The 288,136-nt window shown below is 39.6% G+C and overlaps 10 protein-coding genes and 1 long non-coding RNA gene across 30 annotated transcripts; 6 read left to right on the top strand and 5 right to left on the bottom strand.

Moving 5' to 3' along the window:
• Window positions 1–28,830: 28,830 nt before the first annotated feature.
• Window positions 28,831–70,105, bottom strand: ctif (CBP80/20-dependent translation initiation factor). 2 transcript variants are annotated; one of them, XM_026298099.2, is made up of 14 exons: window positions 69,929–70,105; window positions 61,966–62,190; window positions 61,452–61,523; window positions 60,179–60,301; window positions 59,516–59,589; window positions 58,359–58,463; window positions 58,136–58,208; window positions 46,915–46,991; window positions 42,761–42,841; window positions 39,586–40,162; window positions 38,365–38,664; window positions 35,317–35,472; window positions 31,380–31,433; window positions 28,831–31,221 (listed from the first exon to the last, which is right to left on the bottom strand). In XM_026298099.2, exons 2-14 carry the CDS (start codon window positions 62,134–62,136, stop codon window positions 31,000–31,002), a joined length of 2,085 nt encoding a protein of 694 aa, XP_026153884.1. In that variant the 5' UTR covers window positions 62,137–62,190; window positions 69,929–70,105; the 3' UTR covers window positions 28,831–30,999. The 2 variants fall into 2 exon arrangements, with proteins under 2 accessions (XP_026153884.1, XP_026153885.1); XM_026298100.2 differs by lacking the exon at window positions 42,761–42,841.
• Window positions 70,106–103,850: 33,745 nt separating this feature from the next.
• Window positions 103,851–123,592, top strand: zbtb7c (zinc finger and BTB domain containing 7C). Of its 2 annotated transcripts, XM_026296620.1 has the most exons (5): window positions 103,851–104,011; window positions 113,471–113,642; window positions 119,677–120,438; window positions 120,539–121,212; window positions 121,693–123,592. In XM_026296620.1, exons 3-5 carry the CDS (start codon window positions 119,704–119,706, stop codon window positions 122,312–122,314), a joined length of 2,031 nt encoding a protein of 676 aa, XP_026152405.1. In that variant the 5' UTR covers window positions 103,851–104,011; window positions 113,471–113,642; window positions 119,677–119,703; the 3' UTR covers window positions 122,315–123,592. The 2 variants fall into 2 exon arrangements, with proteins under 2 accessions (XP_026152405.1, XP_026152403.1); XM_026296618.1 differs by lacking the exon at window positions 113,471–113,642.
• A 6,190-nt stretch (window positions 123,593–129,782) lies between these two features.
• Window positions 129,783–136,797, bottom strand: LOC113125068 (uncharacterized). Its single transcript, XR_003295096.1, has 2 exons — window positions 136,683–136,797; window positions 129,783–131,180 (listed from the first exon to the last, which is right to left on the bottom strand). It is a non-coding gene; the product is annotated as an uncharacterized LOC113125068 (long non-coding RNA).
• Window positions 136,795–140,766, top strand: s1pr3b (sphingosine-1-phosphate receptor 3b). 2 transcript variants are annotated; one of them, XM_026298347.1, is made up of 2 exons: window positions 136,795–136,960; window positions 137,341–140,766. In XM_026298347.1, the coding sequence occupies exon 2, from the start codon at window positions 137,397–137,399 to the stop codon at window positions 138,516–138,518; it is 1,122 nt and encodes a 373-aa protein (XP_026154132.1). In that variant the 5' UTR covers window positions 136,795–136,960; window positions 137,341–137,396; the 3' UTR covers window positions 138,519–140,766. The 2 variants fall into 2 exon arrangements, with proteins under 2 accessions (XP_026154132.1, XP_026154131.1); XM_026298346.1 differs by having other exon boundaries at window positions 136,797–136,960; window positions 137,320–140,766.
• A 1,432-nt stretch (window positions 140,767–142,198) lies between these two features.
• Window positions 142,199–153,354, bottom strand: shc3 (SHC (Src homology 2 domain containing) transforming protein 3). Its single transcript, XM_026297831.1, has 12 exons — window positions 152,671–153,354; window positions 149,775–149,845; window positions 147,985–148,048; window positions 146,887–147,006; window positions 146,079–146,132; window positions 145,630–145,681; window positions 145,401–145,530; window positions 144,520–144,670; window positions 144,265–144,358; window positions 143,974–144,165; window positions 142,484–142,809; window positions 142,199–142,327 (listed from the first exon to the last, which is right to left on the bottom strand). Exons 1-12 carry the CDS (start codon window positions 153,313–153,315, stop codon window positions 142,199–142,201), a joined length of 2,028 nt encoding a protein of 675 aa, XP_026153616.1. The 5' UTR covers window positions 153,316–153,354.
• A 5,392-nt stretch (window positions 153,355–158,746) lies between these two features.
• On the top strand, window positions 158,747–159,795 carry LOC113124509 (cyclin-dependent kinases regulatory subunit 2). The gene is made up of 3 exons (XM_026297447.2): window positions 158,747–158,848; window positions 159,398–159,525; window positions 159,701–159,795. Exons 1-3 carry the CDS (start codon window positions 158,790–158,792, stop codon window positions 159,742–159,744), a joined length of 231 nt encoding a protein of 76 aa, XP_026153232.1. The 5' UTR covers window positions 158,747–158,789; the 3' UTR covers window positions 159,745–159,795.
• Window positions 159,756–193,772, bottom strand: sema4d (sema domain, immunoglobulin domain (Ig), transmembrane domain (TM) and short cytoplasmic domain, (semaphorin) 4D). 4 transcript variants are annotated; one of them, XM_026297444.2, is made up of 19 exons: window positions 172,110–172,458; window positions 171,543–171,676; window positions 170,115–170,260; window positions 169,968–170,030; window positions 169,754–169,852; window positions 169,570–169,663; window positions 169,301–169,417; window positions 168,868–169,019; window positions 168,252–168,427; window positions 167,987–168,143; window positions 167,574–167,796; window positions 167,141–167,253; window positions 166,623–166,795; window positions 166,324–166,370; window positions 165,726–166,088; window positions 163,703–163,933; window positions 162,475–162,687; window positions 162,167–162,258; window positions 159,756–161,288 (listed from the first exon to the last, which is right to left on the bottom strand). In XM_026297444.2, the coding sequence occupies exons 1-19, from the start codon at window positions 172,160–172,162 to the stop codon at window positions 161,262–161,264; spliced, it is 2,673 nt and encodes an 890-aa protein (XP_026153229.1). In that variant the 5' UTR covers window positions 172,163–172,458; the 3' UTR covers window positions 159,756–161,261. The 4 variants fall into 4 exon arrangements, with proteins under 4 accessions (XP_026153229.1, XP_026153231.1, XP_026153230.1 ...); XM_026297446.2 differs by lacking the exons at window positions 159,756–161,288; window positions 162,167–162,258; window positions 162,475–162,687; window positions 163,703–163,933; window positions 172,110–172,458 and adding exons at window positions 180,967–181,025; window positions 185,937–186,110; window positions 186,232–186,347; window positions 193,590–193,772 and having other exon boundaries at window positions 164,427–166,088; XM_026297445.2 differs by lacking the exons at window positions 159,756–161,288; window positions 162,167–162,258; window positions 162,475–162,687; window positions 163,703–163,933; window positions 172,110–172,458 and adding exons at window positions 180,967–181,025; window positions 186,232–186,347; window positions 193,590–193,772 and having other exon boundaries at window positions 164,427–166,088.
• A 3,614-nt stretch (window positions 193,773–197,386) lies between these two features.
• add1 (adducin 1 (alpha)) lies at window positions 197,387–221,415 on the top strand. Of its 14 annotated transcripts, XR_003295016.1 has the most exons (20): window positions 197,387–197,521; window positions 204,080–204,288; window positions 205,009–205,171; window positions 205,488–205,639; window positions 206,060–206,140; window positions 206,351–206,500; window positions 206,591–206,734; window positions 206,902–207,000; window positions 207,572–207,745; window positions 207,879–208,136; window positions 210,952–211,047; window positions 211,241–211,333; window positions 212,843–212,929; window positions 213,778–213,934; window positions 214,471–214,860; window positions 215,751–215,840; window positions 216,798–216,831; window positions 217,402–217,417; window positions 218,497–218,550; window positions 219,153–219,169. XR_003295016.1 is itself a non-coding variant. In XM_026296804.1 (19 exons), the coding sequence occupies exons 2-19, from the start codon at window positions 204,094–204,096 to the stop codon at window positions 219,175–219,177; spliced, it is 2,424 nt and encodes an 807-aa protein (XP_026152589.1). In that variant the 5' UTR covers window positions 197,387–197,521; window positions 204,080–204,093; the 3' UTR covers window positions 219,178–219,316. The 14 variants fall into 14 exon arrangements, 11 of the variants coding, with proteins under 11 accessions (XP_026152589.1, XP_026152594.1, XP_026152590.1 ...); XR_003295015.1 differs by lacking the exon at window positions 217,402–217,417 and having other exon boundaries at window positions 219,153–219,240; XM_026296804.1 differs by lacking the exon at window positions 216,798–216,831 and having other exon boundaries at window positions 219,153–219,316.
• A 76-nt stretch (window positions 221,416–221,491) lies between these two features.
• LOC113124250 (transcription factor 7-like 2) lies at window positions 221,492–223,813 on the top strand. Its single transcript, XM_026296813.1, has 6 exons — window positions 221,492–222,108; window positions 222,243–222,310; window positions 222,551–222,701; window positions 223,081–223,188; window positions 223,304–223,349; window positions 223,466–223,813. Exons 1-6 carry the CDS (start codon window positions 221,755–221,757, stop codon window positions 223,762–223,764), a joined length of 1,026 nt encoding a protein of 341 aa, XP_026152598.1. The 5' UTR covers window positions 221,492–221,754; the 3' UTR covers window positions 223,765–223,813.
• A 266-nt stretch (window positions 223,814–224,079) lies between these two features.
• On the top strand, window positions 224,080–233,192 carry nop14 (NOP14 nucleolar protein homolog (yeast)). The gene is made up of 19 exons (XM_026297534.2): window positions 224,080–224,230; window positions 224,554–224,746; window positions 225,250–225,384; window positions 225,640–225,781; window positions 226,029–226,177; window positions 226,395–226,532; window positions 226,623–226,745; window positions 226,825–226,956; window positions 227,062–227,383; window positions 227,473–227,603; window positions 227,705–227,790; window positions 227,902–228,037; window positions 228,154–228,255; window positions 228,592–228,745; window positions 228,847–229,006; window positions 231,850–231,997; window positions 232,093–232,211; window positions 232,324–232,479; window positions 232,565–233,192. Exons 2-19 carry the CDS (start codon window positions 224,564–224,566, stop codon window positions 232,659–232,661), a joined length of 2,613 nt encoding a protein of 870 aa, XP_026153319.1. The 5' UTR covers window positions 224,080–224,230; window positions 224,554–224,563; the 3' UTR covers window positions 232,662–233,192.
• A 267-nt stretch (window positions 233,193–233,459) lies between these two features.
• LOC113124561 (alpha-synuclein-like) lies at window positions 233,460–240,699 on the bottom strand. Its single transcript, XM_026297535.2, has 6 exons — window positions 240,384–240,699; window positions 239,833–239,991; window positions 239,699–239,728; window positions 238,484–238,626; window positions 234,841–234,912; window positions 233,460–234,152 (listed from the first exon to the last, which is right to left on the bottom strand). The coding sequence occupies exons 2-6, from the start codon at window positions 239,951–239,953 to the stop codon at window positions 234,135–234,137; spliced, it is 384 nt and encodes a 127-aa protein (XP_026153320.1). The 5' UTR covers window positions 239,954–239,991; window positions 240,384–240,699; the 3' UTR covers window positions 233,460–234,134.
• Between the last annotated feature and the right edge of the window lie 47,437 nt (window positions 240,700–288,136).

The raw sequence follows: 288,136 nt of genomic DNA, 5'->3' as shown, positions 1-288,136 counted from the left end.
GGTGATGACAAATCTCAGGAATGAATGAAGTCTACAGACAGACTGGCTTCCTGGAGGAGGCTGCTCATTTAAATGGCTCAACAAAGGAATGTAACTTATCAAACAATTCCACAAAGAATTTAGTGCCCCACCTGAGGAAATGATAACATACTGGAAGATTAATGTTACGAGACATTTTAGATATCAGAGGATTGAATGGAGATTAGAGGCGATGGCCTATTTATGACCTATTGTGTTCTTAAAAACAAGACAAAACAAAATAGATTTCTTTCTAACAATCTATTTCTGTGTTTGCGTGCGTGCACGCATTCATGTGTTTATGTGTGTCTGGCTGGGCCTTGTCCTGTTGCTAGTCAGATGGATGTCTGTGAAGAGGATTAGTACTGTAAGCCTGCTTTACCCACACACACTGTCTGAAAGACCTACATTCATAAGACCCACTTTCCGCATCATCCAAACTTCATCCTCCAGTTTTCTCAACAATACTCTGAAAACGTATACATTTTATTTTGTACATAAAAGAAAGTAATACAACATATTTAGTGATGACTTAAGGGTGGAAGCAGGACGGAAATGGAGGATGTATCATGTGTGTACTTCCCCCTTGTCTCTTTAGCTGACATTTTATAATATTTTGGGCATTGGTTGATACACATTATAATTCAGACAGGCTTCAAATCTTGCACTGTAGGGATGTGGGTCCACAGTGCAGGAACATGTTCCTTGACGTCATATATTAAACTTTATGGTTCTCTATATGTCATCACAACAATAATCCCTAACTCTGCTAATACAACTAAAGCACTGTGTGTATGTGTGTGTGTGTGTGTGTGTGTGTGTGTGCATTTCAGTGTGAGTGGGAGAGATAGGAATGGCCTTCTAACTATGGCTTCCCTCACACAGAGGGGCCCTGACTTTGCCCTCTAATAAATCCATTAAATTAAATTAATTAAGATGGTTGTGGTATTAAATAAACTTTAAAATAAGTAAGTTTAAAATAGTAAACAAAAGCTTTAGGATCTCTGGCTGTGTGACCTTGAGTCACTGGTTACTGTGAGGTTGCGGAATAAAATTTACTGAAATGATTACTGAACAGTTAACTGAATAAATAAAATGCAAAAAATCCATGTAATGAAAAAACAGTCCTTGGCTACAGTCCTTGTGCCACTTATGTGTCATTTTTCAGGCAGTTTCCTCTTATTCATACTAGAAATCATTGTAATTTTAAACTGAAGGAATATAAAAATACTCTTTTCACATATCCACAAATCCATCCACATGTAGTGTTCTTAAATACAGTTCTGAGGTTTGTGTACCTGTGAAATAATATTTTACACTTATATCATTATGTTTATTTGACTGGTAGTTTGAAGTTTTACATGACTTCCTTATGAAATACAACTTGGAGATTAAAGATTGATCCAGTTGTTCCCAATTATGGCTTTTGACCCCTTATAAAGCAGTGTCATGTGCATTTGTCTCTGAGCTGTTAGCAGTTTCACCAAAAGTCCCTTCTGACAGTTTGAAGGCCTAAGGAAATACTACTCTCCACTATCACTGGATTAAACGGTATATTAGGTAATTTAACCAGCAACATTAAATTTATGCATTTATTGTGTCATTGTTAACAATTAATAATGCCAGATATAATAACATATCACTATCAGGGGGGAAATAAATAGCCTACTATGATATTTGATATGAGTAAACATGAACTTTTACTACTAATAGAATATTTTTTATTATTAGTTCTTTCAAATACAGACACCTTGAAATGCAGTGATATAAGGCTCACTAAAACTACTTATCGATGTCATTTTAACAGAGAGATGCAGTAATATTGTCATTGTAAAAAAGACACTACCTGTATTTCGTGTCTGTCGCTTTAAATTAAGTTTTTAGAGGTGAAACAGCGCCTCTCTGGATTGTAATGGTTGGTACATATCGGTCAGTGAGTGTGGTGAAAATGGGTATAACACCACCTACCATCCGGGTACTTCTTGTGTCTACCGAGGTAATGCCAGGTGAAGTTGGCGTTTTTTCATTGATTAATTTAGTTGTTATCTATTTTAATTTATCACTTGTTGTTGTCATTCCACTGGGAAACTGTAAAGAAACTGAAAAGAACTGGAGGCAGCTGCTCTCAGTCTGTAAACAAACCAAACAAACAAACAAACAAAGTAGGTTTTAAGTCACACCAATGAAATGAACAGGTAATTAGTTGTGTAGCCTTGTAGTGCTGTTAATTATGTCATATGTCGTGTTTTTGAAAGACTAGTTAACCTGGAGCGATGCGAAATGGAGCAAATACAGCGAAAAGTAAAAGAAAACGACCACCACAGGGACATGTGCCGCGGGACATGACTATCACCTGGACAATTACCACTTCTCCACCGTGACAGAGGAGACTGGGCTTCAGCGTCATGTAAAAGTAAGTCAAATACACTTCTTTGGTTGCTGTTAGATTTATTGGTGGCTGTGTGTATTTGCCTAATTATGGATGTTGTCTTGGCTGGGTGCACAGTTTAGTTTGCTCGGGCCCTGAATATAACAGACATAAAACAGGTGGAAGGTTTGCAAGCTGGATAACCCGCTGGTTGTGTGTGGCCTGTGGAGAAGTTGTTGCTGCTTTGTAGCGTGTTTCATCCTTGTTTTAGCATCAGGAGCTGTCGCATGGTGCAGAATCTGCTGTAGTAAGTAACAATGCACTCTCTGTACCTTAAACTAGACATATCTATGAATTCATTTTATATGTTTGAGCAATAGTCAACAATAAGTCTAATAATGAATTAGTTGATTACTCAGAATTAAAGTACAGCTATTTTGAGAATTGAATAAATATTTCAGTCTTTTTAGAACGAAAATGCCAAATATTTGCAGGTTTCAGCTTCAGAAATCTGAGGATTTGATGTTTTTCTTTTTCACTTGATGGAAAACTGAATGTCTTTATGTTTTTGAATACATTGCTTTGAGCTGCGGGATGATGGCACATTTTTTTATAATTTTGGGGCATTTTGATTCATGAATAAAATTATTAGCTGATTTTTTTGCTAATAAAAATAATCTTTGAAACATGATGTGGTCTGTGGATGGGGCATTACAAGCATGTCTAGGTGGGGCCAGTGGGGGTTGTTGTGATGTGTATGTATGTGCCCTGACCTTTTCACTTCAGGGATTATTTTTGATGTTGGAATATCATCCGACATTGGATCTGATGTAAACATCCTCTTGATTGTTTAAATAATGTGCTATAGGTGTAAACTGCTGTATTGTTTGAGACATCCAGTATATGCAGTATATATAGATCAAAGCTTTTGTGTGCTGTGTCATATCATGCGCTCTCCTGCAGGTTTGTGTGAGTACATGCATGCTTGTGTGTGTGTGTCCTTGTATTCCTGCACACATGCTTGCATGTGCGGGGTGCAACACAAACTCGTCTGTAGTGATAGACACAAAGCCACAAAACTAGCCCCCCATCCCCCTCTTCTTCTTCCCCTGGGGTGGGGGGAATCAGACAGTCTGTCTATCTGCCTGCTCCCAGCAGGCGTGGGGCTGGGAGGTGGTGGTGGTGTTGGTGGGGTGGGGTGGGGACAGTCTAGCCGTGTTTACAGGCTGGATGTGTCGGTTGGGGGGTTTAAAGAAGGGAACAGTCACTTCTGGCATTCTTAGGCTTATTTAGCTCCTGCATGGTTTTCTTAATTTCACACACAGACTCAGTATACACACACACACAGGCTGGAATGTATGTGCACAGTAGGCATGTTAGGTTATCTTTGGGCTTCGCTATGCTTCATATCTGCATTCACATTAATTAAAAGATGTTAATATTATATTAATCACTGTAACCAAAATTGGCTGACAGTGGCAAGAATATGGTTGATGATGGATTTTGTGCATATATTGATCAGTTGCTGGGAACAGTCACAAGCACAAGGCTGCTTTTCTGTGCTTTGTTTGCACTTGCAAATAGATCATGTGAGTTTAGATGCCTGTAATTATTCAGCTCCATGCCAACTATTGTGGCACTAAGTTTCTGATGAAATGTTTTATAGCCTGAAGTTGGTTTTGCTGCCCTGCACCATATTTGGTATTGTAACCAGAAGCTCTTTTAAAACACAAAACCATTAGTGGGTTGCAGTCAGATAATTAAAAAGGATGAAATCACTTCATTCTGTGTAGACTTAAGGACCAAATGTCATCAAAATAATTTAAAAACATATATTACTATATTTTGAAATAGGCTAGCACAGCTCTTTTTGTTGCATTTGTAAATTATTTCTGTAAACAAGTTAAATTTATAACCACCCATTGTGGCACTTTTTAAACAGCATTAGCTCCTTGTGTAGTGATGTAGGTTCCTGTTGGTATTATGTTTAAGTGCTTGGGGAAATGAGACATTGCAGTACATAAATAACAACTAATTCACCCAGTGCTTCCATTATGTCAGTGATTATGTTGATAGATCTGAGCCTTTTAACTGATGTTAGTAGAATTTCATGTATTATTTGGGTGCAGGAAGTGATTTTCTTTCCAATGTGTGACCACTGTGCTTTTAGAGCAATTACCCATAGCTAGCTTAAGAAAAGAAACATTAGTTAGATTTACATTGCAAGTAATGATTAAATCCACAGTGAAGCAGACTGAAAGAAACAAGATGTTATCTCTTTCTGTCTTTATTAAATGTTAACTGTTATCGCAACTATTGTCATTTATTTTAAACAATTTCAGGTTTTACTGGCTTGAAACTCTTTAGCTGTATTTTGATGAAAAGAGCATTATGTGTATATTGTTCCATACACCTTTTTTATATATTATACCTTGAGCACCCTCACAAAAAACATCACATGCAGCCCCCTCTCTCTGCTCTTTCTCTTTCTGTGTATATTACTATCATAAATCAGGAGAGATGTTGGTGAATACGTAGAACACACCCTAAGAAATATGTCTGATAGGTGCAATATCAGCATAAGACAAGCTTGATATGACTACAGTATCCGTTCCCTTTTCCTTTTCAATCGCGTTATACAAGAAAAGCTATTTCCTTCTCTGCCTTTTCATAATTAATTGCACTGTCCTCTTTCCTTTTGGGCCTCCCTCTCAGTCACCAAAGCTCCCCGCAGAGGAACAATGTTGATGTCAGACTCCCTGACCGAGAGCTGACTTTAATAAAGCAATGGGAAATTCATTTTGAAAGGAAGGAAATGGTGTGTGGCGACAAGAAGGCTCTCAAGTACGAGGCCGAAGGCACGGCAACACAGACAAGGCAGCATGTCCCACGGTTACGACAATCCGCTTGTGTCATAAATTGGACGGCCTTTATGAAAGTACATAACATCCTGTTGAAGTATCACAGAAGACCTGTGCAACATGTGGTCAGCTGATTGGGTGTCTAGTTGGCTGTAGGTGCCTGCATTCCTTCCAGCAGGAGGATAGAAGACGAGGTGGAGGTCTAAGCCACCACATTACCGCTGCTCCCCTCACAGTTTGGTGTGAGGTAACAATCGCCTCCATGTGGATTACAGCATTTTTGGCATTTTACAACCAGGTTAGCACAACAGGAGTAACACAAACCACAGCCACAGTTGAAATTGTTGCCTAGACTCAAGTTGTGTTGCATGTTTTGATTGACAAAGAGTTTGTGACAGGGAGGAAGGGAAGGACCCATTTAAAGAAGTGGAGGTGATGAAGGCGGTAATTTGAGATGACTGTTTTGAGTTAAGAGCACTTTTACCATTTGGATGAAGATGTGTTGAGTTTGTTGGTCCTTCTGTTTATGTGTTGAGTGTATATTTTCGGTGTTTAATGCTGACTTTGTAAGATTCCTGTGTGGATTGGAGTAAATGAGGGCTGTGGAATGTGAGTGGAGGGTAATCATGGCAGACCTACAGGAGTAACCAGACACCAGCTGCCAGACTTCAGAGGAGCGGGAATTGCTCCACGCCGACACACCACTTCTGCAGGAGACACTTTGGCAGGGACCTTAACCCCCCCCTTTAACCCAAACATGCCCTTTAGAGATGGGTTGTCTCCCACCCTCTCTACAAAAGTCTTATTTTTGTCTGCTTGTGTAGTGTGTGTGTTTACAACCCCTAAAATGCACATGTGGTTGCACTGATACTCTCCAGATGAAAGTCAGTTAATTGACTCACTGATTGAGAGAGAATCAATCTGCACCATTTTGTATGTAAGTAATTTGTCAAGCAAAATACCAAAGACTCCTAGTCCCAGTCTCTGAACTGTGAGCATTTATTACTTTATTTCATATGACATGAAGCTGAATATCCTTGGAAATGCCCATAACACTACTGTACTACAATTATAAAGAATAAATTATACAGACAAAAATATTTACTTTCCTTTATGAAATTAAAGTATTTACATTTTCAAACATAATGCTAATGTGACTACAGTTTTAGAGGACAGGCTTGAGTACAAACATTTACAAACAGAAGTGCGCACACATATATGGTGCATAGGAAATCGTTGAGTTTTATCATATTTTCTGGATCAAATTGTGGCTCTGCTCTTCCTCCTGAAAACATCCTGTTTGACCAAAAGGGGAGAGAGATACAGACAGGATGGGGGTAATGCAAATTGTCAGTAACAATAAAGAATACTAAAGCTGAAAAATACCACAGATATTACCAGTTCTCGAGAAAGTAGTGGATATGGTAGATTTAATCAACATCCCCCAACATTAAAGTCTTCTGAACAGATTGTAGAAAATAGTTGATCAGTTATAAATTCATAATAATGAATGACTGCTTTCTATTATCACTTTATCTACACTTTCATGCTTACTGTTATTTTTTTATAGTTAATATAAGAAAATGTAATGACATTAAATTCATCAACTTCTTTAATGGCAATTTAGATTAGCTAACCGCACTCCCTTGCCAATTAAGTATCCACAGCACCGAAACCAAGTAGCCTCACTGTTGAGAGTGATATCTTCTCCTAATGAAAGTGGAGTGAACGTTTTTCCCAGAGGGAAAATTTGCAAAATGTCTGGCAATAGCAAGGAGATATTCAGCACATACCCTTATGTATGTATATGCCTACACATATGCACACTGGTGTGTGCACAGACAGTTGCAGTTGTAGTTTGGACTCTTTCTAATGTCTTCTACAGTGGACCCTAGGGCCTTGTTATATGAAGAGCCAGATCAAAGCTGATCCAGGCAGGAGAAATAGATAAAGAGGAGATTCAGAGAGAGAGAGAGAGAGAGAGAGAGAGAGAGAGAGAGGATGAACATCCTGGGCTGAATGCAGAGATTAGTATATCCTTTGCTTTTACTGTGTCTCCTTGCTCAATGCCAGAAGAATAGAAAAACTGCTGTCTGCTTGTCCTTTACACACTCGACTGAGAGCTTAAAAAAAGATCCATTTTCTCCTGCACTATTGACTCAGTCGTCATCAGTTGGTCTCGCAGTAGCAGTACTGTCTTCTCTGTAAAGTCTGTAGCCATATCAATCCATAAACCTTTATGTGAAAGTTTTGAAGTGGTTGTTTATAAAACTGTGACTGATTTCTGTAGATGATGGGGAAACTTCAGCTCCAACAGAAAGTGTTGTGTTATGTGTTTTTTGTAGCCTACATGTTTCTTCAAGTTCAACCACAGTGTGTCTTTTATAGTGAGCCCTTAAAATCTTCATGAAGCCTAGTTTCACTTAGACAGGTTTCTGCATCAACAAGGGGAAAAGAGTCCCAAAGGAAACATCTCCTGTCTCTTTATGGAACCAGAGAGTGACATGAAAGGTGATGGAAACATTTCTGAAACAAGTTAACAGCCAGAGAGAGATTTTTTTTTTTTTCCTGTATGTTTAATTAGAGCCTGACAGGGCAATGTAAGTGAGAGACACAGGTGTTGTGTGGTGCATGTAATCTATGCTTAAATGCCCATCGATTTTACTTTTAAAATCTGGTATTTTCTAAAAGTGTGTAAATGTCTTCAGAAAAGTCTTGTTGTGAGAACAGTTATTCAAAAAAGGAAGGTCATCTTATTTTGATGTAAATACCACTGTATTTGCAATAAAATAAGATGACCTTCCTTTTTCGATTTTTCCTTTCTGCAATTTAGCTGAATTGAACCTTTAAGACATTTGGTTACCCACCTCTCTTGTTTGTTTAAAAAGAGGGTGTTTGAAATAATGAACCCGATAAAGAGCGGTCTGAGGAAGCAAGCATAAAATAAAAATGTTGTAATAAATCATCCATGTCCTACACCTCTCATTCTCTCTGCTGTCCTCCTCCTTTGTCTCCAGCACAATGTCACCCTTCTCTCCTTCACCTCCCCTCCTGTCTCCTTTCTCTCTGAGTGGTTTCTTCCTGTTGCCCTTTTCTAAGCAGAAGCCAACAATGCTGACGTACTTCCATGTCGCACTGGGCGAACTGTACTCTCTAAACAAACACATGGAGGCTGATAGATACAAGCTGGCAAAAAGAAGATCAAGATAACAAGGGGAAAAATGAGCAGCAGGGAAAGACTGTTTGTTAAAATGAGATGTCCTTTGCTACACAGACAGTAGCTTAAAGAGATTGTGGTAGATACCAGGTTATCAGCAGAATAGATTATTTTCCCCTAAAGTTTTCTGCATTAAATCGTAGCACAGCCTAATTTTCATTTCTGAGAAGATCCTTTAATGTAGTGCTTTTGTATAACTGTACTTTACTGTAAGTGGCATCCATTGTATAAGTGGTGGGTACCACAAATCGTCTGCTGGTAGATAACTGTTTGACGTGAGTGTGGCTGATCTAAAAAAAAAAAAAGAAAGTTAAAAACATAAAAAGTTGCCTGATGCTTTTATTTTTTGTCTGCTTTTGAACAAGCCTATTGACTAACACCTCACTCAAGATTGCCTCAGTCACACTTGATGGAGCTAATCATATGAGAGCAAGCAGGTACTCTTTCATCTTAAACCATTTTTTTCTCTATTACACATCACTCTGGTTTGTGCACTGGTGCTTGATATTGAATGGTACTGAAAGAAACATTGGAGAGAGACTTTTAGCTGAAGTGAAGCAGATGCTGGCTTTCATCCAGTACCTGCCATCATTCATCTGGGCAACAGGGGTTATTGAGAACAATCACAGACGGAGAGAGAAGTGTGCTGACAAGCTTTATACGCTTAATGCGGTGTAGGTCTTCGTCTGCAGAGACCCTGAGAAAATTTGCATTCCAGGGTTCTGCCGCTGTTACTCACTGCCAGCTCTTGTGTTACAAATGGGACGTTTTTGTTAGAAAGGCAAACAAGATAAATACATAAATCTACTATAAAAAGAAGCACCACAGTACTATCAAATAAGATTTTACAGTAAATGAAGTACAAAATATTTTGATCCTAGAAGAAGGATTTCAAGAAAAATAAAGACTTGAACTAGATCTTTTTTGGAGGTCTTTTCTCGAATCCATTTAGGAATATTTTTTTATATCAAAGTGCAACCAAATAGCTCCCTACATTTGATTTCTATCCTTTTCATTCACTAGTAAAGTCACAGAGATGAAAACTGAGCTTTAAAGTTGTTAGCAAGCACCTTTGACTGCTTCCACTCTTTGAGGTAAGCTAGACTAAACATCTGTCAGGACTATTTCTGAACTGAATGCACAAAGATGAAATTGATATTGATCCTCTCATCTACCTCCCAGTAAGACGGCAAACAAGCAGAGTCCTGTAAGAGTATTTCTCCACCAAGAGTTGTGTTGCTGACTGCTTACTGACTGACTTCATTTCTGACTTGATAAATAGATGAAAATAGACTCCCATTAATGGCAGCATTACATATGATTTGTGTGTGGGTAATGCATTACTATAAACAGTAGTAGTACATATAAGGCAACTCTCACCCAAAATTTGTTTAGTTCAGTGAACAGTTTTTTTTTTTTTTTTTTTTTATGCTGCTTCTTAAATGCTAACCATATTTGAGTGAACTTGTTCAGTGCTTATAAATCACTGTACATATAAACAATATATCTAAAGATACTAACAATTGAAAAGTAACAGTTGTCTAGAACTTCAGGCAAAAAAAACCTCAGATCTACTGATTTATAGTTTTATATTACACAATAGAAATGATTTGCCAGTGAAATCTTTTTTTTTTTTTTATTTAGCCGTACCCCCTGTTATCTTAAGTTGTTTTTCATGCAAAAATGCCATTTCAGCTCTTAAAAATAGAAATTTGCTGATTTATCTGGTTTTATATATAATAGAAAATTGAAACTGCCATACAAAACAAGTTCCAAAATACAAAAGGCTCCTAAATATTGTAAAAATATCGTTGCTGGCATCTTTTCACTCATGGACTGGATGTTAGGGGTTCCCCTCTCAAAGGCCCACAGCCATGACAGCTGCAGTCAAACTGTAAACACAGAGAAAGGCTATTGGATTTAGCCATCACATAAACACTTGATCCAGATAATCTTGCTTTCTTAATTACAACATACAAAACATATAATCATGTAAAACACTTCCTTTCTCACCTGTGGGCAGTGAAAAGAAAAGAAATATGTAGGCATAGAGAACAGAATAGCAGAATAGCCAGTGTGCATGAAATCCCCTTGTTACAGAGAGAGAGACTGAGTAAGAACAGTGTGTAGTGTGCAGTTGGTTGTAAACAAATGTCTGACGCCAGTGATGTCTCAAACACAGAGCATTAAAACTTTAACAGCAGAATCAGGCTTGGTGAGATTAGTGAGGAACACTGATGAGAATACACTGAATTTACTGGACTTTACTTGGTGTGATTCAGTCCCTCACTCTAAGCAGTGCACAGACACACAGCAAATCCTCTTCATGTAATGAAATCCCCTTTGTTAGGACAGGAATTTGTCCGTGGACCCAGGGTCTATCTGGGCAATGTGAAGCCTTATCAAATATTTGACAACTAACTGAACAGAGCTTCTTTGATTCCTGTGACCATGATGGAGCACTGTAGGGAAGGCCAACACTGATGGATGGGTAAAATGACACACAGGAACCTCCAAACAGGAAAAAGAAATCATAAAAGGCAAAATCACAATCATTCTTAGCCCCCATCTATATACACTAGTCTCTTATGCACAAACACAACACCCTTGGAGACTGATCTTCAGCAGGAGGTATTATAGTGCTTAGAGCAGCAGACACAAAAGACACACGGGCACAGATAGTTTCTTTAAGCTGTACAATCTGATCAGACATGAAATCAAAACATGCGCTGACAAATAAAAAATTCGGTTGGAGACATTATATAATACTGAAGCTAAATATTTCTTTGTCCCCACTGCTGTAATTCTGTAATTTGTTTACACTCAACATGTTGGCATGCAGAGAAGTCAAATGTTTTGAGTATATTTTAATAACTCGAGTTGGATTTGTTTATAACCTTTCTTGCCATCTCTAATTCAAACTGTTTAGTGTACTAAATGTTCCAATTGTAGTATAAATAAAAACAAGACATATCAAAACTAGAAGTTGTTTAATTTGAAGTTGTTTATTTGCTGAATCTTGTTTATCTTCCGAAGTGTATTTACATAAACGGGAATTATTTCAGATCCTTAACTAAGGTCTAAGTCAAAGCTGGAACAAGCAGAAACTAGACCAAAATGGACGTCAGAGAGGGGGATACGGCTCTGCTGTTGCTAAGCAACTGCATGCCTCAAAGTTTGTAGAATCTAAACAGTGGAAAGGATCCAGTTTTCCTGGGGACTGATTTCAACTTTGTGCTTATCTTAGAGGTGCCCTGGATGTAAAAGTTGAAGAACTGTGTGTGTGTGTGTGTGCGTGTGTGCGCGTGTGCGCGTGTGCGCGCATTTAAGTGGTAGCTGAGTGGAACTAAAATCCCATTGCAGCCCTGAAAACATGAGGAAGAGGAGGCCCTAATTACAATGGCCATGTGTTTGGATCAGTGTGGGCACTACTATTTGTGAGACTATTGACTATTTATGTTGGGACAGTTGGCTTGGCATAAATAAAGGCAGGGTGCACATGGCCTGGCTCTGTCCAAAGGTACAGATATTGTGACAAGAGTTTGGTTTCACACTAATGGTTTTTGTATAGCCTGAACAGTAGAGATATAAGTTGGTAATTGGTAAACAGTTATGTTATTCCTCCTTTTTCATCCCTACAAAGTTTTACAATTTTACAACTCTGACTCTTTCACCTTTTGGTAACATGTCAGCAAGTTGAACTCCTTACTGGATTCATAGTAATGGCTTTGATTTTGTGTTGTATAAGCTCAGCTACACATAAATCCTCCAGACCGTTTTCTGTGGCATACTGAACTCTTACTGAACCAGTGTACTGTTAGTGGAGCTGAAAAGCACATCCAGTTCACAACATTGATTTCCCTCACCCAGTCAATTAACTGGCCATCCAGGCGGCTGGTCTGCCTTTTTTGGGAGCATTTTAGAAGGGTGTTTGGGTGTGAGTGAGCATTAGGGATGAGATTTGAAGAAGATTACCAAGAACCAGAAAGCTGCCTCGGGGCTTCATGTGTTTCTCAACTGAACTGCCACTGTCCCTGCTGCGTTAGTGTTAGAAAGAGGTGGTGTGTGTTACACTCTGTTTCTCTTGGTTCTTATACTGAGTGAAAAATTATTCTGCCAGAGCTTGCACTGATATCGAGGTCTTGTTTGCAGTGATGTTTAACTATGTGTTAGGTGAAGGCAGCATCATTTCAAAACCTCCCTGAACTTTATCTTCTACTGTCCTGTGCTTGCCTCTCATGAAAGGTTCTTGTCTGCGTCTGCATTGAATTCCTGGGAAGTAGCTGGGTGTTGCTGGCCCAGAACAGGACATCTGGCCTAATTATTCATGCTGCTAATACCACCATCTGGCCGGTGATTGTACAGTAGATTACAGTGGCAAAGCTCTGTGCCTTAGGGACAGATTGAGTCTGGGGTGACAAGTCAGTGTGCTGCAGTTCAAAAGCCTCTGTCTGCTCAGTTACGTTGTGGTGACTTAATAAACATGTGGTATCATGAAGCATGTCATTAGTGGCACTGTTGTTGTGATCGAAGGATATGCATGTATATTTAGGTGTGTGTAGCTTCTCTTATGGGAAATGAAGCAACTCACATGGTCTGTGCATTTGTTTTTTGTATGTTCTTTTGTGTGTGTGTGTGTGTGTGTTTTTTGTTATGTTGTTGGTCACCAGATAATCACGCCTTTTCTACTGCTCTTTGCATCTCTCCCACCACTGAGGTATACAACGCTTCACCTGCTGAATGCATCATTGGATTAAGCAACAAAGTTAGTAAATCTATGCACGAGCATGTAGTTGATGTTTTAGGGTGTTGTTCTTGAGTTGAGAGTTGTGAGAGTGAATCAGGACAGCAAAGTTGCAGGCAGTTGCAGGAGACATCCCAATACTCAATAACTGGTGTTTGTGAGTATTCAGAGCAGCAGTGTGGGTCAGATTTGGTAAATTAAGGACATGCAATGGTTTGTGCCAGCACATTGTTCAGTCAAGCTTAGACTCTTGTTGGTTTAATTAATTTCCATAATGAAGTAGGACCAACCACACAGCATTACAGGCTTACACTCTGAGGTCAGTGTAATAAAATCATGTTCAGGAGCTGAGCGCAATAATACAATAAGTATAGCAATTATACCGAGTTATCTACGGGTATCAATAGGTTGTTTGTTTTTCTCAAACTGACATGTATATTCATACAGTACAATGTGTTATAATTCTTACTATTCCAAGAACAGATACTTCGCATTGAGTGACAAACCATCTGCATAACTTTGTGCACACATATAACATTAATGCTGAATCCACCATGTGATAATCTTCAGTTTCATTATGTCTGTTGATAATTGTGTGCTTAAACCAGATTGCAGGTACATTACCAGCAATAACATGACCATGCGGCAGAAGAGATGGTGGTGAATTGATACACTTAGCTCTGAATATTGCATTGAAGCAGTATTAGCAGAGGTGTGTATCAAGTGTGGGTTAAGTGCACTGCGTGGGACAGCGCAAACGTGCAGTGAAGTGCCCAAGATCAGAATTAAGTGCATCAGGACAGACCAATACTCGATTTGGCATTCAAAGGAATTTACGCGTCCCCAGGAAATCATATTTTGTGCTGACATACCTTTGATAGTTACTACTAAACAATAATATAGACAGAAGCAGAGAAGTTAAGTAGTATAAGGTTTAAACAAAGCACCCACACAGAAAGTGGTGTGTATAATTAGGCCAGCGCTTTGAAAATGTGCAGCACATCCTTCAAATTAACATTTGCCAGTGGAGCTCACCTATGTGTCCTGCTGCCTTGAGATAAGATGACTGTAGGGATTTAATCAACTGAAATGTGATGGGTCTTGCACAGCGTACAAACATCTGTGGATGACAGATACTCCTCTGCCACATTGTAGACTCAGCTTCACTGGCATTATGGCCTCAATCACACATTTATGTGCATGTAGTCATGTTTAGTGGTTGAAGAATTTATATCAAACTGGCAAAGGGAAGCATTGATGTAATTTTTGGAGGGCTCTGTATGGGAGCATCTTTTCTAAGTAAAGCTGTTTTCACAGCTTTGCTTAGCATGTTCAACTGTACAGAAACTGTGTTTGAATAGTTGGAGGAGGATCGGCTGTGTTTATGCCAAAATGACACTTATTGCTACCTTCACTCATCCCTGGTTCCCTCCCTGCTCATTCTGCCAGAAGAGATGTCAGGACCCATGAAATTATCCACAAGGTGGGCATGTAAAATCACCATCAGTCCACTGGTGCAAGGTCTTTACACTTTTAATCTGTTTGTGAAAGAGAGTAGTAGAGCATTCACTGCAGTTTTATATGTATTTCATGTTTGCATCATGTGAAACCTGAACAAAATATATAAACACTGATGAAAACAAACAAATCAAATGGATATTCAACATGGAACCCAACTGTGCCAGCTAACCCAAAACTGAACTCTTGAGTGTGACAAGAGTGTGAGAGAGAGAGAAAGAGAGAGGAGGAGGAGCTGGTGTGGGAGCGATAGAAAAAGCCTGGTGAGAAATGAAGTGGTGTGTGTGTGTGTGCGTGTGCGTGTGTGCGGGTGAGTCTGTGTCACCTCCCCTTTCTGCAATACAACTTGTGAGGGCGACAGCCTGTGAGAGAACAGGAAGTGGAGGAGGCTGTGGAGGTGTGATTGTGTGTGTGTGTGTGTGTGTGTGTGTGTGTGCGCGCGCGCGCGCATGTCTGTGAGTGAATATTGTCTGTGAGGGTAAAAGAGGAGTGGGCAGTCTAGCAGTTAGCTCAGCAGACTGTCACTCTTTTATTATTAGGATCATTGCTTTGTACTTTCCAAAATCACCTTTTGGACAACAAACACTGCATTAATGGATCTGAATTTAAAATAAATAGTGATTATAAGTAAAAACTCCCTTGCATTGTGTCTTCCCAGTTAAATAGTAAACCGAAAATGTGCCTATGAAGGAGTGAGCCAGAGAACCATTGTCAAGTCTGTTATTGTTTCTACAAATTACAGAACTGTAGTCTTTCATGTAAAGTCCTGGAGGTAATGATTAATTTAATAGAGCTTCAAAGGTTGTTTACTGCTTGAAGAATATTACGTAGAATAATTTTTGTTAAAAAGTGTAAGACAAAAAAAATGCATTCAAAAAGCATACTTAATCAAAAAGAAATCTTTATCAAAAGGAGACTCATATTTGATTCCTTTTACCTTTAGCATACACTCACTATACACAGCATATGTGAACAGCATATGTGAATGCATTGTAGGTTCAAGGGAGTTTTTTAGTTTAGTTTTTTTTTTTTTTTATATGTAACATGGCGTGATAGTGATGCAGACATTAACTGAGACAGAGACTCCTATAATTGCAGTTCTCTCAGCCAGCTGGTTCCTTGTCTAATAAAGATGAACAGCAGCAATCAGGGCTGAGTTAACACCACATTTGAAGCCACAACACAACAAGAAATACGTTTAAGTCATTTAACCATACACACACTGAAGCAGGATGCATGTTTTTGATGCTTCACTCTGCTCTCAGACCTCCCTCCAGCCTGTCTGGGACGACGCATTGGAGCCTGTTCACATGTAATGCTGCCAAGATCATTGGCTATAAGCTAATGCTGGTGTCTGCTGCTAAAATGTCTACAACAGCAGTGACGTGGGACTGACTGAGTAGTGAGCTGCCAGAAATAACAGGCAGTATAGACCACACTATTCTAAATTTTATAGTCTGAGTTGGAAAGTCTGGTAGGGCTTTTTTAACAGCCCTTTTTAGCTGTTTTACTGGCTCAGATGTAAAAGCATAATGGAAAACTACAGTTATATTCACTGTATTTTGGGTGTTTTTCACCCATATAGAAAATTTGTTCAATAATGACATAGTTAATTAGATTAAGATGACTTGGCCTATGATAAGCACTCTGAACTGATAAATGGATTAACCAATTAAAAGTGATACATTCTTGTGGGTTGACATTTTTGATAGTTGAGATATTGAGCTTCCTGTAGCTTCCTGATGGTGCTGACTCAAATGCTACAGAAAGGGCTGATGCACCACCTAAAAACACAATTTTCTACACCTTTTATCGTTGATCTTTCTTTACACCAATTTCTTGTTACAGCACTAATCAGCTGTTTTGGGCTACACATTGGTTCACATGTCTTCAATAAGCCATACAGGTCAGGTTGTCTGCCTTGCCAATGAACATCTAACATTAGCACCAATTAAGGATGTTTTGTGTGACTATACTGTATATGTCACAAAGGACTAGAGTAGAAACCTTAAAGTAAAGTCCACCATAAAACACTGTGTGGTGCACAGAGAACATTGATTCTGTATTCATGACCAGCCCCCAACCAGCAGACAGGATACCGAGCGCAGCTGGCAGCTAAGTGTTGACGGTGTGTGTGTGTGTTTTTGTGCGTGCACATGGTGGCTGCATCTAAAGTAGCCCCTGTTGTACACTCATGGCACCATGATTCGATTATACAGAGCCAGTGCTTTGCCTGAATATTAATCTGGGGGCCCAAACTTAATTTGTCTAGCGATGGGGGACACAAGTCCATCTGGCTGGATGGTAAGTGTGATGCTGTGTTTGTGTGTGCGTGTGGGGGTTGTCTGCCTATTGTGAGACACAGAGGGACCTGTCACCCTGCTCTGAGGAAGACAGATCAGTTTATAGGATACAGACAATCACTGGATACACACACACGCACACATACATTCAATCCCCAGAGACAGGTGGAAAGAAAAAGGGGAAGAGAATAAATTAGAAAAATACAAGAAAAGTAAGGATTTTTTTCATGCAAAGCATAATAGTCATGACAAGCTGCTTTAAAATATGATGATACAGTAAAAAATGCCTACTTAGTCTGGGCATGAAAAGACTTTATTTTGATTCATATCCACAATAAATGTGATTTAGCAGCTTTATTTTCCTGCCAAGCTTGCCTTAAACTGAATACAAATACAATAACTGTCAAATACCTGAATTATCTTGTAAATAGTAGACCCATAGTCAGCACAGTGACAGTATACAGCTCTCTTAGGGTCAGGCAATGGAAAAACACAGCTGAATATGTGTATAGCTGAACATCCACAGCTTCCCCCCATCCACAACCCACAACATAGCTTTCAGTCATCTGGGTCAGAGGCAGTGCCCCAGGGCACGAATGCAACCTCTCCTTGACCTCCCTGTGTGCAAGTGACCTTCCTCTGACGTGTAAGGGTAGCTTTTATACTGGAGCTGAGGTCAAAGGCAGTGACTGAGAGGGAAGGGAGGGGAGGGGAACAGGGTTGCAATAGAGAAAGAGACAGGGAGGAGAGCTGGGACAAAGAGCAGAGTGCAGGAGTGTGTGTGTGTGTGTGTGTGTGTGTGTGTGTGTGTGTGTGTGTGTGTGTGTGTGTGTGTGTGTGTGTGTGTGTAAGTGTGTAAGTGTGAGAGAGATGGATGGGGATGGGTTCAGGATGTTAACAGTTCATCCAGCATGTCTCTCACATTTTGCTTCACAGTTATTTATTTATTTTTTTGCTTTGCTCGTCAACAGGAAGGCCACAGGGCAGAAGACGGGTGATAATGCAAAGAGACAGACAAAAACACATACACTTAAAAGCTCAAATCGCAAGGAAGGCATTCGTGACTTTTTGCACATGGATAGCTAGTGTCTTGGTTCTTTCTGGGTGTGCTTGTGAGGGTGATAGACGGTGTTTAAGGGGGGAAAAAAAGGAGTGGAGAGGAATGGACGAGGACACTAAGGTGTTTATCGACCAAGTGACTGTTGGTGTTTCAAGTTGCATCCACTGTTTGCATCATGTCCGTCTCTGTTATTAAGGGGGAAAAGTCCCTTCATATAAATCTTGTTGCTTGCACCACATCTCCTAAATTCAGTCTTCTCTTCCCTCATTGCCTCCACTGTCATCTGTTCTCCTCATAACTACCTGAAACCCAGCCTCCAAAAAGCAGCATCTCTAATTCTTCTTATGCATCTTTGCTCTGTGTGATTGCATTTCTGTGAATTTGACATAAGCTACTGCCAAAAGCTTTAAGGTATAATTATTCTGAAGTTGTAGAAACAGATTTAAGAAAGATTTAAACTTGATTTTGATTCAGTATGTGAATTATTTTGGTTAACTGGCAATAAATGTGGTATTATAACTTTTAGCCCATATACTGTCTAACCTCCTGACTTCCACGCAGACGCTGATTTCTGACAGTGGGTTTTTAAATGATTTTGTAAAAGTCACATAAAATTTTTTTATGTGACTTTTACAAAATGAAACAAATAACACTCACCCAAAAAATTATTTTTATCCTAAAATAAATGTCAGCTATTTGAAAACGAGTGGTTGCCTGAAAGGTGAATTGTTGGCAGCAGTTTGGTCCTGCTACAGAGACGGGGGGGAAAAAAAAAAAAAAAAAAAGTTATCTGCTGCTGCATCTGGCAATTGATTTAAGGTCACCTCTAAGTCAGCTTACTTTAAAGGTTTTTAAATGCTCACTCAAATAAACCTTCACCTGTGTTAGTTAGCTTGTAGATTTAATTTCTGTTGACATGGATATATCAGCCAAACCTGTGGCACTGTAATAACAGAGGACCAAACAGGTTTTTACACCTGTATGTTATTTCTGACACATTAGTGTTTCTCTTGGCTCTGAAGTCAGTGTTAAGACAAACTAGAGTTTAATTACTACTCCAGACCCTGCACACATTAGACTGCACTGTAAATACATGCAGGAGGAAGAGGAGGATTAAAGTGCCACATAGGGAAAAAGTAGGCAGCTTTTTTCTGACTGAAGAAGTGACGATATGATGTGTGTTATGTATTTGTTTCCATTTCTTCATCCTTCGTTTCTCAACATCCCTCATTCCATCTTTTGCCAGTTCTTTTCCCACATGCCTAGACCATGGTGTTATAGGGCAGTGTGTAAGGTGTGTGTGTGTATTAATCATTTGTCAATAGCATCTGTCATTATACAAAGACACATGCCAGAGTAGATGCTATCCACAATGGTCATGTTCTATAATGACCAATCAACAGCTTGATCTGTCTGTCTGTTAGCAAGAGGCACAGATGAGTGATCAAGTTCATCTATAAATCAATAATACACACACCCATTAAAATAGATTTATGAAATCTGTGATTGTCTAAGGTAGGTTTGCCGATAAAGCTGAATTTAGGTGAGATATTTTCCGCCTTCCATAATTGTGAATACTAAGGAGCCAGCAATCAATGTCACAAATCCAAAGTTTACATGGTCACTTTGTCTTACTTTTGGATGTATGACTTTTAAGCAAATGTTTAAGAAATTTTAAAATTAGCCACAAACAAATTGATATTTTCTATTGTCCCTTTGTGATATTTTCTTCATAGCTTTCTTCCATTTTGTGCACCTTGTTGTGAAGTGTTCCCTTTGCCACTACAGCTACTGTATTTTAAAATCCGTTCTTTCTGGTCATCGTTTTGTTTCGTAAAATAAACTTAAGAGTTGCAGTATTTTGTGAACATGTCACACCATGGCTGTGAGCGACTGGGGAGTTGAACCATGTGCTTTTCCCTGGCACGCTGTAAAATAACAAAAACTGTGTGAGATTGTGCGCAGAGGTGAGAACCAAGTTGATCACCTTGAGTGAGAAGGAAATTTGCTGTTACCAAGACAACATGTCTCTAAACACCTACTGCTCTTGGGAAGAGAAACAAGTATGACAATTGTGAGTTTCATAATTCTTAGTTTGTTTTTGTGACTTGTATCACACACACATGACAGGTTCACAAACGCATCCTACATTCATCTTTTTTCTTGTAGCACTGCTGTGTGTGTGTGTGCGTGCGTGCGTGCGTGCGTGCGTGCGTGCGTGCGTGCGTGTGTGTGTGTGTGCGTGCGTGTGTGTCAGTCATTCAGAGCCGGAGCCTGGAGTCATTCTTTCTAAGAAGTGTGGCATAGTTGTACTGACACCAAATAATGTCACCATTGTAGTGTCCGGTGCCGCCATTCTCGGCGTCAGCCCCAGTGTCTCCAAGAGAGGCCTCACGATTGTCTGAATGGAACGATGAATGGTCTTTTGTCTGAAGGTCTCGTGTCTCGAGTGCAGCCATGGATGTTCTGATACACACACCATCTCTCTCGCTCTATTCTAACATCCACCTATTTACTGGATAGATCTCGTAGGGTAGAAGCCAAGAGTGAAGTGTTTAAGGCAGTGTTTCAGTTTACTGTTATACACACACACATGCACAAATACAAGACCTGGGGAGATGGATGTTCAGACTTTAAAGTGGTAATAGATGCTCCACCTCATACATTTTAATTGTCATATATATATTTTTATATATATATATATATATATATATATATATAATATAATATTGGCATTTTACTTGGATATTGGATGGAGCAAATTAGGCCTTATAGTATCAAATCTAATCTCGTTAAGTGTGTTATTGTTGTCATAAAGGAGCAGTAATATACATTGTTACCTCAGGGAGTCATAAAGATTCTGTAATGGAAATGCTTCACTACAAATCACACTTGAGGGGCTCTTTTGTCTGGTTTACAATGAGTACGATTTTTGCTTATTGAAAATATGCTTTTCTTTCCATAACGTCATAAAAATTAAAGTCAGAAAGGCAGAAATAAAAGCTGCTTCTTGCTTCTTTTTGTCAGACAGGGAATGGAAGAACTTCATAAATTGAGATAAAGAGCGAAAGGAAAAAAGGCTGTATGTGTGTCTTGGCTATCTTGTTTCTGTGGCTGCATATTTTTCTTTATTCCAACTGTCAGATAGCAACATAGATAGGTGTCAGCAGGCCTGCAGTCCCTCTGTGCTACAGTTTGGGAACTTCTTGACAACAACAGGGTGACTCCTGATCACCCTGTGGCATCAGAGATGGTGGAGCTGTGTGTTTGTGTTCTCTTCTGGGGATAGCGTGCAAGAATAGAAAAGATGTCAATCAGACTTTGGGCAGCCAGTTTTGTCTGTATGGTTTTATGTTCACTTAAATAGATCTGTTTATTATAGTTTTACATTCACACTGATAGTCAAAGCTGTTTTTCATGGAGATTTTTTGCACGGAAGCATTTTCATTTGTTGTGGTTTTCCATTGATTTTGTTGGCTTCCATGATTGTGAAAGGTCTGTCAGGGACAGTCATTGTTTGGAAAAAGATATATTTTCACTATTGTTCACACTGGTGTGGTCTGTCAGTCAGACAGATGACAGCTAATAAAAACAGCAAACAGCTGCTTTACTGCTGCACCAGTTTGGTTACTAGGAGACCAGAAGACTACACGTGTAAAGACGCCTACTGTACCTAATATCTATGTGTGCCGTTTATGTGTGCGTGCTCGGAGCTGCCAAGTGGGCATGCCATTGTTATGTACAAGCAAAAAAGAAACAGGAATGTGAAAATGAAGAGTGGGTAGGGAGAAGATGAAGAGAAAACCGAGAATAAAACAACAGTCAGTCTTGGATCTACTGTAAGATAAAAGACTTAAGAGCAATTAACCTTTTAGAGTGGAAACAGACAGAAATAATGATGATGTTCTGAATAATTCACAAACTGGGCAATTGTTTTGTGGTGTTAACAGATTTCAAAGCTCGGCAAGTAAACCAAAAATGCTACGGTGAACCGATGAATTAACTGAACTCTCAATGTAATTATGCTCCCTGTTCTCTCTCTGTTGACCTTCAGCAATTAACATCTTTAGCAGTGTCTGTGTTGCTAAATATTATTTATTATTCATCATGTTTTGCATGAATTTTAGGCTGGTGGTATAAATCGGTAAAATAAAAATATAAAGAGAGCACTGGGTTGAAAGGTCAGGTAATGCTCTTGATGCACACTCAGAAATTACTCCCACATCCCAACACACAATTCAGCACAATTCAGGTGTTTGTTTTTTGTTGTTTTTTTTTTTTTTTTTGTTAGAGGTGTAGTGGCAGAGTGGCTGCATGTTTCTGTATTATTGCTGTGAAGGACTGGCTTTTTTTTTTTTTTTTTGTATAATTGAAGTTTTTAACTTGAATATTCCTCACTGGCTAGCAGCCTAGCGATTAGCTTTAGTCATTCATCAACTAGCCCTGCGAGTCGTCACTGTGCCTCTTAAAACACCTATTTTGCGAGGATGCGTACATGAACCTTTCTGTGCCACTTTCTGGTCTTACAATGTTTTTGTATAAATACATAAATTTGCCTAAAAGCACAGATAAAGACGTCCCCTAGTGTTTGTCAGTTGTATGTTGTTGGTTTGCCGTTGTCGGTCAGATTTGCTTCATGAATTAATTTGTCTTCTTATCATGGCACACAGCAGTTTTTCTCTGGTTATTTTCCTTATATTATATATATATATATATATATATATATATATATATAAGTCACTGATTCATGTATGTCATGATTTATTGCCAAGTCTGTTTCAATTTCAAAGGTTTTTTTTAAAAAAAAAAAAAAATCTGTTTTCCACTCTGGTTTTTTATGCACAAATAATAAATTTGCATTAAACAGATGGATGGAAATCCATCGACAGATTCACTGCAGATTTATTTACAGTAATATATATTAATATATATAATATGGGTAGGTTAGTAGTCATATTTAGATGAGCACCCACATAAGCAAACAAATAACATCTTATCTAACAGATGCAAGATGGGGTTGCAGTATGTCTTTGTGATTATGTGGGCTATGTGCCTGTAATGTAGTAATCAAAAGAAGCAGAAAAGGGGAATAGATTTAAATGACATTTAGACTTTGACTAGTTGATCAATCTCACTCACTCACAGAAATGTATAACACGCAGCATCATTTAGACAAACTACAGCAATGCCTGGAACTCGTGGGAGTGTGACACTCAGTGGCCAAAATTACTCTGACTCATATCACAAATGTTCACACAATGCCAATATGAATAGTGTTTGGACACTAATAGTTATTCCCAGTCATTATTAGTCATGTCAGGTTATACTGATTTTGTTTAAGCTCGTGAAATGTTAGACTATCTTCACTAAGGCCAAACGTGGCTTTAGTTTTGTTTATTTATTTGTCTTTTATTGTAAAATCATCAGTGCAGCTTCAGACCTACAGCCCATTCAAATGTACAATGTAGGAATAGGAATTGATCTTTTTCTTTGAAACTCAGCCTTATTCATCAAGCCATATATAATTTTAAGAGGTGTTATTTCAGTTGTGTAAAAGCCATGCATCTCTTTCACCATGACAACTGGCTGAGCAAACTGTTCCAGACATATTTATTTCTAAAAATAATCATGGATCTGCAACAGCTCCCATCCCAGCAGGGAGATGTTTCTATCCAGTATCTTTTGGGCCTGCCAGATGGTCACCACCCAGACAGAAAAGTAACTTCTACCACACAAGAGATGTAAATCACCCTGGCATGCTTACGTACAATAAGGAAAGTTTTCAGGTGTACTGTCAGTAAGGTGTGGGAGATGTTGCAGAAGTACTTTAGACTGATAAGGTGAACCATGGTAATGATCATAGTCAAACCTGGTCATTGTTGGGATCTGATTTCTGATAAGGATGCAGTGTGGATGAACCTATTAGTAACAGACAAAAACCAAAACTGAGGTTTGGTTGGACAAGAGATTTGAGGAAGTCACTTTGGGCTCTTGCTGTTTTCTGATGTTCTCTTGACCAAACAATCAGTTCCTACAAGAAAATAATATATTAATGTCAAACAAAAATTATTGCAAGTAAAACCTATACCCTACTTAATGTTTACAGCTAGAGTGTGATGATTTACTATGTTTATCCATCTTATAGATTTATTTGAATGTATTTGGCTTTAAATGCTGATCAAAATAAAAGAAAAAACGTTGAAGGTGCCACTTTGTGATTTTATAACATCTAGCATTTCTCATTTATGGCATTCAATTGACTTGCAAAATATGAGGACACAACACATTTACATGCAGGGTTCAGCTAAAGGGGTTTGAAGAAGCAGGTTCTGGAGATGAAGTGTGTTTGGTATAATGGGAGTGTGTGTGCATTAGTGTGTGTGTATCCGCACTGGCTGAGGGAGAGTCTGCATATTCACTGGAAAAGCTGTACCTAGTGGAGGAGCCCCATATGATCAGGTTGCCATGCACTGAGCTCTTGTGTAGTGGGAGCACATTATGCCACCTCACAAATCAAAGGGCTGCTGACATGCAGGGGAGAAGGTGTGTAACAGTAGAAGGGAGACAGATGCAACAGTTCTGATAAAGACACTCAGGTTCAAATGGCAGTTGTGTTTTTGTGTTGCAGGCCTTTCTTTGCTAAGCTTTTTGTCCTTTACTTGCTTTTTTCTAAAAGTGTGCTCGATTTCTGTCTTTTAGTTGTGTTTGCACCACATCCGGCTATCTGTCACAGAGGTTCAGGTTGCTTAGCGACAGGGTCATGCTTGTCACAGCAGGTTGCCAGAATGACAGTCACAAGGCGGGAGTCTGGCAACAAAGACATCAGGTGTTACTTCCCACTGCTTGTCTGCAGACACTTCCATTGACCTCCAACGGCTGCAGTGTGTATGTACAATATGTGTGTGTTCACTTCTGCTCCAGTAAGCAGATCCTCTGCGGCTCTGCTGACGGTCCCATGTCCCTTTCCCATCTCTAATTATGGTGCGTGTGTGCATGTGTGTGTTTGTGTGTTGATTTCTGCTTGAGTGATCGGTCACTGAGTGCAGCTCACAGCGGAAGCTTTGCTTACGCCGGCTCATCAGCCACGAAGAAAGGCACACTTATGGTTGGCTAGTTTGAAATCTTACAAACATACACACACGCACCATTCCTCATGAATTACAGTGTTTAGCTGAGATGAACCTTGTAGAAGAGATAAAGGCAAAGAAAGAGGGAATGATCTTATTATTCTGCTCCATTTTCCTCCTTTACATAAAGATTTTTTGCATTTAGTGTTGGAAGTTTCTTCATTTTCATCCTTACTGCACTTTTTGTTCTCCTGTCTTCTCTGTACCAACATCCATTGAAATTGGCAGCATGCGTTAAATTCACACATGCTCCTGAATGGCAAAGACGTCATGTTCCACCATCAAGTGAGCAGCCTGTAAGTGTGGATCTTTCAGTGGCACATTTAGTTCAAATTTCTGCTGCTCAAATAATGTTTGAAGTATCTTATTGTCATGCATTCACTGAGCTGGAAGCCGCAGTGCTTAATTTTATGCAGAGACGCACTATTGTTGATATAATGTATGTTAATTGTATCACAGAACTGTTAACAGGAATGTGTCCTTTAATCACTTAGTGTCTCTTTGTGTTTTCTGTGCAGTTATGGATGGCCATTTGCAGATACTTGATTCACTTGCCAGTTTAAGCTAATGGCTAATTGTCGCAGATGTATTTTATTCTTGATATAGTTGAATGGAAATGCACTGATAGCTGTTTTTTCATGTTGGTCATTTCTGGGTTTCATAGATTCCCTGACTCAGCAGGCCTCCAGCTAAACGACCACTAGAACAGTTCATTCAGGAAGTGAGCAGGTCATGACATCAGTTCCTCAACTGTCAGTCCAGGAAGTAGGAAGTGTTAGTTCCCACTGTAGTTGAGACCAGATTTTACTTTACCTTAAAAAAATATGCACATATTTTTATTGCATTGTGTGGATATGCTTTTGTTTGGTGCCATTGTGAGAATATTTACGCTGATCCTCACAACTTCAGAGGCCTTTTTTAGAGCTACGACTTGTAGGAGTTTTAGAAGTAAGGTTGGGATTGGGGTTACGGCTAAGGTTAGTTACATTTAGTTGTGATGGTTAGGGTATAGAAAATGCATTACTGTGTCCTCACCATAGAAAGACATGACTAAGAGGCACTGTGTCCAAGCACTAATATTTTAAGGTTTATGCTAGTCATTATGTTTGTGCTATTGTGGAATTGAAAATAAATAGTACACTAAGCATGGTGCATGACAAAATGTAAAAGTACATAGATAAAATGACTAGTATTTTATTTGAGAGCAAACAAAAATGTCTGAATCCCAATGTAGTTGAGCTAGAATATGCTTTTGGGGAGTAGAATAAACTAGACTAGTTGCTGCTGCTGCAATGGAAAGGTCAAGAGAGCGAGCTAAAATCACTTCGTAGCCCACAGTTATTGATTTCTCCCACAGCAAAGCATACTGTAGGATAACATCTGGGGACGCTTCTGTGTGTTTTAACTCCACTTTGCTTTACACAATATCTGGCCTCTGTACCTCTTAGACCAAACAGAATAGATTCTGCAGTGCTCTCCTCCGGTTTGCTTGTGTGCTGATCAAACACAAAAAGACACACTGTGCAGACAAGTGGGCACCCACCAAAAAAAACATAAATGTCTAAAAACACAATGTTCAAAGCATCAGACAGCTAAAGAATACAAGTAGATAAGATGGGATCTGCTAACACTTGTGTTTTAAGTTTCTGGGAGTGTGTTCAAGTGTGTAAGCAGTTAAGCAAATGTAAGTGTTGTCCCTGTTTGTCTTCAGTTTATCAGGCCCAGCTGAGGGGCACCCTGCTTTTGTCTGACTGAAGCAATGGACAGTAGTGGTCTGAGTCACCATGCACACACGTACACACGTACACACAAATCCATTCATCCATCAACACCAACAGAGAAAGCAGGCAAAACTCAAGCATGATATGGTGCCCTGACATATGCACAGCTACCCTTCCAGTCTATATTAGAGCTGTATCTAATTATTTTCATTATTGATTAGTCTGTTATTTTCCTGATGAAGTGACGTGTTTAAAATGCAGCATATACTGCATGTGCTACTAACACCAAGCTGAACCTGAAGGTTTTAGTGTTGATCAAACAGATAATAACATAATAAATTAGTTTATTTTTGGATTCTGGATCAGTTGCAACTAAAATATTGTTTAAGCCTCCATTGATACATGTAGTCTTAGTTTTTTTTTTTTGTTTTGTTTTTTTTCCCACCCTTATCAGTATATAAATCTCTTTCCCTTCTGCCTTTAAATTAGAGACACAGCTGCTGTATTAACTCCAATATCATAGTCAGTGAAAAAGACATCATCCCTCAGGACTGACATGCCTATTCAACTGCCTGTTTTCACCGCACAGAGCTAAATAAACTGTGATGCTAATTGTCAGCCAGGGCAGGTGCTGTGTTTCTTCACTGTTTGCAGTGTTTCCCCATACCGCTCTAGGATTCAGAAATTTCTCAATATATTTATATTTCCTCCACACAAGTATTTTTACTTTGTCACCATTTCTTACTACTTGCACTTAGGTCTCTTGCTCATCTTCCAATAACACAGCTGAATATTTTTTTCTTTCTTGACTTTTGTATTATGTTAAAAAAAAAAAAAAAAAAGTGTTACACATGTTGTGGTTTTAAATGAGACGAAACCATTGTCTGAAATCCATCCCTTTTAGGAACATGAGAGAAAAAGAAAACTAAGCTTTTCGTAGTGTTGATGGGTAATTTTAAAGTGTTTCAGTGTGTCAAATGGATTTGAATAGTGAGACACATAGGGATTATGTTGATTGGGACGAGTGTCGAAGGACGTCCCATAGGCTTGAGGCACGGGGTCTTAAGTGGGGAGTGTAACCTGGCGCTGAGAACTCCCGTTGGGACGTCCACAGTTGGGCAGCCCCAGGCATGTGTCAGGCCAATCACAGACCAAGGACTTGCACATGTGCACACACAGTGCTGTTAAAATTCTCTAATGTGTGACGATGTAAAGGTGAAGACATGTAAATGAGCAGTTGTGCGCACGTGCAAATTTAGTATAATGGCCTATTGTGGTGCCAAGATTAGTTACGCAGTCTGTCTGGTAAGGGCAGGGGAAACTGTGTGTGCGCCATTGTGTTTCTTTTATGATGTGTGAATACCATGATACCACACTGATTTCCAGATGACTGCGTTGTTGAGAGAGTAGACAGAAAACACACCACTGTTTGTTCGGTCACATCTTGTTTTCCCGTTAGTTTATTTTTCACTTGCTTAGAAAAAGAAAACAAGAACTCATGGATGACCTGCTGTTGCCCATCTACAACCTGTCTGTGCACTGACCAGACCCTCGTTTCTCAATATTCATGAGAATATGCAAATAAGGTACATTTCATTCAGTTGTCGAGTGAGTCATGTGACCCCAAGCATTGAGGTCTAAGGGCACGTGGGGCGGGGCAGGGAGGCTCCAGTGCCACAGACGAGGGGGGCGATCCCCACCTGTCCCCATCTGCTGTGAGAGTGACCTGCTGTTTGCATAATAAAAACAAAGTTTTTTTTTTTTTTTTCCCTTTTTATAAACTAAGACACAGTAATACCACACTTACACACTTGCCAGCAAGCTTAATGGGAAAGGGTGTCCAAACCTTTAACTGGTTGTGTGTGTGTATGAAATAAAATAAGGACAACAATATAACAAATAACATTTTATGCAGAGACACACTTAACAGATGATTAGACTGCAACTCCAGAAACATTTGTGAGTTAAATCACCATTCCCATCTAACAATTCTTCTGGGGTGTGTTTCTACCACACAGTATCTTAATTCTTGATGCAAGACAGAAAATAATATAAAAAACACTTAAAACTGCCCACAGAGATTCAATGGGAAACTATGTATGTGTATGCATGTACATATGTGCGTGTGTGTTTGTGTGTGTGTGTGTGTGTGTGTGAGAGACAACTCCCACGCATTTTCATAGACATGCATGGAAGGCCAACCTCTAGTCCAAACAGCGATAATCTTCCTATGTGTAACATTACTGTTGCACTACCCCCCTTGTGTTTCAACATTTTTAAATACTTTGTAAATATAATATATGCAGATTATATATAGAGCCCATTTATAAATAGTACATGATTGGCTTGGTACGTCAATATCATAGTACACACGTTAGCTGGAATAAGGGTCACATATGACAAGCAAATGAGTTCATACAATAAGATTTTCTTCTTTTCATGTCAGCTTCAATACACGGGTTAATAGTTGTAATTTTTCTCAAACAAAGCAAGATCAAATACAGTCAATATGAAACACTTGCAAAATGTCCACTGCAAAGAATGACTTGAGTAGGAGAGAATTTCAAAGAGGCATTTTACTTCTGTTTCTCTTTATGCCATGCTTTTGTTTGAAACTCTTCCAATGTGTTTTTGCTTGAGCAGCGGACCGACATGAAGAGGTCCAATTGTTTAGACCTTATCATTCTCCCTGCTTCCACAGACCCTGCATGCCAACAAGAGAGCTCTTATAGGAAGGGATAACTGACAAGGCCACTAGTCCATTAAGACCTCCTAAAAATCCTTCACTATGCTCAACCCATTTCTCAATCCACTGAGATTTTTAAAATGAATACCGCAAGCACTGATTCAAATTCAAACTTTTTAAAAATTTACAGTAAATTGCCCCCAAATGGTGCAAAACAAATCAAACCTGTGCAAGAAGGCCTACCTATGATATAATCCTATACATACCATTTTGTCAATTGATTTCAAAATGAAATAATTAAAAATAATAAATGATTTAAAAATAAAATATCAGTGATGTGGGCAACAAAGCTTGGACATGCACAGCTTAACAGAAAAGAGACATTTCCCTATTAGAATTATCAGACAGCAGTCTCGACTTTAATGCTTTTCTAATGCTGATAGCGCCCCCCCCCCCCAAACGCTTTTTTTTTTTTTCAGGCCCGCACTGGGGTGTGTTAGGAGTGTGTGGTCTCACAAGCAAGCTCAAGCAGCCATCTGCCACCCTACTCCAGCCAGACTGATCCTTATCCCTAGCCCAGCCCGGCCCAGCAGGCCTGCTGTCTCATCACCACAAAAAGGCTTCCTGCTGGGGGGTGGGTAGGGAGGAGTTGGGGAGACAAAGGCTGGGGGTAGCTGTCAGAGCTGTGGAGCTCCACAGCAAGGCCCTTTGACCTGGTCCCCTGGCCCGGCGGGGCCTACGGTCCAGACAGACACCGCTGTATCTACTCCCTTCCACCTCCTCTCTCTTTTATCAGCCACACAGACCCTCGGGGCGGATGGAAAGACAGAGGTGAATGAGATGGGGGGCGCAAATGAACACAATGACGAGACTTAAACATCCCTAACCCGAACCACCTCCCTCCCTCCTGCATTCATCTTAGGGTACGGACCTCTCTATTCCCCACAGACTGGCTGCTGCCCTCTCCTCCTCTCCCCTGTGTGACCCCTTCTCTTGTCTGTTCACTCCTTTATTCTTCAGCCAGACAAAGCATCAGACTGTAGTCAAGCATGCCCCTACTGGCCATCTATTTGCTATTGTTTTCTCAAATCTGTGTTAAATAGGCTTTTCATTGTTTGAATCACCACACATAGCATGGCCTGGATGGCTGAGGCTACCTGTTTGGTGGCTAGCATGTTGTTTGCTTGTGGCAGTGGTCACCTATCTTGGGGAAATTATCAAACTGTACAGTTATATTTTAGCAACCACATAAAGCCTTCATTTATTTTAGCAAGATAGAGACATCATTATGAAATTTCTGTCTTATGGTAAAACTAGAAGAGCAGACTGATGATCAGCTGGAACAATGTCTCCTTTCTTCTCAGGGGAGCTGGCACCTAGACAGTGGTGGTGAGCTTTTGGATGGTTCGGTTGTAGTATTGGGTGGTAAGAGCCTCCAGGGGGCTCCAGCGGTGGGCGTGCAATTCAATGACCTCCATGAGTAGAGAGCGGGTGAGCTGAGATTCGGCTGGACAAAGCATCTTGTCCCTGACGGCTGCTAGGAGCTCTGTCATCATTTCTGGGAGCTGTTCTTCCAGGAGTCGCCCAGTGCTTTGCAACTAGTGGTGAAGAAAGGGTCGGAGTGAGGGAGAAAGTAAAGAGGACAGAGGTTAGAAAAGGTGTGTCTGTCAGGCAGCAGTGGTCAACACATCAAAAAGGTGTGCGAGTTTGCATTTATGTACATCTGTCTATCTGTGAATGTATGTGTGGTCCATACCTCCATAGAGCAGCAGAGGACTGCATCTTCCTTAACGTCCATGGACTCTAACAGCTATTGGGGACAAGAATAGACATTACATCAATATACCTGGACAATACAAAGCAAAGAGCTGCACAGAAAATAAAACGCAACAAATTCAAACGTAGTAATATCAAGTCTAGCACAGTACACAAGCAAAGCCTAACAAGGGTAGAAGATATATAAATATTTGTATAGCTCCATATATGCCACATGGGGATATTAGGCAAATACAAGTGTTTGTGTGTTAATTACTTCATAAGAAAAACAGTAAATATGTTCTACATTGATATTTTAAATCTTGGAAGACAGCACACTGTTTTCACCCTGGCAAGCTAACTATCTAACCATCACGCATTAAGGCTTGCTTAATGTACACACACATGAATATGCACACACATAATGTGCACACCTAGTGTAGCCAAAAACAAACAGTGGAGCTGGTAAACATGTTAGCTGGCTTTTCCCCCATGCTGGCCCCATGCACAGATGGGTAGATAACTGACCCTTTCAGACAACACAGGGAGGGACAGCGATAAAGGAATATAGAACAACAGAACCTAGACTATTAGACTATTGGCATTTAGTGTCAGATTACAGGTTATATAGTCCTTCTCCACCTCTAAGGACATCATTTTATTTCTCATAAGTCTGTTTCCAAAGTGCCAGTTTGATTAGCCTGAAGGAGGGAAGGAAACAAAAGGGAGGAAGGGTAAGGGTGTTTTGTTGGAGTGATATATAATTAAACCTGGGAAGGGTAGACCTGCTCTACAATGAGCAAAATAAGGTGTAAATGCAGGGTTCAGACAACTATGGAAAAAATGAGTGAGCTCATACTTTGAATACACAGGAAATCAGAGTCTGAAGTTTCTCAGTCGTGCAGGTGAAGTCATGGCAACTGGACGTCTAGTTTGGCAACTTCATCAGTCAGACTGATGAAGCTGCTCAGAGGAGTAGTGAAACGTTTCGACCTAAAAACTAGAAGTCCAGTTGCCACGACTCAATCTCTAGAAGTCGCTGTGTTTAGATGCAGGACCTGCAATTGCTGTGTGATTTAAATACAATATCGTTATAAAGGTGCCACTTGTAGTGTTGACTTTAAAATGTTTAATTTCACAGTTTCATCCAAACAAAACAAGGCTGTCATATAAACTTAAATGGTGATGACATGTCAAAGTTCACAACTTGTTTCTGCTGCCCCCAGCAGGTCAATACAAGTTGTTTTTACAGGTTGAATCAACAGGATCAACCCAAGTAGCAGTACTATAAAGTATTTTTTGTTTTTCAATTGGACTAATACAGGGGTGCTCATGGTCTCCTGGCAGAGCCCACCTACTGCAATAAGGCAACCAAAGTCCGGGTTTCATTTAGTGTTTGCAGTATAACTCCATACACAGACCAAAGTGGACTTAAATGCATGCTTTAAGAAAGAGCTCTAAAAAAAGATGTAAATTATGTGTGAATCTGCCTAATGCTGTGGTCATCATTCAGTGTGAGCTGGCATCTTATTTCCACATTGCACTCTTAATGGTATTCCACCTATCATTCAGGCCCAGCAGTGGCACAGACATCAGCTCCTCTGTATACTTAGACGGGTGTGGTGACAGTGTGGCAGTTGATGTCTCACCGTTCCCAAAGTAGGAGAGTTGTGCGACAACAGCATTAGCTCATAATGAGTTCTCTGGGGAGCTGAGGATGACATTTTGCTCAGTAGGTTTAAAATGGTCTAGTCTATACTCCTCTATCATTAGTTCTCCTGTCAGCTGTATTAGCATCTTTTCTGTCTGTTCTAGAAACATACATCATTCATTTAAACTGCCTTTTGATTTGACTTCATTACTAAAAAACACGTTTGTTGGTATAGGTCGAAACCGGTCATACCACTGACAAAATTAGAAAGGATGCATGAGGGCTGAGAGAAAAACATGTTTTATCAGGTACTAATGACGCGCAGAGTGCTCAGAGTTAAAATTATAACTACTATAACTTCACTAGGTTTCCAGTTGTTGCTTAGCAACAGCAGGTCTAGCGTCAGGACCAGCACTTCTAGTTACATTAACACTGGAAACACCAAGAGGTCATTTTTATCCCTCTCCTGTTTTTAAATGCTATTAAAGTAAAAGCCATACATATCTCAGTTCATGACTTTTTCTTTTCCTGGTGTTATTAATTATCTAGTGAATTATGGTGGGGGTGGGGTTTAAAAAAAAAAAAGTTCTATATACCTAGAACTGCCGAGGGGTCGTTTTTACCCCTCATAGAAACCGATTTATTATCCTGCGCTCACCTTTCCGTCACGTCACGTCACAAATTCGTTTCTCATTCGCTGGAGTAGGTAAATTGTTTAATGAACATGTTCTTTGGCTCAATCACTGTTCTAAAATTATACACTTGCCACCGAGTTTCTTAACAACCTGTGTAGCCATAGTAACATGCTGAAACAGGAGCAAGCCAAATAAATAAGCCAAAGAATAGAAAAATTTGCATATTAACCTTTGTATAGAATCTGATGTGGCCAAAAATAATAAGATATAATTATTATACATTTAATGCTGTTAATGATAGAAGTCCTGACTTTCTCAAATTTTCGCTGTGGAACCTGGAGGAACTTACATACTTACATTAGGTGGTGTCTAGGTTAAGCTGGGTCAATTCTAAATTATTAGTTTTGTCACATCATAAGATATAACCTTACGCTGACTTCCTATATCTATACCTACAGCTGTCATGTACACACCTCAAGTGTCAACTAATCCTGTTCTTTAGGGAAAAGAAGACGTCCACTAAATGCACTCCCATACACATGAGCAGGCACATACGTTTGCATATGTAAACATATACACCAATACACAGGGAGGTGAGCATGCATTATGGTGCATAACTTGTAGCTAGAATCTGACACTGTATATGTTTCAACGAGACAGCCGCAACAGCATATGGAGAAAAATCAGGAACTAGGTCTCAGGGAAACGATTTGTTTGTTATTGGCTCATGTGCAGGTTTACACACAGTTCAGGACAATATACAAAGCAAATATTGTATATTGAACATGTGTTCTGACCTCAAGCATCGCAGGGCTAAATGTGACATTGCTGATGCGGAAATACCAAGGTGTGTTTGTATTTCTGACTGGTTACTCCACACCCTTGGTCATACTGCTGAGCCTTTTAACAAGCTGAGATAATGCCCTGGGCATACGCTCAGACAGGGTGTGGTTGGCATTAGCTGTGTGTGATTGTTGTGTTTGTTAGAAAGATGCAGGGTGTGTATCAACTCCTAGACCGGCAGAGGTGTGGACATGGGTGGGAAAACTGCACTGCACGTGCCTCAACCACCAATTCTTCTCTACTCTCTTAAACTATAAATTATCAATCTATCAACAATCATTTTCACTCTCAGATTCTGTCACCCCCTTCTCACTTTCTTCTCTCCTCGCCCTGTCATGCCATGAGTAAACTTCCTCTGCACTGTCAACCTGACCACAGTCTCCTCCACTTCCTCTTACCTCTGCTCCCCTCGCTTTGCTTCCCCTTTCAATATCCCATCTGTTGTTAACCACTTCTTTATCGTGGTGTCTGCTGTGGCTGTTTTTAATGGTTACCATGGTAACCAGCAGACCGGGTGTAAGAGCATAACAACTGATGAAAACTGAACCCGGGTCACGCATTTTCCTGGAACTGATAACGCCCTGACTGTTTGCACCACTAACCAAACCCCACTGCGGTGTCTCGAGTCTAGACTAGGTCTGGCCAAAAACAGGAAACTGACTCGGTGCAGTATCGATCTAAACAGACAAGGTACACAGACACAACTGGACACTCCACTTACTAGATCTCATAGATGGGGAGGATTGATTGGCTATTTGCGTACTTATTGATTTAAAAAAAAAAAAAAAAAAAAATCTGTGGACACAAACCTCTCGTAGGCAGGTGTAGATGGGACACACCAGCACTCTGAATGGCTCCCCAGAGCTGCTCCTCATGGTACCAAACACCTCACACAAGAAGGTGATGAAACCCAACCACCTCTCCACATCTGACTGCTGGAGTTCTTCACGACGGGAGAAGTCCTTCTGTAAAACAACAGGCATGTGGACTTAGTTTAAGAAATACACTGAAACACTAGTTTTTTTTTAGGTGTGTAATACACGTTCTAAGTAGGTGGCAGGTAGGTGGTATATAATGGCTTCATAAATTCATCAGCAGTAGATGTAATATTAACATCTATCTCTCAGATGGGAGCTTATGTAGGTGCCATACGTATTAACCTCACAGCTTAAAGTAAGCAGTTGAAAAACTCCAAAAGTAGTGGAGAATATGTGAATTTGGTTTGAAAGTGAACTGTGTCAGTGCGGTAAAAGTGTTGAGGTTAATATGAGTTAATGCTTAATATGCACTTGTGCAGATGTTGTAAGGCAGGTTAAACTGAAACTTTAACAGTTGGAGTAACTCACTGCTTCACATATAGTGTATGGTCTGTTACTGTGGACTGAAGTGCACTGGAAACATAGTTAGTGGAGAGGCTGATACTCTCTGACTTGTACTAATAACTATGCTGAAGTCCTGCTTGTATATGCAACCTTGAATAGAGCCAAGAGAAAACTCACTCACACTGCCAAACAAAACCACACACGCACTCAAAAAGACATACACACACCTATTTAAAAGGGCTGATACATACATCTGATAATGAAACAACAAAAATAATAAAATAGTGACTGAACCATGAGCAGCAGGAAAGACTTGGGGAAGAAAAGAAGCTGCGTGTTGAATGTGCCAACAATATTTGCGACGAGAAAATGCTGACGATTTCTTATAGGTGACTATCTGGACTTATTTAATCAGAGCCACTACATACCCTTATGTCTGTTATTTAATAGGCCACATTCTAATTGCCCCCATATTGAGAACCAGGGGTCTGGAAGCAGTATCATTAAAGACAGCCTTCATGAGGCTACTTATGACATTTAAAAAGTTTTAAAGCAAAAAAGCTAAAATGTCAAAGACAAGGAGGGGGTCCAATCTAGCTGGGAAGTGGGATTTAAAAGTGAGAAATAAAAGAAGCGAGGGACCACAAAGCTGTGATGCTGCATGGGGGGTAAATAAAGAAGTGGAAAAAGGGGGTATGGGGGGTAAAAGGATTAAGACAGGATTCACTGCTGCTATTTAACTGCTGGTTCTGGGATAGAAATCCGAACCTCTAAAGACAGAGGTGTTTAAATGGAAAAACATGAGGGAGGGGAAAAAGGAAACATGCAGCCAAAAAGAGCATCTGCAGGGAAAGGAAAGAGGAGAATGAGTGCAGGGAAGCAGCAGGTGGGTTAACATTTAGAGCCTGAATGTCATCTGAAGACAGCGTGTATGTCTTGTTTGCCTACTTTTAGACTGTCTGCCACTCTGGCGAGATTGTCTGGCACTCAGGACAGAGCGAGGGATGAGAGGGGAGGAGTGTGGTGAGAGACAGAGTGGGATGGCAGAGGCGGCAAGGCACTGGCCCATGTCGTTCTGGGTGAGGGGACGTGATATGATTGGGAGCACAGGAATAGAGAGTGGGAAGAGGAGAAAGGCAGTGAAATATATAATGGCTACAGTGATCTTTTCATCATGGGTGAAAGACTGGATCTGTGCAGTAAAGTGAGGGAATGGAGGGTGAAAGAGGGGACAGGTCTGTCTCCCTTGGGTGTCTGGATTAGCTACTTTGCCCACTGACATTTACAATATCACACACACACAGTTGGCTTCCATGTGAAAGTGCTTTCTTATAAAAGGAAGGCTGAATGAAACTGTTGAAATTAGAGGATTGTGTTAAAATATGCACTATGAAATACTACTAGTTTGGCAAAAATATTTTGTTTTATCAAGAGCTCCTGGAATGACATTTACAAAGTACTAGGAGTCCTGGGGTGTGTGCAGGTATTCAGAAGTCTTAGTGTTGAATTCAGTTTTCTAAAGAAGACCTTAGAAAAAGTCTTTCAAAAGTCTTTTTTTCCCCCAAAGTCTAATTAATCCACTTTTGTGTTTGTGTTTCAGTGAGCTTCTTCAGACACTGCCACAACTGCCAGCTACTGGAGCTAGGACCCATAAAAGTAAGTGTAAGTGCTGATTTAGCAAAAACTTAAATCAATCATTTTTAATTGATTAATCTATCCATCCATTTTCTTCAAGACATCTTGATCCAGTTGAAATTATAAATAACATCAGGAATCGGATTAATAACATGCTTTCTGGATTTCTATCATACTCTGGCCAATACTTGGTACAAAAAATATAAATGTAAGATAGATAGAAAACCTTTATTTGTCCCACAATGGTGAAATTAACTATATCTATAATGAATTAATTATAGTAACATTAACTTGCTGATATTTTGCTCACACGACTTATGTCTGCAACAAAATAAAACAAATAATTTTAAAGGACTTCAGGAGCTTTTTTACGTTTTGTTCTGAGATGAGTTTTGTCATTTCTATTGGCAACCTCACAGAAAACAGCTGTCATTGGCTTTTATCTACTGCAACACATTTTATAAGTTGACTGTATGTTTGTTTTTAATGTGTGTAAAATCATATTAACAACTATGGAGTAAAAGAATACAGTACTAAAGTACTTCATATAAGTAAAGCACATCTCAAGTACAGACATGACATGTATTTGGCTTTCTTTTGGAAACACAATGTAATGCAGATGCTGTTTCTAAATGTTCTCAAATATATTTTGGGCATTTCTGTTTCTTACTAGCTGACAAATGCCCTGATACTGACATGTCTTTGATAAACTAATAATTGGCTGGACTCTAATATTTATTGCACAAAAATCCTTTGACAAAATTTAATTAAAAAGAAACTAATACATATTGATACAGAATAAAGAACAGACAGAAGAAAATAAAAATAAGATATGCATAAAGCTTGAAGCAGCAGACCACTCTCCTTTGCTGCACCAACACTCATTTCCAGCACTCTCACCTGCAGCATGTTGAGAAGCAACGATCTGAACTTGGTCCCCTGCACCATGAACAACGCCATCTTGTCACAGAGTTTGGCGGCTGTGGCGGCGAAGCTCCTGTCTGACACGGCCTTGGAGTAGATTGTGCTGACCACCTGAGCCAGGGTTTCCTCTGACCGTGCTGAGCACTGTGCCTCCTCCATGAAAGATGCCAGTTGCTGCTCCACCCCGCTGCTGTTGCTCCTCATGCTGTTGAGAAGGTCCACCAGGCGGTTCATGCTCTGCGACTCGGGGCCTGATGCCGCCACACGTGCCTCTTCCTGATTAGGAGATGGCAGGAGATATTAGGTATGTGACTGGTGATGATACAGTATTCAATTTTAGCATAGGTTTAAACACAACTTAGGAGAAAGATTTTAAGTCAATTTATCATACACATAATTATGACAATGCAGCAAGTTAATTGGGCCATCTCTCTCTAAATAGAAATAGAGAAGAAATAGAGAAACAAATATTTGAATCAAATTGTAAATTGTCTTTATTTTTTCAAACCTGCTGTGCTTCCCTGTGCTTACAAGAATCTTTGTATGCATCAGCATGACAAATGACAAGAATCTTCATCAGTGGCTTGTGACGTGAGACCTTATTGTGGTTAGTTATGTCTGTCTATGGACTTTACTCTTTATGAACTTTAAAAAAATGATGGGGAAAAGAAAATGCATAAGTAACATATTGACCAAATTACTATGAATTTAGTATCCCCATGTGGAAAGCTGAGTTGAAAGCCTTACACTGACTTTAAACTTTGAAAAAATGAAGCCCATGCTGGCTCTTAGATGGTATTCGCTGATTCACTGCCATCACTGTGGATATGTTTATTAATTCCTGCCTTACTGCCTGCTGAGGAGTCCACTGCTGGCAAATCAATCCACCCCTGGTCGTAATGAGTTGTAGAAAAAGGAAGCCAAGAGCAGCAACACAGTTGGCTATTTCACTAGTTTAGAGCACATCAAAACATGAAAAAAATAATGTCTAATGCTGCTTTAGTTTCTTCACATTCTTAGTGAAAGCATGTACTCCCCTCCATGTCAGTGTGGGGCTGTGTCAATGATGGTGATATGAATTTATTAATGTGCATGTGAACATAATGAAAATAATAAGACCAAATGGTAGCCTGTGTGTGCACATTAGTCCTAAGTGTCTTAATACTGACTGACAGGTACTAAGCAGCTTTTTGGTACCTTGTCCTTTAGTCTCCTCCTCAGCCTCTCCTTTGATGACTGCAGCAAGCTGATTTTAGGCTGCTCCAACTGGCTCTCACATATTTTTCCACTTCCTGGTGGGTTGGGAGATTCCTTATTAGCTGTCAGATCTGGGAAAGTATTTGTACTGAGTGTTGACTCAGATTTGGGTGATTCATTCGGACTCTTTCTGCTGCAGTCTTGAGGCAGTCTGATCTGTTCATCACCTAGGCTTACATTCTCAGTCTCTCTGTCTTTGGTTGTTCTTGCTGGAACTCCTTTATCACCTGTAGTGTTTATCAGTCCATGCCCTTGACTTTTCTGATTGTGATGCCAACGCCTGTTCTGGCTGTATCCGTGGTGTGGGGGTCCTCCTTGGCGTTGCCCATGTCCTCCTTGGTACTGGCGAGGAGGCCGCCCACCACTGTTGTTTCTGTTATCTCCCAGTTCTGTTAAATTCTGCTGCTGCTGATTTGGAGACTGCTGCTGGGTTTGATCCCCCTGGTGCTGTGGTGACTGTTGTAGTATCTGCTGAGGCTGGTTCTTCCCTACTCCTCCTCCCGGCCGCTGCTGTCTCCTGGAATGAAAGCAGGTTAAAGTTAGTTTTACTCTGATGCAGCAGTGTTTGCACCTTGATCTCCTCTGCTTCATTTGGACCATCCCCCTGTGTGACAATGGGCATCAATGATGGCCTAAAACCTTATGTACATCCTCTTTTCCTTTCCTAGTCTAGTAACCAATGCTCTTCTCAAAATAATGCTCTGACATTTACTCATTTAATCTTTAAGAAACTATAAAATCAAAAGTCTTAATGCTTGCTTACATGTGGATGCTCAATGTGCCTGCGTTTTCCTGTCCTGTATAGTTCTGTCCTCTTGCTCCACTTGCCCTGGACTAAACAAGCCACTGACATATGGTCCAGGGGATTAGTCATCCTGGCACCGAGGAGGCAACCTATTACCTACCTCGGTCTATGACCTAGCACACCCTCAACCACCAACAGATAGCCAGCCTATGATCAAACAGTCAGCTCCATAAGTGCCTTATACAATTTAAAAACAGCTAGCAGTTAATTAAGTGCATATAGTTAAAATCTAGGCTTTATGTTTAAGGATTTGATGCATTTCTTTGTGACATACCATAGTAAACTTTGGGTGTTGGATTTTGCTTTGGACTATGGGATATTATGATTGGGATTTGTTATTATTTTCTAGCACTTTGTAAACAAAAGTCATCAAAAGAAAAGGTCAGCACATTAAGCTCTAATGAAAATCGTACTTGACGTTAATATAAGTACATATAGATACATGAAAACACAAACCAATTTCCAGCCAGATGTACTGTATGCTTGCATGGGAAAGCAAAAAACAAAACGGCAAAAAAATAAACGATGCTTTAAGACCTGAAAAATAATAGTTTAATTTGCATAGGCACTTAGTGACAATACAGTGTGGTCATGGCAAGTTACAAAACAGTACAAAATGCTCCTTAAAGTTTAACTAAACTTTTCCTTCTTTTAATACTAACGACAAAGTTACTTTGACTAACAAAAACCCCCACAATCCCTCATGCTCTGCTCTTCAATCTGACCTCCCAAAAGGCTCACAAAGAAAACCAGCTTTCCTAAAAGAGGTCATCAGTGCCAAAACTGTAATGTGGCTTCCAGCAGCATTTTCCTAGCAAATCTTCAATAACTTCATTTTTTTAGACCAAAAATGAAAAAATAATGAGCCAGGCAGGCATCTTTGAAGCTGCAGAACAAAAGAGCCTAAACTATTCTACCTTGTCAAAGAGCACTGTGTGGCACTAACACACTCAAGAGCTAAGTCTGCAAACTTACTTTGTAAAAAGGTTCATTCCACCCCAAATAGTTTAATATATTAAAAAAAAACCTTGAAAATGTTTTTTGTGTGTTAGAAAACATAATAAATGCAGAGGCCCCCATGGAAGTGTGTGTGTCTATATGTGCATGTGTGCACAGCACTAAGCATTAATGATGTATTTAAAAAAGGTGTAAACCTGGCTTCTCTAAGTCAGATATTAATCTAAACAATAATTTGGGGGATTTTGGACAGCTGTGTTAGACAGTAGCCTCTCACCTTAGGCCTAATATTGTGCCCATATATAATACAGCCTTTTTTCTGATATTTGTTGTTTTAGCTTAATTTGCAGCAAATATTACTGCGGCTTCCATATGGCAGGATGGATATGTCAGTTGCAACCAAACTGTTTAATTAATCAGCAGCTTTTCATTCAATCAATCATTTGAATTATTTTCTGAGCAAAAAGGCCAAACATTTGTTGGTCCAAACATACGAAGGGACATGTAAGTTACTTACATCAGAATTTTCCATTGTCTTTTTTGTCTGCTGCAAACTTTTAATTACTAAGTAGCTACCTGTAAAGGTTTTTATCCAGTATTTTACCAAGTCTTCAAATACAGTAAAACAGCTGAACACTGACTGACATTCACATTGCTCTCTTTGCTCTCTTTTGCAAAGCTGCAGACTGTTCAGAGACATCCTGAGAGTTGAGGAATATATTATCTCTGTCTCGCTATGTGAAGCACAGACATTCACTGATCTGATGATTAATTTGATCTCTACAGTAGCTGTTAGTTTAGGCTCAGCTATAATAAGGCCTTATCCTGATGTACTGCTGATACCCAGAGGTGAAAGTGAGACAGTAATAAAATGTTAATCATATTTAATGACTGTGAGCTCTGCAGTAGCTTGGGTGTTGCTCAGATTGACCATCCATCAGTCACATTACTGCCAGGGAGATGTTTGCATTAAGGATAAATGATGGGGCCACTGATGAAATTTCATCTCACAATATCTTGTTACTTAGAAACAGATCGTCCCTGGGGCATAATCAAATGAAAAACTTTTTTTCTGGTTCAGATGATGTGTCTCATAACATTATGGTATTAATCAAATTTAAATAAGTGTTTGAAGATGTCTGGCTAGATCCTCCCTTTTAAATACTGTATTTATTTTTTTGTCTTATCTACTTGTTGTGAGTCATTTGAATCTTTGATGAAAAATGTTATTCTTGTCTTATTAATTCTACTCTAACTTTTGTAACAATTCCATTGCAACTCACAATGTGTCAAACGTCGAAATGTAGTCAGGTTCCATTTTATGCTCAGGAACTGGCTTATTGTGTCACTAACCTGGCTGAGACATGTCGCTTTCCCTCAGGGTCAGTAGGCAGAAGTATGGTTAACTGGTCTCTGGTGAATTGATCAATCACTCTACAAGCAGGAGAGGAGAGTGTGCCACAGTGCAGATGATTGGTAGGATGGATGAGGATGAGGGAAGGATGAGGAATGGAGTACAGTGGCATAATAATTTGGAGGAAACAGCAGGAAATTGTGGATTGTGTGGAGAAGACAGGAGATAAAAAAAATACAGAAAAAGCAAGGAAGCAAACAAGAGGGAGACAAAAATATAACTACAATATAAAGTAAGTATATAATATATAAAGATAACTATACTCAGTTGGCAATTTATTTGCTACATGAAGCTAAAAATGATGCAGTCCAACACTACTCTGAAACAGCTTGAATTAAACCTGATCATTATCATCTTCATAAAGGGAGGATTTAATGTAGCACTGGTGCATTTAACTGCATTAGCTTTAGCTTGGTGTGCCTAATAAACTGCCAACTGAGTGTTTTCATTCAAACAACAAGCAGAGAACTGCAAACTTGAAGAATGCTATGGGAACTATAACAGTGAAATGAACTGGTAGGTCATAGGATGAGGTAGGACACTGATGATTGATCATGGCAGCTGTATGTGAATATGGATGGAGAACCTGTGGACCCATTGGACCATTGGTTGACCCAGACTAGAGAATCGATTGGCCCGAGGGGGTGGCCTGCAGGCCAGACAGTCAATACTCTGGCCAAAGCTTTGTACAAGCCACAACACACTGATTTAATGGCCTGTGGGGAGACAGATTATGACTGCCTGACTAAACATTTGCATTGCTCTTTACAGGTTCCTAGTAGTCTGAAGATTCAAAAGCAAAACCTACTGAATGTCAGTATACATGTATGTATCAACTGGCCGTTAGAGTCAAGCTGTAAGTGCAGAAAAGAAGCAGACTGTGGCCAGATGTGTAAACGATGTGTCCTCACAAAAAACAAGTGCACGCAATTTCTTACACATGAACTGGTGCTTATAAAGAATATGCTTCAGTGCAGGTGATATGAGGAGGAGGATACAGATGTTATTTAAAACATTTATGCTTTTATCTAGTTTCACTGATTGTATTATTGTTAGAGTACACATTACAGTACATTTCGATTATAGGCTCAGTGATAAACTTCAACTTAAGTAATTATGAGTGATGAAATATATCATACTTTTAAACCCACGTCTGAGCTATCATTTCTCTCTGGTAATAATATGAATATGAATCTTTTTTTGGTTTTCTGGTTTAACAAATTATTGGTATATAACAGTTGCAGGTAACAATGCACCACAGTCAGTAAAATTGCACTTCTTTGCAGTACTTATTTCCTAGGTTTCTATCTAAATGTAATGCAAAGTTTAAGTGAATTTAAAAGTGGACATGCAAATGATTGTGTTTTCTATCCATTATTATTAGACAGTATGTCACAGTATTAGTTAGTATGTATCCATATGAACAACAAGCAGCTTTTCTGCCTCAGACAGGTGTCAAAACTTTTTCTGATACTTTGACGTGTGTGTGTTCTTTTTTCCTGTGTCCGATTGGCTTTTATGAGCAATAATTGGTGGATGGAATCCTTCCTACTGATGGCTCGAACGAGTGGTGGAGTAGGCCAAAGTTTTGACATGTAATTGAGTGAATTTCTCTATCCATTCATAGCTTACTATGAGAGTGGAAAGAAGTCTTGTGCGGCAAGTTCCACAATAACTGAGATTCATAAAACCAAATGATGCTTTCGTACAGCTGTATGAATCTGACAAAGGCCTATGCATATTTCTTCCTCTGTGTGCACACAGTTTTAGTTATGACTCTACAGGTTTTATACCTCTGATCCCTGCTGTTTACTTTTACCCAAGTGGATCTGTGTATTTGATGTTCTATCTGGTGACATTTAGTGTTTGGCAAACCGTTTTAAGATTTAAATACATATTTCAATACACAATTCTTTTGTTTGTGTAGCTTATTACTTTATAACATTTCGTGTTAAACCTGAATGTCCAGCTCAGCAGGCACACTTACTGATTGAAGAAAGTTATCTTTCTTCAGTTGAAAAGTACAATGATGTATATGCTCATTTTTTAGAAACAACAGAAAGGGATGAAGAGCCAGCATATTAGCTCCTTCTTTACCCCATTTCTGTTTTGGAGCAGAAAGCAGTAAGCAGCACATTCCAGTAAATCACAACTAATTTCAGCCCTGCTTGACGTGCCTACTAAAGTAGAAACACATGCGCTACCTCCCCTTTCTTTTCCTTCCTGCCACAGCCAGCCTACGCTTTTCCTTTACTCAATCTCACAATCTCTCTTCTTCGTGCTTAATTCAATACAACCCTTCCATCTTTATGTTTTGCACATACAGGCAATCAATCAATATTTATCTCCATTATCATTAACTACTAAGAAGTTTCTTCACCCAGTTGATTATCACATAGAGTCCAACACAAAATATAACACAAGTACAACATTATATGTGTGATCTCTCATTGCATTTTATATTTATTGCTTCAGGCTACAAGTTGTGTTGGATCAGTAGCAATGTATGAGATTAGCATGTTTGGTAGAAACATATGAAGTTAATGTATTTAATAAGCAGTCATACTAAGCTTCAAGATGGACATGGGGTGTGGGGTAATGACAGTTATGGAGGTTCTATTAGTTCTTTAATACATTAACCTATTTCCACACATTCACACAGGCCTTTTATACTACGCTCAACCTGGGCCATACTGAATGGTCAGGTTGTCACAGTCACGTCACATTTATATTTTTTCTGGATCCTTACTAATGTATAAAAGTATTCCTAAGTACCTAACTGTAACAAGACTCAACTTTCCCTTACTAACTTCTCAACCTGTGGGGGGAAAAGATAAACACCCAGATTGCTTGTTTTTAGAGCTGTTTTTTTGTCTCTCACTACAAAATAATTTTCTGTATATTTGACCAGCCTGTGTGATACCTCTCTTTGATTTAAGGAGAAATGGTTTATAGTCTATAGTTCTAAGTAAAGCCTGGTGAGACACCTGTATCAGACATTCACCACTCAAGCAATAGCCTGGTAGGCTGTGATGCAAGCCATGCCTCTGTAAAACAGAGTAATAACCCTCTTTAGTCATTGTATAGTTTATCCTCTGCAAGTCCACCAGCTCTGGTGTAAGAGAAGCATCCACATGAGTATTTCCACCACCCTGTTTGACTGCTGGTATTAACACAGCACAGATTCAGATCATAACACAGTAAAAAAAAAGTCCACAAATACAGTTTATGTAAAGCATGACATTTACCATAGTTAGTCATCATGTGTAAGCTGTAAAATACTGACAAAGAGTGCTTAAATACAGAATGCACAGGAAATATGATGCTGTCTTGTTAGAATTTCCATTTCACAAAACAGATAGACTGAAACCTAAGCAAACTGCTGTTGGTCCAAGTTTATATTTTAGTTCTTTTTCTTTTGCTAGGCCTGCACATAAACACAAAAGCTCTGGACCGAACCAGTTATTCTCAGTACTTAAAAACAAGGATGAAAGTGCTTTTGTCCATTTGGTATAGCTAAAATATCCTCCTTTTAACCACAAATACACCCCAAATATTTTCTCTTTGCCTGTCTCTTAGCAACTGAACAGTTTTCCAGTGACATCAGGGCAGGGAGCGAGAGAATGGGAGATTTTTTTTTTTTTTTTTATTACTCTTAAGGACCTGGTTTCAATGAAGTCAGACTGGAGTCAAATTAGATTTCAGAGTGTATACAATTAAAACAAACGTGCCAGTACAGAATGTAGTGGCAGAGACTGGACTTTTGGGATAGGATGACAGGTTAAAAAGCATGGAAAGTAAGTGCAACATAAGTGATTCAATAACTGGTGTAACCTTTGTTGAGTGACCTACAGTATTTAACATGAAAAAACAGTCTCCTCAATAATTTTTTGTTCTTTTTCCTGTCTATAGTGAAGTGTGGAGCCTGCATTCCTGTGTTGACATCGCTTTGGCTGGGGCGAGATGTTAAGGCTATACAACTGGCTCTGCACTGACATATGAAATCAACACAGAAAAAACATTCCCTCTCACTGAGGTAGGTTTGTGCGGTGTGTGTATGTGTGTGCGCGTAGAGGCTGTTGTGCGTCATTACCGTCTGTCATTCCTCCTGCGTCGGAAGAGCTTTTTGGTGTGTGCAATCTCAGCCTCATTAGGAAGGGGTGGGAAGACCTAGTAGAGACAAATCATACAGTAAGAGACAGTTGTTGTCAAGACCAGCGATTTATATCACTCTGTGGAACGTATCTAGAATTCTTCACTGCACAAATAAAAGTGCAGAAAAGCATGCTTGTTTTCTTATAAATAGAACAGATAAATGTAGTCATTTTCTTTAGGAAGCGGTTTATGGTACACTGCAGTTTTCACTGTAGCTAAATTTTCATGAGAAATCTTGGCTCATCAACAAAGGTGAACATGAGGGATGTGAGAATTATTAAATCCAGACCACAAAGGACAACTGAAACATTTTTATGTTTACACAGAACTGACATAAGATGTTAGCTATGGTGGCAGTGGGAAAATAGAGAGGAAATGTCACAAGCCAAGCCAAAACCACACAGACTGTAAATAAATTAGGAGAAGTCACAGGTAACAAGAGTAAGAAGGAAAGAGATATGGGGATATATTTAATTTGTGTGACAGAGGCGAGTGTCACCATTCTTACAGGTGGCCTGTGAGCAGCACTGATGTATATACATACAATATACGATAGTAAGGGGGCATCTACACAGGACAGGTGCATACATCTGCATGAAAAGGTGTGCATTGAGGATACAGTATATTATGCTACAAACAAACCGCACTTGGCGGTTAGTCGGTACAAGCCTGACTAGAGCATCTTCCTGTCCTGACCAGCCAGTTGGTGTTGATGTTAATCAGTGAACAGGAATAATGTATGTGCTGTGCAGTAAAAAAAAACAAACATTCCCCACACCTAAAGTAATGCATTGTGTAAGAAGGTGACACCAAGAAGGAAGCAGGGCTTTGTGCTTGGTTTGCTCAATGCACTATTATTTAACTGTTCTTCCTTTTTTGATTTCTTGATAAAAGAACAACAGAAAAACGGGAACCAGAGAATTTGTTCTCTGTGCATTCTGTTAATATATAACCAGTCATGCCTCTGTTTTTGATTATATAGAAGCAGACACAGAGACTTTTTGGATGGCTCAATTTTTTTTTTTTTTAACACACCCACAGCTCTCTTTCCTATTTGTCTTCAGTGGCAGAGTTTTTGGACTTTGGTTGCTTCATTTTTAGTTCCCATTGGTAGAATGAGGCTGTGGCAGATTGACAAGGAAAGGTCAGCAGGTGTAAAAACAAGTGAGGAGGAGCAGATAAGAAAGAGAGGGTTGGAGAAATTGGTTTTGAACTGTAGTCCTGTTGTACTAATATGCAAGGACAGTTTTCATGCATTCATATAGACCATATATACCCTGTGTGCACAGCAGTGTCAGTTTTGCATGGACACACAGCTAAAAAAACAGCAACATATTTGACTTAATTTTTAGAAGTGTTTGCAGATTTTTACTTGAACTTTTGCACAAATATACTGTGCACTGAAACACCCAGAAAAACAAACTTTAGATATTTAAATGAGTGAGAAAGAACTGGATATTTGACACTGCTGCTCTAACCTACTTCTTGAAGAGTCTGCTGGGGGATCGCTGGATTTTGATTGAATCCAGATGTGTGTGTGTGTGTGCTCTTTGTGGGACACTGTTCATGTGGCACAGTAATATAGAAAAAAAAAAAAAAGGCAAACATAGACTTAAGCGTCTGTTAGTTCAAAGATTTACTCTGACCAGAGTGATTTGAAAGACTTTGCATATAAACCTTAAAGTATTAATATCTGTGAAATTCTGCATTTTTTCCAGACTTTAATTTCTTGCCACAAGAACTGTCTGACAGGGAGAAAAAATAGGCAGAGAGAAAAAGAAAGAAAGAGGAACTGTTGCATGTTTAGCTACTGTAGTTTTCCTCTAGGATATCATTAGCTGTAATTCTGTCCTTAAATGGTAACCAGATGACATTGAGTGCACACGCACACACGCACACACACACACAAACAAAAGGGTAAACGATGCAGCCTACATATTTCTGAGAAAACCTACTTCCTAGTTCCGATTCTTTAAAAAAAAAAAAAACATTTGCTGGGAATAAAAAAGTGCCTTGAATGCAAATGTATGCACCAAAACAAATTTAGACAACAGCAATGCTTCAGAGAGAGGCTGCAACTACAAATTCATTTGTTAAGCATTTGAAGACTCATGTGCAGTTTATAATGCAGCCAACACAAACAGAGCTGTGTGTGTGTATGTGTGTGAACATGCTATCTGCAGGTAGCAGCCAGGGCAGGGTAGATCAAAGAGAGGCATGTGCTGTCCTGGTCCCGGGCCAGAAGACCTCTCACCTTGAGGCAGGCAGGGCCCTGTGGACGTGACAAGGATGGCGAAGGGGGGGCTGGCAGTGTAATTGGAAGAGAGACTAAGATCACACAGAAACAGAAAGAGATTGTGTCTTTGGGCTTGTTTATATTTGTATGTTTGTAGAGAAAAAACTCTAAAAGTTCATTGAGCATTCTGAGTTGCGTGCAAGTTACTGATGTGGATGGAGAAAATGTTATTAAGGTGAAGATTTATTTTTGTTTAAGTAAAATGGAATGAAGTGATGTGCTTCTGGGAGTGTATTGTATGTTTTGGAGTGTGTGTATTGGTGTGTACTCATATACTTTGTTTGCTGAGTTTAATTTTATAACCCTGACTGAGGTGTATGTGTCCTTGCACTGTGAAATGTGCTTGGGTGTGTGCATGTTGAGAGGAAGTTGACATAACACGTAGCATTCCACAGAAAATCTCAGGTCACTGGGAGAGGACACCTGGGATGCTAGCAGAAAGGACGTGTGTTTTAACATCACCATATCTTTTCTAAAAGTAATGTAAAAACTTAAGTAGGACAAAATAGTAGGACAAATTTTTGCCAAAAAGGTCATACTCCTGGGTCAAGGACTATTGATCCATTCATATCAATGACGCTGCTTTAATGTGAAAGGGGTGTAAGTAACAAGGAAGGAAAGTAGGGAAATGAGAATAGTTAACAAGGTGGGAAATGTGGAGAATAGATATGGAGAATAAGGATTATAGCATTTTCTTTTGCCATAGTACAAAAAGCAAAGTTGATGTCATCCTGTCCCTTCTAGTGTATAACAATTCTGGTATGATGCTCATTCAGTCAGTCCATTGTTTCTCTCGGCTTATTTATGTTGCATGGGCCCTTAGCCAAAAGCAATAAATTTAAAACTGCCCCAGGGGTGGCATTACAGGACAGGTTGTTGAGGAGAGAGAGAGAGAGCGAGTGTGACAGCAAGAGAGACTGTTAATACAAGATAGCAAGCACGTAAAAGACACAGGTAATCAGTGATACACAGGGTGAAATAATTTGGACATTGTTTCCATATACAATGTCTGAATGAAAAATAAGCCATTGCCAGTTATGAGGCCTTTTTTTTTTTTTTTTTTTTTTTTTTCCCTGTTTGTATGGAAATGAGGTTTAGCTGTTCTTTATCTGTTGAGTTGGAGTTCTGCATCTGACAGATTGTATTTGATGTGTTAGCCACATATGAATGTTAGATTAATCATAACAGTTTTAATAGACAATTTAAAGCTGCACCAGATATTTTTGAAAAGAGCCAGAAGGAAAAAAACAGCAATAACTGCTTTTTTTGGCCAATTAGGGGCAAAAAAGCCGCTTAATAAGCTTCAGAATAAGATAGAGTAGATGATGATGATGATGATAAAATGAGAGGGAAATACTGCATCATTCAAAAGTGGTACTGACACGCTGCTGTTGTGATCCTGGATATGCAGCTCACTCATGTCCAAAGTCAATTAACATTCAGGACTATTCATATTGTTTTCCTGTAAATATCCCTGTAGTAAAGGATTTGCTCCTGTAATATACATGATCCCTGCTTTAGGCCTTTTGTGCAACCTAGTCTGCAGCTGATGCCTGCAGCACAGAGAGACGAGATTTCAAGCTGCCACAGTAGGGTTATTGCCAGTGATCGGTGATAAGAGGCAAAGATGTGGGGTCCTGACATCTATGCCTCATTTAATCAGTGATCTGAGGCCAGAGCCACGGCAGAGCACGAGACAGCTACTTCAAAGAACTTGGGGGCCTAGGTACAGGGAGAGATGGAGTCTTGTGGGATCAAAGTGTCAGAGAAGGGGAAAAAAAACTGTATTACTTTATAGAAATTTAATCATGTGACAACTGCAGCAGCAGCAGGTTTCACATGCTCCGTTTCAGCCATCTCTGTCTGTAAAAAACACACACATGATCATGTCATGTGTGGACTGGTTTGCTGTATAATTGTGAAGATTGACTATTTGACACGTTTTCTTTTGGGGACATTTTAACGGCCCCCTACAAGGAAACAAACTCATTTTGCTACTACATTATGACCATAAATTGACACTGGCAGTGACTGTGACTCAAGTGAGTGTGACTGGGGACAGAAATCAATTTAATTATGACACAGGCTAATTGTAATTGGTTCATTTTGTCTTTCTCTGCATATTTGGATACATTGGCTGTCAATCAGATGTTATAAATGTAACAGACCAAGTCACTCAGGGTCTATACCTCTGTGGGATTAGTCACAAATTTCCTATTCCTGCTTTCTTGCATGTATTCAAGTCTCCTGTGTCTCTCCCATAATTGAGCCTACAGCAGACCTGTGTACAGTGGTGATGAAGCCAGTATGTGTGCAGCTGATAGAGTGTAGGAGCCAAGCACCAGTAGGACCAGAGACAATAGCAGGAAGAGACCACAGGGAGGGGGGCTGCCGGTCATCATGACCCTCTGAATATTGTTCTGTTGCCCACCAGCATTTGAAGGATGGAGGGGAGGAGTGAACGACATGAGAATAGGAGGGAGGAGGACAGCATAATGACTGTGGTCAAAAGAGAATAGGAAAAAGGAAACAGCAAATAGGAAGAAGCAATGGGAGACAAGGTAACATGATGGTAAAAAAAGACATGAAAGAGACAGAGACATTTGTTTGAGGAGAGCACAGACATACATGAAGAGTAAATATGTGTGAGTAAATACTAAGTGGAACAGAGGTTTGAGACAACTGACAGCTGACAGTCAGTCAGAAAAGTCCACCCCACCCCCGTGTCCCTTGTCAACTAGAGTCCTGCTCCACAGCACGTACACTTCCAGACGGAGGGGCCAACCAGTCTGTAATATCTCAGCTCCAGACTCCTGCTTTGTTCCCCTGTTGGATGGCTTTGTTCACACACTAGAGACCGGATGTCTCCTCAATGACTAGCTTGCTTTCTCTACCTCTCACCCTACCCTGCTGTTCCTGCCCTGGTACCCTCCATCCTTTTAAAAAAAAAAATTGAGTTCTGTCAGTGGCAGTGTGGTGCCAAAACCCGTTAATATTTTTGTTCCCAGCAATTTTAAATTCATGTCTTCACACTGTTAATATATAACGATGACAGCGAACTGGAGCATTAGGTGTTGTTTTTAACAGTTACAAGCATCTAGTTTACAGTTTCAGCAAACTAACGGTTTTGTCTCTTTCATTTTTGTAGGACTGGGAGTGAATAGTAGTATTCACATGGATTCTGCCTCATTTGTCATCATCAGGTATGTTTCACCATGTTTGAGTTTATATTCGTCTAGAATATTTTACTGTGTGGAACTTTGCATAATTTCCATGTGAGAAAAGAGCTGGACTGAATTCAGAAGCTCTTCTGTATAGACGTTCATGACAACACTTGGCTAAGAAGATTGATACCCCACTAAATTCAAAATGAGGCTTCAACTAGTTTTTAGCACACTGGAAATGGGAAACAGCAAGTGTGGCTTTGTCCTAAATAAAAAAAATCCACCCCTTAGCACCTCTAAAGCTCATATATTACACTTTATACTAGGGCTGCACAATAACGGAAAAAAAGAAACATTGCAATGTCAGTTTTTTTTTCTAAATCTTGTTGATTAAATATCTAGGACAACAGAACCAAAATAAACTGTTAATTCCATTCATTTCCAGGTTGTGGCCAGGGAAGAGAGAATGCTAGTTGTCTGATGAACTGATAAAGAATGATTGTGATTGGTGGTTTATTGTGCATGCTGCAGTTGCATGTCACTCATTATTAAACTCTGTATGTCTAAGAACAAGTAGATTTCAGACAGACTCTTGTAGATTAGTCATGGAAAATGAGAAGGTGCAGGTTTTCCTTTTGTATCAAGCAGGAAAAGTCATGACATGTTTAGCACATTACCATATTTACACAAATGCAGATGCTCTCAGCTATGCAAGTTTGGTTTCATGTGTTGTTGCGTTCTTGAGTGTTTCACCTGCAAATCCTCTATCAAGGGTTAGAGGACTTGCAGTCTGAGAGTTGCAGCTATGGGTGCAATACCATGAACCAACAACAGGAAGCTGATGCCTTCTGTTTTGATCAACTTTCACTCAGAACAACATTGGAAATGTTCTGTGCTTCAACCAGCCAATATCATCATTCATGGACTCCTGAAATCTCCTGGAAACTGGGTCACCACCATCTGTCCCTTAGCCCACATGCTGAACTACATTTCAGGCCCTAATTTGCCTTACTTGATGAGCAAATTGCAAACATGATGCTGAAAAAATGAATTCCGCATTATTAATATATATATATCCACTTAGTTTAATCTGTACAAAAAGTGAAAAATAAACATTTGTATTTTTAACTTTGGACAAAGTCAGGCTAGCTGTTTAGCTCTGTTTCAGGTGCTAGGAAAACCATCTCCTGTACCTTGATATTGATGAGATAATGAGAGGTATCAATCTTCATTTCCAACTCTTGTCAGGCCAAATAAGCACTTCTTGTTAGCCAGTAGATGACTTTACAGTACGGAACATAAAACACCATCTGATGAGAAAACTCCCACATTATAATGAACTGCATTTAAATTGTTCTTGACATACCTTTGTGCATTATTAACTTTTAACATGTCTCACACCTTTAATCACATTTTGTTAAAACATGATTCAGATATATATTTTTAGCAAAATAAATAGAATGTATTTAACACATACTCACAAAAATCTGGTGATGTGTGGATAAGCAAACGTTTGCTGGCATTATTTCAGGTACAGCAAGTGTTGAAAACACCCACATATACCCACACACAAGCACGAGAGTTGTGGTTGTCACAGCACTGATGATGTTGATGAGCCCAACAGCATGCGAAGTGCCTTGATACTACAACTGTCTGACTGAGGGAATAGGGGTAGGCATAGGCAAAATTCCCCATTTCAAGCAGAAAAAAATGCCACTTTAATTCTGTATTTTTGAGAAGGTTCCAAACTATTAATAGAAAATAAAATTGTTTTTAAAGCTGCTGCTCAAGTAGTATTCCATTGGGGCTGCCTGACAAAACTGATGCATCAAGTGAAGCCTGTGATGAATTAATAAGTTGACTGACAGAAACTTTAAAAGGCAACTATTTGAATAAACCACAATGCTGCTTTCTGTGCTCATATATTGTCCAATGCCAAACCACTGGGCTATCAGGGTGCCCCTTAATGATAAATTATTAGTTGCAGCCCTAGTCTATTTTGTCAAATCAATTTATTATTAATCTTTTTGGGATTAAATTTATCATCCGACATTCAAATTTGATTCATTTTATTAAACAATTAGTTTTTGACCTATAATATAGGCCAGAAATGGTGACATTCATTAGGTCCTGAAAACCAAGCTAATGTTTTCAAATGTCAGATTTTGTCCAACCAGAGGTATTCAGTGTGACTACATTTAATTTAGGTTAACTTGTGCATTTACTGTCAGCATACTGCCACTCTGGAATGATCTGCCTCAGTAGCTTGTGGTTGCCCATTATTTTTTTAATTACTTCATAAAACTAATTTTAATCACTGGCACTATCAAATTTTCTTCTTTAATTTGTATTTCATCCCTGATTAGACGCCGCATATTATAAACGTGTTCATGTTTCGTATTAAGATCCATGTGCTACTTGGCATGAATTCACAGATTAAATATTTGCTCTCTGACCCCTGAATGCTTCAGTCATTACAACCTGACACTGGACGTGAGTGCAGACTTATTGTATGTGCAGGCTGACATTCCAGAGAGGCCAGTAGAGGTGCAGCAGAATCTCAGGGCAAAAGGAGGAAGCTCTTTCTCACTGAGTTGCTCACACACCCACAAACGAGATGTTTTCCACATCCCTGGGCTATTTGCAAGTCTATTCTGGCTCCTGGAAAGGGGAAGTAAATGTTGGCAGGAAGTGTGGAACGTAGATGGGAACTTGAATGTAGATTTTGGGGGGGGGTTATTGTTTGGTGGATTGACCATTTTTATAATAAGCATTATCTTTTCAGAATAAACAGCAAACCACTGCAGTGCGTAAGTAAAGCCTAGTGGGGGACTGATTACTGACTAATTGATTGATTATCAAAATAGATGCCAAATATTTTTGTTTGGATTGACCAATTATTTAATCTCTATTGTATCAGAAAGGTGAAAAATTGGTTAACCATTTAAAATGCAATTCATATTTCATCCATTTTTATGTACAATGATACTGGTTTCTGATTAGCTTTGATGTTTTGGATATTTGACAAGGCAGAAAAATAATTTTGTAGATGATCCATACTTTTAAATGCAACTACTTCAATTCAAATGAAATTTATGATTGTGATTTGACTATTTTATTTTACAGGGTGGTCTCTCTCAAACTACTGGCTAAGTTGAAAATGGAAACACAAGTGCACTACCAAATCCAAGACCATCCATCCATCCAGCGGGACAATACACCCTTTTCCAACTGAGAACCATGGCCACAGACTTTCTGATTCTCATCCTGGCCACTTCACACTTGGCTGCGAACCACTCCATTGCAGGTCCTGGCCAAATGAAGCCAACAGAGCCACATAATCTGCAAAGAGCAGAGGGGAGATCCCGTGGCCACCGAACTGGACCCCCTCTGACCCCTGACTGCGCCTAGAAATCCTGTCCATAAAGATAATGAACAGAATCGTGACAAAGGCAGCCCTGGCACAGTCCAACATGACACTGGCGATGCAAACCAGACACTCACTCTAGTTGAACAGAGACTGGACAGCCTGCGGTAGCGGGCCTCAGACCCCATACTCCTGTTGCACCCCTACAGGAGTCCCCGAGGGATACAGTCAAATGCTTTCCACAAGTCCACAAAACATGTGCACTGGTTGGGCAAATTCCCACAACCCCTTGCAAACCATGGTAAGGGTATATAGCTGGTCCAGTGTTCCACGACCAGGATGAAGAGGAGGATACTGTCATTACAGTGAGAAACAACTGGGTATCAGTGGCCTGGCACCACCACTGTGGGGGTTTAACTCCCTGTACGGACAGAATGTGAAAGATACGTGAGGACGGCGTAAGTCAAAAAGAGCTGAGGACCGTGAGCGAGAGGAGGACAGAAACTGTGGCCCTCACTCCTTAGCACTGAGTCTCTGACCCTACTGTGTCCTAATGCCAACTCATATCTGATCCCAAGCACACCAGACAAACACAGCTGACCCTCTCGCCTTTGGCCTGTATGAATGTAAACAGCCAATCTTGGCTTAGGAACTATAGGGTAAGGAAGCCACCTTGGTAGCACAACTGGGCACATCTTGAGAGAAGAAATACGGCTCAGCTCAGATGCCAAGAGAGGAAGGAAAGAGGAAGACAGCTCAAACACTGTGAAAGATGGAAGACATTTTGGCTCAGAAATCAGGGTAGGAAGAGAGAAGGGTGACCCTGGTGACCTGATGTGAAATCTGCCACCTATGTTGACTGTGAATCACCTTGGAAAACATAGTGCTTCATGCTTTATACAATGCAATGGCATACACAGCTGCAAAATTAATTTCACTTTGTTGATGGCAGATGCAACTTCAGAGATGTATTATGAAACTACGAAAATATCGTAATGCACCATTTAGATTAGAGAATATGTGCACAGAACAGGAATCTGACAGTCTAAGTTGGCCTGACCAAGTCGGTAGTTTCCCCAAGTTATGTTCATTTTAGAAAAAGGGAAAAAACAAAACTGTGTTTTATTCTGTCTACTGAAAATCGCCAAGGAAAATACCACAAAGGCTGTAATGTTGGAAAATACCCAAGTGATTTGGCAAACTTAGGCTGTAACGTCATATGAGCTAACAGCTGAACTAAAGAGTACATTTTTTCACAAAAAAGAACCTAACCCTCAATCTGTACTCAAACTGATTGACTGCCAATGCCTAAGCAACCAACAAGCAAAACTACATCTCTGAAGTTGTACTCACCAAATGTTATTACTTGTTACAGTTACCTGTTGTAACTAAGACAGGGGTGGGCAACCTTGAGGGCCACTGTCCTGCTTGTTTTCTAACTCTCCCTGCCCTACCCACTGCTGATTACCTGGATCAGGTGTGTTCAGTCAATCAGAAGATGGATGATACCAGTTCACTTTGTCTTCCTCATCTGTGATGGCATATTTCATCTTCTGATTGACTGAACACACCTGATCCAGGTAATCAGCAGTGGGTAGGGAAGTGATAGATAGAAAACAAACAAGACAGTGGCCCTGGAGGACCATGGGTAGCCCCCCCCCCCCATAAGAATTTTATCCACTTTGCAGATACACTATCTGACCAGTAGGTGCCACCAAAGATTCATTTATATTCCCATAGTAAAAGGGGAAAAAAGGACCTGTACCTCACTTTTCTACACCCATGTGCACTGAAAGCCCTTTTACACTATTTGTCCATCAATCCATTTACACACTCTCACTGAGCTGCACCTTAGGGTTTAGTTGATTACATTTCAACATTCAGACTAGAGAAGCTGGGGTTTGAACCAGTGATAGTGACTTCTTGCTCTACCTACTGAGCCACAACTCCAGTCTAGGTATCTAGTGTCATCTGTGCTGACCAATTCTGTATGTACTGATGGTTGTTTAAAAAGAAAAACTGAGCCCACAGACATTTTCTCCAAAATGACCTTTTCTTTCTTTACCAACAATGTACTGTGATCGATTACAATTTCACTATGAAGTTACTGCAAGCACTGCTCTGTTCACTGCTGTTATTTACCATTAAACCACCAGAGGTCACCATCTAACAACTAATGGAGAGAGACTTGTCACTGAGTCAAAACAATGCTGTTCCTACACTGCCAGTTTTGCAAAATAAATAGTACTGTAAAAAAAAAAAAAAAACTATATTACATTAGAGTGGAAAATCTAAATAAAAGCATTTAGTTTCACAAAAAGCAGTAACTTACAGAGTGCAGATGGGGTAGGAACCGCTCTATGTCATTCATGTCTATGCCGTCATCTTCAAACTTTTTATTCATTCTGAGAGAGAGAATTAATTAATTAATTAATTAAAGACATCAGGAATGATACATAGGCAAATGGAATGTCTTACATGAAATAAAACAATAAGAGAGCAGGACAGCACCTCTAGACTGTAGACAAAACAGAGGTGCAATGTTCAGTTCTTACCCCTCTCTATCAATGTGTGGCAGGTGCTTTGGCGTTCCTATGAAGTGCTTCCTGTGGAAATGGCTGAAGTCCAGCTTCTCTGGCTGCACGTCCCAACCTGCACCTCTGTAACAGAGACAAAAATACTCAATTTAGATACGCTTTTAAAATATGGCTTTATACGCCCAGACACAAACTGCTCATACGAGAGGTTGCATATAGTCACATAATGTTAAACAGTAATAATACAACAAACTGTGAAGGAATGAGATGTGGTGGATATGGCTCTATTAACCACTGATTACGTGATACTACAATGGACAGCTGAGCATTCAGACAGAAAGAATCAGGCATCAAACACCAACAAAGTCACCTAAGCCTGAACCTACAATCAATGTAGGTATCAAAGTGTATCAATGACACTAAGCTACAGCAGACTTTAAATGTTTTTAGGCTACTGTTTCCACATGGCCTAAACTAAAGTCACCCATGTGTTTTCATTCAATATCAAATCTGCACTACTCTACATCTCTCTGCATGCTTACATCAGTGCCAGCTCCTTACTGTTTCAGCTCAGATGTGCCAATGTGGCCGGAACTTAGTACTGTACTGTATCTGAAGCAGCAGTGCAGCTGTTGCCATGGAAACCAGTCCTTCTGCCAGCGTAACCGATTTATGTCTCTCATTTCCTCGTTTTCCCCTTTCTTTCTCATGTCTAGGCCTATTCTGAAAAATCTAGTCACAGTGTAGTCGAACAAGGTTTTGTAAGGCACAGATCTCACTTGTATAAGAGTAACATCATTTCAATCATCAAGGCTATGTTTTTTCAGAAGGACCAGCTGAGCCTCCAGTGCTTGGATCTACTGTGATTTTTGTGAGAAACACCAAAACAAAATACTTCTCATCAGAACAAACTTCACATTACAGTGGTGCATTGATGAAATTAAAGTTGGTTTAGGATGAAGCTTCATTGTCTGCCTTTCGTGTGAAAATCTATTGCACTGGAAGCTCAGAATAATCGGGCTCTGAAAATTCACAATCTAAAAAATTACTATCCTGGACAGGAGTAATAAAAACTATGAAGACACAGTTTGTGCTTCAATCTGCCATATAACCATCCATTAACTATAGTATAGGAATTCAGACTCCTCACCCTGTACAGCAGATTAGGAACTTACCCATGTGAATCCATTGTGTTGGCAGCCCATATGTCTGTCCCCAGGATGTCAAAGCAGCCATCTCTGTTTCCATTCTGGGCAGGAAAAGGAAAGAAGCGCATTTTCAGTATGACTACCAAACACTTCTTAGCAAACACCACATGCCTTAGTTAACATGTATTTAACTTTCATAAGCCAGCAGCACCACTGAAAGTGCTCTTTTCAAAAAGCCAATCCCCTTTTAATTAAAAATAAATATGGCTTTGGAAGGTCAGTGCATTTAGTAGGTTTTCTTTTTTCTTTCCAGTTGAAAAAAGTATGTAAGCTGGAAATAAAGCAACAGAAAACCATTTGCATACCTAGTATTTATGAGCACTGAGAGAAGCACCGAGTCTATTTAGTTTGTTGTATAAAGGGCTATTCAATTGACCTTTTTTCTGCACATCTAGTATGTTGGGGGATAGATTTTAAAAGGTATGACTAAAAAAAAAAAATTAAAAAAATTCACCATTCAAAGAAGCTAAATGTTAATGTGACTTACTAGAATCTGTTCTTCTTACTTTGTAAATGTCTGTCATTCAGCCTCTACATGCAGCCCTTTTAACATTTGATTCTGCCTTTCCATTTTATCTTTTTCCCCGAGGTGATAACCTCAAGACATAAACACACATAATGTATCTGTACCTTGGCGGGGCCTTTGAACTGGTTGTTTCGGCCTCTGCTGCCAGAACGTGAGCCGGAACCTGGTCTGGACCCTGAGCTGGGCCTGGAACCCGTGCTGCCGTTACTGCTGTGCTCCCACTCGTCCTACAGAGTTGAGAGAGGTGAAGGGAAAAAAAAGAGATTAGGATTTTGTTTTATTCAAAATTCAGTACACAATAAAATGAGTTTATGTGTGTGTGTCTGATGTTTTTGTGTAATTTATACTCATGCGTGTGCATTTTGTAACAACTTGTTCTGTTTCTGTTCGTCACTTAAATTCAATCCACTTGGTAGGTGCAAGTCTCAAACTTGCAGAAGCTAAATGTCAGAAACAAACTGAAAATATAAAGAGTGATAGCTGAAGTGGACTGTTATTCAAGGAGATCCAGACTTTTTCTACATATGAAATTATACATGGGCATAGACTTACTTGGGAATGAGTAGATGTAAAACTACAAACAGGCAGAGATAAATGTATAAGTGTTTTTACAGGTATTTATAAATATATTTAACAGAACAGGGTTTTTTTTTTTCTTTTTCTCCTTGTTGGCTCCTGTAAGAAGTACTTCAGAATGCTATTACAATCTGCTCAACTGCCTTCCCTGGAAAAAAAAACGTTACAAAAAAACTAACTGGCTGATAATTAATTTAGGCTTATTAATTACTGGCTCTAGCCTCACAGTATCCCATGTTGGTCATTAAAAGCATACTTTGTCTCCAGCAGCCACAAGCAAGCAGATGAGCTGTGAGTCGTTTAAAGCAGGTCTAACTGTCCCCTCTAATAACACCCTTGAACAGCTGACAGAGAGGGAAAGACTAACAGGACCGTACAGCACTGAGACCAGAGCAAATTTATGCTTTAAGAAGAAGATGACAGTGCAATATAGAGATAGCAGTAGACTCAGGGGCTGTAGTGGAAGCTACATAAATAAAGTCAGTTGGTTGTTTGGTCTGGTTCATTTTTCCCATCAGTGACGCAGCTTTATAAACAAATCACTTCCCCCTCAGTCTCTTTCTGTTCTTTTATTACCTAAACACTAATCTCCAATAGAGATACTATAGACTGTTTTGATTGAAGATCTTGTTGGGTTGGTCCTGGCAGTCTCTGATTAGCAAAGGTGAAATTAGGGGTTTACTCAATCTTTTTCAGCCCTCAGTAGAAATGTGACAATGCTATGGGTAAGTAGATTGTGATTATTCAGTTGATTAGTTAGCTCCAAAGCTAAGCACAGTCCTGACACAGACACACACTTACTGGCCTGGATGAGCCTCTCCCCCTCGAAGATGTCCAGCTGCCATCTTTCCTGTCGTTGCAGTCGTCTGTCCACTGGAGGAGAGAAATGCAAGGAGAGGATTCATGAGTATATCAAGGCTGCAAACAAACACAAATATAAAGTAAAAATAAACAGATGCAGAGGAGGAAACACTCAAATTATGGCATGATTGGATATTCCTTAGATGTTTTCATTTTATAGCTGACTGAAATTCTTTGAAATCATTTTAAAGCTTCAAGGTTATTTTGTGGAAATACAAATGGACAGTGATGAACTGTGACAGCAGCATGATTGTGTGTTGAGAAAACAGGACAGTTGCATATCCAGCTGCAGTGTCGCTGTATGTACCTCCAAATTTGTACTTTTACATATTCATCACGACAAGAAGGGCAGCTGTTCTGATGCAGGCTGTACACCTCCAGCTTGGTTTGGAAGACAACTAAACGTAACCAGTGTTTCTGATAGATATGGGACAAATTAAAGCATTTCATCTACCTGTGGCACCTTGCCACTATTATCCAAGTCTCCATCTGCCTTGTCTCCCAGCAGCCCCTGCACCTGGTACTCCAGCACATAGCTGTCGATGAAGCGCTCTAGCTCCTCTATCTCTTGCGAGCGTGTGCTCCCAGCCTCAGATGATGCAGATGCCACCGAAGAGTTCTCCATGACAACTGGTGCTGTGATGGGTGGCAGGGGAGGGGAGGGAAGGAGGAAAGTGTCCTGAGGAGAGAGAGAAGGAGAAAGATACAGAAACAAGAGTAAGCTAGGAGCATCACGTTAGAGCAAAATGATGGCCTGCATTTTCAATAAGAGCTCCAACATGAAGGACACGACTGTTAAGGTGAGCCATAGGAGTAGGACTTCTGACACTTTAGAGAAAAAAAATGATGAATCAATTTTAATAGAGAACACAATCGATAATCAATAACAACAAGACCAATAACATCTGTTATTTCTCACCTTGGGCACACTCAAAGATGGCACATAACCTCACTTATGTCAACAAACATCCATACATGCACTGATTGTTTCCAAAGTATCCAACAGCAAGGCCACCCAGGTGTGTCATACAGGTGGCTGAGGTAGTGTTGTTACTCAGATTACATCAGATCCATATTTTCAAAAATCCCAGATTCATCTCGACTAATTTCTCAGTTTGACTCCCTCTGGTGTCATCATTCATCCATATCAATTTCTCTTTGTATTTCAACCTCTCACCTGCAATCTGTCTCTCCTGTCTGGGTTATGTGTTTGATCACCTGACCCCTGGCTAACAGGGAAGCAGCTTCCTTCCTGCCTAACTAAGCAGCTTTACATCATAGGCTGATCGCCAGCCATGCAAAGAGGATTTATGGGCCTGGAGGACACAGTATTGTATATGCTGAGCCCTGGGTACTCAAGGGGAAACACTGTGCATTTGCAGCCAAAAAGGTCAGCTTCACAAGGTCTCAATGTTTTGGTCTGAGCCATAATGTTATCTAATGCCATTGTAATAGGACGTGTGATACCGCATGAACTTACATAAACTCTGATCTACTAAACATAAGCATACGTTGATGGACACACAAACACACACAGGCTTAGATTTGCGCAAACTTGGAAAATTTCCAGTGTGCTGCTCCGAAACAAGATGCTGCAACACTAACATGTGCTAGCTCAGCTCAAGAACACCATGCCACTGTCCAGTTCCTCAGGCAGCACTAACAGCATCCTGACAGAACAGTGCAAACATGGCAGACAACCAAATATTCAACATGTGTCAGTGTCACAGCTTTATAAGGTCAAACATCTATTTGCCATTGACCATGCATTGCCAAACTGTGTGCAGTCTCACTTTAACTGTAGTGTATAACCAAATAACACAGTTTCATGATGTATCCCTGTTCAATGTGACACACTTCAATGCTACAGCCCTGAACTAAATCTTAGCATTTAATTTTAGTTCTTATACTGTCAAAGTTTGGATCCATCTGTAAGATAAAGTGCAAATGATGGGGCATTCTCACTTTCCTTTGTGTTGGTCTGAAGTGAATATTGTTGGATCAGTTTGAATAAATGAAACACTCTGACTGTGGTCTGGAGGTTTTTAACACTGCAGGTTTGCTGATGCATATTGACTGCAGTGCAATAAGATGTCCTACTGTTGTCCTTGATGTGTAGTATCAAATTAGTGCCTGCCAGTAGCTATTGATCCATCCACTAACACAACTCTCATTTAGATGGTTGTCTTTTCTCTCGCCATCCGTCAAATTCGGCATTTTAGTCTCTGTGTGACACTTTGATATTATTTCATATTGCATTGTGCAGGACCAACAGACAAGGAAGCCTATGCAAGTATTATAGTCCTCCCAACTGACATCAACTTTTATATCTAAACACTGGTTCTGTGATGGCTGTCTGTGAAGTGGGTCTCAAAGTCCTCTCTAACCTGTTTCATAACACATCACTCCAAACATGCAGTAAGACTGTCACAGTGGGGTCATCTTTCAGCTTAGTACCAATTACATCCATGCTCTTCTGGCAGTAGAAAAACAAGTTTGCCTAACACAACAAAATATCAGGTTGATGTTTTGGTACGTTTGCTTATGAGAGCCAACGAGCCAAACTACAGTCACCTCTGTAGGGTGCAGGGGTGAGGCTGTTGGGAGGAGACTGAAGCAACCAGATAAAAAAAAAAAAACGCTACTGAAACAAACAAACTACACAAGAAGAACAAACAGAGGCTCAGGCTGCTCTGATCTTTGACTGAGAAGAGAAACTAACTCTGCAGGGTCAGGCGCCCAAATAACATCACAAGACATCTCACATTTATCAAAGAAAACTCTCATCCACCCAATACACACTTTTAGCGAAGAACTGATATGAGTCTCACATTACAAGATACTGATGCAAATGATGAGGGGAAGCCTTCATAAAAAAGTTTGCATTTTATCTTTTAACCACCACACTGACAACAAGCATGAGTTAAGGCTGCAATGCTTATTTTCTGTTTTCAGAGATTACTGCTTGTGAGAAAAGATGGGATAAAGCCCTTTGTTACTTCCCCCTGTGAGTCTGACAGTGTTATATAAATGCAAAGCTAAATCAGTGACATACTCAAACAAACCTATGTGAACTATTTGTCCAATTAATGACAGATAATAAAAAAAGCAAAGTTAGTTGTTTAGTGTGACTATCATTCTAAAAGCCAAAGCTATTTAGTCTCATATCACAGAAGACAAAGAAAACAACATATTCCTGACTGAGGAGTCGAAACCAGTGACACGTGTAAAAGAATGACCTAATCAATTTATTGACCGTCAAAAGTAATTGATGCAGCTCCAGACTGAGTGAGAACTAAAGACAGTCAAAGGCCATGTCTGGTGAATTTGTTATTGATGGCTGAACATTTTCATGTGTATTGTCTACTCCAAGTTTATCGCAAGACTCCTCAGATTTTCATCAGTCTCTCTGTCCGTCCTACCCCTCCACCCCCTTCTCAAACTACATCTTTCACTCCCCCATCACACAAACCCCAACTCCTCCCCTGCTCCTTCCTGTCTCCAACCTTTTGCTCTCCCTCCCTCTCTGTTTTACCAGCTGTTCCAACAGAAAACTGTCTGCTGCTGTCTTCACTGTCCTGCTGTAGCAGTGAGGGACTGACACAGGGTTTTGTCAGTTCAACATCCTTATGCTTGTCCTAGCACAGTGAGTTGCTCTTAGACTGGTAACCAGATCAAAACAGTTCATATCACCTAAAATGCAAAGCAGTGCGAACTGTAGTACAGTATGGCCAAGCCAAAGACCGTATCCAAAGCCCAGCACCATCCAGACAGATACTAAACTGGCCAGACAGACACAGCATGGCACTGGACAGCACACTGCGCCTTTGTTTGGGAGGGAGAGACAAATACTTATCTATACTATGAATCCCCTGTGATGGGAATAATCACCAAAAAGCAGATTTATTACTTGCAAAAAAGAAACAATCCTGATCATAAAATCCTGTGCAATATTCCTCCTTATCTTAAAATTCTGAAAGGAAATTAGGAACATGACATATGGCAGGCACTGCAGACAGCATGGTAATACAGTGAATTCACTCACACTCCCACGACCACAGCAGTGTCAACTACAAGTTATGGCAGTAGTTCACTTGGACTCAATACTAATGTTTTTCTTCTATTAAAGACATGATTACCTCTCTCTCTGCTTTTGTTCTGGATTCACTTCAACGATCTCACATCTGATGGGATGTATTAGCAAAGATATTGTGCAGTGAATCCTAGAATATTGTATACGAATAAAGAATTGAATTTTCTGTTCCCATGTCTGTATAACTAATACAGGCATGTCTGTATAACTAATACAGGCATGTCTGTATAACTAATACAGGCATGTCTGTATAACTAATACACGCATGTCTGTATAACTAATACACGCATGTCTGTGTAAAACTGCAACATAAAGGATAACAACCATGTAAATGTAAATTCCCTAAAGTCCAAAAACTACAATACCCTACACTAATCACTTAGTCTCCTGATCTATCACACAATGACTGTGTTATAGCATAGTACAGCATAATACATAGTTCAACATAACATATGTCAAAGTAAAACAAGCTCTGTGCCATCAGCTTTATTGCCTTTGACATGGTTACACAATAACTGTAACAGTAACAACCATAATCCTTACAACCCAAGCAGAGCATGAGGCCCAGTCTCTCCAGTGGAAGCCCAAGTCAATGTTCTTACCACACGTGGTGAGAGCTGCTAATACGCCTAAGCTGGTCTACTACTGACTGGCTGGCTTAAACTTAAATATCATTTCGAGTAGTCTATTTCTGAGAGCAGGATAGTAGCAGGGTGTTTTAAAAGAGTTTCCATCCAAATGAAGTGCAAATCTTCTTAGTGCAAATTTCAAGATAACTACTGTGATGCTGATGGTGCTAATTTCCAGTCAGGTACCATTAAACTGTTGCAGAAGATGCAACAACATCAATGTACGGAAATTAAAAGAGCACAGTCAGCCCTGACACCGTAGAGAGCAGTATAAAGTGCTGCCACTCAGCCTCACAGCCTGTTTTTTCCCAGTGACAAAAAAAAAAATCCCCCTGCTGCCCAAAAAGCATTTTCCATCTAGACTACGAATCAACTAGAGAGAAAACAACAAAAACTGTCAACAGGACACCACAGGCTACAAACAAGTTTACAATTATCTTTCTCTTTACGAATTTATATATATGGTTTACAAACTGTATATGTAAATAAAATTGTTTACTCATCCAGGCTGTGCTGAATGGCCTGAATCTACATGAACAGATTAGTAGAAGACCACATGACTGACAGAGGGGGTCCAAGGGTATGTGTGTATACACTTAAAACAATAGCCCCTTTGTCCCAGTGTGCCACCGTAGCGGCCTAATGGGACTGAACATGTGCATTACTGTTGAACAGTTGGGACCGATTCCCAACAACGCTATTCTGTCCAGACCAACATACGGACAAATACAGAGTCCTGGCAAACAAATGAGGGTGTGTAATACAGCTCCCAGCGTTCACAACATGCATGCAGCGTAGTTAGAAACTCTGCTGTATCAAAGCTCAGCAGCAACAAAAGAAAGGCAACAAAGGTTAGTATGCAACAGAGCAGTGGCCATTATTTGAGCCAAACACATGGGATGATGACAAAAATGAACTCAGAGAACAAAGGTTAGTCTATGCAGTAGTCTATAGTTGAGCTAACTATACAAGACCACAGCCGTGACAAAGGTCATGCAGTCAATATGGGCTTTATAGATACTAGAGCACTCTGCACTCCTACACTAAGCTGAAGACCTCAGGTTCTCAGCTTTAACCCACCACATGATATCACTCATCCTATAAAGCATCAGTGTTTTCCTCAATCATAGCCTGTCTGAGCTCCTTCTCTCATTTTCTCTTTTTCTACTGATCGATACACTACAGGCAACGTAATGAGCAGCAGCTCCCACTGAAATGAGGCTAAATCTCTGCTATGCAGTCTGATTCTGGGTGATCCAGTTTTCTGCAGGCTACTTCCACTCTCTCCATAACATACAGCTGGGTTTGTTCCTCCTCCTCCACACTGCTCAATATACTGCATATAAACAGACTGTGAGTCACTGCCCTAAAAACTACCAAATCAATTCAGTACCCAACTTCTTAGCATGCTTTAGCATGAGGCACAGAGGGAAGAGTCACATCTCGCCACTCAAAAAATGAATCCCTGATTTTTTGGTATTGGTACTCTGGGATCTTCAATTCATTTCATCTTATTGTCTGACCTCTGAGGACAGAGTTCACAGCCTCAATCATTCATTAGCACTCATATGCGCTGGAATGAGGATCATAGGTGTGATGGGAGTGCAATGACTCTGCTCAGATGGTCTAAATGAAGCTGTATTTCAGGCCTAATCTTAACATCAGCAATACTCATTTTTCTATTTTTATACCATCAGCTTCATAGCTTTTGTATTTCACTGTTAATTTTGAAGACTAAATCTTGCTGTGACTTAAGGTCCTAAAAACCTAAAGGCTAAATCATAACGTTTTGACAGAGCTAAAATCACAGATTTCATAAGGCAGGGGAGAGGACCCTTAAACAAAACACTACTTTTATTGCATGTGCTATTTCTGTCATGGGGCGATGAAGAAGTTCAGTCATCAGGCACACACTGATAAGGTTCTGCATAAACTCTATTATCATTTACACATGGATAAGTGCTCTCTACAGTCTTGTACAGCTGCAAGAGAAATCAATTCATATGACATGTTATAACAAAGTCTGAATAAAACACAACATATCAACAGTGACTATAATATTAGTTCATCTGAGAAGCCCAACCCCTTAAAGTGCATGCCTAACATTGTCCGACTGTAACCAAACCCCATGCCAATGTCACAACCTGACACAGCAGCAGGATTGATTACATACACATACAATATATGTAGCATGCCAGATCTTTGTATTATCTGTGTTAATTAGTTGATCACTACAGTCATTAATTGATGGTATAAACTTGTTATCTAAGCCTCTACATTAGTTGGTTGTTTGATTGACAGCCACCGGATGTACAATCAAAGCAGAATAAATAATAGATAATATGTACTTTAATTCATCTACATGTTTGACTTTGTCATGCCAATGAAGAGTGAAAGGTTGAGAAGAGATTTAGTCATATTGGTCAGATATATATATATATTGGTCAGCCACATGTCCAATGAAAACTGTACATGATGGCAGAACACATGCACTATATATCTCTAGTTGTGACACCACAGTAATGCCATCAACATGGGCAACAATCATAAAGTGCAATGACATCTTTTATTTAAAATGAACCCATTTCCTCTCAGCTGGATGGTAAATCTACCTATTCATTTACATGTTCTCTGAAAAGCTGTCTGTCCAAAATAATCCATGCAAATGTGCTCATGTCTGTCTGCATCAAAGTGAGACAAATTCCGTCTCATTCATAGTCACTGTTATGAGACTTGTGGTAGCATGCAAACATTCCTTTACCTCACTAAAGTCACTCTGATCCAATCAGTCTGAACAGCAGACATCTCAGGAATGTTATGAGCAAACTGGTCTTCAGTATAATCAAAAACTGAGTTTCAAAAATGTATTAACTTACAATATACTAGTAGTGATTCAAATTATACTGATCTTAGGACAAGTTTTGGTTTGTCCAGTGCTGTGATAATTCAATAATCATTCAAACTTACTACCAAAACAACAATCACAATCCAACAGAGATGAAGTATATTAATGGTTTTTAAGCAGCAGCTGTGAGCGACTCTTTGTTGTGAGGGTCAACAGCTGAGTCAGGCTGCTGATCTGCAGCAAGCCGAGCTCCCTCCCAGGCCACACTGACGTCTAATATTTCTGAACAGCAAATCCTGCTATTCCTGCCCTGCGAGTCTACCGTCATGATCCTGCCCGTGCCAACACAACATAGCAAGTCTACCATGAGCTGCTGTTTCCCTTTTTCTGTTTAACTAGCTCCCCATAACCACGCCCATGCTGTCTGGGATGCTGGTGCTGTGTGTTGCTGTTAGCAAAGCAGAGGATGGTGACAGGACGTTGAAGAGCCTTATCCACATGCCTGCACCACAAAGTCCCTGTCAGAGTAACGAAGCCACATCTGGAGGCGCCTCCACGCCCTGGTACCCCCGGTAAACAATGGTGACGCAGGCTTTGCGGCTAACCGGTCGGCTAACGTTAGCTAGCTGCACGGCACAACAGTCAACAACGGGCCACCAGGGACGGGTCCAAACCTGTTTCAGCCGTGCTGGCTGTATCAACAGGTCTGCATCACCAGGTCACTCACAGCAGCAAATAGCAACAAATCCAGCGCATCTTTTAAAGTGTTTTGTGGTTACCACGGGTATGTGACGTTAGCACTCCATCAGAAAGAAACCTCCACTCGGCTTAAAATGAGACAAATCCTTACCCGACGTGAGAATCTGACTCCTGCTGAACTCGGGATCACCTCCTGGGATCAAAACCTCCGCGTCATGGGTGTGTTGCTCCAAAACACCAGTGGGAAAGAGGATTAACGTTAGCTATCTACCCTGTGGCAACTCCGCCGTCCCAGCTTGAGGAAAAAGGGAATGCAGGAATGTGACGTTCAGTCCGGTTTGCTGGCAGCGTCGACACGTGCACTCGTGGAATGGTGCATTTTGGGAAACGTAGTGAATGAAGACTCGATTGCGAGGATACCCAATGCTGTACCTGTTCTGACGGGTTACAAGGTTGCCCCTTTACCTACAGGGAAACCAGTTTTGAGAGAGCACAAGATAAAACATCACACAAAGCACATTTTAATCCACCTCATTATAATGTTTTTCAGCCTCACAGTCACCTTTCTAATATAAATCCACCATGGTAGAAAGTATTTAAGTGTATTTAATCAAGGACTCACCTTAAGTAGTAGTCATATGTACTTGTTTACTTCTACTTTTCCATGAGTAAATTCATATAATTGTCCTGCAGGATATAAAGTAATTAGAAGTAGTCCCAGTTTATGAGCTGCAATATTAATGCTACAATGACTGACTGGTAGCAGCTGTTGGTATATTTTAGTCATTAACCTGTGGTTATACTTTCTTGTCCTTTTACTCTTATTGCTAACCTAAGTCTGAATCCAGTCCAACAGGTAAAATATAGTTGAATATTACATCACTTCCCTAAATACTTAACATACAGTACCAGTCAAGAGTACACTTGACTCAGTACACTTTCTCAGCTTATTCAATGGTATAGTGTGTCCAAACTTTTGACTGGTAGTGTATGTATCTGATTTATATTTAAAAGACTAGTTTGCTAGTAAAGTCACTATGAATTCTGGTACTATGCATATGCAGCTGGCTCTTCTTTCATTTCATTTCATTCATTTTGCTGAACTTTAAAATCCCAGGACAGAAGTATATGTCCAAACCAGCTGTAATCGCCATCAAACACAAACAATTGCAGATCACGTGAAACCTGCTGAAAAACCTTTTCAATGAAATTATGACCCCTTGTGGAAAACGAGAAAAGTGCATTTAGAAGAAACGATTACACTGTCCGACACTTTAGAATAAATGCGTATGTGCACATATTATGAATATGTATACACCAGGGGTTTTATCAAGGTCTTTAGTCAGAATGGTAGACAGCAAGAAGACAGAGCTTAGACAGATGTACTGACAGATAGAGCTGTAAATAAACATGACACGGAGATCTTGATAATTAGACACAGAAAAGACAACACAGACAGTTGAACTACACTCTGCACAAAAAGGCAAGCAAATACATCTGATAGTGAACAGGTAAACAGACAGCTGAGTGGATAAAGTCACACCTGCTCCAGATGGCTGAGAATATGGTCACCACCACAGTAAGAGCCTAATTAACTACAGCGACATGGTAGTAGTGATGGAGACTCCAGCAGGTCACTATAATCCGACACCACCTTCTTCTTCGTCTTTACTCTCCCTCCCTCTTCCTTCTCACACCCTCGCCCAGTTGTGTGTCTATCCTTAGTCATCCCATAATTACTTTGTTGTCTTCTTCACATCACCCGCAGGACCACAAGCCATTTAGCCCTTCCATTTCCATCCCATACTGCTATATGTTTTCTCTATGCAGATGCTCTTTCTCACATGTACTCACCTATAGTGTTCTTCCTTTGATAATGCAAAAACAAAACTGTTAAAGCCTTAAAACTGCACAGTCTGCAAACTGGAAAAGGACAGGAAATATTCATATTCATAATTAAGGCTTGTATGAAACTCAGCTGTAAATGTTGGCAGTATTTAAAGTATTGGCACCGTTGAGAAGGAAAACCATAATATTGAAATATATGTCAAAGGAGTTTTCTAAGAAATTCTTGTGGTGTTTAGTCAGAAATGAAAGATTCTAGCAAGCAAGGTCATATAAATTAAAGTATGATGATCTCTAATTTCTATGTACAGAAAGCAGTGCCAATATACAGTACATGAATTTGCTTATAAACATGCATCGTGTTTCCTATTTTAACGTTGGTTTGACAGTTTTACAGTAAATTGTGTGGAGCAAAGACAGTAACTGGCATCGGTCCTCAGGTTGCTCTGCACCAGAAGGATGGTACCAAGGCACCAATTAGCAGTGGAGAAGGCGCATGATGATATTTTCGTGTGCCTGTGGCCTGGGCAGCTCCGTCTCTGTGTGTTATAAAAGGCAAAACCATAAACATGGAATTAGACAGTACAGGCCCCACAGCTCTTAAGGTCGCAGACTCTCCCCTCCTGCGGCTTGTGAGGGCAATGGTGTGATATAAACAACACTGGCCAGCAAACCGTTATTACAGTACATGCAGGGTTTACAACAGGGCAGTTGATTATTTGTGCTTGTCAGTTTGTAAAGACCCAGTGGTCTGCTGCTGTTTTGATCTTTTATTGTCGGGTCAAATGGGTGCAGGAGATACTGTAGGTACAGGAGAAAAATCATTCTGAACCAGATAGAAAGAAGAGGGTGGAAGTGACAGAACACACATACGCACACGCGCACACACACACACACACACACACACACACACACACACACACACACACACACACACACACACACACACACACACACACACACACACACACCACATTAATGATCTGAAAAATAAATACACTGAGATTGACCAAAGTTTAGTTTGTTGAAATACAAAAATGGCTAGCTTTCTAACCAGCAGGTGGGGGCAGTAGACAGATCATGGGACTGTTGTGTATCAGCAGTGCTATTGTAATGTACTGCAAGTCATAGAGCCGCTGTAACTTCCATATACAGTACATGAAGCAGAAAGGAAATCATGAAACAATCAAACGCTAATAACTGCAATAAGTGTCTGCTTATATTGTTTGGTTAAGCCTGTCAGACTGGTAGTTGAACAGCCCTGTGGCAGAAATAATAATATATTAATATAAAAATCTGTTCATTTAAATTTTCCACCACAACAATGACTAGAAATAGTGCAGGGAAGATTAACTGGATCAAACATAAAAACAGGATTATTCAAGGTGCAGCACAGGATCAGAGGCAGAGGGGCTGCTATGCTCTCATCCCCTCCTCTGTCCACGGCAGCCTGACACTCCCTCTGCTGTTGAACTGTGGTAGAGCATGGACCGTCCGAAGACTGTTTTGACAGCTCCGGGCCCTGTGTGTGCTCGCCTGCATGTATGGTGAGCACCCGTTGAGTAGGTGGGTCTGCTGGAAGGGAGTGGGAGAGGTGGGAAAGGGGCAGATGGAACACAGAAGGAAGTTTACCAGCCACACATAGAGTGTCAGAAAGTAGAGAGGGACAGAGGGAGGGGTTCAGAAAGAACCACAGGGACTGCGGCAAGTAAAGGAGGGAAAACCGAGAGAATGAGGGGAAAGATATACAGAGTGAAAGGGTGGAAAGGTGGCGGGTGGTAGGGGATTGAGGGAGAACCGGGCAGTGTAAGGTTTGAAGAGGGGAGCAGGAGAGGTGAGATGTGTGAGGTACCAGAGGGAAAGGTGAGAGAGATGTGATGAGCAGCAGGGTTAGGAGGGAGGGTGACACATAGGGATGGAGGAGTTCGGGTTTGGGGGGGTGATAATAATATCAGGTGCAGGAGGATACCAGGGTGGGTGGCTGGTGGAAGGATGGGAGGGAGGGAGGGACACACTTTTGACCTTCAACAAGAGTGTGATAGTTGGACGTTAGGAATTGAATGCTTTCCTACAAAAATATATCAACTTCCCAATGTCATAATATAGTGCTTCATTAGAGCTATGTGGGGCAGGTTGTGGCTTGGTAGGAGACTAATAAAGGGGTGGCCAAAACTCCTACAGTAATTACTAAACGTTCAGGAAGAGATTTGGGATGTTAATTTAAGTTTGAATGAAACACTTTATTCTTGGTCTCCTGCCTGAGAACACACTGAATATTAAGTTACCTCTTCAGGATTTTGCTTTTAATAGCTAAAAAAGGTCAGATTCTCATAATTAATTCCACAGCTGAAACCAGAAATCTGAAATGTCTAGGCATCTCAGTCATAACATTATATAAAGATACAAATTTATTTTGATAAAACATTTAAAACAGTTGGAATAATAATTGGTGTCTTATATGTGTTTTTCCACAAGGAATTGTTAAAAAAAAACTATTAATGACATTAATTCAAAATGTAATTACATATAATTTCATTTACACATTCTAACTCACTGAAAAATCAAGACAATCACAACTGACTGATAAGGCCGTTCTGTTCAAGTTTCCCCATCACACTTACAGAGTGTTAACTTGCTATTGATCCACGATTGCCTCCTGGTGTCAAACTGTGCTCATACATCATTCTGCACAGTGAAGCTCAAACATCCAAGTGAATGACCAATGAGCCAAACACAATTTTGGGTAGAGGCAGACTAATACAAATTGTACCTCAACCCTGCTATTTCCTAAGTGTCAAGAGAACTTAAACTGCATCCCAGATCTGTTCTCTCGTGTAACCATGTTTCAAAACCAGACACGGCCCAGCACGAGGTAATATGTTTGCTTTAATCTATTAAACTAACATTTTAGTCTTAGTGCTTGCAACAGATGTCAGTGACATGCTTGCTGTTCATTTACGTCAGTCTTCAGGGATTTTTCATTTTACCATCTCCCTCATGTCAATGCACTAATCTAGTCTAGTCTCCCTCGTTTATGGGATGTGTGCTGACATTGTGTTGTCGAGACATGAGTAAGTTCTGGGGTAATTTTAGCCATGTGACGACAAAAGGAAAGTTAATAAAATTACTCCAATTTAAATTTGTATCGGGCCTCCTTTGGCAGAGCAAGCTACATTATTTGTACAAACCTAAATTCTATGACTTCCAAAAATGTAAACACGATATATGGCAGCGATAATTTGTAAAGTTTGTCAATCATTCTAATGTCCTCTCTTTACAAATACATCACACACACTATCTCTTTGCCCTTATTTATTGATATGAATGAGGCCTGACAGACTTTAACAAACAGTTACTGTACTTCTTAACTACACCCGGTTTTGCCTTACAGTAACTTTCTTTCCCATGCATATTTCTTTGCATGGTGTGGCTACATGGCTTCACTCCTAGTGTATGGGTGTGTGTATGTGTGCTGACAAAGACACTTGTCAGTACAAGTGTGTAAGGGTTTTGTGTATGTGTGTGTGTGTATGTGTGTGCTAAGCAGGAGGACTCTAACTAGGAGTGTTAAAACAGAAATCTCAGTCCTCTTTCTGACCTCGTCTGAACTGTACAGTGCATACAGTGATACCATGAGGTTCCTTCTGGTCAAAGTGGGGTTTTAAAATGACCCAACATAACATCTGTGTGTGTATGCGCATGTGTATATATGTTTATTTGTGTCTGAGGACGGGGGGGATGAATAGAATGTGTCCGGTTTTACTGCGATCATGTCCAGCCAAACTACATCCCACACATGGCTGAGAGGCTGTGTACTCCTCTGGACTTTTTTTTATTTTAATTAGAACTCCTAACTTTACACACACACACACACACACACACACACACACACACACACACACACACACAATGCACTGTATGTGTGATGACTGCAGCTACTTTAATGCATTCAGTTTTAACAGATGCCAGTACACATTTCATTTCCAAACATTTATAATGTAACTTCAAAACTTGGTAGTTTGTTAAATTTCACCTCATTTGCTGACAATGCTGCAAGGGTATTTAATTTTTTCTGTTGCTCTCTTTGTCAGAGCAGGCTTCAACTGTTTTATGAAAATCTAACAAAGTAAAAGTTACAGATCAAGCGTTGACATCAGATGGTTCACTTCCACACTGAACTCACTTCGGTGAGTTAAGGCACAGAGTTGCTATGGTTATTCATTTGCATATATCTTTAGTTACTGAAGTCCAAGTTATTTTTAAAATCATCTCTGCGCCACCATATGACATGCAAGCGCATATACTGTATGTCTTTAAACAAAATTTAATTCAAGTATGTGTGAGAGAGTTTTATATTGAGTTTAGTTTCCTGTTTTCCTGCAGTAAAATGACATGAAAGCCAGTTGGATTAATCAAAACACAAAAAAGACATTGAACAAACATCAAATCCCAAAATGTTTCATATTAAATAAACACGATAATATGAAATAAACATGAATAATAATAAATTACATAAAATATACAAATGAACCAGCAATTTGCAAATTGTTTTTCACAACATTTAAAAAAAAAAAAAATCATGTCAAGTTTAATTTCATAGTTACTCCTATGCATTTTTGAGCTACCAAGCCAAATAAATGATGTAACCACTAAGGTCCTGTTAGCTCAACTACCGTATTTAACTGCTATCAACCACACAGCTGCTGCTGCAAATAAACATTGTAAACGGACACAGTAACTAAACTTCTTTAGCTGTTAAGCCTTTAGTATAACAAGGCTGGTTATGCTACATTACCTACAGTAGCTGTTGTAAGCCTGGTTTATTAGTCAGCATCAGCGTGAGGATCCAGGAGTGAAAAACTGTCTATATAGTGTTGTGCGTCTTTCCCTAAAAAATATTTTTAGATCGAAAAAGGCAGAAGTAACTCTGAATTAATCAGCTAACATTATGCCACGTTCACGTCATACTGGAGTTACTGTGATTACCAGTTTTCCATTTGCAAATACTGTTCATGTCAACACCCAAGCCGTAATTACAACTGCAGTAAAACAACAGACGCTCAACATTATTACGCTTTGTTCAAGCTACACTCCTCTAGCCATTAATGCAGCCAGAAGATGTGAGTTTCTAGTGTCTGTAATGTGTTTATTTACAGCAGCAGATTCAGAATGACTTTGGACAACTGGGCATGTGACACACTAAATGGTTAGACAACACGGCTGTCAATGAAAGTGACATCATGAAATAAAAGTGTCAAGAAAGAAAGAAACTTTAGAAATGAATAACTATATCAATAGAGTATTAATCCCCAAGGGAAAATTGTGAAAAAGAAATTGAAAAAAATCAAATAAAAAAATAAACACCTTGAAAACTGTTATTGTGGAAATATGAATTGGGAATAATTTTCTAATAGGCATAATAAATTCCTAACCTATTACTTCATTTTATTAAATGTATTAAAAGGTTTGTCAGAATTAGCTATGTATTTATTTAATACTGAATACATTGGGGTTTCATAGAAGAGAAAAGCTTCTATAATCTAAGGAAGGATGAATGCTGAACTAACAAGTGAAGCATCTGTGGGGCATCACCCCGAATTCAGACCCCTAATGACGGCTCTGGAGAGACAGCAGTAGTGTGTGCATGCATGTATGTGTATCTGTGGTTAGTCTATGGTCGTCATGGTGAGGGAAGCTTAGGGTCTGCACTGTAGCTAGAGCTACGAGATGTGATGAAAAATATAGTTTTGTATCATGTGTGTTTAGCAGTGGCTTCAGTGAGCCACCTCCACACAGTAACGCATGATGCTTTATGGGTCGTGTGTACAGCAGAAAGGAACTGTGGGTTTCTTTTCATCATGAACAAATAGTACTAAAACACAAACACACACACACACACACACACAATGTGGAGGAAGATAGCAACATGTATCCAAGTTTTACATTTATGCTCTGTAAAGAAATAGGTACACACACACACACACGAACAAGATGTGCAAGCAGACTAATTGCCAATAATCGCTGGTTCAAATAATCTGGACAGTCTGTGTTTATGTGTTTGTGTGTGACTGTGACTCATGCTGGAACATGCCTGTGTTTCAGATTTCAGAGTTTTATAGTCAGTCACGTTCTGTGTGTTGGCAGAAGTGGCAGTTTCATCACAATCACGAATACACATGCATACACAAACATATAACATAGTCATTGGGTTTAAATAAGGCCACATACTTGAACACATAAAATTGTGAAGTAATTTTGAAATATTTCATTGATAATACTTTCTTCTAAACCCACCATCCCTGAAAAAAATCATTCTGAATAATCTGCATATTTACTCATATATATCTCTCTTCTCTCTCTTCTCTCTTCTCTTTATTAGATACTGTGTATATGTATGTACAAAAATGTACTTAACATAAAATTCAATAGGGTATTACAGAGCGGTATATAAAATCATTTAAAATTTGTTCAAACCAAACAGAAGTGTCAGTAGTAACTGGCCAATTATTGAATATACATTACAATAAAACCCATAGGGTGTAATCTCCGGTACATTTACTTCTGATACTACATTTTGATGATACATTCTTTGCATTTAATGAATTTTAAGACTTTTAATTTCAATAGATTAGGCTATTTTTATTTTGTTGTATTGCTTCTTTTACGTGAGTAAAACATCAAAATGTGTATTCTATTATTGGACACAGGCTGGAAAATGAAAATCAAAACCAACCAAAACCTTTAATGTTACAAAAAAATAAAATCTACCATATCTGATAACATTTCTGTAGGCAGGGCCACCTCATAAAATCTGAGAAATGCTTTACACTGTGAGTGATGCACTGAAATATTTCTTTTACTCTGGGTTTGTGGAGAGTGTTTTTAATAGCAGCTAACCGGGTGGCTGCAGGCCGAGTGGCCGCTGTGGTGAAAAAGCAGCAGTCAAGAGTCCCTTTTTCATGACCTGTTTGGGTGAGGAACTGTGCTGACACACCACCACCATTTGTGTGCATACAAATACACTCATGCACAGACACGCCCATGCTACATGTACACTCATACATATACACATATAGTGCATGATGTACCCTCGGACCCACTTGGTCATGCTGACAAAACGTGCGCACCTGTGAACAGAAACTTACTGTAATTTCAATGTGTGGATAGATTTATACAGACATGCATGCATCCCAGCAGCACACACACATGCACATACTGCAGACACACAAATAGAGCATTTATTCTAAGAGTATATCCCTCCCTGATGACCGGTTTAGGGTGAGGAGTGCTGCTGGCAGAGCGGACCAATCCAAGTCATTCTACAGTTGATTTACTGTCCCACCACCAGTCCACTACTGTATAATTACCCTAACACACACACACACACACACACACACACACACACACACACACACACACACACACACACACACACACACACACACACACACACAATTACTCACAGTGAAACAGCACATACATGCACTTTCTGTACACTCATATGTACACACAGATAAAATGTGTAACAGGGGTAGAAGAAGAAAAAAACAATGCATGAACGAACATGGCTGATTGGTTAATATGGGTTTTTTTCAGCTTTTTTTTTTACACGGTGTAATTACAGCATTTTTATGCAACTGAGATATATTTCTAATGTACAGTATGTCTATGCTACAAAGCATTATTTCAATAACATTTAATTTTGTTTTATATTTAGAATTAAAACTGAAATTTGCTTAATAAAAAAGAAAAATGGAAGTAGGTGCATGGAAGATGGAAGCACAAAAAGGTTATAAAGATTTAAGTGTGAATTTATAGCAATAAAATATTTTATTTGGAAAACTACCTATCTGATACTATATGGCTAATCAGTCAATCACAAGATTAAAAAAAAAACAACCTTTTTCTCATTGACATCTATTGATTACTGTGTCCACACAGGAAAGACCAGGAACAAAACTAACACCAAAAACCTTTTTATTGATTTTTAAATATGATTTTTTTTTTCAATTAATTTCCACTGTGTGTGATACAAGGTATCTGCCTTATCTTTAATATTGTTGCAAAGCAACCACTCCACTATACTGTCTTCCCCTTCTACTTGTGTAATTTTGCTCTTGTCTAGTCTGCCTGCCTGCCCCAGTCCGATTTGTCGCTCTCAAACCTGCAATTGTATTCAAGGCCAAATATAGGGGTGGGAATGCTAGGGTGGGCTGTCTATGTGTCACACAACAAAGCTTCGCACAAGGGTGTAGCCTTCTCCCTTACATCCTCCCACCTAACCGCCCGGCATGGCCAAGTTGTTTGCATGGAAATGCGTGTGCATGTGTGCGTGTGTGTGTGTGTGTGTGTGCATGTACGCAGTGAGGTCCAAACTCTCTCCACCCTCCTCTCGTCTGGTGAGGCAGAGAGATTACTCCCTCCTTCCTCCATTCTTGCTACTTTATTTGGAGTGTTTCTCAGAGATTTGTCTCCTGTCACTTCTTCTGTCTACAACACTGACCTTCACCGTCTCTGCTTGTATCCGTCCCACTCGTCCATCCTGTTACTGCTCTTGATAGCTCTCGATTTTATTTTCTCTTCCTTGACACCACACCAACTCACGGCCTAAATAATAATAAAATAAACTTAAAGAAAATCAAAAAATTCTACTCTTTTTCATTTTTGTTGTGTCCTTAGCAATTGAAATAAACAGCAGCGGGGTAGTGCCTGCATTTTTGATGGGCATGTGATTTGTACAAAGTTACAAGCTGTTGTAAGGCATGAATTCGAAGTTCCCTATTATTACATGGTAGAAAAAATGAGTGGCCTTTAATGTTGAGAGATGGAAAGGGAGATGATTATGGTTTACGTGCTAGGGCATCCCGATTATATGACCACAAAAGCCCATGCTGAGTCACATAGGTCAAGATAGGATGTGGATGAAACAAACACAAACATAGGAGCGAGAGACACACAGACACACATGGCTAGATGACAGAGTGAAACATTCTCAAAGCTAATTTCATCACATGAATGTTGATCATGTGATGCACATTATTTTTGGGATTATATGTATATGTATTTTTATGTTTATGTATTTTACATACACATACTCAACAGCCTTTGGACAACACTGACCTGCTAAACATCATCATACCAGCATGCTAACGTTAGCATTTAGCTCAAGATCCAACCTCACAGACCTGCAAATATCTCTCTCCTAGTCTGCATGCATTGCATATAGTGTGTTGCACATTCTGTAATATACTGCATGGAATTTAAACAGTTTTATAAACTAAATGTGACACCTGCTGCCCACCAGCTTTCTTTGTTTCCTCACAACACAGTGTCTTCAAAAAGAGGACACTTGCATATTTTGCAGTCATGTAATTGCCTCCTCATTTCTTTTGCTTACTTTTATTTGTATACATACTTTTGCAACAAAACCAACAGGTCTCACTTCTAGGCTTAATTCCAGTCCACACTCCCTGTTTCAACAATGAGACAGAATAATTTGTCTTGATAAGCAGGGAGGCACATGGCATGCTCTGTGCTCAAGTGCCCCTCCGCCCCGTGATGATACTCCTGAAATATGCAGTGTGTGACAGTGACTACACCTGTGACTCACCTGTGCATGTCCGCACCCCTGCGATATATCTTACCCATCACTCTCCTCTAAACTCTTCGTACGTACACGTACACACACACACACACACACACACACACACACACACACACACACACACACACACACACACACACACACACACGGTTACCAAAGGGAGGAGGGGGGTTCATTCTGGGCTGAGGTGCAAGACGCTGCCTGCGTGCTTTAATTTTCACCTCCCCCACCATGACCCTCTGCAATTGGTGACACAAGTGGCCTCCTGCTGCACATCTCTCCTGTTTTCTCCTCTCCCTTCTGCCTCTTATGTCTGTCTCCTCAATTTGCTATTATCTCCACTATTCTTTACTATTTTCAGCTATACATTTTTAAAAAAGCAACTTTGCCTTAGGAAGTGTGTACATAAAACAAGACAACTCCTTAATCATGAGTTGCAACATGGCAAATGAGCAGCAAACATTTGAGATATAAGAGAGACAAATAATGGATCTTGTGCACATTTCGTTCTCCGCCTCTTCTTTCCTTACCACCCAACTCTTCCACTGGCAAGGTTACTATTGTGAATATGCAGATAGTTTTTTCCTCATTTGTATAATTTCTCATTTGTAAGTGTTGATTTATGCATGTGCTTTGGTTTACTAATTTTCAGATACATTTGTCCATTTATGTTTAAATGCACACGTCTATGTGTATACTATTCACTGGAATGTATGTTTGGTGTGTGTCTCACAATGGTCTCAATGGCCTAGGTCAGTCTTCAACACTGTATATGTGTGTATGTGTGTCTCATCAGCTGATGAGGTGTTTACTAGGCTCTGTCTCTAGCCTGGAGGGAGCCCAAGCAGACTATACTGTCAGCCACCACACACTAGAGTAATTGGCCTTTTCACGCTGCATAAGCTCCATTACCTGCACTTCCATTTGCAATGCAGAGTGTAATGTGCTACAGAATATATGGAGTGAATGCATAAACAGTTTTGGTTCAATTCATTTTGGGATGGTTTGGGAGGTGGGGCTCACAATTAATGATTTAGGGCACCTGCTAACTGCAGCAAAAATCTGTCTCCTCCTGCATTTGTCACTAGGCCTGTTGAGTTTCGAATGGTTCAGTTTCAATTCATTACGTATGTATCAGCAAGTGTTTGTCATATTTTACCAATGAAAAAGCAAGTTAGTCTGTTAAGGCAGGTAGTCAGTCAGTTATTCAAGTGGTAATTTTGATTTGTTATCCAAAGCCAAAAAACATTAAGCAAAGAATCGTTGCATTAAGAGTGAGAATTGGCAGAGAATTATTTTTGTTTTTATAAAGAACAATAATTACTTTTGATGAGGTGGCAGTTTTTCTCAGAGTTACAAATGTTCTCTAGTGAGTCTAAAGTGGTTCTCATTTTGTTTGCTCAAAAGTAAAGTTGAAGGGTTACAATTATATCAAATATTAGCTCTAAACAGTGTAATGCTGCTTATGTAGTAACAATAACATATGATTTCTGTCTAAAATGTCTAATGTAATAATATTGTAATAACGCACTGAAAAGATTTAAAACTCAGCAGGGAATTTTCTTGTAACAGGAGTTTTACATTGTTGTAATAGTATATCACTATACTAAAAGTGATATAGGTGTGTCTTCATTACAGGTTATTCACCTTTTTCAGAAATATTTGACACAAGAGTTTTTAATGCATTTCTGGGTGAACCTGATTATTAGAATTACTACATCCCTTTGATTAACAATGTGATTTGATAATACAACTCTTGACATCCTTCCTCTCTGCCAGGCTCATATTTCTGTATGTTTGCCATCTGATTAATCCATGCAATATTTGCCTCTTTACAAACACTGGTCTCACAAAGCCTGATGTGATTGTGTCACTTGTGCTAAGAGTACACATCTGGAGCAAACCAGTTGAAACTGTGGTTGCGAATCATGCACCTTCCCACGTACCTGTGGGCTCACAAAACTACTCAGACGCTTCACCAACAATGTCAGTTTATCCGCTTCTTGATGCCAAAGATCATTATCTCCTTTACAACATTTACTGTTTTGTTTCTCCTGGACAATATTTTCAAAGGGCTTCCTGTTGTCTGATGCCACCGTAAGATATAAGTTACCAGTTAAATGTCCATGAAATGGTTCATGGACATAAGTACAAATTAAAAAAAAAAAAAAAAAGACAAATTCATAGGATTAACATTTCATTAGACAATCAAAGTCTCTGTCTTTTTTTTTTTACAGAATACATATAGTAGGACCTGTACTTCAATATTAACAGTCTACAACCAGTCCTCTAACAAAACAATGGTAGGGATAGCGCTAAGGGCAAATGTGACTGCTAATAGGCAGAGGATGTGAGGGTGAGTAGCCATTACTATTTTAGTCCGAGCAGGGATGACTGTCTGGTGTCTGGGTTATGAAGCTGCCAAAAGAGAAGTAATGGTCACTGTCTCCTGGGGGTCTCAGGGTGAGGTCACTGCCACCAGGCTGTGCCTCTGCTTCTCATGCAGGCAGGAAAGTCATGGGAAGAGGAGGGGGTGGATGGAGGGGCGGATTGGTGAGGACATGGAAAGGGAATTGGTGACAATGTGAGAGAGTACTGCCTACCTCACACACACTTGGATACACATGCACAGGGGCACAGACATATCAGTTGCCCGCCGTCAAGTTTCCACAAAGGCAACGAGTCACCATGGCGATAACCTCTATGAGATCTTAGATCAGTGTGCACCATGGCAACCAGTAACCCACAACCACAACAGACACTTACTACAAATAGATCAGTGTAAGGTCCAGAATTGGGGACAGTGGACGACATGCCTTATGCATACAAGTATCATTATAACTGAGGAAACTTCAACTTGCTATTTGGTTGAAATAGTTTGGCCTAGTGTAGCAAAGTCAAGTCAAACTGAAATTCAGAGTCTTCTAAACTACAGTGATCCTGCTGCTGTTGTGCATATTTTTCCATAAATTTTTTTTTGAACATACTGTATTTGTTGTGACAGCTTCTAAGCTTCCATTCTCTGGGTGGGGACCTCTCTTCATAGTGTGTGAGTGACATTTGAGAAAATGTGCTGTAAATGTCTGAAGTGTGGTACTGACTGGAAAATGTCAAATGCCAAGTTTCCATCCAAATATTCTCCAAATGTTAACCAAATTTCAAGCAAATCCATTCATTGCTGTTGAACATGAGCAGTTAGGAATGTCAAAATAAGCAATGAATGCTACAATTTTTCAGGTAATTAAAGTGCCATTAAACCACTGCAGAGAAAATATGGTAATTTTACTGTATTCATTTGAGAATGGTTCCGTTATTTCAATGCTCATACAGTGACTGAACAAAGCAGTCAAGTGCACGTACACTTTCATGTTCATGTCTTCTCTAATCTAAAGGGGTCATCATGTACATAACCTTCTCATCATCACTGCCATCAGTGAGCGACTCAGACATGAAGTGAAAAGGCTCACCTCGCGATGGCCTGACATGGCCTGCCCACAGCACTGACACAGAAACCTAGCCATAGATCTCCTCGAAAAAAGACACAAACACTACCACAGCTTTATGAAAACATCAGAGCATGCAGATGGTTACTGGACTTCCTGCTGAAAAGCTTAATCAGCTTGTACAGGAAAGAGTGTAGCTGACAATACCTGTCTAAACAGTTTCTCTGATGTTTGCGGCCTGCAACAATAATCAGGCCTTATCTTTTTTGCTGTTAACATTTAAAGACAAGTCAATTCTTGGTAGTCTCATTGCCAGAAAAGATAAATCTGGTGAAAAGATGAGGAGGCCTGTCCTTCATCTAGATGTGCTACTCCTGAGGTGAAGAACCATATAGTCGCATATAAACACTCACAAATTAACTGGTGAGCTAGATCAGTGCTTTACAGATAGGACACTGCTTTTCCTTCTAAAGCTGCTGCAATAGTGTGTGCAAAGATGATTATCAATCTACAGTTACAGCTAACTACAACTGAATCATTGTGTGTTTTTCCGGAGTAACCTGTAAAAATAATGCAAAAGTTTCAATCCAAATACTAGATCCAGTATATGCAGTATATGTGTTTGTATGTGTAAGTGAGCATACATTTTTGTGTGTGTTGGGGTGTTTGTGGTATTTAATGGAGTACTTAGAGGCCCAGGAAGGATTTTGGTGGTCCCAGCGTGGCCTTTTGTGCCGTCGGCCAGAGGCTGATGCCCAAGGAAGTAAGATGATTAGAGCTTGTTTGCACCACACACAGCAGCAATGGCCAGAGCAGGCACAGTGAAATGTGTGTACCAATAAAATGTACAGACAAAAATGGTATAATACATAAAGTACACACTCATTTTAATTATTTAAATGTGGCCAACCTATCCACCGTAAACCCATTAATCCATCCATGTAGGTGAAAATCCTTTCACTTTTAAATTCTGTGTTTCTTAGTCAGTCTCAGACTAGAATGTATTAATACTCAATAAATACAAGTCCAGCATTAGATTTGGACTTACTGTAAATACAACTAAAGGCAAGTCATACATAATTGTACTTGAGAGTATTAAAAGGATTTGTTATGTGAAATGAATCATTTGAAAATATATTACTACAAATGCTAGTTTTTACTACTGTCATCATCTGTTCATTTGGCTTATTCCACATAAGAAACTGAATAACATGTGAATATTATGATTAATATTAAAAATGAATTACATGCTGAATAGCAGAGACAAGAACATAAATGCTATATAATATAATGTATCACATTTTATGAAATGATCAAAAGTATTTCATTAGTTTGACTGACATATTCTCCAGTGACTATAGCTGTTGAAAAATATAATGAAGCAAAAAGTACAAGCAGTAGAAATTGAAATATTCATACAAAGTACTTAGTTACTTTCCAAACTCCCTCACTCACCTCTCTATATCATGGCAGCCTTCACTCATATCATCCCCCATCTTCTAACCTTGTCTCCCCTGATCCACACTATCTGTCAAACTTGGCCACCGTCCTTGGGGTGCCTCGACTTCGAATCGCAACACTTTCCTGACATCAGTTGTAGCAACAGTCTCAGTTTTCCTGGTAAGTGCGACAGTGTCTTTATTATGAGTTGCACATGCCAGTCTCAGTTTCCCCATCTACATGTTTTCTTGTTTGCAGTTCATTATTCACCTCTAATATTACATCCAAAGGCACATAGTGCAGCCCTTCAGCTGTATACACTAATCACTGCTCTTTCCCATGATGCACCTTCCTTCCTTCCTTCCTATCTCCCTTTGTCCTCAGTTTCATCCTGTTCTGCTCCTTTCATTCTCCCCAAATGAGTACATGTTCTGTATATGCATAGATTCTTTCTCTAATTCTCCATATATTGTATTCCAGTTTTTGACATTGTCCTTGATTCACTTTATTATTATTTATATAATTATTACTCTTTAAAGTCTCTTCATTTGTCAGCAAACCCCCCCCCCAAAAAAAGAAAAAATTGTCAGGCCATCCGAAGCCTTATTCCTTCCATCCATCAACTACCACTTATCCTGGAACATCCAGGGTCATGGAGGGGCTGAAGCCAATCCCAGCTGACATTGGGCGAGAGGCGGGGTACGTCCTGGACAGATCAGCAGTCTATCACAGGGCTGACACATAGAGACAGACAAACACTCACATTCACATTCACACCTATGAGTCACCAATTAACCTGACCCCAAACTGCATGTCTTTGGATTGTGGGAGTATGTGGAGAAATGGCAAAGGCGTGCAAAGACCACACAAAAAGAACAGGATTCAAACCTGGAAACTTTGTGCTGTGAGGTGACAGTACTACCCACCGAGCTGACCAGCCTTATACCTTAATATACCTTATCCCTTTTGCCACAGAGGTCAAAAGCTATTAAAAATGCATCAGTGTACCACACCACTACACCATCAACATGTGCATGGGGACTGTAGCTTATTTTGAATCAGCCCAAATTAAAAACATTCACTATCCCAGAGCACCAATTGTGTAATAATCTGCCACTGAACACTGTCATCTGAGGTGCAGGAAAGAGAGTATAATCTGAGAGTATAATCTCAGCATAGATTTGAGATTTTACAATTTAAATACGAAGCCTGTGTTGTAAATTTTTAGCAAGGAGTTTGAATGACACAGACATTAATGAGAAGAAAGTAGGCTCCAGCATTGGTGGAGTTGTAGCCATACTAAAAAGGAAAAGTCAGGATATAAAACCCTCAGCTGCTTCGGTATTTTAAATCTGTCTCCTGTTGGCCCCTCAACTTCAGGAAATTGCATTACTCAATTATTGGGGTGGCTATTTGAATAATTAACATTATACTGTATGCTTTTTTTAATGCCCCCTCTAAAATGACACATTTTATAAACTCAGTCACTTTTTAGTTTACACCTAGCTGAAAGAAAAAGTCTAACACAGAAAAAGTACAGTGAAAAACTATTTGAAAACCTGTCATTCTTTTATCTTAAGCCCTAATCAGAGAAAATACTGTGTCGTGAAATGACAGAACACAAATTCAGTTCTCATTTAACTCATGCGATTGCTTAGCCTGGTGTGATAATGACATTATCAGACTTGTCCCAGATCACAGCATCACTAATCTTGTTCTTTTTCAGTTTGTGATTCAAGATGCTGACATGTGATATGAACGAGGCCCAACCTCAGTTTCTACAAGTGAAGTACAAATTTCACTGACATTCTGCGAGGGTGCCATAACCAAACCGAAACCCTTGATCTGAAATGTTTGATCAATTTTCTGATGTGTATTTTAATTTAAATTAATTATGGAAAATAAAATTGACAAAATAAAAAATGTGGATTAAAGTGGATTTTTTTTCTTGCACCAAAGTAGCTTGAGAAACGTATGAAAGACATTGCATCCATGACTCATAGATGACATTTCGCATTAGTTCTAGTTCTTTTCTATATGTGCAACAAGTCAAAGTACCAAGTCACCTCTGGCTCCACCATCAACCAAGGTGCAGAAACCAAACTCAGTGCAGGAATCTTACATAGCAAAAATAGTGCAGACGAGGCACTGTCTGCCTATTTACTCATGACCTTATTTACGGTCCCAAACCTAGGTTAACAGTCTACTGTTCAGTACATTATCTGAGCCTGGAGAATTTTTTTTTTTTTTTTCTTATGACGTTCCAGGTATCGTCAAATCTCAGGCTCAGTTACGAAACTGAACCACAATACATCTTGAACTTGTTTGCTCTGGTTGAAAGATAATTTCAGTAAACACTGAGCCACCCTGCTAAGTGTGAATTTTGTGATTAGCAAGAGTGAAATACCAGTACCATCTGTCGAACTGCCAAGCTACTGTACCTGAGTGTCAGGACATGTCGTCTGTGATTGTGAGCTGACATCTTCAGGCAACTCAAGCAACTTTTTGGTGATTACACACTTGTTTGATTGACTGATGACCTGTTGGGAGTGTTTTCCTCCTATATGCTTGACTACTGCATGCTGGGAGAACATTCAGTTTTTTTGACTCAAGGATGGATATATGTTAATTTCACAAACCTCTTTGGGGGGGGGGGGGGGTGGACACAACTGTCTGAACACAAGTCTGCATCCAGTTTGGATAATGTGTGGGCAAGATACACATTCTTCTACCAATAAGCTGAATTTTAAAACTGAATACTAATTTGAAGCCCACTAGGTAAAAATAAAACACTGCATTATTTCCATGCAGAAATGACACCATCAATCACATTAACCATAAGGTTAAATATATTATACTCTGACAAGCCATAAGCTCATGTCATCGCTCTCATAAAACCACCATGTAAAACTGATAAAAAGCCCAGAAGGTGAGTAAACTGTTGAGTGTTCAAGAAACACAACCATCTGCGATGCAGTTTCCTTTCCACCTCCCTGAGTTCACACACGTCTTGCAACACAACTGTAAAACAGTTGGTTTTCCTTCTGTACAAGTGAAAATGAGGGCGATCGATTGAGCTGGAGCTGAATGCAGGGATATGTTGATGGTGTGCGGCTGGGCCCTAAGCAACTTGTTGATAGGTCATCAGGTCACACACCCACCCACTCCTCATTTCCCATACTGCATTGCTGACACGGCAGAGCTCAAACCAGTGGTAGGCGTTGCTTTTCAAGGTGAGGTTTGGGGTTAAGACTTATCTCCATTATTTGCAAGTTACTGGTTTTAGTTTTATATGTATAATATACGTATTCTTGCTGTTGCTGTCAGCACCACCTGAGCTCCATTACAGAGTTGAGTGCAGAGACAAATCTTATGATTTAACAATTTAAAATAAATTAATCTTTCATATTTTACATTTTACTTCATCTACTCCTTATCTGACTCAGACTTATCTGATTGATTTCAGGCAAGAGAAACACATGGTTTCATTTAAATAACTGTTTAAGACCCAGGTCAAAGTCTTTCAAGACTTTACAAAATGCAAAGTCTTGAAAAATGTTTAAAAAAATTTAAGACAGATTTGTGTGGCTGAACCTTGCTTTTTCTTCTTTCCTACCACATTAATCATCTCACATCCCCTCAGATTTGATTTTTTTTTTTTTCTTGTGGCTGAAAACCTGACTCTTAAATTAGGAACTACTGGACTATATACAGAGTAGTTAAAAGTAGCTTAGACTCAACCACCTACAACAGTTGCTGATTTTATCAATCAATGATTTTACTTATAAATGCAGCACTTAAACTTGTAATGAAACATGTTTTGGATCTGAGTATTTCTTCCATTATTATGACACACACACACACACACACATCAGATATGAAAGGGTACAACAGAGCAAGCAATGTAGTGCATCATTTGACAAGCAAGTTGGTATAAAAATAATGACAATATACAAAAGTTTGCTAATTAAAAAGTTGTTCCACGTTTGAAAAATCTAGATAGAAACTCTAATGCACTTATTTTTACAAAACAGCCATTCCATCCTTATTTTATATTTGCCAAATTCCTATGCATTTATTAGGATAAAACTTTGCAGTTTTTTGAGTGCAAAGCACCAAACCAAGACTGTAAACCTTTAGTCGGCCTCAGTGTGTCTGCAGCATGCATGTGAGCACCTCTGTGTGCAGGTTGAAGGAGGAGTGAAGCCTATTTTTAAATGACAAAAATTGCTTTAAGGGCACACAACAAAATTGGCACCCACCACTATCACACCACAACTGCTCCTGCCATATCCAAAAAGAGCCAATTTGGTCAATTTAGTTTGGCAGCTCCAGGAGGGAAACCACTACTTTATAGACATTTATTATAAGGCTGGAGGATCAAGATCAGGGAGTCTCTGAAAAACTTATATAATGCTAAGGGCAAGGTCTTCTTTTTGTCAATGAAAGATAACTGGTTAATTACTCCCTGATAAACACAGGACAAACAGTGTGTTGGTTTTGAGCTGTTGTGTGAGTCAGCTCCTCTGTTCTTGTGGAGGACTTTTTCTTTGTCATCACTGAGTCATGTTTTAGTACAAATGGCTGATAGATTATTTACACACCAACTGAATGGACACAGAATATTTAAAACAGGAGTGGGCACTAAATACTAAATAGTTCTCGTCTTCAACGTGTTGTAACTGTAATAATTAAGATGATGGTGTTTGAATGTAATTGTGACTGTAATTACACTGTACCTCTGCAGACATGTGTGACTTAAATCCAGTGGCAAAAATTTAACTCTTTCAACTCTGCTTTGTAATTTCTCTCAATCTTCAGTATACAAATGGACTGGCCAGCCCTCTTACCTATGCTTCATCCATTAGTGAAATAATACTTTCTACACTGAGACTGCATACAGAGATAGGCTGTGTCAAGGTCTCAAAGTTTGAAATAGTAAGCACAAGCCTTGCCAATGGTAAGAGATTGCATAAAAATGAACGCAGTGAAAGAGGTGGGTAGAAGATAACAACTGAGAAAAGAGACAGATGGAGGAAAGGAGAAGGAAAGATTACCCAGAGATATATAAATTAACAAGAGGTGGATGGACGGATGACTGGATGTATGGATGGATGGATAAGGGAGGGAGAGATAGAGAGAAACAGAGAGAGAAAAAGAGAGGGATGAGGATGAAGTGTGAGCTTGGCTCAGTGAGAGCAGCTGTATAGAGGACACTGTGGGTGGAAGTGGTAGAGTCGTGGGTGAGCTCAGAGTTTAACTGCCAACCTTCCCTGGTCTCACAAACTGTCCGTCTCACACACATACATACACACATGCACACACACACGAACACACAAACACACGCACTCATTCACATACATATATGCTGTCTTGCACATACATACACACTTGCATGCAGAGTTTTAGCCTGACAACCTGGACAACTTTCCATCTCACTTCTTATATGCTAGACACGAGATGAATCTATCCATGTACTGAGTAGTATGCTTTCTGTGTCACCCTGCTCGTACTGGGTGCTATATTGCTGGAAACAAGTGTGTTATCACTACAGTTATGCCAATGTTAAAATGAGGGAAATGCAGCTGTGCACTTGCTTTGTTTGATGTTTTTAATAGTTCGTAGATGGAAACATACATGGGTGGGAGGGTGTGGGTGGGGTGGGGCCTTGTGCAGCTTCTGCCCATTTGTGCTGATGCATGTAGTCATTGTACATTGCCTCTTCTTGCTGAGACTTCTACAATGATAAATAATGAGAGCAGCAGATCCTAAAATAGAGTACCCCCCTCCCTGATCTCTGTGGTCCTCGCTTGTGAAGCTCCCGTCCAGCCGTGACTTTTCCAAGCGATCCCCTCCCTGCTGCCTCCTCCGTTATGGTTAGCATGCCGGCTAAATCTGTAGCCATGCGTCTGTAATTAGGCTTCGCCTTTGCTGGATTGAATGCTACACACTGGCAGCTGGCAAGCCAGGGCAGTGCAAGCGCACACACACACACAAACACACATACATACATATATATATATATATATATATATACATACACACACACACACAGTATCTTGCATGAATGCATGCAGGCTGGTACACATTTTATCTGATAAATGGATAAAGTGTAGGCCAGGAGAGTGCTGTCAGTTACAATGCAGGCTGAAGTACTGGGGGTATAAGTGCAAGAGAAGCCAATATGGAGCTGAAAATTCTCACTATTATCAATCGCTTTCATCATCCTCTGCCTCTACTTCATCACCAGAGTCTTAAAGCGTTAATAATCTACTCTTTTTAATCTTTTCTTTAGTTTGTTTCAATCCTTAATTTCTCCATTAACTTTCTCCACATCTCTTCCAATCAACCTTTCCTCCCTCGTAATACCCCACTCGTCATCCAACCACCTGTCTGCCATCATTTTCCCCTCCCCAAATTCTTTCTATCATATCCACTTCTCCTCTCTCACCTCTTCCCCTGCTCAACCCATCCCATCCTAGTGCTGTTGAGTGTAGAGTGGGCAGGTTGACCTGGCAACACTAAAAACCACAGTAGTTATGAGAGCTTTTTACTTCCAGCTATATATATTATTGAAAAAAAAAAGCAAGAAAAAAAAAAAGAAACGTGTGATGTTACCTCAGCCCTGTTGCCGCCCAGTGAGGGGGCTCCAGCACAAGGCAGCACGCACATGCAAAAGCACATGCTCATACACAGAAGCACAAACACCAGCAGGTGTGCACACTTATAAACCAATACATGAAAATTAAACAATGCTCCATGTTGCACATGCACAATTGTCTCTTAATCAATTATAATCTGGCTTTATTCAGCACTTTAACAAATCACACAATGAACACGGTTTCTTAGTTAAAGACAGGAAATATGACATTGGTCACATATAGTGACCACACACAATCCACAACTGTCAGGGAATATTAGAAAATGTTAAATATCTGCATGAAAGAAAAGAAAGTATATAACTCTTCCTTTAGAAACAGTCGTCATTCTTGGCATATCGAATTCAGATAATCAAAATTCACCAAAAAAAAAAAACTCAACCTAGAATAAAATCTGCTTTGTGGACTCCCCACTGACGAACTGACAACAAAATGACAGGTACTGTAATGCCCAATAAAAGTCATGTATCCTCCTCAATCAAACTACCATGAAGATGTTTAAATAAAACATTTCCTGTCCTTTCAGCAGTATGTGTTTTTCCCTCTCACTAGCATGGCTTGACACCCGTAACTTGTGCTTTTGTGGCCTATAACTGCCTGCTTGTTTCTGACAAGGGCCTCTGATTCCCTGTTGAGATGAAAGACATCGAGGCCAGTCATTTGTGTCAGCGTGTGGTTTTATCAACCCTGCCAGAACGCTCCCGAGCTTCACTGGTCTCTGTAGTCACATGCCCCACCAGTGCCGTGGCTATTTTAGCTGCTCTGAACTGCAAAACCCACAATCCTCTACTGACCAGCGCCCTCTGCTCTCTGCTGGCCATAATGATTATGTGGATATTGATAGACCAGGGGGATTATTATCATTCACTGAATGTACTTTTATATTGTCCCACATGTGACTGGCTCATTCTGGAAAACAGTAAACAAGTAATCATGAAGGAGCGCTTTGTCGTCTTTCAATCTGTCTCTCTCTCTCTCTCTCTCTCTATTTTCTTTCTTTCCCCTGTGACCTGAGGTTGCTCTACCGTTTGTACATTTAGAGTATTTTAGCTGAACATGTGGCTATATTGAAACATCCAAACATAATTACTAAAAATGTTCAAAACGTCCAAATAATGCAAACTATACAACTGACAGTTGGTACTGCTGAAAATGAACAATAAAATGGCCTTTATCTTCAAAAACAGCAAAGAAAATAATGAATTTCTCAGGTCTGGCTTTTTTTAGAATACAACCATGTTAAAGCAAGTTTCACAAATTGGCTAGTCTGTGGATCTGAGGTCAACAACATGCACTTTTGTTTGGAGAGTAGAACATCACAGCTTTTACAGTTTATTAGAAAGCTATGAGCTGGAATCTAACCCCTGATGAACTGCCAACGTATGGGCATATTATGAAAATATTTATATGTATATTTATTTTAATCCATTTTGCTTCAACACTGCAACACATTTTTTGTAACAACTGAACTCACTGAAAATGGAGCCTGAAGGAAGAAAGACACATTTGTTCAGATTTGTCCCTTCTCTGCTACAGAGTATTCCATTTTGTTTTCTATTGTTATGTCAACTGACAGTCTACAATATTTTTATAATAAGATTAAAAAAAAAAAAAAAAAAAAAAAAAAAAATTAGACTTAGTTTCCTAGTTGGCTTTTTGACGTAAAACATTTAAATTAAATTTCTTAAACAGATAATAATTACAATTTTGAGCATCAAATGACAGGGGTGAAACAGGGTGCTCGTAACGATGAACCTACAGACAACTAGCTTCACAGCTCAGCTAATTGTTTAGCTGTCTGGCACTGGATTTCACCGCTCCCACAGTGTTGTTTTTTGCTTAAGCAGGCAGCTGTTTTTTAGCAAAAAAGTCTAAGAACCCACTATTATCGGCCTGGACAGTACCAAATCACAAACAGATACAGTTTGCAAGTAGCTGGTGACCATAGCGGAGCAGTTAAACAGTCAGACATTTCCCTCTCGAGTTGGTGGGGACCAAACACAGAGTCAGTACTGGACCTGTATTTGCCAGGTGGCCAGAAACAAAACGCCAAATAAATGCTATTGTGGGTCTTTAACTGCTAAACTTGTACACAAGAAACTCTTTTAAAATCAACTTAAACTGCGATGATATGTCGGAGTTGTGGTAACAACTTTTTTCTACTGCCCCCAGGTGGCCAAAAAAAATCACTTATTGCAGGCTGAAAAAAAGCCTGGATGTTGACTTTCTGGTAAAACTTTAGGCTTGTAGGATTTCTGTTTTTTTTTTGTTTTGTTTTGTTTTTTTTAAATTGGGCACATAATGCACGTTTAGTAAACTATGTGGAAAGATGATTTATGAAGATATGATCAGTCTGTTACTAGAAGTGGTTTTTGTTATGTTTAGATGATGATATGCTACTGTATATGTTTAAAATGACACACTAATTATTCCTTTATATGAGACCATGAGAAGACAGTGTCTTATTATCAAGAGGTGTTTTCACATCTGCACTATGGGAGTGTATCTGATGAGACCCACAAATACATGCAGTTTCTCTTTAAGGGCTCTACTGAGAAAACCACAACAGACTGATGGCAGGTATCGAGATCTGCTGATAACAGACACCTTAACCTTTAAAGCTGTCTCTCTCTGTGGAGAGGAATGAATCCTACACCACATCCTGTCAGCCCCACATCACCTCAGCCTCAACCAGTCTGCTGCAAAAAACAGCATGCAATAAGCAGAGCAAAACTGTGGGCCAGCTGAAGGATCGAAACCTGGAAAAGATGCTTTGTGATTGTTTAAGCATTCATTGAAAGCGAAGCGTACAAGCGTGGAACCACACTCACACATCCTGCTGATTAAAATCATTTTTTCAGCAGTTGTCTTTTTAGTCAGTCACTGCCTGTCCCTCAGTGATGCCATTATTGCCCACCCAAAGCTCTCCCACCTCCTCTCTCAGTGGGTCAGCTGGGCCCAGGGTGTGTGGGATGTTGCTGTATGTTGAGGGAGAGGGAAACTGTGTGAAAACTGTGTAGGAGAGGCTAAGAAAAACATTGCGTCCTGGCAGCAGAGTTGTAGGGAGTGAAGGACGAGGAGGATATCAGGGGGAGCATTGGGGGGGGGGGGGAGTGGAGAGCATGAGTATGGGTATGACAGAGGGGAAGGTAGGAGTGTATGTTTTTGTGTGCATGTATGTAGGGGGTGGGGGTGGCTTCTGAGGTAATATCTCTGGGAGTGTGGTTAGATCATATTCCCCTCCCTGTCGTCTCATGCTGTGGGTGGGGCTTTGTGGTGGGGCTGGCTGGAAGAGAGGGAGGGGATGGAGAGACAGAGAAAGAAAGAGTGAGAGAAAGAGAGAGGGAGAGGAAGAAACGTGGGGGAAGTAGGAAGGGATATGGTGAAAGACGGGTGGAGGGGGTTGAGAGATGGGCAGTGCCGACGGTTCTCAATAAAGCAGCACCAGTGTTACACCCCTGAAGCGGCAAGACTGGTTCACACGAGCTCTCCTCCACCTTTGTCCTCCTTTCTCTCATTCGCCGTCTTGCTTCTTCAAATTTAAAATAGTTTTTTTGGCCTATTAGCAAGATAATACAGACAAGCACAAAAAAATCAGATGAAACAAACACATCAAGCAGACACTGCACTCACAAGTTGGCAGAAACTACTCTGAAGTGTATGCTTTTGTTTTAGTTTAGTTTTTCCTAAATGTTTCACACACATTATTCAATATACAGTATTTATGTCACTTTATGCTGGGACTTTTTGCAGATGACTAATACATGTCATGTCAAAAGAAATATTCTTACTCGTACAAGTGATGTTGCCCACCATTGTGGTCCAGAAATCTCTCATCTGCTGAGAGGCAATGTTACTTTATTTCCATCCCTTATGAAGAATGCAAAAAGAGGAGGTGCTTTAGTAAGTACACACGGTGCCAGACCCCCCCTGGCCTGTTCAATGAATCTGAAACACAAGAACACTCAGATCCACTCAGTGTCATCATATTTATTACAGATATTCACAGTCCCCAGAGGATGAATCCTAATGACTATAGTCCCTGGCATTTTCTGTGGCACCACCATAAGATTGAAATTGTAGTTTTGAGTAAAATGTCTCCACAAATATTGGTTGGATTTGTGAGAAACATGGTACAGACACAAATGCCCCCCCCCCCAGGATGAACTGTATTAAGATTGGTGAGTACTTTATCTGTAACCATTATCAGATAAACCTGTAAGAGGTTTACAGTATGTCAAGTAAGCATAATAAATAGTAAATGTTAGAATAATTACATGCTAAACTAAGGTACGTGGTAACATTGATGTTAAGTCTACACACCACTGTGCCTATCAGTAGAACAGCACAGCTTAAGCCTCTTAGGCTTGTTTATATTCTGCTAATAATTTGTTTAAGGGGGCAAAAAAAAAATTCTGAAATGACGTAATTTCTGCCTGTGCTAAGGATGAATACAAAGTCTTTCATAACTAATCTTTTTCAAAGAGAGACTGCGGTTCATACTGCTCTGTTTTGATGTGAAATATATCTGCATTTGGTACATTTGCTGCACTTGGCAGGATATGTGCTGTGCTGTCATTGAGTGGAGGGTTGTCAGTGTAGTGTTAGATTTTCAATGAAGGCTGTGGCACAGCAAACGATAATCCACACTGAGGAGGGAAAACTGCTTTGTCCATAAGATGCAAGACAAAAAAAGACAAACCCAGCATTTCACTGCCTTTGACTTTCTTACAGACATGATGTTTATTTATTGTAGACTTAATATTTGTCCTGAGGGCTGCTTGATTTACTACACTGTCAGAAATTGAACTAATAAGAATGGCAAAAGCAGATATAGTCGAGTTGTTCAAGTTGAACATGAACAACAAAGTAAAAAAAATTTTGTTTCTTTCAGCAAAATGTAAGATGAATCTGTGTAAACTTCTCTCACTTTCTGTTGGTCAAAGCAAATCAGTCAGTTAAAAGCTGTGTTGAGACTGCTCTTCAGTGTCTTCAGGTCTCAGGCCATCTCTTTCTCATTCTCACCTTTTCCCTTCTGTCTTCACTTCCTTCTTTCAAGTAATGTTGGCTTCTTCCCGGTTTCTGCTTTGGTAAGGCATGTTAAACTGGTTTGTGATTATTATAGCGGCCCATTTATGCATCTATGGGAAGATTTCTTGGTGGCATGTTTTGAATGGTTTGTGGATAATGGAGTGTTAGCCCCTAAACCAATATATATGTGTCTTAGCCAATCCCACCTTGTCATGAACATTCACACCCCTGGGTGTGTGCTCAAATCTGTCTGTCTGCTTGCCATCTGCTAATACTAAAAATGACTTAACTGGGTTTTCTGGTCTTGTTTGGATATTTAGCACAGTGTCAAGGGCAACTATCAAACAGCATATATACTATAGTAGATTACTTCAAGAGCAAAAGACCACAATTCACCACAGTTAAGTAGAACCCAGCCACAGCCCATCCAAAATTAGTGTGCATATGGCCACTTTCTCTTGACAGCCACCCCGGTACTGCCCCATTGAATTACAGTATTTTACAAATAAACACAGGGTAGTAACGCTAATTTACTAAGTAAATTCTGTTCTACATTTTTGCCTTTGTATCTGTGTGCAGATTTAGATGAATAAAAAATCCCTGGCCTCACTTTTTCAAACTTTTCTTCTATCACTATTACGTTCATACAGCTCTAGTGGCTTAATCTAACAAAGCAAAGCACAGACTATAGTTAGCACAGACTATGAAGCCTGGTCTGAGGGCAGTACATTATAGCACCACCCTGACACTGAGCAGACAGGGCAGGAAAGCTGACTGTTTACACTGGTCCCACGCCCACAAATTTAAGACTATATACAAATAACGTACTGTAGTGAAAATGTGCAGCTACTATTCCTTTTTGGAGTATTGGAGCAGAATAAAACAGCTTGTATTAATTCTGAGGCATTTACAGGCCCATTATCCACCAGTAAATACTTACCTGTGAGTGAGATACTCTTGTTTTTAGTCATTTTAGCAGCAAGGCTCTAGGGGTCGGCCTATTGTTTGGTGGGTCAGTCTGTCTCCTTGTTTAGTCCAGACTGAAAGGTCTACAGAGTTTATTGACATGAAATTTTGCACAGAGCATACAAACTACTGACTTTACTGATTCTTTTGATTTTTTCCTGTGGAGACACATGGAGGCCAACATTTGCATTTTTCAACATATTCTCAACATTTCTCACATATGCAACCATTTCCATTAGTCTCAGCTGTACTTTGTGTTTAGTACTAATTTTCTAATCCTAGTAGGGTAACACACTAAACTAATGTGATGGTCACAGTAAAAACAAAACATGTTTAGCATCAGCATGCTAATGCTGTTTGCAAGAGTTTTAAATGCAAGTCCAGTAAAATTAAAACAGTTTGGTCAACTTGCTAAATATTGTTCCCCAGTCATTACTTTAAGTAGCTCACTCAGTGATACAAATATTATATTCTATATTATATTCTAATATATATTCTATTATATTCTAAACCTGAAGTAAATCTAGGCTGCTTAAAAAATGCAGGAAGATGAGTTTCTGCACCGAATAGATTGGCTTGGTGGGACTTAGCGTACAGTCGTTTTGAGATGGACTTCAGACTCAAAGTCATGTAAGACAAAGCCTGAACTGAACACTGATAAGTGTCGAGGCTCAATCACTTCTGACTTCACCTCCACTCAAAGAGGTGGAGGACGAGGACACAATAGCGGTTTGTATCTCAGGCATCAGGCCACATATGTTTGAACCTACAAAAGCAAAAAGAGCTGCTGCAGGTTTTTGTGATGATGCTGCAAACTGCCACCTCCCACACACACCTACGTACCTCCGACCTTATTACTGCCAAAAATTCTCGTTAGCTTGATGGACCAGTTTTAAAGAGAGAAGGGTGGACATACAGTATAGTGGGCATGTAAAAGACAGGTGAACGATAAACAGATACTATATCATATAAACGATTATTTTCATCCCATGGGATATTTAAAATAATTACCCAAGTTGGAATTGGTCAGCTTTTTGTGGTAGCAGTGACATCTGTTGTTTTCTGCATTTTTGCATTGTTCAGTTTGGCATTGACTACTGTACTTTTCATCACTGATCTGTGAACACAAACAGCTTTATAATTTAATAGCAATTTGTATAGTTAAAGCTGATGACACAGATATATTTATATTTTGAAGTAATACACCATCACGAAATGTACCAGTTACCTTTTTTTAAAATTCTTATCTATTTTTCTTCTATCTGTTGACATATTTAGCACCATATCTATTCCAAATGTTATAGCAACTGACCTCTTTATAATCATTGTGAATTAACTGTGACTTACGCTATAATTAACAAAAAACTGACCAAAAACCAAGACAAAACTTTGTGTTTCTACTGAGTAATATATTTTCCTTTTTATTGTATGGAGAGAGGAGAGCCTACATCATAACAGAAAGCTCAAAACAAAACAAAAGCTATTCATAAAACAGATTCCATCACCCAAAACATGGCCTGTGAGCAGAAACAGGTCTTTCTGACAGATTTGGTGGATAGGATGGTGACACCCACTCCACAGGTGGCAGGATGAAAGCAACAGCAGCATGTGGGTGTAACTTAGAGTTGTTGTTTTCTGTACTGCAAGCATTTTTCTTTACTGTATTCAAAGAGACCAGTTCTGTACCTGGACCCAGGTTTCATGTACAGGAAAAACAAAAAACACCATGTTAGGAATTGCAGAGAAGTAATTAAAAATCCCAATGTTAATTAGTGTTATACTAATGCATGCACTTCTTTACAAATACAGAATGTGCACAAGATTATTCACTTTTAATTTGGAAGAAATTCGAAAAACTCTGCTCTGCTGCGCTGCCCTTGATATGTCTCCTCCTGCTTAAATTTCTCCGAAGCCTTAGTAATTAACAGGGTGGCAAACCTTGCCAACAGATTTATGCTAATGAACATGAACCACCACATCATGTTTCTTGCAAGCATCTACGAGAAGAAGTTCAAAACATCAAGATTCATGATTAAGACTTTGTGTGAACTTTATATTGATTTAAACCTCAAGTGTTAAGGCTATATATTTGTGTGCGCCCTTACAGCGCTCTTATAGATTATGGTTTCCAAGGGCCTCCTGTAAAAATAATGCATTTTATATGTATGTGTATCTGAGCATCTATGGTAACTGAAAATAGGAGCTACCAAACTGGTAAAAATATCTATTATGCAATTGTAACTTTACAGTTGTCATATAAAGAAAAATGTGTGACTTAAAGGACTCATCTAATCTAATGAAACTGCTCAACATTTTGGGAAACATGCCTATTCAGACAGAGTTAGACAAGAACACTGGTGCTTTCAATCTCTGTAGGGTAAATATGAGGCAAAAGCCAACAACCAGTCATCACAGACTAGAATAAACCTGAAGCTAAACTACTATAAAACCAGAACCTGTCATTTTTTACATTTTGGCCATTGCCCTGGTTAAACAAACAATATAAAATATTTCTTAGTGAGCCCAAGACTGTGCTCAGAAAAAAGAAGCAAAACTTCCCTCTCCCAACAACTGTCCAAATTTGCCTGCTTGACTATATGTGCAGTGTCTTTATTGTTAAAAACCACCAACTACCTGTACAGACGTTGGCTGTAAAGCTTGCTAATATGTGCCCACTCTGTGTGTTCAGTTTAGCCGATGACTGATCTTAGACGTCACCAGGAAATCCAGTTCTTTGTCATTTCCTTCCAATCTCTTCTGTCCTGTTCAAGCAGAAACACTTTCAGCTCATGCAGATGTGTCTTCTCTGCAGGTCAATTTGGGTCTAATAGTGTTTTTCCATTGACGTTATATGCAATTGCACCATTTCTAAAATATGCCTTGCATTCTGATATACACCTTTAGAGGTAATGTAGGCAGATGTTTTAGCTTTGGACAGAGCTAATCTATTTCTATGGTAAGTACAGACACATAAGACTCTTCACAAATATTTGACTATTTCTGTAAGAAATTAACACATTTTTCAAAATAAAAAAGATTTTTCAAGATTTTACTTTGGACAAGTACTGAAGTATTCAGAAGCTGTCATGAACTGACATTACAGTTTTAGTTACATCATTTTTGTCTGGATTTGCACTTGAACCATGTTCATATTATATTATATATATTATAAAAGCAAATTAAGTGGAATCTGTGCTCTTAAAAGATAATTGTTAAAGATTTGATTTAATAATGCAAAACCTGAACTAAGCACACTTTCTCAACATTCAGGTTTCATTCAAAAACACTAGCTGTGCAGACTGAAAAGCACCATGTTAAATGTTTTACACTTGCTTCCCTGCATCACTGTAACCTCATGTGACTCAGTTCAAACTATATATTGACTGAGCAAATTTGCTCAAGTAATTTTTTTAGCCACAAGAGAAATTAAATACAATAGGCTGCTTCTTCCGCAGGACAAGACAGTGCACGGGACAGGGCAGAAAATGATCAAACCCCTGATGGGTGTGTGTCTCTCTGAACAAACACGGCGTACTTGAGGCTGGGCTCGAAGATCCCACAGAACATACATCTAGGAAAGAGGGTAGGGCTATTGTGCTGCTGGTTTATTCTGCTCATTGCTTTGGGAAACTTGGAATGAACTGTCCTCAAACTAAAAGCTCAAGTCATTGTTTCTAGTACAAACATGCCAACATGAATGATCGAACGTGTCTCCTTTATTCCTAGAGAGGAGAAACCATGTCATATGAAGCGCAAACATTTTCCCACCTCTAATAAAGGTTTACAGCTCAGTTTGCTCAAATGAGTGCACCTTGCACCTGTTTCTTCCTTTATGAGTCTTCAGCTCAACATGCAGCTCACATTGTTTTCAGCAGCAGTTTCTGATTATTTTCTCTTGCGACCCTTTAAAAAGCCCTCTGTGACAGGTTGTCACAGGCTGTATATTAAGCAGCTACTTAAACATGCAATATCTAATTTCATTTGCTGTGTCGGGGCAGGAGAAGGTTGTCAACACCTTACTGACATACAGTCTTGTTTCACAGAGTTGCTTATTTATACATCCAACAAACACAGTGCAGCGTTGTTCTCTTTTTAGTGTCATTTTCAGTTTCTACCAAATCCTGAGAGAAATATTTTGCTTTATTTAGCTTTAGCTGCTAAATCTTCCATTAACTTCACCATATAGTCTCTTACTTCACTACTAGAAGTTACACTTCTCTCTGGGGCTTACCTGATGATTTTAAGACACCATGATGTTGCTCCTGTATGACCCAGTATGACACATTTGACATATGACATTTACAATAGAAACTTTAAAGCTGTTTATTATATTTCTATTACATTGGATTGTGTGCCTCAGAGCAGCACAATTGTTCTTGAATCTCACCAGGTACGAGCTGGTACACTGAAGCACACACCCTAATGCACTCAGATACTGTCCCTCTCTATCACACTGCTCTATCACACAACCTTTCTTTAACTTCTTTCATTTCTCCCCTGATATGTCTTTTGTTTGATACCTGATATGAACCCCTCTAGCTCCTGTTTGGCACAGACTAAGACCCACCCACTGTTTCAACCCAGCATTATAATACAGCAACCTCTTCCCAATTTATTTAGTTTTTTTAACTTCTGCCCTGTACCAAATCTCAGCACAATCGTCCAGCTGCACATCAGCCACAGTTTGGCAACACTATTCTCACTGCTTCAGTTTTTCAACCCTAACATCTGGCTTGGCCTTTGCCCGAGCACTCCAGCCTCATTTCTGGCTCCAGATCTTCAGGCTAACCAGCGCTTCGGCTCTCCAACTCCTTTGTCCTCCAGCCCCAGCCCCAAGTATCAACTTTGTCTGTTCCCAACCATAATCATACCATACAGTCCAAGCTCGAAAGCAGTTTTTTAGGCTTGGCCTGTGATTGTGAGTGCGTGTCACTCCCCTCCCCTAAGCACAGGTGGACTTGTAGGGAATGCTGCCAAATACTTTTGGTTTAGAGGGAGGGAGGGGTGTTGGCTGAGGCTGGTGGGTGTAGCAGTTTTTGTTTTGTTGTGTTTCTTAGATAACCGTTTCATGGAACGGTACCTTTTCACTCCCCCAAATCACTGACACACCTTCAGAGCAAATTTGGGTCTGTTTCTCACCCGCTCTCACTTTCACAAGCCTGCCTGTGCTGAGACAGTCTTGAGTTTCCTGACAGGGACGGAGTACGTGAGAGAGGAACTGAAATCAAAACTTCTCTTCTTAAAAGGTCAGTAACATCTTGCTGTCTCTTTCACTCTCATTTCTTTTCTGCTTCTTTTTCTTCGTTGTACTAGTATTTCCCATATCCTAAAAAAGTCATAATGAGAGGTTCATATTTTCTGCGTGTTGTGGCAAAATTTCAAAGCATGCGAGAGCTGTCTGCAAGCCACTGAGCAGCAGAATCAGGCTAAAGGATGGCTGACCTTTTGTAGAGTCAGGTTCCTCTGTGTTCCCATTTTAAGTTGCAAATGACCCCACATCTCATACTTTTTCTAATAGAACAGAAGAGGGATGTCCAGTTATTCTCAGTGCTGTCCACAAACTTTCCCAAGCATATCTTGCAACAGATGTGCGCACAGTGCAAGCCTCCCTCTTCACATACTGCAACAGCCACACACAGAGAAGGAAGCAAGTGAAAGCATGACAAAGCTGAAAGAGACTGAAAGGCAGTTATCATTTCTACTTGTTACTGTAGCAACAGTTTCTGTAACTAGATGATGATTTATTATGCACAATTTCTATATAATATTTTTTTCTTGTCATCCTCATATTTTTGCAATAAATTTCTGTCTAAGTGGTGGTGCTGTAAGATTAAATTAAATACCCTGTGTATGCCACATCGCTAACTGACTGTTTAGTAATAACGCACAAAATGACATCTGTCTTCTGGGAATCTAGCCTTATCTCATCGGTTAACAAAACATACAGTAGAATCAGCTTTAAATTTAACTCCAGATACAGTGTCTCTATACAACAGATGTGGGGGCAGAGGTGTGACATTCAAAATTATTTGACTCTTCCTGTCTGTGAACCCCCCCCAATTCAAACAGTGTGACTGTTAACCTTTGAGTATTATTAAAAAAAGGTAATATAGTGCAGTGGTGGGAATGTTGCTATTTTAATCATTCCGCCAAGTCCAAAAAAAAAAAAAAAAAAAAAAATCAATCAGTAGTATTACTGTTGAATTACTTGAATTACTAGAATTTGCTATATGTCAACTGTCTGTCACACATTTTCCTGTCATGCTGTCTTGAGCTGTCATAACTGATGGGGCTTCAGTGGCTAATGCAAACTACTGAGTGAGCTCTAACTGGTCATGGCTATACATTTCAATTATATAAACGAACAGCAGTTATTCACAATGCCTGCTAGTTTCCAGCTGTGGTCTCACAACGTTTAAAGATAGAAGTAACACAGGATTGCAGGAGGCGAATTAGTGACAAGTACTTAAGGTCATGCCCTTTCTTTCCACTATCTGACACATGGCGAACAATTTATAGGAAACTACAAAAAAAGTGGCTTAACTAAGTAAGCCAGTGTAAAGTTTTGAGGTAATACCTAACTGAAACCAAACACACACGGCTCAGCCTGAAATGTTTATCAGCCTTTATCAATAATTGTAAAAAAGGAAGCAGAACCTATAGAGCTCTCTTCCTGTCACAGCGGGGGTTAGATGGGGATAACGACAAGTAGACACTACCATGCCAACTTGTCAAACACACTGACTACAGCCCTGTGTCTGTTTCTTTCTCTGTCCAGGATCCAGGATTATATGAACTGATCCTGATCCACGCAGGCCTTTTGTTACAGGGCCTCTCTTACATCAGTGTGTTTAACAACCATTACCGCAATCATTCATGGCTGTACAGGCTCACTTATAGAAAACTATACATGATAAGCCAATATTCACGTCACTATAAAGAAAGACCTTGTATTTGTACAAACATACATCCTAGTGAATGTGTAATGTGTGTTCAAAAGTACTTGCTTGATATAAAGAGAGACTTAGGTGTTGCCTTTCAATGTGTCAAGCGAATGAGCTTCATAATTGCAAACTGATGCAATGTGCTCATTATGAGACAGACAGAGAATGAGTCCACACGCCTTCTTCCCACCTGACAGCGTGTGGGCATGCCCATGTATCAGCATTTACATACACAATCTGATCTTAACCTTCTTTGGCACAGATGTCATCTTGTCACAGTTGTCTAAAATCAGATTCAGTGTTTTCAAATCCCGCTCAGACAAGCCAAGACAGAATCTGATCCTTGCAGCGATGTGCGACCCGTTCACTTAGGTGTGCACCCTCCAAATCTCTTTTTACGTTCATGTTAGTGTGTTTTCTTGTCTACTATTGCCGAGTAGCTGTTTGTGCATGCATGTGTGCGTGTCCGCCCTCCTCCGTAGGATCGAGGTCCAGGTTTTGTTATGTGGAGTTGGGCTGGGTGAGTAAGCCGCCCCTCACAGATGAATAGAGGATGGGAGGAGGCTTGAAGAGGCTGCCGTGGGTGGGAGGCCCAAGCCCTGCCAAAAAAGCTGCTTCTGTGGGATTTGTGTACTTTTGCGTTCCTCACGAAATACAGTGCCTGGCTCAAACGACAAAGCAGCCAGGGAGGAAGGCACTCACACTCTTAGAGGTTGACTCGATCGCACCCTCTCTGCTTTTCAAGCTATATACTTTCTTTCCGCTTACAATTTCTCCATTTCCACTGTTCTCTTCTTTCTCACACTGCCTCTGTGACTTTCACAGTTTGTTCCCCCCACTTTTCATTATTTTTCTTTAAGAATATTACTGGTTAATGATGTTAATATACTTCTGCTAAGGTCACTTGGTGCAAACAGTCTAACTGTGTAGCAAACTAAGTACAATCTTGTGTGATGCTTGACATAAACGACAGCATGTCTTGCAATATTATAATTTGTTTACATTATTCTCATGCATTGGATCAGTATATAACATAAGGAATATTTTATTTTACTGATTTGCAACATATCAGCTGCCAAATACTGAAGTTGTACTGGCAAAATATTAATTATGTAACATTGAAAATATGTCTTGCAGTGGTTTCTGTATTTCCTAGCAGACTTAAAGCCATCTGAGAAATATTTTTGTCACACATTTCAACATCTGAAATGTCAGCGGTGGCCACAGTTTATAATGTGGTTGTGCAATACAGCACTTTACATACAAATTGTGGGTGTTTCCTGAATGTTACCTCGATAATAGAGAATAAGCCCCTCTAACCACACCTCGCCTTGTCCTACAGTGACAAGTGCAAAGAGAAATGACTCTCAGCTTAGCAATCAGGAAAAATCATCGTGTAGTATATTAGAAAATGAAAGCTCTGCTTTATAGAACAAAGCTGCAAAGATGCTGCAGGGGAGCATATAGAGTTGAATGTCATTCAGCATCAGGGAGTTAGATGAAGAAAGAGAAAAAAGAGCATGATTTCATAATGTCTAAAAGAAAGATCTGGGTTGAATAAGTGGGTCCACCCACCTGTGTGTGTGAGAGGCAGCGAGAGAGAAAGCAGGGCTGCATGGCAGTTTTAGAGACATGAGTGTGTGGGTTAGGCTAGCTGGCCTGCTTATGCTATCTAATCACTGGGAGAGAAAGGAGAGCAGCATGCCTTGATCCACCCACCCACCCTAGACAAACAGCAGTTAGCCTGCTAAGTACTATATGTGCTCTGGGCCCTACATGGGGGAATGGAGATAAAATGTGACAGACTTTGCAGGTAACAGACATACAGCACAATTATGTCTCATTCTGTGCTGAAGAGAAAGAGAGATGTGTCAATGTGGAAACTACTATGGCTCACGACTGCTTGAGAGTGTGTGGCATGCTTGGTGTGTGTCAATGATGAACAAGTTGGCCATAATTCAGCACATTTTCTGGTAGACAAAACTAATGAGAGTTCATTGATTTTTTTTTTTTTAAAGCAAATTAGCCAAATTTGTTTTAACCCAAGGCTAATCTTTTAAAATGATTAATGGATTCACTCATTACATTGGCATATAAACAGGTCAGGTAACATTGCATTAAAAGTTTATTTTGTTTTCAATTATAAGCAGTCACGTTAACATGAATTGTGTTTCCGCTGTGTCAAATTCACATCTGCTTTTTTGTCATTTGAGTCAGATACAGATTAGTCACCTTTGTGATACCTGAGTGGGTGGGATGAGATTAGTTGTAAGTCCAAAAATGGTTGACATACGCATCACACTTGTGTATTTGTGAGCGTGCGTGTTGTTGAATATTGTCTTCTACCTCATACGTGTGTGTGTGTGTGTGTGTGTGCATGTATTTTTGTGTGTGTCATGATAGGCATCTGTCTCCCCTGCCCTGCAGCCTGACTGGTTTTAATTAGGAGGTGCCAGAGTGCCCGAGGGCTCTCCTGCTGACACACACGCACACACAAACATGCATATGCACACACACTACCTGAGGGCAGACAGAGGCTGTCCCACCAAGGCTGGCCTCCTTCTCGTTATCACCATAAGGAGTTGTCCTCATTCACCCCACGACCCTCCCAGCATGCTCACATGCTCACACACACACAAATATTCACACCAAGCCAATCAAATGAACACAACACAACACAACACAACACTGAAATGCATTCAGAAGCAGCAACATAGTGGTGAAGGCTGGGCTTGTTGCTGTTTCAGGTCCAGAATAAATTTCCATATATTAGCAAAGCCGTAAAAATAAAAGTGGACAAAAGTGGCCTCAAATATAAAAAAAATAATTATATTTGTCTTCAACAAACATCACCACAGACTTCCCAGTTATCCTCACACGCACAGCAGTGGGTTTTGGCCACCTGTGAAACACTGTAACTCTCTCCCAGCACTCGCAGTTCTAAATATGCAGCTTGTGTACTTTACCTCCCTTCTGGCAAAGCTTCCAATACTGATTGGGATGTTTGAAAAGAAGACAAAACAGGAGAAAGTTACAGTGAAGCACCAACAGACAGGTCAGCAGAAAGTAAACGCCCTCACCTCACTCACCCGAATGGCATGCTCCAAGGTGAGTTCTAATGACCTCAGTGCAATGACAGATAGGTGTGTGTCTCTGTGAGCATTTGTCTGTGATTGAGCGATACAGAGGTTACAGTGGGTTTGCACACATGCCTGCCTCCCTTTGTGTTTAAGCAGCACTGCATCTGTGCATGTGCCTCTGTCCTTGGACTTCTGGAGTTAGGGGGTGTAGACCAGGGAGGCTGCTGTTATGATCCATCTCTAGACTTTGAAGGATGATCCCTTTCCTGCTTCTCTCCCACACCTGGCTATGCCTGGCCTCTAGACACCAGGGTAAAGGCCTTAAGTTGGACTCTTCATGTTTTTCTGTCTCCATATTCATTAATCCAGAAAAGGCCTGTGAGGTACTTCCCTGAACTCATTTTCCACAGTGCTTGATAAAGTTAAATCTCTGTGTACAGTTGGCCAGTGAGCTATTACAGGTAACAGCAACCTGGAATTTAAAGCTTCAAGTTAGTATTAGCTGCTGAAAGAGACTGCTGTGACTGACTCACAGGGCAGCAAGCCCCTAAGTCCTGCATTAGGTGAGGATGAGGGTGATGACGAAGGACTGGAAAGAGCATAAGGGAGAGGGAGCGGTGTGGTTACTGAGCTTCAAACTGGTGCTAGCTTGATTTCCAGAATTTGCATATTCTGATTTTTAAGCTGCCAGTGAGCTGTCACAATAGTTACAATTACAAACACTTGGTTAAGATTATGAAACAGTTGTGCTCATGCTTTAAAACAATCTCTTACTTTCAGAATGTGCAGACAGCGTGAGCTTCAATAAAAGTCTATCAGAATGAAAATACGCTCCAACAGGACAATACACCATGTTACATTCACCGGACATTTTTGTCCAACTTCCTACAGTCATCTGGGAGTGTGTTAAAAAACAACAGGTGCAGGTGGAATTGGAAAACAGACAGCAGATTTCTGCATTACTAATTTTGACTCACACACCGACCCTGACCTTGTACTTACATGGAGTTTGTCTCACTATAACAACGTCCATCTTCCTTCTGTTGCTTTCACCATAATTACTATGGCTGTTATAGGCCTTAGTCACTTCAATGTAATCATATATAAAACACTCTAACTACTAGAGCACAATTACAAACACTTTTGCTATCTGATATTGTCAGACCACACTTTTACAAAATAAAGTCATTTTCAAGCTTAACCCTAACCCTTGGCAAAACTATCCCTTGCTTTGCTTTTGTTGTACCAGTAACAAAACAAACAACAAACAAAACATTTTTAGATGTTATTACAAATAAAGAATATTGTATATTCCAGCTGTTATAAGGAAACACTCATTACTTTTGTGTTACTCTATGACAATGATGTGATTACTGCATCCCTAAATTACTTTTGTATTTAAACAGTATTGAGGTGAATGGTGTGCAAATAAGTGTAATTTACTTTACCAGCTAAATAATGAAATAGGTCACAAACTGCCCCACCCCCCAAACCCCTTGTTTCATAAACCTTCAGCTCATAACTAAATGACTAACTCTATTGTTGTTTTGAAACTGGTAACACTGTGCAGAATAAAAAGAGATTGTCGAGATCAAAACAAGTGATTGAACATGGGGCTTGGGAATGCACACAAGCATGTGTGTGTAGGAAAAAGGTCTACTGAAACAGTATCGATGGGGTTTCTGTGTGTCACACAGTCTAACCTGACAGTTAAGCAGCCTGGGATCACAGTGATTACTACAGTAAGTAGTAACAGAGGAGCCTTTTTTAATCAAAGGTTTTCTATGATTAGCATTAAGTAATCTGCATTTAGGCCTAAATTTCAAGATGAATTTGTGAAAGGTGAATTTATAATCAGGACAAGCTTGTAAGTTACTGCATCCTTTTATTTAACCAGCACACGCACACTGGTGCTCTACAGGTTGTGACTGTAGTGCTGCCACAGTGCAGTCTGAGATATTGAGAGCTGATTTTAGTCAAGTTCAGATTAAATCTATTCTTAGAAATCTGCTCACTGTACAGTAAGTCGAGTTGAACACAGCATCAAAATCTCTACGACACGAACTTTATAATGCTTCTCAACCCATCCCCCATCCACCCCCCCCCAACGTGGTACCCTGGTAAGTGTATCTTGCTGAGCACAGCAGGTGGCAATAAACAGGTACACTGAGACACCAGACAGACAAAACAGATGACTCTTACTCAGCCCCTTGAATCCTCCTCTTGTGACTGTTAGCATTCAGACCGAGCAGCAAGATTCACCACTTCTTTGTGCAGTCTAGCACTCTAGAAGGAAGGAGGGAGAAAAGGAATCAATATTTAGCCTGATGATTGTACTACAGAAACACAGGAATCTGAAACATCAAGATTCATTTTTCATTTTCTTAAAACAACAAAACAGATTTCATACTTGTATGCTAATAGAGAAAACAGGTATTATCACAATATAAATCTGCCTTTCTGTCATAAAGTGAGATTTCTTTTTTTTTTTTTTTTTTTTTTTTAAAACAGCACATGTGACCAGTTTAGTCAACTGGTTAGTGTCTATCATGGTCTATGACAGTTTGCAGAACAACAGCCTGCAGTTTTAGAGAGTTCAGAACAAAACAGTCCACACAGGTACCACTTACAGTGCGTTGCTATGACGGCAGTGACGTGTTTAGAATAGATACCTGATCTTATAGGAAAGCAAGTGTTGTTTTTCTGGACGTTTGGCTGGCCTGCTAGCAGTTAGTGGCTAACCCTGTTTATATATACTAAATGCCAATGTGAGCTGGCTTCAGCCCTCACCCTGTACAAAACAGTGTAAACCACCAGGGCATGGACTGTGGTCTGCTTCGGTCCATGTTTTCCCCAGGGGGAAGTGGGCATAGCAGCTCGATGTACACTGTGATGTCTACTTGTTTGCAGAGGTTAACGCGACACAATTTGATTACTTTCAAAGTATGATTGTCGGTTGCGATTTGTGGGTGGTTAAGAATATTTTAACAGATTTGAAGGTTCGGTAACCACTAAGACAACAGTGGCTAACTGCACAGTCTACCTTCATGAATGAAAAACTTGAAGACTTGGATAGTTGTTTTAGGTTGCTTTGTTTTTAGCTCTATATGGGGAGAAACTAGACATTTTTACATGCACAGCCTATTGCTCAGTTAGTGGAACCTTCCTCATCTAAACCAGCTTAATTTAAAAATGAATGAATAAATAAATAAATAAATAAATAAAAATTCAAAAGGCGTGGTTCATTGATGTCATGCAGGAAATTGTAATGGTTGTTTCAGATCCTGTGAACGTGCCATGTCATGGTAAAATATTTTTCTTGTCTGTGAAAGCAGATACTAGAAACATTTGTTCTCCCTTGTTCTTCCTCTTCTTTCTTTTATTCTAGTTTCTCTTTCTGTGCTACAGTGCATCATAAACACACATAGGATGAAATAATATAGGAAGCTGAAAGCACTTTTAGGTATCATGGAGTTTTGGTGCCACAAACGTCTCCAAATGTCTCTCTCCTCTCCTCACATTTTCTAGATATGATATATTTAAAACTAAATTAAATCTAATCTAAACTAACTAATCTAAAACTCTGCTAAACAGGGTTCCTCAACTATACATTCTACTACAGTTTGTTTTTTTTCTACACCTTTCAGCACAAACTTCCTCCTCCTCTCTACACACTGAGGTGGTGGTGTGTTCACCAACTGTTACCCTGCTTCTGTACTTTCTGACTCAAATCTAACATTTGCCTTCTGCTCTCTACAGCCTGGTTTTTGAAACCTGGTTTAAAAACACATGAACACAAAAGTAAAAAGATATATACACGGTTGTGTGTGGTATTTTCCAATATTTGAGGTTTATTTCCGTCTCAGATGGAGTAAACCTTTAAGTAATATTTCCTTTCACATTAACACCTTTGTCTGCATCAGCCATTTTTGAGTACAGTGGTTGACACATGCAGGGTTCTCAGAGGGCTGGTTAAATGCTAATTTTATTACAGAATTGAACTTGTGGTGTGACAGCATGTAAGAGAAGAGAGAGAATTGCAAGGCTCTAGTTAAAACAGGTGTCAAACTCAAACGAACTGGCGTCGAGTAGCAGTTCTGTTTCTGCTTCAGTAAGTCCCATCTCAGCTTGAGACTAACCAACAGAGGTGCACAAAATAGTTTTCCAACTTTTCTCTCTCTTTTTCTCCTTTCCTTTTTTTTTTTTTTTACTCTCTCTGTCTCCCCAAACAACCCCTTCGAGTTTCTTTGCCCCGGTCCCTTTATACCAAAATCCACTCTAACACAACTAAAAATTCATTTTGTCTGACCTAAATCAGAGGGTGTCTGCGCCATGGCCTTATTACACAGTGCGCTTAAACTTGTGTTGTGGAGGAGGATGGGGTATTATTATCTTCCAGCTACCCACCCTGCTATAAAAACTAGTGGTGCGACATCTCCACAGCGCAGTGCTGCTGCCCTCCCTCCCTTCCTCACTCTCTCGCTCGTCCTACATGAGCCACACACAACAGTAAGCCTGACTCTAAACTCCACACTAGCCACGCTGCTACACAGACAGACCCAAGAATCACACTCTGCTCTCCTCTGCTGCGCTGCTTTTGCTTCTCTCCATTGGATATTCCTCCTTGAGTGTTTTCTTTTTTTTTTCCTTTTTTTTTTTGTGAATGGGCATCCGTGGCCAGTGTAAGGAGCTTGTGAATGGACTGCCTGGCTGACTGATTGACAGACTGGCAAAGAGAAAGGCAGCTGTGTTTCTGTTAAAGAGGGCAATGCTGAGAGGTCAAACGAGGAGCCACAGATCCTTTTGGTAATCTGGGAATACAAAGACACGTGAGGGGAGTCGTGAAACTGAAGGTACGGTAGGTGCTGAGAGCTGTGGAATGCTGGAGAACGTATCAAGACATGTGTGAATTTATGTGGATGCCAGACTTCTGGAGCACGCACATGGGTGTGGGTTTGCACGTATATGTCCATAATCATTTGTCACAGTCTTACAGACGGTGTGTATGTGTGAACAAGCTTGCACTGGTGCGCTATGTTAGTGTGCACGTGTGTGTCAGAGTTTTATCTGAGTGTAGCTTTCTGCTGTACATCATAAAGGCCTGACAAGGTGCAAATAGAAAAGTCACTTAATGGCTCATGTAATTATTTAGCCAGTAGTGTAAATACCGTGCTATAACATTCTGGAAATAGCATGAGCGTTTATAGCATCACAACATGTCTTTGAGATGTCAAACATAGTAGTTTTAGAGGTCTTAAGTATGTGTTTTGTCTCCAGCAGTAATTATACATCTCACATTTAGATATTCCATATCTACAGTGTATGACATTCTCCTTTAAATCTGAAATAACAACTCAGGTAATTCATAAAGTTAGAGAAGATGTTTGGGAGTATACGCAAAATAAAAACATGTTATGGCTTTGAGACTGAGCTGTAAATTATTGTTTACTACAAGTCAGCTCATAGACCTCTAGCCTCATGTAGTTACAAAATGCTATGACCAGTATTGTCATTAGAATTGTTTGCCAGTTGTTTTTTCATTCAGATTTGTTTTTAGTCACTCAAATCTTTATTATAATTATGAGATCATTCTAAAAATGCTGGTTACAATTCACTGAAAGGGGAAAATAGAATGCAGAGAATTATCGTCAGATAAAATTATACATACGGTAACACTTAATGATGGTGGTGTATCAACAAATGTCACTTTGAAAAAGTACCTGTAACTTTCTCAATGAGCTCAAAAACTAGAACAGGAAATTTATTACAGATGAACGTCATACCACACATTTCCTTAATCACATATAGCTTTATAGCTAATATAGTTTTATTCATTCTGGTTGGTTCACCTGCCAGTGTGTAATAATTGATTGATTTTAACATTTGAAAACTTCATTATTTTCATAATACATGATAGTAATTATTATATGAACTGACCTAGGTAAAAAAGGTAAAAACACAACAAAAAACACAGACATTAAATAATTTTGAGTGTAAACCGCAGTAATCTCCATGGTTTCATTCTTTAAAAATTTTATATTGTTTTGTTTTCTTATGGCATTAAATAAAACTGACTTTTGCTCATTTTAGAGGTTTTTATCCTACCCAAAGACAGAAAAACAACGTAAAGCAAAAAAAAAAAAAAAAAAAAAAAAACAACCAATAATGTAGAAAACAAAACAATCAGTGAAGCGATATTCAGCAGCAAAACATAAACATTTGTTTACTTTGGGGGGTAAGAGTGATAATGGTGTGTAGCTATGGGCTCCCCTGAAGGCTCGAGAGATGACACTCAGCGTGAACAAGCTCAATGAGGAGCGCAGTCAGTTAAATTGGCCTCCATATCTGTTAAGACCAGATTTAGTATTTACATCAAAGCAATTTGTTTTGTCATACTTATGACTATATAGTAAGTATGAATTAAATCCATAAACTGTTGAGGTCTATTCCAGTGAACAATGAAATATAAACTTCCTGCATATGCTTTAACATTAACACAAATCTTCTTTAAAGTAAGGAGTTGTTCAGCAAGAGTTTAAGAAATTTGTTTAATGCATTAGCTGCTTTTCCACCAAAATGATAACTAGTATACACCGATACATAATTATATTAATGACTGCAGCACACTAACATCTTTAAACCCATATGTTTGAGTGAATTATGATATAAATATGCACCAAACTGTTAATTTCACTACGTTTTGAATGATTCTCAGCTTTTAAGGAAAACTCTTACAGTTAAATACTCAAACTGGGCCATGACATTTAAAGATTACACATTTACACAACATATTGTGTAACTAGCCATATATACTGCTCACCTGCTGTAATTGACATCAATTAAGATAAAATTGAGCCCTATGTGACCTATGGGCTGCAGATAATTTATTCTTAAAACATCAATCAAGAAGGAAGGCAGAATCTCCTCGAGAAACAGGTCTACTGGTGTTTTCCTGGTGATAATGGACTAGCCTACACAGTACTAGGGTAAATAAATGTCCTCTCCTAATAAGGGGGTGAATTGTGGCTGTCAATACTGTAAATTATTGGACGTCCAATTGTCCATCTGTGACAGTTGTTTAGCTTGTAGCAGTTAGCAGTGTTTGCTATGGGCAGTCAGTGACAGGGGTAAACTTTGGCTGCTGGTGATTTAGCATGTGGGTCAGGTGGATGCACTGGCCTGACAGGGATAAACTAGGCTTTGGGTTTTGTAGCTTACAGGCCAAATGAGTGTCTGCCCGTGACAAGAGTTGAGATGGACATTAGCTGCTGATTTGTGGCCTGAGCGGTCAGGGCTGGGGACAAGTTAGCCGCTCTACTCTGGGCATAATGATGATACAGCTGCACCAGGGACAGGCAGAGGAGGAGGAGAGGAGGAAGAGGAGAATTATTAAGAGGAGGAGGTGGTGGTGGTCAGAGCCCGGAAAGCAGATGAAGTTCTTGGGAGAAAGACGAGACTGAATGGAGGTGACACATAATTTGGGGTGGGAGTGCTGAGTTGAAAGTGTTAGTGACTAAGTGAGGCATGAGCGGAGACGTGGCCGGTACAGGCAGGCAGAAAGAGAAAGACAGGAAGCCAGTCAGGTCAGTTTAGTAATTAAGTTAATACTGATCTAGTATCACTCATTGGACTGAAATCCTTGTTAAAGACATGAAATCAGTGATGTTCGTGCACACGCCCAATGACTTAAACCATTTATTTACTTAAGATTGTTTCACCTACTGGCAGATTGTTATAGGCTGACAGCCATTTATTGAATCAGCATTATTACTAAAGGAAAGGTTTAATTGTCCTTCCATGACTCTGCCAGAATAGTAAGACTGGGCAGCTAGAAAAGCCAAGTGACTTAAACAATAATTATGAGAGCCCTTTCACAAGGTGTTCCCACCCTGACTGCTCTAATGGGTGGGGGGGTGTTTGTAAAGGGTTAAGGCTGTTTGGCTGATGAAATGTCGCTCCAGGACCTTGTGGTGGGAAAGCTGTGCCCTCCTCCCCTCCCTGTCTATGTGGCACATCCTCCTTAGATCCTCTCCACATTGTAATTAGGGGCCGGCCGCTAAGAGCTAGTGCTAGCTAGTGGCAGGCAAACAGTGGGAACAGTGGGGAGTGGTGCTCACTGGGGCACAAGGCGAACAAACAGCAACAGCAGCACGTGTCCCATAGTTCGAGGAGTGGGTGGGATGGGTCAAGAGCAAAAGAATGACAGTGGGTTCGCCAAGCCCTCCCAGTCAGACTCTTTTTCTCGCTCTCTTATCCACTCGGTGTTGTTCCAAGCTCTGCACTATTGTTTACCTTGGCAGGCTGTTACAGGGAGGGGCCCCTCCGCTGATGTTTGTGCAACCTGTTAGGGAACTTTTAGGGCCATCTGATCTCTCCCTTGTTCTCTCACTGGAGATTCTCTCACCTTTTACCCAGGCCATAAATTTTATGCAGTTACATGTGGTGTGACATACAGAAAAAAAGATGTTGCCCTATTTTTCATAGAGGCAACAGAATTCTGTGCAGTAAAAAGTAGTTTTAATGTGGCGTAGGTGGGATGTTACCTGGGTTCACTGCATAGCGTTTGCACCACACTTTGGTACTTGGATGAAACTTAATACAGACAGACTCTCCTTTGTTTTCATTGCCCATGTTTCTTTCTTTAAAGTACGTCACCTCATAAGTTTGCCTGGCCACTGTAACTTTCTCTGTCACTCTTTTGTTCCTGTGTCCCCTCAGTTTTGCCGCACACAGGTTTGTGGGCCTAGATCCGATGCCACCACCCCCTCTATAGACATCTTAATTATGTCCACACTGTATCAATGCATGAACATAGCAACAGTTACCTAGCAACAGGAATAACGACAAGAAAAAACTACATGTAAGATTGGTATCCAAGTTGTATACCTGCAGGTGAACTAACGGAGTTTCTAAAATGGTTATATTATTTTTTTTCCTTTGGTGTGATCTGCTGCCGTACAAGGAAAGAGAAAGTGAGATGGAGTGATGTGTATCCGTATGTGTGTGTGTGTATGAGTGGAGCGTGTGTGGGTTGGGGGGGGTGTATATATCTGTGCGGCTTCAACCCTGGCTCATTTAGAGCCAGTCAACAATGTAGCTGTGGTGAACAGGGCCGCTTCGAAGTATTTATCTACACATGCCTCCAGTGACCACCAAGTGTGGATGGCTAAGTTAAGCTCTATTCATAGATGTGAATGAATGAGCACTCTGCCAGAGGACATTTTATCACTGTAACTGTAAACAGCAGCACAGTGAATCAACAAGTATAAGCTCAAGCAGCAATGGAATGATGATTCAAAGTGAAGAGATTTGTTTGCACATTGAGACAAAATCTATTGTATAACGTGCTATAAGTCAAACCAGTGAGAGAGGACAGACTGCAAAGTAAGCATCTTGACAGGATACAGTATCTAGAGTACAATCTGACCTGTTTTGTTAGTCTCTTCATTTCTCACCACATCCCAATCTCATGCAATGTATTGGCTTGTGTTGTGCGCATCTCTGGTACAGACAGACAAGAGGGATGGACATCGCAAACGTAATCACAGAAACTTTCACACATTTATCATCACAGCATCACTGGATGTTTGAGTGTCAAACTTTTTTTTAAAGTCAGACACTGATTTGTCAATCTCTCAAAGCTGTAACATTTTCTCAAACGGAATCATAACACATTTGAGATTAAATATTACCCCATGTGTTTGCTCAGAATGAGACATGTTGTATTTACCACTTGTTGTCTTTGCTGCACACATGGCACACCAGCATGCCTACAGTATAATTTAATAATCCTAGACTGTCACTCTCCTTGCGTTATAACAATATCAAATTCAGTTAAGAGCATCCCCCTATCCAAATATCGATGCTGAATGTAAGCTGCTTTCCACCAGTGACACTCCATTTCAAAGCGAGGTGCAGACGTGAGTCGAGGTGTTGACCACTTGTCACTCCTATTGCATTATTTAAATTAATGTTTCAGCTCATGTCTCATAGCTGAAGTGAAGTTTATGATATTAAACCTTTGTTAGGTGGTATTAAATGAATTCACATTCACTGCTCTGTGTTGAAGTGACAGTTAATGTGAGAAATCATTAGGTACAGGAAATCAAACAGGGGATGTTGGCCGTCTTGCATAGATCATCACCGCATGAAAGAGTTAAGCATCTGTTTTTCGGAAAGATAAATCTCTAGTGAATTTTTCAACATCTCAGATGGTCTTTTAACATCACAGGTTTTGATAAAATGCTTTCCGGCCATCTGGAACTGAAAAATAAAAACCTGTCTGCTGCAGAAGATTTTCCTTGTTGCTGGGGCTCTATTTTCTAAACCAAACGAAGATGGTACCCTTGTGACGTACAGTGTATTGCAATACTAATTTGTTGGTAAAGGATTATTTACACTGGAAGTCTCAATGACAATCGCGTTCACAAGAGCAGCCAGAGAATAAATGGTACAACAACATGTTTTTAAATCTTTCGTATTTTCTTACTTAAAATAAAGCATTTAGATTTTTGTCTTGCACAAACTGACCATGTGGAGAGTTTATGCTCATCTTTTTGGGAAGTGTGGCAGATCCAATAGTTTTTGATTCAGACAGTCTTTTCCAGAACAACATTCAAATTGTTGAAAATGCTAATGTGGCTTTATGAATGTTATTCATTTTTAAGAAAACAGACATCTATTTCTGTGTTAATACATGTGATGGCACAACCGGAGGCAGATTTTAACAAAAGAGAAAGATTGTTCCTAAAAATAAAATAACTGTTGGGGGATTAAAGGAGTTTTGTAGACCAAAATATGGGTTCCAAAAAATTACAATCTTCTTCGGTGTTTGCCATTCTTTTGCATGTGTCACTAAACGGGTCATTGCTCTTGCCTCCCATCTAGATAACCACCAGAGACAGGGAGAGGAGAATGGTTCATCACAGAGAAGATGATTTGATTGGGATCCCTTTCCCGAATCACAGCAGCGATGTCCTCTGCAGCCTCAATGAGCAACGTCGTGACGGACTGCTCTGCGATGTCATCCTCATCGTCCGTGACCAGGAGTACCGCACTCACCGCTCAGTTCTGGCTGCCTGCAGCCAGTACTTCAAGAAGCTCTTTACAGTAGCTACCACTGACGGGGGAGATCATCATCATCATACAGCGGCTGTGTATGAAATTGACTTTGTAGCTCCAGAGTCTCTCACAGCGATCCTGGAGTTTGCCTACACCTCTACTCTGACAGTGACGGCGTCCAATGTTAAAGAAATCCTGAATGCAGCTCAGATGCTCGAGATCCCCTGTATCATCAACGTGTGCCTGGAGATTATGGACAGCGGGGGTGGTGGTGGCAGAGGTGGAGGAGGGAGAGAGGAGGAGGGAGAAGAGGATGAAGAAGAAGAGGAGGATGCAGAGGAAGATGAGGAGGAGGAAGAAGAGGAAGAGGATGAAGAGGAGGATGTAGGGTCAAGAAAGGACGACCATGAAGAAGAGGAAGACAATGTTAGTGAGAGGTCACTGCAGTCATCGGAGAGCAGGGGGGAGCAGACGCCTCCGGGGACAGAGAACTCTCCACCTCCAAGCACCTCCACATACCACCAGCAGTTTGCCCTACACAGAGAGTCATCCCAGTCACAGTCTCCAGACAACATGAGAGGGAAACAGGTATGTTTCATTGGATGTTTTTTTTTTTATAAATACTGTTTTTCCAAAGGAAAAAAAAAGGGCTGAAAAGTTGAAAGGTTTATGCTGCCTTATGTTGCAGGAGAGCATGGAAAGTCGGGCGCTCAAGGATTTCTCCATTGAGTCTCTTCTCCAGGAAGGACTGTACCCACGTATGTCAGCACTGGACAGGAGAGCCAACTTTTCTCCTCTCCTCCCAGGCTTGTACCCTTCAATGTGGGCTGCTGACTTCCCAGGCTTCCCTCAGCAGCTCCTGGACCCTGGCCACCATCAGCATCCTCATGCGGGAGTCTCACCACAAACCAGGCTGCCCCACACATTCCCCACCTCTTCACCACTTGAGGCCTCAAGGCCCCTTGATCTGGCTGTGAAAAGAGAGATCATAAAAGAGGAGATGAAAGAGGAAGTCCCACCCAGTCTGCTACATGGCGACTTCCTCAAAGAGTTTGTCAGCTCGGGCCTGGGCAGCACCATGAATTCTGGGTCATTGCCATCAGAAGGTCATGCTCTGGGTCCGATTAAGGATGAAGCTGATTTCCGGTCATACCTTAGCTTCCTAAGCTCTGCATCTCACTTAGGGGCGCTGTTCCCTCCTTGGCAGCTGGAGGAGGAGAGGAAGATGAAGCCTAAAGCATCACAGCAGTGTCCTATCTGCAACAAGGTTATCCAAGGAGCTGGGAAACTGCCACGACACATGAGAACCCATACAGGAGAGAAACCATACATGTGCACTATCTGTGAAGTACGATTCACCAGGTATGTGAAGCAACACTTATCACTTGTTGATACTTCCGAGTGTTTCACATTAACAGGCCACATAAAAAATCATCTTGAGATCTTAATGTTCCTGCGCGCTTTGACTACAAGGCACAAGGTTGCGTAAAACAGCAGAGTTAACGGAAAAGTACCCCATGTTCTTTTGACTGAGGTTAATCTATTCTCACCTCATTTGAATATCAAAGAGCTTAAAGTGGAAAGCCCCCTCCGCTGGTTTCTTTGCATTAGTGATATCTCAGTCATCTACATCCTCCTCTTTTGGCATATTTTCCACCTCTATATTAGAGCAGAGCCCTGACAAGAACTGACTAGGCCATCCTTAAATGCTGACTTTGATGAAATGCAGTCAGTTGTGCTACAAAATCAAAAAGAGCAAAGAAATGTGGTATCGTAACATACGTGTTAACCTGACCACCCACAAGACTGTGGTATCAAAACATGTTTTTGTTCTTTTCTCAGGCAAGACAAACTCAAGATTCACATGAGAAAGCACACAGGTGAGCGTCCCTACATCTGCCTCCACTGCAACTCCAAGTTTGTCCACAACTATGACCTGAAGAACCACCTTCGTATCCACACGGGTGTTCGTCCATACCAGTGTGAGCACTGCTACAAAAGTTTCACACGGTCTGACCACCTACATCGACACATCAAAAGGCAGAGCTGCCGCATCTCGCGCCCCCGACGAGGACGAAAGCCAGCTGCTTGGCGGTCCACACCTCCCAGCAACTTCCTGTGCCCTCCCACTGCCACCACTAACCGGTTTGAGGGGAATGGGTTAAACCTTGCGCACCAGGGTATCAAGAGTCACGGACTTGGGGAGATGCTCAGCCTTGGCAACAGAGCTCTGGGCTTTAAGAGTGTGGACGGTGCGGGAAGAGAGAGCAGGGAGGAACGGCGAGCAGAGGGAAAGCACATCACAGAAGAAGAGAAGACAGGAGCAGGGAGGCAGAGGGGAGTGTTTGCCTTCGCCCTGGCTGGAGAAGAAATGCTTACCCACTCTCCATTTTATGCTGCAAACTCTGACCCGTGGACCATGAGACTGGAGCATGCTCCACCCATCCCTGAGCCAGCCAAATGAACTCTGGTCTGTACAGGAAGAAAAAAAAGACAAGAAAGAAAATCTCTTTAATTCCATGTGTCTGTTCTGCTCCAGAAAGATAAAGCACCTTTTTTAAAAAGTGAAAGAGTGAAATCAATGATCCTGCTGATGTGTCAGTGGTATATGAGAGTGGTCTTTTTTTTCTTTAAAAATACATTCCGATGAAACAACAGATGCAGATCTCTAACAGATGACAGATGTCATGCTGAATAATTGTTTCAGCCCAGTAAATGTTTACAGATTCTTTGCTACCATTTAAAAAGAAGCAAACATTTGACACTGCAATTGAAAACAAACAAATGCTGTAAATGATCTGAATTATTTATCTACAAGGATGTCTAAATGCTTTTAATTGAAAATTACATAATTAAAAGACACTTTTATTTTGAAAAGTATTCATAGTGTAAGGAAGAAAATGTAATTCTACACCCAGACCACAACCTATATTGTGCTTGTTAAAATTTTGAATTATTGACTGTAATGAATGTAAAATGAATGATTACACATACAAAAATAATCAAAGCATAAATAACATTTCAGTCTTATCATGGAAAAAAGTGGCATATGTATAACTGAAATAAAATACAGCTTAAATGAATAAATAAACTTTTACTGAAGGAATTCATAGCAAGTTTTACTTTGGATAGTCATTTTTAAGTATTAAAAAAGAGCAGTGTTAAAAAAGCTTTTACAGCAGGGCGCGGTCCGGCACATCCTAGTACAAGTATGTTTGATTTCAAACTGGTGATTTAAAAATGTCCCAAAATTAAAAGAAACCCACTTGAAGTTTAATAAATCAGGATTTTTGATAATGTGTTATTATTCTTTCACTGCCTTGTTCTGATTTAAGCTCCTTGTCTGCACTATTGTACATAGACTTAAACTTTTGGCCATGTTGGTGTTAATTATGGTTGCGTTGCTGGTGATGTATGAAAAATGCTCTTAAAAGACTTTGAGGCATCCATCCAAAGATGTGTACTTTGATATTTCAGACTTGAATAAAACTTTGGTTTAATGTTTATGAATATGTGTCTTCACAAGATGTACATTTCTGACTAATCAAACTGCCGCTTTAGCTATATAGTATGCTTGTGTTTTTTCTGCTGCAACAAATCAAAAAGGTTCAACTCTGGTTTTCATATACGATTCCTTTGTGATTTGTGTATAAATAAGTTTTAAAATGATTTGAATTGAAATGGGAAAGTATTTTCTTGCTATTTATGCATATTTAAATGAATGAGCCTTGGCTATATTTTGCAAATCTGTTTTATAAAGACACTAAATGTTGAACTTTGCTCTTGTCTGGAAGTGTTATTGCCGTGAAATTGTCAAAGTCTCTTTTTTTAGACCTTGACAGTGACGACATTTACGGAAAGTGAGAACAATTTTGTCGGATCTCACTTCTTTATAGCATTGCTTGAGGTGATGTTCATTTACACTAAATAAATTGAAGTGTGTGTTTATTGCTTAAAGTCCAGTAAATAAATGCAAAACACGAACTACTTAATTTTTCATAAAAGTGGGGGAACATTAAAGTTTTAGATTAGCAATTTTAATTAATATATTTAGATTCTTAACAAGATGGTAGTGGGATCTTGGTGGCTTGTTGAGCGCACAATTATGTATCATCTTAAGAGGCTTGAAGTTATACTTTAGCATTACAATGGGAGAAAAATTAAAATCAAGCATTAAAACTTTGTAGAGTTGGTACGCTGACACTATACTTCACCATTGTATACTGTTCTCACCCACACAAATAGGACTCCAGGGGGAGCCAGCTCATCAGCTGGAGACTAATAGGTAGGTAGTAGTTGCTCAACAACTGAAATCCCTGCTGAGGTCAATTTGTTATTTGTGTCAAAAATAATAATGTATGAAATACATATTTGTCATTAATAGTCACTGATGACACACAGCTAATGTGGATGAAATGTTTAAAGATGAGAGACGTACAGGACATAGTACTACACTAGCACTCATCTGATATGATTATGTGTTAGAAACAGCTAAAATAAAATCAATCATACAGTCCTCCCTGAACTGAGCCAGAAACACACTGAGTTATATAAAAAAAACAAACAAACAAACAAAAAAAAAAATCTGTTACATGACGAGCAGTAATGTTTAAAAGAAATTAAAATACTAATTTACATATCAGAACGCTCTTACATCCTTGATTTCAGCTACAGTATAAAATATATTTAAGATGACTGATGCAGTTGAGACATGATGAGATCGAGCTGGGGGTAACTGGGCAGACATTTGAGATCATGTTTTTCTTCACAAAATATTCACATCAGATAAATGATATTCCATTTAAGACTGTACAGCAATGTGGTTTAAAGAGATGTATCAATTCATAACTTCCTATTACTGATCCAGGCCAGTCTAATTATATTGAACTTGTGGATTTATTTTTAACTGTATTTTAACTGTAACATACTTTTTTACAGTTAGATAGGTCAACAAACTTGTTAGTGAGTGAAAGTTTATGCCCTTTAAATACATGGTTACCCATCGAGAAAGTGAAGGTTCTATTCCAACTTGAAAAAAGGTTTTGGCATTTGTCTTAAAAACTCAGCCTTTGTTTTCTCACAAAATCCTTTTCGTGACTGTAACTGCAAACTTCCTTGGCTGTGGCTCATACTGTACTCTTAGGTTTCTTTGCCCTGACCTCTAGTGGAAAATACATGGTACTGTAAACTGACTGTTTATATTTCCTAATATTGAAAGAAAATTTAAAATATATATTTATATAAGTATCAAATAAAAATTAGGCCTAATATTGGGATGAAGATGTTGATATGACCCATATCCATATAAGATTAACATGCTGGAAAACTACAGCTTTTCAATACACCATAGAATCGAATATAGACTATTTTACACCCAGTGGCTAATTATGAAATCTTGGCTGTTTAAAATATCTCTTCTCTTCTGCTACAGCTTCATCCCTCTGGAGGGCGCTAAAGCAAAAGCTTTTACTACCAAGTGAAAATTCATCTGCTTTTAGACCTAGTAATTAACATATACATAAACCACAGAAATAATATTTTACAGATGAGGTGTCTTTTCTATGAATGACATAGTGAGAAGACAATAAAATGTTAAATGGAAGACAGTAAAGAGACTGTGGTGGAAGGTTTTTATAAAGCGCAAACCACATCCTTTCATGTGGGGCAGAAATGGTCTGCAGCATGTGCTTTCAGATGCTATCAGATATGATTTCAATCATTTCTTTACATAGAGTTTATTGATTAGATGATGGCTGTTTTAGAGTTTTTCTAAGAGGACTAACATCTAAATATCCCTGATAATGAGGTGATGGTGCTCCAATGAGTAAAGTTTTAAAATTAGAATTAGATTACGGTAATGAGCAATAATCCTTATTTAGCCCATATAAAATATTGCATTACCCTTCAGAAAAATGTGATTTGTGTATGTATAGGCTATAGAATGTGAAACATAACACTTGCAGTGAAAAACACAGAATTATTAGCCAACTCTACAGTTTGTCTCACCTAAGGCTGGGCATTATGGCCACTAATATACTGCTCAAAAAAAGTTAAAGGAATGCTTAATAATCACAGTATAACACCAAGTCAATTCAACTTCAGGGACGTCCATCTGTTCATTTAAGAAGCACAAGTGATTGTGAATCAGATTCACCTGCTTTAGTACACAAAAGTGACAACAGGTGCAATGAAGGGGAAAAAGCAAGACAACCCACAACAAGAGAATGGTCTGGCCTGTGATTTCCACAGCCGCTACTTACCCTTATTGTTCTGAACAAATCATACAATGTATATTAGTAAAGATTTTCTTGTATAATTAGTTCATCAAGAGCCAATGTATGACTTGAGAGTCCCCTTAATTTTTTTGAGCAGTATATTATCACAAGTTATAGTGATGAATAATCTATAAATCTTGCCTTTTAACCAGAATTTTGAAGGACATGAGTTTAAGATGCTACATAAATCACAGTATTTGTTAAGGATTTAAGTCATTTATCTCTGAACCAATAATGGTCTGACATGCAGAGCTACATGTCAGGAGTAGTGACAGACTTCCTCCTCTGCTGACAGTGCTGCTCATCTGAAATGTTTCCATTCTACACTTTGACACACTTTAACCAAGCCTTTAAACCACGACTTCTGCCCACACCATTTCTTATTGGCTTCTAGTCAAACTATAAAAGATGAAAATGTGCTGTCTCCTTTCTGCTCCTCTCTTCATCATGCGTTAACTTTCTGTAACCACCTCTTATGTTATCGGGTCGGTTTGACCCATTATCTATCATCCAATTTGTTTCTCATCTCTTGGTTACCTTGTTAGGCTTCCTCATCCACAAAAAAAATGGTTTTTAATATTTTTGGTGTTGGCCTCTGGGCCTTTTTTTTCAGTCAGTATACCCCTCAATTTAAATTTAAAAAAAAGTCAAATGAACCTCAAAAGAATCATATACATGAAAGGTTGTTGTGTTACCTGACTGTTACTGAAGGGTATTAGAACACATCTCTTAAATAAATGTATTGATTTTTTCATTTTAATATTATTAACTGGTTTTTCTCAGGGATGCCACTCGCAGCTTTGTCTGTGTAAATCTGTAGATTCCAGATGATTTGGATTTATGGTGTCAGTTTTGGCTCTAATTATTGCTAAAACGGGTCGGTGCGGACCTTAACACAAGAGGAAGGTTAAACAGCGAAAAGCTGCTTGTTGGTGACTTTGGGGACTTGATGTTTGTTTATGCCGCGAGGGCTGACGGTAACTTTACCTTCTCACGTGGTCGAAAATGTTTGCCGTGTTTTCCGTCGTCGCCGGTTGGTACAGCTGTTAATTAACTCTGCCTCTGCTGTTTCTCCAGCTGTGGAAGTCCAAACCACCGTTTAGTTTTCTCACCGCCTTTCTCCCGGTTTTGTTGTGACATGTGACTCTGATGCTGCTCACCTGTTCATCAAGGTGCACGGTTCCTTGTTTCCTTCACGTGACAGCTGCGTAACACAGTCGCGTGCCACCGGAACGACGCAGGTGTGAGTAATAAAATGAATGATGAGTATAGGCTCCAGCAGATCCCTGTGACCCTAATTGGGAATAAGCGGGTATAGATAATGAATGAATGAATGAATGAATGAATGACAGGTGCTTGTCTGCTCTGGGTCACAGCTCTTCTTCCTTAGCATCAGAGCTTTGAGGCATCCACATTATGGTTATAAGATGAGAGTAAATAATGGACATACAGTAATAGTATAAATGGAAATATATGAATTCACCTGAAATATAACTCCAAATGAACGTTACTCCAAGTCTGCTTGAAGTGTACAAATGCAGGTGACAGTATTGGAAAATTGTTTAAACTTTGTTGCACTGCCCCCAAGTGGCCAGAAAATTCAATTATTGTGGACCTGAATGATAAATGTTGGTAAATTTAGAAAAAGTGGGTTAATCATGTTAATCATCAGTTCAGTATTTAATCCTGTATAGATCTGAGGACAGATATAAACACAGCAGAGAGTATTTGCACAGGTGTTACTAAAAACTAACAATGGCTCTGTTCTGTTCACGTGGCCCAGTAAGCACTGACAGGGAGACTGAGCCAGCATGCACAATATCAAGATCCCAAACCTGGAGTAACCACATGGAATCCAGCTGATGTACTGAGCTGTTGTTATCAGACCACACACATGGAATTACATGGCATTTCTGTGAACTGTTACTACGATTTCTCAGTCTCATTTAGAGCATAAATGGAATGGGAGTGAAAACACAGACATTTAGTGGGGGAAATTCATACTGGCAACACATAGTGAAACTATATGTGTGTCTGGGTGTACACAGAAACCTGAACCCTCCCAAGGTGTAAAAGGTAAAAGTGACAAAACCTGCCTCCTACTGAACATCTCTAAAACCAAGAAGATGTTAGTGGATTTTCAAAGGTCTAAGCCCCCTCCTTATCCAGTCAACATCTGCGGTGCCGACACCAAAGTGGTGCCAGCCTACAATGTCCACCTGGCAAATAAGTTGGAAAGGTCATTTAACACAGATGTTCTATACAAAAAAGGGAAGAGACAACTTTTAAGGAAGCTTAGATCCTTAGACATCTGCAGGGAGATGCTGCACATGTTTTACCAAACTATGGTAGCAAGGGTGCTGTTTTATGCTGCAGTCTGCTGAGGATGCAGCATAAAGCACAAAGATGCAAGGATGCAAAAAGCTGCTTCAGTGACTGGAATGAGCCTGGACTCACTGGAGGCTGTGGTGGAGAGGTGCACGCAGAAAAAGGTAGAGGCCATCCTGGAATACACTGACCTTCTTCACAACATCCTGATGGAGCACAGAAGCAGCTGCAGGGGACGACTCACCTCTCTGAGCTGCAGGACTGAACGATACAGGAGATCCTTCATCCCCATTGCCATCAGGCTTTACAACACCTTAGCCAATGGAAGATGATGACTGGCTACTGACTACTCTCACTACAGACTTAATAAATAACTACAAGACTACCTGAATTTCCCTTCAGGGATTAATAAAGTTTATATGATCGTATCTTATTAACCTGCAGGTCTTTCTGGGTTCCGCACACTATTATTACTTAGTCACCACCTTGATGATCCTCTAAGGCTCAGTGTTGCTACACACAATAATCTGTGCTGTTTCTTGTACATGTGTATTGTGCTTGCATGCACAAAACGTTTCTAATGGGACATCCTCTGAGGAAGTTGTATGACAATGCAGCTACAAGTCAAGCACAGGGCCTGGTGAAGGTAACACGGTCTGATGTTCTCTGTGGGGTTTCTGTGAGGCCATTGAGGAAACACCTTCAAAACAAAGGGCCTTGAGAAAGCAACAGTTGTTCTGTGACAAGATCTCAGATACAAGGAACAATATGTATGACATAATTAGCTACTTACTGGCATTGGCGTCGGTGGCTCCAAATTGACTCACTGCTGATAGATTTTAGCACAGAATTACTGTTACTCAAAGCATCTATTGAATTCTAATAATATCCATATAATATATTCATAAATATAGATGAACACATGAAAATATGCATTGGATGCCACAACTAAACGCCTCAAACACAAAAGAGATAAACCATAATTAACCACATGAAGTAGCATCCTGTGGCTTTTTCCAATTTCTTACAACGTGCTTGTGCTACTTTCAAAACATTTAATTCCTCTATCATGTGCTGAATTCACAGTAAAGTAACCTCTGTGATAGCCTGTGAATACCTGCTCTTTGCACAGACAAGTGGCTAACCAAGTATAATTATACTTCCTGATTCTTGCGGTTTCTAACAGTGTTTATTAATACATTTTTACACCTAGGTTGTCATCTCTCTTCTCAGAATTTTGTTTGTCACTTTGTCAAGTCTGTAAGTGTGTGCCCTGAGAGAATCAGGACCAGGAAGGCTCCAGTGATATGGCATTTAATCAATTATGTATACAGGAATGGAAGGTTTTATTACTCAGAGCATTCAAGTCAAATCGCTAATTAACATGTCAGATTAAATGATGACCTCAGCACATAAATACAATATGTAGTCAGCTACATGAATACATTAAAATAAACTGATTGTTTCTATTAGGAATGAATCTGCTTTTCTAGTTTATTTATATCTATTCCTAACAATGAAGTGATGGAGCCACAGGTACTCACCTTACTACATGAGGCATTGTTCTCTTTCAGGGAACAGTGTAATTTTATGGCATGGCTAAAATTGGATTTTTCAAAGCACAGTATTTTTGAGAAATCAGCAGCCAAAGGAATGGGCCAGCTATCCCGTTGGATGCAGTGATATTGTTAATTATACTCAGTGGCAACTGGACAACTTGAAGGACTTCAGGAGTGTGCAAAAAAGAAGAGGAAAGTGTACAAAAGGACTGAAAATTGAGTCCCGATCTGCATGTGTGTGTGTGTCATTCTGGTCCCTGGATATTGAGAAGTCTGATGACTTGTGGAAAGAAACTTTTTCAGTACCTTTGTCCAGATGGCAGAAGGGTGGAGAGCGTGTGTGAGGGGCGGGTGTTGTCACCCACAATGCTCAGATTATGTGGTATAAGCGTCTGTGATAGAGGGATGAGCAACCCTGCTGATCTACTCTTCTGTCCTCACTAAGCAGGGTTTTGTGATTCATGGCCGTAAAGTTCCCAAACCAGGCAGTGATGCAGTCTATCATTGCTCTGTAGAAGGTAGTGAAGATGGGTGAGAATCCTCATCTTTTGCAGGAAGTAAAGATGCTCCTGGGCTTTCTTGGCTATGGTCCTGATGTTGATGGACCAACAGAGATACTCCGCAGGGTGAACACCAACAAACTTCGTGCTCTTGATTCTCGCAGCTCAGGAGCTGTTGAGTTGAACTTCTATGCTCTCCTGAAGTCAACAATAATCTCTTTGGTTTTGTTCACATTCAGGGACAGGTTGTTGGTTCTGCACTAGTCCATTAGGTGCGCCACCTTATCTCTGTATGCTGACTTGTCATTCTTGCTGATAAGACCCATCACCAGCAAACTTGATGATGTGGTTAGAGCTACACAGTTATGAGTCAGCAAGTGGAATGAGCACACAGCCCTGAGGGGCACCAGCACTCACTGTAGTGGTGCTGGAGAAGCTTTTACCCATCCGGACTAACTGAGGTCTCTCAGCCAGGAAATCCAGGATCCAGTTACAGAGGGAGGTATTCAAGCTCAGCAAGGTCAGCTATAAGATCAGTTGCTGAAGCATGATTGTGTTTATAGCTGAACTAAAGTCTATGAACACTATTCTGTGGTGGTAATGGCATCATCCATTAAATGGTTGGGACAATACACAAACTGCAGATTCCAGTGAGAGGGGCCGCAGGGCTGTGAAGATCATAAGAGAAGTATAAGAAGTGTCAACATAATTCATAAAATTAGCCTAGTTGAAGAATAAACAAGGGCTAAGCTCTAATTTTTTTTAACCTTTAAGTCATAACAATATTTGCTAGATTTACAAGAAATAAACAAAAACGTGTTGTTCTATAGACTGCCACCTTGCTCTTGGTTATGGCACAGTCAATAAGCTGTCACAAATTTCTTTCCTTCTGTCTTGGCTGATGTTACAACATGTGGTCAACATCATTATCATTGTCATCATTACTTCAGTTAGTTTTTTAGGTACATTAACTAAGATTTTACACATTATCTGATAAATCAAGTGAAAATGGGACAGAATGTGATGTCTCTCAGCCATACTTACCCATCTCTACGCTAAATGTCAACCTTGACACTTGCTGCTGCAATGCTCCCATAAAGCTGTGACAATTTATAATCTATATCTGGGACTCGTTAGTCACCTAACACTAGCTTTGGCACCAGAGGCTGCCTTTTTACATTTTGTCCAGGCTTTGTAATTCACATCGTATCTAGGAAACAGGGGAGGAGGGATTTAGTGAGTGTCTCATTTGACTCTAGTGGCTGAAAATAAATTTGGTAGAGTACTTCGAAAGACACATCTTGTGTTAAGTTGCAGTAAATATGGCTAAAAAGGCCAAATCACCTGACAATCAAATGAAAGCACCCACTCTGCTAAATTACAAAAGTTACATTACTTGTTTTTAGCAGCTAGAAAACCAATTTGATATGTGTTTTAAAGTCTGTAGTATGTGAGGTACATATAGTGGCATTGCTGAGTTTATAGTTTATCGTACACCTACATTTAATCAGGCAATAATGGTTTCCTGTATGCATCTTTGCAAGTTCCTAGCAAGCAGTCATATTGATCTCCCCAACAGGAAGCAAATAGATAACAAAGAATTCTCTTGAGAAACCATACTGGTAATATGGTCTCAAATTTAAAAAATCTATTTTATTGTGAGTTTAACAGTGTTGCTATTAAACGATCACAGCCAATAAAAATAAAAAAACATTGCATAGTATTGTAATACAACAAACAGCAAGCCATTACTGCACCTTGATGTCTGGCCGAAATGGAAATAAAGCACAGTGATCTAATGGAACATGCACTTCAGGTCTTTTTATGTAAAACTAATGTCTAATTTGTGCAGATAAGCAATATGGGCATGGTATCATTCACTTTCACTGGCACAACTGGTTTTAAATGCAGTTTTATAGTTTTAACGCTGTGCAACGCTGACGGAAATGAACAACATGGATGGCAGAAACATTCATTTAAATTTGTTTTAAGCTCAGTAAACAACCTCATGTGCTTCTCGTGTTTGTCCCGGCCTGCAAGTTGAGATCTAAAGTGAAATATTTGTTTTATTTAGTCTCATTAGAAATTCAACATTTAAAAACTTTTATATAAAATGAGGACCCCTTTGTAGTGTATGTGTAAAATATATATGATTTTGAAACTAGGTTTTGGAGCTAGTCTGTCCAGTGGTTCTTCTGTGGTGATCACACCTACAGACAAGTTTGTTCCTCTGCGTCAGCAAAGACTGCAGAGGAGTTGAAGTGAAAGGTTGAGGCTTGCTACCAAGTTTCGATAGCTATAGATTAAAGTTAATTTGCTGTAGTGACTGGCAAACCCATAAAACCAGAACACAGGTTCAAAAGAACTAGATATTCTTTTAAAATGTTCTTTTTTATCAGTTTGGATTTTGTTTGCTAAACCATGATGAACTGACTGAAAGATCAATAAAAATAATTTATGTTCCACCTTGTTTTAATGGGCCCTGTACTATACGAACGTGGTCTGTGCTCCAGACTCCAGACTCCTTTCTGGTTAACAGCAATAGAATCGCTATCCATTCAGTCAGCCAATGACCAATGACTTTTGGACATCAATACAGCTTGCTCTGAGTACTCTAGACCTAATGGGTGTCAGGGAGAAAAGCACTGCTCGTCATCTTGCTAAATGGGCTATTTCTGCACTCACTAACTGTGTAGAAGGTAGTTGCACTCAAAAAAAAAGAAAAGGAAACAGCTTTGCTTGTTACCTAGTACAGTTAAAGCATAGTAGGCTGACTGACACCTCATCAGCTAACATGAGGTCACAGTCTGCATTAACAGGAAAAGGAAACAAGTAAAAAAGTAGTCTCAAAATGACACTGAAGGAATTTATCAAATGTCACTATTGGTCTAAATAACTGTATGACGTGTTCACTGAATTTCTTTGAAGGTTATAATAAGAGACCAACATGCAGTAAGACCTCAATACAGAATACAGAATATGAATATGGGTGTGAAAGTTGCCAGTTTGAAAGATGCAACACACTTGTTCTGACATAAAAAAAGTGTGAGAGGGGAGAACTGCCAATATGGAATAAAAGTTGACTTTTAAAAATGGGCGTAAAACACAATAAAACACAATATTACATGTGCCCACACGTAGCAGACCAAGCAGTAGCCCTGGCTAACAACTATGCAATTATCAGGGAAGCCCTCAAAATGATTCCCCTGTTTCTCGTGGCTTCTGGATTTTCTCTATGTTCAGTGTTAAGTGAGTTTAGTCCATTAAATTCATGCTTTAATGGCAATGTCAGCCAGCTTGACACTTGATAATCTGTTGAGTAGTATTAATTTAGTCAGATTCATCGGCAGAATCTCAGGGGAAAAAATCGATATATCTCTCAACTGGAAACAATGAAATGGAAAATTAAAAGTGCTGCACTCAACACTGAAAGAACTAAAGGTAACAGCACCAAATATCCCTGTGGCCAAAGGAAATGACAGAACTTAAGACCTATTCCTGTTTCTGTGGCCTTCTAACGTTGGCAGATCCTAGACTAAACTGTACCACAGCTGAAAATATGCGAAACGTCTCTGAGGCCTTGTTCTGTTAAGTTGCATGCAAGAGACCGCTGTGCCTAGAAATACTGCTGCCACAAAGCCACAGGGCAGGAGGGGACTGTCCGCCTCACATTTGTAGCCCAGACTCATGGGGTGTGTTTTTGCCTCAAAATGGTAAGGGTGAAATTAAAGGCAGTGTTTTCATGTAATTGCACATGGATGTGCCCACTGCCCATGGTTCTGACCCTAGCTCTTACACTCTAATGAAGGGTTGAGAGCTTGAACAAGGCAAACCCTGGCAAAGTAATGGCTGCACTGAGGCTGGCCAAATAGAATTTGTGATGTACTTTTAGTACTAAAGCACCGGGCCCTCATCTTTATTCTATCCGGCCATTCTCTTTTAACCATTAGTTCTCTGCTCTGGGAGGGTGTTATGTTACCAGTCACATAAACTGCATTATAATCAATTATAGATGTCCTTATAATAGTTTATATGTACAGGCATTTGTGAGTGCACACTGACTTTATATTGCATTATGATTAATAATGAATATCATGGTATGTTTATGCCCTGAGTCAAGCAATGTTAGTTAAATCTATAGACAGCGAGCTTATCCTATAAAATTACATATATCTGTGTCAAATTGTGCTTAAAATCTGATTATCTCCAGTTTATACACCTTTCAATGACAAATAGGACTTTTAACTCCACCAGATTTACTTGACAATTGTAAATGCTGGTTACTTTGCAAGTTACATTTAGGTTTTTCATATAAAACAGACAGTTAGACAATAAATATTTAATGCATTGTTATAAATTAAATCACATTCACTTTACTTTTTACTGAAACCTACTTTTAGTGAAGTTTAACAAAACAATGTGAATACTTCTTCTAACCACTGGCAGTGTCACAGAGAAACTGTATACTGTATAAGGTCCAGGGCTGGCTGTAGCTGTGCAGTGGAAACTTTCCCTCAGGAATGGTTTTACCAGCTGTGAGGTCAGTTACTCTGAGGGAAGGAAGGGTATATTGTACATTACTCACAAATGAGGGGTTGGAACGTGAAGGTTTATATCTAAATAATATATTGTTATAAGAGCAAATCACACATATGGTACAATGATGAGTTAGATGAAGCATACAGTGCATGATGGTGTAAAATGGCAGCAATAGGGAATTGTAATTACTGCTAACAAAGATCTAAACCAAACAAGTGGCTGCCTCCAAAGTGGCATTTAATGAGGGTGGTCCTGCAAAAGTGAACACCCTCCACCCATGTTCCCCTTCAGTAGTCTATGAATACTCAGACATAGACTCACTCTAACCACATATTATGGGTTTGTACTTGCTGATGGTTTCATATTTGGCCCAAAGTTTATGTATATGCAGATGTGAGCCCCACATCACTGTAGTTTGCAGAAAAAACCAAGGTTTTTCCAACCATGTTCCCAGCTTGTTAATCCAACTGCCTTTACGTGGACCCACTCTGTGATTGGTCCCAGATTTACTGCGGGTCCAGAGTAACTATTTGGCTTTTTCCCTGAGATTTTCCCATTTCTGTTGGCACAGTGTGACCTGCAGGAAATGACTGAGAATTGTGACTGTAACAATGCTAATGGACCGATGCCAAACCACAGCTGTTTATTCCCCCACACAAAACATTCCTCTGAGTTAATAACCACAGACACTGGAAGATATCTACTATTTAATGATTTGGTCTGTGACACAGCACAGTATGTGCTTTGTTTGGGGAAAATTGCACGCAGTTAAATCTGTCATACAATATAAAGTAAAACTGTAACTCTTAGAATTTAGGTCATATTCCCATAGTCCACTCATCAAGTGCGTGACTCAATATCCTTGGTGCTTTCTGTTTGGAAAAAAATGTATTGCTTTAGTGGTATTTTGTGATTTCAGTTTCAAACAGTAAGTCAGGAAAGTCTCTGCAGTGTGGATTTCACATCTATTTGTCACATCTATTTTAAAGCATCATCAAGAATCTTTCTGCCTCCCAGACTCTCTTGAGTCGCTCTGCTTGCTGCCAGCCCTGCCCATCCTTCCTGGATATGAGGTCACAACAGGACCAGAACAAAGGATGGGTTGCAGTCATCTTAACTTATACTTTTATAACAAACTGTATGATCTCTCCCCATGAAACACACCACATGCAAATTAACCACTACAAACTTTTGTTTGTGTTTTGGTTTTTACTGAAGACAGTTATATGTGTAATGTGATTGTGCAGTGGTAAGATTTTTGCTGCATTTCATTAGATATTTGCTTGAAATTTGCTAAACAAATTTTAAAAAAGAACAATTAAAGATCACATGAAGGCCAGTCCAGATAATATGAATGTCCATTTAGTCTTAGTTCAGTTCAATTCATTTATATTTTGTTTCATGTTCTAGTCGAGTTATTGTCTTTATGTGACTTGTCTGCTGTAATATAACAATTTTCCTTTTAACCCACCAGTTTTTACAGCATGTAGCCAAAAGCATGGAATAAAATAAATAAAGGAATTATACTTTAGAAATATCCTGCAGGGCAACTTATTATTCTGAGCAATATCATCACACAAACATTCAGTTTTCGAACATCTACCGTAAAAACGTCATGACCTTTCACTTACCCTCATGGTTGGATTGACGTGATCCCTCAGCAGCTGACCCAGCCTTTGTGCGCTCTCTGCCCGACATTAAGGAGGAGGGAGGGGAGTGACTTCCAGCCAAGCGTCGACGGCTTCGGAGCTCAGTGAAAAGATGAGGAACTGCTCTCTGCCTGCGGACGAGAAGGAAAAGTTCAGCAGCGAAAGTGAGAAATACGCAGACTTGACGTCTTAGCAATGAAATGTGCGTCTCTCAGTGCGCGTTTAACTTTCACCTAAGCCTCGACCGCGAGCATCCCACGGTGAGTTTAAGGTCGCACAAATAGGTTAATTACCTTAACTTTTATTGTGAGCTCGATCCCTGCTCTGACAGCTCAAGGTGATGCAAAATTATTATGTTCCATTTTCTTATCTTCCATTTGGGAAATGCTCTAATTTTTCAATGTAAACAGTTATATTAAGTTTTGACAATATATGTCTGATGCGCTTTTAAAGTCTGTTTTCTAATTTTAATGATCTTATGTTGTCATAGGAAATAGGAGAATCAGACTATGTATCAGACTAAGCCATGAAATGCTGTATTAGTGGATGACACCACTGAGTGAAATATATCAGCTGCTCTCTGCAATAACACTCACGTTGTTCACATCACCCCCTGCAGCTAACCACAGTGCATTTACAGACACTGGACTCCCTGCTCACTTTTGACATCCAGTGTCAGCAGCTGGTGTTCTGAAGATGATCAACGCGCAGGTATACCTCCACTACAACTACACAGGAAAGCTGGACCACAGGCCCACTGTTGGCACAAACCCTGGCACTGTGGACATCAAAACCATTGTATGTCTCATCATATCCTGCATCATTGTTCTGGAGAACCTGACTGTGCTGGTAGCGATATGGAGAAATCACAGATTCCACAACCGCATGTACTACTTCATTGGCAACCTGGCTCTGTGTGACCTGCTGGCTGGTGTTGCATACCTGGTCAACCTGCTCCTGTCTGGAGAGAAGACCCTGCAGCTCTCACCTCCTCTCTGGTTTGTTAGAGAGGGAAGCGTCTTTGTGGCACTTGGTGCTTCCATTTTTAGTCTCCTGGCTATTGCTATAGAGAGACATCTGACTATGATCAAAATGAGACCCTATGATGCCAACAAGAACTATAGAGTGTTTCTGCTCATTGGGACCTGCTGGCTGATTGCTATAGCTCTTGGAGCTTTGCCCATTTTAGGCTGGAACTGCTTGGGCAACCTCCCTGACTGCTCCACAGTCCTCCCTCTCTACACAAAGAAATATGTAGCTTTCTGTATCACTGTTTACATGGTTTTGCTCTTAGCCATGTCGGTCCTTTATGCCCGCATCTACATCCTGGTTAAGTCCAGCAGTCAAAAGGTGAGCAAACACAGCAACTCTGAGCATGCAATGTCCCTGCTGCGCACTGTCATCATTGTAGTTGGGGTCTTCATTGCCTGCTGGACGCCCCTCTTCGTCCTGCTCCTGGTGGATGTGGCATGTAAGCTGCACTGCTCTATCCTCTACAAGGCTGACTGGTTCATTGCTGTGGCTGTACTTAACTCAGCCATGAATCCAGTCATTTACACTCTGGCCAGCAGGGAGATGAGACGGGCCTTCCTGGGTCTGCTGTGTGGCATTTGCTACAGGGGGAGGGCTTCTGCAAGTGACAGTGGGAACAGGCAGTCACTGGAGCCCAGCCAGAGCCGGAGCAAGTCATGGAGCAGCCAGAACAACCCCTGCCAGAACCAGCAGAGTGGCAGACAGGCAGAGCTGGAGAATGAGCAGAATATGGACCACAACGAGGTCTCAGTGGTGACAGGAGGGGCCATCCCGACTGTCTTATAGTGACAGAGAAGACTGAAAGAAAGGAGTAATTAATCTACAGTAGGAAGGCAAAAAGGTGGCTGTAATACATAAAGCATGCACATGGGCCTTTGCGTAGTTAGAGTGGAAAGAAATGATAATGAAAGGGAAGATGATTGGTCGATTTAGAAGGTGGATTTTTTTGAATGAAGACTTAAGACCTACAGGCTGCAGGGCAGTGGTTTCTCCTTTGTGCTTGATATTCATATATCTGCATCATAAGTAACAGGGTAGCTCATTAAAATTTCCATACTTGCTATTAGAATGATTAATGCATGAGGCCAATTGTGTTGACTCAGTCAGTTTTGAATAAATGGTGTTACCCTTGACAAAAAATACATTTACTTATGTGGTTATAGATGTAACCATGTAATACAAATGAAGTGAAGTGAAAATAACCTGTAGTTAATCAAAAGTGCAATTATGGTAGCCTACTGCAAAACAGTGTAGTAGTGAAGAATGATGTAGACAATTAATGAAAAGCTATTTATTATTCTATACAGTCTGTAATTTTATATTTACTCAGTAATATGCTATATATTGTGCAGTTACTGTAAGGAAAACTGCTTTGTAAATAGTATATTTGAAATAGGTAATTGTGGTAAAAACACGTTAAAAATGAAAGAATATGTTACCACTGTGCAGAAAAGTATGTGATGCAGTTGCTTCATCAGCAGTGCTTCATTGAGACCAGGGCTCCATCTGCTGGCTGGTAATGGCAGTCTTCAATGCTAAAAAACAAGTCTCAAGAGGCATGTGAATGCAGCATGTGCATTCAAGAGATCAGAGAACAAGATGTGACTGTTTATAACAACTCTGACACAATAAAGTAAAATGAAAAAAGTAAAATCCTGCATAAGGATCATTTACCTGGCTCACTGGCTTACCCTTGCTTTCTCCACACCTTTGATAAAAGTGCATGGAAGTAGGAAAAATATTTTTTTAATAATTTGTATGAACCAAATCTGCACAATTTTAGAAGAAATTGTGATGTGTCTAAAATGCTGCTCCTACCATCAACTAAAATGGGTAATTGATTATTACAGCACAAAGGGAGTCTACACATTCACGGTTTTATTGCCAACAGTCATACAGAATAATGATAAATCCATACAACCAAAAGATAAAATCTGTAAACATCATTTGGACTTCTTTGCTTTTATTTCCTTTTTTCTATACTTGTTCCAAAATAGTTCTGTGTGATTTCCTCTGACAAAGAATTATATTCAGAATCTGGAAATGATACATTTATAATATATAATAGAGAGGGAGGGAGAGAGAGAAAACAGTAGTCTCAAGCAGCAACACGCAGCAGGGCAAGACATAACCTCTAGTGAACAGGCATACCCAACTGAAGGTCAGCTATTGCACTTTGAAGAGAGAGAGAAAGAAAAATAAAAACACCATTTGTACAAATAAAAGGCACATTTTCATCAACAGAAATCTGGAAAGAAGCCATGTTCTTATTTGTGTCCCAGCATATTTGGTTCTATAGTTTCTTTATGCCACACAGCTAATCATTACGTTATCAGAGAGATTCAAGTAAGCAGTTGTTTCTGCTATATATATGCTTTGTTTTGCCAATGCGATTGTACAAATTTGCTTTCAGAAATTAACACTGAGCTCAAAATAATTCTTTACATTAGCACAGTGCTTTGTAAAAATTTAGCACATTGTTCTTTCTCCCAAGATATTAGATTTGATGAAATTATGTCGCAAAGAACAAAGTAAAAAGTTAATGGAGGATAAATGTAAAAAAACACAAAAAACTCCTCAGTGATCTTTCTTCTTGCCTTTCACTCAAGCCTACCATTATGTTAGGCTCTTCCTCACATGCTCAAACACATCCTGAGAAGCAAACTGAAACATGGGACACAAGGAACCAAGAAAAGTCTGGCTGGATTTAACCAAATATTTTTTTATAATAACCCCAATACTGCTTCTTTGCTAAATATGTATTGTTGTGAGATGTATGTACTGTACACTCCCTCTTTGCAGCAAAATACAGGCACATTATATTACATTGCATCTGTCTTGTCAAACTCATTGAACACATGCTGATTTTGGTTCAACTGAAGTGGTCCAGTGCATATCGAATACAATGCCCCATTCATTTGGTATCCATCAGAGTACTGACAATAGTAAGGATGAGAGCATTTAGAAAGTCTGTGTACTACTGTGTATGATTTCTATAAGCTTTTTCAACACTTTCGATTCCCACTCTGCAAAAACAGTCGGTGTAAGCTAAACACAATAAACTGTGTGAGGAATGGTTGCGTACGGCGGACTGCAAAATGCAAATGAACTCTGACCTGTCAAGCAGTTAAGGTTGAAAACTTGTTTCGTGGAGTTGGATTTTCCTCTGTACTGTATCACTGTAAGTAATACAGATTGCAGTCACTGCTACTAACAAGTGATAAAATAAGGTAATTGAAGTGTGTGTGCCTGACCAACAAACAAGTACTTCTATAATGACATCTAGTGGCAAAATAGTAGTGGTACCATAAGATCTCCATGCCAAGAAACAAAAATCTTATTAATCTAATTAAATAGGAAAGGTGATTGAATATTGAACACTGTGTTGAGTACACATCGTGTGAACGCAAAATTTGTCTAATTCAGTGTTTTAAGTGAAAAGTGTAAATTACATCTACTTGTAGTTTGTCTTGGCACAACTAACACAAATGATCTCATGGATCTAACTCTGATTGTGCTATTCATTTGTGATCACCGAAATAATAACTTTTAGAAATTCACAAAAAAAGTTAATTAAGAATGTGCGAATATCCACTGCATGACTCAAGCCCCAAAACTAATCATTAACTACACACCTAAAAGAAGAATTCAGAGAAAACCAATTTGGAAATAATCACTGGTTGAAAAGCATAAATATTTTACAGTGTCAGCATACACAAGCACCTCGTTCAAATAAAGTGGTATAAAGACCTACGAACAATGTCCACAAAAACAGTTGATTTTAAGTCATGCGGCTGCAGTGACACAAGAAAATACTTCATAAAAAAGGTTATCTTTAAAGCCATTGACAGCACTATGAAGGATGCCTGATTGCACCCTGACACTTTGTGACTACTGCAAAGCAAAACACATTCAGTTCTTATCCCCAATAGAAACAGGTCTTATATAGTGACTAAGTGACTGAGCTGTCACACTGTTGTTGAGATTAAAGGAGGTTTTTTTCTTAAAGTAATTCATTACAAACAGCATTTGTTGTCCAAACTATTTTTGTTTCCTCAATCTCTTAGCTAATGGTTCCTGTAGAAATGTGGTTGTGCTTAACAGACAAAACTAAAATTTCAGATTTTTATTCTAAAATACTCTTGGTAACACCTCTTTGAGGTTTGATTTGCACTTCATCTAAACTACAAGTACAACTGTCTTTTTTAATCATTCACCAAATCAAGATAGTATGTCCAAATGCACCTATGTCTTCTCAAAAATATAGCATTTCAGTCATCACAACAAAATAACAACAGTTCTATAAATAATTTTTATCTTAAATCTTGCGCCTTGCAGTGCCTCCAGAAATAAACTGCAAGCCATTTTTCCCAAAAACACCTTCAGCAGCACAATTTCTCTTCAAATTTCAGGATATTAGGAAAGACTGTTCAAAGCTTCCCATTTCCCATCAGGCATTGCAAGTATCACTGTTTTCTTCCAACGGGTTGTAGAAGACACAGTTCACTTCCGGCTGATACAATCGGCAGATTGTTGTCACGGTGATGGCCAATAAGGTGGCTAATGCTGTCAAATACATGATCTTTTGTCCGTACCTTTGAAAAGAAAGAATATTGTAAGTCTTTTTTTAATGTACAATGAAAAATAATTGACTTTGTTCTTTACTACTCACTTATTTCATCTCATGCATTCATTTTTATCTACAGCATCTCCCTGCAACACTCTCTACATGGCTTTTAACCTTGTCTTACCGTGCCCTCAGGGTCCACCAGCAGTAGGTGCTTGGCAAGTCCATTATGCATGCCTGTCAGTACATAGGACCCTGGGTTGGTAGTGCTCTTGCGGACTAAAAAGTCCCCGTCTTCTTTCAGCAGTTTTTCAGCATCACGGCGGCTCATTTTGCCATGGTACCATGCCTGACCCTCCAGCTCCTCTTGTGCACGGAAGGCCAGGGAGCGCACAAGAAGAGGGCTTGAGTTGTCCACAGATGCTGCCTTGTGGAGACCTGACACTTGGGACTGGGCTTGACCCTGGGACTGCGGATAGGACTGAGATTGAATGGCATCCTCAAAGGGCTCTGGTAGAGGTGAGGTCAGTGTAAAAAAAATGAATGAATACAGGAAGGATATCTCTGGCAAAATTTTTAACTTTACATCTCAAAGCTGTCAAGTGTTAGCATGAAAACCTAAACAAACCTCCTTTCAGAAGCACAAAGTCATTATTACTTTGGCTCAAGAACAGCAGCAAGTTCTTCATAACAGTAAAAAGATTGTAAATGCACAGTCAGCGTTGGGTACAGTTATTCTCATTTAAGCTCCCTTTTAGCTATTTGTGTTTACATTGAATCAATAGATATACCGACACAGTCACTGGATTATTCTGATGGAAAAAAAATGTGATGATACTCAAGCAACCATTCTCTGAACCATAGGAAATATTTAAATGACCACAAAGGTCTAAGTGTTGAAAAGGACCATTATTGCATGTCGTTTTGTCATTTTAGCCATGAAATGGGCACTTTAAAAGGTACTCTGTTGTTTTTCAACACTAGTAGTGCAGGCAATAATTTTATAAGCAGATCTCTGTCTTGTCTTGTACACGTGAATGTGAATTTTATAATTCTCCATGTTGCAGGTAAACAAATGTACAGAAAAGACATTTTACTGTGTCCTCCATGCTTATACATTTTGTAGATATAATGTTTGTTTCCACTAGGGGCAGTATCACAATTAGCAAAGTGAAGTAAGGTCAGAATGGGAAATCAAAAAGCCACTGTAGCTGAACAAAGACACTTGGACTTAGATTTCAAATAATAACAGTTCAAATAACAGTTCACTGCTCACATGTAATTTGTGTCATGGATTCTTCATATGTAGTCACACACATCATTATGTAACTGACTTTTAATGTATAATAATAGCTTTGCTATTATAATAGACAAAAGCTAAGGCTGTAGTTGAAAGGAGGAAGGAATAAAGCTGTACACTGACATTAACACTGCTCTCCTATTGTCTACGTACTGACATGATGTTATTATAATACCACTCTGGAATAACGGAGAAACAAAAGCTAGGAAACCTCTATAATTAACAACTCTAACTGAAAAGTCATCTTACAGTGTTACTGTGAAGGCAAGGCACTTGAAATATGTTATAACTGATTTTACATCAATGAATGCATTGAAATGCACTATTCAAAGCACATAACAATTAAACTTGAATACACAACAACCAAGACTTACTCATGTCAAATAGGTCCTTCTGTGGACTCTCTTTGACTGCGACCACCATGTCCTTTGTCACATTTTCCGTCTCTGCCTGGAGTGCTGCAAGCACCTGGGCATCAATCTGCTGGGTGTTCACATATGCAGGCACCTCTGCTGCTTTTGGTGCCTGACCTTTACACTCAGGCAGACTGGCTATATCAAATGATCCTAGACATTTGAACACATCATCATCACCACAGTTCAAGTGAAGAAATGCTCAAAATTAAATGCATCTTATGTTTAAGTGATATGAAATGTGAATTTTACCCTGTTGTATGAATATGGCCTTTCTTTCATCTCCCCAGTTTTCTACACAGTGGCGTCCTTGGTAATATGTCTGATCTACAGAACCTGGGCCCATCTGATAGAATACAGACAGTGGATATTTAAGACATTTGTAAATTATATAAAATATGAGTTTATTTAATGAGACATAACATAAATTATGTTAATTATATACAAAAAAAGTACCAGAACACCCAAAGTCCACATGTAAATGAAAGCTACTTTGTTCATTTGTACCTGGCATCCATCAGGTGCACTCTGATTGGTCAGCCGCATGTCAATGAAGCCCCCGGGAGGTGGCATCTTGCCTGGGATGTTGTTATAGTAAGGATGTTCTGCTGACTCATCCTCTTCCTCTGTCCATGGTAACTCCTCCATGTTTAATACCCTGGGCAAAACACACAAGGTACATCTAAACTACCCTTAATGGTTCTCCTTTTGCCTCTATGATAATTTCCTCACATCTTAGCTTCTTCCACTAAAGACATAAGAAAAGATGCAAAAGTGATTCATAATGTTTGTAATGTTCTATAATGTTTTGCAGAAATGGAAATATTTTAGGCAAACTACAGGGATTTTCAGCCTCACATTTGACTGAAAGGAAATAAAAGATTTAAATAGGAAATAACAGATCATGCAGAGACAAATATTTCTAATGAACTATGGTTCTTTTTGTCAGTCAGATCTACACATCCGCTATTTCTAATTAGACTGTGAATCTGAAAAGTTATTTTGGCATTTTTGGCTTTATTTTCCACTTTGGAATAAAACTATGATGATGTTCTGACGTTTCAGCTCAGCTACAAATTCCTATTCATTAAGAGATGCCTAATGAATAGTGGTGGCAGGCTGTTAAAAGGTTTCTGTACAGGACAGTTTTGTGTATCCTCACTCATGATTTTTAGAGCTCCTCGATCCTTGCTCCTTAGACAACACTTAGATTTGGGATGGCTTTCAAAATGAAGGACTAGAATCCAATTCAAGCCAGATCAAGTGGCAAGGAATGATCAGATAAGGGAACTGGGACATACCCATGGTTTGATCATGAAACTCCTACAGGCTGAGTATGTTCTGTTAGCGAATGTGTTCTCTGCATGTTTTATGTGTGTGCAGCTCGCCTGTCGTGCGTGGAGGACAGCTTGCTTGACGGACACTGCAGGTACTGTTGGAATCGGAGGTCAAAGGCCTGGCCGATGGTACTGATGACATCCTGAGCCAGACCATCAGAGCACTCCAGGATGTGACATGCTGGTGAGGATCAAAGCAACACATTTGAAGAGCATGTTGTATATTGTATTATGAAACAAACACAAATAAATTAAATAAAAACTAAAAATTAACACCAACCTCTTCTGTTAACAGGGTCCTTTGCTACATAGGCAACATAGTCTGTTGTGTCCTAAAAAAGCAAGTCATACCATTTACAACAGTTGCAATAATGTCTCATACCTTCTATATAACACATAATCTTTTTTCATTAAGTCATCCTTATTACATATTAGTTTATTGGTTTCACATTTTCTAAATGTGGAGTAACTAATAATGTAATATTATTTTGGAATAAACAGTCTATACAGTACAATGCCTGCACTGTAAAATAAATGCTTTGAATGAGTACTACACAAATTCTAATAAAAAGATGGAATGACAATATACAATTATAACTATAAATAGTACCTGTCATGTGCAAAAATAGTGTATTTCAAATTGTGTTTGAAAATCTGTGTTGTTTGAGGGGGTTAGGTTTTGATAAGACAGATGCTAGTTCATTTGACAAAGGACACAGAATTACGTACAGGGTCTCCACCTGATGCGAAGGAAATGGACTGCATATGATGGTTGGCTATGATCTGTCAGGAACAAAATTATATAGCACATATACGTTAGCAAATGCTTCTTTATACACATGTACAGATAATAAGGCACATGCATTCATTATCTGTTCTGCACAGTTCCCTCTAATACAACAGTCCTCCTTTAAATCTTCATGGAGCTGATAATGTTGGGCTATTTAGCTATTTGTTGATAATGTTGAGCTATTTAATGTTGAGCTATTTCTGACTCAGTGTGAGTTACTATATGAACACCTTGGATTATTTTGTTACTTTGGCACCATCTGCTGTTACCATTAAGAATGAAACTAAGGTAGAGCATAACACAAGACATCAATTAAAATCCCTAACAGAAAAAAATATTTTACCAACAAAATAACAGCCTAAATAAAGTCAAGTTACCAATGGCTAATAACTGGATTTCTTCTATCATAGCAAAATTTAGAAAAGCTAAATTTAGAAACAAAAGTCCTACAATCACTTTTTTGTCTTTTTTCAGTTGACAATAGAAATTTATACACAACTTTGGGTACAAAAATTGTTTCTAAAACACAAGGCTCACTTAACTCTCTGAGCGTTCTTGCATATTACATGGCCTTGTTCAGTGAACCTTCTTTAGGTATGTCGCTTTTTTCCTGACTCAGAAATTCTTTTGCAGAGCAATAGCAAACAAACAGTATACGTGGTTACTGGGATTCCTGTCCCAGGCTCACATAGTAGTATCATTAGATTGAATTGTAGCATGTATTGTTAACAAGGGTTGCCAACTGACCTGTTTGCAGTCAGGTGTCATCAGGTTGAGGCTACTGGTAGAGATGTTTAGGTGGATGGACATACCGGCAAACTGAAGGTTGCTCTTGCCCAGGATACTGGACAGAGCTTTGGATGGTGGCTAAGAGAATCAGAAGAGCACAGATACAAATTAAACCAACTACAGCAAAAATGTTTTTTAAACCAGGGTTACAAAACATTGTACATGCTTAATGTACAATACATTTAGATATGTACAATACAAGGCTGGAAACAGAGAATCAGGTAGACTCATCCTCTCTAAAGATAAAATTTAGCTGGTTGCTGGCTGTTGTGCCTACCTCCGTTTTGTGTTGATTGTAATTTGAGTCACACACATTTCCTAACACTTAATACTGTTGTGAATTGTGACTTCAACAAAGAAAGAAGGCAAAGAACCAGGTAAAATTAGTCAATTACATTCATAATTCTTAGTATCAACCTGATTTCATTATAGTGCCTGCCAAAATAACATTATCTTATGTCTATTTTGACAGAGAAACTAGCCGACACTGATTTTGTTATCTACTCTTCCCTGACATTTGAACAAGCTCTAGAGAGCAGAGTAATGCTTCATTTCACACCACACATTAATACACAGCTCCGCACATGCTGTGGAGACACACCACATGCACTCACATAAACATACACATGAGCAGACACACACGCACTGGCTCAGCCTTCCGATCACAGATATTGTGCACTACATGAGTCACTAAGTACTGTGCACGGTGTGCAATGCATTGTGGGCTGAAGCTACGCCCACACACATACAGTCCCATACCTCTTCATCTCTTTTCTTTCCTCAGCCTCTCTAAGAACAATCTCTCTCTCACTCACATCATTTCCTCATCTCTCTCTTTTTCCCTCTCTTTTTACATGAAACGATGAGAAAAAAAGATCTTACTGAGGAAATGCTATGAATAGCACATTGAAGGCTAAATGAATATCTAATTCTGTTTCCTCCTTTTCTATCTGCTATACATTTCACTAATATTCATTTTTCTCAGTTTTCTTGATGTGGTCATCACTTCTCCTGTGATCAACCTCTCTATCCCTCCCTGTCTGTACATCTATGTACCTTTCTCTTCCGCAGAGCTCCTTTGGTCCCTGGAACAGCCTCACACACCAGGCTGATGGCTTCCCTAGAGGGACGGACAGAGGACAATGAAGCCAAGATAGATGGACAACCAGCATGGCATTAGGTTTGACTGTATAAACAGTTATCATTCATGATTAAGTACTTTGCCAGCAAATATATTTTGTTATCTAGGTAGGGACAAGACTACAGCCATGCCATTGAACCTGTGCTTAAGCTAAATGCTGACATCAGCATTCTAACCTGCTCACAATGGTAATACTACCATACAGATGTTCACTGTCGTTCATTATATGTTTAGTTCTTTATGTCTCTTGACATTCTTCTATCTATTTCTCAAGGTTTTGGTGTAGGCTACACACTGATTGGAGGAGATGAACTGATGATTATGCTGGTGCTGAAAACTGCTTTAATTTGAATCAATGAACATATGTAAGATGAAATATGCCTCATCTGTAAAGACAAAAACATGAATCATTAAACTAAAAAGAGAAAAATAGTATTTTGCATATACCCCAACTCTTATAATAGGTTATAATACATAACAATAAATCACTCCACAAAAGATTCAATAAGCAGTGTGTTTAGAGTGTCTCATGTGATGCCACAGGGAATATTATTATTGAAACCCCATTACTGTATACAGTGTTACACATGCCAGTTAAAGCTATAAAATGTTTTTTTAAAACACTGAACCTCAAGATAAGTGAAATGTTTCACCTTCAGAACACATCACTACAGTATCATTTTCATGTACAAGACAGAATATGTATATCAAATTATAACTAAAGACGGAGCTGATTTTGTGCAAACAAAGTCCCCTGTGAGACAAAGTGAATATTGATTTCACGAAAAAAAAAAAACAAACAGAAATGTTAATTTCTGTATGCTTTCTAGGTGGATAAACTACACACAGCAGTAGGTTCTTTTACAAAAGGAGAAATCTAATAATAGCAATGGCATGAGACAACTTTCTCTCTTTGTCTCTCTGTTTCTATATTAGAGAGAAACAGAGGCACATACACAGTGAGAGAGAGTGAGAATGCATACCATTGAACTAGCTAACATTAACACTGGCCGGACTTCAGCAAGTCAAGCAGAAAAGTGGACATGACACAGAAAGATTGACTGTTGGCCTTTGCCTCACTGTATCATTGATCAATGATTTCAAAGATATACATGGAGTCAAAAAAAATTCCATGCAGACTGAGGTCACAGGCACCCTAAATACAGTACATACATTAAAATAAATTAAAATCTAATCCCATTTTAAAATGAGCTTATCTATAATACTGAGAACTAATTTTCCTGCTAAGCATAATGAAAAGAAAAGGCTTTGTTTGCTTACTCATAAAAAAAAATTACTAATTAGTAAAAAGTGTTATTGAGTATTATAATATAACCGGGCACTGACAATAATTCAACACTTTGAAATCTTAACACAAAGATTTTCAATGACAGACTGAACAGAAAATACAATTTATAGAGTTGAACTAACAGTGCAGTTTTAAACAATACATCTTTTTCTGATTTCTATTGACATCTCTCTCTTTTCTGTTTTTTTCTGTTTGCCATACTGTTAATGTCATTGCTTGTTCTACCATGTGCTTCTCTTTTTTTTTTTTTGCCTTTGCTTCTGTTTTTTGTTGGGACAAGGTATCGAGTAATTGTTATCAGCAACTGTTATCATAGTTTTCATGAGACTGAGTCTTAATTATGAGCAAAACTCACAACTCCCAAAGGTTAGAAACCTACATTGAGCGTGAACATACCTTGTTATTTGTGACCTTGTGGTGAAATCCAGGGATCTCATTGACCGAAGGACTTCTATACAGCCCAGATACTGGAAAGCAAGAATGAAAATCCTTTGTGAAATAAATATTTAATAAAATGCCAAAGGTTACAAATTTTAATGACTGGCACATTGTAATGTACAGAAAAATACACCTGACTTTTTTACCAACTGAAAGTCCCTAAATTTAAACCCCTGCAGTCCTTAAATATACTGTGTACCAAATTTCTACAGCAGTAATGATTAACCTAACAAGATACAGGGGATTAATCCATAAAGGGGAAACATGGAACATGGCTGAACTTATTTTGTAAAGCTGACATGGCACAGTTGTTTAAAGTTATAAAGATGAAGGATTTCAAAACACATCACACATGAGCACATTTAGTTAATGTACTGTATCTATGCAAGATTAGTGCATTTACAAGATTGACTGTGTTTATCAGAAATGAATAAAAATAGATTCTCTCATTTTATTACAGAACTTATGTTATAGCTTTCAACACTTTAAGAGTATCAGCAGCACACATTGTTAGGTACGCCATACACTAATCCAACAAATCTTCCCTTCACAAACATTAAATGCAGTTTTTATGTGGAATGTTTTTTGTACTGTAGAAAGTTCTGTTTATGTTATATAGATTTGCCTCATTAATATAATAGGGTGAACTAAACAATAGAAACAACCTTAGACAAAAATGGTTACTCTCCATTCATTATGAATCCTAGGATGTGTCCCAGGATGTACTGCATTTGTGGAAGTTAGCCATCATCCCTTTGGCTCACCTTTGTATGCACAAACACTTGTAAATAAGAGTGTACAGCTGAATTAAACTTGTATTATATCCCCAAACATGTTACAAGGCATTAAGAAGCCACTGCTGGTTTGCCATAAAATCATTTGGAAACTGCATCAGTGTGTTACTATACCACATGTGGTGACTGTAGTCCTCTCCCTTAAAATTATCTTCAGCAACAGCCACCTACTCACATTACAACAACTCTTCAGAATAATATTGCACAGAGTGGGAACATTTTGTGCTGTCCTATCATTATCAGCATCACATTCATAAGCTCACTGTAAACAAAACAAGACATCCAGACACACTAACATTTCTATTTTCACTTTCAGAAAAAAGTAAGTTATTAGAATCATAACTTCCATGTTATGAAGCCCTTTCTCTCCAGTGAGCATTTTGCAAGCAACAGCAAACAAATACATTTTTGTCAATGTAATGTTTGCCAATTTATTTTTTCTATTTTAAGACCTGTGAGTTTGGGCACACTATTCAGCGAGACCACAAACATATCAAACTGTTGTAGAATTGGTAGAGACCTATTTTGAGCACATCAAGACAAAGTACATGATTCCTACAGTAAAACTTAACTACAGATTAACAGCTAATAAGTGATCTCAGTAAGCAACATAGACTTACAATTATTGTACAGTGCATGTGAGTGGCCTACCACACACACACACACACACACACACACACAAACACACACAAACACACACAAAGAATAATCACCCAAATATATTTATGGAGCTTTATAGTGTCTTTAATCTAATTGTTTTGTTTTTCCAGTCATGGCTTTATTGTCCACTCTCACCACTTTTACAGTACAGTTTTCAGCTGCAGAAAGCAAATGCTTCCAGCAAAAAAAAAAAAAAGTTATAAAAAGTGTAAATGTAAACAGTGTCAATGTTAATCAATGTCTTTTAGAGTAATGGTGTATGATGTGAGAGGAGTGACCACATGACACTAATTAAAAGTGCTGTGAGCACAACACCATGTCAAACTCAATACACACAGAACTCTAACCACACGAAAAGCAGGGGGTAGGGGAACACAGTCCAGACCCATTTCCCCTTTCACAGTGTGGATGCTTTCAGCAGCATTGACTGGACAAATAAGCGCTCTCTGCCTTAATGCAGTTAATGGAATGTCATGCTGGTCACAGATACTGTAGGCTTTGTTCAGACAAGCTGTAGTAGGTGTCATATGATGACAATCATACTGTGTAATTTAATTTGGAATATAACATCTTTCACCTGGAAATGCTGCTTAGTGTGCTCACTTGGCCCCCCAAACTAAATATTGCTATTTGTTCAATGTGCTGCATAAATAAAAGGAAGGCAAAGATCATTCCTTCAGGCAAATGCACAATTTACTGGCACTTTTTGGTTTTGGTAGAAACCAAAAATTCTTTTCATTCACTTCACACCTTGAAGAGCTAGGCCTGAGCATCATCGCTGCTAGTGACTCATTGTCGGCATGATGACATTCTCAGCTCTCCATCCTTTAAATGATGTATGATGGATGAACAACATTAACATGAGAATTGGTGATGATTAACAAACATGCAGTGTATGTCTTTTTTCCTATGCCACCATTTCACTATCTGCGAGGTAATACAGCCATAGAGCTCACGGAAATGTACAACATACAGAAATAACATCACCATGGTTACAAAAGCATAACGCTGTGGCATCACATACATAAGGTGGACAGGAATATTGTATAAATTTACATGTTTGATGTTCAAAATCGATCTGATAAATTGCTGTTTTGGTTTTACCATAGGTTTTTCCCTCTGCTCTTCACCAATGTTGATCTTCTCCATTTCTTCAATTATTCAATGTCTATTTTCAATTCGCTGCCCTTTTGCTCAGCCTTCTGCTGTAGCCAACCTACATACACCCACTCAAGGGCATGTTGTGATGTTCAAGTAAAACTACATCATCTCTCTTTCATCCCCCTTGCAGTAGCTCAGCTTGAGTCATTGAAACAAAAGAGAATGAACTGGGAGAATGGGTAAAGAACACAGAGATGGCAAAAACTAAAATGACAGTGGGAAGCAAAGAGTCCACCAACCTTTACAATGTATGTCACTCCTGGACCAGAGATCTTCTCACTCGAGTGTAGCCATCCTCTGGAGGGTTTGCTCACCAGTCCACCACCTCCACCTGGATTCCAGTCCTCTCCACCGGGCTGCAGCTCATCCAGCCTGCTTTTCTTGCTCATGCTGATGGCTGGCTCCAGCTGTGAGCAGGGGGTTGAATGGGAGGCCAAGCTGCACAGAGAGCCGCCCACACCAGAGGCTGCAGCTGCCGTTGCTGCTGCTGTCGCTGCACTGGGGCTCGGGCCACTGGAGCTGCCTGAGCCCGATCCCCCACCCCCCTGCAGCTTAGACACAGCCAGGTCCTTGACAGCGGAGGGCAGACCCTTGATACCCAGTAAACTGCCTGAGTTGCTGAATTTCAGGCTGGACACCTTATTGATGAGGGTACAGAGGGTGGTGCCTCCATCTTCCAGGTGGTCAGTGCCGTGGCTGGTAGGGGTGCTGGAAGCAGTGGTGGTGGAGGAGGCTTGGACCTCAGCTGGGGGTGTGTAAGATGTCTCGGCTGCAGACTGTGGGGTGGCCGAGACCTTGGGGTTCATGGACAGGCCGTGGAGAAGCTCATCGACGGATGTTACGGACTCATTCCTGAAACGGTTGTATTTGGTACGGTGAAGCATACCCTTCTCTCTCTTGCTCTCTCCCCTCTCTCCACCAACTGACACGCACAGCCTGCCTCTTTCACAAGTGTGCTGGCAGACGTGGCTGAGCCGCGCTGATTACCCTCTCCTGTAACATAGCAGCAGCAGTACAGGCAGCAAATGCCTTTTAGCAATCACAGGCCACCTGACTGTAATTTTCTCTATTGAGGTTACAGTGGTGGTTGTGTTGAGCTGATGCTGCTGCTGTCGCCAAAGTCGAATCTCCTCTCAGTAAAATCCAGAACTGCAATCCAATCCACCAGAAAGAAATATACAGACCCAATCCATGGAAACAACACTGAAGCAGAGGAAGAAGAGGATGGAGAGAAAAAAGGTCTCGAAAAGGATGCCAATGTTGTGGTGCAGCTTGTTTGGTTTCCAGTGGTGATGTTGCTCCTGATGATTTCAAGCTCCAAAAATACAAAAAGTAAGAGAACAGAAAGAGGTCTATGTTGTCGATGATCACGGATATTGTGAGGGAAGAGCAAATACTCTCTACTGACTGCTGCCTGCCTGCCTGCCGGCTCTGAGCTAAAGCATGACTCACTGATCTGAGAAAACCTTCTCAACAAAAGGCTTGCTGAACACTGCAAATCACTTCCTGTTGGAAGGAGAAAAAAAAACTCCCACTTACAGCACACTAGAACCAATCAATTTTTAAATTCCCCAGTCTGATATTTATTCTCTATAATTCTTTCCCTCTTATTTGTTTTTCTAAGAAAAGGAAATGAAAAATTGGAGGTAGCTTAATTATTTACCTTAGCAAAAAAAAAAATCCATAATAACTTGCTTGAATTCATGTTTTAAACGATTAGTGTCTCATAAACTGGATGAACTGATAAAAGTTGAGATGAAAAAATGATATACACATTAAAATAATCATAAAATAGTGATTACCAAAAATTGATATTTCTATGATTCAAGAATCATATATTTCTATTAAAATGTTTAATAAAGATGGAATTTATATAATCATTGAAATATGCTTTACAAAATGATTCAAATGTCTAAAAGAAAAGATAAAGTACAATATTAGCATAAGTGGAAATGTATAACATCATTAATATACTATCCATGTTAACTTATAAAGCTGCAGAATATTGGTTATTGCACACGTACTCTTGGTTCTCAGGTACTTTCAAAAACCTATGACAGTACACTAGACAATTTTCATTTTTTGAAGACAAAACTCTTTTGATACAATTTCTGTAATTTGTGGAATCAATGTTCCATGACCAATTTGCAACAAATGAATAAAAAAAAAAAAAATCACTACAAAGCGTGTCCAGACTCACAACTTCTGCAAAATACCAATGAATTAACTACATGAAGTACATGAATGATATAACTCAAAAAAGCACAATATGAACAACATGTTTCTCAGGCAGATGAATGAATGAAATAACCAAAAGGATAACAGAAAATGCCCAAGAGTCCCCTTAAATCCAGCAACAATGAAGCATCTTTGTCTTGCCGGTAGCGGAAAGCACACAGCCAGACACCATTCATGTAAAATGTCCTCAGGAGCATCCAGCAAAGCCGAAAGACTGACACTCATTCATAAGCAGCTTCCGCTCTCACTCTGCTGCAGATTTCGCACTGCAGTCCCTCCCAACATCTCTCTTTCCTGCCTGGCAAATATAGAAAAAAAATACAGCACGTCTGCCTTCCCTCCTCAGAAACAAAGGCAAACACAAAAGCAGGGAAGAAAAGAAAGGCCTTCACAAATCAAAACAAGGCAAAATGACAAAGGACAAAAAGACCAAAGGACAAAAAAGCATGCAATATTTAGTCTTTTATGTGAATGAAATAGCAGGCTGGCATACCAATGTTTCTGTGAATGGAAGCAAGGCCTTTCTGCCTCTGCAAGGCAATCCCTAGGGATGGCATGGTTTTATCCAATAAGAAGCCAGCTGGATGACTCATTCAGGGGAGGCTTGCAGAATAGTGGAAGAGACCATTTCAAGTGCAGGTGTACATTTTCTTTTCTCTTAACAGTCCTTCAAAAATGCTACATACATCATCAGGCATAAAACCTCTGCATAAGTAATTAAGATCAGATTCAATTAACACAAGAATAGACAAAAAAATATCTTGGACAGAAAGTAGAAGTAAAAACACCACCCCGGTAATTTTTGACTGTCATTATTATCATTTCTTTTCCACATGATGTAAACAGTTAGCACCTACACTTTTAATCAGTTATTTACTGATTTTATGTATGAGGGTAAAAATCTGACAGACATGGTTATCCATAGAACTGTTTTGCAAATACAGCATGATACCACTAGAAATGCAATAATTAAATTTTTATTATAGACATGAATCACTTAAAATAAATTATCTTCTGGAATTTATGACCCTGTAAGACACATATCTGAGTAACAATAACATGATAACAGATAGTAGTCAGCTTAAATACTGATTAAATTATCAACAGATACAACTGGGAAAGCGTGAGGATCTGTCACTTCTGTTCTAATTTTAATTACCCTTCGCTGCTGTTAGACGTTACAAGGACTAAAGCCCATCACCATCGCCTAGTTTTATGCAGTCATCTAATGCTTATCCTTCTGATAAACACTAGTATGTGTTGACTTTTAGCAATCTAAAATAAAAGCACAATACATGGCAACATGTGGATATATGATTATCTGCTAACTGTGAAAGCTGAGTTAATACAGTATGGAAGCTCAAAAATGTCAATACAAAAAGGAAATAAACTAAACTGAACATTCCTCTGGCAGTTTCATTTTATTTTCTTTTTTTAAATGCAAAACTACTGCAAATAATTTTTGTTGTACTTGCCATAACACCATATATAATCATTTCACATTTCTAACTATATTCAATGTAGAATGGACTTTGGATTTATATTTATTACTAGAAACCTGAAAAATTGGGCTTTCTGATTTGAGTCTGACAATAATTTCAGATAATCTGAAATAAAATGAGTATGGTGATTTTATTTAGATGTATTATATGAGGCTTGTTTTATAGTAACTCCTTCTGAAGTTTTAGCCTTAGTATTTGTACATCCAGCACCAAGGGACCTATTATTGGCTAATTAGGTTATTTTGTGGGGTTACAGATTATGTTATAAAAAGCTATATGCTGGTTTATCAGAGTTAAGCTTTGTAGTTTTTCTTCAGAGTACTGTGTAGCCATGGAAACAGAGGTGCAAAAAGCTCAACTCACGCATTTTGTAGTGTTTTCTATGTGGGCTTCCACAAGGCACAGATCCTGTGGCACTGTAAGCCCACCCACCACTTCCCTGTCACTGTGGAGAGAAACAGAAGAGGAGCAAGTTGAAAAGAAAGGATGTTAATATCTGGAATATTTGTTGCTACTTGAATGGATGATGACGGGTTACTGGAGGCATTTCCTGCATACTGCCTGCTACTGTGGGTGAAGCTGAGGGACAGGTTTATCCCTCAGCAGGAGTTTATGGGGCAGTAGGATACACAGGCCACAGTGTGAAGCTTCCTCTATGGTATGATGGAGTCCAACTGTGGACAGGTCACAGTTAAATAATAAAAAGCAGTCTGGCCTGCCTGCTTAGATGAACAATCTGGAAAATTAGTAAGGCTCAGATGCAGTAATCTGCTGAGTGCACTGAAAACATAAACAGCTTATCAATATTTCTTCAGGGATCAAATATACTAAAGATGTATATATAAAATATATATTCAAAGTTCATAATAACAGAATGGGGTGGAATAAGAGGGTGGAATAAGTACTTGTAGTAAAAATTGTTTCATTGTAATTAAACGTGATTTAATATCAGTCATACATTAGGAGCGAAATAGAAAAGAGAGATAGAGGAAAAGAGCATCTATTGGAAAGGAAAGCAGCAGACTTCTCCACTTGACTACTGTTGCCAGGTTACCGAAAACATTCAAAAAAGCAGGAGTTATTTTCAGATGAGCTAGAAGCAAAATAACCAATGTTACAGAAAGGGCAGACACAGGCAACTGGGAAAATGTGACCATTTTTTGTTATTATTTTTAAAAAAATAATTTGTCACTAAGAGCAACAAAATCTCCAGAGTCCTGGCTAATGATTTAAGTTTGTAATGAGACTTTTGTTATTCACAGTAAAAACATGGACATAAGGTACAAATGAGAATAAACTGTGATGTGATTGTGTTATGAGCATTATGCTATTGCAGGAATTTCATAACAAATATATTGTTAAAAAGCTATTTTTGAAGCCATGTGAAAGTCATTACATCTGACAAAATGTTCACATACTAAATTTTTCACTTTTACAACTGCTGCAACCCTTTCCCTATTATTCATTATGAAACCTGCTGACAGTGTGAGTTGTGAACACAGCCTAAATGGTTGCTCTAAACACCTGTGAGAGCACTAAAGTCTCCCAGTGGCAGTAGTAGGCGAAGCTTTCTCATACACTTCCCAATTTCTCAAAACAAAGTGTTTGTGTTCATTCTCCAATAAACAGCTTCACTGAGGAGATCCTATCATCTAGATCACCGGGGCAACTAAAACCAATACAGTTTAATACAACAGTCCTGCATTACATTCTATCTTTATGACGGTTTTAATTCTGACATTTTGTTGATTTGGGACAATGTAGTTTATGGTGCTGGCAGATGAGCATATAGTCAATCTATATACTGCTTATCATATGGACCAGGGTCTATTTCTGATAAAAATATAAATAACAGTTTCACACTGACTGGAATTTCTTGTCCTACATTCATGACCTAATATGGGTCTGTTGTGACCATAGTTCGATAACAAGACTCCCTGTGGTTACACAATTGTGTGTCATGTTTTAAAAGCTCAATGAACCACAATAAAATAAATAGGAACAGGATACTGTAGTGATAGTCTACTTGAAGAGAGCTGAGTGATGTAATTTCCAATGTGGATAATAGGTTCTAAAGCCTTGAGAGCTAATTTTCATAATCACATCTGGGGCATCAGTTGAGCTTTCTGTGAATGGTTCATTAAAAAAGCAGCAGTAGCACAAGAGGAACACATGCGTATGAGTGTGTCAGCAGACCTAGAAACCCTATACTATGTAATCCAGGTCTACTCTTGTAAAACCAACCAAACACTGGTTATAAGAAAGATGACTTAACAGTTTTTTTTTGTTATTGCAATTGTTAACCTAATTTCTTCAGTGCATATATAGCATTGTTAACACAGTTCTGATATGATATGTTGTACCTCATATTAGTAGGCCTACTGCATTGTATTGTACACTCAGGGTCAAAATAACTGATCTATTACCTGCTATGATAAAAGATACTAACAAAATTACTCACCTGTGTTTTGATGATGACATGGGACACTGTAGTGTGTACTTCAAACTAGATTCCGGTCACCTGACCTTAATCATCCAATCAGAGAGTTTGTGCACTTTACAAGCGATAAGCTAAAAGTGAGTTGTGTTGTCGCTTTCTCACAACTAACGTTGTAAATATGTCGCGCAACCAAATATACTATTCGGACAGGTACAATGATGACCACTATGAGTACAGGTGAGCAATGTTTGTCAATAATAAGCTAACCTAGGCAAATATCAACCTAGCCTAGCTTTACCCTCCGTACGTTAATGAGACCGACTAGTATTCAACCTTAAAAGTGTTTATTTTATTTGTAAAACTGAAATACGCAGTTTAAAAACACTCCCCATAAAGCACTCACGTTTGCGTCACTTGCTGGCGTTTGTTTTGGAGTGAGGAAGAAAAAAACTTCGGTTTTCATCAACCTACCGTTAATTACCACTGGCTGTCTTGTGCTCTCCAGCCTCCGGGGGCAGTAATGAGCCCGCGTCGCTTCTGTTCACCGCGGTGAGACGAAGAAGAAGTCGCATTGGAGCATTTACTTCTAAATAGGAAATTAATACTTTTTTTCTGTTTTTAGCTGTTTGTTTCTGTTTTAAAAGAGAAAAAAACTAAAAGCAGTGCACAGCCTTAGTTGTGCTGATTTGTATTAAGGCTGCATTTAAAAATAATATATCAAACCTCACATTGTATTGACACTGAACCAATAATTAAGAGCAGGCCTATTTTCTCTCCTAAAACTAGACATGTTGTCCTTCCTCGGGAAATGGCTAAATATGTTCCAAGATCACACCTGATGTCTGAAGATGAGTGGAGACAACTGGGAGTGCAGCAGTCTCAAGGATGGGTCCACTACATGATACATGAACCAGGTACTGCGTGTCACAACCCCTAACTTTGGACTAAACTCTAGTTCACATAATAACTTTAGGATGGAAATGTTCTGTGCACTGCGCAGTGTTTTAGCACATTGGAACAATGACAGTCTTGGTTTTGATAAGCAATATAGTAACTTGTGTATGTATTATCTATCTGTCTGCCCCTCAGAGCCCCACATCCTCCTCTTCAGAAGACCTTTAACAAAGCATTGACACAATCCCACTGTCATTCATTTGGAAGATCCCTCCTATAATTTTTAATGACCAGTGAATACTTTTCAGGCTCAAGTAGTTATTATCTGCTGTGCACTTGCTGTTTCTACAAGGATTTGGACCACACTACAATCAAAGTGTCTGAATGCAAACAGAAAATTATTTCGACAGTAATGCTTAAAAATGTGATAACAGAAAATCCATATGACTTGTATTATTATTGTGGGTCTGGTGATCTTTAAGTAATTTACAGTACAATAATTATATAGTTTTCCTGTGACATGCTGACTTATGATAAACAATGAACCATCTACAGGGTTTTCTCCTTTTTTTTTTTTTTTTTTGCATGTACTCATTTACTTGGTCACAAGGGGGTGCTATAGCGTCAGTTGTCGTAGATGGCACCTTGACACACCTGAAAACAGTGATGCTAAAATATTGAGGATTGGTCTATACATATCATGTGCAGGATTATTCCATATTTGTGATATTTAATCTGATCTGTGAACCACCTCTCAAGAGGAAATTAGGAAAGTGTTGTACTCTGAAAATGTAATAATTCACCTGCAAAGAGAAATGTTTGCTTCAGGTTAGTTAATAATTCACATCATAGAAAGTGTCCTTTTGGCTGTTGTGTCACTATGCCACTGTAGTGTGACGCTTCAAAAATCTTTTAATAAATGGGTGGAACAGGTCTCAGAATATTTTATCTATCACCTGAAAAGTGAGACGTGCCCTTAATGCAAACATTACAAATATGTGCTGCATTTATGTTTAAATCAATGTAAGCATTCTCCATTTGAATATAAATATATTGTATATCTGGAAATATATTGTCCTTTAAAGGAACATAGGCATCAGAAGGGTAATCTAACAAATTATCCAATACAATCTTTGGATTTACATTTAAGTCCTTTTGGATGTTGTGATTCTTTCTGAACTTCAATTTTGATGATGCATAAACATAAAAGGTGTACTATGATTGGACATAATCCTACACCGGTAAGATACCCTATAGTTTGAATCAAATTGTGTGAATAAGTTGGGCTTTGACTCTATAAGAAGATCAGCACTATATAATCTCATGTAAAAATGTCAAATTGCAAGATAGCTGAGAACAGCTGAACACAGGCTTTGGAGAATAGTGGAATTCAAACATCTTAAAATCAAATGTTTAGCAGCATTCCTCATGTACCACCAGTTTTATTGTTCTATATAAGCACTGCTTTCAAGATGTTGTCATCAACCAAAATATAAATAAATGCAGCCCACCAGTCCTCACTCAGCAGATGAGCATCTCTATCTTCTTGTCAGGTTTGGTGGGAGTCCTAGCACCACCATCACATCCAGGTGATCCCCTGCAGAAAGCAGGCCTCATGACTTCTTTGCTTCACAGTTTATCACACTCCTTTGGAAGAAGTGACACTGAAGCATCTTTATTTATTTCATTTGTCTATGATGGATTCAGTGTCAAAGGTGTGGTCCACCTGGACTGATGACCATATTCACAGCTAGATTCAGGCTCGATGGCCATCACAGCTTTCCTGTGGAAGGAAAAACAGACTTGTACTGTGAAAGTACAGATGGATATTAACAAAAGAAATATTCTGGGATTGATGTTTAATGCACATAAAACGACAATATTGTTATTCATTATCAGAAATGTAAATTCTATAAGTGGTTTATGGCCTCTTGTAGATCTGTAAATTGTGCACATCTCAGATTTAAACACTAATTTCAATAATGAAACAAAATGGTTTATAAGGCTAAAGTTATACTAGTTTAGTAATTCGTAGATTATTTGAAATGAGGGAACATGTATGTTTCATGGAAAAACTAGCACTTCATGCATGTAAGCAAGAGAAAAGCAAGATAAAACATGTTAATCCATGTTAATATCATGCTACAGGCAAAAGAAAATCACCTTTAATTAGAAAGACTAGAGGAAATAAAGCATAACCTCAATGGGAATAAGTAGAAACAGAAGTCAATAAGGTGTGTGTATATTTTTGGAGGAATCCAATTAGTGATCATTTAATTATCTCCAAGACAGATAGCTAAATGTGGTTAACAGATCAGGTGGTACAGAACATGTTAAATGTAATGAAATTAAATATGATGGCTGAAAGAAGCTAACAAAAAAGCTACAGGAAGAGATAGTAACTGAATTAGCTCAATAGGTGACTGCAGAAGACTCATATTAAAACTGTAGAAAGTACTGTAGAATGAAAATAACCTTCAGAACAGTTTATTTTATGGACTTTGAACCTCAAAGTGCTGAGGAAAGAAAACTCACGAATTCAAACCACTTGTTGAAACCCAAACATTCAGAGTACACATGATTGCAAGTCAGCCCAGGCAGCTGCACTGTAGCTTATGCAATCAGGACAAAACACACTCACATGCAAGAGCATAGACCTACCCAGGCCTTTTCCCATCTCTTTAGCAGTTGCTCATGCTCTGTGAGTGCACCTCTCCATTGGTTCAAATCTCTGGACGGAATGCTCTCGTCATCTGTCAAATAATAACAAATCTATGGATTGATAAAAAAAAAAGGATAGCAGTGGCATTGCTGATAGCCACACCCAGACACTATTACTACTCTACATGTAATTATGTGATCACAATGTCACTCATGATTTGGAGATCAAATATATGTTGTCAAAGTACACTATTTCACATCTCACAGTGGGCATTTTCACAGCCATAAAACATCAGGTCCAGATATACCTCCAACAGTGAGGCGGAGGTCCACCTCAGATATGGCATTTCCTGTGCTAGCCTCAGCGACACAGTGGTAATGAGCATCCTTTATCAGCGGCCCCTCTCGGAGCCAGCTGCTCACAAGTACCTCCCTCTGACCCACAGGCTGGCGGTACTCCAATATGGGGGTATCCAGACTGTGCCCATTTATTAGCCAGTGAATGTGGACATCACTGGGACCTGAGGAACAGAATGGGACTTCATGTTGACCCCTGATGGTCGAGACACGGACGCTCCACATAAACATTGTACATGAAATTGCAATACTTGCCTTTGGTGGGTCCGTTTGTTGTGTTCAATTTAAATGACCAGTCCTTGATGTATAACTGAATATAGCTTTTATCCTATTTTGTGGATTTTGATTTTTTTTAGTGCTGGTTTACTGACTGTTCTGCAATACTTTAGTTCACAAAGAAGTTAAATAACTTTCAGGTTAATACAGTATTATTTTTTTCTATTTATGGTTATGATGTATGCCACAAGATCCTGATTCTGTATAGTGTTTTTGGCCACTAGCATTGCTTTGTCCCTGCTGTTTAAAAATACAAACAATGACTGATATTACAAACTTAAGAAAACAAGCTTGTGTTGAAAACAAGATTTATTTAGCTCCCCACTATGAACCACAGCCTCAAAATGTATCCCCTTAATTTATGTACATCTTCCAAGGCCTTTTTCCATATATACAAATCTATTTACACTTGTTTACAGGCACAAAAATGATGCAGATAAAGTATGAGATGTAAGACATTTGAGTCAATTAAATATATGTATATATTAAAAAATGAGATTCTCAACACCTTGAACTCTGAGAATTCATTTCTACATTTTATGTTTGATGTCTGATTTCTGGTACACAATAAGAGTTTAATATGAAATCCCAGCTCTGTCTTTTTAAAAATTCACTCATTTTGCAGGCATCGTGTGAGACACCTAAAACAAAAATGAACCGTTCACGAGTCACACATGTTAAAGAAAGGCCAAGCTTGTCTTAAACAAATCGAAAAACACACAGTTAGTTGTGTTGGGAAATAACGACATACGAGATGTAGAAAGGAGAGAAGGAGTGAAAATGAAGAGCACATAGAAAATGGAGGGTTAAAAATGACAGAAGTGTGAGAGGATTTCCAAACCAAGTAAGAGGACATGTTGGTTTTGTGGTGTGATTTGAGTCATTGGCACAGGCACGACTCACCCAACGCGAGGCAGAAGAGCAGGAATGCCTCCTGGGCATGAACCCCCCAGGCCTGGTCTTTTAGCAGGGGAGGCAACAGTCTTACCTCTGCCTCCCGAGCCTCCACGCCATGGGGCTTAGCAGAGGAGGAAGAGGTAGAAGAAGAGGAAGAGGAGGAGAAGGAGGGGAGGACAGAAGGAGGGCTACTTCCAGAAGAGGACAGGGAAGCTGAAGTGTCGACAGGAGAAGAGGCTGTGAGGGAAGGAGTAATGCAAAAATGAATAGTGAGATAAACAGATGTCTAAACAAAGGAGAGCATGCAAAACAGATGAAAGGGAGACTAATGAATGAGGGTTAGAATTTAGAAAACCAAATCTGCTGATATAAATAAAATAAAAATAGAGGAAAATCACAACTACTTCCAAAATGGGCAAAATGACAATACCAAAGATGTGTGTTTAAATAATTCTCTGTAAATGTCCTAAAATCGAAAACTTAATAAAAAATAACAATAAAAACACAAATTCAGATTGTTTCCAGGGCTGTTATAGTAAAGAAATGATTAATATCCGTTGACATATCAGGCATCATGTCACACTGTACACATCTTTCATTAACTGACCACACAGGGGAAGATGGCTAGTAGAGGTTAATATACAGGACCACTGTATCTATATAGGAATGTCAAATTCCTGTGGAGGGAAAACAATAAAATACAAATACAGACTCAACATGTTCACTCAGGATAACTCTACACAAGACAGTAGTTTCATTAATTCCAGCATTTTTTTTTTTTTTTTTATGATCATGCATGGCATCATTTGTCCACTTGCTTGTCTTTTGCAGAACTTGAAACCCCCTACACTGCCCCCTCACTGGGTGAGATTAAGGCCCGGATGCTAGAACAACAATTCAAGACTATGACATACTGAGCAAATCTTCCCTGAGAAATTACCATAATGCTGAAGCATATACCAGGCAAAACTCCGACCCACTGCTTTGAAAGAAAAAAATGCAAAAGCTTTAAAGAGATTATTTTTTACCCATGATGTACAAAAAGTGATTCCAATTTGGAAAACATTACAGTAACTTACCAATTTGGTAAACAATGTTTCCAGTTTGGAATTTAATAAATAGCTTTACTTGCTGGACTAAGCTGAGAGGGTGCAGCTTCCATGAATACAGTCTTAGCTTTAACACTAAATCAGACAGCAGGAGTTAAATGTCTAGTGGGATGCCTGACTTAATCCCCAAAATTATTCAATTTTATATGACGCTGTACACTGTGTATACTTTGTTATAGAGGAAACCACTTCGACTTGGAAGTCGTGGGAAGATGCAGCAAGAGCGTCAGCCCCTATAAATAGTCTCTCTGCTAAAACAAACAAAAGCAGAACAGAGGCTTCTGGCTAGCAGTAATTCTCATCTGCATCTGCAAACTGGATGGACTGGGATTCACAGTCCACGTCAAAGGGTTTCTGCTGGGATGGGCTATCATCTCCAAAACTGTGAGAGGGGATCCGACCATTGCCACACTCTGGTTCAGTCTCATACCCAGTATCTCGCAGTGCCCGGAGGTTTTGGGTGCTTTGGCTACCGTTCTGTGTTGGTTGTTCTGTCATGTTAATTTTGTCTGTTGCAGATGCTTCCATCAGACCTCCTTCACAGGCCCGATACTCGGGCTGATGGGCACTCTTGTGATTGCCTAACAGAGCAGCTCTCACCCGCAGGCAGGGAGCTGGAAGATACTGCATGTAGCAGTTGTAGGCCAGTGCAGCCAGGAAGAGGAGGAAAAACAGGAGGAAGAGGAAGAGGAGGGCTGTGCTGTTGTTGTGCTGCAAATACTCAGCTGCTGGGTCTTTGTCTGGGCGAGGAGCATTGACGCTCGGGGGAAGATGCTGCTTTGGCTGGAACTTGATTGTGCTGCTGGAGGGTGGGGTTAGTGATGAATCAGTTTGTGGAGGGGGAGTGAAGATGACTGTGGCTGTGAAGCTGGGAGGGGCATGGTCTGAAGTTAGTGGGACTCTGTCTGTCATACCATTACCTTCAGCGGCATGTGTGCTAGTTGACTCCTGGGTGGTGGTCACGTGGCCTGTCTGATGTGGGGGTCTAGGTGGAAGATCCAGACTCAGGACATATCCAGCCAGGAGACGGCTGAAGTTCTTCCCAGCTGCAGGGGCCCATTCCACTGACCAGCACTCATACTGACCTTGATCCTCTGGAGCCACGCTGTAAATGAGGAGACCGTTTTCGCCTATGAGGTGGAACCGAGAAGCCTCAGTGAGAACGGAGCCGTTGGATTTCCACATAACCTGGGCTAGGTTAGACTGTACCAGGCACGGTAGCTCAGCAGAGCTCCCGGGCTTCACTGTCACACGCTGGTAATCCCTCACAAGCCGACCTGACACTACAAAGCAAAACAGAAAACAATGACTTTTGGATAATTAAAGTCTGGTCTAAGTATGATTCTGTTCAAAACAACTGCACATGATTTACAATTTCATATATGGTAATATTGTGGTGCTATTGTTGCTTCATTTTCACCCAAGGAAATGTTCAGAAATGATCATGTAATGTGATTTACTCTCGCTGTCCATGTCATAAAGCTTCTTTATTAGACCTTACATGACCATGCTCCCTACCTGAAGGACACTTGTCTGCATCACCATTCAGGCTCTGGATTAACCCTCTGAAAAAAACAAAACAAAAACAAAAACAAAAAAAACAAAAGCATTATTTTCATAAACCTAAACACTCTGACATGAAGAAATGTGTAGTCAGAGACAAAAAAACAGGTCAAACTGGCTGAATTCTCGATAAAGATGACTCCTGGCGGTTTTTGTTAGAGAGTAAAACAATGCGTGCGTGGAGTACCGGTATGTAGAAAGATAATAGGTTGATATGGTGTGAATGTTGTTAATCTAGCTTGATGGTGAGGTACCTAAGCCGCTGGCTGGGAGCGTCAACAATATTGACACAGGCAGCAGTGTGAGGGTCCCAGGCACAGTAGGGGTCTCGTGCTAGAACGCAGTCATCACAGGATGGATACCTGCCACAGAAGGCTGTGGGTGACTGCACCACACTCGAGTCTGAACCAGCGTACAACGATCGGGTCTGTGGAAGCACAAGGTTGTTCATGTCAAAAAAAAAGTGTACTATCTTTCCCATAAAAACACTTAAAATTACAATTTATTACACAACACTGAATTGGATTATGTTCAAAGGTCTGTATATCAGGTCTGTTCAAAGTGATGAACCATAAACCACACAGTAGACAAGTCATTAAAAATAAAGATGCAGTCTTGTCTGATTTACAGGAAATGCTTGGTTTGCTTTTAACTTCCTTCACTTTCTTCCTTTCACACCCCAGTAACCACATAAGTGTGTAGGTACACTGTGTGTTATTTTCTGATCTGAAACCACATTGTCAATTTCTGGTCCTTCCATTGTCTTTCTGACCTCCGAGGACAGCAGTAGGGTCTTGATGGGCTCAGAGGTCTTCAGCAGCTGGATCTCCTCCACGATATGAACTCCTTCTTCAAACACCACCGACTTGTGCACAACTCCTTTATCTAAAAATAAGAATGGGACAGCTAATGTACAAGCCAGACATGAGTCTTTATAAAACAAAGACTATGACATGGGATGTTCTGAATGACCAAATTTAATGATCAATTAACAGCCAATCATGACATATTTTAATTGTAGAGTCTCACCTATGTCTAGATTGATCTGTTGCAGTTGTTATTTGTGTTTAACTGTCAAGCATAGATTGTATATGTAACAGCCTTGACATTACTTAAATATGCTTCCATAAACATTGGATAACATGTACTAAAAACAATTTTACTTTAAAATTATCATTACAAAGTGTTAACTGATGTGTTGTTACCTGTTCCAGTGAAGATGACATCATAAATGTTCCTATCAAGTGCTGTGACTCGCTCCACAACAATCTGAGTGTAGTTGACGTCTTTGGCGATGAGGCGAGGCCCGTTGCCGATGGGCAGGACGGGATCTTCCAGCAGGGGATGGTCCTTCACAAACTGAAGGGTTTTGTCAGGCAGGTGGAGTGAGCTGCTCATGTTCTGCTGTCGCATCAGGTTGTTAATACACTGATAGGAGAAAAAGACATGCCACATTGCATGTTTTATTACAATGCATATTCAAATCCACTCCTTACCTTTCCTGTTTCTTCAGGTAGATTCTATGATTACTGAATTAAGAATCTCTTAGTGCTGAACTACTCAAAACTTTCACAAATATTTCCTCAAAACTGAGCCAATTTGTATTCAAGGTACTTACTGCTCCAGGGCGTGGAGAAGGAGTAATGCCGTTGTACCGTACCCACTTAGTGTGAGACTGCTCCACTGTAGCCTTCTGCATGTACTTGCCCTTGGAGAAGACATCTTCCACCACCGTCATATTGTAGGCACACACTGCTGACAAACCCACATTACCCCTGGGGGACAAGAATAATGAAGTGAGGGAGAGAAAAGAAGTCAATCCTATAATGTGCATTATATTCAAAACCCCACTCTTTTCCTCTTCTGAGAGATTATAAACTGACCACTGGGAGGTGAAGACACCATAGATGACTGTGTCCCTCCAGTCTGTCCCCTTTAGGATGAAGACATCATGCACTACGTTGAAAACAAAGTTGAGCTCAGGCATAGAGCACACCAGCTTAGCTTTCAGGAAAGACGTCCATTTCTTCTGCAGAGTGCGCTGGCCCCCGAGGTCACCCTGTGGTGGGATCATATTTTAATGTTAATTTTTTTTTATTTAAAGGCTACACCTTTTACAAAATGTCCTTTCTTTCTGGTTTTAACATGATTTTTGTTTTAGTAAGAGATGCTTTTATAATGTGTGAGACACAAAGTTTTTTGTTTACAATGTAAAGTTGATGTAGATGTTGATGTTGATGTAGGGTAGGCACTTATATGTGCATGACCCAGTAAATAACATAACATTACCAACTACCTGTAGCTGATGTGCACAGTGATATAAGGTTAGATCAAGAAAAGGGCTCTAAGATAATGAATGATATAAGGTTAGATCAAGAAAAGGGCTCTAAGATAATGAAATGAGGGAGAAAGAAGGCTCTACAGTACATTGATAGGAATACACAAGGGCTACAGAAAGATGCTGCTGGTATGTACAGATGGCATATGACGTGGGCTGACCTTACAGACGCGCGCCACCCTGGGGATGAGCAGCTTGCCAAAGAATTCATACTCCACTGATACCTCAGTGAAAAAGTAGTAGATTTTATCATCTTCACCATCTGCTCTGTTTCTCCTTTCTCTGACTACGTCAGCAAAAACAAAACTGGGCTCTGCAAGGAAAGCAGACAGAGCAAAGAGAGAAAAGTAGGCATTATAGGAATAGCAAAAAGTACAACTACAGATCATTTTCAGCACTATAGACACTAAAGATGTCACAATAAAGTTTTTGCTTGGCCTTGATATCAGTATCACATGATAGGATGTCTGATCCAAACTTACATTTGCTTAAAATGTAAAAAATATGTATCTGAAGTGCTGTAACCTACTGAATCTGATTATTTACTCTTTAAATTAATTCAAAATGTTCATGTCACGTAATGTCGCAACTCACCATTGAGCCATGATGTGGAGTACTCTGTCCTCAGCAGGGGTTGGTATGGAGAGTATCTGGAAATAATCGGCTCACTGCCTAAGAAGTTATATGCTGTCCCTGAGTACAGCTCTCCATCTGATAGAAAAAGAAAATAAAACAACAAAAAAAAAAAAATTATTATAAGGTCCAAAGAAAAAGAGAGATTACAGGGGATTATTATGCAGTTTACTGCAGGGTTGGCTACCAAAAGAGCTTCATGAAATTAGAGAAAACTGGCCTCAACTCACCAACCATGACGGTAGTAAAGCTTTGTGAGGGGTCGAAAGAGCATTTGCCTCTGCCATCTTCAGGTTGGCCCTTCAATGAAAAGTCAGCAAGGTTCTGAAAGAAGAGATTAACTTTTGTTAAAGATTGCTACATTGATTGTGAGTGTGATGTTCCCAATAAATGAGGGATTGAGCATTAACCTACCAAATAGTCACACTGAGGCTGAAAGGCGTGCGTGCCACAAACATACAGCTGCTCATCATCTACAACTTGGAGTACTCGAATGTAGTTTAGACACTCGCGCTGGCAAGCAACATTTAATAAACAAATTAAAATACATATACTGAAAATACACAAATTTTGTAGACCAATGATAAAGGTGAGCTAAAATAACATTAACAACAATTATTGAACTAACCTCTTTTGATTTTCCTTTAAGCGTGCACATCCTCATGGCTTTGTCTGCAACTGTCCATTGAACCTAAAAGTGGTTAAAAAAGAAGACAATCATAAGATTTAAATTTTTATTCACTTATCATCACAGATTTAATTCCTGTTTTGATACCTTGTTGTTTCTCACTGTCACATTCTTCTTGCTGAGCTCAAAGATGGCCTCCCTCGCTCCCACATAAAGGGCATCCTGCTTCTCACTCAGCAACAACGTGGAGTAGTTAAAGATCCCAGGCTCCGAAAACTCCATCAGATCTAGATCTAAATATAAAACAATTGGACCACATTACTTTAATTACCAAAGTCACCAGTAGTGACAAACCCTGAAATAATCCTTCTCCCCTCAGGTCTTTTTAGCCTCTCATTTAATAGCCCATTGAACCAGCCTGCTACTTTTCTGTGTTGGTTTTGGTTCACTTCTCTGTTTTGTGAAACCTGCTCTCATAAACACATTGTACACTACCTGCTCAGCTCAGCCTGCTCCCACAGATTTACTAAAGCACGTATCTTCATCAAATGGCAAGAAACGCGCACCCCCCCCCCTTTCACTCACTATAACTTCAACTGATAATACATCTATATTTCTTGTTATATTACTTGTTTTACAGTTAACCTCCACTGCCCACAAGTGACCTAAACCACAATGATAGAAAAACAATTACTGCAAGTTTAAAGATGCACCTTGAGTTTATCACACAGGTAAATACTAACAGTGTTAACAAAGATAGCTGCAGCATAAAGGGGAGCACTGATTGTACTACGCTGACCCCTGAAACACAAACGTTTTGAGACATGTGTTTCTGCCTTTGTAAGGACAACACCTCTGTGTATCTTGTTATGCTGTGTGTTGTGATGGATGTCAGACCTCGTGGAGCCAGGTGCAAGTGGGTTCAGGTTGCAGGTGTCTGAACATAAACACCAAAATGATGAAAGCAAATATCCTCACTGACAGACTGAAAGCAACAGTGACTGTGGAACAGTGAGTGAAACTTTGTTAAAGGGTGAACTGGTTCTCACAGACAGCCTGAGTTACTGGAGCTATTTATATAAATGGCAGTATGCAAACTGAACTTCCGCCTGACAGTAAATGTGCTAACTTGAGCCTGTGGTAAGACCAAGACAGTTTGTTGAGATAAATTACGGAAACAGGTGTAACCAAGTAATCTATTGTCAATCTTGAGATACCCTGAGTTGAAAGAGGACTTATTATGATATATTATGATATATTTTAAAGATGTACATAGTGTGAAGGTTTGGTTCTTCTGCATTGTTAGCGGAGTAACTGAAATGTAACTTCCTAAATTGAGTGCCTTTAGACTCAGTGTCTAAGTTTCACTTTAAATCAGCATAGGAGCCCCTGAAGAACATTTAGTAGAAGTGGTTTGGATTAATAATAGTATGAGTAACTTATACTATTATGTATGTTTGTTTTTTTAATCTAATGAAATACTGCAAACAATGCTCTCCCCTTTTAGTAACAGTCAACCACTTGTTTTATCACTAAGAATTACACTTATGGTACGTTATACACATTAAGTCTTACCTTGGTGTCTCCATGAAGTTCGAGGCACAGCTTGGGGTCCATGGGTGGAGACCTCCAGCAGCAGCCCCAGAAAAACTCCCAGCACACCAAATCCCATATTAGACTCTGACAACTTCGGTACTGTGAAGTTTCCTCTGCAAAGACAGACACATTCAAAATGAAACCCTGATACAGTGAAAAACCATTTGACAAGGGTGTAGAAATGTCCTTGTAGGCCAATCATGTAGCACAGACACTACAAAGGGACAGCTATTAAAACCACTTCCCTCATACTGAAAGTTGACAGGACTCATTCATCCTCTTCTGTATCACTTGAAACGCTAGCACAGTGGATTCAGTGTAATAACCTCACTTTTATAATGTGAAATAAAAGACGTTGGCTGTTTCTGACGACTGCATTTGTCATTTTACAAGGAAAAATGTCAGCATATGGCTGCTTCAGTCTTCTCAAATGATTTGTTCAAATCTGTTCAGACAATATAAGCAGACTGTCACTTTGGGCTGGTTAAAAAAAACACTGGCAGAAACCACCTGTTTTTGTTTGTAATAAGCACAAAAAATACACACCTGTGGCTGGTGTCAAGCTGGCTTGCAAATGAATGTCTGTATTTAAACTCCATTAGCAGCACAGTAAATGTGTTGAGTGTAACGGCTGTAGTATCACTCTTGAGTTTATTGTTGTGAGTTATGCAACAACTTAACACCTCAGGCTTTTGAAAACCCTCCTTTCTTTCCTCATCATTCTAGACTGCTCTATTGTTGGGGCAGGTATTGGGTGTATCCGCCTGTCTCCGGCTGATGTTGACGACAATGATGATAACAGCATTCCTGCTAGATATCATGTCTTAACAGGTGAGGGTGTCATCTTCCATTTGCCAATTTATTTAGCATTGTGATCTTTCTGCCTTTTAACAGCTCTCTCCTGGTGCACTAAACCCTGGATGTGCATGTGCTCTGAAGTGTTTAACGTATCCAGACCCACATTAGGAGGGTGATGTGTTCATTGTCAATAAAGCCTCAGCTTGTCATAATTATAGCCTGCTTTTGTTTTTTCTTTGGCACTTATGTTTAGAGTGGAAGTGACTACAGATTCTTTATGCTCAGAAAATCAAAATTATTAGTCTAAAATGCTGCGAAGTAATGTAGTAAATGTTAAACGGATGGATTCAATTATGAAAATGTCACAGTTCTCATTGAACTTTAGAATGAATACATAGTGTTAGGAAGAAAGCACTTTGCATTTGTCGTAAATATCCAGTATAGACAGTTGAAGACATCACCTCAGGTATTCCATAATTGTAATGGTGACAGTGTTATGATGCTTTGACTAATTACTCACATTTTACAACACCTAATGAAAAAAAATGAACGGAAAAACTGAACAACTTTTAGCTGCAGCCCCAGTTTAGTTGCTGTTATTAAAACATTTTGTAGGGACTTTCTTGTCTAAAATGGGTAATATCTTACATTTGAACAAACCTTGTTGCAGCTTGGCAATTTTAGGTCAGCAGAAAAGCTCAGGGTGAAAGCACAAGCTTTAAAGCTTAAGTAAAATATTAAAATAAATCTCCAAATCTGCTCTCAATCCTGCTTGTAATACATGCAATGTTTGCCAAATTTACTGCAATGAAGGGCACATGCAAAATAATCCTGAGGTCAGTTTTCATGACTGTCAACCAAATTCACTCCGACATGGCTGGAAGACCGATTACCTTCTTTTCCTATTTAATTATTACCAACAAAATAGTATGAACTCTGAAAGTAATTAACTGACATAATTTGACTGTAAGGCTCAAATGGTTCCATTTTCTTGATCCAGTCATGTGTAACTAACAATCATGGAACACACCTCTCTGTACCCTGGCTTTTCTCATGTTTAACAAGCATAAATCTAGCTTTTCCAACAGTGGAGATGACTATAGATTGATGATGGAAGCACGCTGCATTAACTGAGGGCCAAAGTTATTGTAGGTAGATGGATGGGACTGGTCAGGTGGCTTGTGTAACAATGACTCTTCTGAGGAAGTAAAGTAAAGTTGTAAACTGGCACAAAACAGGTTATTCTGGTTTGGGTGGGCCTGTCACGCGCAGAAGGGGAAAAAGGTATCAAGCAAGATATCTTGTCAGAAAGATTTGAAAGAACAATTGTGTTTACACTTACAGCTATAACAAACCAGCTGAAGGGAAAAACCAGTGAATAAAAATATCCTACATTGTCCTATTGTATAAGATGACATGAAAAGTGCTTTGCTGTTTAGTCAGGTCATTTTTTACTCATTTTAGATTTTTTAATTAAAACTGAATAAGAAATGATAAAACTTAGTACAAAGAAATCACTGTCTCTTAATAACCTGGTAGCATCATTGTGGCTCATTCCACTCAAATTTAGGTTAATCAGTTACCCATGATGTATCATATGTCAGATCTGATAAGTAATCAATGAGGGGCAGCACAATTAGAAAAAAGGGAGTAGGAGGTGGTAATTGGTTATTGATTTGTTTGTAATTGAGAACAAATTGCTCAGAGGTATGACCCTCTTAAAACAGGGATTGTTGTTTTTGTGAGGGCTTCAGGCAAAGATGGAATTCCATCCCGGCTTCAGCCTTAGCCATGGACTCCATTCTGCTAAAGAGGGGGTTAAATACACAAGGACCTATTGTTTACTGAAGATGAGGGTAGCCTCCACTTCAGCCCACCCCCCATCACATCCACATCATCACTGCAGAGTAGTCAACAATGAACAGAGAGAGGGAGAGAAAGGAGAGAAAACAGAGAATGGAGGAGAGAGAAAGACAGCGCTTCTCCCTGTGCTCCAGTTCTTTTACAGTCATGCCAATCTAAATGCCAGGACAGCTTAGTCGTGAGGAAAGCCCTGAGCCAAGCCTGTATCTTTAAAGATCACACAGTCCCATAAGATCTGGAACCATCTTGTCAATATGATCCACAAACAGAGGAAGAAAGGAATTAAGAGGGTTGACACAGGCCATCCATAATAAAAACCAAGATAAACTAAATGTATCTGACTTCTTAATTTTTGGCATTAAAAAATCCACTTTTGGCACTTTGCAAAACTAAAAACTAGACTCATTCCTCTATCTGTGCAGTCCTGGTTTCCTTTGTAGTGGTAGAGTTTAAAAAGGCTTTAAACACCTTTAAGAGTCAGTGTTACAGTAGCAGAAAGAAAAAACTGGCAGCTACCCTCTGCTGCTGAGGGATTTAGAGGAGTGGCCATACTGGCCTTGGATATTTAAGACGGTTACCATGCTGGTAGGTCTCTTTGAGCCTATTGTGTTCCCCTCTCAGCGCCTTTGGCTGGGCAGGGAGGTTGACACCTGCTTGGGGCCTTGGGGTTCCCAGCACTGTGCTGTTAACTGGGCAAAGATATTGGCAGCCTGCCTACTGAGGACAGAGGACACAAGAGGGGGAAACTGGAGCTTTGCATATGGGAGCACAAGAAGTTCAAATGTTTCTATGTGTTTGGATCAGAGAGGAAAAAAATGAATCAGCTTCATCTGGAAAGTGCTTCAAAGTTTTATGCAACACAAACTAATTATTAGGGATGGGGGGTTAAATTTAGAGGCTATATCAATCCTATCAGACCAAAAGAGTTTACTTCCTGGATAAAATGATAGGATGACTGGTCACATAAGGCCACTTCATTTCCAATGCGGAGAGTTCAGACAAGAAGCTTCACATCCTGTGAGCAGAGAGTATGGCGAGGATACAGAGTGTGATGAGGGCTGATGTGAAGGAATTGGACATTCAGTGCCTGCCAACAACTCCAACCCCACACACACTTTTCTTCCTTTCCCCTCACTCTCTCTCGTTTCCATCTACTCACCCGTCATTACCATCAATGCACAGAGATGCTCTTCTTCCTTTTGCTGTGGCATGCCAAAAAGCAGCTATCTTGGCTCAAACAGACCTAACCATGCACAAACAAACTGTGTAATGGGAAACGTATTTAATTGTGTGGAAAGAATTGTCTCTTTTGGTAGTTGAATATAGCATTTCCATACTGTGCTGCAGACAATTGCTCCAAATTGTTAACTTTCTTCTTGATGGAAATAATTTCTGCTGTTACCATTCAGGTCTGGGCTTAAGCCAATATTTTTTCACAAACTACTTAAAGGTTGCTGATACATCCCTAAGAACTGCATACCACTAAAACGTGACTTGATGCATTAATATTTAGGACAAACTTTAACTGTTACTGTTGGGAATACTGCATCCACACCTCTGGGCCACTGCATACTGTCAACACAGTAACAACCAATCCACCACCCACTCACGCTACTCAGGGCATAAACAAACAAGTTAGGTTGGAATTAACTTTACAGCTCCTAACTTGTATTCACACCACATTGCGTTGTTAAACCACAACTACTGTAATTAACATTGTGCAAATGGAGCACTGATAGATGCTTTGTCACAGCAGCAGCAGCCAGGCTGCAGGAAAAGAACAGAGATCTGAAAATGTAACCCTGAGTAGCCGAATAATTCAAGGGGAAACACTGCATTGCAATACAAACTACACACCACATTAATTTAAATGTATGACTGCGGACTTAATCAGCAGGACCATCTGTACGGCACCCACCCAGCTGCAGGAGTGGTGATAACACAGCATTTTACTGAAGCTGCTTTACTGAAGGTTTTCTAATAGACCTGTCATTTGATAGTTTGATGTCATAACTGGTACTAATGTAATGATCATGTGACTGTCACTACAAATTGCTGCAAAATTTAATCAAGGGGCTGGTTGAAAGCACAGGATGCATTCAAAAACCCCTAGACAGCAGGAAAAGTAGATATAATAATAAATATTGATCTTTTTAGTAACCAGATGGCTCAAAGAAAACCTTTATTATTGTTTAATGAAGCAATGCATGATGTGTCATCTGCCTATTTGCTTATGTCATTCAACCAAAGCAAAATATTTAAGATACCTTTGGACAGGGAACTTAGTCGTTCTACAGACAAAATTTATCAATTAAGAAAACTATCTATAAATAACTGCATAGCAATAACTGTTTCCTTACAATCATTAATTACACAAAAACCCCTGTATTTCCCACAAACTAGATAAATATTTGCATCCATGGTAATTGCAATATGGTTTGTCAACAAACATGCACAAAACTTCTTTTGAATATACATTCATTGTTCTGCTTTGCATTAGTAAAAAGGAGAGCTTCAGTGTTTGGTTCTTTCTCCAGTAGTGCTTGAGCTCCAGGGGCATTATGGGTGATCTAGAGCCAGTGAGAAAGTGGGTGCACGAGGGGGCCTTCACTTGAAACAAAATACTGAGACCACAGAGGATGACACACTGATGGGGACAGATGTCTGTTCCAATGTCATTTCCAGATTAATGGAGTTTGGTGATAGATGTGGCAGAGACTCTAGTATCCCCACATGTGTATGTGATATTGCCAACTGTGGGCATCAAATCCCTCTTATGATACCAGACAGGGAGCAAGAGTCCATCTTAAAATACTGCCAGCTGTATCAGTGTTTTGGGTTGTGTTTCCCTACAGGCTGATGAACTATTTTTAATATTTTGAGTATAGACAGCTAAAGCTTTATGACCTCACAGTTTGAGGTAAGCCACTAGGATTACAAATTTAGCAATTACTAATTATTATTATTACTTATTTTTGATAATCAAAGCTACAGTATATTTCCAATTTGTGTGCAACTTACAGACAATATATTAAAGAAGTACTCCACGGCTTTAGCACTGTGCTTCCATAACACAGAGAAAAATCGATGTAGCAAAACCAGCAATATTTATTTCACACATTCCCTCCTTCTTATCAAAACCTGGTGCCTACATTACCTACAATGCTCCAGATGATCAATATCAATACAGCAGAACCAGTGATATGATCTTTTGCTCACTTCTTTTTAATACCACCTACCCAGATTTTTTTATTTTCAAATATGTAGTCTTTAGTTCCAACCAATGCCCAATCAATCATTTGAGGTAACCTTTGAGGGACCAAATTCTTTACTATAAGATAAGATAAGAACATATGGAGTAATCCAAGACCTGACAGGTGAGCTCAGTGTACTTGCCTTTACTTTCAAAAACAATACAATTTGCTTATTTTTTAAAATTTACTGGATAAATCAACACACTTTAGTAAACCTGTAGCTCTGGTCCAAACACCTGGAAGAGCCTTCAGCCTTCATTAGCTAAGTGCAACTCCACGATGTCAAAGCCGCATCATGTTAACGTCATGTTAAAAGTCCTCTGAAAGCTGGTGAGCAGCTGCATGACCTCCCCTGCACAGCTGGCTGTTGGTTATGTGTAGGAAAAGCATCTAAAAACCACAAGAGATGATGCAGCAGTCACTGTGCATTACTCATGCTGAGCTCAACAGATGACACATGGGAGGAAAAGTTCAACTTTAAAAAGCCAGATTAAGGATTAAGCATGACCTATTACATCTACATTTAATGTAGATGTGAATGAATGATAAGAAACACATGATACTGATTACTGATGTCTAACAGGCTGCAAACAAACTGTTTATATTAAGAACTGTTATATTAAGAAGTGCTGTATGTACAGTGGCATTAAAATGTAGGTAACCCATCAACAACATCTTAAATGTCTAAATTGGGGAAAAGAGTTTGTGTGAAGGCAACACTATACAGAGGATGTAAAATGGAAACCCTTCTATGTAATTACTAGTTATAGGGCCCCTGCTGAGCTAGCATGTCGACCTAAAGTGGCCACAGTAAAGGCAAATGAAGGGTCAGGTCTAGTAAAGGGTATATTTAGTCTGCCGATGGCAAGCTTTTTAAAAACAACACGCCCTTTCCCTTAGTCATATGGCTTTAGAAGATCTGAAAAACTTCCCTGTAAACATACAGACAAGTGAAGTAAGCTAACTAGAGGAGCAAGGATTGCTGTGTGGTGTTCCCCGTTCAAGTACCAAATGTCCCTCTGTAGTCTAACATGAAAAAATAATCACACCGTTTCTTTTAATTAAAAGTAGAAAAACTGCAGGAGTTTTATTACTGACATCTGCAAAAAAGGGACACATTTACACAAAATTGCCTCTTATCTTTTGTGTAATTATCCAGATAATCTTTAGAATGGAAAGTAAACTAATCTGAAACCACACATGGTGTTACTCCTGAATAAACCTTCTCATTCATTATTTAGTGTAACAGCATCTCAGCTGTAAAATGTCAATATTACAAATAATCCACACATCATAAGTAAACAGACTTCATCTTCCAAAACTAGGCTGAGCTGGTGTTTTCAGACTGCACAGGTGACACAGGTCCTCAAATATGGCATTTCAAAGTTTTTTTCATTTATCTTTGTAGCCTGGGGTCACATTCAAGTCATCCTCTCAGGGTAAAGTCACAACCCTTCAACTTGATGTAGTTTCCTTGAGGCTACCAGCAGGCCTTGGGGCGTATAATGTGGGACTATTTTGGGAAAGCTCAGCTGAAGGCCTTGCGGTCCCAAACTGGTGAGTGCTGGTCATATTGGTAGTAGTTGTTTAAACAGCAATAGCCGAGTGCAAGTGACTTCAGGTCCTGGGATGGAATAAATCTCTGGTTCTGGGTTTCAAATCAACTGATGTGGAATAAAAAAAATATCTAAATATGATTCCCTTTAATTTGAATTACATTGCAAACATTTTACCAATTTTTTAAAGCAGTGGTTAAATAACAACAACAACAACAACAAAAAAAACCCTATCCTTCAAACTGTAATTACTGGGCTTTCACCCACCAGTCAGGAGAGATTTGAAGGGGCTGTAAACATCACTAAAATCCCGCTGGATTCTCTCCTTTCCTCACTGCCGTTAACGAGGACTCCTTTCTCTTTTCCTTTTCTCTCATCGCAGTCTTCAGCAGGCACTGATTTCATGGTGGTAATTTTGGCTGGCAGAGACAAAAACCTCCTGTGCTGTGTGAAAACTCACCCCATCACCCACAGGTTAGCACAACACTAACAGTGTGTCCTCCTAAACTTGGCATACCAGGAGATAAAACACTGATTTCAGCGTTTCCTTCACAGCACAGAGAGGGACCAAAAAAAAAAAAAAAAAGAAAGTCATGCCAAAACCTTTAAACGCGTATCACACAGTTTACTCGTGATCTAACCAGCAGATTTAGGGCTTGATAGTAATGGAAATATCTGAAGGCATTTAGAAGAATCAGGTCAATTAAACAAGCAAATAAAATAACTTTCATAAAAAGAAAAATCTCAATTTTATCATAATGAACAATGAAAAAAAAAAAAAAAGCATGGACATCCGTCATGAAAATACTGTTCCATGGGACATCAGTTTATTCCCACCAACCTTTCTTGTGGAGCTGTAGCTACAGCTGTCAGGTGTCACACAGCATATAGTGCTTGACCCGAATCAGAGGCATTACATTTTGCTTTATTGCCTATATTTTCAAACAGTATGTCTCAGTTTTAGAAGAGAGAGGTTTTTAGGACTAGCTGAAGCTAATGTTTGGGAAATGTAATTCTAGTGGGGCTAAGAAGCTGTGCCAGGGCTTCCTGGAGTATAAACTTCAAAGCCAGACAGAGGTGCTAAGATTAGACTAACATTTGCTCTCACACAATGAAAATGTTGGTCTGGAATGGGCCTTTTTGTAACAAACTGCAACGCCACATAATAATTATATCTAATAATGTGCTCCTTGGCTTTGGTAACATTACCCTTGTACTGGGCTCTACTGTTACTAGTTTATAAAAGTGATTTTAAAAAAAAGACACCCCTCTCCAAATTCTAGATGCTGAGCATTGCTCTAACTAGACTGATATTTGGAGAAAGTCAAAGCTGGACAGACCTGCTGTGCCTAGTTACAGTTGCTAGGCTAAGATCGGACAATCTCTACTCATGGACGTGTTTAGCAAACGGTTAACAGCAGAGCAAAGCCACAGGGGAAAGCAGGGTGTCCAATGAAAGCAGCCAACAGCATGTACGTCCACAGTGTCTGTCACCATAACATCATTATGTATAATTAAGACAACACAGACCATCAGCGAGCTCTCAAGCAGATATAAAACAAGAGAAACCACAATTTAAAGAGGAAAGGGAAAACCAAATCTCACAGTGAAAGCAAATGACAAAGTGATTGGCAAAAAGGAAAGAATCACTGCACAAAAAACTCAAAATGTTTAGGGTGGTGGGAGTGGGGGGGGTCAGGGTTTTTTTTTTTCTCCACAAACAACATAAGCCAAGCAGAATCAAATCAGAGTTGGATTGTCCAGACGTGGCCATGCGAGGGAGAATAAAAAAAGGATTAAAGCTCTGCGGTGGTAACAGGGAGTGCTGGAGAAGCATGCAACATTCGTGTTGAAGCATGCAGACCTGTGAGCAGCTCAGTGTCAGTCTGCACAGCAAAAATGGGAGGGAGGGAGAGGAGTAGAGTTTCTGACCTGTGGCTCCGTACAAGATGTGACGCTCTTCCTCTGGAGAGAATTATAAAATCCTCAAGCTAGGGAGGGGGAAGAAGACAGAAAGATCAGACAAGACAGTTTTGCAGCATGTGTGTCTGTGTGCCTACAGAGGGAGAAGTTTGTGTGTGATCAGTTTGTGTGTGCATGTTGTGTGTGTTCAGACATCTAATGATGAATCAATGAAAACACAATAAAACTCATAAAATAACATTTACAAACCAAACAGACACACAAGTGATAACATGTCAATTTTGGGAAGAGCAACTTAATTATATGGTGACTCAAATATTCACTGACCACTAAGCCAGTGATATCATATGATGTCTGTTGGGATATTGTTCATGTTTATAACCAAGGACTGACAAATGGTGAGCAGCTGAATGATAAACAATATAATGCTTAAATACCATAAGACTATATTGTAGTAAACAAATGTAAGATTGTAGACAACCGTATTTGTGGATTAACCAAATGTAAATAAAGTGAAAGCAGTCTCCCCCCAGCACTGTTAGATCTGTTCTATGTGGGCTAATCCCATGACAAGCTCAGCCATGGCCAAGCCCTTAATATACACAACTTCTCTTCTAAGACCAGACCGCACAACTTTATTAGTGTGGTAGTGGCATGCAGGGAAATGCCTTGATCTGAACTGAATGCATGTATCAACAGTTGTCAAAACACACCCATACTGTTTTGAAAGCAACACCGGTATGCTTTATATTTCTAATGCATCATACATGTCACACTTGTGCTACTGAGATGCCAGCAACTCTCTAAGAAGACAACTGACATTCTGCTGGCTTTCTTTGCTTCACTCTAACTATGCAAAGTAAAGGGATCCCCGCCAAGGGATGACCAACCAACTTACTGACGGACATTGCCATCACTGCATTGTCGTGCAGCTAGCGTAGCTAAAAACATACTTTATACTTCAGTGATTGTGTATTACACACTCAAAAACTAATCTGTTTTCTGGCATTCACAATACTGCTCCCCTCCACTGCTTCCCTGAGCAAAATGAAAACCTTTAAGTCAAGGTTGAATACATTTTCCTTGCACAAGCACACAAGTTTTATTCCCACAGTCCAACACCGAATTAAAACAATGGGTTCACATACTGTATTTACTTTACCTTGACAGGGACTCATGGTCACTTTCTATCTGTACTTTTTAACTGGGAATCAATACATCCTAAAAATATTGATCTTTAAACAAATAACACAGAGAGAAAGTAATCAAATGTAAATATAACAGAATGGATGTTGCAGACTAACAATTCTGTCCTAGAACTAGGAAACAAATCTTCCAGCCTACTGAATTCAGGTCACCCAAATCAACCCAAATATGCAGAGTCATTAGCATTTGCTTGGTGGGGTAAGCTACTAATGCAACACTACTGTATAAAATAATCTGATTATATTAAGCAGAGATGATACACACCAGACTATAAACATTAGCCGTTCGTTCACATGTGCATGAGCATTACCCATCTTTCCTTGGGTTTCACGTTTATTAAAGTGATGACCACAATATCTTATAATATGTTGGTTGTGGTGGTCAAACCTCATTATGATCACATACAATGAATAAGCATGTATGCATGTAAGCACAACTACGCAATGCAACGAGTCCCCGCCTCTCGCCCTCCTCTGACAGCATCAATGGAGCACTGGGAGAAGATGACAGTTTGTCTAAGATGGATGAGCTGGAGGCCAAAGGGCGCATCCCCCTCGACATCCTTAGGAAACACTTTGACTTGGCTTCCTGGTCTCCCACAAAAACCCATGACAGCTGATAGAGTTTTTACCATGCGCCCACAAATCCCACTGACACCATGCCTTCACATGTCTCAATTCAAAATGTCCCAAGTGGGTGTCGAGCCTGGGTGCAAGGCGAGGGGTGCCCTGTGCCACGCCCTTGGTGACACAGCGGTCTGGAGAGGGGACAGAGAGGAAGTGGAGATGTCATGGGTCAGGTTTTTTTTAATTGATGAGTGGACTTGAATGAGGACTGGGCAAAGCTGGCCTTGTGAAGACTCTTCAAACCAGAACAAATGTATTAATGGCCCTACTTCAGGAACTCAGTCTATGGTAAACATACTGACAGGATGGGTTTTTCAGCTCATTCTACTGTGACACCTGATTTTCCCCAGGCTGATAAAAGGACACAGCGTGAGCTTTAGTCAATGTCTTATAACCAGCAAATTCTTTGTTGCATGGTGATGGCATTAAGATTAAAGACCATTTTAAAACTGGTGAAAAATAGGAAAAATGCAATAATCCATCTACCAAACATAGAGAGAATCTGTCATATTAACCAAACAGGCCAAACATTTGGGTATTTAACAGGTTTCCAACTCACATGAAGTGATGTAGTTAGAAATTTCTAACCAGCATCTGGATAAACATAGACACACAAAGAACCTTGACTGATACAGATACACAAAGGACACAGATACACAGCAGGCTGGGAAAGGCCATTCATCCCTATGATAGTGTGGTCATCCTAGTAAAAGCCCTTCACAACAGCACCGTTCACACACATTCTCATCTGTGCAGCCACCCTCACTGTCCATTTATAAACATCCCAGGTCTCTGAGAGGGCTGTCAGCTTGCACACTACAGGTGGGGGAGGGAAGGAAAATGAGAGGGACATGGGAGGAAAACAGGCTTTGGCATGAGGGAGGATATTAAATGTGCAAATTCATATAGTGTTTGAAGAGAAGGAAGATTGAGGACAAAGAAGAATGAACAGAAATGAGAAGGAGGAGGATTCTCCTCACGGAAAACAAAAATGAAACCACTGCATAGAGAATTATGATCACGTGGTTTGAGGGCTTCAGAAACAACACAGTGTTCACATCTTGCTTTTGTCTTTGTGTTTTACCGCAGAATAGAAGAATAGAAGACAGTTGAAAGTGCAATTCCAAGCTCAGAGACTTAGTACTTAAGATTATGCAAAATATTTGGGGCATTGAATTTCTGTCCTGCTTTCATATATATGATGCAACAGAAAATCCAGAGAGAACAAACCACTAGGTGAAATTCCTGTTCATTCAAATCCTGGATGGAGGGTGCACAGACTGTTATGTTCCCACACAAACATGCACACATGTACACACACAAAGAGGTGTGCTGGAGAGGATTATGAGGCTTGAATTTCAGCAGAAAGAATCCCTGTCTACAAGTGCTGTGGAGCAAATCTGGCTTTAGAAACTTTCTTCATCCCAGAGAATCATGGTACAATAGAGGACTGAATTTAAAATCCCACAATTGAAACATGTTCATTTTTCAGGACACTTGCAGATGAATAATCAGCTCCAGCATCAATAGCAACATCTGCAGAGAAAACACAGATGAAACTTTTTTTTTTTTTTAACCAAACAAATGTGAACGTTGGGCACTTCAGGGTCACATTCACTTTGTTGGAAAACTTGTGAATTCCAAATACTGGACTTGTTATGCATGTATCTCCAGGTCAGCTTTTATCTGAAAATACCAATTGGAATGCATATATTTGCAGGAATGTCCAATGAAATCCTGCTATGTGCACATGTTTGCTCATGAGTTAGCTGGAAATAAGCATTTATGTGAGTGTGTGTGTGCGTGTGTGTTACACAGAAAGTAAGTAGCCATCTTCTTCTTCCTTTGTATGAATCTTAAGTAGTCCCATGTTGAGGGGGTTTTGTTTGCAATCACCATCGGGGGCAGGTCCTCCAACTTTTCCTCTCACTTTCTTTTGGCATAACATTTATCATTCTTTCTGGATAAGCAATCATCCTACAACATGGACTAGCGTCTGGAGGCCAATAAACTACCACCTCCCCCCATTTGGTCCCTTTCTGGTTGCTCGGATACCTTTTATCCAACGGGACAGCTTGTCAACAACATCATCACTTACTTAAAAACTCCCAGTCTTCACTTCACTTCACTTTACTTTACTTGCATTTGGTCCAACACAGGCTTATTACAAGCAATACTGGTGCATCTTGTTTTCAAAATAAAAGAACATCTTTTTCTTGTTTGCCCTTTATGTTGTATCCAAAACACTTAAAAAGTCTGGCTCTGCAAAACCTGCAATGCATCCTAAAGGGATAGAACCTTTTAATTTGGATGAGAAATTCCCCTCTAGGCAAATATAGCATTATCTGGCTCTGTTAACCAACTGCATGCACAATATTTTATGCTGACACTATAGAATGCTTGTGTTAGCCAGTGGAGCTACCCTCAGGCCTGTTTCACAGAAAGATCAAGTGAATCACTAGACCTCCCCCCTGTCTCTCTTTCACTCTCAAAGGGTCAACAGGTGCATTAGTAATAAGTGGAGAGTGCATACACACGCTGAATCACATCAAGCTCGTTTCATTTACCAGCACTACCTTGGAAACCTCACTCTCTCCACATAAATATCCTCTACCTCCTGCACAACCAGAATTTTTTACTACGGTGCATCCAAGTATTCGAAAAACACTCTGCTTCTTTAGTTTTGTCTCAGGCCAATCTGTTTTTCTTAAACTCTCTCTTTCATTTTCTGTAACACAAGCACAAAACAGGCCTGCCTTGTTTGGCCTTTACTGTATTTTCTGCCTATCCCTTTCAGCTGACTGGCCTGCACCACTTATTCCGCTTATTATGAATGCTGACAGCAGATTATTTTGCTTACTGCACCCAAATTCTCTATCCTCTAAAGATCAAATCCAACAAACACTGCACTAAGAGACAAAGTTAACAAAAGAGACAAAAGAGAGTAAAGAGATAGGGAACATAGACAGAACTGGGCCAAAATGAAAAGGGGGAAGGGAAAAGGTGAAGAAGGAAGCACAAAAAGGAAAAGGAGGAGAATATAAAAAAGGAGCAAATGAAGATGTAGAATAGAAAAGGCTGAAAAACCTTTAAATGACTGCGTGTTGTGAGGGAAAGAATGAATGACTAACAGCAGCATGAACATACCAGCACAGTGAACGAGAATGCAAATCAGCCCTGATGCAAATGTCATACGTCTTCAGGGGTAAAACAGACTGTCTTTATACCAACCCCCCTCCACAACACACTTCTCTCTGTTATCAGTCCCCCTGATTCTCCTCCACTTCTCTACAGAAACGCAAACACTTCCAGGAGACAATTCTGCACAGAGTGAGAGAAGTGCAATCATAAGAGACATCATCATCATCTTCTTACTTCACGCTCAAACAAAAGGCCGGGCTCTCTGCATAAATACACACAAACACACTCGTAAGCTACTTACTTGTCCGTCATGGCATCTGCTAGCGAATACTGATTCATTAAAACTTCTTTTCACTGATCTTCACCCACTTAGAAATGGTTGAGGCAGAGGTCCAGGGCAAATGTCACAACAGCAGTCTACAAGAGAGGGAAACAGCACCATTAAGAGAATATTCATTCATTCACACCTAAAGCAGGCAGCTTATATTAATACCTCATGGAAAATAACAATAATTTAGGGCTGCAACTAAATGATATTTTTAGTATTGACTCACTGAATAAAACATCAGAGAATAGTGATAAGTGCCAGTCACATGCCATGGTGATGTATTCACATAGCTTGTTTCATTCTATTATCACAAAAAAAACCAAGATGACAATTCAGCCATAAACAAAGTTGCAGATTCATTTCAGCTAAATAAGCAATGAGCTAATCATTAAAAGCACTGCTACACAGAAATATCTTCAAGTTGTAGAAACTGGTAATGGTAATTTAGCTTTTATTATGAATTGTTTGTTACATTGTTCCTCATGTATGTAGGTCAAGTAGCTAGATGATTCAATGCTCTATGATGGGAAACACAAATCACCACTGTTGTGATGGCTGCTGCACGTCTTTAAAGGACACTGAGGACAAAAACAATCCAGTGAACAGGCCATCGTCCAGCCTGAGACAGTGTCTAACTTTGCAGACATGCTTCACTTGCTGACAATTACCCCAGCAATGCCTGCTCTCTTCAACTTTCTGGGGGATACTGTTACCATAGCTACCAAGGCAGCCAACCAGCCAGCTAACTAACATAAATAGAGAACACCAAGAAATCCTCCGGGTAGCAGGCAGACAGCATGAAAGCAATGACAGAAGACAAATGCATTGTGTGACTTGGGACCAAAGATGACACATTTGAATCCAACATTAAAGCACGAATAATCCATCAATCCATGCTAATAAAAAGCTTATAAAAAGAGAATGTAACAAACCCCACAACTTAGGTTAAACTGTAAAACACACATCCATTAATGACATGAAATATTTGGAAATGCACATAAATCATCAGATGTTTACCGCCAGCATTCTGATTTAAATTTTTAATGAAGTGATGAGACAAGGCAGATCCTGTGTCCAGCTGGCTGATCAGCAATCTCCAAAACCTGGCATTAGCTCATCAGTTTATCTGCCTATGACAGATTACAACAGCAGCACATTAGATTTATAGATTATACCCAGTCATGTATCAACACACTGGTATAACACAGATTGTGACCTGCCAAAGTGGGATTTTAGCTCCATAAGCAGATAAAAGTTGTAAAAAACCAAATCACAGACAGAAAAGTATAGAATAGACCGGAAGCACACAAACACTTTCCCAAATTCATGTCAATTTTAGTTAATAATCCAACGCTGATTAACCAAAGAAGACTTAACAGTTTTATCGTTGTCCATTCATGAAGGATAGAAGGTTCGATTTTGACCATCTAAGGGAGCCGTGGGATCCTTTTCCCTGCTTTCCTGCAGCTTTTCCCACACTACATCCCCAAATGGTGAACTTCGCATCCTAACCTCTCATTTCTGATGTCCATCTCTCTCATTTTCCACAGTAGTTTTGTTCAGCAGCAGCTCCTTGAGCTCTTGCCCATGTGTCAAGCCTTCAGTGCAGAGGCAGGCATTAACTATATACACCCAAGTAATCTCCGATAATCAATTTACTTCCATTTCCTCTGGTCTCTTAACCACTATGTTTACAGGAAATATTCTCTAAAGAGGAAAAACAGTTTGCAGATCTTCAGAAAAACAAATGGGAGTGAGGCTTAAATACATTTTAGTATCAAATCTGAATGAATGGGTTGTAATAGTGGGGTGGTCTGCCTTTTTAAATAATTTTTTGACTACAAATATGCTGCGCCAAAATGTTAGAGATTAAATGTCATAGCCTCTTTCTTCAGATGCACAATAAGTCTATTCCTAAATGACATTTTTACTTACATTACTAAATTGTTGAAATATGTGACTCCATGCTTTTGCACAATGAATCCACAAGTATGAAGTCTTTATATGAAAAATGCTCCATCCTCACTGTGGTGATAATGTATGTAGTGTTTGGCCTGCAAAGCAAGGATTTCCCTACCCAAAATTAAACTCCTCCTCACACAAACAATTATCCAGTGCACAAAGGCCAACTCAATGCAGCACCGTATGCAGTGAATAATAAATAGCAATCAGACTGTGCTACAAGAAACTTACAGTTGGTGGTTTTAGAAAACGTGAAATGACGGTTACTGTGGTTTTCTGTGAATGTGCCATGTACATGCACTATGAAGTAGACTGACAGCACCTAAACAAAAAAAAACAACAAAAAAGAAAACACTACCTAGTTTTGCTGTACCTGAGGCAAGCACTCCCAGACACCTAAAGCAGGAATCTTTTGTCAATATTTTTAAAGCCCAGCTAAGGGAAGCAACTTGAAGGAAAATCTGAAATGTCCAAGCTGGGAGGGTAGTGCCACTCCTTCCCCTGTCAAGGGAGAATCATCAGCTCCTGCCAACAGCCTGCCAGCAGAAGACAAACTCTTTCCACATATTGCTGTAAACAAAACAGCAGACACTGCTGAAAATGAAAATACTGATTTTCTTTCCAGAGCTTAACTCAAAAAGAAGCCAATCTCAGTGAGCCATATGGATATTTCCCTATGTACAGCAGAGTCCCCCTAACTGCATCATGAGAACCTGCCATCCACCAGAGCACTGAATTATTTACCTACCAAATGAAATTTGGGTAAAAATAGCATGTACCACACAGGAGACTCTCTCCACTGCCCAGTAGGCTAAAAGAACATACCGTCGTTGGAAGAATGAGAAAGGTGTTGACACTGTGAGATGCCAGCAGTCAACACACTCGCGGGTGTCCAGATAAGCTGTCTGCGACGTGAATCTTACCATAATCTGAGTGGGAATATCCTGCAGGCTGAGAGACAAGACTGCTGAAGGAAAGGCTCTTCCACCCTGGCTCTGTCACACTGCTATTACTGTGAAAGTCACAAATGGTTTGCGTGACAGCTGAAAAAAAAAAATTGAATATGATCATCCAGCAGTGTCACCACCTCCCTCCTTACTCGCTGGTCATGCTCCCTGCTTTCTCTCACTCTCCCTCCTTTAGTCAGCCTCTTTTTCGCACGATACACTCACAAGAAGCTGCAAAGGGTGGAGAGATAGTGCTTGCGTTAAAGGGCTGTTTCACTTTAACGCATGTCAGTGACAGAGTCTGTCTTCATCTGCGTGTACAATTAAACAGCCAGGACTGCCTTCCCTCCTGTCATAGCAATAAAACGCTGCTTGCAAGTGGGGAGCGACAGTGCAGAGATTGCTCCTCTGGAAAGCGTCAATGCACACAATTACCAAAGAGGGGGAGGGGGAATTTGGGGTCGTGGGTGTGGGGAGGGAAGAAGGGGGAAGGGGGTTGAGGTTAGGGTACTGTGTGTCTGTGAGAGTGTGTCTATTGTTGTGGGAACATTTTTTTCCTCTCCTTTATGGAATGAATGGGGACTTCAGGTCCAGCTGCTGCTCTCTCAGCGCTGTGTAGAGGATGTAAACTGCAAACACACACAGGATAACCGTGAAGACAGTTTGAATCCCCACTGATGTTGGAACATCCTTCTCAATATGCAAACGTTAAACAAATCCAGCAGTAAATGACATGGACCAGATAACAAGAAAAACTTGACTGCGACTGAATTTTCTGTCATCCACCGTCCTGTCACCTCCTAGCAGATGCTATTGAGTTTTTATATAGGAAGGTTGGACACAGAGAGAACACCTTCTCCATTCAGTGGTGTCAGACAGTGATGTCCTCCACAGTAACAGAATGTACTGTATGTAGGGTAGCTCTCCCCACTCCATTCCCTTCCAGCTCCCTGCTCTCAGCAGCACAACACTGGGAACCTTTTCAAAACATCTAGTAAGCTGTCAATAGCGCTGCAGCTACACATCAGTAAGCTTTGTGCATTCTCAGCAATATCACTCACAGCTATGGGTGCGGCATCTTGCGAATCTTTCAAAATATGCTGTACTGTTGTCAGTACTTTTTCAAAGAAATTATTGCTGTGCTGATCATTAACTACTATTAGACAATGAAAAAAGTTAAAGCGACTGAGCCTTTCAAGGTGTGGACTGTTCCTCACCTTTGTTTCTATCAAACACACAACATGAAAAACAGGAAACCAAGATTGACATTCACTTTTTATCTTTGTATCAGCTATGGAAACCACCATTATATTGTGAGACATCTCTGGAATGCAGCATACATGACCAGTAACACATAGCCACACAGTTCACTGTCTGCTGCTGATATGAAGCCAGATGCTTCTCTCTTTTGCCAATGGGAAATTACTACAGCCTGTGTTGAGGTACTAGGGTGGAGCAGGGGAGGTTTGTATGTTTTAAAGGGAGGTGGGGGTTGCTTTAGATGTCTGTTTCCTAGAGCCAGAACAGAACTCAAGATCAGAGCACCACAGACTGGCCCCTGACCTCTACCTTTTAAGTCATGCAGGGCCACAACAATGACACTGCTGCAAGTCATACGTCATGCTCGCCTACAGTGTTTCCCAAAACAGTGACATCTAACACGCTCAGTACAAATGTTGTGTGGATCCCACAGTCTCATCCTTCAGTATGAAGTTTGTATGATAATTAAAGTAAGAGAATCTCATTTGCTGAATTCGACTGCCAGGACAATCTTGATAATTAGATTGCTAATGAGCAGGAGCAGGAGGACAATAAGGAGTCAAGTGTGTCTGTGTGATATAGCACCGTTTACAGTGACCTTCCCAGCAGGAGTCGAAGTGCTACTGCCCAGACCATTTGCAGATATTCTAGTCTTTTCGGCCTGGGGAGCTGGCTGACAACCAAACTTGGCAGTGGGAGGATGAGAAGAAATCATCTGAAGCCTCATCAATGGTCACCCTCACTCCTCCATTAGAAGTGTATTCAATCTGCATGACACTGTAGCCATGTGAAGAGATGTGACATCTTTTAAATCAGGGTCTTCTCCGGGGTGACCAAATAATAGCATTTGCGGTAGGTGTGCTTAATGCGAGCTCCCTATATGCAACACTGGATATGAGCCAGTAAAAACAATTCCTATGCTCCAGCTATTTACAAGAGAGGAATCTGACAAACAGCCAGAGCTGTTTCTGAAACACAAACAAGGCATCCAAGTAAATAACCCCTGACATCCAGAACAAGTACCATTTCTACACAAAGTTCACATTTAAAAACACACATTTGAAAGCTCTCTTTCAAGCATGTTGTTACTGACTGAATTTCCCATTTTCAATTGATTACTGATAAAAAAGGGACTCCAAAGACAGGTTTGCGTGCTCAAGTGGGATTATCACTAATAAGTAAGAACGTTCTGCATAATATCATTTTGCACATGCGAATCCTGTGCTTCCAATAAATGTAGAAAAAAGAGCAACTTAAAGGCAGACCACTTTCTCACCTCATAGAATTTAGACAAATCACTTACAGATTCCCATCTGTTAAAACAGGCTCATTATTTTGCCTAAAACAGGAAGTCATGGAAAAGCTTAATTTGTATGAATATTTCCTCCCATGAAACAGCAGCCAAAAACAAATGCAGAAGAAGAAAAGATCTGGATCACAAAGGTATTCAACTCTCAATGCCTGTAACTGGCTATTTTTCACAGAACATGCAAAATCAACAGATTGAACCTTCTTCACAACAGCAAGTCTTAATAAAGAGGGCAAGAAGTAATGATAACCTTGGAACACAAACACAACGTCTAACCTGAGGGAAAGTTAGTGCGACACACAGAAATGCTTCAACCGCTCGGCAGCACGCAGCCCATGGTTTAATGATTTGTCTGCTGTCGGTGAATGATCACACAGCAATATCCTGTTCTGGCTAGTTCTGTGGGCCCCCCCTGAGGGTCTGGCTGACATGATTCTGGCTGACTCGGGTGCCACTAAAGCGCCAGCCAGCCCATCATATTGACAAGATCCGGGTGGCTGCCCCCATGCCTGATGTGGCCCAGCCAAGGACTTGTGGAATCGAACTTGATGAGGCAGAAGAATTACTTATTGAGGTTGCAAAGGCAGGGATGTCATAGCACATGCATTCTGACGAAACGCTGAGTGAAGAGGATGGAGAAGCAGGCTGGTTAATGTAACTAACTAACTGTGGATAACAACAACAGCTCTATTTAACAGCTGCCATGCTGCAGAAATCCACAGTGCTTATGCAATGTAAATGTAAATGTAAAACCAAGTGTGTATTTTATGAGGGAATTTGTTTACTCTTAAGGGAAACACATTGATGCATTTAAACAGCATGTGAGAAAGACAATCAATATAAATCCACTTATTTTTATGACACACTAAAGGATAAGTGGGTACAGCTGATAAGGGATTGTCTATTTGGTATCCTATTTGGTAGCCTACAGTATCTGTCTGTGTATTTTATTTCAGGGTTGAAAAAGGTCAAGAGAATTAAAGGTGGTGGTGGATCTAGTTTAAAGAATTCTATTGCACAGAGCCAAGAGGCTCACAGACAGACAGGACTTCAACCAGCCAGAACAAATGCTGAGACAGAAAGCAGCTCCATAACATCACACCCTCCAGTCCACACAGCTCCAGACCAACGGGGCCTGCAGGTGAAAGGTTTATGACCGTTTACTGATGAGCCCCGGGCGCTGAGCTGCACTCCTGCCTTGACACAAGACGCCTGCAGTGCTTAAAAACTACAAGACACATGCTAAGAGATGTAACGGCGCATGATGCAGGTATTTATTTCACTTGATCGCAGCTAGATGCTCCATCCAGTCCTTGTATAAACCGTGGTTACGTGGATATGTGCTCCAGTTTTGCCAATAAAGGTCTTTTGTTGCTGCAGTGAAAAGAGAACTCTTGATTTATGCATGTCAGCGGCAGACAGCCCCTAAATGAACTCTGGGTGCCAGGATGGTATTTTGAAAGTGCAAGGGGAGTTTAATTTTTAAAAACATTAGTGTGGGCATATCGGATTGACTTAGATTCTGGAGTTTTGCGCTTCACGGACAGTGACAGCAACTGCATGGACGCTTCAGCGCAACAGCCTATTTGTTCGGCAAATCTACTTCGTCGCGGGGAAGTGATTTAAAAAGTTTTGCGCATCGTTAAAACGCGGAATAAGACAAAAGGAAAAACTGTGCCAAAGTGCATTTTTCTTCTTTGTGTCTCAGTAAGAGCTGCAACAAGTGCAGCAGAGCCTGGGCTCCGCGGCGGCACGCACGAGTATGACCAGCGGGGCTCAGGCTGGTATAAGCTGAGACAGAAAGCGGCTACATTGTAGCGCTGAACCAAAAACAAAAACAGGCTGGTACTCACTGTGGGGAAGGTGTCCTCTTTGTAACGGGGTGTGCGCAGGCAAGAGTTGGAGCAAGAGCAGCCGCTTGACAAAGTTTGGTTTTGTCGGTGTCTCTCAGCTCAGCATGGCGGCGTCTGGGGCCACACACTGGATTCAAACCTCTCCGGGCTGAGATGGCAACAGCCGGGGGGAGGGTGCGGGGGGAGGCGGCGGCGCCCAGGAAGCTCACAGGCACCTCCAGTCTTTTTTTTTTTTTTTTTTTTTTTTTACTACACCCGTGATAACCACAGGTGAGAAGAAACTAAGAACAAGCGCTGCACTTCAGTACAAGTTCCAGGTACTTGCAAACCCAGTGGTATATGAAATACTACAGCCTACTTCCTCTGGTAATGTTAGACTGAATTCATGCACTGTGCAAGAGTGAATGAGGAATTTCTAAGCATAAATAATAACAGCTCAGTTTATTACTTTTACTTCAGTAAAAAATCTGAGTAGACTAAGCTTCTTCTTCCACTATAAATTACCAAGTTGAATCTAGGACTGGTGCAACAGTGAACACAGAGTCAATGTTTCGTCGAAAATATATCAATATATCATATGATCATAAACTATGACACGATATTTTAGTTCATTGCCAAACATCTGTAGTAATATTAAAATTCAACACTGAAAATGGCTGGGATTTCAGAAATACTAACTCTAAATTCACCCTTAAAAATTGCTGACTAAAAAAAAAAAATCACAGAGAATTTAGTTAAATTATATATTTTAACTGTCTAAAATAATCTAACATATCTGTGTAATTGTAAAATATAAACTCCTTTTTATACCATATATCAAGTTTGTAAAAATATGATGGGAGGACATGACCTCAGTGTTCACTACAGCTCTGGCAAGGAATCGGTGACCTTAAAGCCCTGGCTGAGAGGATGCTATAAGGTGGTGCCAATGGGTTTAAAAGGTCACTCGTGAAGGTCAAAGGTTATACAAAATTTTCATGAAGGAGAAATGAATCAAAAACACAGTGGAGGAAAGACAGACTGACCTTTGTTTGTTCAGGGTGGAGGAAGGGACAGTGGGGCTTTCCATGGCACTACAGGCCGAATACAATACCATCTTTGAGTAAAGGACAGATTGCTGCTGGTGGAAGACAGAACAGCGTCACAGTCTACCTCTGGGGCTGCTTTGTGGGTTCACCGAATAACAAATTTTGAGAAATTAACCTGGCAAATTCCACCGCAATAAGTCCATAATGTCCTTTTATGTCAACAAGGAAGGATTAGGCTGTATCCCTAAATATGCCAACGCTTCCAGGCATCATCAGCTATTCTACAAATTGTTTATATTCATATCTGCCCCTTGTGATTTGAGAGCTTAGTGCTGAAGGCTGGCTGCAGTTAAAAGGGGATGGTAAGTGCTGCCTGAAATGAATCCGAAAAGCAGCTGGGTTTATCTTCACTCACTCTGTGACATGTGCTGCTAAGAGAAAACAGGTGACAGAGGAATGTGCACTGAAACCCATATGAAATACTGGAGCTGAAATGATTTGTAGTCGCTTGGGCAGATCTGCAAACAATATTTTATTTCATTTTATTTACTTACTTCTATATTTTTATGTGATTTGTTCTTATAGGTCTTTCTTGTCTTGTCTATCCCCACACAGAAATTCTAGTTGTTAATGGTTAATTTATTATCACTCTGCATATAATAAACATTGAATTCTAAATGTTTAAAAGATGGAAATGCAGATAGAAGGGTACAAAGACACATTAAATTGAATATTGTTTTAATCCTGCGCTACGTAAGAATTTCAGTTAAATGCATGAAATACTGAAAATCAGAAACACACACAATGGACAAGAAAGTAATAGTGTAAGGTGTAGACTTCCAGTGTAAGTATATGATCTTCATGCCTGAGCTCTTCACACACTAGTTGGATATATTTAGAGTCCCTGGCTGGTGTATCCATGCTACAAGGCAGGCCACAATTATACACAACACTGGAAGGGCCAGTACCGGTCTGAGATCAAGTGGTCAGGAGGAGAGTGCATATGTGTCGACTTGTACAGGACAGAATTGATACCACACGTATCAGTGGTCAGGGCCAGTTTTGCACTCATATTAAACACATATGCAGCAAACTCAAGAGTTTGTATTGTAAAGTTATTCCCTATCCATATTTTGATATGATGAAAGTTGTCACAGTTTGTCATTCCACATACATATTCCACATACATTTATAGTACTTGTTAGTATAATGCAATAAAATCAACAGCACGGGTGGGCAATACTGGCACTCAAGGGCCACAGTCCTGCTTGTTTTCCAACTATCATTGCCCTACACACTGCTGATTACCTGGATCAGGTGTGTTGGGTCATTTGGAAACTGGAAGATACCAATTCACTTTATCTTCTCCCACTTACTCTCTCATCTTAACAAGTATATACCAGCTTCTGATTGACTGAACACATGTGATCCAGGTAATTATCAGTGAGTAGGGCAGAGATAGTTGGAAAAAAACAGGCCAGTGGAACATATAAACTATTCAGATTGCTTATTTCATATCTTTCACTGACTTTGAAAATGGCATCAACATTATGCAAGCAGTAAGAACAGCATCATCTAGTGGATAATACCAAGCTTGTCATCCTAATGTTTTATAAAATCCTATAATTGATGTTTGCTGTAGTAGTGTAATAAATGCATCTAAGCTCCTGTAACAGTCTTTAAAATGGGGCATCACATGCCATAGCAGTAAACCTCTGAAATTTGCCAGAGGACAAACTGTGACATCTCTGATAAATCAGTTAACTGCGCCCCCTGCTGGGTGTTTAGTTATTTAATTGCACAAATGTTTGTGAAACCGCTGTGGGCTCACTTACTGTCATTAAAGAGAAGGAAGTAATTTGTTACATCAGATGCACACATAAAAATGTGAAATATCTGCACAGATTAAAAGAAATTATTAGGTCAAGGGTACTAGTCAATATTATATCTGTCTTATACAAAATAAAAAGGGTTACTAAGTGAACATGTTGATATGAAAATGCCTTCTTGCAATCTCAAGCACTTAACTTTTAGATTTCATACCTCCATAAAATAGCTAAAGCTTGGGTTTGTTCTGTGTAATTCAGCAGATTCACTCTAAATTTACTATGTCAAATCATGTTGTGCACACTGACCAAAGAAATAATACAAACAGCAGATAGAGGAAGAAAATGCTGTCAATGTCCTGCCCAATATTCAGTAAAATGCTTTTAAATTTTAGTTAAGGTCAGTTAAAATAAAACAACAGTTTTCTGGAGATTTATTTGCAACACGTATGCACTTTTAGATCCTTATTCTTTAAGTTTTTGTGGAAAATGGCAACTTATTTGTATTATCGACAGGACATATGTAGCTATGAATCAGAAAAACAAATATCTTCAAGCAATCTTTACATTGTGGAGATTCGCTGGTGTCCTAATATTAATATTTGAGAACAAAATGAGGATGTGTACAGTCTTTAGGAAAGAAATAAGCTATTTAATGAAATCACCTTGTGCTTAATAAAAACTAATTTCCACATTTCACAGCCTAAAGAATTTAACGCCAACAATGGGACAGGTGCTTTACATCTGGACTGCACATCTGGATTTACAGACTGCACATCTGCTGACTTTTACCAGTGAACCCAAAACCCCTTTCTGCGGGGCGGGCCCAAAACCTCTGCTCCAACCACTGGCCCCGGCGCTGTCACGTGACTCTGATTGCCCAATGAAGAGCCGCCGATGCCTTCTTTTGCCGCACCCGAGTGGGATGATGGTGGATGGGCGGAGCCACGACGCAGGGACGGCAAGCGCAGAGAGATAAACCCGCTCAGAAACCACCAGGGTAGGGGATAAAAATAGTGAAAAACTATCGTCTCGCTTTCACCGAGCACTGTTTATAATTCAACGCTTCATAGAGAGGGTAAGCTTTGAAATTATAGTGCATTTCAGCTGCTGTGTTTGTCCGGCGCAGCACGGCCCATGTGTTTTTTATGTTTATGCCATTTCTTTCTCCTTGTGTCTCAGTGTGGCGATGTTTTGCTAATGCTGTGTTGATCGGAGGAGGGTGCAGAGGGGCCGCTGCGCATGTTTGTAAACAGTAAAACGAATATTTCTGTTTGGTTAAACAAATTCACCACCGCTCAGACCGTTTCCTGCGTATAATAACAACCCCCGGGGGCGCACACAGTATGTACCCGGTGGGTTTTGTCCCAAGCACAGCTAGCATGCTCCCAGAGCAGGCCTGTGTGGTTGCATTAAGGTTATTTTGCATTTGACTCGCCCACATCTACTGGAGCTGTTTAGTGTGGACTGCTGTGCTGATCAGGTCGATCCATTTCCTCCTGGAGTGTTTCTGCTCCGAGCCGGTCGGTCTGGGCGTGTGTTGAAGCAGCAAATTTGGGCTGTATGATGGAGCTGTTCAGCTTAGACAGCACTAAGCCCTGCATAATAATGTCGCTGCACATTCATTTTTAAATTGGACGCAAGCTTTGCAAATCACAGTGCGAGAAAACACACCATCAGGATCAGATGGAGCAGCCTGTGGTGTTACATCAGCCAAATAGCATCGACTATACATCTACATAAAATAAAAATATGGAGAACAAAGCAAAATAAAGGTATAAAAATAGTAAAGGTATAAAAGTTGGACCATTTCTCTAACTATGCAGTGCAATGGAAGGCCAACAGACAGAGGATTAGTATTGCAAAAGGGAATAAAATCAAGTCATAATATTTATAACATAATTTACTACAGTTTATTAAGAATTTAATAATCAACTTATTCACTACATACAAACCCCAAATGTTTGCTACTTCAAATGATGAATTAATGGCTTAATGTGTCCAGTTGTCTGACACCTACCTGTTTGTTTGTTTTAAGGCCCAAACTGTGAGACATAACCACTAAGCTGTTGCTGTGTCTGGCTTCTTTCTGAAGTCCACTGTGAAGTCCCTTCCCCCTCATACAGTGAGGATTAGCAGAGCCAAACTGCCAAGATAAATTGTCTCTGAGTGTGCGTTAAGGGATAGTCACTCCCCTGATTTGGTAATTCTGTTAGAATGAGTGAAAGTCCCAATGGAAGTAGCTTTGTCTGGCTCCATGTTGCCATCATCCACACACACACACCACACTACTACACACATGCATATACACTCATTCTACATACAGAGCTCTGTGTTTGTTTTACTCCCACTCCTCACGCCCACACCCTTGACTGCAGTGCAGCTGAAAATGTGTTCCTCATTTCACATCCATTTCACTCTTACTTCACTCTTTCCTTCCTTCCTCCTCATATGTGATCACTTTTTTTTTTAAGTTAAGGATGTAAAAACAGTCATTCTTAAACTTTCATTCATACCATTCATACCATGATCACTTACGATCATGTCAATATATGTAGCTATGTTTGGGTCAAATATTTCGTCAGCATTATGCTACACAGATGCACACATGATAGCACAGGCCAGAGTGTGAGACTAGGGGAAGCTGTACAGGGAGGGATGTGTTATTTCAGAGAGCGATCTACCACCACACTGTCCCGTATGACATGTGGCAATCAGATAAACCCCGAACCGCTGTCCTCAAACTCTAATACAACACAGCAGGTCGCCTGGTCTCTGCGCTCAGCGGCATGCTGATAGTTTCTCTGATGGTGAAGCTCACTTACTGTTAATTAAAAAAGTTGTTTGTGTCTTCTGATGTGATAGTTTTCTTGTGTAACACGTTGTTTTTTGGGACTATAATCAATGTTGGGCACATTTGTTTTATTATAGGGTGGAAAACAAACTGGACAAAGTGTCTTTGAATCTTCTTCACCATGTTTCTGCACAATAGGGTTTGAACATTGAGCTTGGAAATGTGTACATGTATTGTTGCCTGCACACTTAAAATGCTGTATTTTTGTTCTTCTGCACTTAGCTCATGTTGTAAATTACACTGGAACTTTTCTGTGTCAATTAAAGTCTGGTGCACAAGGGCAGTGTTAAAATGACACCTAATGCATTCCTGCCACTGTTAGGGTCTGACATGCACATACACAGTGGATTCTTCATCCCCAGTAATGACAGGCATCCAGCTCAGGGTTATAAAGAGCTTTGTCTGAGTGCTTCTCTTGAATGCCTGAAAAATGCTTGAAACACCAACTGTACACACACACATTTACCCAAAGACCAGCAAGACATCAAGACCGATTATTTTAACAAGCATAATGATCTTTTCACTGGAGATTGCTTGATTGGCATATTCTTGGAAAGAATTAAATGGATCTCTGCAGAGAGTTTTTAGTGCAGGCTTCCGTCCCTCAAATGAGAATAAAGATAGCACTGAAATATGTGCAGCGTATGCCTTTACAAAGAGCTAGGCACCATGTAAGTGCACACAGTCTGGTGCTCTTTAAATAATATCTCTTTTTTGTTGTTGTTGCTTTTTTTAAACTCACTGTTGCCTCATAGCTGCCTCTGTGGAGGACAGAAACATCTGTATCTGGTGTCACTGCAAGTTCAACACATCTGTCTGCTGTCCTTTGTGTAAACCCCAACCATAATTAGTTGTTGATGTGTTAATGCACGAAAATTATAATGTTAATAATGTAGTTTTGCACATGTTTGTAGGCTGATCAGAGTTTTGTAATAAAACGCAGCCTCACAGAGCTGCAGGCTGTAGACTCTTTTGATTGCTTTTATCCAAAAACAATTTCTTACCTGATTTTCTCACTCAAAATAGATGAATGACAATATTCCTGTGCAATTCTAAAAATACTATGCCTAAATGAGTCAAGCCACATTCTGTGACATCAGTTTAGGACTGAGATGACTTTGTTTTTATGTTGGTACAGATACTTTTGCAGAGTAACATGACTAAGGTCTAATGAAAGTGTATGATAAAGGAGATGCACACAGTCAGCTGATGTATCAGCTTCATCCACACCAGGTCGCTCCTGGCTTTTTCAGTTTGTTTGTGCATGCTTTTTTCCAAACCTACAGGGCCCAGAGCTCTGGTCAGGACAGACACTGACACTAAGAGCTGCCATAAAATCCCCAACAAATGAGGGTGTTGCTGCATTAGTTGCAGCTTTAGACACACCCATGGTTCCGCTCACACAGGACAGGGTACTTTCCAATACAGATTATTTAAAGTGTGTGGTTGTGAAAGCAAGGGTAAATTTGCCTCAAAGGGAGACAGGCCATCACAAGATATTTCATTAAAGCCATTATTGCATTCCTTATTTTGTTATGTATTTTCTATGTATTTTAAAGAGGGTTCAAGTGGAAGAGTTGAGCAATTTCTGGTTGCCTTAACTTGTCCCAGTGTAGTATGGCAGGAAATCTTCCTGTCAGTGAAACATAGTGAGATTTACGGAACTGAGTTTTATATTTGCATACATTTGTAAAGTCGTGATAAAATATAAGTCCTTCACATCAGTCGCATTCTGTGTAATTCCTATGAGCTTTGTAACATTTTGAACTGGCGTAATTTTATTGATTAGTTCAGTGATCCATAAAGTGCGGTGTTTGATTTCCATTGCCATTTACTATTAAGTGTACATCACATTTGTAGGAATGACATACTGTCACTGAATAGGCCCTGTTGTTTTGAATCTATTGTCCGTGAGTAACACATTAGTTTGAAGGTTTGCGCCTTGTAACACTGCCTGGCTCGCAGTGTGATGCTGGCCTATAGCTTACATAACAGTAGTCTTTAAAGGATGCCCCGTGTTGCCATGGTAATGCATTTGGTTTCCATGGAGATTGCACACTTTAACAGTAGCTTGCTGAGCCCTTGCACCTACATTTCTGAGGAGAGATTAGAAACAGGGGGTCTGGTGAGGCGGGGGTGCCTGTGCTTCTGAGATGACAACATTGTGCATAGTTGGAGGAAGCTTCCTGCATCTACAGACACTGTTATTGGTACTTTGTCAGAAATAAACAACTGACTTGTTTTGGCATAGTTCACATGAACTTCAGATACACTAGAGTTGTTCTTTCTCCTCATTGCAGTTGTAGAAATGCTAAAACTGTTACTTTCATTCACCCAGAGTATTTGCAGATTTTGTGGTAGTGTGCACTGCAGTGTTGGACTAATGGTACCCTTTACAGACAGTTGGGTTTTGGATGGACAAGACTTTTGCAGAAGTTGCCTAAAAACATGTTTGTGTTTTGAGCATTTTATAGGTAAAACAACTAGTTGATTAGTCAAGAAAATAATGATCAGATTGCTAATAATCATTTATAATAACCGTTAGTTTCAGTCCTAAACCACATAAGACATCTCTACCTGCCCCAATCATTATATCAGTTAGAGCAGATGTCCTTGGCTACATTAGTGAAAATGTTTTAACTCTCAAATGGATTTCTGAATTACTCCAAGCATGCCTACTATAAAAACAAAAGAGAGGTCAATAGTAACAGAACAGCCTCAATCCTTCAGGGATTTGTCACTTGTTTGTCAGCAGACACGTTTGTTTCGCCTTGTTGCCCCTAGCAGTAAACACCAACATAGACAGGCAGACAATTTACAGTGTAAACAAGGTCAACCAAACAGAATAAGACCTGGCTGTCTGTGTCGAAGCATTAAGGCCTTCCGCCTGTAAACCAGGCTGACATGGGTCAGTCTTTTGCGGAGGATGCAGAGTTGTCATGTACCTTAACCTTGCTGTGTTTGACATACTGTGACTTACATGTGGCAGGTTGTGATGTGCATCTCAGTTTGTGGACATGAATTTGCTGACATTACATCACACTAATCCGTGTATATTTTTATATCTTGGGGGTGCAGTTGTCATAATAACAGGTCCAGGATTGGGACTTTCTTCCTACCAAATGAGTGACCTGAGCTAATTGCAAATGTCCTTATTTTTCTGTCAATAACTGGTACCCTAGTCATGATTAATGGAGAACAGAGTTTTCCTTGCTGAATGATTGCAGAGAGTATGCAGATTGGGGTTTTATTTCTTGATCACAGCAGAGAGGAGACACCAAAGAGAAGAAGGTAAAAAGGTTGGGATCAAAACAGAAAAAAATATTAATGGCTTAGAATTAACCAAACAGCATGAAAACACAAAAACCTTGACTGGAGCAGGTCACGAGAGATTTGTGAAAAGTTTGGGTCTGATTTTATGGAAGATCTCAGAACACCAATAAAAGCAGGCGAAGCCAAAAGAGAGTCGGGCAGCACTGTGTGATACTGGATGCTTTGGGCTTGGTCTGCAGTTGTCATGGTAGTTTCAGCTGAACATTTGTATTGATGTAGACTAATGGACTGCATCAGCTTCTGCCAGAGCACCCCTCTCATTACTCATGCATGCTTGCACACACGTTTTTCTGTGCTTGCAGGTCTGTTTGTGTCCTTCAGAGCCAGAGCTTGAGTAGTCTGTGCTGTGACAGGCAGGTGAGGAGTGTTTATCCTCCAGTACACCTAGCCACCTGGATGGACATGGATCGATTGGAAATCTCTCTCTCTCTGCTCTTTATGTCCCTAAATCACTCTCTGTTGTTGTTAGGTAACTGTTTTAGGGCAGCAGTTCAGTGGAACATGTGCTGACATCTGAGCTAGCTGCAATCATCTGTTATTTTCATTATGGTTTTGTTTGTGAAATTCCAGATGATACTAAGATCAAGGTGATGTTTTCAGATGTTTGTATTGAGATGATGTCTGAATACAGTGACTATTTGGTTAGAAATTTGCAGTAAATTAATTGCTTGCCAATAAATACTTGGGCTAAATTTCTACAAGAATGGCTGTTTTGAGCCTTTCAAATACACACTTTATATCACAGAAAAAATATAAAATATATCCATATATATATTATAATATTTCTGTCTGGAACGAAAAACTAAATAGATATAACCTTGGACTTGGCTGAATTGATGGATGTTTTTTACACCACTTTCTGACATATTGAAGAAATGATCTGTACATTAATCAAACATAGAAGTACTTGTTGCACTTCTTGTGTACATTGTACAATTTTTGGTTCCAATGTTTTCAGGCTGAATTTTAAAAGTAAGTGTCCGTACTTCCAGTTTTTTTTTCCTTCTTCTTCTTTGCCTGGGCTTGACACTTGGGTGGTGTTGTGATTCCAGGAAACACATTGTAGAAATCAATAAAAACCTCTGAGCTGGGAAGAGCAGTCACATGTCCATGACAGGAAACAGGGGAGAGTGTGGTCTGTGTGATGGGCTTTCTTGTCTAATGAGCTCATTTCCTTATCTATAAAGGAAAAACTTCCCAGTGTTTCCTCTATTATCATCTTATTGTCTTCATATTTTCTTATTAATGATAACTATGGATTTCTTCTACACTTTTAAGAAGGAGGCTTTCTATAATTGTACATAGTTTAAAGCTGAGATAGAATGAAATTTTAAATCTTAACTCTCTGGTATTATGTTTTATTTTCAAGTTATTTGGACAAACAAAAAGAAAAAGGTGATAATGTTGTTACAAAGCAGTTTAAGGTTATTGTTGCTTCTCCTTTTACAGGAGGCCAGCCCAGGATGAACGGTGACTCAAGTGCCGGAGTGGTGACGGCTCCCCCTCCCACCACAGCCCCCCACAAGGAGCGGTACTTCGACCGGGTGGATGAGAGCAGTCCAGAGTACCAGAGGGAAAGGAACATGGCGCCTGACCTGCGGCAGGACTTCAACATGATGGAGCAGAGAAAGAGGGTGTCCATGATCCTACAGAGCCCGGTCAGTGGAACAGATGTTTGTGTAGCATGTAGCAGCCCTTTAACACACAAAACTACATTTGCTATACATTCGCTGCATTACCTGACAAAATACCGTGTTCACTGTTGATAAATGCAATAGGCCAAACTTGGCATTTTTAAATCTGATTAGGCTCCTTTGGTTTAAAGACATCAGCCCTCACAACATCACATGATGGATCTGGTTCATTCATAACAGTGTGTTTGCTCAGGACAGAGAACTGAACCCCATTATATGTTTTGAAAGGCACTGCTGTATTGTAGGTCCTGGAAAAGGCCTAGAATGGAGCTTTAAAGGCTTTTACTTTAAGCTCAGGACAGTGCAGAGAAAGATGTCAAGCTGTCACTTTTTATTACCTTTTTATTTCTCAACCACATGTACAGTTGAATTAAATTATGTACAGCTGATGTGTGTGGCTGTGCCTGTGTCTCTGCCCTTTATTCCGCTATACCTTACAAGTTCTTTTCAGATTTCGATACTTTTAAACCTTAAATTAGGATGAACACGCTGTCAATTACTTTGTAATATTTTAATTAATGTGCATCCTTTTTTTTAAATCAGTCTGCTCTTAAAATGCATTTCTTATTGGCTATATAGTATATTGGTTCTATAGCTTGATTCTATAAGTATCTGTTTTTTTCTCTTTCTGTTGTTTTTGGGTCATTGCACCTCTATGTGTTTGTGTGCGTCATTGACCGGAAGGCATTCTGCGAGGAACTGGAGACAATGATCCAGGACCAGCTAAAGAAGGGGAAGACGCCTACGAGCCTGTTGGCCCTGCAGCAGATCGCAGACTTCATGACCACTAGCATGCCTTCCATGTATCCCGCCGCACCACAAGGAGGCATGGCGGCGCTCAACATGAGTAAGCAGAACAGAGAGTGACTGTGTGTGATGCTGAACTCAGCCATGCTGTTTTTGTGCTCACAGTGAGTAATACATGAATGCCAGAGTTAATTTCTGAACAGAGATTCTAGGTCTAGTAGGCAGACATCATCTTATTTTTATTATCACTGTAAGTGGGACTTTCTTTCCTTGCTGGCAATGAATAGACATAGTTCTTGTTTCTTTTGGTACTGCACTGTATTTTATCTATTTTTGACCTGGTAGAGGGTTTACTCCCTCAGTAGTATTATTATTATTTTTTCACCTCTTTCTATGTGTTCATGTGTTTCTGTCAGGTCTGGGCATGGTGACTCCAGTAAATGATCTGCGTGGCTCAGACTCCATCTCCTACGACAAGGGCGAGAAGCTGCTTCGCTGTAAGCTGGCTGCCTTTTATCGGCTCGCAGACTTGTTTGGCTGGTCTGAGCTTATCTACAATCACCTAACAGTAAGATTCTTTGTCATACAGCAGTTCACAATGAGGCTTTTTGTATAACCATTTTATCTCCTACTCTAATATAAATGTGTGTTCTTTTTCTAAAAAGAAGCATGGCTTTAGTATCAGTGTGCAATGTATAATTACAACACACATATTTATAATGCTGTGTGAATCACTGATCTGATTTTGAAGTTTGCAATATATGCTGAAGAGTCTGTAAGTGAAATAAAAGCATCATTAAACAAGAACTGTGTTAAAAGAAATTGTTTAATCCACTACTTGACAAACACCTGATGCATTCGTTATGGGCTTTATAGGCTAAATTATGTGATGTGGGCCAACGGCAAAAATTGACTGATTAATTGATTTCACTGTTAGCTAGTTTTCCATCTAACAGTGGAATCTAATGTGACTGTTCTGGTGTTTTAGGTCAGGGTCAGTTCGGATCAGGAGCGCTTCCTTGTTGTCCCTTTTGGGCTCCTGTACAGTGAAGTCACTGCTTCCAGTCTGGTGAGAGTCTGTGGTGGTCTCTGTTAAAGTTTTTTTGTGTACTTTTCTACTATTGAATGATGCCACTTTCTTGTTATTTCAAATTGCTCGACATTATTTCACTTCTTGTGTGATTAAATGCAGCAAAGCAAGCCAGTCAACATGAGCTAAGACATTCAAATTGAAACTTGATTGAAAATTAGTTATTTTTTTGTCTGTCCTGCCATCCAGGTAAAGATAAACTTTCAAGCTGAGATAGTTGACCGGGGCAGCACCAACCTTGGGGTCAATCAGGCCGGGTTCATTCTCCACTCTGCCATCTATGCTGCACGGCCTGATGTCAAGTGTATAGTCCATATACACACACCTGCGGGTGCTGCGGTAAGGAACAATGTACACACAGCAATTATACATAACAGAAAGCAACAGACACATTATGGTCTAATGCAATATGCTGTTGTTTGGTTGCAGGTGTCTGCCATGAAATGTGGCCTGTTGCCCATCTCACCTGAGGCTCTCTCTCTGGGTGAGGTGGCCTACCATGACTACCATGGCATACTGGTGGACGAGGAAGAACGTACACTCATACAGAGGAACTTAGGGCCTAACAGCAAGGTAGTTTTTTTTTTTTTTTTAACAGTTGTTAGTATGTATGAATATACTATAAAACCTGCTAAAGTCTGAATTTATAACCTTAAAAACACATAACATCAATGTATTTTTATCAATTACATCAGCAGCAGTATTTCTGTATGTGATTTTACATTTTTCCTCTGTGCCAGGTACTCATCCTCAGGAACCATGGGTTGGTCTCTGTAGGTGAAACAGTGGAAGAAGCTTTCTATTACATCCACAACTTGGTCACAGCCTGTGAGATCCAGGTAAGAGACACACTGAGTTCTGTCAGTATTATTGAAGCAAAAATTTAACTGTGGTTGTTTTGGTGGTTTTCTCTTTACAACATCTCCTAAAGCATTAAACTCTCACTATAAATGTATTTTACTATCTTGCTGTGTGGTTTTACTGACAAAATTCTGTTGTTGCTTCAGTTAAATGTAAATGACGTCTTTATGTACATCACAGAACCTCTGATATGTCAGCTGGTGGTTGTGACTAAACCTTAATCTTACTGTATGTTTGTCACAAAACTGGATTATCACTTTGCTATTTGGCTTTATAGTATGACATAGGCAACCATGTATTTCCATTTGGTGTTGTGACATTTTGCACTTTATGTTAGTCTGTATTTTTCATAACAGTCGTCTTTGTCGCTTGTCTCTCCACATCTTTATATATGTTCACGTCCTACATGTGTATGCCTGTATGTATTTATGTGGGTTATGTTGGGTGTGTGTGTGTGTGTGTGCGTATGTGCTCATGCCACATTTTTTCCTTCTGTTTTCTGGATCTGTCTGTGGTTTGTCTGTCTGTATTCCCCTTCCTTTCTTCCAGGTGCGAACACTGGCCAGCGCTGGAGGACCAGATAATCTGGTGATGCTGGACCCAGGGAAATACAAGTCACGTCCACGGGTCCCTGAGTTAGCTGGTGACGGGTCCTCTACACAGCCCAAGTGGCAAGTTGGGGAGCAGGAGTTTGAGGCTCTCATGAGAATGCTTGACAATTTGGTAGGTACAAAGAAAAAAAATTTGCTGTTCCCTTTAGTGTGGCTTTAGCAGTACAGTCTTTGAATGCACTGAGATCAACACCGGTATGTTTTTCCCAACTCCTATTGTTGTTCTCTATCTTTCTGTCTCCCAGGGCTACAGGACAGGCTACCCTTATCGCTGCCCAGCATTGCGAGACAAAACTAAAAAGTACAGTGACGTGGAGATTGCTCCCTCTGCCCACGGTGGTTACTCATACGGGGACGACAGTGACTCAGGTGCTCGATCCCCACTGAAACACAGCTTCCAGCGCGGCCAGCGTGACAAGACCCGCTGGCTCAATGCTAGCGGTCGGCCCGACGAACCTTATGAGGACGGGCCCGACGGAACCAGCCCCAAGTCGAAGCCAAAGGTGTGGACGAACATAACACATGATCACGTCAAACCCTTGCTGCAGTCTCTCTCGTCCGGTGTCTGCGTGCCAAGCTGTATAACCAACTGCTTGGTCTGTGCCTACCTTATTGTTCATAGTATAGATTTTACAGCTACCTTGTTGGTGGAATTGGGTAGGTGGTTGGCATCCTGAGGTCCTGGGGACAGTGAGGAGGAAAAGTCTAGTTTTTCTGCTAATCTTTCTCAAGATTTTTACGTAACTGCTTGCAGACTAAAATGGAAGCCAGTATAATTCTGCCTTTTGCTCCTTTTTTAACTCCCTCTCACTGTAATTTTAAATGTTCTATTAACCTGCCTTTCTAATGCAGTTACCTCTGCTCTGTTAGTTACTTCTTAGCATAGCTGTGATAATTTGGTGAACCCTCTTTACTCCTTTTTTCCCTCCCCGTCTCCTAATCCTTTGTGATGCCGGGCCAGCTGCTCACAGCATGCCCCACTGCATGTGTAGTAGTGAAATGCATTGTTGGTGTTGATGTTTTTCCCAGAGGAGCGAGCAGCAGGGGTGTGGCATGAGTCCTCAAGTGGCAAGACACGGTGATGTTGCTGATACCCACACTGTTGTTCACCTTGTAATACACACTATTAGTTTTGTTTCTCAGTAACTAAGTTAATCAACTTCTAGACATAAAGATAAGTTAGTGGACAGTACAAAGAAAAGCAAGTGTAGTGAGATGTAAATAGTATGTAAGCCAAAAACCAAAGTGTTAGTTTGTGTTTAGAACTGCACGCAACAGTGTATTTATTAGACATTTGATAAGATTCACATTTATTGAATAAAAATGAGGGAGGTGGCATGGCTCTAAGAGTATAGAGTATTTGCAAAACATTGCAGTATAGACATTTAACAAGAAATAATATGGTTATACAACAAAGCAAATATTTCTGTGGGAAAGGAGATATGCAGCCTGCTCTTCTGATTTCCTTTTTCCCCTCAAACACCTGCAACTGCTTCCAGTTGTGTGTTTCTGTTTCCTGTATTATTTTTGCTCTCTCTAGTTTCTGGCTTAAGTTTGACTCTGAAAATGGTTTTGAGCAACTCAAGGCCTGCATGAGTGGATTTTGTTCGAAGAAAAAAAAAAACAGAAGTTAAATTTGTCCTGACCTTTGAATCAATTATCTCCTGTTGGGAAAGTAGGAAATGTTGTGTTGTGAGACACTTTCTCAGTGAGTATATCGTGTTTACATGTTCATCTCATAATCAAGCAACCCAACCCAGCTACCTCCATCCAGAAACCCTCCCTCATCTGGCCTCTGGTTTGACAGCTAACCAGCCAAGCTTAGAGTAAACAGGAATGAAAGTCATGAGCTTATGCTTATCACTGCAAATTACATGCTTAGTTTACAAGGGTTTACATAAAATATTGTGCATGGAAGCTAAAGATTTGAGTTGTATATTCACCCGCTGCTCATTCAGTTTGGTTGAAGAAATGGGTCCTGAGTTTTTTTTTTTTCCCCTTCAGTCATGCTGAGCATTACCAGGTTTACCAAAACATCTTTGTGAAAATATTTTTTCCACATTAAGAGCAAAATGTTAGTTAAGATAATAAATGGTTTCACTTTCTGCAGGAAAGATGCACTCTTATTTTAGTTTGTAGTATTGTGACAATGGCTTTTTGTCCCAACGTGGGCAAATGTCCTCGGGTGTGTTTCTCTTTTATCTCTGTCGTCCTTGTTGTGTATCAGCCTGGGAAATGACTTTGGTGATGCCAGCTCACCCCTCACTGCCACTCTCGCTTCGTAAGCCAGCCTCATCGTCTCAGTCACCCAGCCAGCAACCCCTCACTCTCCCCCACTTCTCACTTCTCCCTCCCTTATCCCTTCACCCTTTTTCTCATTCTGTGATAATTTCAATTCATCACCAGTGTGTTATTTCTATTTGTTTTTGGTTCCAGTAGGACATCAATGATGATGACAAATGTTTTCAGTAGTACAAATATACCACATCTTAGTAGGTTTTTCCATCCATTTCTGTCTGAGCATCTCCAGCACTGATCATCTCAAAAGCACGTTTCAGTCCTCAGTGTTCAGTGTGAGCTATATAAACCATACATGCTCCTAAAGGCATATGTGCTTTACATCTTTGAAATCTTACAAATCATAAACAACTACTTTGTATATTTAATATGTTCATGAAATATTTTGCAAGCAATACAGCTATTAGTGTTTTTTGTGTTAAATAAATAGTATTTACATCAGAAAACTAGTTTTAATGCATTAGAAGATTCTTTTCTAAAATATGTTCCCAGGAGTTCTCTTGAGTTAAGGTTAGGGAGTGTCCTGGGTTGAGATATTTCTTTCTTTAGCTCTGTTCGACAATAAAAATATGCCCATAGACAAAATGAAACAGGACAGCCCTATTGCTCTCTGTTATATAATTTAGGCTCTGCTCTGGTAGGTATTTGTGCAGAAGACAAACATTCTAGACTGCATTAGATATAATGCATTAGTGGGAAAATACAATCTAATGTCATGGGTTGATAAATAAGTATCAGAGTAATGTACTGTTTGTTTCCTACCAGTTTAAAAATATATATTAAGCTTGTGCATATTTTCCTGAATGTGCCTCATCATCATTGGTTCACTTTTTACATCCAAACCTTTTTTTTTGTTTTTTTTACAGTTATCCAACTTTGTTCATTTCAGTTCAGCATGATTCTTGTATTGTGAAGCCTGCATAGTATTTTGTCTAAACCTGTTATTTGTGCTTGGGTTTGCGTGTCAATTTGTATGTCTTGTTTTAGTTGTTCTTTTAACATTTTATCTGGTGTTTACAGTGGACAAAGGAAGATGGACTGCGCCAGGCTGCCGTAGCCAATCAGTTCATCCCACTGAACACCAACCCAAAGGAAGTCCTGGAAATGAGAAATAAGGTATCACAGTCTTCCTTTAGTTGTGGTTGCAGTCAGTTTTCTGATTTTTATTGTGGTCATGTTTCTATGTCCCGCTCAATAAATCTTTGTATCCTTTTACTGTCTGTACTTTATGTACTTCTGTACTGCTTTTGTGCAGGATTTTACTGTGTGTTTATTTTTATTTATTGATTTAAAATGTTATTGTTTATAGATCCGGGAGCAGAACCTGCAGGACATAAAGACAGCAGGGCCCCAGTCTCAGGTTCTGTGTGCTGGCACTGTGGTGGAACGCACCTTTACCCAGGTCAGTCTGTGAACTCAGCATATGCAAACCTTGCTGCTACAGCTATCCTGACCTGGAAATGAATATGTTTCACCTGTCTGATGAAATACCTTTTTGGTGTCTTTTAATTAGCTAAAACATTATCTATATATAAATATACGGTATATATCATTATATATTCTGTCCAGGTCTGGAGTTACCCCCTAACTCAATCTGCTGCAATGTGTGAATATTGTGAGTGAAGTTTTCCTGGACACCGAGTTTTAATGAAATAAATTACTTGGTTGCAGTAAAAATCCATCAATTGCAATTTGATCTGACATCAGTTTCTGAAGCAGTAACTTTACAGAGAGCAAAACATGTCCTCCATGTTGTGTCCCAGAGCATGGGGTGACTTTGTAACTGTGACATTATTCTTTGACCACAGAGATTGTCAATGTGGCAGGTGAGTAGTATGTGGGAGAGGTAACTTCACTCTGCTCTCCAAACCTGCCAGCTCAGGTTGGCTCCATATCCCAACATTTTTTTCTTCATTTCAATGTGGTTTTTATCAGTTTTGTCTTTTCAGTAGTCCAGAGTTAAGGCTGCTATCTGTTTCAGTATCTGCAATCATTTTGGTTAAAATGTTCAACGGTCTTCCCATTGCAGTCAAATAACACCATTTTTCTGTGCATGCAGTCTTTATCCTCTTTTGTGAGGTCCAGATGTAAACCCTAGGAAAATGGCTTAAAAATTGCCCTCTGAGTTCAGTTTGCACGACTTACCCTTCCTTAACTGTGGAGCTCTTAGTTCACTGGTTTCACATGTGCTACATGAACTTCATAAACATTGAACCTAAAATTCATGAGGAGCAGGGCTTTAATGTAGTTTTACGGCTGCCTAAACCTCTCCAGCATGTCAGTAGAAAGATCCAAGGGATGCCTTATTGAACTGTTTTGTATCAGATTGTTTCAAACAATTACTGTATAACAACATATTGTGTGCGTAGTTAGCCTTTACGTTGCATGCTTCTGAATATTTTCCCGATCATTGCTACGCTCTATTCCAAACCATCTTGCTTTGCATGCATTTCCATTGTATATGTGTGTATTGTTTGTGTGTATGAAGGGTGGAAAGTAGCTAACTAATAATAACTAACCATAATCTTATTCAGATCATGCAGATTTTCAATACATTGTCAGCTTACTGTGACCTATAGTTGTACTGCTATTGTACCAGGACTTATACACTGAGCCTTTTTCCTAAAAGGCAACCTCATAATGTTTAAAATGTAAAGTCTGGAAACATAATTTAAGTGGTTATGGTCATCATGCCACTTTGACCTTCACAGTGACTGTAAGCAGTTTTTAGCATGAAAAGCACTTAATATTTTTTATTAAGATCTTGTTCTCTTTCCCCCTTTGTGTGTGAAAGCTTGTACATTTCTGAATGTCCACACACATTCATGCCTGCCTGATAGACTGCTAATTTGAATGTGCTGGTATTCATGAGCTGGGTTGTGCCCCCACCTCACTGGGTTTACTATTGCAGGACGCCCCTCTGTCTGACTGTACAGACACTATTGATGGCCTTGATGTGTCCGAGGGGTCCTATAGTCCTGCTAAATCAATTAGAAAGGTACTTACTGCTCCAGTCACAAATTCTATTCACTTGTACTTCACCTTATTCTCCAGTCATTCCTCTTAACCTGCAGATAGGCACTTGATATCTGGGTCTAGTGCTAGAATGAGGCAATTTCCTAACTTACTTACTTTTCTAACCATGTGACCTCATCCTTTCTATATATTTATGCAGCCTAGAGCATGACAACTTTGAGTATGATTGAATGTTTTTTTTGTACCAGCTATGATTGTTGAGGTCAAAAATAGATTTGTGTTTGTCTGTAATGAGTCTGTCTGCAGTAGAGGTGTTCACAATAATTTCAGAAAGTACTGGTGCAAGCTGAGATGGGCAGTAAAGAGAGCAGGTACTGGATGCAGTGATGGTGGTGTTTGTTGAATGCAGATTGAAAATCCTTAAAAGAATAAGTGAAGTTAAAACAAATGTTGATTTACATTGATTATTTCCTGTACACCTGGTAATGCACTTTTGGCTTGACATTTTTCTCAAATCTGACAATGTTTTTATATGACAATATTACTTTATATTCATAATATTAGGAACTAATCTTTTACATCTTAATGTGTGCTTCCTGAGTCTGAAATAGTCTATTAGCTGTAACTTGTGTTCTGAAGATATGCATTATTCCATTCATCTATTGTTGCTCATGCTGCGTAATAGTCATGTGGGTAAACTATGTCTGATCTTGTTTAAGTTTTTAAACTGTGAGATTAACTGCAAGGATTTGACACTGCAGCTAGTTTTCCATATTTTACATCCTGCCATGTCTAAGCTTCAGTAACTGTCATTTATTTCACCTTGACGTCTCTTTTTGGCTTTTTTTTTTTCCCCTATGTGTCCTGAAGGGGGAGCTTGTGACCGCATCCAAGGCCATCATTGAAAAGGAGTACCAGCCCAAGGTTATTGTCAGCAAGAAGGGTCCCAACCCCTTCACCACACTCACTGACCAGGAGCTGGAGGAATACCGCAGGGAGGTGGAGCAGAAACAGAAAGGGACTGAAGGTAAAGGGGATGGGTGGAGAAGAGAATGATGAGAATGAAATGAGTTAAACTATTTATAATAATATTGTGCTTATGTTATGTTATTCTTTTGTGAATAGGATGATATTCAGATCCAATCAACTTTTTGCCGCTTAATAAAACCGACAACCTGCACAAAATTTACCAGTGATATTTAGTCATTCTGCCAAGTTTCTGAAAAATATATTGATATGCTTTTTGTGTTTATTTTCCACTTTCTGTAGATGATACATAAAGATGAGTATACCTTATGGTAAAATTGCATTGCAGGAAAATTAAGGAATTGTGTTGCAATCCACAGCTTCTGATATCCATAATCACTTCCATCAAGTGTTTTAAACTTGAAAAAAACATTAAGAACTCACAGGAGCTCTTATGTTTGTGTTCACTTTAATTTGATATTTTACTGTTTTACTTATATTAAGTGGAATTTTTTTTTTAAAAAAGAAACTAATGAAGTTCAGATTGTTCAAAAAGTGATGTTGTCTCTCCCCACATACATACACATGGATTCACAGTGCAGGGACAAGACACCAGTAGGGAGGGATCAGCCTCCAGCGTGTCCTGTCCTGAGTCTGAAACGGTATTGAGGGGTCAGGCCTCTGTCTCCACAGCTCTGCAGTCTGCAGCTGATTCACCCAGCTTAGACAGCTTAGAGAAAGCCCCAACTCCAGCTCCCACACCTGCTACACCCGCATCTGAACAGGGCTCTTCTTCCCCTGGCCTCTCGAGTGAGCCTGGGCAAGTTCAAGGTGGTGCAGACTCTACTGAGGCTGTTACAGATGACGTTTTTATGACTGCAGATGAGGTTTTTTCAGCTCCAGATTCCCCACATAAGGAGTTCCACTGCGCTGTGGTGCGTGCCCTCAGCAAGGAGCCGTCATTGATACAGGCAGATCAGGCTCCAGGTACAGCAGATGAGGCGGAGTCATGACTAAACTCTGGCCTTCTGCTTCCTTCCTCCCCTGCTCAGCCCTGGTCAGCCTCACTACATGCAGCACATTGGGAGCCTGGAAATCCCTGCCTGCTGTGTCCTCTCCTTTTTCTGGGGAGCCTGCTGGCATTTTTTAACTGTGTGCAAGCACCCTCCCTACCTACAGTTCAATCTTTGAAGCCTTTTGCTTGATTATTTTCCTCCCCATCCCCTCTCTGATGTCTTATGCCAAGGCATCAGAGCTCTGGCAGGTCAGATACCTGTTTGGTTTGTGTGGTTTGATTGGATGAGAAGCTGAGGAGAGGGGATGTAAAGAGGGGCATATTTTGAGATTTCAATCCCTTCTCTTCTGTTGTGATCACTCAAGTTTAAAAGTGCTTTTGAAGTGGAGTGCTGTGCTAACCTTTGAGGAAGCTGTGTCTGAGCTCTATCATCCAATCAGAGCATTCTGTCTGTGGGCATAATTATGTCTCTTCCTGCTAACTTGCCCTGGAAATATCTCTGTTGGTGTTGACTCTCCCTTTTGTGATTCCAGACTGATTTTCATTAAAGCTTCTGGTAGTTTTGGTTTGTTTGGCTCTTTGGGATATATTTTAATGTTGATTTTTAGTGGGTTTTGTTTGAAAGGGTTTGCTGTTTTCTGTGAATAAAGCTTCATTCCCTGTTTGGTTCTGTGTGCCTTCTTCCCTGTTCTTTGTGTTGCAGTGTTGTTGCTTCAGTACCTCTGAAAAAATATATAGGATTCAATAAAAAATTTGCCAGAGAAAATGGACAGCTATAAATAATTTAAATGCTCATGAAATTATGATTTTTGTTCCTTATTTATTTAAGGTTAAAGAATTTTATTACTGATTTTGTTTTCAGATCCTGAGCAGCTAGTAGAGCCTGAGGAAGCACCCCAAGGTCAGAAAGCCACCACCACGCCACCCAGCACCCCAGTCAGAGCAGAGGAAGGTAGGTTGGCCTGATATACTTGACTTACCTGGCCCAGCCTACCCCAGTCTGGTTCAGCATGGGTCCTCTGGATGAGTGATTTGGGTTTGTTTAGGGTTTTCAGAGGGAATGCAAAGGCTCCTACCCATCTACCTGCCTGTCTGTCTTGGGGTCTGATGCTGTGTGTTTTTTTGTTTTGTTTTTTTTTTTTTTAAATACTACTACTACTGGTGCTGTGCTGTGTTTTCTGTAATAACAGGCCAAGAGGTTTTGATTAGTAAGTCAGTCAGTATTACAGGAGAAAATCATTAGCTAAAACTACATTCTCAAGGCCTAATGGCAGGAAGTGGGTTGGGAAGGCAGCAAGTGATGTATCACACCAAAAATATATTTGACAAATAAGGATTTTTTTTTTTCTTTTTTTTTTTTTTAAGCATTTTATGGTGGAGCCCAGCACAGATGCCTCAGTCTTTTTTATTTTTTTTTTTATTTTCCCTCTTGGTCTTTATTACTATTGGATTACACCTAAGTCAGCAGCATCATCCATTGATGATCCATGTTGAGGACAGAAAGTTATAATTGTATTGCCCTTTATTTAAATAATAATTGGCGTTAATCCAGCCATACACTTAATTTTATTTCCTCTATGAACTATATTCAGCAGAAAGTTACAGTCAGCACAAGGGAAGAAGGGGTAGAGGGGTTTAGATCGCAGGTGTAATCTAATAGCTGAAATGTTGTTATATAACATATGTCTCTCAATGTACGATATCTCTTTTACCCTTTCACTTCCATTCTCCATCTTTTTGGGGTCTCTTAAGAATGGTTCCCAACCATTCTTTTTTTCTTCTAGTGATTTTGCTCTTTCACTTTTTTATTTTATTTTTTTTTTATTTAACACAGTGCCTTTGGTTTGATCTGCATAGACATTTGTTTCTACTTGTGCTTTTTCTTCTTTGTGCCTGCGATTACAATCAGGAGATGGAAATACAAAAGAGTACCTGTTGCCATAGTAAGTATGTACTGTTCCACCTCCTCACCATCCTCCTAATTACTCGTCACCCTCCACACCTGTGTTTGATCATTTACCCTTTTTTCTTTGCATGGCTTCAGTAGTAGAGCTGTTCTGTGGTCCGAACTAACCTATTTTGCTGGGGAGTGTGACTATTCAATCTGTCCTAACTTGATTCTCTGAATCTCTGTGTTGCAGGGGGTTATTTTTGGACTCCTCCATTATTTGTAATCATCCTTAGATTTTAGATTTTGTTAAAAAATAAATAAATAAAAAAAATTACAAGAAACAGATATCCAAATACATTTTCTTATCATCTTTAGAGATATAATACACATTAAAAGGCCCAATCACCTAAATGAAAATGGAGGATGTTTCTGAAGTAAACCTCACAACCTACCAAACCTTTTACATTAGATAACCTCTCTTTTCTTCCTGCCAATGACTCACTATCAAATTAACCAACCTCTCTTGCACATATGCACATTCTGTCAATGTTACATGACACTGTATATTTTTTCTAATTGAAAAATCTGGTAATGTCTTGAAAATGTGTTGTTCGTTTTACAGATGAGCCCTTTACCAGGTACATCAGTGCTTTATTTGAGTGTGGCTTTCGAACCAAACTTGCTGCTTGGTAGCTTTGCTGAAACTTGCCATTGGTTCAGCTTCAAAGACAGTTGAAGCCTAAAGCTTGGCTGTGTGGTGTTCAGTCTACGTTTTTTTGTCTGTGTTGTTTGGCCTCATTTCTGTTCTGACAGATATGAGAGATCTAAAATGAAGACCGATGTGTACTGATTTCTTAGCTCTTAACAAAAGGTTTTACATACTAGTCTCTGTAGCATGTGAGCAACATTAAAAATGAGCAAACTGTAGTTGACTGCAGAGTGTGAGCTTGTAGCAGTGGTTTTAATGCTGCGTGTGCCCCTGATCTAATGAGGTCTACTGAAGCAGACCTTCTAGATCAAGCACCAGCAGCTGCTGCTTTGTAACTCCTTTTGCTGGGAGTATATTTAAAGGATGAGATAATCACCTAAATCAGTTGACAGTTACTAGAAAAGCCTAATTAAGTCAGTGGTGGTACATCTTAAAAATAAACAGCTAAACATTTAGCAAGAATTCCCAGTGTACACAGATTCAGATGCAGAAAGACAATATTTACAATGAATCCCTGCAATGTGTCAAGCTTCCTAATTAAGGACTGCAGTTTATGATTACGTAAGAATGGTTTACTCTCAGAAAAAAGAAAATCCAAATCCAATATAATCCAAAAACAATTTATAAATACAGACAACAGAATTAGCTGTATTCTGCCTGTACTTACATTTTTTACAACACGATAAACAATAGTTTACCGCTTACTTGAAAACAAGAAATACAATCACTCAATAAAGGGAATATCAGGGAATACTAGTTATTTTTTGTACTCCCAGCAACTGAATTAAACTGCAATCAGATGTTGTGAGATTGTGGCTCCTGTTGATGTTTCAAGGCCTAATTTTAACTTATTGGTCCTTGAGAGCTGGCCAGTTTTGAATTGCGTTCCCTTTAGCCACTCCCCTAATTTGTCATGTAACTCCACTGGAGTTTACTTGCTAAAATCTCTGAACACATTACTGTTTTTTCTTGTGTTGGAGTCGTTCATTTTTCTTTGTTTGTACACAGGGTGCAAATGAACAAGGGAACAGCACTCATTAAGATTTCCCTGTTTAAAGGAAGGTAAAACAAAAATGCTGAGTACAAGTGCGGCCTGTTACAATAGGGAGAATAAAAGAAATCACAGAAAAGTCACATGTTTTGTTGCTTGTTGTTAGTCACAATGTAAGAAGTACACGATCATGAGTCCTGAAGAAACAATTTTATGTAAGAGGTGCATTTTGTTTTGGCTTTTCATTTGAAGAAAGGTAAAAGTTTAGGTGTCAGTTGTGTTAGTGAGTTGTGTTGCAGTTGAAGGTTGCTTGCAGAAATGATTTTAATTTTAGGCTGTCTTGAGGTTTCAGTGTGTAATATTTAGAGCTTCATGAATATGTTGTCATTAGTGTATAGTAACTCAAAAATACCAACCGTGGCAAATTCTTAATCTCAGAATGAGCCTTTTAAATCTATATATCAAAGAGGCAGCTATGTTGCACCACCATGTTTCTACAATAGCCCAGAATGGACAAACCAGTTCTGTGTATGCTTTTTGTAAGAAGAATGGGTTATACACCTTATACTTTGGACAGTTTGTGATAGACTGAGTGGTGTGTAAGCTCAGTAGCACCTATCAATCTGTTGTTCTCTGAGACCATTAACTCCCTCTGTCTCCCCCCTGACTCCAGAGTCTTTGCCGGAACAAACTTATAAAGATGAGAGTGACGCAGCCACCCTGAGACAGACCCTTCCAGATTTAACACCCGATGACCCCTCTGATGCCCCAGCACTTCCTGCCGAAGAGTCCGCCTCTGCCCCTGCTACCGCAGATGCAGCTGAGGGGGAGGAACCCGCTGACGCTGGTGACCAGGAGGGTGACGAGTCCCCCAGCAAGTCACCCTCCAAGAAGAAAAAGAAGTTTCGCACCCCTTCTTTCCTAAAGAAAAACAAAAAAAAGACAGAGTCCTAGACTGGAGAATGTTGGATTGGTCCCTCAAGGCTGGTATCTGCCTTGTCATTTTTGCTTTTTGTCTGCTATTAAGCAAGCAACATTTACACACAGTTAAGCTTTTTGTTGTTTTAATATCATTTGTCGCTGGCTTATTAACCTATTTTTCCTTGTTAGTGTGTGCCAATTTTGTATACAGTGTAAAAATGATTGATTGCAAAGGATTTTAATTATTAGAGGCTTTTAGTTGAGCGATGCATTCATTCCTGTCCACTCCCTCTGGCCTTTATGCATGTTTATTACTACAGGCCCACACATGATGTGAGGTTTTAGGGTTTTATCACCCTCATTTTTTTTTGTTTTTTTTTTTTTTTGTTTGTGAGTATTACTAAACTGTTGTAACCACTAGAATGTATTGGGATTGTATCAAACATGTCAAAGTGTCTTTTAAAAACACTGAATGCAGAAAGAGAAGCTTATACTCTATCATTTAACTGGTGGTAAATTCTGACAGACCTACAAATTGCATAGTGCTAATTTTACCTTTGAAGCTGCGCACCCATGCAATTATATATTATAAGGCCAGGAGAACTACAGTTGGGATATTTTAAGTGGATTGCAATGATACAAATTCATTAATGACCTGTCAACAATCTAATTTTTATGAAGTGAATAATCACATCTGAATGTTTGATTTTTTTTTTTTTTATTCAATTTTTTATTCCTGAGCATCTAACTGGACCTTGACTTGCAGGTATGTCAGATAGTGCTTTAAATCTTCATATGATGTGGTAACTATATCCATCTGCAGTGCTGTGAACCTGGCTATGTTGAGCATGAATCACAGCAGTGTGAAACATCAATGAAGTGTCAATAAGCCCTGTTTTTGCTGATAATTCCAGGGATTGATAATGAATTTGCTGTGAGTCTTCAGTATGAAGGAATATGTAAAAAGAAATTCTTGGTTTGTTTTTCATTTATTGTAATTATTTGACCTTGGATTTGTTTTCATTTGCCCTTTAGTTTCTCTTAGACAGAAGTGGGCAGAAATGGTCCATGCTGTGAGATTAATTTTTCATTTTGTTCTTTTTTTTTGTTGCAAAGTAGATTGAGCCATGATGACTTGCTGTGAGAGAGCACTGTGAACCTCCGCTTTTATAGACCACTGTTTGGGAACTCGCACATGTTGCTTTTAGATAGTCACAGTTTATGATACAGAGTAGATACTGTTGTTGCAGAACATGTAAATGACAATGTCACTGTTACAAGGCTACATGATCAATCATATCTCAGAACCCTCAACCTGAACTTTCCTGTGTAAAACTCTGAGCTAACAGGCTCTATCACTGAATTCCTGTGTTTCCAGTAGTACTAAAGAAAGAAACGGCGTGCACTGGAGAAGCAATTCTGTTTTGGTTTTGTCACTGATACATGGTCAGTGGTGTGACTGCAAATGATCTGTGCTTTTGGTTGCAGGGCATTATTACTAAGGCAGTTTTCATGCATTACTTCCTAATTTGTGTTTGTCTGTTTTAGTGAAGGGTTAGTCATCAGTCTGTCTATTTCACTGAACCAAAATGTAACACTAACAGGAAGCTTCACCTAACCAGAGATGAGTAATAAACCTTGGCCTGTGTTCCCTGCAGGTGGTTAACCTGCAGTGCTGCATATAAGCTGAAAATAAGTCCTGATGGACTGCATGTATAGAGTGCATAGAACGTCCTTTAAATGATTGTAACTCCCCTGTTTTTATTTGATTTATATTTTATTTTAGCTTGAGTGTGCTGATAATAATGCTGAAGTCCTTGCAGTCATGGTTTTCATTTGAATCAACCACAGATTTTTGTTAAATCTCACAGCTATGCTCATTTGTATTCTCTGTCTTGAAATACTTCCAAATTAAATGTGTCGCATCATTATACCATCTAACAATACTTCACCTATCTTTTCTCATGGTTCTGCCTCTTTTACAACCATGAATAAAAACACTACCTTAAAAGCAAGTACTGCCCAATTGTAGTCATTTATGTAAAATAATGTCAAAATATACTGAGTAATTAAGAAAGTAAAAGCCTGTTTACTGACTGTTGCACAGTAGTAGTAATCTAATAAACTACACTATAATTATATGTTTGTGACAGGGACCATTTTACTGCAGAATGGGTGTTTTTCAGTCTATGATGTCATAATGTACATTCTGAACTCTATAGAATGTGGTCGTCTTGGTTCAGTTCAAATGTAATCAAAACTGGTGTGTGAACAGCCCATATTCAATTCGTGTTTTAGTGAGAGTGACAATCTGCAGGGGAGGAAGCAGGCCAGACACCTACTTTACCTAGAGGATGGATCTCAGCACAGAGTTTGAACATACTATAGATGGGATGGAGTGGAGAGATGTGCTTGGTACTGTCCCAGAGATGATTGATGAAATATTAGTAGACACACCCAACCCTCCACCTCTGCCTCCTTTTTGTGCTGGGCAGGGATTCAACACTTACCCTCAGGGAGTGGAGCGGCTGAGCAAAAGATATCCCCTGGGTGCAACTCCACACAGCGTTGAGCAGCCAGTGATGACTGCGCTTGGATGTGAAGGTGAACAAGCTGCTCCCGTCAGCTACCAAGAACCACTCCACAATCCAACTCTCATGCATTCAGATCAACTGGACAATCAGAAAGTTTTTCACAGCAAGAGAGAGGTAAGATACTAAGGAAAGGTTAGGGATAGATTCTGTAAGAATCAAAAAATTCATATTGCTGGTGGACCCAATACAAAGACAGCAATAACTTTTTTTAGGCCCAATGAAACACCTGTGTGTGTTTGTGTCCACAGTGTAACGTTGTGCCAGTAGTGTGGCTCCCTGAGGGCATGCACCAGAATCTGGCTCCTGTTGGAGTGCTGTGAGTAACACATCTATGAATGCAAGCAAACATCCATCCATCCATTATCTATACCCACTTTGAATAGTTTTGGCCAAAATTTTGTTTTTTGTGACTGACGCTGATCCATGGCCATGGTCACTAGCTGCTAGACCATAAATAAAACCCATAATCAAATCACAATCATACATACAAACTTTTCATAACTTTTTACACAGTGATAATGTGTGCTGTCACCCTGTTTTGTCTGTATTCCACCAGAAATTGTGAGAACCAGCAGGATGAAGATCGTCCATATATTAAGAAGCCTCTGAATGCCTTCATGCTTTTCAGGAAAGAGCACATTTCAAATGTTATGGATGAACAGGAGTCCTGTCATTCCGCAGCAGCAAATATTATACTGGGCCAGAGGGTAAGTGTGTGTATCTGTCTGTCTGAGACAATCTCATAAACTTTATCACATATTAGTAAAATAGAATTCTGCAGTCATTGGAAACCTTTTTCCTCTAACTCTAAATCTGCACATCTTGACAGTAAATTTAGTCTGTTATTTAAAACTAAGTATTTATTGTCACATGACTGGAGAACACACATACATTTAAATTAAGGATTTCCAGCATTTTATGACACAGAACCACTGTAAAGCCTGCTCACATTCACTGATGACACTGATGACCTCAATGACAGATTCATGCATATCTGTAACTTGCTTTTGTGCTCATGTTTGAACATGTAGTTGTATATTAGTGTGTTGACGTATGTGCTAACAGTATGTTGTCACGTGTCCACAGTGGAAAGGACTGTCCAAAGAGGAGCAGGCCAAATATTACAAAGAAGCTGAGAAGGAGAGACTTCTCCATGCCCAGCGCTATCCCAATTGGTCATCCAAAGACAATTACGTACGCACAGTCCATACATGTTAACATCTCTACACCAGTCGATTAAACATGGTCCTTGCAAAGGCTTTTGTTTTTCTCAGCGGGTTTCAGAAACTCTGTTTTTATTTTTGTGTAGGGCATAAAGAAGAAGAAGAAGAGAAAGGCTCCCACCAGACCTGAAGGTAACCTGAAGAACAAGTCCTAAAAATATTTCTCAGTGCTGTTTTAAGATGCAGCATCTTGTTTTGAAAGTATTTTATAAGGTCTCAATATTTCATTGTCTTTGTTTGTGTTGCAGCGACTGCATCTAAACCTAAAGAGGTGGTACATCAAACCAAAAATCCGTGTCTGATACCAGCACAAACAGCAGCTATGAAGCCTTCTACTTCACAGACAGGTGTGATTGAGGCTCCTCACACACAGGCAGCAGTGACAGAGTCTTCTACCTCAATGATTGTCCTGGTCCTCAAGGCTCATCACACACAAAGAGAAGAAACTGAGCCATCTACCTCATGCACAGTCACGGTGGAGCTGTCACATGGAGGCAGCAGTGACTGTATCTGTCTGTGTCATCTGTCACCTGCCACAGGTGAATGAGGAGGACCCAGTGAACCCCACAGAAGAGACAGCCCTGGGCTGAAGAGGACACATTTTGACTGAATTGATTTGTCATCACATGAATATGAATGTATGAAATATATGAATAAAAACTTGTTAAGTTGTCAAGCATTTTATTGCCAAGGGCGTGATTTTATTAACATACTTCCCAGTCGGCATTATTAACTGTCGCTAATAATATAATTAACCTCGATAGTGTAAATGCACGGACGAGCTTCCAACGCTAGGGGCAGTGTTGGAAATGTCACACCGGAAGTCGTTTTTTTCTTTATCTTTTTTCAACTTTGACCCCAGGCTGCACACGCTGGAAATGGAAGCTCAGTAAAACAACGTGGAGCCTAAGATATTAAAGTGTTTTAATTAAATTTGGCCCCGGCAGAGTGTTAGTGTCTCATGGTTTCTTCAGCCTGGACTTGTTAACTCGTTTCGACATCGCGGCTAAAAGGTAAACACAGCCGGTGCACAGTAATGTCACTTTGTTTACAAACTGTTGCCATAAGTCACAGGAAAGATAGTTATCTTTAAAGTAACTGTAACATTTGGCTTATGTTATGGAATCGCAGTTTAATGTCATTTCTGATAGTTTTATTTTGGTGAGTACATTAGACACATTAGCGTTGACTTAAAATAAAAACTGTGTTGGCTGTTAGTTAGTAGAGATGTACTAAAATATTTATATTAGTTAATAAATAAAAGAGCAGCTGGGCAGTCTGTCTTGTCCCCTCACTGGTTACTGCACAATATCAATGGTGCTCATCACTTCATCAGTCTGTAACAGATGGGGAAGGCACCTAAGAAGAGGAGCCTTGCTGACAAGGTCCGAAAGACCAAGACCTCAACTGAGATCAAAAACAACCCATTTGAGGTGAAGATCAATAGGAAGAAATTTGATGTGCTGGGGAGAAAGTCCAAGCACGATGTGGGTTTGCCTGGTGTGTCTCGATCCAAAGCCAATAATAAGGTAAGAGAAAATCTCATGTTGTTAATCCTCACCCTAATCACACTTCACCCTGTGCAGAGAAATGACACAGCCACAGCGATTATATGTTCTCTGATCAGCCACAAATATCAAAGATTCTGCAGGTTGAAGCTAAACCTCATCTGTCATAGCACTATATCTGGCAGCCATGGGTCACAGCTCAGCACCCGTTTAACGCTCTCTGTGCTGCAAAGCCTGGTGTTCACAGCATCATGCTGGGAGAGGGATAGTCTCCCGCAGCGACTCAGAGCTTAGGAGGGACAGCACGACCCATGAACAAAATTAGATGCAAGTTAAGTGAGAACAACATTAGGATCTGAAAAACTGACTACATTTTCCTTATGTTTCGTGAGTTTGTATGTAGGAATTAATTTGTGTCTCATAAAGAATTGTTGTTTTTGCCTCAGTCTGGAGCTTTGTCCATGTGTTTGCTTATGGTGATGCCCCTAGGAATCATATGCAATGTGTTAAATTTTGATCTGTAGAGAAAAGAGACTCTCCTGAAGGAATACAAACACAAGAACAAGTCCAACAAATTCATCGACAGACGCTTTGGAGAGTATGACACCAAGATGGCACCGGAAGACAAAATCCTACAGAGGTTCACAATGGAGAGACAGGTCAGTGATGTAGTATCACTATGTAAGACACTGCTTGTCCCAACCTTATTACTGGTTTTAGTGATTAATCTTCTATGCTGCAGCTGTCTTTTATTTTCTATGCAAACCGAATAGAAGAGACACCAGTGAGAGCAGAGCTTTTTCAGCAGTTCTTAAATTCTGCTCATAAAAATGAAGGAATAAGAGCAAATTCATCAAAGTGCCTTTCTCTTGTTCTAAAATGAACAGTATCATTAACTTTTCATAATCTCTCAGCGTGTCCATGAAAAGAAGGATGTGTACAACCTGAATGAGGAGGAGGAGCTGACTCATTATGGGCAGTCTTTGGCTGAAATGGAGAAATTCAATGATCTTGTGAATAGCGATGATGAATCAGAAGAGAAAGGCCTTTTGTCAGGTGAGTGTTATCCAAGTATAAGTGCCAAATTGACCAAGGTTTTATATACAAATGTTTGATGTAACAAACATTTCTGCTCTGTGTTTATCCTGTATCCAGTGTCATAAAATAGAAAAAAAATTCCTCCATTTGGGATGTGTCTTTTGTTCTTTCTTGTGTATTCCTTCAGTAACCATGGCCTAAAAATGTCAACATTTTTACATGATAGGAAACATTTATGGTGACAGTATTTCTCTTTCTCACCTAGCTGAACTCACTGCTTCCCACTTCGGAGGAGGGGGTCTCCTAAGAAAGAAAACAGCTGGGGAGCAGCAGCAGGATGAGGAAGGAAGCCAGAGGGCCAAGTCTAGACAGGAGCTCATTGAAGAGCTCATCCTGAAGTCCAAGCAAGAGAAGGTGGGTCAATAGTGCAGGTATGTTTAGGATGGATATGTGTCCACACTGACATTTCCACTTAATTTAATTAGTGGATATGTAAACAAGTGTACTAAACTGTCTGTGTTGTTGAATTTCCTTTTATTAAGATAAGCTTTGATTGACTAGGAAATGTAGTAATATTCTAGAGGAGGTGTGGTTTGTGGTCCAAATGACTAATTTTGGGCTTCTTTCGCAGCGGGAAAGACAAGTGCAGAGAGAGGAGGCACAGGAGCTGACAGAGAAGCTCGATCAGGAGTGGAAGAGCATCCAGGCTCTGATGGTGAAAAAGACGCCTAAAGCTGAACATGCTGACAAGAAGGAGGAGAAACCCAAGGTTGGGATGTAACAGTCAATCAACTTTCTTTTATCAGTGACAGAGTCTGATATTTCTGTGTTCTCATTCTGCCTCCTCTGTGGTTTACAGCTAGATGAGTACGACATGATGGTCAGAGAGCTTGGTTTTGAGATGAAGGCTCAGCCGTCAGAGAAGATGAAAACAGAAGAGGAGCTTGTCAGGGAGGAGAGAGAGAAGCTGCAGAAACTAGAGGTATGTTCACAGTGTTTGGCATCTTCTTGTCATTTTCACATAAAATCTTCATTTTTAACATGCTCTGTGGTTTCTCCAGGCTGACCGTCTCAGAAGGATGATGGGAGATGAAGTCGGACACACTGCACATTGTCAGAACCACATGTCTGCTGATGACCTCAATGACGGCTTCATCCTGGATAAAGATGACAAGAAGACCCTGTCTTACCAGGTGAGGGACAATACAAATCTTAGGGTTTGTATTTCAGCCTTTCTCTGCATTACTAAATAAAAGTATTAGTACAGAGTGTGTTTTATTCCTCTTTTGTTTGTCTAGGATGGAAAGTGGAGCATTGGAGGTGAGTCCCAGGAAGACGAGGATGAAGATGAAGATGGTGCAAGTGGTGAAGAAGAGGAATCAGAGACAGAGGAGGAAGGTGAAATTGGAGATGAAGATAATGAAGAAGAGGAGGAGGAAGAGGGCAGCAGTGAGGAAGAAGACTGTCAGTCTGACCTGGAGTCTGACCAAGAAAGTGAGGATGAGGACAAAATACAGGAGGATAAAGAGATGAGTCTCAAACCGAAGAAGAATCTAAGCCAAGAGGAGATGAAAGCCCAGCAGGAAGCAGCTAAAGCTGAGCTCCCGTACACATTCTCTGGTAATTACATTCAGTAGGAAAGATACTTTTCCTAATTCCTCTTTTTATTTGAGTCTCCAGCTTTCAGTCATTCTGTCATTCTCCCATAGCTCCTGAGAGTTTCAGTGACCTGAAAGATTTACTCCATGGTCACACCCCTGACAACCAGCGCCTCATAGTGGCCAGGACTCAAAAGTGCAACCATCCTAGTTTGGGTGTAGGCAATAAGTTGAAACTGCAGGTATAATGTGAAATAAACTTTATTTCATCCATCTCTGTAGCCAGTGGGTTTTAGGTTACATTCATAACATACATACATGATGTTATTTCTGTTTGTTTCAGAAACTGTGTGGCTTTCTGTTAGAGTACATTGGAGAACTGGCCACCAGGAATCCACCTGAACTCACAGTCATAGATAAACTCATACCGTGAGTTCAAAAAGTAGCCTTCTTTCTCAGATGTACCTTGGATTCAAATATTTAATCCTCAAATAATCTTTTTTCATTCTTGCACTGTTTTTTCTTCTTTTTTCTCCGTAGAGAGTTGTACGCTCTCTGTCAGATGTTTCCAGAAGCTGCTTGTAAGGCCATGCAGACCGTCCTCGACGATGCTGGCCACAATATGGAAGAGGTGCTTGAGGTCAAAGGACATGCAGCCTTCCCGGCTTTAGACATGGTATGGATTAGTTTAGCACACTGGTGCTCATTAACATCAGTTCAGTGTAATGACTGCTTGTGTCTTCAGTTCTTGACAAATACATTTACAGTATTGTGTTGTTTTTTTTTTTCAAGCTTATCTACCTGAAGGTGACAGCCCTGCTGTTTCCTACCTCAGACTTCAGACATCCAGTCACTACTCCAGCGCTGCTTTACATCAGCCATGCTCTCACCAAGGTACACACACAGCCTTCAGTGTGATTGTTATTGTTTGTATTGTTAGAGCTGTTCTTATGACTTGTCTTCCCCACCAGCCTCTGTGTATAAAATTTCTGATTCTGTTTGAATCCAGCCCCTGTTCTCTCATTATTCATTCATTATTCTTTTTTTTGCTTTTTCTCCATATGAGAAACAGTTTTCCAGATATACTACCTTAACTTTTTAAAGTTTTTATGAGAAAATTTTTCATTAGAACATCTGTTTGCTATTTCTTTGCAGAGCTGCAGCTGAAACAGTAATAATGTTGTAATTATACCTGTGTGTGTTTTTTGTCCATGATTTGGACATCGTCAGTGTCCTGTGAGATCACTGCAGGATGTGACGTCAGGTTTAGTGCTGTGCTGCCTGGCAGTGGAGTATGTCTCTTTTTCAAAACGCTTCCTGCCCGAACTCATCAACTTCCTGGCAGGAACACTACACCTGGCTGTGCAGGACAAGACTTCTCTAGGTAGCTCACAATATACAAATTTCCACAATTCCGTCATACAAGTTTTGGTGCCAGCATTTTGTAAGGTGAAGCAGAACTGACAGACTGACATTGTGTTGTAGGTTATTTTGTGGTGCCACCCTTCAGGCCATCAGGGAAGTACAGTAATCTACTGGTGGTGTTAGACTCAGAGTCCTGCAAAGGCTGGAGCAAGAAAACCCTGCCACTGTCTGCTACCCAACAGCTGGACTTCAAAGATGACAGTGACACAGACAACCACAGGTAAGAGCACTGACATGGGGTTTAATCAGTTGGCAAACTTTTATCAGTAGCTCATGTATTTCACAAATTATTGCAGTTATATCTGGAAAAAAATACCCAGCGCTGAAGTCTGCCACTTGGAGAACTGTTTATAGGTTTTCATCCCTTAACTCACCTCTAACCTCCCTCCCTGAGTGTGTGCATTTTAATGTACAGTTGTAAAATTGAAATGAACAGTGTCCTTGTCTCATTTATTGTTTTATATAAGGTTAAGCAAACATTGTTCCCTAGAAGTACATCATAAAGACCAAAGGCAGGGGGAAGCAGTTAGCCAGTTTCTGTTCAACATTTAAAAAAAAAAAAAAAAGTTCTCAAACTTGCTACTTCAGGTTATACCTGCCTCGTGTCTTTAAGCCAGACAAAACTAAAGTCAAGAAATTGTCCCAAACATTACCATCACAAACCCACCCATCAAATCATTTATCATTTTTATACTTCAGTTTTTGCATGGAGTAAATGACCAAATTGAACTTGAAGCATCAGTTATTTAACTCTTTCTCCACAAATGCACTGTACATCTGCACATTACACTGCTGACTCATTCTAGCTCAGTTAAGTTCAGGATATGTTTGCTGTTGTGGAGGTTAATGAAGTTTGTTTGTGGAAGCAAAAAGTCAGATATTGAAGTTGTGAACCTTTTACAGCATGTCAGAAGGATTTAAATAGCAAGGGCTTTGTTTTATATCAAGCTTTAACCATTTGAGACTTAGTTTTTCAGGTCCAAATTATTTAGAAATAGAAGCCTAAGCTCGTCACGGGTTTCTGCAGCTGTACTGTGTGTAAATACGTCTACAAATACAGCTGACTCCCAGCATTGTGACAGTTGTGTAAAACAGATCTCTGAAGACCATAATTGTTCATGCAAAATGAACACTTGCCTGGAGACAATTATAGACTTAGGCAAAAGAGAGGGAGGGAAGTGTGAGAAAAGCCTTTTGTCTTTACACGTCCTCACATATTCACTTTAAACCAGAAAGACCATGAAAAATGAAATGGCCAAACAGGAAGGCAAAAATGAAGTCACACTCAATAATTACATGTATAGAAGTAAAAAACAGCAAGTTCACTGGGTTTTCTGTGAAGAAAAAAATTGAAGCACAGAGATATATACAGATATCTTCAATAACCAGTAGCTTTATAACATTTTAGACATAGGACAGTAGTCTATCCCACTGCACTGATAATGCACTGTGATGACAGTCTGAGTTAACAGGCACCGCTGTGTAGGAATGAAAAGCTTGTCATACTGTGTGCAGACCTGTACAGACTGTATGGCTCAGAGCTGATACATCCACTTGTGTGATTCTGATGAGCCGCCAGTGTGGTTTCACACAGCAGCTGGTGTGTGGGCACAAAGCAAAGCTTGCAAACAGGCTTCAGCAGACCATGGTTGTGTACAGGTTGTGAGAATATACATTTTTATTTGTACTCCACTAAAATTAATACTTGCAACATGCTATGAAACACTCTGACTCAGAAGTGGTTCTGGTTTTTACTCTATTTGTAAAACTAAGTAAACCCTTGAGTCACAAAAAATATATCACAAATTTGTTTCTGTATTTTGTGTCACTAAAAATAAAAGATGAAAATTTTGTCTGTAACCATTAAAGTAATCAGTATCTTAATTTGAAAGCAGCAGCTGGTGTACAGTGTCTTTTTCATTCAAAAGGACTCAGGCTGGGTCTTGTAACCATAAATCATAAGCACCTTTAAGTGCCTCCGTGTCTTAACGTCCATCCAGTCCACTCTCCTCCACACTGTGACAACACAGCGCTTCATGTAACTCCTGCTCTTTACACCTAATGCACAGTTCTAATTTCTGCGCTCCTTCAGGCTGTACACTGACACATGCACACAACAGCAGCTGTGTGTGAAGAGTCTTAGTAACTGTGGTAATTACTACCACAGAGATGCAGCCGACACCAGATATGGCTGGACAGAGTGAGTGGATGCTGCTTGACAGCTTTTTCCAAATGTGTAAAGATTAATAACCTAATCAAATAGATTGACATTTGTTGTTTTGAGTGACATGTCCCATTTGTTTTTGTAATTTTTTGGTTATCCTTTGGCCTTTATTACTAACTGAATATAACTAAAAACTATAAGACAAAATAAAGGCATGTGAACATGTGGCACTTTTAACTAAACTGGGGAACATGGTAAAACATTGCACTCACAAATGCGAATCCAAGACAAAAAGATTTGTTTTCCAAGCCTCTGCATGATCATGGATCCTGTTTCACCAAATTTGCAACATAGACGTTGCAGTTTGGAGCATGAAAACATTATTTCTTCTTGTGGGAATTTAACATGTTTCACTAAACTAATTGTTTGGCTAATCAAAACAAATACCCTTCCTGCAACCGATGCACATTTATCTTCAATTTTCATGCAATAGCCATTTGTGAAGCAGGTTGCAGATGCACAAAATAGTGGACCTATGGTCATATATGTATTAATTCCTTCACATTTAATCCAGCATATACACATGTATGCACCTGCTGTTATTAACATCCACACATCTATATATAGTATTATTCAGCATCGTGTTTTATTTAGGGCTGCTGTGCCAGGAGGACAAAACGTCTGCCACAGCAAGTCCCCCTGCATTTTTAAGTGTTGGATTTGGAGTCAGACAGGAGGAAGGTGAAAGATTGGTGTCATTCGCCGTGTTGTGTTCTCTGAGTATGATGTCTCTGTTATTGCGGTCTTGGAGGTCAGGTGTAAGAGGGCTAATAACCATGAGATAAATTGCACACTATAAAAGAATAGGTGTTCATCAGTGTATATGTGCCCTTTCACAGGTTGCTGTGTTTGTCTACTTGCCTGGACTTGGTGAAGCGGTGCTGCTTGATTTACGAAGACCTCACATCGTTCCTACAAATCTTCCAGCCAATCAGAATTCTGCTTTCCAAACATCTTTTAGCCCAAACATTACCGGAGCCTTTACAGGTTTGTCCTAGATAGATTTAATACAGTGAGGGCTGTCTTTTTGTTTTTTTTTTTCAGTTTTATCGTTATGATAATGTTCGTTATTTTTGTTGCAGGAGCTTCATGGTGAGATCCTGGAGGCCATAAACGGTGCTCCTGTAGCTCACAGTCGACTGGTTTTTGAGAAGAAGAAACCGATTCCTCTGAAGCTGCTCACGCCTAAGATTGTTGAAGTGTAAGTTGGAATCCAATAAGTACAGAAGTGTCTCTGCCAAAATGAATTGCTGTGATAAAGCATACAAATCTGTGAATGTTGCATCGGTTTAAATATCCATAACGTTTTTCAGGTTGGATTATGGAAAGAAGCGAGGCAGCACCAGAGAGGAGAAAGAGAAAGAGCGACTGAAGCACAAGTACAAGAAGGAGTTCAAGGGTGCCCTGAGAGAGATCAGGAAGGATTCACGCTTCTTGGCCAGAGAGAAGCTCAATGAGATCATGAACAGGTGTGGATAAAAGATGGTCCCCATGTGGAAGCAAAGCAACGTTTCTGATAACAGCCTCTAACTGTTTCCATGTTCTGTGTTTCAGAGATGCTGAGAGAAAGAGGAAAGTGAAGGAGCTCTTTGGCAGCTTGGCCACTCAGGAGGGAGAGTGGAAGGCCCTGAAGAGGAAGAAGAGGAAGTGAAGCACAGAGTTTCAGCTCCTTTGCTTCTCTCCATCACCTGTTTTATTTTTTCTTATGGACTTCTACCACCCAGCCCTGGACAACCTGCCTGGTAAAGGTTGAATTTGTGGAACTGTAAACTATACATTTTTGTTTTTTTACTGTGAGGACAAATTCCATTTCATTGCTGTAAGACACATTTTGTACTATTTGAGAAATAGTCAACATCGAAAAATAATTACCAGTCATATTCCAGTATACAAACCTCATGACTTGTATACAGATGTCAATATAGACATAAAAGCTTTATTGAATGATTGTTTCTACATGTTTGGATTGGATCATTCAGTGAGTGTCTTTAGAGGGAGTGACACCAGTCGTGTTGCTGTCTTACCTATTACTGATAAATGAGCCAATAGGACTGGAGAAAGATAGTAATGGGGACATGTTTTGGCAGATAATATTCTGTATCTTTTTGTTCTGTCCAGACAGATCTGCTAATGAATCACTAGAGAAGAGCTGAGAATTAAATGACTCTTGGGAGTACTGATATTTTCTATTTTTAAGTGACTCATGAAACACGGCTTTAAGCACATTTTACAACTTAATAGATTATGAAGCTTTGATTTGGGAAAGCTGTCAGTTTCCATTCATCAGTCTTCTCCTTGGGGAGAGTAGTGCCAAGAGGCTGTAAATACACTGTTCAGTATGCGAATGACTTACTGTGACATAATTGTTTTAACCAATGAACGTTCGGTTACTAGATATTTGAATCTCATTGATATAATATGGACAAAAAAAAATCACATTTCAGTAGTCTTGTTTTTTGACCCCACGTATTTTATTCAACACTTAAAATCAAATATATTCAGATCACAGCAATGAATCTGAATAGTAGTTTACATGCTCTTGGTTTTCAATAGTCCATTCAATATATTTGTTATAGCAGTGACAACTTAAAAAATACAATATGAATGCACAAATAGCTCAGCACTTTATAGTCCACCGCAAAAACAGTGACAGTATACAGACAAAAATAGAGAATATTATGTTTCCTTTTATCCAGATCACTGTAAATTGTTCCTTTATATAGAGACACTTAGGTGTTTGAAGTGATAAATTGTGGTATATTTCCGTATTTGAATTGTTGACATAGCCACGCATTTGACAGAAAACGTACATGATGACACAGACGCACACAGTGACCAGATGGCCTTCTCAGTGGGAGGGAGACACTGTAAATGACAGCTGGTCATAGAAGACACACACCTGAGGTCCCTTTCAGACACACACACACACACACAGTCACACATCTTCAAAAGGCACACACATATACTGCTGTACAGACATACTTAACATCACAAACAGGAACACACGCACACAGACGCTGGGCACTGACTCCATAGAGGGACGAAAACGAGGCACGACGGAACTTGGCAGAGCAACATGGAATGTTTCAGTCATTGATCTTTGATTCTGAAGCTCCTGATCAGTTTAGTCATCAGTGTCCTCCTGAGGGAGAAGAGTCACAGAATATGGGCTGTGATTTTACTGTCCTGTATCCAAATTACTTCTTGAATGCAATACCACCATTCAGCATAATGATATTACATCAGTAGTTGAGGTATTGTTGCAACATCAGAGACAATTAGTTTAGTACTATGGTGTCCTTTTACAGAGATAGCCATGTTGCACCATCACGTTTCTACAGTAGCCCAGATAAACTAAAGACTGGTGCTAGTTTGGAAATCATATTTCATTTGTGACAGGCACCCTCATGTCTGGAAGGTGCTCAGATGGCTGCATTCTGCAATCTCACCACTAGATGCTGCTAAATATTTCACATTTTACACGTTGCACCTTTAAAGGATGAAACCCTCGAATGAATGCCATACAATATGCAAATCTTTAAATTGGTATTGAAATTGTTCTGGGCTAATGGGATATGAGTTACTAACCAAGATATACAGTTGAGAGTAGAGGGTTCATATGTCTTTCACATCTAAAGGCTCATGCACAGATTCTGTATGTCAAATGACCTAAATATAACAAGGTTTGAGCTGTTCACTCTCACTGAGGGTTAAAGACAATGGAATATCCTGTGTCCATTGCTCATTTACATAATGTTATATACTAGCCATGCAAGAATTACAGTTATTCTATAAATCTTTGTTTATAAGTGGTGTGTACCAGGCCTTACCTCTGTAGCATCAGCAGGATCAGTATCGTCTGGTGACTCTGCCACGTTCTGTGCTGCTGAGGCATCATTATTCTGGAAACAAAATAAAGGTAAACCCTTTTAGTAACACTGGCTGTGATTCAGTATAATCCTGTGCATGTTAATAATCATTTCAGTGATTTTTTTTTTTTTTAAAGGAGGATTGCCAAATAGATGTGAAGTTTTAATACTTTTCTTCGGCATTCCTTTGTCATTAAATATCTTGGAGTTTTGATGTTGGATAGAAAACAAGATCAGAAATTGGTTTTCTTTTTGAAGCAGCTGTGATTTGTAGCCATTTATTGTACCAACAGTTTAGAAAACACTTCTGTGTTGTCCAGAAAGGCAGTTACAGACCAACCATTTTGGGACTTGCTGGTTCAGTCATGACCTTTACAAAAAAGTTTGCAGAAGGAAAAGTTTTGATGAACTCAAAGAGGAAATGTTTGGATGAAGCAAACAGCACACAGACTTAGCCCCACTTTTGCCTCATGTCTGGTTACGTTACAAGGCACCTCCTCTCATTTCATTGGTTGTAGTGTTCGGTGGTCATTTGAAGTGAGTGGGCTGCTGCGAAACAGACAAAGCATGAAGTGCTAAAGAATGAGGAGTGTGGGGGTTGGTGATGTCTTTCCATAGCTGAAAGAATGCTGTGATTACACGATGCCACTGAAATGACCTTCCTTAATGGGGAGTGGGCGCAGTGCACTGATGTGTGCATGCATGTGTGTTTGTGAAGTGCTTACCGGCAACTGACATAACCTTAAACCTGTTATTGGACTTTCTCCTCCTGCTGTTGCATTTAACACCACCCATCAAGCCTCCAGCTGTTCACCCAGCAGAGCCAAAGATATGTGTGCTCATGGAAAAACACACACCGTTATGTATTCAGACTACAGTCTGCTAACAAACAGTGACTGGTCTAGTGCCTGTTGCCAAACAGTGGTCAAAAAGTTCAAGATTTGTACATTCACTTTCTCTGGCAAACCAAATCTAAAATATCTGTAAACCATCATTTTCCACAGCAAACATCAAAGTAATACCTCAGCTACAATAACTGCATTGTTTCAGAGCAATTTTCAAGCAGATGTTGCTTCCTGGGGATGTGAAACACAGCAGCCTCTTTTATTATTTGAGACAGAAATGATCTGAGCAATAAGATGTGCTTGTTGAGACCATTTTCTATTTTCTGTCATGTATCCTCCTCTGCTCTCCACCTCTCCGTCTGGTGCTCAATCTCACTGTCATTTTCCGCTCCTTCTACCTTTCTGGCTTTTGTGTCTCCTGATATGAGTCACCAACAGCGGATGAATTGTGAAGCAAATAGATGAGATTAATCAAGACTCAGCATCTCTCCATGCTGCTGTGTGCCTGCGTATATGTGTGTCAGACACAGGGGACGATCTCTGATGGGCTCTCTCGACCTGGCATTAATTTTTAAACAAAATCAATATTAATAATGTTTAATGACAGAGCCACCTGGGGAAAATGGTTAAATGGGGACAATCTACAGCTGTCTGCATGTCAGTCTCTCACTGGGAATACCAGGATTTTTGCTTTTTTAAAAATTTGTGTGTTTATGCTTCTGTCATTCAGTCCACCAGCCAACCATGGCTCCATCAGTCAATCCATTTTCAGTCTGTTTTTCCATCTGTTTGTCTGTTGTGCCAGCCAGTTTGGCTTATCAGGGTTCCTCATAATGAGGCTGATCACATTCCAGGTGGAGCTCTGTCTGAGTTTTCTGCCTCCGGGTGAATACTACGATTAGGTACCTTAATAACCCAACTGCTGTGAAGGATGAATAGATTTGGTTTGATGTTTCCGTGAAATTTTAATAAAACCAACCAAACACAGGGAGGCTTTTCCCAGCAACAAAAGACTAAAACAGTAGGGGGAAAGATTTATTAAACTTTTTTTTTTAGGATGTCAGTACCTGCCTTGACAGCTCTTTGGTATCTTTTTGTAGGTGTACCTTTCACCTATCACAGCCAATTAAGGCAGAGCTAAAAAAGTGCTGTATCTGTGTGTGTATGTGTGTGTGTTATCACTTGCTGTCTAAATTGTTGTTATGGATTCCCCTGTGTGTCATCGCTAATTAGGGGATGGGATATTGAGCATAACAACAAACACTCAACAACATGTTTGCATTGCCCAGGGAAATATTTGATTGGCTTATCATTTCCTGCTACTCACAGCGATGTTACGAGAGAGGAGGGTAATTACAGGCAAATTTAGTCTTCCCTTCAAAATTACATCCAATTTTAACACCTTATTAATCCTGATATATAACAGTGGAATTGTGGGGAAGTCTAACTGTTTTGATTTGACTACACAAGAGCAGTGATAACAGTATTTTTCAGTGTAAAAAAAGCAGAGGATGAAGCACTTGAGGGCCATCTGCTCATCTTGTAAGGTTGTCTTGTTTGAATGCTAATTGGTTTCTGCACTAATAGGACCTGATGAGAAGTACAAGTGAAAATGCAGCAATTTAAGTTGAGAATCGTATGCATGTGATAATTAAATGTTATCTAGAAGGTTGTCCTGAAAACAAACAAACAGTGTAGAGGATCCATAAAATCCAACAAACATGCTGGATCTATCTACTTCCTCACAAAACATCTGTAAATCCAGTTTTTTTAATCTTCAACAGCATGGATTGTTTGCAGACATGTTTATTTGCTACCTGTATTCTTTAAGGCTCATTGCTGCACTTTTCTGTACATTACTGCAATGCTAAATATAAAATAATAAGTCTAATCATCCTAATCCCTAAACTCTACATTTCAGAGAAAATACAGAGGACATGACCTCGCTGTCCTCAGTGGGAGCTATGATCTAGAAAAATCTACATGATCAGTTATTAATATTTGATAAGGACGAAGAGAGGGTGAAATACAAAAATACAGACAGCAAACTATAGAGTAAAAGAATCCACTGCAGAAGGGAAATGTCATTTTTCATATTTGACTTGTGTTGCAGTAGTAAATTGTTTGCTACACTAAACTGCCTTTACCTCCTCCTACTCGTCCTCTGAACAAACGAAGGCCAGACTGACTGATGAACAGAGCAGGGAAAGCTAACAATATGGAACGGCTTTCATTTCAGAGAAGAATGACACACAGCAGATGTGAGAAGTGATGACAAATGACTCAAGGTCAGGAGGCCATTTTGACACAGTGAAGAGTTAGAGCCGGCAGCTACAGTCACGAAATGGAGGGAAATGGCTGTCCTGCAAACTGCAATTTCTAGAGATGTGTTTAAGCATGTGTATGGGTGATATATTACCATGTCTAGAGAAGTGTTAGCATTCTGCATGTGTGGTCATTAGACACTAAAGTTGCACTGAAAAGTCAAAAACATTTTGATTTTATAATTGAAAACTTCTTGATCTTCTCATTCTATCTGCATTGCATCAATATTTGAATCAGGACTTTGAGTGAATGGCTGGAGCCATGAAGTAATGTATGGCTACCAACCTCACACTGCCAACTGGTCAACTGCCAGCATGGCTGTTGCAATTGAAGTATTTTTACCACCTGCCCACAAATACACTGTGCTCTGTGCTATGTATATATCAATAATCTATACACATCAGTTCGACTTTAGATGCAAACATCTTTCTTACTTGTTTGGCTGGATCCTTCTTGACCAATCCAGTGGCGGCAGCAATGTTGCCTGCACCCTCCACAGTTTTGTGGGCCACAGCAGTAACCCCGGTAACCACCGCTTCACTCACCTGAGATACTCCAGACACGGTTTTACCTGCAACTGTGGTGATGACAGAAACAGAGAGGGAGGGTATTTGAGGAGATGTACCTCTACAGAGCCTGAGTACCTGTGAGGATTAGCTCGTTGAAAAAGACATAAATGTGACAGATCTTTCAATAGTGGATTTCAAAGCCACCACAGTGATAGGAAAGAAGTGTGATTTGAGTGGCACTGCCCTTTAACGAGTTCCAGTGATATAGGAGGGAGATGGATATCAGTATAAAGATAAATCTGTGCAGTTAGATGCTCAAATGAATTTGAGTTTTCACTGAGCTTAGTGTGACCTGATGGAGGTGCACAAGGAAGTGTCATGGTATCACCAAAACCAAAAGGTTTCTTACATGAATGCACAGGAAAATTCTCACCAAATGACAATTAGGTTCCAGCATATGTAGTAATCATCACATGTCAACAGATAAGTACATTTATCTCTGCTTGTTCCTGTTACTGCATCACTCTTAAATGTGTTTTCATGTCTTGATGTGGACCAGGACCCTTAATAATTGTCTTCATTTTCTGAAATGCCTCTAACTTTGGTGAATGACTGGATAACTTTAGGCATTTTAGAGATTGTAAAACTTATTCAAATGAAACAGATGCAAAATAGTTTTCATTTAGTGGACATACAGTGTATAGTTGGCTAAAATGTTGGGAAGCAATACTCTGCACTGCTCAGTGATGGAGTCCAACGGTGTTACACATAGTAATGAATTTGACTTAGCTGCTTTTTGCCATAGGGCATCATCATCATCAGACATTCTGCTGTCGTGTCTACAGAATGCCGTCTCCCTGAGCTTCCACACTTGTATGAGAAATTGGCAAAGCCTGCACCACCCATGGGGAGGTAGGCAGGTTGTGTTGAGTTCGGCAGCAAGATACATTTACTCACCTGCAGAATTACAGTACATCTTCTCCTACACCACCTGAGCATCCTGTGACTTCTGACTGTTTATGTTTTTATGTCAAACATCCTTGTTTTATGTCAGACATCCTTGTATTTTACTCACAGGACAGACTGACTTTACAAAACGAGTAAGTTCACACAACACTGGATTAGTTTACATGAGGTTACCTGTTGTGACTCCATCCTTTGTTCTGGTACCTGAAAGGAAAAGCAGGTGAAGCTCAATAAGTTTAAAATGTACAACAGCCTAAAAATGGCAATAATAATAATAATAATAATAAATAATAATAATGAGCACCCACCGACGTACATAACCCCATCTTTCGTCATCTCAGCTGCTCCAGACACTCCCTGCTTGGTTTTCTCTGCCGCTGCCACGACCCCATCCTTGGCTTTAGAGAAACCCTTCATTAACGCGTCCATGGCTGCTTGACTGGCGCCCAGATTCCACGCACTCACAGCTGTGGGGATGTCAAAACAGGCGCAATGAGAAGTCCCTCCTGAATTGAAGCGCTCGCTATTGAAATGTGTGACCAGGCACAAAAACGATGCCACCGCCCTACTTTGCTTTCTGAACAAGGTTTGTCGAGTGTGTATCGCCGTCTGAAATATGTGTGCTGATGATACCAGCGCTCCTGCGCTCAGGCTGCTGAAAATCCCACCTGTAGGAATTGGTTGCGCCCCAGCTGAGAAACCATGAATGGATTTACTGTTAAATTAAATTTAAAAAACCCAGGGGATGGACCTGTTGAAGTGCAGCGCGATATGGCAAATAAAAATAATGCAGCAGCTAATGATCTGAAATAGGGACTTTAAAAATATACATAATTGTAAATGAAAGAGTTCCACGCACCTGTTCGCTCCCACTTCCTTTGAGGAGAGATTGTGGTGAGTGTTCCGGGATGAGAGCGGAGATTCCCCCTGAGAGCAGCAACACTGGTTTATTGTCTCCAAACTACAACTGGACTACAGGCGCCGTGTGTAGTGTCTTTGAAACACACACACAGACGGACACAGACGGACAGACAGACAGACAGACGCGCCACAGGTTTGACAGACGCCTCCTGCAGCCCCGACGATGGAGAAAGAGCGATTAAACCGCGTGATGCTGATGCGAGAGAAAAGATGCTCCGCTGTCTGTCTGTCTGTCTGCAACACACACACACACACACACACAACGGATTACGTAGCTCTGTTACGTGGGCTGCCCACACCGTGTAGGTGCAGGAGGCTCTTTAAAATCATCTCGCATCCACGGCAGAACTGATAATTAGTGTGTGCGTAATTATGCAAGATCCCACTACTGGGCTGTTCAGGGTCCCCACATGTGAGTCCAACTGCACAGCAGGTCTGTGATGCCTTGTAGATTAAAAGGACACACTGGAATTGGCTCATACACCGTTTTTCCATTCATTTTTTAAGTTGTAATGGCTTCATCCATCATTTATTGGCATGTCAGAATCATTTTCTGGGATCATTTGACTGTCAGTGGTCAGTAACACATGCTCAGCCCATCCTGTGTAGAAAGTGGTGTGTTTATTTGAATAGCAAGCTTCAGATATATTCAGTGTTTTTCATGATACATCAAAAACTGTCAGTAACTCACAGCACAAATGGCACTTTGCATTTTGTCCTCAAAGGAATCAGAGCCATGTTTGCATAGACATAATATACACACAACACCAGAGACAAAACATAATGGCAAAAATACACAAACAAACAATGAAAAGACATAATTCAACTGTGAACATGCACTAATGGCTCATTTGGTGTAGACCCATGACACATTATATTTTCCTTGTAGTTATTTCTACAATGGCACCTCTCAGTGCCTTTATCCATCACACCTAAACATTAGTATTTCCAAATAAGCAGGAGTATCCAAGATCTACAGTGTGTGTTGTCATCCTACAGTTTACATTATTCAGTAAGAATAAGATAAACAAACACCACCATAAAATTCACTTTCTTGTAATGCATGTAGAACCGGCAACAGGAAACAAAAGATTGAAAACAGCAGAAAACAGAAACAAACCACGAATTTCCTGTGCCAAGCTGCAGACAACCCTGGTGGGGCGGTTGTTCTGGCACTGAGCGTCTGACTAACCTAGCTGTGGTTTAGAATGGGCTCAGCTAATCTAGAACTTGCACGCTTTTAAACCGCAACTGAATCTTAAACTGGGTCAGATTGCATTATCAAACCAAGCACAGCTTCAGCTGAACCACAGCGAAACTGCAGCTAAACCAGACGTCTGAACTGTGGGTGTGTTAGACACCCTGGACATCATGTAGTTATATCTGTGTATTTTTATGATTGTTAGTGACAATAGCAGCATCATAATTTCCTTGAGCTTTGTTTTAGTGCTCGTATCTCTCACATTTATTGTGTGTATTTATTAATTAACTTCTGGGTTTTGAATAATGTTATTTATCATCCACTGCCTCCTCCTCTATTCTTTTCTTTATAATCTATTAATAGTAAATCTGATGCCCTGATTTATCCACCATCTTTTTTGCTATACTTTGTTTTTATGGTATGTACATATTTCTCACCCACATGGAAGTCATACAGCACCCAAGCAAAAAGCATATGTGCCAATATCCTGCATCTAAACAGCCATTTCTTTGTTTAATTTACAGTATGCCATATGTTTATCTACACCTGTTTTGGCTCTTCCTCCACCAAAATAAGACTGTGTTACATGAGAATTTGTAAAACACATGGAAATTCAACAGGTGCAATTTATACAGCACCTAAAACTGTGAAGTCTCTGTTGAATTGACTCGTCCAGGACAAACAGTAAGCAGTACATGTTTAGTCTTTCTGTCTCACTGCAGTCAAATACCAAACATTCGAATCAGAATTAATATTTACAGTGTTGGTCTTTCTAAACAACCATACAGTCTAGTTTGTTAAGATTAATATTAACATATTTATCCGGTTATAAGCTTGAAAATGGCTGAGCTTAAACTGACATTTGTATGTACTTTATAAATAGGCCTATTTAAAGCCTTTATTGATTTACTGTGTCCATCCATGTTTAAGGACATGCTGGTTAGAGACACTGACATCTGACTTATAGTCAAATAATCACATACTGTTTACAGCATCCCTACATCAGACGCATTATGGGAAGATACAGTGCTTATTATGTGTTCACACTATAACCGGTGCTTCTCTGTGCTGTCAATCAGATGCTAAAGAGCAGAGTCATTATGGCCTCATGTCATTTATCACCAGCTGCAGGAGGACAGGCCAGGCTCAGTGTGATGCAGCAGCAGTGCAGCAGCCCACAGGCTTAATTAAAGGACCTGATGGATTTCATGCTAATGACAGTGTAGTATTGACTTTCCTTCAGACTAAAGCCTGTGAGCCTCCCTTGGTCTGGATGAGTGTTGAAATCATAGAGCAGGATAATTTATTCTGCCCATATGTGCTGCTACTGTTGTTACTATAGGGAGGATGGTTTGGTTTTTATTTAACTTTGTAGCTATATTTGGTTTAAATTAAATCAAATCACACATTATGAACATTTATTTAAATTTTTTGTGTTGTCTTTCAAAAAGTCAAAGACACAGAGACAATTATACACACCCTGCCGTGAGACGTTTAGGTGCTGGGTGGCCTTAGAACACCCCCACCTGAATGGGCTGAACATGCAATATGGGCCTATTAATCTTAGTTTATTTAATATTTTTGTTCTGTTTGTTTTTATCTTTTGGCACATATCATATATCCTACCTGGCCCGATCATCCTAATTAATCGATTAATTTTATAAATATTTGAGCAGCTGAAGCGTGATAGTTTCCGGTTCATGTGCGCAGGGTCGCGTTCAAAGGTGATGGAGGGAATTTAAATCCTCTCATGGCTCAGAGTCAGTAAAGAGTTTCGGATTATTTAAAAAAAAAAACATGTAATTGCAAGAAGAACCACCACCGCATCTTCAGCGGTACGGTAAGTCGCTCTTACTGTGGTTGTTTTCTGGTTGTTGAATTAAAACTGGTGTTTGCGTGTTTTGGTTTTCTGATGCAGGAAGGTACAGCACATGGTTAAAATAACAAATGTCTGCTCTTGGGGGATTTGTTTTATTAAATATTTACTCCTGCCAAGGAGGGTTATACTCTGCTGCTTGTCGTGTTTCTGTGCGGCCTTTGGAGCTGCGTTGTTCCTCCACTGTCGTGACTCTGTGGCAAATGAGACAAACAGCATATAGAAGATGTTTGGATAAGTTAAGACGTCTTTTAAAAATCAGACCAAGATCAGATGTCACTGCACACTGAACATTTACCCACTGTGCACCAGTGTAACTCAGCCACAGGTGGCATTCTGAGCATGCGCTGTACTGTGTTATACCGTCCTGTAGTATGTTGCTCTTTAATACAAATTATAAACGACGTGTCTTCTCATGCCAGAGCTGCCAATAAAGCAACATCATTTATGGCCCTGTCAGCAGGATGTGTGCAGGTCATGACACCAAGCTCATTTTCTCAGACTTGCTCTCCTCATGAATCACTTTGATGCTAAAAAATGATCAGTTTTTAAATTTCTCCCAATAACTGAAAGTTTGGTCGAAGATAGTTTCTTGTATCAACAATGTCAGTAATGAGTATCAGCAACAACATGAGGCCAGTTCTAGTTGTAATGATCCGACATGAACAGTCAATTTTGAAGTTTTATGTCTTGTTCAATGTCGTGTTTCTGTTTCGTTCAGTCAAAAGTCAAAATGATAGTAAACAGCAGAAAGTGACCAGTTCATTTATGTTTTCGTTTTGTTCTTTTCTCTTTGTTTTTTTTTTCTAAATGATCATCCTGAGTGAATCATTATGGAGGCAGATAGTATGAGTCATAGAACTGGAATCTCAGCTCTGGTTTTTGTTGGAAACTTTAAAATGTTTTGATAGAAGTTGCTTTAAAGAGGCCTCGTCATCCTTTGTGCAGATGTTCTATAGTTTACAGTGTTTATTTAGGTTTCAAAATCTCCTCTTTCTTCTGATACAACTGAGCTTGGCGCAGAATGTGCATAAGCAGGGCAAGTCTGGTGCTGCACAGTGACCAGTGAGACATCAAACCCTCAGTGTGGCACTGCCATGCCCTGCTGTCACCAATGGACACCAGCCGTAATTGGTGTCTGTTTCTTGTTCTGTCTGTGTGTGTCTGTGTGTGTCTGTGTGTGTCTGTGTGTGTCTGTGAACTGATTTTATGCTGGTGGGAGACACAAACCCAATGAAATAAAAACATCGAACTTCCCAGTAAAACTTTGATGAGCTCTGTAGACTGGGCTCATTAAAGATCGACTGACTGGGATCTAACGCTGCAAACAGACTCAGGGGCTGAAAACTAAGAACTCTACTGATTCTGAAGCTGATGATAAATCTATTCTATTAATATAAGAATAATTATACTACTACCAGCAGTAATGTTATTGCTATTATCATTGACACTTTCATCCAAGAAATTCCAAACTAATATTATCACAGTTTTTTATTTATTTTTTTTTTTTTTGTGAGTTCAGGTATAAAAAAATGCACATTTGAATTAATTTCATGTTATGTAGTGCCACCTACTGTAGGGTGTGTGCTGTTGCAATTTAAACCCATTGACCTGGATGAGAGAAAAACTGTAGATATTATTTGATGCTAAGATAAAGAAGGCTATGACTCTGACTGTATTTGAATTGTGTCACACTGTGCTGTCACCTGGTTTATGCTGGTCTTGGAAACGCAAGGGAAGCTTTTCTAAATACTGACATATCATGGGTTTTAGAACAGCTGCTTAGAAATGATTTTCTGCAGGTTTGAAGTTTTCTTTTCTCATTAACTGATTAGATTTACACTTCAAAAACATTTAATGCTTTTAAGGTGACAGGCTACTACTATTATTCATTTTATAACAAAGTCATCTTCTTTCGGTATTTCCATTTATTTATGTAAACGCTCTCTTTATTATTAGGTTTCTATTGTCAAAATTAAGTAGCTGATTCCCCTGGTGTAGAAAAAACTGTTTTATTCATTTATATTTTTTTCTGTTTAAAGATGAAACACTTAAAGGTTCTTCCCCATTGATTTTTTGTCTGCGCAACATATTTTCTTTCTTCTTTTGCTGACGCATCCGTCCCAATAATGGCTCACAGATTCTCACTCTCACTGCCTGGACAGTGTCCATGCATTGACTCATCAGACACTTGGCAGAACGTAGAGGGGCAGTGGCTGTTAGTGAGTCAGTCACTCTTTGGGCGTTGGTAGATGTCCCAATCTGAAAGTGGGTGCAGCCACGAGGAGAAAAGGTGATGATCTGCAAGATCTGTGCCTTTTCTATTATTTGTGTCAATGGAAGCTAAATGTATCTGGATCTCCCTGTGTCCAAAGATGGTTGACCAGTGGTTTCCAATTCAGCCCTCAGTTACATTATTTATGGTTTTGTCCCTCATTTTGCATTATTTAATTCCACATAGTTCATCTTTATCCAGATGTTTTACTAAAAATATCATTGCTCTTTGCCTTAAGTATCTATTAATCTTCAAAGATTTTGTATTTTAAATAACCCACTCTCTATTTACTTAATGTTGTAATTTTTTTAAATTCATATTACTGTGAGACAGAAAAATGATCCCTCCACTTGATTTGGGTCTTCTATCTGGTAAAACCCTACAATACAACCCTGAATTTTACAGTGTTGTGTGAATCAGGTGCAAACAAACATGTTAAAACACTTGCTGGCTTCTTCTGGTATTTAAATACAGGTATGAAGAGAAAAAAAGATTATAAGGGAATAAGGGAGAAAAACTGTGTAAAGTTATTTTTTATCATTATATTTTTACTCTGTACTCAAACTAAAACTACAGTTGAGTACCTCATTAGATATTTAAGATTATCTATGTTTAGTCCACCTCTGTAGGTTACATTACTTTGTTATATTTTTCCTTCCTGCATGACAGTAGAAGCCTCCCATTGCTATGTATGTCACTCACTTCTGAAAACTTCACGTTGCTTTCCCAGTAATGTATCCTGTGGGTTCCCATACATACAAAAATACTTTGGGTGATTTCGTTCTTCTTTCCTTTAAAATGCCTACTGTTACTCCTTTATTCCTCACACTCATGTTTCCTTCCTATATGTACCAGTACTAGCTCAGTATTTTATTAGTATGTGATGCACACATCTAACTGATAAGATGAATAAAAGGTGTTGCAGTAACATTTTTTGTACAAAGAGATGCTTTAATAATTTTCAGTTATATATGGTAGATACAATTGCTTTGCCCTGACATGCTAAATAAAGCTAATGAAGCCAGTTGTATGTTTCTCATACTTAATGAGTCATACAGGATCCAAGGTTGGTTTGATGAATTTCACCGACTATAGGCTCGTTTTTAGGGAGTCACCCCAGTGACGATGACTAATGATGCTGGTGGGGTAATACACAAAACCATTTCAAATCACGCAAACTTTTTTTTCCTCTTCCACCCAGGAATGGTGTCAGACATTCTGGATTCGCTGGTGAAAATTGTATGTAGTTATTCTGCGATCCAGATTGTATGACTTGACCAGCTTGACGAGTTCCCTTAAAAGTTTCCCACCTGGACGGACTGTGTTGGCTTTGAATAGGTGTGGGATGCCTGTGTTTTTATGCCGTCGCCCAGTTTTCCTTTTTAAATCAAACTGAAATATTGTCACTGTCTTAATCGTCTGATTTGATTTCATAATGCATTGAACAATTTACCTTCAACTGTGTATGAAAACCTTCTCCCTACACATACATACACTAGATGGCACTGTAAGATACCAAGACAGCAGACAGTGTCACATATCTGAGTAAAGCCCCTGGCATGGCTACACTCAACTGACATCTTGTTTGTTTTGGCACATATCTGTGATTATTGTGCAACCTATAGTTACTTTTTAAGTCATAAGTAGTATATGGTTAGATTACTTGTTCAATGTCACTTTATCTATAGAGTTACTCAGTTGAAAAGCTAGAAAGTTTGGAAGAACATTGCAAATAGAGCAGGAAAATATTCAAAGTATGAGAGTGAGGGGTGATGTAATAAACATGCAATATTTCTTTAAGAGGTCCTTGGGAAAGATGAGTGAATTGTGCAGCTGTGATATTGGCCTGACACAACAGATTGTTGTCCACCATCACCCCGAGGTTGTAAGCAGTCTGGGCAGGTGGTGTGGTCACTGAGTTTACTGTAGCTGGCAGGAATTTAACAAGACATGTCATCTTAGAGAAGGCTCTTAGTCCTTAAATCTAAAAAAAAAAGGCAGATATAATTTATAGATTGAGACGACAGTGCTACCCAAAGGTGGGGGAATTATGTGATGTGATGATAAAAGATTAAGAGAAAAGGTGAAGAGTGCATTGACTACATGATGATAATTCCACAAAAATTAGCAGGCGTTTTCTTTATGTTTGGGGAATGAGGATTAGGTTTGATGATCATAATGATGATATGATCATATTCTTTAATGATAGTTGTAACATAAAAGCATCTGCAGTACTACCGTATAAATGGCAGTTGGTAACGTGAAAACTGGTTCGCGTTTGAGGAAGTCCTTTTGAGATGCAAGAGTGATGTTGAGTTCTTTGGTGAGGAATGCCATACAGTATGTCAGATAAATCTGTCAGACGGTGTATCGGCCGTGTGGCACATGCTGGTAGCAATTTAGGTTATCTGTTGAAATCCAAATGCTGAAATAGCACAACCGGAGAAACTTCTGTGTGACTCATCTGAAAACCCACCTGGAAAAACAGGGACTGCTCAAGATCAGATTGAGGCGATAAAGCTAACTCATGACCAGGGTTATATAATGCGAAGTTTTCTGACACTGTGCTGTCACTGATTTCAAAATGTAAAACCTTATATTTATTTTAAAGCTGCACTAATCAATATTTGACATCAAAAACTGGCAAAATGATTATATTACTTGTCATATGAAAGCTGTTGCTCATTGTGTGAAACTGATAAATATCACCTGGCTCTGCAGTTACCAGCTCTCTGAGGCTTTTTAGGATGTTAGTGTTTTGCTGTTACGACAGCGGCTTTGATTTCAGGCCTAACCAGCACCAAAGAGCAGACAAAGTAAACAACTAGCTGCTGAACATGTTGAGCTTTTAGCCGCTAAAGAAGTTCCTTCCCTGAAGTTAGTAGAGACTGTCATCAGAGAGCAGGAGAGATTTTTTTGATTTGACCGGTGGCCAGAAACATTAATATCTAACAGGTCCTCCATGTCAATTTGTTCAAAAGAAGTTTTTTTAGCATCTAGACTTTTTGCCAACAATTCATTTCCTAAAATCTGATGACATTAAAATACCAGTCTCTATATCTAGTCACAGGGAGAAAAGCGTTCTGTTTGACACCAAACAGTTTTGTTGTCTTCTCACTGAGCAACAAGTGTTTCCTTTGGGTTTGCTGTTGCCATTAAGTTCATTAAACCGAAAGGAGCAAAACGTAACTTTGCCTTTTGAAGCTTTTGGTAAACATAGCTCTCTTGTTAATGACAGCTGCAGCTCAAGAGTCTTTCAGCACAATCTGGCCACTCAGTGACTAATGATCCATATGTGTTAGCTGCCTGGATGAATGATAATAGGACACAGCAGACTGTCCTGACTCATGACCAGAATTTACTTGCATCCTCTTGCTCTCAAATATATTTTTCTTCTTTGTCCACACTGATGGCTCTAAAGCCCTGGAGTTTCAGAGGCCTGAAGCCTGATGCATGCTTGACTGTCCAGTATATACAGCTGGAATCCACTGCTGTTGTTGGTGTTTCCCAGCAACATGGATCAAGAGGGCCACCTCAAAGTCCCCATTAGCTGTGGATGTCTTCTTCAAAACATTTCAGTTAAGGATGAGAGAACACAAAGCCCTGGATAGTAGAAGGAAAATTCCCTAAAATTTCAAAAAGCAGCTTGCATGTGAAGAATCCATTGATTCGAGGTTTCCGAGGGAAAAAAAATCCAACTTTTTCCTGCGCTGACCAATTGAATTACTCTCACCTGGAGTTTTGTTTGACTGCCAAGAGCTTCACAAGGCTCTCTCACAAATTTTAACATGACAGTGCAATCATCAGATGTCCATTAAACACCATGGCAACCTGTTACAGGTCGTTTATCTTTGTTTTTGATTTCTTGCTGTGAAATTGACAAGACACTTGGTTACAGTTATAGTTAGAGCTGTGATTGAAACCAAATGAAGCATTTTTAGACCCATAAGCATATTGGATCTTCCACCGCACACACAGAAACACACACACACACACACACGTACATGTACATTGAAATCTTGTGCAATTGGATCTGTGTACTGCTAGGGGGAGGCCTGTGTAGTTCTGTGCCATGGATCTGTGGTTTCCAGTACAACTCTCTGGCAGCTAAAGATGCATTTTCACTTTGGCCTGCTGCTACACAGCATCAGTCACTGTTTCATAACAACATGCTTCACTTGTTTTCTCAACATTACCCAACAACAGTGAAACTAGGACCTAGGGCGAGAGATATCTGAATCTCAATCTGTATGATGCAAAACCATTATAAACACTGCAGGAGCTGTTATTTAATCCAAACCATAATGGTTTTACAATGTTAATTGTTCAACATGGTCCCAGAGTTTGCATTATTGTCATAAACTCCTTTAGGTTATCACAGAACACAGAACAGCTGCCTTAGTCCCAGTCCCCATATACATTTATGTTGAAAGATGAGGTGCTACGGCCACTGACACCCAGTTTATGATATCATGTAGTGTATGTGTGTGTGTGTATGTGTGTGTGTGTAAGCTAGTGTTGCTGTTGGAGGGGCTCCAAGCATGCAGATGGACCTGGTTTGTGTTTGCACTGAACGACTGCAAGCCTCTCGCCTCCCTAGTGGCCATGACAAGCCATGTGTGCACACACATACAGCACCATGCACAGAAAACTCTCCTTAGTCTTTCAAAGAACCCATGTGCTGCTTTGATTATTCTTTTGCTGAGGTGAGGTAATCTTCTAGATGATTTGAGTGCTGAGACAAATTTAAAAAAAAAAAAAAGTTTAACAGGTTCTGTTCTTCATAAAGCATAAAGTCAATGCAGATACCTTGTTGCAGGAACTGGGTTGTTTATATCTGTAATACAAACATACTGTACAGAATGTAATATTTTCTACCTGGGAAAGAACACAGCACCATCAGTCGTGACGTCTTTCTGGTGTGTCTATTGCCTAAAGACTTCTGATAGAAATTGAACACTATGTTCTACTGTCAGAAGTGTTGGAAGATAACAGGTAGAAGTAGGTGCAGTAGATGTACCTGTTTACACCTGTGCACACTTGCTGGCTGCCAGCCACTACTATAGCAACAACAACAACAACACGTTAGGAAAGACTTTTGGACTTCCTGGGAGATCCTCTGGTATGCAGGCTCAAGTCTGGGCCAATGTTTGTCGACTCAGGAATGTTGCCTGGGCGACCAGAGGCCGTGAAGAGGGAAACCCCTTATCTACTGACGTTGTCATTCAACCATTGTCACGGTTCAAAGGCCGCTTATGTAGAGACGAAAAAAAGAAAAAAGACACACAGATACACACACCTTAAAGGCTGGTCTATATACAGTATATGCATCTCCATGGAGATATTGTTAGGGTGGAGCATATGCTCCACAGGGCATGAATGGCTGCAATGCTGAGACAGAGAAAAGGGAAACAGGGCGTCCCTTGGCTTTGAGTCAGAACTGGCAGACTTATGCTTTCTAGCAGGAACTCCAAAGACGTAGATTCATGAATGAGCTGCAGACCATAGGCTTGTTTATGTTTGTGAAAGACAGAAAGGGTTGGATTTTAAAATCTTGCTTAATGTGGAATGTGATTGCAACACAGTTTTTTTCTCCACTGTGTGTTGTAGGACTGTTCAGTGCTTTGTGAATCTGATGACTTCACATCTGGGCTATGTTTTAAAAGCGAAATATAGTGTATGATGCAGAGAAATACATTTAAAGTCTTTAGAGGCTTACAAGAAATACATCCCAGAAAATGCACTGCATGTTGGTTTATCAAAGAAAAATGCTACAGTATCTAATAGTTGGGCACCTATACCTTACCTATCAAATGTATTTGAATATATCAATATTTAGTCTTTATGGACAGGTCTTGTGGAGTGAAATAACTTAGGAATGTCAGCTGGGCGAGGTCGTGAAGAGGGAACCTCCTTATCTCCTGCTGTTGTCATTCAACTGTTCAAAGGCCACTTAGGTAGAGACGGAAAAAAGACACAGACACACACCTTAAAGGCTGGTCTACATACAGTATATGCATCACCATGGAGATTGTTAGGGTGGAGCATATGTTCCACAGGCAGATGGACCCGGTTTGTGGTTTATGGACAGGTCACGTGGAGTGAAATAACACGGTTACATTGAAAGGCCCGATACAGTCTGCACAGATGGTGCTAATGGTTCTTCAGTCAGTATATTCAAAAATGAAATGTCAAGTGTCGCTGTCCTCAGTTGACTACATTGTAATGATCGATGGATCACAGCCTGGCAGGTTTTTTTCTTTCGTTGAATGCAATCCTGATCAGCTGCTGGGAATTTTCAAAAATGTACTTATTTTGGCATTTGGCTTGATCCTCTATATCTGAGAAATTTCAGGATGGGAATTTCCAGACAAGGATACAGTTGGCCAAAGTAGCGTTGATGCTCTTCAGATAAATAGCAAAATTCAGCCCACGATTCATGCACATGTAGTTAGCCAAAAACCTTTTTTCGTTGTTGTGTTTCTCCCACAGTACCTGTCAGAAAGGTGTTAAGTTTTAAAGGGCTCCTGTTCCCCATTGTTTTATAAAATAAAAAAGATGTAATGCTTGTTTCACTGTAGTATCATATTACCTCCTCCTATGTGCCAAATGGAGCATTAGACAGACATCATACACCACTATGTATTCATTAAAAGTCACTGTCCCTGCAAAGATTAATGATTTCATGCTTTGTTGTCTAATTGTATCAAATGTTACGTCAGCTTAGTGAAGTTATGTCAGTCTGCAGTCACGAAAGACCAGAGAATAAGAAATGTCTCTCTTTATTATGCTGTCTCATTGTCAAAACAAGCGCATTCTGCTGTCTTTGCATCAGAAATGAATTCCTGCTCGATCAGACAAAAGGCCTGTCTAGTCTTTACTGTGATGTTCCAGGTCTAGGTTAAACATTTTGTTGCAGGCTCCTACTTCCTGTAGGAGCCTGCTTCTTGAGTCTTGAGCCTGAGTCTTCTGTGGAGCTCTAGGCCAGTTTTACCGTACTGCTTAAAACCCTACAGAACTTTACACTAACACAGAGAGCAGCAGATTAACACAGCTGCAGGGGTGAGTTGTTTTGCGGAGTGTGAACTATGAGTCATCCAGTTCAGAACATACATTTTATGTTTTTTTCCCCCCGATGTGATCTTTGATTTGCATGCAGCAGTTGGGATCGTTTAACTGTCTTTCATGATTTCTCGCTTTTCCGATTGAACTCAATATTCTCTTATTTGTAAAACACACACGCACTGATGTTGTCTGTATTGTTTCATTGAAGGGATGTGTAAACATTTACTTATGAATCATTACTGATGATAAACCTAAGCTAAGCTAAACCATTGATCAATATTACACCATGTCTTCCTATGGAGTCCTCAGGAAGATACCCTGTTGGACAGCCAAATACATCAAGTGACCTTTCCTTTGATAAACAACATTTAAGGATGCCAGGGCACTTAATCAATTTGGATAATGTTAATATATGTGATGAAATATTGATTAGGGATGATCTACCTCCTGTGAGGAGAAGCTCGTTAAAAAACATAATCCCCTGAGCATCCAGCCAGCAGAAAAAGATCAGATGGGGATGTTTATACTGAGGTTGACCTGCTGAATTAAAGATCAACAAAAATCTAATTTACCCCTAAATGAGCATTAATGATTTATGCCTAAGTCCTACATTTAAAAACAAGTATTTGCTTAATATAATAATTTTCTAATGGACACATGCTTCTTAATGTAGTGTGTTTTGAACCTTCTTGATTTTGCCTGAAATATAGAAAATCATATCTTTTACTGTATGAATTACTGTATTTAATCACCAGTTTGACACCAGCTCCTAGATCAGCAGTGAACTGTTTGCTCCCTGCTTCCTAGTAATGTCCTGAACATTGTGTGTAGTACTTATTTAATTGAGGGAAAGATGACACACCATGGTCTTACCTGCAGTGCAGCATGAATGGCAAGGAGTGCTATAACAGATTCTCTTTATATTGCATGTCTGTCCAAACAGGTTGAGCTGGTTCTTAAAAACATCAATGGACAATGATACATGAGAACATAAATCCTTTTCTATTACATCCACACCTGCAACGCACAGCAGGAAGTGCTTCATTTTCCATGATGGCAGTGAGGGAATCCTGTGGGGTGGCTCTTGGGCCAAACCTTAACTCTGTTAAATGAGATATAATTAAAAATTAACGCATGTTCTTAATGGAGCATTGAAATTCAGCTTAGAATTAAATGAGAAGATTTACATCAGTATTATGATTGTACATTAGGCGTGTAGCTTGAGCCAAGAGGAGGTTAGCTTAAGTTTGGATAAATTCTGGAAGCAGGGGAAAATATCTAGCATGGCTCAGTGTAAAGTTCATAAAATAGATGTAAATTAAGGTGCATGTAACAGAATTTCAAGTTCTCTGAGTCGATGTTTCATGAAATTCACCTTAGAAGTTGCAAGATATTTTATCAAACAACTCTTTATCAGACATGAAAGTCAGTTTTCTTATCTGACTCAGCAAGAATGAGTGTGTTTCCCAAAATAACTAACTATATCTTTAAATATACAATAGTGGCGATTTGCTTGTAATGTAGAGGAGTTTTCAAGAAACAGATTAAATTTCCTGTCTGTGAAACACCTGCCTTCAAGATTTTGCTTTAAAGTCTTTAGTTAGCAAGAGTAGGCTGAAATGACTGAATTTTCAGACACGACAGAATACATTATTCGTCTTCAGTGTGTTCGATGAACTTCTGCTTCACACACCTGAGCCAACCTTTGGCTCTGTAATGACCCACTCACTGTAGTTCTTGTGTTACAGGACTGATCTAACATTATGGTGGATGCTCTGGTGGCCTTAGGTCACAGATGGCTGACAATTACAGGTCTCATTATCTTTCCTACAGTTACTGTACTGTATTCCCCCCGGCCTTGTCCTTTCTATCTGAGCTTCCCAGCCGCCTTCTGTCCCCTTCATCAAAGCTGAGTAAGATTTAGAGAGGAGGTAAACACTCTGGTTTTATGATTGGGCCCCTTCGTACAGCGTGGCCTGTATAATTGAAAAGCCCTTGGTGACTATTTTAGGACACTAGTGGGAACAGAATCCCATGTGTGGGAATGGGGCTCTCTCTTTTTCTCTTGTGTTTGCTGATTTCTAAACAAGTATGCTGTCTTTGGCTTGTTCTCTTCTATGATTACCATATTGTATTGAATATACAGAAAATCAAACAAAAGTGTAAAACAAATATCTGCTGTTTCACTAAGGTTGTGATCCATCTTGGGTAAGAAAATAAGAATGGGAAGTTTCACAATCGAAGGAAGAAAAGAAGCTGCACTGTCACAACAGCAGCGGTTTTTCGAACAGGTTTTACTCAGACCATGTGTTCTTCACACTGCTCTACAATCCCAGACCACCGACATCCCACAAACCAAAATTAATGTTATTTCACTGTGAGTAAAAAGTTTAAACAAACAGAAATATCAGCAGTCAGCGTCTTCTCTGTGCCTCTGAGTCGGCCATAATAGACTCTTTGTTCAGCTGAAATTATAAACTCTTATTTTGGACCTTGTATGCATGTGTCAACTGGTGCCGTGTGCGTCATAATGATAAATGCTTTGTACCTAAGATTTAAATTTAGAACATCTGTTAAGACAAGTATTGTACCATGGCAGAAGAGTTTGGAAACATCTTCTAAAACTCATTTTTTGAGTTCGTCACACTAATAAGAAAGGAGAGCAAAGAACTCTGCACCAAGAAGAAAGTGCAAGTGAGGGATCATTTTACAAAACAAATTATTCTTCAACAAGGTAAAGTAGTCCAACCACATACAGTGACAGATTTACGGTTACCTCAAGCTTCCTAACCTGAAGTGCCCTGAACTCGTTGTATAATGAAGGCAGGGGAATCGACTTTTAGATGTAGCATGAGGTGGCAGGTCTGAGACGTTCGCTGTCCTGTGTCACTGAAACAGACATCAACACTGACATCACTTGTCTCCCCTAAACACTGTGAATCACACAGAAAGGAAGCACCTGCTGGTATATTACTACTACTTTCCCAATTATGTTTCAATAATAAACAAGAGTCTACAGCCATGCAAGGGGCTCTGTTAGTCTGCAGCAGTTGAGCTAAATGCACATGTGGAATAAGTACACAGATCTTAAAATAAAATAAAATACTCTGCTGCAATGAAAGTTCTGCCTTCAGAACTTTACTCAAATAAACAGTAAACAAACATTTAGTACTAAAATATAGTAAAAAGTACTAAAAGTAAAGCTATGTAGACTTGTGACCTCTCACCCAGTGTCATGGTAAAGCCATCTAATATTTGTCTAGATATTTAATATTTGCTGGTGCTAGAAGTCAGGGATCATCCAAGTCCATAACCATAGATCAATCTGGTGGATGTTAAGGTATTTCGCCAGGTAAGTTAAAATCTCTGACCTCTAGCTGGTGCTATAGGAAATGTCAGTACTGTTCTTGTTTAGTAAGTAAAGTAAATGTTTAGTACTTGTTCTTGTACTTAGTTCTCAGTACTAGTACTAGTTCTTGATTATCTGTACCTACTTTTCATAGTAGCCCATTGAGCAGTTGTTGAGATATTTTGGTCTGGAGCAAAGTCTGCCCTTTTTTTTTTTTTGTAACTTTTACAATATTCATAGTTAAAACCTAAACACTTTTAAAATTAGAATACATTAAAGAAAAAAAAACTCTTATCTTCATCACATAATGTGCAGTCCTATAAAAAAAAAAAACTTCTAAAGTACTTTTTTGTTAAAAAGATCATATTTTATAAATAGAAAGACTCATAAAGCCAGTTAAGTAACATGAAGGCATAGGCCCCCAACTCCAACAAAGAAGCCTATTACCACATGAAAGACATACTGTCTAATTCCATTTGCCATTATAGCCCAACATACATTAATTACCATCTTTACTGGGCACATAATGTTTATTAGTGTATCCCTACAAATTTATATTTAATAGTAACTAGAAAACACAGGGATGGAGGAGAAGAACCTAAACTGGTGCTCAGCTCTTTTTTTTTTTTATGTTGGTTGCATGCAGGTTGAAGAAGTGGTATATTACCAAGCAGTAATGTTATTCTATTATGAAGTGCAAATAATGCACTCCAGCAGGAGATGAAGATAGATTAGAGTAGGTATAAAGTGAGGTTTACATCAACCTTAGAAGAGTCAATCAATATGCATTACTCATGCAACTGCTGTCAAATCAAACTGTATAACATTAGCGGACATAAAAAGTACATGAGCTTTCCAGGAATTTGTAATTTAATGCTGCTTAAGCTGTGGTCCACAACTCTAATGTAATGGAAGACTTGGAGTACGCAGGTTTCATTACACCCAGTCACAGCAGATAAAGTTCTGTGCTGATGTACATTAGCACTACAGCTTGGTCTAGGTAATTATGACATTGACATCATCATCATCTTAGCTGATTGGCTGTGATAAGTGGATTTGCCCATAGAGGTTAAGTCAATTTGTGTGGTGTGTTTGCAGTAAGTTCGAATTTGGTGAACTTGGCGTGTAAATTCCTTCAGGACAGTGTTGCCCTTTTAGGGAGCAGAGAGAACCGAGGGACTACACGATAAGTAAAGTTGTTGGCCTACACTACCAGCCTCACCACCACCTCTAAGCTTCCTGTGTCACCTATGTCATATGCCAGCCTGTGGCTCTGCTGGATGCAGCAACAGGGCGAAATAGTCCAAATATTGTATAAGGCATTAATTAGCATGTTTTAGCAGTGCTAGTTTTGTTTTCTCACTCTTTGGACAGTCTTTATTCTGAGCTTTAATTATCTGGCACAGTCTGCTGAAACAATAAAAACCTGCTAACTATCAGCTCTCTTTGCCATCTCTGCACATAGTATTTCTTCAAAATTGTCCAATATTTCAAATAAAGCTACAGCAGAAATATGCCAGACAGATTCGTGCAAAAGAGCTCTGCATCGAGACACAGAAAGTGTGTTTCCAGATTTCAAAGTTTAGCCACAATCATTACATTTGATTCCAGAAAAAGATCAAAGAGAGCAGAAGGAACCCGCACACTGCAGACATCCTCAGCAGAGGTCTACAAAAATAGATACTTTCTTACATTTCAACCATGCTCAGAAATCAGTACACGTTTCCATCAGTGGCTCTTCAACAGTGCACTATAGCATATACAGTGAGTGCAAAAGATTTACCAGTATTTGTTAGATGTAGCATATGACAAAATTACAGAATGACTTGTTTTATTTGTGTCCGTTGTGGCAACAACCAACACCGCCACACTGTCTCCACACAATAAAACACACTGGCAGTAAGTTACTTGACAGAAGCTCTGGTCATATTCCTTGTGACACACATGGATACAGTAAATTTCCAAAGAAGGTAAACACCGTTTGTAATTGCTGCTTAAAGAGAATCTGAGCAGCCGTTATTCATCTTGGTGACCTTTGACCCCTCAGATATCTCATGTACAGTATGTGTATGTTGATCCATCTATTCAAATATTGTTCTCTATATATAGGGAGTGAAATGACACTTTTGACTTTTGCAGTCTGCTTTTAACTTTAAACCGGCTTCTTAGATTTTAAAGGCGAGTACAGTTTACGACTGTAACAAAAACACTTTGTGGGAAGACTTTATAGAAGCCAGTAACTTTTTTTTTTTTTTTTAGCTAAAGAGCCAACACTGTAAATAAAAGGTTGAATTCCAGTTTCCAGATACAGGTAGGACATGTTACTGTTAAATGAATATATTGACACTGACATTTTGGGAAATATGTGTATTAGTTTTCTTTCCAAACGTTAGTTCAACTTTGGCCAAAAATATTCCTGCATCTGACTTGGAATTGCCCTTTTCATACTTTGGGCTTGCAATGAAATGAAATGAAATATAGCATGTTAATTATTCAACTTAGGGTAGGGTACATATTTATTGTAGAGACATTACAGGAGTTTCAATTTTCTCGTTAAACAGAGAATAAATGAACTAAACTATTTCTTTCAGCTGCCTAAGATGTGCATGCAAGAGTATAATGTCACACACAAGCATTCTGCAAGAACTACTGTCGAAGGACGTAACTCTACTGGCTCTTCATTATAGTTAATTTAAATTAACAGCCACTTCAATAACAATAAAGCAACAGTAAGCAGGCTAATGAAACACTGAGCTGTTTCCAGTATGCAGGCCTGACCCAGACTTCACTCACACCCACCAGCATACTTTCCCCTTACATCAGCAAACAAGAAAACTGCAAAGCTTTTTTATTATTCATAAAACAAGATAATATAAACTGTCACTGGCACTGCAGACAATATTGTGGAGGCTTTTTTAAACTGTGCATTAGCCTCTCATAAAATCCCACTTTTTATTCAATACAGCATGTCTAGACTATATTTTTATTATCATTATTGCTAGTAGCTAATTAGGATTTTTATTGTGCAAGTCAGTTGGGGTTTTCGTGGGCCTTTGTTTTTTTAAGTTTTTGTCATTCCTCGTGTCTCTGGGGGAAAGCCAGTCAACCAAGTCAGTCAACCACCCACTCAGATTCAGAGCTGATGAAGGCACCACAAGGAACTAGGAACCGTCTGCATGAGTGTCACACTGTAACAGAATATGCACTGTGTACCAAAAGACACACCAAAAGAACACTTTGCAGCCAAAGCTACTCATCAAGACATCTACCACCTAAACATGTGGGGCCCACTGTGTTTTATACACATACCTTGATTGCAGTAAGTTGTTACTCAGTCTGACAAAAACTCCTGTAACAATGTCAACACAGCAAACACTGGTTCTGCATGCACGGATTCACTAAACCCCTTATAATCCAGGCCCTAGATGCTGTATAAAAAATATACTGTACTTATGCCTTAGTCAGTCCACCACTTTGGGGACGGACTGTCAACAACTACTGATGTTGAAATTTGGTACAAATATTCATGGTCCCCCATGATTTATCCTGATGAGCTTTGTTTTTGATTGACTTTCCTTAGCACCATCATGAGGTTGACATTTTGAGTGAAATGTGGTTTTGTGCGAAATGTCTCAACAACTATTGGCTGGATTGCCCATGAACATGGTGCACACATGAATGTTTCTGCCCTAGACTTAACTGTGATGATGTGACTTTTAATGTTCGAATTGTCACTGTAAGCATCTTAGTGTGGTCATAATGCATTTTCCATAGAAAAAACATGAAAGATAAATTCTTTGTGTGTAGCAGACCTTAAGGTCTTCTTTGGTGACTTGCAACATTGCTGACGATTTTGCAAAAACAATACCTAAAGTCCAACACTGTCAACACTAATAAATGTCAAACAACTATTCTTCTCCATTGCACCTAAAAAAAAAAAAAAGGCATTTAAAAAAATTTCTCCCAGATGTGCATTCAGTCATTTCCACTGTGCATGAAACTTCCATTCATAGACATGTAGGTATGCCTGCATGCATTTTTTTATATTATGACACCACTGTATGATTGACAGATAGTAGGAGGGAGGAAGCTGTGGAGTAAAGAAGAGTGAGAGTCAAACAGATAGAAAGTGAGATGAAAAACTGAAACTGAAAACAGCGTTCAAGCTGCAGATGTGGTTTTGATGATGCACTCTATAATATAGAGTTAGTGGTTGGTGTCAGGTTACATACTTTTTTCCTTTCTTTTTTTGCTCCTTTTCTGCCTCTGCTCCCCCCCCCCCCCCCCCTCTTTCTCTCTTTACTCGCCCTCTCAGACCTCACATTTACAGCATAATTACCCCTCAGGACGTCATCAACCGTCTCCACTCTGCAGCTGTTGGTAGTGGCATCCAAACGAGTGAGGCTTCCTTGAGGTTCTTCAGAGAACGTCTGTCGGGGTTTCATTGAGACAGTTTGTGTCCCGATGACTGAGAGGTAAACAACAGGTGTTACATGGAGGATGCCAGGGGGGATAAACTAAGAAGGGATTACAGTAGCTAAAATAGTATATAGTAGATTGGATACCACAACAAGAAACTTGAAACACTGTTTTGTGATGGCATTAATGCATAGGTGGCCCTCAGGCAGATATAAACATACTCATGGCTCTTGTGTGCACTTTTCTTCTAGGAAGTGAAGCCGTTGCATACACTTTTAATCACAGTTGTATCACAGTCCTTGAGTTGTTTTTGTCATAAAAGCCACAAGGCTGCAGTAAATTTCCAACATCATGTGGAAGATACTGACTTCAGACACCATTATATTTTAGTTCTTAGAGAACTATGGAGCATTGTAATATTACCTGGCTCATAATGGGATATAAAGTTCTCTATGTAGTCTGTGGATCTAGACCACACTTTTGAGTTAAAAACACTGACATGTGTACAAAATGAGCTGACTACTGACTAGAAGAAGAGGCGATAATTGACTACATGCTTCAAAAGTAGCACTGTGGTGGGTGCTTTACTGCTAGAGGCTGAAGCTTGTGAAAATAATCATTTCCTACAATTTAAATGGGTGAATAGGATCTCAGAGCATCTTTATATACTGTAATGATACAAATTCACATGTATTTTGTGCTTCACTGTGTCTTTAAATTCATGAGCACAGGCAGAGCTTTATAACTTTGCTGCAAGATGCTGAACATAAATGGTCCTTCCCCTTTATTGCTTCATATTGGTGAGCTGCTCTCAGGTTGGCTGCTTAAGTTTGACTTATGCCACTAAGATGAGTTAAACCCACACACACAGAGAGAGAGAGAGAGAGAGAGAGAGAGAGAGAGAGAGGAGAGAGAGAGAGAGAGAGAGAGAGAGAGAGAGAGAGAGAGAGAGAGAGAGAGAGAGAGAGAGAGAGAGAGAGAGAGAGAGAGAGAGAGAGAGAGAGAGAGAGAGAGAGAATTGTATACCTCCACTAGAAGAGAGTAGTGTTGAAGTGATCTCTGCTTTTCATTTTTGGCTCTTTATCTTTTATGTTCTCTCTCACACGCTCTTACATAGATGCACACACACACACACACACACACACACACAAACCATGCAGCTGTATGGCAGCCAGTTATGTGATGGGCAGAGTTGTATCCAGATGGTTTTGTTCATATTGCTGCTGTTACTTGCTGATGTTAAACAGGTGCTTTTTACCTTCATTCCAGTGCTGCTCTGCTCCACTATATGTCCTCTGGAGAAAATCACAGAGCTTTATGTCTTTTCCCAGCCCTGCTATTTTTACTGTCTGTGATGTTAACAATGCAGTGCTGTAATTACTGGGTGGCAAATTGACTTTTAGTGACATACTGTACTGACTACTTTTTATTTTGCCAATATTTTAATCAGAAGCCAATCACTGTTTTGTATAAACTTGGCCTGAAGCCACTCTTTCCCTGACTACATTTTGGTGCCTACAGTTATTATGTTTTCTTAATGAGAGCTTCTTTCCACTCTAGTGAAGAGCTCAGTTTTACGTAACAAAACATATTGTTGATCAAAACTATGGACTATGCCACACTTAGATGGCATTTCAAGGCGGGTGCCCATTTTGCTTAATGATCCATAGTGTGATGATTGCTTGCCTTTCTTTCTAGGGGAAATGACTGATTCTCCAAATATTTTTGCTGGAAACAAATCTGATGAAAATTCACAGCCAAGTATTTTAGTCTTCTTCTTTAATTTCCCCACTGAGCCCTATATTTCCGTCATGCTGTACAAATCAAGATGTAGCCTTATCTAACCTATGCTGATATGTCTCAAAGCAGAACGACACTAAAAAAAGCCTCCTCATTTAATTAGTGGGCTTGCGGGAAAGTCGATGCCCTCTATTTATTTGGCCAAACATGACAGTTCCGGTTGGGGCAGATGAAACACACTCCCACCATCAGTCGCCACATTGGTGATGTACTGTGAAGTGTTTAATTATGTCAGAAATTTATGTTCTGAGAAAGTGGATCATTCAGATTATATTTGTTTCCCAGGCCTAAATAAATGTCTTTATTCCGATAAACATACAAAAGCATGGCTGCTCAGACCTCTGCTGTTGCTTCCACATGAGCACTTGTGAAGTTTTTTTGTGAAAAAAAACTGCCGATATACACGACTGTCTACATAAGAATTTTTCAAAATCTTTAATTTGAGAATGAAGGTTTTAAGCTCTTCCTCTTATTATATAGACAAATCCTAATGATCACAACAATCCACTTTGGTGGGTAAAAGCCGTTAATCCTGCCTCAGGGCCTAAAACAGCTCTAGTTATCTTTCCTTCCACTGAATGGGGAAGAGCACAAAGAGACAAGGGTAAGGTGGTAACCCAAGCTTTTGGGCCTGTGTTGCTGGATAGCGTGATGATTCTGAGAGGCCTAGATCGCACCCTGTGTTTCCTGTGGCTCGAAGAAAGGAGTCAGTTCTGCATGGTGGTGTTCGATGTCACAGAGTCCCCTGGCTGCTCTGGTTACCTGTGTATTCTAGTGGGAGACATCTAAGAGTGGAAAAAATGCATTTTCATATAAATGTTACTGTTGTAAAATTTATAATCATTACATTTCCTGTATAAAACCTTCTTAAACAGGAAATTTATAGCAACCTGCAACAATGTCAATTCTGAGTCACTGCTTGTACTATCAAATAGACGGTAGAGTAAGAATATAAACATAAATTCTAATTATTATTTGAATTGGCTGTGATTTTAGAGCACTTGGCAGTCCTCCTGCCAGTCATCCTATACTTGTCTCAGAAAAAGCTAAGGTTAAGGTGACCAGAGAGGATGTTCTGGGATAAAGTGACACAAAGCAACAGGTGTGGGAAGAAATGGCTTGATCTATTCTTCCCAAACTCTAGCATTTCCCAGGGTAACCATCAATAGCTTGGATTTCCAACCGTCTACTTGACATGTGTGCAATGACACTGTATGTCTGTGAGAGAGAGAGAGAAGAAAAAGAATATGGGTTGCAGACTAGGGGGTACTGTATACATTCACGTTGATTTCATGAAAAGTGACAGCAGACGTTTTTATTCATATACAGGTTGTCCTAAACCAGTGGAGATTTTTAGAGGAGTAGTTTGACACTTATGCTTTTTACCAGTAAATGAAATGATAACCAAAGGTAAACAAGGTAAAAGGCAACCAAAGTTCAACTACCAGCACCTGGCAGTTAAAGTTAGCAAATTATATCTTGTTGGTTGAGTCTGTAAAACATCAAGTATAAAAATACCAAGTTGTGGTTTTCTGTTGAGTTTTGTATGGGGCTATGACATGCTCAGGCTGAAGTCAAGCGAGCTGTTTCACCTGTTTCCAGGCTTCATTTCTAGCTAACTATAGGCTGTGGCTTAATATTTATGAAATGCATCTGAGGGTGGTGTTGATCTTCTGTTAGCCTGAAAGCAAATGCATTCAATACACGCGTTTTATACATAAATGTCGAACTATTTCCGAGGAGAAAACTGTACAGTAGGTCTTTGTTTTACCTATAGATTTTGTATTTACTTCCTCAACCATAGCAGAGACACTCAAGCAGGCTGTAGGAAGAAGTAGTATAAAAGTAGTCTGATACTCTTTTATCAGCATCTTGTGGTTTGAGAACACATACGTTCATGAGGCTTTGGAAGGCAGAAGCCTTCTTTTCTCTGATGTGTGTTAAGCTGTTTGGTTCAGCTTGTACCCCCTCTGGTCTGTAATTATGACTTCTCACTACAAAACACAGGGCTGTTCGTTCGTTGTGAGAAATCTGCTCTCACATTGCTAATGAACCACACCATGCATGGATGGGTATAGGAAGGAGAAACATAGTCGATCACTAAAAGCCTAAAACAGTCTGATAATACATAGCAACCTCATTTTCAGTCCACAGAAATATGTGCTGAAGACACTCCAGAGAGAAAAGCAAATATGCTTACTCAGTTTCCCTGGATTCCCTCTGAAGGGTTTCTCTGTGTTTGCTGCCAAACAAACAGCATGATTTTGTCATTATTTCTTATGCTTGTTTTCCCCTTCTCCTTTTTTCCCCTCACTTTATGACTGAAATCCTGGTTGATGTGAAATCGTGCTTTGTTTATGTATCATCTAATCTTGCTTAAATAAATACATCACTGCTATGCATTCTGTGAACCTCATGGGAAAGCCTTGTAAATGTCCCCGAAGATGCACTAAAAGAAAGTGTTTATGTGAGGGTAAAGTACACAGAGAATAGAGTGAGGCAAGCACGAGAGAGTGAGAGAGTTTGGATGCAAAATGTCACAAACATCTGTTCCTCGATGATGCAACTGCAGCATTCTTGCAGCTGAATATAGCGGGACCTTTATGGCTTTATAAAATAGACCAAACCCTTCAGGTAGAGGTTAAACACCGAGGTCAAGTATAGACATGCTGTACGCAATCCTGCAACTGTATGCATCCCTTTTCAAAGTACACATGAATCATCAACAATACAGACGCATGCTTTCTTTACACACCCATTTGTACGCAATGAGGAAAGCCCTTTGTCAAATTGTATTGATAGAAAATTCACTGCTATGTATTTGCATGCAGGAAAGTGTGACGCCATTGTCACATGCTTTGATGCCCAGTAATTCCAGATCTGCACTGCTATCCCAGTGCCAAAAAAGAAGACTCCCCACGCCTTGATCTGGTCTGAGTCAGCAGAGCGGGGATGGTGCCCTGCAGATTACATCTATGTTTGTGCGAGTGGGGCAGCACAGACACAGTGGAGGGAGGTTATGCACAAGAAATGCTGGAGCAGACCTATATTTAAGGCAACTTTAATGACATAGTCAACACAAAGGAGAAAAACGTACATAAAAAGTAATTATGTAATCATAGAAAAGCATGGGGTTTGGTTCTATTGCGCTACATTACAATGGAGATGACATCCAGTTTTCCATATAATTAAAAATAAAAATAGTCCACAAATATGACATCATCACTCCCAGATCATTTACAGGTAAAATCTCTATAGTTTTATACTTTCTGCAGAACAAGATGTTTTTATGTATGCGTTTAGAGCACTGCAACATCACCAACCATCACAGGCATTAATAGAGCTGAATAGTTAAATATTGACAGACCTTGTTTATGATACAAGTGGCTGGACATTGCTTCACTGCTTTCCCTTCACAGAAGTTGAAAACTATCATAATTTATTATAGTATTTATTGCAGTTACTAAGACGTACACATCATCCTTTGTGATTTTGTTTCTTCACTCACTTTAAACAGCTGCTTAGCCTCTCACGGGCAACACGTGGATGATGTTTTTCATGGGATATTTCAAAGCATTGTTTAGAGATAGGAAATTTTATATCTGTCCTTTTCTGGAATAGCTCATGGAAAATGACTGCTTGGGGTGTGTTACTGGGTTTATTGGTAATTTATGGACATATTGAATGCGTAACTCTTTCAGCTGCTCTCTTTTTATTGATGGATATCTGGAAAGTGTTGAGTTGATCAGTAAAGATGTATGTTTACCCAGTGGCACAATATTCAAATGGCCTTTGAAAAAAATGTTTCAATAGACAAGAGTACCAGCTGTAAGCAGCTATAGAGTCAAAGTCACCATTTCCGATTTTATAAGGTGAGATGGACCCAAATACAATAGCAAGAACTATGTTAAAGCATATTCAGTTCATGTTTGATTTTTATATATATATATATATATATATATATATGCACAGTATTTTATATGACCAGTTCTATATAAACCATCTTGATGCTAAGAATGCTTGGAAGTTTTTAATATTTACATATTTAATTCCCTATCATCAACTGAATGTAATGTGAACAGTATTAGGCAATGCAGCAAACCTATTATATACCAGCAGGCAGACTTACATTCATCTCTGACAGTAATTCAGAATATACAGTTCACTTAACATGCATGACTTTGCACTGTGGGAGGAAACCCTTGACCTTTTGGCAGTGTGGTGACAGTGCTGAGCCACCATGATGCGCCTTGGGAATAACCAGCTTGTGTGGAAGTGTGTGTATGTGTGACCTTCAAATATTGTTTTGCTCAATGAAAACTCCAAAAAGTCAACTTTCCTCTAAATAAGTAAAAGTGCCATGCATTAAGATGGCAATGTACCCCTTGTTATTCCAGCTGAGTTTCTGGTTCTGAGGGTGTTTGATAAGCAGACAACTGCAATGGCAACACTTTCTAATTACGTATGTAGCGTTCATAGTTAGTAAATTATTTCCAACGTTAACATGTGGTTGTAAGAAAAACATCTATAATTCCTCCTGTGGGCACTGATCAGTGGAGGCTGGTTAATAAATTTATGACCAAATAGTGTAACACATTTATAATATATAAAATGCATGAAAACTGAGGATTTGACAAAAATGCTATACATGAATCAACATTAAAGTGTATTATGAACAATTATTTAGATGTTTCAATACAACTTGAACACTAATTACAAGGGAACTTCTAGTAACAAAGGTTAAAAATATATATTTTGTACTTCATTGTTTAACATTCAATATTTTGTTACAAGTTGTGGAATTTAGTGGCATAAAACATGAGTCAGATGTTTTTAGTTATCTGCTGTAAAGCTGTAATGTAAATAGCAGCTGAACTCAAACATGACCTTTAATTTTACCCAGAACATTAACCATAATATTAGAAAGTATCTGAGTTGAAAAGGTGTTTTTATCAGATTACAGCATGTGAGAGGAAAAGTCATTTCAATTATCTGCAAGTGTTAGTGATGTACTGGAGTTTGACCACATCCATAACCTGATTTGTCATTTGGCTGCATATTTTTTGTTTTATATCATGTTTCTTCTTTGTAATGTATCCAACTGTCTGAGGTCAGAGCTGTTTGTTAGTCCGCAGAGAAAGCGAGAGAGAGAGAGATGATTGTGAACAACAGGAAAGAGAGGAGCAGATGCTCCCTCAGGAGGAGGGTTGAGCTGCCCACCTCCTTTCTCCATCCAGTCCCCACTTTTAATTCTAAGAGCATATGGACGCTAAAGAAAGCTCACATGCAGGAGACACGCTGGACAGGACAGAGACAAAGCAAGAGGAGACAACACAGAGAAGCAAATAGAAGGAAAGTAAGAGATAAAGTGGTAAAAGGAGAAAAAAGTGGAGAAGGACTGCATGTTTGAAATATGTTCGTTTTTTACTGAGATAAGAGCTGCAGTGACAGTGAATGGTGGAAATAAAGAACATAACACTGTGCATGAGGCAGCAGGCAGCCTGCCTGCTGAGGCAGGGTGCGGTGAGGATATCCTTGACTTAGTTTGCACCCTTTTCTGGCCTAAATCTAATCACTGTCAAGCTGCAGAAAGCCTCAGAGGCTTATCATTTTAATAAAACCATGTGTTTTGATTGGGAAAGTGAACATTTAGTTTAGGGTGACAATTTTGCTTGCTGAGAGGTATACAAGTGTAGTTTATATTTCTGGATGAGCTTTCTTGAAATAATTTCCCGAATCATTGTACCGTAGATGAGATATACTGCGAAGAAGCAGCGAAATAATTGAGGATGATGTCTAAAGGTGACGTCTTGTTGCAAAGGAATTGACTCCAGTTCAGATAAATTACACAGACTGATGCTTTCAGTCTGCCTAACATGTGTTTGGCTCTGAGATTTGAAAAATTGGGAAAAAAAATCTGTTTGCATGACCTGTTCCTGTGCAAGTCATCTCTCATGCAGCAAATTCCAAGTAACTCAGTGTTTTTCTGCATGTCCCATTTCAAAGTTACACCGTGCTTACAAAATGAACGTGCATCTACAACATCTGTTACATCTGGAAATGTTGTGCAGAATTGCCTGGTGGATTCATGCATTCACAATAACGGAATCAAAGTTTATAGCTGTCTCTAAATCTACAAAACAAATGTAATTTAACCTAAGAATTTGATCGACACCCGAAGTCATTACTGTTCACTAGTGATGGAGATGTCTGTTTCCCACTGTGTGACGTTCTTGTGCTAAGCTATACAAACGCAACCAGGATGTTTCACTCTGCAGGACCTGCAGACATCAGATTAATAGTAATATTCTTGCTGTAGCGAGCAAGGTAGGAAAGACAATTTATCCAATGTTCTTTTCAGTCTTAAACATCTCACTGCTAAATAATGGCAAAGCAAAAGTCAACCACTGTATTATGTTTGGTGTGAGGTCATTCTCCAAGAGCATTGTCCTGAACCTTCAGTTTTCATACCAAACCCTGCCGCAGGTCTTAACTCATAAAGTAAATAAAATAGATAAAATAAAAGCTTAAGGTTTATGTAAAAGTATCACAATAATCCATTATGTTTTTAGTACCCGGCAAGCGAATAAAAGTAATATATTTATTTTTTGGTCCCAGAGTGTAATGAAAAACATATTACAGCTTTAAAACGTATGTTTCTTTTCCTATTTTTTGTGGCACCTTATAAAAATGTTGTTGCATCTTTATCTCACACAGTCCATCATACCTTTGTGTTTACGGCTTGTGGTGCTTTGTGTAAAGTATGTTGAGTCTTGAAAAAAGAGAGACATGATGCTGCATCTATGGATTTTACTTCCATCGTTCATGTATAGGGGCAGCACGGTGGTTGAGTGGTCAGCACTGTTGCCTCAGAGTGAGAATGTCCTGGGTTCGCAACCCAGCCTTTCTGTATGGCGTTTGCATGTTCTCCCTGTGCTTGTGTGGGTTTTCTCCAGGTACTCTGGTTTCCTCCCACAGTCCAAAAACATGTATGTCAGGTTGATTGGTGACTCTAAATTGCCCATAGGAGTGAGTGTGAGTGTGTGAGGTTGTTTGTCTCTATGTGGCCCTGTGATGGACTGGGGACCTGTCCAGGGTGTACCCCTGCCTTTCACCCAAAGAGAGCTGGGATAGGCTCCAGCAGGTCCCTGTGACCCTAAATGGGAATAAATGGGTATAGATAATGGATGGATAGATGTTCACATATAAGCATCATAGTGATGGTTTACTCTGACTTTGTTCAGTGGGTATTTGCATGCTTCAATCAAACATTATGGTAATCTAATCTAATTTATGTAGGATTCAGTGTTCTTCTCAGTCTTAAAAAATATTGAAAATGTATCTATATATTAGGAGGTAAAAGTCATCATCAGCAAAATATCTTTAAATTAGTACACATTCTGCAGAAATATGTCCCGTGATGTTTTACTGTAGACTAATACAAATGCATTAACATGTAAACTGCATTTTACTGTTGTTTGAGGTGATGCTACTTACACAGTAAATAACTTATATCTTTGGGTATTTTAGTCTATGACAATGCATCATATTTTCTAAGTGCATCATGTTTTATACACTATGTAAAATTGTACGTTGTAATCTAGCATCTAATGATGTCAGATAAATATAGTGGAGTAAAATATGTAATATTTTCTTGTACCGTAGTGTGAAATAGTATAATTAAGTGTAAGTACTTCAAATTTATACTTTATACATCCAACATTTCAGTAAAGTATGTTATATTCCATTACTGGTTTTATGCATGAATAGCATTAACTAGATGGCTGTTTAAGACCCCCTCAGTGAGATGAAAATTGAACTCTTGTTTTATCTCCAAAGAGCTGCATAATCTGGATTCAATCTTTAAAACCTTAAAAAAAAAACAGAATCTTCTGAATCTGCTTCTATGAGAAAAGGAATCCCATGTGAACATATAGTGTTCTGTATATTTCTCTGCATTAATCAGGATTTAGCAGTATTTGATTTAAAACGTCATCACAAATCTGATCAAATCACACCCACACAGCTGCAATGAAAGAGATTCATGTTTGTAAAATAATATATAATTCCCCCCCCATGGATTTTAGCTGTAACTGTTGCACAGTTACTCATGCATATTTAATTGTGCAGACAAATACAAGGGCGATTTTTTTTGGATGTGTGTTTTTTTGTTTTTTGTTTTTTTTTTTGTCCCTTCTCAGAGCTTTTGCAGTTGTTCATTAGGACTAAACCCCAGATGTTGCCTCATGCAGTACTGATGAGCTCATTTCATTAGTCAAATGGCAAAATCAAGCTGGTTTTCCCCCACGACAAAACAAAGTGATCACCTCAAGTCAGTTTAGGTATTAATTGTCAGATGAGACTTTTTAACCCCTGACCTTTGCGAGAAATGTCATAAAAGGAGTATGCATTCATTTCACAAGAGGTATGGCTCCTCTGAGCTGCCTCAAGGTGACGTATCAAGTTAAGAATGTGCTGATTTCAGATGTGGCGAATGGCAACCATGATTGTCAAATTGTTACAGTGTTGTTATTGAAACCATCTTTCACTCAGTAGGAGAGATTTGATCCATATTAAAGACGGTCAGTGAACCACAGTAGAAGTAACAGTGAATAATTAGCAGATCTGAGGTCTGATTTAAAAGCTTGTGATGAGTCAGATCAACACTTGGATCAGGCAACAGTGGCATATGATCACACAGTGATTGATTCCTCTGGTGACTGACTGCTCAAGTTCATCTTTTAATCTTTTCTCTTTTTTATTTTACTTTTGTAATTGTTTGGATGGGACCACTGAATTTTACATTGCAAACAACCAGAAACATGATGTTTCCTGGAATACAGTTTCCTGTTGAAGTACTGATGTTGAGCTGACATGACTCCTGAGAAATCCAATAAAATGGATGCCAAAGAACAAACAAATGTTCTGCTACTTCAAGGCCAAAATAGGCTTTTCAATTTTCAAAGCACATAGACAATGAAAGATTTGTTAGTGTAAACAAAAATGATGTTGCACTTTAAGATAATGCAAGATCAAAACAATGCGACTGTGAACCCAGCTGAGACTTTATACGGGCTTACAATTATGTTGTGTTGTCTGGAGTTTGGTATTTAACCTCGATTAATAGCATGAGTTTGTCAAATTCCTGTGGTTAAATCCCTCAGAGAAAATCATTGTTTGCAAATGCTAATTCATTTAGCAAGTAAAAGACATTATGTCTTGTGTAGTATAACTGGTTTAGATGGAGCAGATTGCTCTGAAATAGTTGTAGCTTATTAGAAATTACGAATGGTCCCCTTGAAAGGCAATAAATCATTTTCACAATGTTATTGGACAACCTATTTTATAAAAGTCATAATGAATCTTTGTTATATCAACATTGTTTCAGGGTTTCAAAGGATTCCTCAGGGAACAGTCTGACTGGCCACCATCAATCTTTCTATGTTGAGGGGGAGAAATTGGAGGTGGTTAGCACATTATATCATTATAGTAATCATAACGTCACTTAGGCAGAGTGTTTGTGGGTAAACTCAGTGATCCTACAAAAATGTTTTCAACAGCAATCCTAAATATAATGTGAGATAATGCTGACTACAGTATTCCTCAATTGACAATGTTCTGCCAATATTAATTATTACAAATATAGCAGTACACCTATGTAGCCGAAGGCTGTGACTCAGTAGAGATCTATGTTAATGTGTTGATTATGCAAGAAAATTTGGATATAACAATGATATAACATTTACATGTTGATTTGTAAATATTTAGGCATGTGCACCTAGTTATGTGTGCGTACTCTGCCATGGCAGACTAATGAAATGGTGTGGCTGTGAGCATTTGCCATCAGTATCTGAATTTGTTTACTCAATCATCGAGCTGCTTTTATTCCCTAGCCTGGCTCTGTCTAATCATCTTCAGTTTAATACTATCCTGCGTTTGTATTGCTGCATTTCCATGATAAATATCATCAAAAGTGAAGTCAAGCAGCTACAACAAAGTACTATATTTATATTAGAGAAGTATGCTGACATTGTGTGTGAGCTATTTGTTTAACTGTTGCACAACATCATAAATTACAGCTGCATTTACTGTCAGAACAATGTGTTGTGATTCTCTATAGAACAGGCAAACACAGTTTTCTTACTAACATACTCTTATATTTTAACTGCATCTATAGCCACATTAAATTTAGAAAAGGTGCTTTTTAAATGTCATAGTAGAGGGACATACCTGGGTGAACTTAGTTTTCAGTAGTAGTTAACCCTTTTCCTGCCCACTGACTGTGAACACCAAGGAATGATTACAGCCTCTACTCCATGTGAGTGGCTATCCAGGTTTCTTTAAGGATAATTAAGGATAATAAAAGACTGCAAAAAAGAGTGAATTGCCATGCTAGTGGCTCTGTGAGACCATACTTTAGGACAGCAGTGTTCTAAACTAAACGCTAAGGTTGGTGTGCTAACATGCTTGTAACGATAATGCTAAAGTTCTGTGACGTAAATGCAGACTAAAAACCCTAGTATTGTGTTGTATACTTTTGCATTAACATGAATCCCAAACATGGCAGCATAATTTAACTCATTATAAATAAATGTGTTATTTATGTTTGTTTGGATTCCTAGCCATTAATAATCATGTAGTTTATTTTAAATTTAATAGCATAATACAGCAAAATTTCAGTATTTTTAGTAAAAAAACTACAGTGAAATGAGTTGTTTGAGAGGATACACTGTACTAGTGATGTGCACATGATCCCACACAGTGAAATAAGCACAACTCTGATTTTCATATTGCATGTTGTCAACATAAATCATGGGAAAATTACTTCCTTGCAGCAGAAATGATTGCATTAGGGTTAAGAATAGGGTTATGGTTAGGCAAGTAAAATAATTTGAAACAGATTATGGTTAGCGTTGAGAAACTCTGAAAGTGAAGACAAGATTTTTGTAAGAGTTAAAGAAAAATGTTTCCTACAAAACTCAAGCTCCACTTACAGTAGAAAACTACTTGGTATGAATTGGGAATTAAATCCAGGTCAGCAGAGGTTAAGGCCATATCCACCAGCCTGACCACGACACCCTCATTTTCCACTATGTTAGTACAGTGTGAAAGCCATATATATATATATATACTGTGTACATATATATATATATATATATATATATATATATATATATATATATATACTTGTCATTATTCATGGACATGCATATATTTGCATTTTTAAAATTGTAATGCTTGTATTAGGAACATTTAGGGAGAACACTGAGGTGTATGAGTGGTTCCTATTAAATATATGCATAAAGACAAATAAGACGTTCTAATGATAATGAAAAATCAATCTCTGACTAAAAAATTAAACTCTAAACTGTAAACTTTTCTCTGTTACAAACAGTACTAGTTCCTAATTAGAGCCAGATATGAGCTGCCAAATTCTTCTCAATGGTTTCTGAGTGCTGATATCAGAGATGCAGTGGAGGTGAAAGTTGAAGCTAATAATTCAGTTTGCCTGGAAGAATGTAGTCAGGTTAATAGGATAATATGGCTTTAACTCATATTTCTTATTTGCTTTTGACACCCTGCCGTGCTTTGTATGGTGTGTGCTTAAAGCTACATAGCTGCATTCATTTAGATTCATTGTTTTGACCAGAAACTTAATAAAAATCCAATTAACCTATTAACTTTTGGTGTTTACATTTAGCTCAGCTGGAGTTGGTCAACTTGAAACAATTGCATGTAAAATACTGGGTTTACATTGTCCACTCAGGATTAAACATTTCTAATTTTACAATGTGTTCCATCACTTTTGCAAATATTTACCCGTTTGACAGTTCAGGCATTTCGTCTGCATTCTCTAATATAGTTTTATGGTTTGTTAGATAAGAAAGTTAAAGAGAAATGGGATCATGAGTCTTCTGTGAGTCTTGAGTCTTGCCTCTGTGATTTAAACACTGCAAGATCATAACATAACAAGAAACGAGAGAAAAAGGATAGAAAAGAGGAATTTCATACAACTTTAAGTGATTAGCCTTAAGCTCATTAGAGTTTTATTTGTGTCATCTTTTGGCCACACATGGTTTTGATTTTGGAGCGACCAAGGGTCAACATACATTTTTATTAGCCAATAATAAGTATCAGCATGAACTCTCACCTCCATCATTTTATCACAGATGTAGGGATTAAATCTCAGAAGTGTGTCTTCTTTATTTCACAGACACATCCTTTTAACTGTAATGCTTTCTCCTTGTGTGTTTTCTTCAACAGTGGCTACATTAAAGGGGACAAAATATTATTAAAAGAAGATAACACAGCAACAGTATGATGCACTTGTGAGAGAGGGGACGTATAAGACGGAAAGAACCTAGCAAACATGACACCCTCAGGAGGGTTAGGCCTGACAGGCCGCCCATACGTCTGTATGTTCAGCAAATGTGATTAGGGGTCATTTAAAGGATGAACATTTTGACACACGTCTCATATTTGGGTGAGAAGAATGAGACATCTGATGTGGAGGAAGAAGGAGATTGTATGGTTGATGTGTAGAAAGATACCATAAGGTACTTAAATGCATTTAAGTTCATAGTAATCTAAGCTCTATATTCCAAATAATATATTTCTGCTTTAATTGCATGACTTTTATGAAGAGCATAACTTAGTTTTTCAGTCAGTAACTTTTCACACACTTATTGTTTGGAGCAAAGTTATGTCAGAACAATTGTGCTTTGTTCCATCCCGGGACCAGGCTTTAATTTCCTTTGGGACTCAGTCCATAGCACATAACACATTCTGGTGAGAAAGTACACTTACAAAACTGACATGACCTCACATTTCTGCATTCGTACATAAAGTCAGTAATATGTCGAAGTTTCCTACGTCACTGGATAGCTCAGTAAAACCACTAAAGCAGAGCTGGAAGTCTTGTTTTGGTAAACACTCCTCTAGAAACCACCCCGATCAGAATGTGGCTCTGCGGCAGCTGCCAGAATTAATATGCGGTTAATGACATGGTTTGGCAGGCTGCCCAGTGCTATTGATCCAGTGTGGATTCTTCCAGTCCACTTTATTACCCTAATGTAAAACATTCATCACTGATGATTTCTGCTGTCCAACTCTGCCGAATACTGTACAGTATATGCAGGTTTTTTTTTTGGCTGTCATAGGGTTCTGCAGGAGAAACTGCATATTTGAGATCAACAGATTCGCATCAGATTTACATACTTCAGTCCTCTACACCCTTAAGTGGGTTAAAGGCCATTGGCTAAGGGCCTGGTGCAGAGAAGGCAACTTTAGCTTTACAGACACTCAACTTATTCACTGAGCCTTGTAGCTCAGACAATTATCAGCACCAGTTGAGCAAGATGAAACATGTATAATAAAAGGGGGTATATTCCTGGTTAAAGAGGGTTTTGATTTGGTGATGTTAACCTTTAATGACAGCACAATCCCTGAAGGCACCATGGAGTAAAGCACGACTCTCTTATTCCCAGACTGGATTTTATCTTTCCCTTATACCAAAATTCACTTATCCATTCCCCTTTTTGCAGCTGTCATCATGTTTTTTGCACTATTTTCCCTGGATTACCCCACCTTACACTACTGTATAATTCCCTGTTCTGTCCCATCCTGTCCCATCCAGTCAGGCCTTGCCGTTCCACCTCATCCCACCCCATCTTGTCCAGCCCACTCCTATTCATGCCACCTTATTCCTTTCTTCAATCTGTTCCTTTTCCTTCCTTGCATGTAGCTTTCTTTCTATTCTCCCCTGACCCTTGCTTCTGTCCTGCCTTAAATTCCTCTCTCCTTTTCCCACTTAAAAAGCACTGTCACTGTAGTTGTTGAAATCCTGACAAACATGATGTGAATCTGCCCAAATAGTGCTTTATAAACACAGAAAGAAAGCCAAGCTCTGGCTGGCTCAGATTGTTTGAATTAGAGCAATTGCGTCTTTTAGCCTCCCCTCTGCTCCCCCTGTACATACACACACACACACACACACACACACACTGACATGTGCGAAGGCTGAAGGAATTGCTACAATCCAGCTGCCTCCCATTCGAGCCCTTCACTGCCAGAGGATGATGATACTGATGATGAAGTTTAGCTGGACAGCATGCCAGCATTGGTCCCTTGTTGACATCACAGACTGATGTCATGCAGACGGGTGTGGTGATTGGACAGGCAGCTGAGAAGGTTTATGTATATATGTGTGTGTGTGTGTGTGTGTGTGTGTGTGTGTGTGTGTGTGTGTGTGTGCAAACATGTTAGGGCAGGGTGAAAGTATGTAGTGTCCACTGGGATTTTCTGCAGTCAGTCCCAGATTTGGATGGGCAGTGTAATACGTTTGAACTGGAGGAGGAAAACATAGAGGAAGACAAGTTGAAGGGCTGGTGTGGCAAGAGGAAAAGGAAAAGCATGGAGGTCAGATAGAAATGGGAAAAGAGACAGAGAAATAGTAGAAACCAATGTCTAAACCCACAGTCTGTTTGTGTGGGCGCAGTGGTGCTTTCAGCTAAATGCTAACATCATCAGGCTAAGGTGCCAATGATTAGCTGTTATTATCTTAATTTGAAAAGTGTGTTTGTCCTGCTGTGAGGTGGGCAGATCACTTGAACCCTTTGAACAAGCAATAGTCAGTGATTCATTTTAAAGGGAATTCAGCGCATCACAAACCCATGATAGCATTTGCAATAGAGTCTCCTTTAGTCTGCTCTCATGGACCCCAGGAGTGGGTTTTCTTTCTTTTTTTTTTTTTTGTGAGGCGAACACCATGTTGGTTCTCGGACTTTGCTTGGCTTCCTTGTGGCAGTAAATTGCACCACAAACCTCCCACGCAGTCCACAAGTGATAAGAGCATATCTGCTGTTCGTAAATTGATGTTGTCACAACAGTTGAAGAGAGACATAGTTACATGGTACTGACAGTGTAAGAAGTAAATTATGTCATTATAGGAATGGTTAGGATGGGTGGAAATGTGTGTGTAACAGTAGACAACCACAAACTTGTTTTCTCAAAATAGAGAAAAGGACAATGAGTCTTTATCAGATTGCAGGTCGACAATGAGTCATGTGTGGGTGAAAGTAGGTTAATCTAAGAATGAGACTCTCAGGTATTCAGGTGTGGGACATTTAGCAAGACCATGGCTTCTCCTGTTATTAGTGCATTGCAGAACATGTATGATGTCTGTGTGTATGATCGTTCTGAGTGTTGTCATGCTTGGGGGGTAGATACATACAATCATTTAAACTAAGTTCTACATATATTATAGCACAAAACAGACTTAAATGCAAAAATTGTGCGATAAGTACGGGATGTGATACCAGTTTTTCCAGGAGACTGTTGTTTACCAATGGTTTGATGGTGTCTGATGTACAGACAAAATTTGCTGTCATAGTCCTGTTTTTTACTGGCAGACCTGAAACTAGCTAACTAGCTCCCAGACTGAAACGACTAAAACAATATAAATCAAGAAAAAGCATGAGGAAGATTGGACAATGTCATACATTTCTTTTTTAAATACACAGATCCTATAAGCACTGCTTTTATTTGGATCTTCCAGTAAAGTCATTTAAAACTGAAAACATTTGAGTTATGGCTTAACCTGCCAGATGCATTGGCTTAACTGTCAGCAGCACATCAGAAAACAGATAAAACAAAAACAGTGATGATTGAAAAGATGCAGACTGAAGCCAGAATTTTATAGATACATTATAAATATGCATAGTTTAGGGTTTGTGTGTCTTTTCATATGTCTGTTAGAAGAATCATGGGTTCTTGGCAAATAAACAAACATGACAAGGATTTCTTGAAATGTATGACAATATTTTATATTATAATACCTACAGCTGTGGAGCTAAACTGTGTGTTACATCATTTAGGGTTCGTTTTGCTGCTATGACGTAACTTCGAATTTCCCCACAAACCCAGGAGGTTACTTTATAGACATTTAATTTACTTTTATAAGCCCAACTTTAGTAGCTGAGAGTCAGAGATGGAGAAAGAAAAATAACTGCCAATTTCTGGTCCACAGCAGAAAGAAAAAGGATTATATGAGAGATTTTTTTGATACAGCACTTCATTGTGTGTCTTTACTGTTTAAATATGTTAATAAATTCATTCCTGAAATTCGTGCTACAGCTTTGGCTAACAATGAAGCTGATATGTTAAGGTAAATATACAGATTTACTGATACAGTGCAGTCTGTCAGTATCTGGATATAGATAAGACTGAATGCCTAGGCTCCACTTTGTACATGCATTTAAAATGAAATAAAGACTTTGAGGTTAAAGTGCAGACTTTCAGTTTTAAGGGTGTTTGGAGTGTTTACATCCATAACTGATGAACAATGTGAGAATATTTATACACTGTAACTCAAATCCAAAGAGCTGAAATGCAGAGCCAAGATAAACTGTCTAAATACTTCCAAACTGAATTGTACATTGTGGTGTATTGCGCACTGAGAAGATGCATGTTTTAACCTTTGCATAGAGCTAGTGTAGCTGATTCTTCCTGTTTTCTGTCTATAGCCTAAACTAAATCAACAGTGTCAGTCTAACTTTACGAAAGCAAACAAATGAATTGCCCAAAATGTCAAACTATTCTTTCAAGAGACTTTAAGGCACTGCCCACACAAAAGCTGCGGGACCAGGGTATAACTGTCAGACTGCTACATGGACCGGAAAAGCAGACAGGTAGTGTGGTCTGAACTAGTGGATCCCTAGTCAGAAGGGTGTGGGTTCACTTCCTCTGCCAGTGCAGTGTCAAACTTTGGCTCAGGGCTCCATGGCCTCTGGTGGGTGGAGAGATTCTGTGTCATCTGGTTATGAAGGACCCCGTCGTGCCAGAAGAATGAGGGAGGGGACACGAGGCATGTTGTCTGAGATGCATTTGTAAGCGTCAGTGGGTGTTCACAGATAGAAAGATATCCAGCATGAATTGCATGAAGGTACCTCTGCATGTATTTGTGTACACAGGCAGCCACACTGGGTGTGTGTGCATTCCTTTATCATGGTTGGGCCCTACTTGTGTGTATCCCTCCAGCTGACGAGAACTTCCTGTTGTAGTAATTGTCTTTTTATAGCTAGACCAAGGCACCCTCTAGCCCAGGGCATACAGACAGTGCACTTTAAAATCACCTGCTACTCAGTAAATAGGCTGAGACGATGCCAACAAATGAAACAGAGTGTGAACAGACACAAGTGATTTGAGGTTAAAAATGTTAACATATCATAGGACCCTGAGGCGAGTCAATAAAGGATTTTAACCAGCCTGAAGTGACAGCCATTCAAGATGTTGCATAACTTCTGTAGTGTGTCTTGAGCTACGGTTATCTGAATAATCCCCACCACCACCAAGAAAGGAGCCCCGTATTGTTACTGAACAGAATAGTAACAAGATTAGACCTGGCCTGGCTTTGTGTAATAACTCCACCTCTGTGGCATTCATAACACACAGGCCTGGATCACAGTTAAGAGGGAGAAAGGATAAAATAAAGCGACAGCAGCTCTCTTATCCAGCACTCCCCTCCCTTCTCTTTTCCTTCCTGTGAAATCAGATCTGAGGCCTGGCCTGTCTCTCCACCCGGCCCCCGGAGAACAAGAGGGGGGGGATCTGTCTGTCCTCAGCGCTTCCTCCCCAGCCTCGCCAACTTGGGTGGCGCTGGGGCTGTTGTGTAACTACAGGTTGAAGGTATGATGTTATGAGGTCATGCCTACTCCTCTCCAGCCTGTTCCTTCCTGAGTGCATCCTGTCATGTAGTGAAAGTAGGTCTTAGGATAAGGTTAAGTCATGGTCCAGCTACAGTCATTACACATACAAAAGGTAGAAACATTGGCACTGTTACGACAAAAAATAATATCCTGAACCTTCTGAAACTGTCTAAATAAGGCGTGTCATAAAGTTAGAATTAATAAACCTGTTATTGTATTGGGTTGTAGGTGTGCAGAGATAAGGACACTAGGATTTGAAGTTTTCTCTCAATAGCTTTTTTTTCAGAGCTTTTTTTTCATAGTTCTAGGGATAGTGATGTCTGTTTGTCAGTTGGTCAGTCCACCATTTTGCTCCAGACTGAAATATCTCAACAAGTGCTGAAATTTGTGCAGACATGTATGTATGGTGCTCAGAGGATGAATCGTACTGACTTTGATCCCCTAACTTTTCCTGGAGTACCACCATTAGAGTGACAGACGTTCACATTCCCTTCAGAATAAAATGTAATTACTACACACATCACCCAAATTATGTGATGTCTAATTACTTATGTCTGATTATTTAAATCAGACATAAGTCCAGTTTAATGGCCTATATGAGCAAATATAACATTATGACACCTTCCCACAACTCACCCTTTATCACAGAATTTCTCTGCTTTTGGATTGGTGGCTGCAATCTCTGACAATATAAAACTGTGTCTTTGTGCTTATCAATCAAGCATCAGTGAACTCAAACAGGAAATGTTTTTTTAATGACCATGCTGCCCTTGTACCATAACGCTCTGCTAGCTAATTAGCTGCCAATAATTACATGCCTGTGTGTATTTTAGAAATGGACCTTGGCTCTGAGCACAGTCATACATTTTGTTTAGACACTGAAGGGGACAAAGTCACAAAAGGTTTCTTTGAAAAGCTCTTCAGGTACATTTTGTTCCTTAAGTCTATGGCCATATCTGATTAAACTGTGGGATGAAGCTAGCGTTCAGTGGTCCACTTTAACCTTTCCTTTTGCAAAAACTACATTTTGAGTGATAAGCATCAAATTGCTCCCATCAGTGACAAAAACTGTCTGATTCTCACGTGGTGTGGCTCAGGCCATGGTCCTCAGAAAAAAGGCACCTTTTGAAATGGAGTTGAATAAGACACATTATGAAGTAGGTAACAGAGAAAAAGCGATCGCAGCATTTAGCTAAGGAATGACAAGTGGCAAAACCACCAACATCTATCTTGATGTGCAATTTTAATGTGTGAGTGGAGGGTTTTTATGATTTTCTCTTGGCTCCTTTCATTTGCCCATATTTTCAGACTCATAAAAAGCCCAAAGAGTTTTTACAAGGGTCCTAAAAATGAACTACCTCAGAAAGTGAAATCAGCAATGTGTGAGCAAACAGCTAAAATCTCTTTAACTCTAAACTGAAAAGCGGAGAGAAGCCACGCAGGCTTTCCACCACAGTTGGATAATGTGAGTAGCACGTAAATATCTGAACTCAAAATTAGACTTTATGCAATGATTAATACGACTTAAGTTATATACTGTATTTTTACTATATCATCTATTATCATTCATTAGATTTTCATCCTCACTGAAGATGCTCGATCAGCAGTTTCTCACTGCTCTGTGTTGCTATTTTTCTATCCTGTCACTGCTCCTGAGCCTGTGTGTGTATAGTTTAAGATAAAAGACTGCTCATATCTGTGGGCAGAGGGTGTGTACACCAGATCAGCACGCACATTATCATCAAGTGAATATTTACTCTCTGGCCTGGTGCCCTATCTTCTCTCTCACGATGGCATCTGACATGGTTTTTGTGCCTCCGAGCTCACTGAACATCCTCTTTGGATGGTGCCACATTTTGATCCATCAAATTTGCACATTCTAGTTGATTCTTCTCACTTAAGCACATTACCAAAGCCAGGTTGTATATACTCTTATAGAAGAGCTTGTATACTTTGTGAAGCCAAGTGTAATAGTATTGCTGGCAGGGTCCACTGTGACATTATAACACCCTCATTACAGCTTAATGGGGCTGTAAGAGTGACATAATACTACAGAGACCCTCGGCTCGGTGGAAAACACCCTTGACAATGATCTTTCTTTGACCTAGAATTATGTTACTATGTTCCCAACACCTGCTGCTGCTGTGTGCCCTTCTGCTGCTTTTTTCACACTCCTTTTCCACTTCTATAATTTCTCTTTCCTCCCTCTTCATTCCTCTTTTTTTTTCCCAGTTCCTTGTTTTACAACTGCCTGTTCCCTCCATATTGACATGTTTTATCATATTAGTTTCTGACGTCCCGCTCCAAACACTGCACTGTAAGAGGGAGAAAGAAAACAGCTGCACATTTCCATGGAGATGCAGTATCTATATTATGATCTAAGCCTGGCTGCTACAGTGAGTTGTTCTTTGTTTTTCAACATAGCCGTCATTTACACCAGCCTGGCACAGAAAGCTAAAAGTACAACAGCGATGATGATGATGAAGGCACTAATAGTGGTAAGAGTAATGGAACACTGCTTTCAGGTCTGTAGCAGCTGCTTACGCATGTATAAGAGTGAGTCACAGGGAGGGGAGTGCCCTCCCTCTCTCTGAAACTTTGTGGTGAGGTATTAAAATAGTGAGGAGGAAAAAAACTGGTTTGACAGACAGTTGCACAATCTGGATTCTTTGTTATGGAGCACAGAGAAAGTGCTGATGGATGTGCTGATATTTAAGAGTGGTATGCCTGCACATTAGTAAACTGTATATCCATCTGTAATCTATACCCATTTATTCCTATTTAGGGTCACGGGGATCTGCTGGAGCCTATCCCAGCTCTCTTTAGGTGAAAGGCAGGGGTACACCCTGGACAGTTCACCAGTCCATCACAGGGCCACATAGAGACAAACAACCACACACACTCACACTCACTCCTATGGGCAATTTAGAGTCACCAATCAACCTGATTTTTAGACTGTGGGAGGAAGCTGGAGTACCCAATGAAAACCCACACAGGCACAGGGAGAACATGCAAACTCTACACAGGAAGGGCCCTGCTTGGTTTTGAACTAGGAACCTTCTTGCTGTGAGGCAACAGTACTAATCGCCAGGCCACCCTGCTGCCAACTAAACTATAAATTTGAAGAAAATTAAACAGAGCAGGAGCTAAATAAGTAGTGAAAAAGCTGAAATTGAACAAGTTTGCTGTGTATTTTAATTACATCAACTATTTTGATCACAAGCCAAATTTTTTGTCAGTTTATTTAAAGGCAAACTGTAAGTCATCATAGGAAAAGTGAGTGTGGATACAGCTTTAGGTTTTGTTGTAAGTAAAGTCAGGTACAGTGTTTATGATGGGCTTCTTGGTTTATAAATGGGAACTTTTCATTTGGCATCAATACTTTGTCAGCATTTTTATTTGTCCAATACTTTTAGGACCAGATACCTGTTGTTCAGTTGTTTAACGTTAAGGGAAAGTTACTGTAGCATGATAATACACTAAACTAAGACACTATAAACAATATACCTGCTAAAAATCAGCAAGTTAGCATTGTAATTCTGATCTTGCTCACAGTGCTTTACCCAAGAATAGAGCAGCTAGTATAGCATAGGCTCTCGGTCTCGTTAGACATTCATGAAAATAAGACAAATGTTCAAAACTCTCCTGAAAGCAGAGTAGAAACAGATGTAGGTTGCTCCATAATAGCTGTGGTGGTTCCCAGCTCTGTGATACAGGAGAAAAACTGAAACCATGATCTTCTAAGGTATATAATACACTGATCCTCTATTCATGGCCCTAAGTCCTGGGTATGTGTGGACTAATACCCAGGACGATTGACACCTCAGTCATAACACTTACACACACTGCTGATTGTTCTTCTCTTTACGTCATACTGCAGACTGTAGAGCCAGCTCACACACTTGTTTGCTCTGTGCAGGAAGGAACCCCTAACTTATTTAACAAGAAAATACAAATACACTACTACAAGGCCAGCTGAATAAACCCTTTATTGTTAACTTGGGTACTCTTTAAATAGCATAATGACTTTTTCTTGCTGTAAGTGAATGTGGTGACACTGGTGCTGAAGCATCCAAAACAAATAAAAACTTGTATTTTTCCCTTAGCATACAGAGTGGAGGTGCGTACAAGTGTGTGTGCATATGCTTATATGGTGTTTGCATGGCCACGACTTACGGGCTTTTTTTGTGAAGTTCCATAATATGTTGACATTTCACCACAGCTCAGTATCCTGCATCACATTTTCCCTGGTAGAGATGTAGCTAGCTCACGTCTGCCATGTATGTGAGCATGCATATGCACTGTAGTTGAGCGTTGTGTGGTGGTGGAATAATTTCACACACATTCTCAGACCAGAGAGAAGGCGCTACAAGGGCTATAAACCAACGCAGGCCAACAAGGTCACAACAAGGTCTGGTAACTTTTAGGTACTGTTAGGAAAGCACACAAAGATTTTCATTCATAGTAATATTACAAAGCCATATAAAGTTAGATATGATTAATATATAATTGTTTTACATTCATCAACTCATTTAAAACACTGCAGAAGCAATGGATTCATCTAACAAAACATATCTCCCTCAGGTTGTACAGGCAAAATGGCAGCTTTTCAGGAAACACTGCAAATTATTTAGACAGTGAACAGCAAAGCAAATTACTGTTTCAATTTACATTTCATCATGCACCCTAGGCCATTTTTACACAGTTTACACACCAGTGTGGATCAATATAATCTGTGGGCACATGCTAAAGCAGACTTTATTTCCACAAATGGCTAGGCTTTAATGATTACCATGATTTTGTCATGTGGACAGAAGCTTTTGCCAGGAAAATCTTAATTTAATTCATAAGAAAATCTCAGTGCTTTATCTGATTACAGTATCATAGCTTACAAGCTATGTCATGAATGTCATTAACAGTTGGTGGGATTGTTTTAACGCAAATGCACGTTAATGCACTATTGGTCACAGTTGGTACGAAATCAGAAGGGCTCTGATGTCTTTTCAAAAATGTCCGCTAATCAAGAACATTATGCTGACGTGGCAAATTTCCCATTTTGATACTTAAGAATTCCATATGAACCTACTAATTTAGTTTACTTCTAACAGCCTGGTTTCTTTATCATTAAATCCATGTGTATAATGAACAGCTTGTGTACTAGTGCACTCACTCTTGCTCTGCAGGTGTGAGCATGTTTATGTTTAGAAATTTATTTGGGGCTCAAAGGAAATGGTGTGATATTTTTGGGAAATAATTGTATTCACTTTGTTACAGAGAAGATGAATATCACTGTCATGTCTTCAAAATATTATCTAGAGCCAGCAGCTAGTTAGCTTAACTTAGCATAAATACAGGAAATGACGATACCCACTAGCCTGGCTCCGCCAAAAGGTGGCAATAGTGTTTTCCTGGCAACTTCATAGCCAGTGTTTTTTTTGGTTTGTTTGTTTGTTTTTTGTTTTGGTACCTTTGGGCAAAACTAGGCTAGCATTTTCCATTCTCTATGCTACACTAAGCTACAGTACCAGCTGTATTTTCTTTATTTACCATAAAAACATAGGTAGTGATTTTTCCATGTAACTCTTGGGAATACAGCAAATAGGAGTATTTTCTATATTTCTAAACTTTTCCTTCGAGGGGGATCTGTATTGGCTGTCCCAAAAAGAAAACTGATAATAAACAGATAATCCTGTTACTACTTACTTTCCTCTGACAGCAAGTGTGTTTGTATCAAATGGCATGGTATCAAATTCTTAAAGTCTGTATGAATTTGACCAAAAGGATCTGTTTTATGGCATTTTATTTCTTAGTTAAGCATTTCATTGAGCCAGAATAGCTGTAATAGAGAGAGACAGAGAGGGGAGAGAAGGGGGCTGTTAGTTCATGAGCTGGTGGCCCATCTGGTTTGAGTTACCGAAACCCCCCTCCTCAATTAGACTCAGCATGATGTCAATAAAATGTCAGACTGGAGAAACCATCACTTAAATTAGGCCTGTCAAGTATTGTTCTTTCCTCAGCATTCCAGGAGGGATGATCAGTCTGAAATGATTTGTAGTTTGATTAAGGTTACCACAGTGTGCCATTTTTGATTTGATATGGGCACTTGTCTTAAAGATGTTGCCATAAAAGTTGTTTGCTTGTTACTTGCGATATTTATACAGAGTAAATGAAACAAAAGAGTAAAATGTGCTTCTCACTGGGAAATAGACAAAAAATAAGTTTGTGTCTGCTTATACTTTTCATGTCTCTCTCTTAGTCCTTCATAACATTTTTCAATTATTCAACTTCTTTTTTTTTTACCATCTAGATCTAAGATTTATGTCTGAGTATTAAACATTATAACACATGGAGGTTTGGTAAAACCATGATGACATTTATGTTACTCCTCTCTTATTACAAAGTAAATTTATATGGAGTTACTCTTTTTTTGCAACAGGACTTTCCCCAACAAGACTGTCTCTGCTTTCCTAAAAACCATGAATCATCTTCCAACATGTACATAATGGTATTCAGGATTATTGTTGTCATTTTATGTCTCTGAATGCTTGCACCAACTGCAGGCATGTTTCCAGAGAATCATTACAGGCCTTAGAAAACAGTGATCCGTGGAAAAGGTCACATATTCCCAACCACTCCTAATGGGAAAACAGGGGCGCCCACACCTTCTCAAGAACGCAGAGCCCTACTACTCTGAAATCTGACAATAATTACCATATGAATTTCAGCATATTATAATGCTGAATACTTTATCTGCAGGCTCCACTCATTGGTGTACAGCCAGTCTTGACATCATCAGCAGAAGATGTTGGCGATATGGTAGTTTTAACTATAAAACCTATCTATATAACATTTTAGGCTTCAGCTAAACCTATAGAGAGCACATAATTCACATCACAGATGCGAAGAATTCCAAGTGATACAAAGATCGAAGCTCTGTAAATCACATGCTGAACCACTGAGCCACGATCACATTGCATCTAAATTCTAATGCGCCTCCAAACATAAAGATTTAATCAAGTGTTGTGAAAATGTGACAGCCATGGTTTAACTGCAGTGCACTGAGAGTATAGACGACCTATTAGCTGCCTCTGAATCTGTGCCAAAGTGCTCTTGAAGGTTTAAGAATGCTGGTGATTGCCATAATTGCTGTGCAGTAGATCTGATACAGACTCATACAGAGAAAAAAAACTTTAATACTCATATGTTTCTATAGGAACTTTTCTTAACACGGTAAAGATGTGGTCTTGGTTTACTGACAAGCTATGCACTTCACTTTTATGGTACAACGGTGACAGAAAGACTTTATTTTAAATTCGATTGCTCTGCTCATGTTCTTTTGGAATATACTTTTCTAAGTCATGGACACATGGGTGGGCGAAATAATGGAAGCTTTTTGAAAAAGATAATTACTTTTGCATAGCTACAGATGTAGATCATATTTAAGTTGCTGATTAGCTGAAGCACGGGTTAGAATGTAGTGTTAGTGTCTCACATAGTATATCCCTGTTGGTCAGCTTCAGCTCATGAACATGATACTTGGTTTTCATTGTAGTTCATGTTTGTTTGCCAAGTTTTCATGGTGTCTGAGGTTGTTTCCCATACCCGGATGACTTTTTTTTCTGCACCTGCAGTTTGGCCTCTTTGGATTCCAGTTAATTGTCTCCTATTGCACTGAAACTTCTATCTGAGAGCTGATTGCCAGATCACTTTTATAGCCAACAGATGCTGCTGGTGGGTTTTCAACCTTAGATAACCCATTTGTGAAGCGATGTTTGTAAATGTGATTGAAGTGCCGCGAAAATTAACTTCTTTTCCATGTTTGCACTGTGTTGTCTACACCCTGTAGATAGATACAGTAGTACACACAGTGTCTGTTTTATTAAGGATCCTGCCTTGTTTGTGCAGACGGTTCACTCATTTGGACAGTGACTCACATATAAATAAAACAGTAAGTATAAAGCAAATCAGGTTGAGTGATTCAGATTCACCGAATGCTCAGCT

The sequence above is a fragment of the Mastacembelus armatus genome, chromosome 12, assembly GCF_900324485.2.
Source record: "Mastacembelus armatus chromosome 12, fMasArm1.2, whole genome shotgun sequence".
Classification (NCBI taxonomy): Eukaryota; Metazoa; Chordata; class Actinopteri; order Synbranchiformes; family Mastacembelidae; genus Mastacembelus; species Mastacembelus armatus.
Note: the sequence above shows the minus strand (reverse complement) of the source record. Positions and strands in the feature narration are given on the sequence as shown.

What these genes read in the sequence shown, in the direction of transcription:
- LOC113124509 (XM_026297447.2), top strand. Translation starts at nt 158,790, where the DNA reads ATGTCGCGCAACCAAATATACTATTCGGACAGGTACAATGATGACCAC. An exon ending in GATGACCACTATGAGTACAG is followed by an intron (nt 158,849 to 159,397) that starts GTGAGCAATGTT and finishes TCCTAAAACTAG; the next exon opens with ACATGTTGTCCTTCCTCGGG. An exon ending in CTACATGATACATGAACCAG is followed by an intron (nt 159,526 to 159,700) that starts GTACTGCGTGTC and finishes TCTGCCCCTCAG; the next exon opens with AGCCCCACATCCTCCTCTTC.
- add1 (XM_026296801.1), top strand. Translation starts at nt 204,094, where the DNA reads ATGAACGGTGACTCAAGTGCCGGAGTGGTGACGGCTCCCCCTCCCACC. An exon ending in ACAGGCAGATCAGGCTCCAG is followed by an intron (nt 214,861 to 215,750) that starts GTACAGCAGATG and finishes TTTTGTTTTCAG; the next exon opens with ATCCTGAGCAGCTAGTAGAG. An exon ending in CCCAGTCAGAGCAGAGGAAG is followed by an intron (nt 215,841 to 219,152) that starts GTAGGTTGGCCT and finishes CCCTGACTCCAG; the next exon opens with AGTCTTTGCCGGAACAAACT.
- ctif (XM_026298099.2), bottom strand. Translation starts at nt 62,136, where the DNA reads ATGGAGAACTCTTCGGTGGCATCTGCATCATCTGAGGCTGGGAGCACA. An exon ending in ATAGTGGCAAGGTGCCACAG is followed by an intron (nt 61,524 to 61,965) that starts GTAGATGAAATG and finishes TCTCTCCTCCAG; the next exon opens with TGGACAGACGACTGCAACGA. An exon ending in TCCTCTGCTGCTCTATGGAG is followed by an intron (nt 31,222 to 31,379) that starts GTATGGACCACA and finishes CTTCACCACTAG; the next exon opens with TTGCAAAGCACTGGGCGACT.
- LOC113124561 (XM_026297535.2), bottom strand. Translation starts at nt 239,953, where the DNA reads ATGGACGCGTTAATGAAGGGTTTCTCTAAAGCCAAGGATGGGGTCGTG. An exon ending in AGATGGGGTTATGTACGTCG is followed by an intron (nt 239,729 to 239,832) that starts GTGGGTGCTCAT and finishes TTTTCCTTTCAG; the next exon opens with GTACCAGAACAAAGGATGGA. An exon ending in AGAAGGATCCAGCCAAACAA is followed by an intron (nt 234,913 to 238,483) that starts GTAAGAAAGATG and finishes TTTTGTTTCCAG; the next exon opens with AATAATGATGCCTCAGCAGC.
- zbtb7c (XM_026296618.1), top strand. Translation starts at nt 119,704, where the DNA reads ATGGTTCATCACAGAGAAGATGATTTGATTGGGATCCCTTTCCCGAAT. An exon ending in ACAACATGAGAGGGAAACAG is followed by an intron (nt 120,439 to 120,538) that starts GTATGTTTCATT and finishes CTTATGTTGCAG; the next exon opens with GAGAGCATGGAAAGTCGGGC. An exon ending in TGTGAAGTACGATTCACCAG is followed by an intron (nt 121,213 to 121,692) that starts GTATGTGAAGCA and finishes TTCTTTTCTCAG; the next exon opens with GCAAGACAAACTCAAGATTC.
- LOC113124250 (XM_026296813.1), top strand. Translation starts at nt 221,755, where the DNA reads ATGGATCTCAGCACAGAGTTTGAACATACTATAGATGGGATGGAGTGG. An exon ending in TTTTTCACAGCAAGAGAGAG is followed by an intron (nt 222,109 to 222,242) that starts GTAAGATACTAA and finishes TTGTGTCCACAG; the next exon opens with TGTAACGTTGTGCCAGTAGT. An exon ending in ATATTATACTGGGCCAGAGG is followed by an intron (nt 222,702 to 223,080) that starts GTAAGTGTGTGT and finishes ACGTGTCCACAG; the next exon opens with TGGAAAGGACTGTCCAAAGA.
- s1pr3b (XM_026298347.1), top strand. Translation starts at nt 137,397, where the DNA reads ATGATCAACGCGCAGGTATACCTCCACTACAACTACACAGGAAAGCTG.
- sema4d (XM_026297443.1), bottom strand. Translation starts at nt 172,162, where the DNA reads ATGGAGTTTAAATACAGACATTCATTTGCAAGCCAGCTTGACACCAGC. An exon ending in AACTTCATGGAGACACCAAG is followed by an intron (nt 170,261 to 171,542) that starts GTAAGACTTAAT and finishes TTTTATATTTAG; the next exon opens with ATCTAGATCTGATGGAGTTT. An exon ending in AGCCTCAGTGTGACTATTTG is followed by an intron (nt 169,664 to 169,753) that starts GTAGGTTAATGC and finishes CTCTTCTTTCAG; the next exon opens with AACCTTGCTGACTTTTCATT.
- nop14 (XM_026297534.2), top strand. Translation starts at nt 224,564, where the DNA reads ATGGGGAAGGCACCTAAGAAGAGGAGCCTTGCTGACAAGGTCCGAAAG. An exon ending in AGAAGACCCTGTCTTACCAG is followed by an intron (nt 226,957 to 227,061) that starts GTGAGGGACAAT and finishes TTGTTTGTCTAG; the next exon opens with GATGGAAAGTGGAGCATTGG. An exon ending in GTCATAGATAAACTCATACC is followed by an intron (nt 227,791 to 227,901) that starts GTGAGTTCAAAA and finishes TTTTCTCCGTAG; the next exon opens with AGAGTTGTACGCTCTCTGTC.
- shc3 (XM_026297831.1), bottom strand. Translation starts at nt 153,315, where the DNA reads ATGCTTCACCGTACCAAATACAACCGTTTCAGGAATGAGTCCGTAACA. An exon ending in GGACCCTGTTAACAGAAGAG is followed by an intron (nt 145,531 to 145,629) that starts GTTGGTGTTAAT and finishes GATCCTCACCAG; the next exon opens with CATGTCACATCCTGGAGTGC. An exon ending in GAAGGACCTATTTGACATGA is followed by an intron (nt 142,810 to 143,973) that starts GTAAGTCTTGGT and finishes CACCTCTACCAG; the next exon opens with AGCCCTTTGAGGATGCCATT.